A 235,213-nucleotide genomic window follows, 5' to 3' on the forward strand; every position below is an offset into this window, starting at 1 on the left:
AGATAGCAAGATGTATGGTCCAACGTGCAGTAAGTGTTTAAAATGTACAAATCAAAAGTTTTTATGGCTATTCTTTTTATTCTGTTAACCATCTTATTGTATATATTTTTTAGACAGTGTATTCACACTTATGCCATTTCCACCTCACCACTGCGAAGACTGTCAGGCGAGTTTGACTATCTTTCTGGCAGTTATAAGTTTGAGTTTCCCTTAGCCAAATCACAGAGTTTCCCCTCGGAGAGTGATCCAAAAGAACCCTTAACCAGGATTATTCTGATATACCCCCCAAAGGGTTATAAATTTGGGTACCTACGCATCAGTGCATTCCAAAATTTATTCTTGTTGCTTTAATTTCAACTATTTATACTTCAAAAACACTAACTGATAAATTATGTGAATATACTTCAGTCATACGGTAAGACGAGTGAAGATATTCACTATATAAATATAGTAGCGGTTGGGGTGGCGCTTCGTGCCACCCCAACACCTAGTTGGTGGGGACGCTTCGCAACCCCCCAAGCCCCCCGCACGCGTAAGTCGTTACGTGCCTTATTAGTTACGTGCCATTGCAGTTGTGTCCCTGTGTAAAACCTATGAATATTAATAGATTTATATACGTGTTTTGAACTACGTAAAACTTGCGAATATAAAACATTCTCGGCTTTCCCATTGTCTGTGCATATACAAAGCCTTATGGACTAATAACGTCGTCATATACAAACGCTCTTTTTACAAACAAACAAACATCCATACACACAACTCGTTTTTATATAGATATGATAGATTGATAGATACAATACAAATTAACTGCGTAAAACTTGCGAATATACAACATTCTTTGCTGTCCAATTGTCGCTGCACATAAATAGATTGTCAGGTTTACCGACCCTCGAACATGCAACGTACAATTTTCCATGAGAAAAACAATCAGTATTAAGATCAATACCAAATTTTTCTAATGATTGACCTTGAGCTTTATTGATGGTGATTGCAAATTCTAATCGAATTAGGAGTTGCAATCTTTTAAATTGAAAAGGTAGATCCCTTGGAATCATCGGAATGCGAGGAATAAGAACAGCCTCACCCTCAAAAGGCCCTGTAAAGATTGTGTTTTCTATTACGTTTTCCATTGTTTTTTTTTTTTACGGCAAGTCGCGTTTCATTGCAAAGCTTTGGTTGGTTGATATTTCTTAACAGTATTATTGATACGCCTATTTTTAGTTGTAGCACGTGTAGCTGAAACCCTGAAAGATCCAGGGAATTTAAAAATTCAGATGGATAATTAACCGCTTCATTTGGTTCCAAAACTGTGTCAACTGACTTGTAAAGGACTGCCTGGTCTCGAATCTTGGTCAAAACAATATTGTTGATTTCGTGGACGTCTATATTTTTGGATGCAAGAATCGCTCTTTCACTTAGCCATTTATTATTTTTATAATTGCTTAGAATATTCGGAAATACTTTTTCAATCAATTCATTTTTGGACGTAACTAAATTACAAAATTCAGCAGGTAGTTGTATACGTCCTGAAATTGAGTCTACGGGGAGCTTTCCGTTTCCAATTGCCAGCAATTGATCTGAAAATGTTTGACCAGAGTCATCGTTTTGCAATTGGACACGCATATTTGTAGTTAATTTTATTGTTTTTATGTGTGCCCATAAATTAGAATTTTTCAGGCAAGCGTTCATTTCGTCTGCAGAGGTTGATCTAGGTATTATAGGTAATGTTTGCCTGAAATCTCCCGCAAGCAATATTAATGTGCTGCCAAAGGGTTTCGAATTCCCTCGCAAATCTTTCAAGCATTCATCCAGAGCCTCGAGCGATTTTTTGTGTGCCATTCTGCACTCATCCCAAATAATAAGTTTGCATTGCTGCAATACTTTACCCATCCCAGATGATTTGGAAATATTGCACGTGGGAGTTTCTGTAGAATGCAAATTCAGAGGCAATTTCAAAGCAGAATGAGCAGTTCTTCCACCAGGCAGCAATGTTGCGGCTATTCCGGACGACGCAATTGCCAACGCTATATCATTTTTTGATCGAATTGATGCCAGAATCAGTTTTATCACAAACGTTTTACCAGTACCTCCTGGCGCATCCAAAAGGAAAATCTCTCCAACGTTGTTATCGACACAATGCATTATCGTATCATAATTGTCTTTTTGTTCCGACGTTAACTTGGAAATGTTATTTTGCACATACCACAATAGATCAGTCGTACTGTAACTTTGTTCATGATCCAATTCTACACATGTCGAAACAACACCGATACGGTTAGGTGAAGGCATTCCCAAATCCTGAAGAGGTTTGTTTTCCATAAATACGCACAAATCTTCTATAATAACTAAAGTGTAGTTATAAATTTCTGAAGTAAAATCAAAAGTCATATCTGACGTCTCTAACTGCTTTCGATGGAGTATATCTTTGGACATTTTCAATTTAAATTTCTCCCATAACTCCGTAGGAGCTGAAGGAGAGCAAGTTGTTAGTATGATTCCAAACAATGCATGAATATGACTAGGAGTTTACGTTTCGCACGCGTCATTGATGCAGTTATCCCAGTGTTGGTCATTCTCTAATAAATTCAGAGCTTGGCATGCACTACGGTAAGTGTCATGTATAGTGCCGTTTACAGTTCTCAAATAATCAAAGGATGTCGGACCGGGTACATTCACCAAAAGCAGGCGTAGAAAGAAGCATTCATGTTGATTGGGGTGAACGGTTCAGAGTCTTCCTATCGTGGTATATTTGAAGATGGTAGGTTGGCTGTCGACTGACTTATCCTGTTTTCGATGTTCAAATACTTTATTTTTAGTATTCCACGTGTAATACGAAGGCACTTCAGTATACAGCAGTTTTTTTGCAAAAGAATCATCTTTGCAAAGCGAAAAAAAAGCAGTTAACTTTGTATCCGTTGGATTCAGGGCTCTTTGTTGCACGTTTGTTTCCGAGAAATAAACACGTTGACCATTCTGTAAATGTACCGCTAAGTGAAAAACAGTTGGACTACGTTCATGTATTGGAAATGAAAGAATTCACCAAACAGCTTCATTACCGCTGATGTATCTTCCAGTCTGATATTGTACGATTTCGTCGATATCTTTGATTTCGGGCTGCAAGCCAAAAACTGCCGTGTCACTGCCTTTTTTGACGTATTTACATATGTGTTTGATTGCCTTTACGGAGTTACAGTATTCAACGTTTATGTGTGCATTAAATGTTTTTGATAACAATGGCGAATATGGAACAACCCACTGGTTATCTACTTCGATGGTGGTGCCGTTACGCTTGTTTATTATTGCTGTTTTACTGCAATCTTCAGGAGATCTTCTTCTATATTGTGGGTAACCATCATTGCTAGTAATTGTGTTGGATACTAAAAGTCGAGGATATTGCTTTGTGCACCTTCCTTTGGCCAGGCATGGTGAATTTTCGTTCAGTGCACCGCAAGGTCCATCTATCATATTTTTACAATAATATCATATTTCCCCTTATCGACATTTTCATCAGATATTTTAGCAAAAATCCCATCATCAATTTCGTTCGAAGTAATTTTATAATGTAGCCAGATTAGTATATGTGCGGGTGGCAAACCTTGATTTTGCCATTCCACTGAGTACATCCAGCATCGCACTGACCCAAACACTTCAAGTTTTTTCCATGTAGTTTATCAGTGATTTAAACTTTTGCCGGAAGACACGGGTCGTAATGTCATGTCTATGAACCACCGATTATCCTTGAAGTAAAAGCTGCTGTATCTCGTCCCAAGATTGATTACATGTAAATGTAATAAATAAATCTGGACGACCATAGAGACGAACATACGCAATAGTATCTTGAGGATATTCATGCATATGACTGGGACTGTAAGCATATGACGAAGTTAAAATGGTTAATCTTCCAACGTTTGTGGTATTACCGTCATTTACAACTACATCTCGCAAATGAATGTATTGTTCAGAGCGGAGCTTGGTCTGATTCAGGCGGATATATAGCAAACGTTCTGATTCAATTTTAGCATACATATCAACGACATATTGGTGAAACAATTGACGGCATTTTAAAATCTAATTGACTTTATCCTGCCAAATAATTAGTCTATAGGAATAATAGTGCATTGCACTGTATTTCTTATTCATTTCTTTGTTAGTGGTTGGATTCATAAATTTAATATTAAAGTGATAGCCGTCAGCTCCATCCCAAAAAATGATAGGATTTTGTAGGGCATCGTAGCATCGATGTATTTAAGCAATTCTTAACAACTGAGCGTTTCGCTTCTGAAGAATAATAAATCGAGGTAAAAACTGATCACCGACCATAACGATTGCCACTTCTTCGATAGTTGGAGCATTGTATCTACGCACATGTTTTCCAGGAGGCGTTTTGTCAGCGGAAATAACAATTTTATGCGTATCAGTAGGCATCAAATCAATGGCTGTTTTGAACAGACGCACTAAATTATTATTTTCATGGAAAAGATGTTGCAATTGGGAAACGATTGTCCTTTCAAGGCTGGGAGAAATTTCGCAACGTGCGTTCAATTCAGAATTTCTATCACTGATGAAGTACAATTGTAAAAATTTATGATTCTCGCCTGAGAATGGTAGAAGGGACCCTACTCTATGATACATAGTAAATAAATGATAAATGATAAATAGTTCCTCGGCACGTCTTCTTTTTCACTTTCTCTTTTAGTAGCAAGTCTGGTTTCATGTTGCTCTGGTAGTTCCTTGGCATGCCTTTTTTTTCACTTTCTCTTTTAGCAGCAAGTCTGGTTTTGTGTTGCTCTGATAGTTCCTCGGCACGCCTTCTTTTTTCACTTTCTCTTTTAGCAGTAAGTCTGGTTTCGCGTTGCTCTAGTAGTTCCTCGGCATGCTTTCTGTTCTTTCTTTCTCTATCAGCCTCAAGCCTGTTTTCTTGCTGTTCTTGTGATTCCTCAGCACGCTTTCTTTTCTTACTTTCTCTGTCTGCAGCAACTTTTTTGGCATAGACTCTTTGAGCATCTTCCTCGGCTGATGCCATTGTAAGTTCATCAGTCATTTTACCCTTAAACATTAATAGATTTTTCCGTGAACGAATGTCTTAAATACCTTTAATGACGTAACCGTCATAGCAAACATGACGACAACTAACTTCATGACGTCAGTCGACAGACCCACACACACACACACAGACAGCTTATTTTTATATAGATATATATAAATATAGATATATATATATATATATATATATATATATATATATATATATATATATATATATATATATATATATATATATATATATAGATATATAAAAATAAGTTGTCTGTCTGTGTGTCTGTCTGTCAGGTGACGTCATGTTTCTGTGTCGACTGACGTCAGGAAGTTAGTTGTCGTCATTTTTGCTATGACGGTGACGTCATTAAAGATATTTAATCATGAAGTTAGCTGTTGTCATTTTTGCTATGACGGTGACGTCATTAAAGATATTTAAGACATATATGTTCACGTAGAAATCTATTAATGTTTAAGTTTAAAATGATTGATGAACTTACAATGGCAAAAGCCGATGAAGATGCTCAAAGAGTCTATGCCAAAAAACTTGCTGCTGATAGAGAAAGTCAGAAAAGAAAGCGTGCCGAGGAATCAAAAGAACAGCAAGGAAACAGGCTTGTGGCTGATAGAGAAAGAAAGAACAGAAAGCGTGCCGAGGAATCAAAAGAACAGCAAGGAAACAGGTTTGAGGCTGATAGAGAAAGAAAGAACAGAAAGCGTGCCGAGGAACTACCAGAGCAACGCGAAAGCAGACTTGCTGCTAAAAGAGAAATTGAAAAAAGAAGGCGTGCCGAGGAACCACAAGAACAGCAAGAAATCAGGCTTGCTGCTGATAGAGAAAGTAAGAAAAGAAAGCGTGCCGGGGAATCAGAGCAACCTGAAAGTTATCGCCTGGCATTCAGGCACAGCCCAGTTGATGATTATAGCTTGAGTAGATGTGTTCAAATCGGGACAATGTCAAAAATTTGTCCCTATTGCAAGGCCTTGAAATTCAATGGTGAAACAATTGGAATGTGTTGCGCCTCAGGAGAAGTTAAACTTCCTCTATTGGCTGCACCACCAGAGCCATTGAAGACTTTCCTTACTGGAACTACGTCAGAATCTAAGCGTTTTTTGTCAAAAATCAGAAAATACAACTCATGTTTCCAAATGACGTCGTTTGGAGCCCAAATCGAAAATCCAGATCAATTTATGTCTACTATCAAAGTAAAAGGGCAAATTTATCATAGAGCAGGGTTCCTTCTACCATTCTCAGGCGAGAATCATAAATTTTTACAATTGTACTTCATCAGTGATAGAAATTCTAAATTGAATGATCGTTGCGAAATTTCTCCCAACGGTGAAAGGACAATCGTTTCCCAATTGCAACATATTTTCCACGAAAATAATAATTTAGTGCGTCTGTTCAAAACAGCCATCGATTTGATGCCTACTGATACGCATAAAATTGTTATTTCCGCTGAAAAAACGCCTCCTGGCCAACATGTGCGTAGATACAATGCTCCAACTATCGACGAAGTGGCAATCGTTATGGTCGGTGATCAGTTTTTACCTCGAGATATTATTCTTCATAAGCAAAACGCTCAGTTGTTAAGAATTGCTGAAACTCATCGATGCTACGATGGCCTACAATATCCTATCATTTTTTGGGATGGAGCCGACGGCTATCACTTTAATATTAAATTGATGAATCCAGCCACTAACAAAGAAATGAATAAGAAATGCAGCGCAATGCATTATTATTCCTATAGACTAATGATTCAGCAGGATGAAGAAAATTATATTTTAAAATGTCGTAAATTTTTTCACCAATTTGTCGTTGATACGTATGCTAAAATTGAATAAGAACGTTTGCTATATATCCGCCTGAATCAGACCAAGCTCCGCTCTGAACAATACATTCATTTGCGAGATGCAATTATAAATGACGGTAATACCACAAACGTTGAAATATTAACAATTTTACCTTCGTCATATGCTGGCAGTCCCCGTCATATGCATGAATATGCTCAAGATGCTATTGCGTATGTTCGTCTCTATGGTCGTCCAGATTTATTTATTACATTTACATGTAATCAATCTTGGGACGAGATACTGCAGCTTTTACTTCAAGGACAATCGGCGGTTCATAGGCATGACATTACGGCCCGTGTCCTCCGGCAAAAGTTGAAATCACTGATAAACTACATAGTAAAACTTGAAGTGTTTGGGTCAGTGCGATGCTGGATGTACTCAGTGGAATGGCAAAAACGAGGTTTGCCACACGCACATATACTAATCTGGCTACATAAAAAAATTACTTCGAACGAAATTGATGATGTGATTTCCACTGAAATACCTGATAAAAATGTCGATAAGTGGTTACATGATATTATTGTAAAAAATATGATGGGGGAGAGGGGGGCGAAACCGTACGTTTTTGAGTTTTTGACCCCTATAAGATGTTCTTCTAAAGATACAAACTTTGTTTTTACATGGACAAAAAGCTTAAATATTCATCTTTCTTAGATTTTTTTTTCAATGACTTCCATCAAGTCGTTTCTCAGTGAGACCCAAAAACATATGACGTCTTAAAGTGTCCGAAGTCGCCCCTACCGTGGGGCGACTTCGGACACCTGAGGGGCATTTTCGGACATCTATTAGTTAACGATTCAAACAGTGCATTCAGATAATATAAAAGTAGCAGAATTAACTGGAATATCAAAAGAACTCTAAGGGTATTTCACATTATTATTTTATGGCATAGCGAGACTAGTCACACCCAAATACAAGGCCTACATCAAGGGGCTGAATGCGATGAGAGCAATGGAGAGGAAAGGTCAGAAGATGAATGCCATTATCTTTGCACAAGGAAACTACTTCAATTGAAATATGTCTTTCATGATTGTCGAACAAGAGCAAAGCAGGATTCTCTTTGCTTGGTTTAACTTCATTCTGGAAGTGCTACAATGAACAAACGAAATTTTTCGAGGTCATCCATCCACTGCGATGGGCTAAGCCAATGCATCCTGGTGGTCCATCTTGATACATTCTCTCAGGAGCCTTGACTCTTGGAAAAACAAACACTGATGGAATAGTCTGACCAGTTGCAGACACAAAGCACAGCATTGTGGTATTTTCCCCTCTTTCTGCCGACACGGTCTGTACCACCTGTTTTGCCCCCTTTTTAGCAATCACCTTTGGAGCCTGAAAAACTGTGGGTACTCCTGTTTCGTCGCAATTCCAAATCCTACCAGGACGAAATTGTAACTTGCTATACAGTCCCTGAAGATTACGAAAGAAGGCACCAATTACAGTGGCATTGAAGCCGGCAGCACAAGCCTGGCTTGTATTTTACGTTTTTCTAATGAACAAAGTGGCATTACGCTTAATAAATACTTTAAACCAGTCAAATCCTGCTCCATCATTCAGCTCCCAACTTGGTGGGAATTTGAGCTTCAGAGTTGTTGCCCATTGTTAGGCTATCTTTCTCGTTGCATTTTAATTTAGTCCGTGTTTAAATATTGAGCAGTTTTTGAGGTATATAGCAAGATCTCTCTCTTGTTTGGGAGTAAAAACAAACTTGGAACTCTCCCGAACACTATCATTATCATTGTTTGCACTTGGGCTAGCTTTCTCAAGATCTTGCATTCTACTCTTGTAGCGTTTCACGGCATCCACAAGGGTAGACTTCTTCAAAGAAAATTCTTCCGCGGCTGATCGGAAAGATGAATTCTCATTTAGGACTTGTTGAGAAAACATACTTCAAAAATAGTTTTTTGCCTGGGTGTCTGGATTGATGAATAATAGATTTTAATATATAGTTTGTTGTGGGATTCTCGCGCTGGGGTGACCTCCTCTGTTAACTCGTATGTTGTATGTTTTTTTTATGACGAGATGTTGTGTTTTTTCTATGCATTTATACTGTCCCAGCCTTACGAGCTCTGCTCTCTGTTGGGGCATAATATTGTTTTTGTTGTTTGAAAGTTGAATTTAATAAGTTCCTATTCCTAGTCTATAATAAAATTGAAATATTTGGTAATTTCCTAGCCCTAGCTACTTCCAATTCCAGACTTGGAGATACTTCCATCACCAAGGGATGAAACCGGACACCTCGAAATGTGTCCGGAGTCGCCCCCAAAAAACTATCCGGAGTCACCCCTTATTGACACCATTTTGAAAATTTACCTTTTTTTGGAAACCGCCAGACATTTCTTGATGAAAATTACGAGAAAAATACCGGAAACATACCTCTTATGATCCTTCTAACTTACGAACCTGTAGCTAAAATAGCTTGGAAAATATTTGACGAGGACTTTAGGTGTCAAAATTTTCAGAGAGTATATAAAAACTTCTTTACCTCTTATCTCAGTTGTCTTTGGCATAAAATATTCAAAACTTCCGCCTAATGTGCGCTACATGAATGCCATCTAGCAGCGATTTTCTGAATGTATTAGTTAAAAGACTTTGGACGAGAGGTCCAACGGACGGTTTCGCCCCCGTGTGGTTTCGCCCCCCTCTCCCCTACATGGACCTTGCGGTGCACTGAACGAAAATTCACCATGCATGGCCAAAGGAAGGTGCACAAAGCAATATCCTCGACTTTTAGTATCAAACACAATTACTGGCAATGATGGTTACCCACAATATATAAGAAGATCTACTGAAGATGGCGGTAAAACGGCAATAATAAAGAAGCGTAACGGTACCACCATCGAAGTAGATAACCAGTGGGTAGTTCCATATTCCCCATTATTATCAAAAACATTTAATGCACACATAAACGTTGAATACTGTAACTCCGTAAAGGCAATCAAATACATATGTAAATACGTCAACAAAGGCAGTGACATGGCAGTTTTTGGCTTGCAGCCCGAAATCAAAGATTTCGACGAAATCGTACAATATCAGACTGGAAGATACATAAGCAGTAATGAAGCTGTTTGGCGAATTCTTTCATTTCCGATACATGAACGTAGTCCAGCTGTTGTTCACTTAGCGGTACAATTACAGAATGGTCAACGTGTTTATTTCACGGAAACCAACGTGCAACAAAGAGCCCTAAATCCACCGGATACAACATTAACAGCTTTTTTTTTCGCTTTCCAAAAATGATTCTTTTGCACAAAAACTGCTGTATACTGAAGTGCCTTCGTATTACACGTGGAATACTAAAAATAAAGTATTTGAACGTCGAAAACAGGGTAAGTCAGTCGACGGCCAACCTACCATCTTCAAAGATACCACGATAGGAAGACTCTACACCGTTCACCCCAATCAACATGAATGCTTCTTTCTACGCCTGCTTTTGGTAAATGTACCCGGTCCGACATCCTTTGAGTATTTGAGAACTGTAAACGGTACTATACATGACACTTACGGTAGTGCATGCCAAGCTCTGAATTTATTGGAGAATGACCAACACTGGGATAACTGCATCAATGACGAGTGCGAAAAGTCAACCCTAAGTCAAATTCGTGCATTGTTTGGTATCATTTTAACAACTTGCTCTCCATCAGCTCCTACAGAGTTATGGGAAAAATATAAGTCAAAAATGTCCGAAGATATACTCCATCGAAAACAGTTAGAGACGTCAGATATGACTTTTTATTTTACATCAGAAATTTATAACTAGACTTTAGTTATTATAGAAGATTTGTGAGTACGTATGGCAAACAAACCTCTTCAGGATTTGGGAATGCCTTCACCTAACCGTATCGCTGCTGTTTCGACATGTGTAGAATTGGATCGTGAACAAAGTTACAGTACGAGTGATCTATTGTCGTATGTACAAAATAACATCTCCAAGTTAACGTCGGAACAAAACGAAATTTATGATACGATAATGCATTGTGTCGATATCAACGTTGGAGAAATTTTCTTTTTGGATGCGCCAGGAGGTACTGGTAAAACGTTTGTGATAAAACTGATTCTGGCATCAATTCGATCAAAAAATGATATAGCGTTGGCGATTGCGTCGTCCGGAATAGCCGCAACATTGCTGCCTGGTGGAAGAACTGCTCGTTCCGCTTTGAAATTGCCTCTGAATTTGCATTCTACAGAAACTCCCACGTGCAATATTTCCAAATCATCTGGGATGGGTAAAGTATTGCAGCAATGCAAACTTATTATTTGGGATGAGTGCACAATGGCACACAAAAAATCGCTCGAGGCTCTGGATTAATGCTTGAAAGATTTGAGAGTTAAGTCGAAACCCTTTGGCAGCACATTAATATTGTTTGCGGGAGATTTCAGGCAAACATTACCTGTAATACCTAGATCAACTCCTGCAGACGAAATGAATGCTTGCCTGAAAAATTCTAATTTATGGGCACACGTAAAAATTTTAAAATTAACTACAAATATGCGTGTCCGATTGCAAAACGATGACTCTGGTCAAACATTTTCAGATCAATTGCTGGCAATTGGAAACGGAAAGCTCCCAGTAGACTCAATTTCAGGACGTATACAACTACCTGCTGATTTCTGTAATTTAGTGACGTCCAAAAATGAATTGATTGAAAAAGTAATTCCGAATATTCTAAAAAATTATAAAAATAATAAATGGCTAAGTGAAAGAGCGATTCTCGAACTCAAAAATATAGACGTCCACGAAATCAACAATATTGTTTTTACCAAGATTCGAGACCAGGCAGTCCTTTACAAGTCAGTCGACACAGTTTTGGAACCAAATGAAGCGGTTAATTATCCACCTGAATTTTTAAATTCCATAGATCTTTCAGGGTTTCCACCACACGTGCTACAACTAAAAATAGGAGTACCAATAATACTTTTAAGAAATATCAACCCCTCAAAGGTTTGCAATGGCAAGCGACTTGCCGTAAAAAAACAATGGAAAACCTAATAGAGGCTACAATCTTGACAGGGCCTTTTGAGGGTGAGGCTGTTCTTATTCCTCGCATTCCCATGATTCCAACGGATCTGCCTTTTCAATTTAAAAGATTGCAATTCCCAATTCGATTAGCATTTGCAATCACCATTAACAAAGCTCAACGTCAATCATTAGAAAAATGTGGTATAGATCTTAATACTGATTGTTTTTCCCATGGACAATAGTACGTTGCATGTTCGGTGGTCGGTAAACCTGACAATCTATTTATATGCAGCGACAATTTGACAGCGAAGAATTTGTATATTCGCAAGTTTTACGCAGTTAATTTGTATTGTATCTATCTATCTATCTATCTATATAAAAACGAGTTGTGTGTATGCATGTTTGTTTGTTTGTAAAAAGAACGTTTGCATATGACGTCATTATTAGTAAATACGGCTTTGTATATGCACAGACAATGGGAAAGCAAAGAATGTTGTATATTCGCAATTTTTACGTAGTTTGAAACACATATACAAATCTATCTATATTCCCAGGTGGGACACAGGGACACAACTACAATGGCGCGTAACTAATATGGCGCGTAACGACTTACGCGCGTGGGGGGGGGGCCTGGGGGGCACGAAGCGCCCCACCAACTAGGTGTTGGGATGGCGCGAAGCGCAACCCCAACAGTTAGTATATATATATATATATATATATATATATATATATATATATATATATATATATATATATATATATATATATATACTAGCTGTTGGGGTGGCGCTTCGCGCCACCCCAACACCTAGTTGGTTGGGGCGCTTCGCGCCCCCCCCAAGCCCCCCCGCGCGCGTAAGTCGTTACGCGCCATAATAGTTACGCGCCATTGTAGTTGTGTCCCTATGTCCCACCTGTGAATATAGATAGATAGATATATATATATATATATATATATATATATATATATATATATATATATATATATATATATATATGGTTTTAACTACGTAAAACTTGCGAATATACAACATTCTTTGCTGTCCCATTGTCTTTGCATATAAATAGATTGTCAGGTTTACCGACTCTTGAACATGCAACATATAATGGTCCATGGGAAAACAATCTGTATTCAGATCTATACCTCATGATTCTAATGATTGCCCTTGAGCTTTGTTGATGGTGATTGCTAATCGACCATTCCCTGTCCCGGTGTCCCGGTCGTCATTTATATCCCCCTGTTTCCCCCGGTGTCCCCGTTGTAGTTGTGTCCCTGTGTCCCGGTCGTCATTTATATTCCCTGTGTCCCGGTCGTCATTTGTATCCCGGTGTCCCGGTCTGTATATACATTCGTTTTTTAGTTTTGTTTTCTCCTTTATTTTTTTCCATTTTTTTCTTTTTTAGCTTATTTAGATTTTTAGATTTTTTAGTTTTTTTATTAGTTTTTAGTTTTTTTTTCTTTTTAGTTTTTTTGTCCCGGTCGTCATTTATATCCCCCTGTTTCCCCCGGTGTCCCCGTTGTAGTTGTGTCCCTGTGTCCCGGTCGTCATTTATATTCCCTGTGTCCCGGTCGTCATTTGTATCCCGGTGTACCGGTCTGTATATACATTCGTTTTTTAGTTTTGTTTTTCTCCTTTTTTTTTTCCTTTTTTTTTCTTTTTTAGTTTATTTAGATTTTATTAGTTTTTTTATTAGTTTTTAGTTTTTTTTCTTTTTAGTTTTTTTGTAGTTTTTACCTTCTTTTTAGTTTTGTTAGTTTTTTTTTTTACTTATGTCCTGGTCGTCATTTATACTCCCTGTGTCCCGGTGCTTTGTTGATTGCTAATCGAACATTCCTTTTGTCCTGGTCGCTTTCTCTTTGAGTGTCGTCATTTATTTTTTTATTTTTTAGTTCTTTTAGTTTTTACCTTTTTTAGTTTTTTTTAGTTTTTTAGATGAAAATTTTTTTTAGTTTTTTCCTTTTTTTTTTTTAGTTTTTTATTGGTTTTTACCTTTATTTTAGCTTATTTTTCAGTTTTTTCCTTTTTTTTTAGTTTTTTTTTTATTTTTTATTTTTTTAGTTTTTTACCTTTTTTTAGTTTTTTTAGTTTTTTTAGTTTTTTTAGTTTTTTAGCTTTTTTACTTTTTTTATTAGTTTTTAGTTTTTTTGTAGTTTTTGCCTTTTTTTTAGTTTTTTCAGTTTTTTTTTAGTTTTTTATTGGTTTTTACCTTTATTTTAGCTTATTTTTCAGTTTTTTCCTTTTTTTTAGTTTTTAGTTTTTTTAGTTTTTTACCTTTTTTAGTTTTTTTAGTTTTTTTAGTTTTTTAGCTTTTTTATTTCTTTTATTAGTTTTTAGTTTTTTTTGTAGTTTTTGCCTTTTTTTTAGTTTTTTAGCTTTTTTATTAGTTTTTAGTTTTTTTTGTAGTTTTTGCCTTTTTTTAGTTTTTTTAGTTTTTTAGCTTTTTTATTTTTTTTATTAGTTTTTAGTTTTTTTTTGTAGTTTTTGCCTTTTTTTAGTTTTTTCAGTTTTGACGTCACCTGATCCAGTTTTTTCAGGTGACGTCACCTGATCCACGATCCACAGATCCACAGACAACTTATTTTTATATATATAGATAGTTTTTTTTTTTTTACTTATGTCCTGGTCGTCATTTATACTCCCTGTGTCCCGGTGCTTTGTTGATTGCTAATCGAACATTCCTTTTGTCCTGGTCGCTTTCTCTTTGAGTGTCGTCATTTATTTTTTTCTTTTTTAGTTCTTTTAGTTTTTACCTTTTTTAGTTTTTTTTAGTTTTTTAGATGAAAATTTTTTTTAGTTTTTTCCTTTTTTTCTTTTTAGTTTTTTATTGGTTTTTACCTTTATTTTAGCTTATTTTTCAGTTTTTTCCTTTTTTTTAGTTTTTTTTTTTTTTTTTTTAGTTTTTTACCTTTTTTTAGTTTTTTTAGTTTTTTTAGTTTTTTAGCTTTTTTACTTTTTTTATTAGTTTTTAGTTTTTTTTTGTAGTTTTTGCCTTTTTTTAGTTTTTTCAGTTTTTTTTTAGTTTTTTATTGGTTTTTACCTTTATTTTAGCTTATTTTTCGATTTTTTCCTTTTTTTTAGTTTTTTTTTAGTTTTTAGTTTTTTTAGTTTTTTACCTTTTTTTAGTTTTTTTAGTTTTTTTAGTTTTTAAGCTTTTTTATTTTTTTATTAGTTTTTAGTTTTTTTTGTAGTTTTTGCCTTTTTTTAGTTTTTTTAGTTTTTTAGCTTTTTTATTAGTTTTTAGTTTTTTTTGTAGTTTTTGCCTTTTTTTAGTTTTTTTAGTTTTTTAGCTTTTTTATTTTTTTTATTAGTTTTTAGTTTTTTTTGTAGTTTTTGCCTTTTTTTAGTTTTTTCAGTTTTGACGTCACCTGATCCAGTTTTTTCAGGTGACGTCACCTGACACATCCACAGACAGACAACTTATTTTTATATATATAGATATATATATATATATATATATATATATATATATATATATATATATATATATATATATATATATATATATATATATATATATATATATATATATATATATATATATATATTGAAAAAAACTTGTTTTTTTATTTAATTTCTGAACATTTTTGAATCAATACATGTTTTTATTTTGGCTCTCCGCAGAGGAATTTGCATTTTTTTTTTTTTTTTTTTTTTTTTTTTTTTTTTTTTTGCTAAATGGCTTTCTAATAATTTTGATTGAATGATTTTGAAAAAAAAGAGCGGAGAGGAAGCCTAGTTGCCCTCCAATTTTTTGGTTATTTAAAAAGGCAACTATAACTTTTAATTTTGTAGAAATTTTTTTATTAGTAAAAGATATACGTAACTTATAAATTAGCTTACGTAAAGAATCTTTTATTCTCATGTTTTTATTAAACATATGAGAGGGTTTGCCCCCTCGTCAATACCTCTCTCTTTACACCAAATCTTAAATTTTGTCCCAATTCATTAAGAATGACCCCTCAATCACAAAAGCCGTAGAATAAATATTTGACATTACTAAAAATACTTTAGCGTAAACAGCGAGCTATTAGGAGGAGGTGAGCCCCTCATATAGGTAATAAATTCTGTTCGTTTTAAGTTTTAATGCTGCTCCTTACTTTCAGCTGAAAAAAAACCTTTTCATATTAATTTTTTCATTGTTTTTTTTTTAAATAATGCTAGTAAATCCTGCGCTCCCTTCATGGAAATTTTTTTCCCCCATGACAAATTTCTCGATGGAAAGTTCCCCCAGCATATCCCCCTCTTCTCAACCCCTCCCCCAAACCAAAAAATTCTCCTTAAAACCCCTGTACACTTCCCAATAACCATTACTATATGTAAGCACTGGTCAAAGTTTGTAACTTGTAGTCCCTCCCACGGAGACTGTGGAGGAGTAAGTCGTCTCAAAAGACATAGTAAGGTGTTTAGACTACTTTGAATAAAATGGCTATCTCAGAATTGTGATCCGTTGACTTTGGGAAAATAATTAGCGTGGGAGGGGGCCTAGGTGCCCTCCAATTTTTTTGGTCACTTAAAAAGGGCAATAGAACTTTTTATTTTCGTTAGAATGAGCCCTCTTGCAACATTCTAGGAAAACTGGGTCGATACAATCACCCCTGGGAAAAAAAACAAATAAACACGCATCCGTGATCTGCCTTCTGGCAAAAAATACAAATTACCACATTTTTGTAGATAGGAGCTTGACATTTCTACTAAAGGGTTCTCTGATACGCTGAATCTGATGGTGTAATTTTTGTTAATATTTTATGACTTTTAGGGGGTGTTTCCCCCTATTTTCTAAAATAACGCAAATTTTCTCAGGCTCGTAACTTTTGATGCGTAATACTAAACTTGATGAAACTTATATGTTTAAAATCAGAATTAAAATGCAATTCTTTTGATGTAGCTATTTGCATCAAAATTTCATTTTTTAGAGTTTTGGTTTCTATTGAGCCGGGTCGCTCCTTACTACAGTTCGTTAGCACGAACTGTTTGATAAAAACGTGGGATGTTTGTTCTCTACTTTGAATATTAGTTATGTAAGGCCAAGTATAGAGCTTTTTCAATTCAGGCTTTTTGAATATCTTACATCTTCTTTCCCTCTCTTCTTTGGAAGAAGCCGTCAGGGAATGTATGTTTTGATGGTATGGTTCTTGCTTCATTTTTTTTTTTGAGAGGGCTACTGTATGGCCGACTGGGCCTTACTGGTTTTCTTTGTCCGACTTATATCTCCAAACGTCAGTTAATTTTAGTATTCAATATTCTATTTATTGAACCAAGTCTTGCTTTCTAGGAAAGAAACCACATTTTTTTTTGTTTACATATTTTGTCAATGAATTGCTCTCTCTATCTCTTTGAAAAAAATTGAAATTTGTTCCTTCCTAATATTTCTTATGTAGTCTTTTATTTTAGGCTGATGTAGAAAATCGAGCCGTTTCTGCGGATAGAGCTCAGCAATGGTGTCAGGAAAAAAACAATATCCCTTTCTTTGAAACTAGTGCGAAGAGAGCTATTAACGTTGAACAAGCTTTTCAGGTAGTAATTATCGTTAACACTTTTGTCATATCCAAGCATCTGCATGTGCTAATTATACTAGTTGCTAATTATGCTACACAAGTTATATTAATTATACTAGTTATTTGTAAGTTTAAAAAAAGATTGACGTTATTTTAACCCAACATATTTTCAGTGTCGTCAATATCTTTGAGAATAGGACACTTTAAATTCTGAAAATTTGCTTGTGTGGTTAACATGATCCTTTCAGCTCTTATGGTATAGGCACTTATTTTCGCCAATGATCTGATTTAAACATATATATATATATATATATATATATATATATATATATATATATATATATATATATATATATATATATATATATATATGTATATATATATATGCTATACAAGTTATATTAATTACCCTAGTTGTTTCTAAGTTTAAAAAAAGATTGACGTTATTTTAACCCAACATATTTTCAGTGTAGTCAATATCTATGAGAATAGGACACTTTAAATTCTAAAAATTTGCTTGTGTGGTTAACATGATCCTTTCAGCCCTTATGGTATAGGCACTTATTTTCGCCAATGATCTGATTTTATATATATATATATATATATATATATATATATATATATATATATATATATATATATATATATATATATATATATATATATATATATATATGTATGTTTAAATCAGATCATTGGCGAAAATAAGTGCCTATACCATATGGGCTGAAAGGATCATGTTAACCACACAAGCAAATTTTTAGAATTTAAAGTGTCTTATTCTCATAGATGTTGACGACACTTGAAATATGTTGATCACGGATGCGTGTTTATTTGTTTTTTTTTGTTTTTTTCCCAAGGGTAATCGTATCGATCCAGTTGTCCTAGAATGTTGCGAGAGGGCTCATTCTAACGGAAATGAAAAGTTCTATTGCCCTTTTTAAGTGACCAAAAAAATTGGAGGGCACCTAGGCCCCCTCCGACGCTAATTATTTTCCCAAAGTCAACGGATCAAAATTCTGAGGTAGCCATATTATTCAACGTAGTCAAAAAACCTTATAACTATGTCTTTTGAGACGACTTACTCCTCCACAGTCCCCGTGGGAGGGACTACAAGTTACAAACTTTGACCAGTGCTTACATATAGTAATGGTTATTGGGAAGTGTACAGGCGTTTTCAGGAGAATTTTTTGGTTTGGGGGAGGGGTTGAGAAGAGGGGGATATGCTGGGGGAACTTTCCATCGAGGAATTTGTCATGGGGGAAGAAAATTTCCATGAAGGGAGCGCAGGATTTACTAGCATTATTAAAAAAAAAAAACAATGAAAAAATAAATATGAAAAAGTTTTTTTCAGCTGGAAGTAAGGAGCAGCATTAAAACTTAAAACGAACAGAAATTATTACCCATATGAGGGGCTCACCTCCTCCTAATATCTCGCTCTTTACGCTAAAGTATTTTTAGTAATGTCAACTATTTATTCTACGGCTTTTGTGATTCAGGGGTCATTCTTAATGAATTGGGACAAAATTTAAGATTTGGTGTAAAGAGAGAGGTACTGACGAGGGGGCAAACCCTCTCATATGTATAATAAAAACATGAGAATAAGAAATTTTTTACGTAAGCTAATTTATAAGTCACGTATATCTTTTACTAATAAAAAGATTTGTAAAAACTTAAAAGTTCTAGTTGCCTTTTTAACTAACAAAAAAATTGGAGGGCAACTAGGCTTCCTCCCCGCTCCTTTTTTCTCAAAATCATTCGATCAAAATTATGAGAAAGCCATTTAGCCAAAAAAAAAAAAAAAAAAATACAAATTCCTCTGCGGAGAGCCAAAATCAAAACATGTATTGTAACAAAAACGTTCAGAAATTAAATAAAAAAAACAAGTTTTTTTCAGCTGAAAGTAAGGAGTGACATTAAAACTTAAAACGAACAGAAATTACTTCGTATATGAAATGGGCTACCTCCTCATCAATGCCCCGCTCTGTAAGCTAAAGTTTTTTACTGTTTTAAAAAGAAGAGTTGAGAGAAAGAGTCAAACTTTAGCGTAAAGAGCTAAATTTTCATATACGATGTAATTTCTGTTCGTTTTAAGTTTTAATTTCGCTCCTTACTTTCAGTTGAAAAAACTTTGTTTTTATTTAATATTTGGAAGATAAGACATAATTGTTTATTTTACCTGAACTCTGGGTCCACATAATCCTTAAAATCTTGATTTTTTGATTTTTTTCCCCTACAATTAAGCATAAAATTGTTTCCATAAGACGTTACCGTAAGATTTTCCTATGGAATATGCTATTTTTCTGAGTTGTAGCCCCTCATCCCTTCATTCACCCCACATCGCTCATCTCAACATTCCGTTTCCCCTCACAAAAAAAATCCTGAGTAGGTTCTGTTCCATAAACATCACATATTTCAAAGAAATCTTTATGATTCATCACTTAATGATAATTTCCAAAACAATGGAAAAACGGTTTCTTAGGTAGTAAAGGCTTTCAAACACAACCTTTTTCCAAAGTTAGAAAAGAAGTTTAGTGGATTGTATATCAGTATTTTTTAACATTCACACTAGCCTGACGAGAATGATTAAAAATGGCAAAGATATGATGGCTAAATTTTTTCTACTAATAATCGATTACTTTCTACTTTCTACTTTTTAATTTATATTTTTATTTATCCTTTTTTTAATTTATCATTTCATTCTGTTATATCAGTCACTGAGATTTTTAATACTCCTAAAGCACTAAATATTTCTAGGATAAGAGGAAAAAAACTTTTATCGACTGCTTTGACTATCTTAGTTTATGTTTCAACATTTTTGAACACGAAAATATTAACTCATTTTGTTGTGTAATTTTTATTATTCAGTATTTGTACTTTTAAAGTCAAACACACGATTCTAAAAGGCCAGAATTCTCTTATATGTTTACATTGAGCTCTGATAACTTCTTATGGAATTAGCCGTTAGCGTTTTGTTTAAATTACCCGATGCCTCTTAAAATGATATCAAATTGAGGTGAAAAGCTCACCATTCCAATTGTCGTTTTCGAAAAATATTTGTTGAGGTTTTTAGTTCCCCACCTTGAACAGTAAAAATATCCTATTTTTGCAAGTGTGGACCTGATACGTCTTATTTTTTTCACAAGGTAGAGACCAGGACCCAAAGAGCTCTTTGAATTGGTATTTCTAAATCCTGATCGGGGAAAATTTATGTAATGTGTAATTTTTTGAAAGAATATTTTCTCCTTGCAAAAAGTGGAAAAATGAGCATGTTCAAACCAAAGTTTAAAACTACCTTACCTTGTTCCCAAGAGCCAGAAAAGGGAAATTGTCAAGAAATCTGGAAGAAATTTGAATGAGAAACCCCTGTCTCCACGAGTCTGGAGATTTGAAACTGCTGGCAGATGTAACATCAAATACTAAAACGCAACAATCAGCTGCTCTGTAAAACGCAACACCAAGGGACCGAAATCTCTTTTTTCCAGCCGTGTCCCATATCTGAAAAAAGAAAGAAAATCGACATCAAAAACATAGCTTAACAGAAATTATTAAAAGAAGGTTTATAAGCAAAGGAAAGGTAGATATATCGCTTAACTGAAGAATTGAATTAAAAAAAATTTAATTTTACCTGCTAGTGTTTAATATTATTTTTTTTTTCTTCAAAATGATGGCTAACATAAAATCTACCAGATGTTTCTCAAGAACCTACATCCTTACCACGTGACTACCATTATCAAAGAGACTGAGGCGAGGAGGATGTAGAGAGTTGCATATTCAAAACTGGTCATCTTTTTTTCTTTTGCCCCTTCTTCCGCTCCTCGCAGTATTTCATTCTTCATCTTAGAGTAAATTTGATGGCATATTGATTTTCATTTCAACCTGTTTTTGTACTTTTAGCCTTCCGAACAAATAATGATTTTTATCATTTATTTTTAGCAATTTCAATTTTTTTGCAGTATAGTAACTACAATTACGATACTAATTGCTTGGGATACTCTACATAGCCTGATACAAGATATTTTACCTAATAGGCTAGCATCTTTTCATCAACCGTCACTTCCATTCAAGGCCAAATCGAGGGACAGGGGGTTTATCGGGTTAACTCTTTCCCCAAAATTTTTGTCCAACTCGTAAAAAAGCAACAAAAATGTGTATATGCAAGTTTGTAATGATTTTTGTAAGGTTTCTTTTCATACTCCCCTCCCCCATAAGAAATCTTGAATATGATTTTGCTTCAAATGGTGATTTTTTAGCAGCAAGAACGCTTCAATTCTTCAAGCAGTCCCTTTCCTATACAGAATAAATTCTGCTCATTTTGGGGTTTAATGTTAATCTTTACTTTCGTATTAGTAACGTACACCAAAAATATTCCTGGAAATCGTACGGGAGTAGATATCAATTTCAAACTTTTGATGCATTTTCAAAGTTTCTTTTATACCCCCCCCTTCCTCTCAAACAAAAATTCAGGTTACGGCCCTGAAAATTATATATCAGTTTCTATCTCAAACCTCTCCTCGTCTCTCTCTTATAACTAATTATGTGTTTAACTGATGGCTCAATGAGAGCTGGGATTTTTTGGTATTAAAATGTTCTCTTTGAGGTATCTCCCTCCCTCCCTAACTGCAAAACATTCAGAGAACCCATTGTAAAAGTTTTAGTATCTTTTTTAGCTTTAAAATTTGTCCGTTGCTTATAGATAGAATTTATTACTGGAAACCATACGGATATTTTTCGAGGGGGAGTCTCCAGCAGGGAAAGGGGGATTGTCTGGGGGAATTTTCAGTTGGGAGAAATTTTTTTGGTAGTAATTTCCTTTCAGTGGTGATCCATTTTCCTGGGTGTATTTCCCGGGGAATGGGGTATTCTCCACGGGTGGTAAATGCCTAAGACTACCTGCACTAAGATCCACAACTGGGATATTATAAATAAAATGATATGGGTGTTTGATATGGGCTGATCATTCTTAGGACTGTGGATATCAACGTTTTCAGCAGCCAGGGTATTTAACAAGGCAACTCACCTGAAGGGTTACCAGCTTATCATCCACCATTACCTCTTTTGGAACAATACCTGTACCAATTGTTGCCTTATATTCATTTGAGAATTTTCTGAGGACGTACTGGTTCATAAGAGATATTTTACCAACTCTGGAGTCACCCAATATAATCACCATGAGTAAAATTTTCTTGCGAGATTTGTAATGTAATACCCCACTCCTGCCATCAAGCAGATGTGGCTCACAATGTGACTGAAAAATAAAATGAGGAAGAAAAAAATTTTTAATGATTTTAAAGGAAAATTGAAATAAAATTATCGAGGAAGTATTATTTTTTAGAGAAGCATTGATGCTGTGAGCACTACTGGAAAAATACAAAAGCTGGTTAGAATCCTGAAAGCATCTTTTAAATCCCATAGCTCTGATGAAGCTGTCTGCAAAACATATAATTTCAGTTCCTCGATAACACGGGTCATGACTTCTCAATGGAACGGAAGTTTTACCATGACAGATATATATTGTGCCCGGAGAGAGCCACTGCACAACTTCTACCAACAAAACATTTTTGACGCTAAAATCAGAGAACTCAATTATTCAAGTGATAAAAAGTCCATTGTGGAAGCTGTCATTGAGGTCCTTCAGCCATTCTAAAATAGGCGGCAGTGATTACTACTGGGCATAAATATATTTCCGCAAGCAAAGTTGTGCTGATGATTAAATGACTTGAGTTGTTTTGTCAGATTCTGGATACCAGTACTATGGCTGAGTTAATGAATGGGCAAAAAGAGTACCAGCTGTTCAGCTAAGGAGACATTTTTCAGCCAGTCCCATGTTTTGTATAATACTCGTCATAGGAACTTACTTGTTGGACCCTGTAATTTACGTAAAAACGAGCAATATAGACAGAGATTCAGATCGTCAGTCCATCTCCTCATGTTTCCAGTAGTTTATTTCCAAGCTGTGAAGTACGGAAGAACTCACTAAATCCAACAGAAATTTGAATATTTCCCAATTTAGCTTTATCATCTGCCTGTTGCTTACGGATAGTATTTTTTTATTCGGAAACATATGGATATTTTTCGAGGTGGAGTCTCATGCAGGGGGAGGGGGATTGTCTGGGGGAATTTTCCGTTGGGAGAAATTTCTTAGTAATCATTTCCTTTGAGTAGGGATACATTTTCCAGGGAGTAGTTTCCGGGGAAGGGGGTATTCTCCATGGGGGGTAAATGCATAGAATTACCTGCACTAAGATCAACAACTGGTATATTATAAATAAAATGATACATGGTGCTTTACTTGAAGGGTATCCAGTTTATTATCTACTGTAACTTTTGCTGATCATTTTTAGGACTGTCGATATCAACTTTTAAGCAGCTAGGGTATTTAACAAGGCAACTTACCTGAAGAGTCACCAGCTTATCATCCACCATGACCTCTTTTGAAACAATATCTGTACCAATTGTGGCCTTGTATTCTTTTGAGAATTTTCTGAGGACGAACTGGTTCATAAGACATGTTTTACCAACTCCAGAGTCACCCAATATAATCACCTTGAGAAAAATTTTCTTCCGAGATTTGTCTTTCAATACCCCACTCCTGTCGTGAAGCACATGTGGCTGAGAATGTGACTGAAAAATAAAATGAAGAAGATAAAAATGATCTAATGACTTTAAAGGAAAATTGAAATGACAGGACTGGTTAGAGTCCTGAGAGCATTTTCTAAATCCCACAACTTTGATAAAGCTATGCGCAAGACATAATATTTCAGTCCCTCTTTCACAAGGGTTATGAATGCTCAACGGAACAGCTGTTTTACTATGACATGAACTATTTTTTATCAAAATTGCTATCTCGGATTTTTATCAAATACATTTGGGAGAAAAGGGCTTGAGGGAGCTAATTGTCCTCCGATCACTTTTGACTCTTGAAAAGGGCACTATACCTTCTGATTTTTAATCGAATGACTCCCATCCAAGGTTTATAGGACCCTCCCTTCCGTATGAAGTGCCTCTAGAAAAAAAATATAATCGTAGGCAGCGCAATAGTGGTCTTTAAGTAAATAACGATATTAGCACAATGTGTTGCTATTATATTTTTTAGACCAGGACACTTTTTATAGAAGGAATTGCCGTCAGAAACTTCTAATAGGCTCATTCGATTGGAAATTGAGAAGGATAGTACACTTTTTAATAGTTTGGGGAAGTGTTCCCCAAACACTTCCCATCAAAATTTGGAGATATCCATTTTGTTCAAGGTAGTTGAAAGGTCGAGGTTTTATTGTCCTCCCTTACAGTCCTGAGGGAAAAGGTTTTATGTTATACCTTGGGGCATATAAGATTTTTGTAGAAAACGTTGTCGTACAAACTTTAGAGAGGGCTCATTGGGCTGGTAGTCAGAAGCTTTAGCGTCGTTTTTATGAGTTAAATTGATTTGAGGGTATCTACCTCGGTCGAATGTGTTTGTGCCACAGACACACATATATACATCTCATATTTTCCTATTCTTACAACTCAGCCATAGTGTTGGTTGTTTTGTCAGTTGTTTTGTCATCAAACAGTTCGTGGTAATGAACTATAGTAGGGAGTGACCCGGCTCAATAGTAACCGAAACTCTAAAAAATGGAATTTTGATGCCAATAGTTACATCAAAAGAATTGCTTTTTAATGCTGATTTTAAATATATAAAGTTCATCAAGATCAGTTATATCCATCAAAAGCTATGAGCCTGAGAAAGTTTGCCTCATTTTAGAAAATAAAGGATAAACCCCTTAAAAGTTATACAATCTAAACGAAATTCACATCATCAGATTCAGCGTATCAAAAAACCCTACTGAAGAAGTTTCAAGCTCCTATCTACATAAATGTGGAATTTCACAATTTTTGCCAGAAGACAGATCACGGATGCGTGTTTATTTGTTTGTCTTTTTTTTTTTTTTCCCAGGGGTCATCGTATCGACCCAGTGGTCGTAGAATCTTGCAAGAGGACCCAATCTAACGGAAATTAAAAGTTCTAGTGCCCTTTTTAAGTGACAAAAAAAATGGAGGGCACCTAGGCCCCCTCCCATGCTCATTTTTTCCCAAAAGTCACCAAATCAAAATTCTGAGATAGCCATTTTATTCACCTTAGTCGAAAAACCTTATAACCATGTCTTTGGGGGCGACTTACTCCCCCACAGTCCCAGTGGGAGGGGCTACAGGTTACAAACTTTGACCAGTGCTTACATATAGTAATGGCTATTTTGAAGTGTACAGACATTTTCAGGGGGATTTTTAGGTTGGGGGGGGAGGTTGAAAAGAGGGAGATATGTTAGGGGAACTTTTCTTGGAGTGGCCCCGTTCGTATCTTTAACTGGGACAAGTCCAGATTGACTACTCCCTCTCAATTTATTACATGATAATAAATGAACATAACTTAATTAAAAAAACTTTTTCCGCAGAACAATTTTATCAAACAGTTCGTGGTAACGAACCGTTTTTAGGACATTAATTATTCACCGTAGTCGAAAAACCTTATAACTATGTCTTTGGGGGCGAGTTACTCCCCCACAGTCCCAGTGGGAGGGGCTACAAGTTACAAACTTTGACCAGTGCTTACATATAGTAATGGTTATTTGGAAGTGTACAGACGTTTTCAGGGGGATTTTTAGGACATTAATTAGGATATTAATGCACATTAATTAAAATGTGGCCCCGTTCGTATCTTTAACTGGGACAAGTCCATTGGTGATTTCTCTTTTCGTTATATATATATATATATATATATATATATATATATATATATATATATATATATATATATATATATATATATATATATATATACATGTATATATATACATGTGCTGTTGCATTGGTGATTTCTCTTTTCGTTATATATATATATATATATATATATATATATATATATATATATATATATATATATATATATATATATATATATATATATATATATATATATATATATATATATATATATATATATATATATATATATATATATATAATCCTGATTTTTAATATATTTTAAATATATTATATATTATTTAAATATATTAAATATATTTATTATATGTAAATATATTAAATATATTTTAAATATATAAGTTTCATCAAATTTAGTCCTTGTCATCAAATGCTACGAGCCTGAAAAAATTTGCCTTATTTTGGAAAATAGGGGAAAACCCCCCTAAAAGTCATAGAATCTTAACAAAAATTTGGCCAGAAGACAGATCACGGGTGCGTGTTTTTTTTCTTTTCCCCAGGGGTCATCGTATCGACCAAGTGGTCCTAGAATGTCGCAAGAGGGCTCATTCTAACGGAAATGAAAAGTTCTAGTGCCCTTTTTAAGTGACAAAAAATTGGAGGGCACGTAGGCCCCCTCCCACGCTATTTTTTTCCCAAAGTCAACGGATCAAAATTTTTAGATAGCTATTTTGCTCTGCATAGTCGAAAACCATAATAACTATGTCTTTGGGGATGTATTACTCCCCCACAGTCCCTGGGGAAGGGGCTGCAGGTTACAAACTTTGACCAGTGTTTAAATACAGTAATGGTTAATGGTTAATGGGAAGTGTAGAGACGATTTCAAAGGGATTTTTTGGTTTGGGGGTGGGTTGAAGGGAGGGGAATATGTGGGAGTATCTTTCCTAGGAGGAATATGTAATGGGGGAAGAGAAATTCAATGAAAAGGGCGAAGGATTTTCTAGCATTACTATAAAAAAAAACAATGAAAAAATAAACATGAAAAAGTTTTTTTCAATTGAAAGTAAGATGTAGCATTAAAACTTAAAACGAACAGAGATTCTTACCTATATGAGGAGCTCTAAAAATACTTTAGCATAAAGACCGAGGTATCTAGGAGGAGATAAATATCTCGCTCTTTATGCTAAAGTATTTTTACTAATTTCAACTATTTATTCTACGGCGTTTCTGATTCAGGAGTCATTATTAAAGAATTGGGACAAAACTTAAGCCTTAGTGTAAAGAGCGAGGCATTCACGAGGGGACAAACCCCCTCATATACATAATAAAAATATAAGAATATAAAAGTTTGTTACGTAAGTTAATTCTTAAGTTACGTACTTTTTTTACTAATAAGAACGTAAACTAATAATAAAATATTGGAGGGCAACTAGACCTTCTTCTCCACCCCTTATTTCTCAAAATTGTCTGATCAAAACTAAGGGAAATCCATTTGACCAAAAAAAGAGTCAATATGGAAATTTCATTTTAATAATTTATGTGCGGAGAGCCAAAATCAAACGTGCATTAATTCAAAAACGTTCAGAAATTAAATGAAAAACAATTGTTTTTTTAACTGAAAGTAAGGAGCGATATGAAAACAGAAACTAATCCGTAGATGAAATGGGTTGTCCCCTCCGCAATCCCTCGCTGTTTACGCTAAAGTTTGACTCTTTGCAACAATTCTACTTTTTAAAACAATTAAAAGCTTTGGAGTAAAGAACGAGGCGTTGAGGAGGGGACAACCCATTTCATATACGGATTAATTTCTGTTCGTTTTAAGTTTTAATGTCACTCTTTACTTTCAGTTAAAAAAACTAGTTTTTTTATTTAATAGTACATAGTACTATTTGTACTATTTGTACTATTTGTCATAGTACAGTTGTCTTGTCAGTACTATGGCTGAGTTAGTCAATGGGCAGAAAGAGTTACCAGCTGTTCAGCTAAAGAGATATGTTTCAGCCAGTCCCAAGTTTGGTATGCTTCTCGTCATAAGAACTGGCTTGTTGGACCCTGTAGTTTACAAAAAAAATGAGCAATATAGACAGAGATACAGATCGTCAGTCCATCTCCTCATGTCTCCAGTAGTTTATTTCCAAGCTGTGAAGTACAGAAGAACTCACTCAAATCCAACTGAAATTTGTATATTTCCCGATTGACATTGCCCTGCCAAGGCAGAGACTAACTAAAATGCATCAAATAATCAAGATAAAGAAGTCATCTTGTTAGCTTTTATTAATGTTAAATGATGCTATGATCTTAAATGTTAACAATTTGGTTGATCTGTTTTTAAAGTTCTTTTTAGTCCCCCCCCCCCCCCCCAAAAAATAAATTCACACCAAAGAAATTCTGGATACATTCTTGGGTGGCAGCACAGTGTTAAGGACTTTCAAACGCAACCCCCACCCCTTCAAAAATATCATTATTTGCGATTTTCGGTATAACTCCTAAAATTGTCATGTCAATTGCCAGTCTTTCGAATTCCCCTCCCCCAATGAAAATTTGCCTTATGCATGCTTTCAACTGAGTAGAGACTTACCAGATTCTAGGAAGTGGACGATAAGCAAGCCTTCACAAGACCCTTTCATTTAAAGAACTACTTCTATCACTACTTTATTATATATATATATATATATATATATATATATATATATATATATATATATATATATATATATATATATTTATATATATATATATATATATATATAGATGCAGAGTCCAGTTGAATTTTTAGTGAGTTCTTCCGTACTTTACAGCTCGGAAATGAACTAAAGGAGACATGAGCAGACGGACTGACCATCTGAATATCTGTCTAGGTTTCCATAACCAAAATGTATCACCAAATCCAGATAAATAAGTCATCTTGTTAGCTTACTATTTTGACATAATTGTGCTTTAGATTAACCCTTCAAGTCGAAATACTAACAATATTAGAACTACCCACATAGCAGCAAATATTTTGAGGGTATACAAGTTCTCTGTTCTTCTTAATTGAGAGACAAAGATCAAAAACAAATTCTGATTTTCTGAACTTTGGGCAGACTACTTCTACATTTACCCGAAGTTAAGTTCAGTTAAATGCATGCATCACACAGTGTCTGCAACTTCAGTGTCCAGTAAGAGTGCATTTAGTATTGTTGGATACCTAGCACAAAAGTAGTGGTCACAAATATTTATGTGGTATCTTTATATATTTGGTTTCTATTAATTTATATTAATAAATGTTCACTTTACTTTCATTAACCTAAAAAAAAGAAATATCTGTTAAAACAGCCCTTTTCAAGTAAAACAAGCAAAAGTAAAACAAGTCATTTCTGGTCTCAGTGAAAACAGAAACGGTATTTGCATTTTTTGTTCTCTCTCTCTTTTTTTCTTTTTTTTTCATCGCTGTCTTTTACCATTTTTGTTTTAGTCTAAAACAGAAATTGTGCTGACCCCTACCTTGGCAATATTAATGAAAATAATTTTTCATTTTGGAAACATTTAATAGATCTTGCAAGGTTCCATACAGCAGCTCCATTTCACAGAATTCAGAAAGAGAAGGGGGAATCTTAAAAATCTCGGGGTGGGCAACTTTGTTGATTTCATCAATGAAAGTGCCAAACATCATAATTTTCCAAAGAGCATAGCTCATGAAATGAACATTTGGGAGGGGTGTTCAACTGCCTCCTCCCCCCATTGATGCCACTGGGTCTTAGCCTGAGTCCATAGTAAGCTGAACTTTTATAAGCTGAGTTTTAAGCAGATTTTATAAGCTGAGTTTTTTAAGCTGAGTTTTATAGTCTGTATCTTAAAATGACCACCAGAGATTTTTCTGCTAAATGTTCATTTTGTATTTTTTTCTTGTAATAACATATAAAAGAGCTTTGAGAGGTCTCAAGAAGAAATATCCCGCACAAGCTCTGAAGCATTGTTATATTTTTGCCATTTTTTGTTTATGATATTAGTCAAGGTTTTGAAGATATTTTCATTTTTTGCTGAGAAAATTGAAAAAGACTCCGAAGATTTTGAAAAATGTATTTGCCAATCCCCCTATATTTTCTTAAATTGTCGCCCCACTATCAAATTTTAAGAGAAAAAGTAGGTATTAATTTTATTTTTTAGGTCAAAATTGTGCTATAATGTTTATTCTGTTGTGCATGGTGGATACTTAGCCCACACTCCACCAAGAACAATTTGGCCTACATAACTGCACAGCGTTTGAAAAATCGACTGTATTAACATTAACAAAAATACAAGGCATAGAGTACATGGATTTATTGAGAAACGGACTTTGGGCTTGAGCCTAGCAATGTGGTCACAATAACAAATTTATATAGGCTACCATAGATTGCAAAATTGGATTCTTTTTTCTTCTTTTGCAATTATGATTCTCACAAATAGGGCAAACACAAATGAACTCAAACTTAAATTTAAAATTCGTAATATTATGGGGAAACTATTAGGATTCAATTATTTTTTGTATTTTAGCTTTTTCCCCAGCCCTATTTGCAAGGCTTATAAGATTTTGCGATGACAAGTCAATAAGAAAAAATGTCTTGATTGGAAAAAAGCTTGACCTAATGCAGTGGCGTCAGCTGAGAGGCGGGGGCATTGGCCTCCCTCATTTTCGCCCCTCTTGATTTTCAAGAATACTTCTTTTTTGGTATTTCCTTTGATTTTTTTATAATTACTTTCAAAAAATTAAAAAAAAAACAACAAAATCCCTCAATCCCCTTATTTCTGCAAATTGACACCACTGGCTTACAGGCTGTTTGTCTTGGATTTTGCTCCTTGTTCCCAGGATTCAACCAATTTTCACAGTTAAACACAAGTTTTGTTTTAAGTTAGAAGCCGTTACTAGAATCTTTCCAAGCTTACAGGCAAGGAAGGAGTGAGGGTCTGAGGTAGAAAATGCTTCCAGTGCCATGCTCTGAGCTGTAAAATGTTTTATAAAAACCTATTTCACCTATCCCAACCTCCATAAATTTGTGACAAGTCGGTGTATTAAATGGAGGATTAGAGTTGGGTGTTTGAAAAAATGTAAAAAGATCCTATTTCTGGGTTTAAATCTAATTTCAAACTTAACTTCTTTATTGGTGCTAGTAAAAATCTTTTAAACTAACTTGTCCCTGAATTTAGTACTCCTCAAATACTACTATTTAGGACCTAAAATATAGCAGACCCTAGACTTGAGTATATTTCTTAAACAGATAACTACCCAAAAAAGAAGTATTTCAAACAACAGTAAAGAACCGTGATAAAACTCAAGACAATTAGAGATAAGTCCTATGACGATTCAAACTGAAATTAAAATAAATAGTCACATCAAACAGAAAGATAACAGATATGATAAATAAACAAATGCAAAAACAAATAGAAATTAAAATGAATACTCAAGTCAAACTTAAAACAAACAAAAACTACTAAAAACAGGAGTTTGGCTACTCCCCCTTTAAGGGTAAGCCTTTTAAAGTATGTTGCATTTAATTGAAAACTATATCTTTTTTGAACAGTGAACTTTAATTTTTCAAAAGCCTTAATAAAAAAAAATTATTTTGAAAACAAGACACCAGGAAAAAACTAATGAATATAAACTTAAAAATACTATATAACATTGTTAATTCAATTATAAGTCTCGCCAAAATAAGATTTAACACTGTATAATGTTTCCTTCAATATTATAACTAAAGAAAGATTTCAAAAATATGTTTTGTTCTCATTAAAGTAAAAATGACACAATAGACTTTTGAAGGATTGTGATTAAAGGGTGGGGGCAGTGCTCAAATATTTCTTCGCAGTAATTTCTGTTTGTTTTAAGTTTAATTTAAGTATTAATTTTCATTCAATTTATGTTTGATGAGATTATTTATTTTAATTTCTATTTTCTTTGGGTTTCATTCGTTCTTTAGCAGTAACTTCTGATCTTTTAACTTTGAATTACCATACTTTTCTGAAACTTTAATTGGCTCTTTGGTTTTCTCTGTAAAACTTCTTTTTGCAAAGCCTTTATTTAATTAATTTCTGTTTGTTTTGATTGCCAAAGCTCTACTATTAGTTAATACTTAGAATATTTCTCCAGTTCTTCAGCTTTTTGGCTTGAGAATTAAAATTTAGGGTTCTAATTTAAATTATTAAGTTAAGTAAAGGGTACTATGAATGTATATATTACCTTTTCAACTGATCTTCCCCCTTAAAAATTCTCTGAAAGTTCATACTTAATACTCAAATCCATTTTTGAGATACACTCATTTGACAATCTGCACGCGCATAAGTTTCTTTATTTATTTTAAATTCCTCCTCCATATTCTGTCAAATTTTCACCTTCCTACGTGTGGCCTAAGTTGTCCTTGTATCATAGTAGTAGTGGTCGTAGTAGGAACCGTAGCAACAGTAATAGTGTTTTATTTTTGGTGATAACAATAGCTCTAGCAGCAGTACTAATCGCACTTGTAGCAGGCACATTTTGCCTTTCGGTCAACTGAACATCCCACCCATGATGCCCCTGAAGTTTCCTCTTGATACGATGGGCCATTCACAAATATTACTTATAAACCTGTAACAGCAATCTGCAGGCACATAATGTGTTTTGATTTACTTCTACCTTCCCCTCAATGTTTGCTGAGATGTTTTTTCAACATCCTCAACCCTAGTAGTACTAGCTAAAGAAGTAGTAGTTTTAGTGTTAGTATGAAAAACTTTGTTTGCATGTTTATTTTGGGAAATGACACACGGGGGGGGGGGAGTGGCATATCACTTCGACTCTTAAAAACAACACTCTAACTTTAAGGTTTAAATCAAATGAGACCTAATTTGAATTTTAAACGACTAACCATTCCCAAAAATCTTATATGGCCCGAGGCTGGGAGGGGGAGGTGGGGCAGTTTAAGAACCTAAGGCCCTTTTCGAATCGCTCCTGGGAGTTTTCATTCAGATTGCGTCTAGTGAAAAAAATGTAATTGGGGTGGGGGGCTGGTTGCTCTCAAATCACTTTTAACTCTTAAGAGGGTACTAGCCCTTTCAAACTCCAATCAAATGCAGAGGCACCATTTGGGCCAAATCTTGGGGTGGGCATGGACTCCATCTGGGCCCCCTCCCGATTCACTTTGTGTCGCATAAGAAAAATTCGGGTTTAGGCAGCACACTGAACGAATATTCTAAGTAAAATGCATTTTCAGAACCCGTGTGTTGCTTGGAAATGTACTGTAACCAAATGTGGAACGGAAAAACATAACAAGAAAAAAAATATATAACAACATTCAAGGTAACAAGGGGAACCGCCGAGCTTTCATCTTTGCAAAATCGTCAACAAGCTGGTTGTAGTCCAAATTTTTTACCTAATCGTTCTCTGCAAATATCAAAAGGAGGTGACTGAGACGATCATCTCCTGTTGTAGACTGCAAGTAGTTTTTCACTATTTCTAGGCTAGAAAACAAACGCTCATTGCTCGCTGTAGTCTCAGGAAGTGTGGCAGCAATACGAAGTACTTTAATTACTTCTGAGTAGGCCACTGGTAATGCCTGGAGATGGTCGACAATGTCGAGGAAGCTTTCCGGCTTTTTCTCCTCATTGGGCAAGAAACGTTTGGCAATACCAGCTTGCGATTCGAAAAGAATGCTGTCGATATCCAGCTCGCCGTAAAGAGAAGAGAAAAGCTTGAGCAGCTTTGTGTCCATAAACTTGGTTGAGCTTGGATCCAAGGCTTCGAGCGTACTCAGCACTGGCAAGTTATCTGTGAACCTTCTGTCAAATTCAGCTAGTAGACGGTCAAAAGTTTTGAAGTATTCTTGCTTCATTTCATCCGCCAAAGTAGTAGTCCGATTTCCAGATCCGATGAATTTCTTTCCTAGCGTCAAAGTTGTCACAAATTGTTTCCGATGCTTTGTGATCTTTTGAGTTCTTCAAGGTCGTCCTTTCTGACCAACAGAGGAGGGTCTAGTCACGGGTCCATTCACTGCAGGTACTTCAATTTTGAGTTCTGTTGCAAACTCTTTAGCCTTCTTGAAAAGCGATACAAATGAAGCATCTGAATGCAGGTTGGTGAGTTTGCTTCTTGTGGCCTGAGTCAGGGTGCGCAATCAAGAAATAACCAAGTCGACGGTGACGGCATGGAGTTGCTGAGACAGCGATTTCGTCGCTCGCGTAATTGCTTCTATATAGTGCAGTTGGAAGATAACAAGGAACGATTCCATCAAGAAACGATAGGCCAGGAACTGACCTTTTAGTCTATCAATATAGAGGAATTTCTGCAAATATTCAGAATTTATAATATTAATATAATCATCTAGGAAACGGGCATTTGACAGAACTTGATAATTAGATTATGTATCTAACTTGCTTTCTTTGTTTCTTCTGGTATTTTCCCTCATTTATTTTAAGTTGATACTGTTGTACCTTTGCATAAAAAAGGTGATCCTTCTCTAATTTCAATTACAGATCTATTTCTCTTCTTCCCGTCATCTCAAAGGTTGTTGCAAAAGTAGTGTATCGTCGACTGTCTTCATTTGTATTTAGTACTAAATCGACTGCTGGAAATTCTCTCGTCACTAACCATCAGTATGGTTTTCGTCCCTCATTCTCTACCTTGTATGCACTTCTATAGCTCAAGGTCTTCTTGATAAAGTCAAGGATTGGTCAAATGGTATGGCTCTTAACAGCCGAAAGAGTGCCATTGTCAACTTCAGGACAATTCACAACTTCAACTTCAGGTTCAAGTCACCTTAAGGGGTCTGTAATGGGTGTACCCCTAAATTCATTTTGTGATAAATTTGTGAAGCTATATTGAAGCTGAAACATCACGATTATTTATGGTCCAATCACCGCTTACGTTGAAAGGAGCTAAAGGAACACACGAGTTCCAGTTTCGTACTTGCTTTTCAAACCCTTTAGAGAGCAAATGACGATGTCTCCTAACAGGCCAAACAAATTCAATTGGAATTTGTTGATATACAACAATGCAATTCAACCAAGCAGGCATTGGCCCCCAAGTAAATCATGTTTTTTGGCTAGTTTGCCTGTGGGATAATGGAGGACTTAATAGTGAATCCATACAGAGTTGAGAGGTATGAATGATTTGTAAATAACATTCGCATAGTTTACGTCATCTTTTTAGGTTTTTCATACGTATTACATCAACGTTTGTTCGCATCGCAGATTGCAATAGTGTCGTTCTTCTGACCGATTTATTTTCTATATCTGTTTTTTATGCACGTTCATGTTTTACTCATTTTCACTCTCTCTGTCTTCTGACAACACAGTTCTTTGATCTTCATTGTCATTTTTTACACTTTCTGATACTCGCTTTAGTGTGTCTGCTAACCCTAACTTTGTTCTTCATTTTCATTTTTGACACGTTTTGTTTACCACTATTGCCTGTAATTCTTGCTGCTGATTATCTTCCAGCTTCATATTTCTTTGTTTTCATTGTTGTTTATCTTATAACCACACATTATTCTATTTTTCATTTTCATTTCGATCCAATCTGAACCTCAAGGTCACATGTCTTGTAACCGCATATTTTTTGTTTTTCACTTTCATTTTTGAGTCCTCGTGATTCTCACTGCCACTTTTCACTCAATATCACTCAATACCACCCATATTTCCATGTTATTCCGTTTCGTTTCTAAACTATTCTAATTGTCAGTTTCAATAATATCCTAAGTACATATTTCTTTTATCGTTATTTTCAATTACCATTGCTTCACATCAATGTACAATGTTAAATCAGTGTTCATTATCATGTACATCTACATTTCTTAGGCTGTTTTCTTGATGTTGTTTCATTTCATGGTCCCGTTTGTTCAGTTAGAGCGTACGTTCCTGTCCTCTTTTATTCTTTTTTGTATTCATTTTCTGCTTACGTTAATTTACTTTTGTGTCCCCTAGATATTATGAAACTACTCAAAATACCTTAGTAATTCGCATTACTGATTAGGGGCACATGAATTCACATATTTCTACTTTTTTTCTGAAAATTCTTCTTAAACAGTTTTAAAGTCTATTTTCCTTTCATCTTTACTTTCAATCAACACAATTGATAAGCTATTCTCTGATTTATTGTCCACAATTGTCCTAATTTATTGTTGATATCGGATAGTTTTCCTTATTGGTTTTAGCCTGGAAAATAATCTCTCTCCAGAAGAAAGCTTATTGGAATTTTTAAGAAAATTTCCAAATTTGGAAAATTAATTGTTCACTATTGTGGTAACATAGGACCCTTTTCAAACACAGGGCCCAATTGGGCCAAATCGTTTCAACTGTCCTTTTTCTAGCCCTTACGTTATGACTTAAAACTAGTCGATAATTGAGCTATAGCTTTGTTTTGGTTTAAATATCTGAGAGGGTATATGTAATGGGACATCCCTAATTGCTATTGAATTATATAGCCTAACAATGTCATTAAGAAAAAAGGGAAAAAGGAGTTTTTTCGTATCTATGACTTAATGCGAAATTGTAAGATATATAAAACCGAACAACTAAAGCAAAAGGCATGGGAAAATGTCTGAGGTAATCATGAAAAAAATGAAGCCCAACAAAATCTGTGATTAGGAAATAAAATCTGTGATTAGGCATTGAACAAACAACAGCAAGAGTCACATCAAATTGCGAACGAAAATGTTGCACAACAAAATCTGCGGTATGAAGACAAATTAAAATGGAATTAAGAAGCGTGTTATTTAGTGATTATTAAGGACCAACAGGAATGATGAAATGAATTCACTTAAAAATTCCTTATTTCAATTGAAATTGCTGTAAATGATACTTAACATCTAAAGCAGAATGCATCGAACACGTGATAGTGGGAATCACATTGGATTTCAAACAAATAGTTTTTGCAGCTAAATCTGTGGTTATAACGTGGAAAAAAATTGGTTTCGCTGGCGTCATGCAAAATTAAATAAGATGATGAATGAATCCAAACAGCTATGAGAAAATGGCATGGAAAAATATCTGACGTAATAATAAACGAAAATGAACTACGAAATATGTGGTTAGAAGATAAGTAATGCCCCTATTGAATTTTAAACAAAATTTGTGGTTTTAAGAAAAGCAATAACGAGAATCATAATGGGTGGCAAGAGAAAATGACTCCAAGGAAGAAGGAACTGAAATTACGCCAGAGTTTCTTAAATCAAATCAAATTTCTGATTTAACACCACATTGCTTAAAACTAAAGAATAAGACAATAATTAAGCTAGTGTGTAAGTCTTTCTTAGTTTGTAAGTGCTTCAAGTCTTTCTAAGAGATCAACACCCATAGCCCCATGGACTACAGCTGGAATACTAAAGTCAATAAAGAGACAACAGAACCTTTGGAAAGAGTATAGGAACAGACCAAGTGATGCTAAATTAGAGACTTTTAAACTATACCGGAAAATGCTTAAAACTCTGATTCGAAAAGCTAAAATTACATATTTTTCCCGAAGGTTTGCGGATTGTGGCAAAAATATTAAGAAAACTTGGGATGTAATTAAGGAAGTTACGCAACCATCGGCAAGACCTAGAAAGCTCCCTAAATCACTTAGTGTTCAGAATCAGCTTTTCTTGGATGAAGACCAAGTACGACATCAGATGACTAAATTTTTTGCTGAGGTTGGGAAAACAACGGCGTTAGGTGTGGTTCCTTCTTTAAGTTCTAGAACTTGGAAGCAGTTCCTCGGTCCTTCCTGTGTAAAGTCAATGGTTCTTGAGTCAGTTACGGAGCAGGAACTGATAACAATAATTTCGTCATTGAAAAATTCTTCATCTGGATTCGACCAAATTCCGGCCAAATTAATCAAACAGATTCTTCCCTCAATTATTACACCACTGTGCAACTTAGTTAACCAGTCATTCAAGCTCGGAATATTCCCTCAGCGTCTCAAGTTGGCACGAGTGATAGCACTATTTAAAGGAGGTGACCAGGAGGACCCGGAGAACTATAGGCCTATATTTCTTCTGTCCATCTTTTCTAAAATATTTGAAAAGGCTATGCTAAAGCGTTTACTGAGTTTCCTAGACGCGAAGAAGTTTTTTCATCGGCACCAATTTGGTTTTCGGGAGAAGTGCTCAACAGAACACGCATGTAATATGCTTCTTCATTTTGTACGACAGTCTTTAGACTTCGGCCTTATACCTGCGGCAATATTCCTTGATGTGAAGAAAGCTTTTGACAGCCTCACACACGAGATACTTATTGGTAAGTTGTCGCATCAAGGCGTTCGTGGAGATGCTCTGTCCTGGTTTTCTTCATTCCTAACTGGCCGATCCATTGCAGTTGAAGCTTCTGATGAGCATATTCCAGTCGAATATGGAGTGCCACAAGGCTCAGTTCTTGGGCCATCCCTTTTCCTCATATATGTCAACGACTTCTATCGACTATTTAGCAACCCACGATCTGATTTCTGTTGTCATTTGTGCCAGAAAGGAGTTGCTGTGGTTGAAGCCTTGGATACGCCTGGTGAACATGAAGAACTCTTTGCATTCGCCGACGACACCACCCTGGGGGCTGCAGCACCTGATGAATCATCTCTTATCCTCAAGCTACAATTGATGGCAGAAAATATATATCGTTGGTTTGATGCAAATTTGTTAGCTTTGAATGTAAAAAAATCGTTTCTTCTTATATTCTCCCGCATAGGCAAAAGCTGCCCTACAGTGACAGAGCTTAAAACATCTAAGGGATCCATATCCCGCCCAGCTGACCGGTTTATTCGATTCCTTGGGATACTTCTGGATGAAAATCTATCTTTCAAACGGCATACTGAGTCAATGAGATTAAAGGTTTCTCGAGGCCTTGGAATTATTCGAAAGCTGAAGCGAGTCTTTCCTTTCTCTATCCTTCGTCTATTATATTTCTCTCTTATTTACCCTTATTTATGCTACTGCTCGTCAGTGTGGATATCAACATTTCCATCTGTACTTACACCTTTACATAATCTCCAACTGAAAGCAGCAAAAGTTCTTCAGTCTACCACCCATATTTCTGTTGAACTTCTGAAGATTAAAGATATTCATACATTACACCTCTCTTTCATTGCGTTTCAGTATTTCCGTGGAGACCTTCCATCAAGTTTTTCCGGGCTTTTTGAAATTGTTCGAAATGTCAGTCCTTATGAAACTAGAAACAAGGATGATGTGCTAGTACCATCCACCCCTGCAGTGCGCTCGGACTTTGGTCTGATAGTTGCTGTCGGACGTGCCTGGAATTCCATTCCTGTTGGGATTCAACGGTCCTGTACCATAGGATCCTTCAAGAAACGGTTGAAAAATTTTTTAATAAAAAAAAAAAAAAAAAAAAAAAAAAATAAATAAATAAATAAAAAAAATAAATTAAATTATAATATTGATCAGTTATTTATATTGTTTAGTTATCAAGATTTAATTTATTTATTTAATTATTTAGATTGAATTTATTTATTTAGATTTGGGTGGTGTGAGTGTTGGATCCTCGATGTATATATATATTTTTTTTTTTTTTTTTTTTGTAAGTAGGTGGTGCGGAGACCGGTTGTACTCGGGTGAGGATTGGTGAGTAGACTCTAAATATATTTTAAGTGTGAATGTAATTAATAGTTATTTATGTTTTGTTTTGTTGTTTTTTTTCCCAAATAACGGGCCATTGAGCCCTTTGGGATATTTTTTGTTTATAAATGGATGGATATTGGTAATAAAAGGAACTTGAACTTGAACTTGAACTTGAGAATATGATATATACAATCATACCAAGTGCCAGGTCCCAAGAAAAACACGGTCTCCGAATACATATACAAGGAACTCCCGAGAATCCAAAAGAATGGCGCACCAAGAAGCTAATGAAGTGACAAAAAGTGAACGCTCATCAAACTTTTCTTTAGCGCAAAATGAATGGGATCAACGGGACTATAATCCCTTTCATGTAAAGGCTAATTTCTGCTTACCTTTAGTTTGAATGGTACTTTTTATTTTCGTCTGCAAAAGCTTGTAGTCAAATTTAGTTCACACAGAATTCCTGGATTCTAATAGCAATGCTCGGGCCATAGAATTGCATGTATTTGCTCTACAGACAACAATCGTCAAATTGGGCGTATTTTGTTTGTATTTAGAAGAATATTGAATGTTAAATTCCATCTCATTTAGTCATTGTTACAAAAATAGGGAATCTTATGGGATAATGCTTTTCATTTATGGTTAAGGCTTAATGGTGGACCACTCAGAAGTTTGATTTATGAGAATTTGAGCAAAAATGAGCTAACTTATAAGAAAAACAAACTGGTTTTTAAAATGGGAAAAATTGACTTTTATTCAACGAAAGCTGGATATACGCATTAAGATGGGTTATAAAATCAGTTTTCTGAATGTATATTCTGTAGAAAGATGCAGTTTCCGGCACAAAATAATACCAGATCAATTTTGCAGGTAGCAGAACTATATTTGTGGAAGTACATAGGCTACAGTAATATCTTTGATATCAAACAATTAGTCTTATTTCAAAATCCGGAATTATTACTTCAGAATGACTCGAACTTCAATCCTCCGTCTCAACTGGAGCGTTCTGTAGCCGTTGTACTGCAGCAAGTGTTAGTAGATGAGTATATTTATGTGTGGTGATATTAAATATCTGGACGTTACCAACGCAGTCAAAGGGGTAAATGTCCTAAGTTATGTAATTTGAATATTGAAAATTACACTTTATTTTCAAAAAGGCATGAAATAATCACCATTGGATGTGAATTATCTTGAGCGTTTATTCATCTATTTTTTTGAAAATTATAAACATTATTGAATATAAATATGGTTAAGAAAAGCGGAAAACGATCAAGACAAAGTGATTGAGAGGATTCAAGAGTCGAAAAATAATATTTCAGAGTTAGATAAAGTCCTTGAAATAGTCGAAGCAACTAAAAAGGATATTTTAGAAATAAAAATGGAAATCGTTGACATTAAATCTGGTTTAGAGTCCCTAAAATCTCGCGTTGAACATTTAGAATTAGCAAGAACTTCCGATGGAAATTAATTATCTAGCATTAAGCAGGAAATATCGGCATTATGAAATCAGATTAAACGGGAGCCTGGTTTGGGTAAATTACCATCTACAGTCCTTGTGTTAGGAAACATAAATAAAAGAATGAATGTTATTATATGAAACATTAAAATTAAATCTAAATCAAGGGGTAAACACCATGTCGATACCTTAGCTTCCCACCTAGGAATTAATATCCGATTTGGACTACTTGAGTTTACAGATCGATTTATCAAAGTCCAGTTTCAGGATGAAAAGGAAAAATTCTGTATGCTTCAGTAAAATAAGAAATTTCGTGAAAACCCGCTCGAAAGAGTAGCCAGATGTGAATCCCCTTATATCTATATAAAAGATTATGTAACAAAAGAAGTTCGTGACATTCACAATTCTCTTAGAATTAAAAAAAATAATTTAGAGTAAAGGGAATTTGCCTGGGATCCCCCAGTGATACTAATTGTATTATACTTAATTAATAATGAAGAAAAAGTAAGGTTTAAGTGGTATACAGTCCTGTAAGTGAGATACATGTATGAAAAATATATTGAAAAATTCGCTTAGTATTTGTTAGTGGATTTATAGTTAATCACGAGTATTTGCGATTTTTTTGCTGGATTTATGACTGTAGTTGACTGCGCTTTCCTTCATATGATGATACGAAAAATGGCTGAAATAAATAAAAAGGCCAAAAGCGATTATGTCTTTCTTTTTCTTTTTTGTTGTCGTTGTTCTTATTTCTATTTTATTTTTCTTTGTTCTTATTTTCGAAATATTTACATTGGCTCACTGAGATTGGATATGGCATTATTATTGAATTTGGATTATGGATGATTTGAGTATTTTACAAATGGGGGTAGGTTGGAAGAATCGGAAAAATATCCTCTTGATATAAATTAAAAATTTTATAAATTTTGTGACAAGATCACGATTTGTCAGTTCCTTATATTGCAACTAAAAATAAATATTTATGTATTCATGATCTTCTACCTTGGAATAATCATATAAAACGAATGTCATTTTGGAATTGTAGAGGACTAAATAGCAGCCTAAATTTTTGCATGATTTCTTTTTCTTATAAATATCTTCAACAGATGTGTTAGAAATTTGTGAAACATTTCTTGATGAAAATAATACATTTTAACTTGATAAAAATTATCGAATTTTTGGTAACCGATTAGGAGGGTAGGAGTAGATATTTTTACACGAGATAACTTTCTATTTACTTTACGTATCGAATTTATGATTTGGAATGTTGAGATGCTATTTGAGAGATGTGTTGTAGAAGTGAATGATGAAAGAAATACGTTTTTGGTAATTGTAGTACATCAGCCACCATCGTCTAGTCTTAAAGAGTTTTTAAGACCATATGAGTCATTGTTAGATGGGGATTCAAATTTTCAAACATTTCATTTTTGCATGGTTTGTTACCTACTTGCTTACTGTCGTCAAGAATTTGTAATAGCCATGCAACTCTTACTGAAAACATTTTCACATCGGAAAATTTCTTTTTTACTCATATTATTTTTTAAATGATACGTCTGATCATTGTGTTGTTGTTTCTGACTTCTTTGGATCAGTATTGGAGCATGAGAACAGACCAGCTAAAAGTTATAAGAGGGAAATTCACCAAAAAGAAAAATGAATGAGATGAAAAGAAAAATAAGATGTATAGATTCGAGTGATCTGTTTAATATCGAAGACCCTAATTAGTCAATTTTTTGATGTTATTGTAAGTTTAACCAAATATTTGACCGGGTTTGTCCATTGGTATTAAGAAAAAGCCAGGACTTACCTCGTAAGCCATGGATTACTCAAAACTTGTGAAACAGTATAAAAGAAAAAAAAACAGATTATATAAGGTGAAGATACAGTATCCTATTGTAATTAATATTTGAAACTTTAAAAATATAAAAATCGTTTAACTTTTGTTCTCAGAGACGCAGAAGCAAAATATTACCAAAACAAATTTTGTGAATGCGATTCAGCGCGGAAACATGGAAAATAATAAATGAAAGAATAAATAATGTAAAAGCAAGAAATATTCCATCCCACATTACAACTAATGAAGGAGTTAAAATAACGGATGAAAGAGTAATGGCAGAAGCATTTGCTAACCATTTTAGGAAAATTAGATGTGATCTGGTGGATCAAATTTCTGCTGAGACATATAATCATAGAAAATATATTCCAAATAAAGTAGATAAGACTATATTTATGTACCCTATCCATTTTTTGGAATTTCAAAGAGCTGTAACTAGCTTGAAAAACGGGTTGTCGATAGGATTTAACGACATGTTGACTTCTCTGTTTAAAGAATTAGCTGAAGTACATCGTCAGCCGCTTTTATTTTTTTTAATTCTCACATGAAAAATGTTTTTTTTCATTTTATCTTGAAATAAGTAAGGTTTTACCTTTGTCTATAAAAGGCGGTAAAGATAATCCAGATAATTATAAGCCTATTATTATTTTATCACCTTTTTCTAAAGTTTTTGAAAAATTATTATAGAGTAGATTTACTTCATTTCTGGTAAAGAATATTTGTTTTTCGCAATCAGTTTCGTTTCTTGCGTGGTAAATCAACACAGCAAGCAGTAGCTACTTTAAATAATTTCTTATCAGATGCTATGGATGATAGATATTTGGCGGCAACTATATTTTTTGATATTAAAAAAGCATTTGATACAATACAACATGGAATTCTTTTTGATAAGTTGGAACACATAGGAATTCGTGGAGTAGCTCATAATTTACTGAGATTTTGTTTATTAGAAAGAAGTTTTACAGTACAGGCTGGTGAGGAACCATCTTATTTTTTTTTTACAAACCATAGGTGTTTCACAAGGGTCTGTATTGGGGTTGTTACTTATTTGATATACATAAATGACCTTCCAAACTCTATTCCTTTGGATAACGAATTACCAATATTGTTTTCAGATGACACATAGCAATTAGTTTGAGGGTCGGCAACGAGGAGGGCCTAAGAGTGGCCCTCGAAACTGTTGCTTTTAAAATAAATTCTTGGTTTAAGGCTAATCGACTAATACTTAACCCAAAGAAGTCAAAATTTGTCGTTTTTGGGAAAAGTCTGAGAGCAGTGAAGCACGTATCATTTAAAACTATTAGTATTGAAACTTCCTCCATGAAAAGAGTGGATGTACATCATATTCATCAGTACATTATGAAAAGATGTACTCCGTGTGAGTTATTGAGGTGTATTTACTTCTTTGTTTTCTCTATTGTTAAAGGAGACAAAATGAGTTGCTTCCCTGTCTCCTTTGTTTAAGACTTATGTATATCTTTTCTTGCTTAATAAAGTCAAGTGAAGTGAAACTTGTAAAATATGTACTTGGCTTGTGTTAATTTGAATGTCTAATAAACTCTAGCCAATAAACTCTTGGAATAATTTTGGCGGTAAATTTCGTAAGAGGTAAAAATAATTTCCCCAAATTAATTAAAATTTAGTTTCTAATACGATTAAAGCAAAAACGTAAATGCTGGGAGAACCAGAAAATGAATTTTTTTGTATCTATGAGGTCATCTGAAGTTATACAAGATAATGAATGAACCTGAACCACTAAAAAAAGTCATGGAAAAATGTCTGACAGAATGATGAAAGATGATGAAGTGCAACGAGTAATGCTATTAGAAGACATGTGACAACAAGCATCACAAAGAATAATAAATGAAATTGATAGACAACAAAATCTGCGGTTGAAAGATAAAAGACAGTAAGGATAACATCTAATCGTAAACTTTTTTGCAGAAATGACGTCACTTCCACATCTATTTAAAGAGCAACTCACTCCATTTTTTTCCCGAGGGATAGTCTTGATGTTTGCGCCATGTATGAGGCTTGCCAAATTACTCTCGATGAGGAATGACTCTGAACAATTAAAGCAAAGGCACGGGACTCGCGATAGTGAAAATCACATTAAATTGCAGTAAAAAAATTTTGCACAGCAAAATCTATTTCAGTATGATGTCATGCATAGTTATATAATGTTTAGCTAAAGCATATGCCATGGGATAAATTTCTGAGGTAATGATGATTGAAAATGAACAAGATAATGGTTAGAACACAAGTAACAGTGAGAGTCGCAACGAAGTGGTAACAAAATAATGCGGTTAGAAGAGAAGCAGCAGCAAGAATTATTATGAATCCATGCAGAGTACAAATCCTATAAAATGTATGAATCCATGAATCATAAATAAAAAGGATGAATTGAATTCATGCCAGAATTTCTTAATTCAATTGAAATTGATGATTTGTTTACTCAAGACTTATAACTGAAAAATAACCGAAGATAATTAAAAAGAAGATAATTATCTTAATGCGTAATTTGAAAATTTAATATATCCGCAGTTACCGGTTACACCTACCGCATACTGAGTACCATATCATATGCAAAGGCATAGATATTATGTTTATTATAATGTCTTTTTCAAGATTTTGATTTGACAAGTTTGGAAAAAAGGACGTTTGTGGGGGGCTAGTTGCCCTCCAATCCTTTTGGTCACTTATGTTAAGCTTATCTGTTGCAAAAGAATTTAAAAACCAAAAATCTTGTCTAAAACACAATGTCTAGACACCTTTACATAATATTAATGATAATTTGTTTCTAAGGAATAAAAACTGTCGGTTTTTTAGTCTTATGATATTAATGTTGGATTTGTGTACCTTTTTGCATAAGCATTTTCATGCTATTTGAATCAACTTGAAATATAATGCACGATCAAAAACTACAAAGAATTTTCTAATTCCTTATTAAATTTGTGAAATTTTTATTACATTCTTATTTATTGATTAATTTTGCAACATAATCCTGAAAGTCAATGTAAAGCACAAGGCTGTGGTTCCCTACTTTGGGTTCCCTTTTTTATCAGTTAGTTAAAGTTACATTTAGAACTTTGGTAAATTAATCACTAAAAATTGGGATTTCAAAGCACAACCTGAAGCTAACTCTTCTTCCTATTCTTCTTCATTATCTTCCTTATTCTCTCTTGCTCCAGCGTTTGCACATAATGCCCTTTTACATTTCCCGCAAGCAAAGCTACAGGGCAAACCGTTTTGACGGCAGGAGCATTGGAGAGATCCCCACCCGCTGGCGTAGTATATGCACTTGCAACTTTCATTGTAAATAATGGATCTTAAACATCTTTCAGGTCCTCCTCAATTTTTTCTTTGAGTATGAGGAGCAGAGCCTTCTATCCATCTTCGGTGATCTCCTGGTGGTTGGATCCTGTTAAAATGAAGATCTTGCAAAGGATATTAAATATCCCATCTTTAAGTTTCCCTATGCCATGGATTCTAGATGCTACATGACAAGCGAGTATTTTTTCAGATGCTTTGGTTCCTTGATTTTTCTTGATGCTTTTTTGTGTCTTATACTCGTCGTTTCTTCCCATGTGTAATACTTTGGTAACATCGGTGCCTCGTCTATAAAGAAAACATCAACTTGATCTAATTGGGTAATTTTGTTTCAACCAGGTTTTACGCTGGAGATTGAATCTTATGGAAGTAGGGCCTTAGGGTCAAATGTCTTGTGCGTTGATTGTCCAAAATATAATTAATCTGATGCGATTCTACTAAATAGAATACATTTTGCTTTGCGGTTTTGACCATAAAAAATGTGGTACAAGTTTTATACAGAGAAGTACCAGTGCCGCCTGTCCATCAATGAAAAACTTATCTTCAAATATATTTAGGATCACATGTAGCTCCCAAAATATTGTTCACGATTTCAATCTGTTTTCCTTGCCAATATATACGTCCTCCAGCAGCAGCATACTCATGAGAATTTAGAATACCCATGTTTTGGCCATCTTTGTAAGTCTTAATGTTTTCCATACCATTTGTTCCCCCCAACCACTAAATAATTGGCCTCCTGTTACTGTTGTTTTTAACTCGGATGCAATAATATGATAACCACGTTTGATGTCAGTATCCTATGATGCACTATTTCGTCGTGTTTTCAAAATAAAATCAGTCAACTGATTTTACAATCTTTCTCAAAGACATTTTCTATCTGCATGCCGTAGAAAAACAAGAATATGAAAGAAAACTAGTCGCAATACGCAAAGCATTTTGGGCATTGGTGTTTGTTCTCAGCCATCTATCCACTATTTAATGTTGACTGCGAGGCAATAAACTCAGCCAACTTGTTAGTATGTCACATAAAGAATATTATTCGTAGTAGTGAGATCTGTGAAATATGACAGACACGGAAGTACTCACAAATAGAAGCATTCTAGATGAGCCACATCATTTACGTGGTTTTTTTTCAAGCAAATGACAGATTGTAATTGGCCTTGTATATGCCCTTTTATATGCCAATAATAGTGAATTTATGGGTTTGTTTGCATTTGCTTCAATGTCTGGTTATGTCAAAAATAGACTTCTAATGAGCCTCGTTGTCAAATATCTACCAAATCTTCCTGTGTTTATTAGCAATCTTGCATTGGGTGTTGCCCGGATAAATGAATATTCAAGCATTGAAAGGCATGACTATTTCTTTGGATTTCCTGCCCAAATAGTCACCAGTAAACTTCAGTTGGTGTAATTCAGCCTCCATCTACATATGTTGCTTCTTCAATATAAACCAAACACTGTTGAATTACGAAATCATTTATTGAAGTGCGATTATCTTTGTAGATGTATTTGTATAAATATGTTGCCTGACTCTTCCTGCAAACATATTCAGTATTGATAAGGCATTAGATTTTCGGTTTAGTAAACAAGCATTGTATGTGCAACTTGAAGATTATATCGTGCCACTCAGCAATAATCCTCATCTTTTCTACATAATGAAAGGCTATGTTAAAATTCTTCTTGATTGTTTCAGTCCAATTTGAAGTATAACAACGACGATACTTAGGTTACCCTCATCCACTAGAGATGTAACTTAACTCTACTGCATTTCAAACCTGAAATGACACCCAATTTTTAAGTTTTATTATATGTACAATAGGCACTTAGATTTAACTCTGGAAGGTGATAGGTAAGGGTCTCCACACAATGGTAAATATTTTATAAACTGACAATATTATTTAACCCCATATGTGTATACCATCGAGTTGCAAAATCGTAGACTGTTACATTTTCATTTGTTGTTCATCGTGATTCATGATAATCAAATCCATAGTCTAATGGGAATTAATTATCTAATTTCAGCTGAAATTCCAAAACGTGTGACCCTGTATTTAAAAATTTAATGTTAAATTAGATTATTCATAATCCATGCAGAGTGGAGTATAATCCAGACGCCAGATGCTTGATTAATAAAGATGGAAAATTACAGTACGCTCCGGTTTTCCAATGTAATCCAAAGAAATTGTATTTCTAGCCAATGATGAACAAGCAAAGCATCGCTGCCATTTTGACCCCAGATTCAACCAAAATAATCAAGAAAAGTTTTCACATTACCTTGCAGTGTTCCAAAGGACAAATATAATTACCGAATCACGCAATAAGATCGTCATGCCACACACCACACATAATACTTATTTACTTAAAAACTTTTCAATGCAACATCAGTGTTGAAATTATCGGCAAAATAGGTCCGGTAAAATATTTCTATAAATACATCTAGAAAGGACATGATTATACTTCGATAATTGTTGTAGAAAATCAACAGAGTAAAATTTACAATGATGCTATATGAACACCTATGTCGAAGGCTGCTACATTACAGCAACGGAACCCCGCTGGTGATTATTTGGCAACGATATCCAATTTTGCTTTCTTCAGGGAAAATTTCTTCTTTATTCTCGAGATCCCTTGGCCCAAATTCTTTAGCACCTAAGTCTCAAACCAATTGAATGAAAATTCACTGGCAGTTTTGAGACCCATTTTCAAGGGGCACTTCCCCAAACTTATCTATTTTTAAATTAAAACATCCTCGCACAAGGGTTTTCTAGGTGTAAATTTCAAACCTATGAAGAGACAAAATTTGATCGGCCTATCTTTGGGGCAACCTTACAACCTCCTGCTCTCCAATAAAATGACGAAAGATCCCCTCAGTTCATGAAAAATTCACTAACGGTTTCAAGCTCATCAGGAAAAAAAAAATTTGGTTTGTTTTCGGGATCAATTTTCGGTGTGCAGACGTCCGAACCTGAGAAAAGAGAAACAACATACTTTACATGCGAGACCCTTGTAAAAAGTATTTTTTTACGATTTTAATTCTTGGGTATACCAAACTTTGCTTCTCTAATTTTTTTGTGAGTTTGTTCCCATTGTCCCAATGACCAAAAAACTAGAGAAAATGAAACGTTCTCTGGTATTTTTTTCTTAGAACCTACTTTCAGGTTAAAAAAAATACTTATTTAATTTCTATTTTGTTTGAAATTTGGTTTCCTTTGCTCAAGGACGTACAGATAAATAGTTCCAAGCCGATAGAGAAAAACATAAGCCCTTTTCTAAGATCCCTTTTTGGTGGGTCAGTTTCCCCTATCTGAGTATTTTTGAATAATATGGAACCCCAAATAATTGCAGGTGTAATTTTCAAATCCTTCTGTAAAAAAATTTGTATACCCTTTATCGGGCCTCATTTTGGGAATATCCATATTTTCTTCACTTTTATTTGTGTGTTAGGTTAAATCCTCTTAGCTTAAGAACTTGCATATGGATTTCAAGTAAATAAAAAAATGTAGTTTTTTCAAGTAAAAAAAGCGTAGAACCCTACTCTAGAGGTTTCAAGCTCCTTTCTGCAAAAATGAGGAATTTATTAAAAAAATTTTTACTAGAAGAAAGATCACGGATGCCTGATTCTTTTTTTCACAAAATGGGTCACCATGATCGTGGCAATGCTCCAGTGGTCTTCCCGGACATCAGGAGAGGGATAAATTGAAATAAAAATTGAAAGTTCTAGTGACCTTTTTAAATGGCCATAAGGATTGGAGGGCAACTAAGGCCCGTCCCACACCTCTTTTTCTCAAAATTGTCTCATCAAAATTTTGAGATAGCCATTTTGTAGAGCATAGTTCAAAGACGGAATAGCTGTGCCTTTTGAGATAATGTGTCCCCCCACAGCATCTACGGAAAGGTCCGTACGAATAGTATTTTTTATGAGTAATTATGTATACATTTTGCCGTTGGGGGGATCAAATTTTCTGCTGCAAGCACTTTCCATGTGGAAGGAATTTTCCATGGAGTGAATTTTCCAGGGGAAACTTTACACAGGGGAATTTAACAGGATTCCTATACAAAATTCTTCTTATATCCTGCTTCTTCTTTGCCGACTCAGTTTTACGCGTTCTTTGAGATAATACAGGTTTCATGAAATTATGTTTTAATTTTAAATCTCCTTTTTGGTGCTTTTATAGTATATGTACAAGGAAATAGAGTATAAGGAGGCAGATAGTCACCAGAAATCCAAAAAGATCAACATAGCCTCAAGCTTTATTACATATCCAGGGCCTCATTACATGCAAAAATAGTAGCCTGTCTCTGTAGTTTGCTAGCTCAAAAGATTGAAGTAAAAAAAAAATCACAAACTGGATGTTACAATCTCAAAGCTTTTTATTCAAAGTCGATACCTGAAAATATGAGGCTTTCCTCCAGCTGAGTCTGTAGGGCGTCTTTACCCTTACGTCAGATGCTTATCCAAAGATCGCGTAAAAAGTCAGTTTAGTCTTCTTCCAAATCGTTTCTCACTTTTAAAAGTGAATTACTGTCGAAAGCGGTGCAGGATATATTTGAAACTTTGCAGGTTAACCGCCGAATTAAAACCCAATTATTTTTCTAGGAATTACGCTACTCGATGTCAAAGCACGAAAAGCGGAACTAATTTAGGCAGTACATGTCGCATGTCATTCGTCGATTATAACTATTGAACACCTATCCACCATTATCACGAGTGCTACTCCTGGACCAGTTTCCGAGGCAAAGAAACTGAAGAGAATAAAATGTTCAGCCCTTACCAATTATATTCTTGGACCAGAAAGTCTCCGAGAGATTGTAGCTGATATTGGTGACAGGGGATATTCCCTTATTCTGGACGAATCGACTGATGTTGCCACAATGAAATTTATGTGTATTTGTATGAGATACTATAGACCTAAGATAAAGAATGTTTATTGTGTTTCTTTGGGCATGGTCGAAGTACCTTCGACAACTTCTGTAATTTTCTATCGAGAACTGAACGACTTCTTAGCTTCATGTGGAATTCCCCTAAAAAATCTGATAGGTATCGGGACAGATGGAGCAAACAACATTTGTGGTGGGAACCATTCGCTGTTCACATTATTACGAGATGACGGATTGCCTCAACTAAAAATCTTCAATTGTGTGTGTAACTGCCTACATTTGTGTGCTTCCGAGGCTGTTGGAGAGTTTTCAAGCAATTTCGAATTCATGCTCTCAGAGGCTTACAATTGGTTTAAAGTTAGTCTGCTACGAAGAGAGGCAAATTAGCAAATGTTCATGCTCATAAATGATGGGAATACCCTGTTGAAAAAAATTCCTCCTTCCAACACCCGTTGGCTGTCTCGATATAGAGCTGTCGTTCACATACTCAAGCAGTATTCTGAGCTGTCAGCAAACTTCCAATTATCGAAGGAACGTTGCTACACTGCCCAAATGCTCCGTGATATTTACCTCGATGAACGAAATAAGGTATATATTGTTTTCTTGAAGCCATTATTGGCTGAACTCCAGAGAGCTACCCTCCTTTTCCAACACACTGGCGCACATCACTTTCGTTTATTTGAAGAGCTAAAAGATTTTGTATTAAGTCTTCTGCGGAGAATATGGCACACGTCTGCAGTGTCATTAACAGTAAATATGGACTTTGAAATTTATTATCTTCCTACAGCCTGAGTTGACTACGGATACGACTTCCTTTGGGAGCTTGAAAGATCTAACCTGACCAGCCATCAAAAGGAAGGAGTAAAGTTGTGTTGCCTCAAATATCTTAAGGCAGCTGCTAAAGCAGTTTTAAAGCGCTTGCCCAGATCTTGATTCTCTGCTGAAACTGAAAGTGCTTTCTCTCACCATTTGATTGTTGCAGTTGTGTCCTCGATTTAGTGATTTGCCTTCGGATGTTATTCCAGTGCTGAATATTAGCGAGTTATAGAGTTATTGGAGAAAACTCTTGGTAGTTGACTGGTTATCAGCTTGTGGCGGAGAAATTCCGAGTGATTCTTGCAAATTCCTGGTCAAGGTCCTGCACCCTCTTGATGCAGTTGGTGTCCTTCCATTTCGTGACTTAACAAGGTGGGCTTTGACCCTCCTCAGCCTGCCAATAAGCAATTCTGTAGTTGAGGGGTCATTTTCTATGATGGATATTGTGAAGAAAAAACTTCGGAATCGAATATTGTTGCCTATGCTGAACTCAATAGTAGTCTTTCGGTTATGGTTGTCAGTGTACGGTATTTGCTGTTTGCAGTTTGAGCCTACTAAAAAAATATTACAGTTCATAAGTGAAATCTATAGGCTTGGGGGTTGCGTTGCAACCACAGATGTGAATTTTAACAATGCTCTTGATGACATACTGGTATTACTATAGAATCGCAGAACTGGCTCTTTATTCGTTTTCTTTCCTTCTGATACTGTTCTTATTCTGGTGTTCTCTTCTAACTTCTCGATGTGTAGATATAAACTTAAAAAAAATGATTTCCAACAAGAAAATGTGTCGAAATTTCAACCGCTTAAAAAAATAAAGTTTCTGGTTGAATTTTCAACGAAGGTTTAAAATCGAACAAATAAGTGTGACCTTCAACTTTTTTTTAACTTTCCAACAACAAATGTTTAAAGTCCAGCAAAAGAGTTTAATATTCCATGTTCTGTTGACTTTCTAATACCCTATTTTTGAAAGTCCAACCAACTAGTTTTGAAATTATAGTGAAAAAATTTTATATTTTACACTATGCTGACGTTTTCCTGATTATTCTAGCAAAAAATGTTCAAAATAAGATACTAAATTATTTTTTATTAAGAATTTTTTCTAATTGCACTTCAAGGTACGAATAGGAAAGAAAAACAAATGTCGGAGTTCTTCTGATTCTGTGAAATTCATATAAAAATGAGCTCCTTCAGTGGAGCCAAAACTAGGAATCTTCGATGGGAGCTTGATTGGTAAAAGAAATAGAATTGATAAGCTGCAATTTAAAAACCAAAGTGCTGGATAACAAAATAATTAGCTTTTGATATGCATATTTTTCTAAGGTGATGACGCTGAATTTCTAGCTTGCAGTTAGCTTTTTCAAATCAAAAGTTCCTCGTGTTCGTTCAATATGTTGGTATTTCAGTTGTTGTAGCACTTTTTTCGTCAAAAGCTGTACATTATATCTCATTTCTCAGAAATTATTTTTAATTTTTCTTGCTTGAGGTATTAAGAAAATTTACCAAAAGCATTGAGAGCTATTCAATCATTTCGTTGACTCTCTTGAAGTTTTTTTTCCTTTTGTGTTGCAGAATTTCAGGCTTCAATTGTTTTCTTTTTTGCATTTTACCACTCTATCCAAAGAAGTAATTAAGCCTGTGTATTTCTAGTTGTTATATTTTGGTCATGATTCTGTTTTGCTCACTAAAATTATTTTGCTTATTAAAGATATCTCATTGTGTTTTCTATTACTCGTGAAATTTTTTTTGTTGTTGTATTATGATGTCAATGCAAAAAGAAGTGGCTGAGAACCGTGTCCATTAAAACTAAGAGAAAAGAAAAAAAAAAGAAGGTTTTCAGTGAAAAGTCTTAACGTCTTAAATAACCATAAAAGTCCAAAATACTTAACTGTCACGTAGCTTAAGGTAATTTTTAGATTATAATCTTGCTTCAAAATGGGTTTCTAGAGAGATAAACATAAAGAAAATATAATATTTTGTGACAAATTAAAAAAAATCATCACTTATTAGGGCAGTAGGGCATGGGGAAGTGATATTATTTGTATAGGGCTATAGCTTTCGGAAGGGTTTGGAGAGGTGGCAATTCTGTTGAAAGGTGTAAATTCGGAGGGAAAACTAAAACTGTAAGGAATTATCTCCCTTGTATCCCCGGCCATGGAGCCTTTCGAGGGGGAATAAGTGTATTTTGATTCAATTTTGAATTGTATTTTGTATTGTCTTGTATTTAATAATAAACTTCTCTCTCTCGAGGGCTCGGCTGGGAAATGGCCCCTTTGTCTTTTTTTATTTAGCTTTCATCTAAAATAGCAGCAGTCACAATTAAATTGTCCAAGTCCCAAGTCTGAACGCATTTTCTTTGATTTCAAAAGTCTCGAGTTTGAAAGTTCCATTAACGAATTTTTCCAAAGTAAACAGTTTTACTTTCGCACCATAAGTTTTTCAATGCAAAAGCTGAGCGTCAGAAAAAGAAGCCTGAGTTCAAACTTTTAAGCTGAAATACAGCTCAAGGTAATTCTTTTATATTTCAAACTTAAAAGCAACAAGAAATATCAATTATTCCCGTCTGCCGGGGAGGTTTATCCATTTTCCCTTCAAATGTTGAGGGAAGATGAATAAAATTACTGAAGATTTTTTTAGGCTTGTTTGGGCATGTTTTGAAAACCCTAGGGCGTTTTTGTGCGTTGACAATCTAGCAACACTGTGCAACAGCATCATTGGGGTTAGCATCATTGTAAATCTTACTCCGTTGATTTTCCACAATTTTTAACATTAGGGTTTTCTAATAGGCTGGATATGATTTTATGAATTTAATTGAGATCACTTTGAACCTTTAAATGACGGGTGCTCCCCTATTTCAAAAACTTTGAACATTTTCAAAATTTGAAAATTTGGCATATTTTCTCAGGCTAGCAATTTTTAATGAATTATTGTTAATAAACTATGTATATTTCGAATCAGCATAAAAATTTCATTCTTTTGATGAGTCTATTGCCATGTAAACTTTGTTTTTTAGGAGCGAAGTTAAAACTTAAAACGAACAGAAATTACTGCATATATGAAAGGGGTTGTTCCTTCCTCAACGCTCCACTCTTTACGCTAAAGTTTTTGACTGTTTTAAAAAGTAGAGTTGAGAGAAAGATTCAGACTTTACCGTAAAGAGCGGGGCATTGAGGAGGGACCAGCTCCTTTCATATACGGAGTAATTTCTGTTCGTTCCAAGTTTTAATGTCGCTCCTTACTTTCAGTTTAAAAAAGCTTGTTTTTTTTATTTAATCTTAGTAAGAAGTGACCCGGCTCAATGGTAAACGAAACCCTTAAAATACGATCTTGATACTAATAGATTCATTGAAAGAAATGGATATTTATGATGATTTTAAATATATATGTTTCATCAAATTTAGTCTTACCTATCAGAATTAACGAGCCTGAGAAAATTTCACTTATTTTAGAAAAAAGGGAAAACATTCCCTAAAAGTCATAGCATCATAATAAAATCATACCATTGAATTTAGCGTATCAGAGTTTCAAGCTCTGAAAATGTGGAATTTCATGTTTTACCAGAAGACAGATCACGGATGTGTGTTTATTATTTTTTCTTTTTTCCGGGGGTTATCGTACTGACCCAGTGGTCGTAGAATGTCAAGAGAGGGCCCATTCTAACGAAAATTGAAATTTCTAATGCCCTTTCTAAGTGACAAAAAATAGGCCCCCTCTGATGCTCAGTTTTTCCCAAAGGCCCCTTCCCTAGCCATTTTTTCCCTAAATATGTTGTTCGGCATAATCAAAAACCTAAAAACTATGTCTTTGGGGATGGCTTACTCCCTCAGAGTCCCCGGGGGAGAGGCGGAAAGTTTCAAACTTTAACCAGTGTTTACATATAGTAATGGTTATTAGAAAGTGTACAGACGTTTTCAGGGGGCTTTTTTCTTGGTCGAGGAGGGGGTCGAGGGGAGGGGGTTATGTAGAAGGATCTTTCCATGGAGGAATATGTCATGGGAGAAGAAATTTTCCTTGAAGGGGGAGCAGTATTTTCTAGTATTATTAAAATAAAATAAAAAAACAATGAAAAAATAAATATGAAAAAGTTTTTTTTTCAACTGAAAGTAAGGGGCAGCACTAAAACATAAAATAAACAGAAATTACTACGCAAATGAGGGTTCATCTCCTCCTAAATATCTGCTCTTTACGCTAAAGTATTTTTAGGAATTTAAACTTTTTATTCTATGGCCTTTTCATTCAGGGATCTTTGTTAAGGAATTGGAAAAAAATTTAAGCTTTAGTGTAAAGAGCAAGGTATTAAAGAGGGGAAAAACCTCCGAATATATGTAATATAAATATACAAATATAAAAGTTCGTTAGGTAAGTTAATTCGTAATTTACGTATGTTTTTCACTAATAAAAATATTCGTAAGAAATTAAAAGTTCTTGTTGCCTTTTTAAGTAACCAAAACATTGGAGGGCAACTAGACCTCCTCCCCCGCCCCTTTTTTTATCAAAATCGTCCGATTAAAACTAAGAGAAAGCCATTTATCAAAAACAGTAATATTCAAATTTCGTTTTAAGTATTCATGGGCGGAGAGCCAAAATAAAAACATGCATTAATTCAAAAATGCTCAGAAAATAAATAAGAAAAACAAGTTTTTTTAACTGAAAGTAAGGAGCTACATTAAAACTTAAAACGAAGAGAAATTAATGTGTAAGTGAAAGGGGCTGTTCCCTCCTTAATGCATCGCTCTTTACGCTAAAGTTTTTAACTGTTTTAAATAGTAGAGTTGAGAGAAAGGGTCAAACTTTAGCGTAAAGAGTGGGGCGTTGATGACGGAACAGCCCCTTTCTTATACGAGGTAATGTCTGTCTATTTCAAGTTTTAATTTAGCTCCTTACTTTCAGTTAAAAAAAACTTTTTTTATTTTTATCGCTAACAAAATCGTCAGACGTTACACTATTAGTTGAGCTAATATCTTTTAATCAAAATCTTACCTATGAAAATATAAAACAAGTGTCTTGCAAGTTAGTGTGTCATGCCAGAAACAGAACCCTAAGGATCTTCTCATATTCTTTTATTAGTATCGTCACCAAACCTTATCAGCAAATAGTTTCAGAATGACAACACCTCAAATTTTAACGATAAAGAGAGCATTTATTTTTCACTGATATCTTTTCCACAGTTTGTTGCTGTCATTTGCATTTGAGCTGATTGATTTGAATATTCAGGATCAAAACTTTCTAATTGGTGTTGTTAATGGGTAAGATACCAGATTCCAAAGAATTGTTAAGATAATTAGTTCAGGTCTTGTCTTTTTTTTTTTTTTTTTTAATATTTATTTATTTTTTTTTATTGTTTTTTTTTTCAGACAAAGTTGTTCGTGCTTTTTTACTTTTTCAATCAGTCCCAATCTCCATTGGTACTATGTTTGTGTCTAATCCCAATCTCCAAGTCCCAATCTCCATTGGTACTATGTCAGTACTAAGTCTGCCGAATGATCAGTATTCAATGAGAAACGTGCGGGCGCCATTGCAGAGTGACTGTGCATTTTGTTGGCACATTATAGGCTTGTCCGCATATTATAGAACTCCACTCCCCCTTAAAAATCTGCTAGTTACGCCAATAGTAAAATAGGTAATACTCCTGTAATAAACTATGTCTTCGAGTACGCTCAGTTTAAGGATATAGATATATATATATATATGCACAAATATATATATATATATATATATATATATATATATATATTATATATATATATGTATATATATATATATATATATTATATATATATTATATATGATACCCCAGTCTACCTATAAATATCTGCCCGCCCACGGAGGCCTTACTTGTTTGCTTTAGTTTCTTGTTCAATCTGTTTTGTGTAGTGTTTGTTTTGTTTCTTTCATTGATACTCCGCTTTGATTCTCTTGTAGCGGGTCAAAAATAAATTATTACATATATATATATATATATATTATATATATATATATATATCCAAATAATTCCAATACATATATATATATATATATATCCAAATAATTCCAAATAAGTTTTACCGTACAACTGTTTAACCAAATAAATAGGGTAAAGTTAGTAGTAATCAAAATATGGGAGAGTCAAATATAGCATAGAACATGGCAAATTGTGCTGGTATTCAGCATGTTCAGTAAATGTTAAAACTTTGGTTGATTTGACAGTTTTTTTTCTGAAGGATGTCTGAGACTTTTTTCTTTTAGAAAGCCGCTTGGTTGAGGGCGTTTTTTTTCTTTTTGCTTACTTAGCCTGCTTCTTCGATTGAGAGCACTTATTTTTCTGAAAATTGGGGAAGTGCAAGCTTAAAAATAAGTAGTTGAAGATAAAAGATGATATGGGTCATTTTTATGGTGGTTGATGCACATCTGATCCACAAAAAAAGGTTATTTCTTCTTTAGAGTTTTTTCCGAAATACCTCTCTTGTACTAATGGCTTTATTACTCTTAAACAAAATGCTAAAAGTGATGATTTTAGGTCATTTACATTAATAGAACTAGACTCTTGTCAGTTGTGACTGACTGGTGCCCCAGCTAGAACTACCCAGATTTCCTGTTCAGAGCTAATAAGTGCGATGTTTTTGAAAGAAGCTGTCTATAAAGCTGAAATACTTCGGTGCATAAGTGTCGTGTATCAGATTTTCCTTGCCGCATTTGCGATGGCACCAGTGGTTTGTTCAAAGTGATGTTTCCTTGCAATGTTTCAGAAGATTCACGTTGATCTCTTCCAATTTCAAATATCTAGTTAATGAGGGGCTGTACACATATTTCAAGAATTAATCACTGAAACCCATCAAGGACTCTTATTTTTACGTATTAGAATACGATGAAACGATGAATATTTCCATGCGTAAAGAGCTTAACATATGCATAAGGTACTTCTCTCGTCAGCAAGCCAAGGTTGTTAGCAGATACTTGGAAACCTCTTTTAGTGTAGAAGCAACAAGTTAAAAGTTGAAAGACTGTTTACTTAAGGCGGTGAATAAGGCTGGTCTTCAGCTGCAACAGATGAGCTCGTTAACAGAAAAAATTCAAGTTGATTGATTAACTGAAAAACCAAGATGCAGGAAAGGTTCTCTTGGTCATTGGCACAAGCAACCTAAAGGTCGTGAATAACGAATATGACAAAGGCCTGCAGGTTCTCGGTGATCATATTCCAGGCAGAGTCGTTCAAGAGTATTACTTTTTCTTCGAATTGCCCTTAAGATGCAGAGATTTTGAGTCACTTCAAAAAGATGAGTCAGTACCCCTGCACAAGCTTGTGAAGCAAGTTCCAACATATGGCTAACCCTCACATAAGCGGCAGAAAGAGTGAATTCCGTGCGAACCTATTTTCTTGATTTTGACCCAAGGGAAGATAATCCTTAGCAAGTAGCGCTCAGTATAAAAAGATAGTCTCTTCGGTCAAGTCGGAGCTGGTAGTTGCTAAGCTGCACTTTGTTCTCTTTAGTGCTACCCCATATCAAGATATTTGTTCCTATTTTGACAAGGACTAGTATCTAGTTCAAACTTTAGATTTGAAGCTGCGGGACCTTGTTACCTGTGTCCTCTCCTATGTGTTGAACTCACAATAGTACCAAGCCACCTGAGGTTAACCCAGCTAAGCAAACTCTTCCTTTACCTTAATCTATTCAAATCCTACCTTTTACAGCCTCCAAAGTCCCATGAAGTTCCCATTTCCTTTTAATCTTTGTTTACAACATCGTCCTACCTTGACAGTACGATGTGCTTTCTGTTTAGCCATAGACGGTTGGCCGAAAATAGTAATCTTGGGTTATGTGTCATCCTTAATCCGCAAAAAGCTCCCAAACAATCCTAATCTTTCGTTCATTATAACCCTAGAAAGCGGGAATGAACAAAACTTTTTGCATACCCTTCTGTTTTAAATACGGTCAGCCATTGGGCTACCGAAAAAATCCTTAGGCAATTTCTCTAGGAAACATCTATCAAATATTCTTCTGTTTTTTGGATCGCCCAGGCTTCAGAACCATATTTGATCACTGTCACCCCTGTAGCTTTCAATATTGTAGTCTTGGTTCACAGACTAATTTTGCCAGCTTTTTTCAACGGTAAAAAACACCCTGAGCCTTGGCTGTTCTACTTTTAAATTTCCTCGCTGTTCCAACAGTTTTCACGTATCCTAACCCTAGCAACTTAGTATTCTCATATTAATTTTCAGACCTATACTAACACCCTGAATTCTTAAAACCTCTAATATTTCATTGAATTTGCTCACTCTTTTATCCAGGATTCTCAAATCATCAGCATCATTGTAAGTCTAGGGAAGTATTTCTTCCTTGTTTTATTCCCTATTTTCCCTTTAACTTAACTGTTTTCCATAGGTTGCCAAAAATTATGTATTGTTTCCATTCTTATGAGGTTAAATATAAAGTAGGATATCGTCAATTTCAGGTAAGTAAGCTTATGTGTCTTTGGGGCTACATGGTTAGCCTTCCTGATTAGGCATCCCTTAGGCACCAGGTGCGTTCCCAGGTGATGGATAGGGGAAAGTCTTTTAGATATAAAGAGTACTTCAAAATTTAAAATAAAGAGGTGTGAACATGGGGGAATCCAGCCCTTGGGGGTTCATAAAATTAAACCGAAGCACCCATGCACAGAGGATATAAATTAGTGCACAGGAGGATGGAGACCCCTGAAATGGTAATGCACAGGGCCCACTGGTGTTTAGACATGTCCCAGCAGACGCCAAGCCTCCTCTCATCAATGAAGAAATTGTATTGGCCATGCAGGACACCAAATGGAAGGAATCCATATAGGAGAACAACTGTAAAGGGTGGATGAGGTCGTACACGAGTCAACGGCAGCTGCTCGAGAAAGAAAGGAATAGCTTGCCGCCGTCTTGAAATCTATCTGAGTATCTTCTCTTCTCAGATATTGCTCTCAAATTATATGATGATTAATACAAGAAAATATACAACACCTAATGTTGCCGTGTCGGGGGTTTTACCCGAAGACCTACAATACCATCTACCGCATCCGGGGTAACCGACAAACCAGATACCGCGTTCAGGATAGCTGATAATGTGACGACCGACTCCGCTGGGAAGATTGCTGATGACCTGATGACTAGCTACGCCGCAACTGCAATTTCCTACGTAACAAATCCTGAATCGGATCTTCCACCCCTTTTTACCCCTAAGACAACATTGGCAATAGGAACTCGAACTGAAAATACCTGGCTAAGGAGGAAAAGAAGGATCTACTTGTACGAAAAATCAACAGGTTTATGTGGGTAATCATTGGTCTGCAAGAAACCCATCTTCCAGTAACTGGTGTTGAATGATTGGAGACACAAAACTAGTTTTGTCTGGTCGTAGCAATGGATTTTATCGCCAAAGAGTATGATTTATTTTTTGAAGCAAGAAAAGAAACCACTTATCTCCTCAACTCCAGTCTCCGAACTTATCATTGCTATCTGGCTGAAAGGTTTGACGACGAACCTGAGCATCATCCTTGTTTATTTTCTAGATTCTTCCCGTGGTGATAAAGACTCAGAATAATTTTACAGCCAACTCCAAAGCCTCACAGACTCCATTCCAAAATTCTCATAACAACAGACTCCAAAATTCTTATCATTGGAGACTTTAATGCAGTAGAGGGTGGAAATTCCGACGATAATAAAGACTACACGGGAAACTTTGGTCATGGTATCAGAAAAAGAAGTGGTAAGTACCTTCTGGAATACTCGAATACTTCTGGAATAGTGGCACTTGTCCCAAAACGCGCAAAAACTAGCGTGCTAGACACAGTCGTTCTTGCAGGAGGAAATTTTGACAGCGATTGCATGCTTCTGCCTTTGTCTGAAGTCGGCAACAAAACTCCAGAAAAAAGCTCCGATATTCCGTACTGAGCTTCTGAAAGACGGGTCAAATCGCAACCTTTACCGGATGAATCTTGATTTGACTCTGAAAACCCTATTAGCAAATTCTTCATTGAATCCGAGGAAATGAATTTAGACACCCTAGTCGACAAGAGTACCAAGATCTTCATACAGACAGTCGAGACAGTCCTTGGAAGAACTAATGGCTCTGAAAACTTATGGATCACTGAAAAGATCATTCAACTGTTTAAAGAGGTAAGATCCAGAAAACATAGACATTTTTAAGCATATTAAGCGACAAACAGAAAAAATGATCAAATACGTTATAACCGCGTACATTCATTATAAATGTGACCAATGCAAGCTTGAATTCTGAAAAGGTAATACCCCTGCAGTGTTCAAATGAATTCGAGAGCTATTTAGGCGAAAAACTACACTTATAAATTTAACCCTGGATAAGAACAGGACTCCCATTAATGACGCAACAAGAATAAGAGAGAGGTGGTTATAACATTTTCATGAAAAGCTACAGCTTCCAATTAACCCTGACCCTGCCATACTTAGGAATTTAACCATCCCCCTATTGGAACCAAGCCCACCACCACTCATAAGCGAGGTCGAAGTTAAATAGAAGTCACCCAAATCAAATAAATCACCTGGACCAAATAGATTGCAAGCAGAATTCCTGAAAGTCGACTCAGCAGTCGTAACAGACCACTACCTCAGAATTGCCACAGTTGCTGGGCACAAGAAATATTTCCCGAAAACGTTTTGTTCCCCTACCATAATTCTTCTCCATAAGAATGGGTCCAAATCCAAATGTCACAATTGCCAATCAATCAGCCTGAAAAGCCAACCTGTCAAAGTTATGACCAAGATACTACTAGACAGAATAAAAGCATAAACCGGTCACATAATCCCTTAGGATCAGGCAGGTTTTCGAGTAAACCGCTCAACGATTGACCAGATTTTCTTCATCCGTCAAGTGACGGAAAAATACCTTGAATACTCTTAATTGACTTCAAATAAGCTTTAATCTTAATATGGAGAGAAGGACTTTTGCATATATTACTGCATTTCGTCATCCCGTCAAATATCGTATTACTCATTAATAGCATGTGTGAGTGGTTCAGAAACCAAGTACAAACATTTGAGGAAACGGCAGAAGAATTCCAAACTTCTGTTGGTATTTTGCACGAATGTATCCTCTTTCCTCACATGATTAATTGCTTCTACCACCGAAAAATGCCGCATGTTGAACCAACCAATGGGGCAATAACAGAAGGGGTCGTAATCGAAAGGCACCCTCTTGGTCACCGTTCAAAGTACTGGAAGGAGAGCTTCTTCAACTGCTACCTCACTGGTCTTCTCAGAATGGCACAAAACATAGAGCAGTATAGGTGACAAATACAATCGCTCTTGAGTAGAGAGGTCCTGAGACGACCAATAAGGCCAGATGGGACTTTAGTCAAGTAAGTGAAGATGTAAGTAATCTAACATTAATCCAGTTTTATATTGTCTTTTTTCCGTAAAAGATTCTGTAAAAAAATACAATATGAGAAAAAAGCATATGGAAACTTATTTTGAAAGCACTAGGAATATCTTTGCGACTTAAGAGGGTCCAGAACTTGTTATTTTACTGTACCAACGTCATCTAAGAGTTTCATGTATCCATGTTTGTCTATTGGACTAATTTGAGAAGATCATTACAGACTAATGACCTGTTAATAATCATACAAATGCTACAAGAATACTACCAGTATGTTCAATGTGCCATGACCCTTTTTCATTTTTTACCACATATTTAAATAAGACACTTTTGAGTAGTTGCACGAGGCTTTCCAATAGATTCCCTTAGAGGCTTTTCTGTAATTTATGGAAGTTCCTCATCCTGTAATTCTCCTGTTTATACAGTTTGTCAATATCAAATAATCTGGATTTTCAAACCCTATAGTCAAAGCCAAAATCTATTTAGTGGCTTTTTGCGAAAAACTACTTAATATTCCTACTTAATATGAGATATTGAAATGAAAAAAAACGTGAATTAAAGAATTTGAGCTTGAATGAGCGTGACTATGAGTACGTCCGAGATAACGTGGATTTACCAACCTAAAACTTAATCTTTGCTTTTCAGCTTTGCTCAGTAAAACTTGTAAATCTTATTTTCTTCGATTTTAAATGTAGTATTTAGGGACAGGGAGAGAGCAAGATGGTCCTTACTTTTGCCCGATGTGTGGAAGTATGAATGAGAGTGTGGGTCACGTGATATATGAATTTGAAGAACTGAGGGATTCGGGAGATGAAAAATATGGAAAATGTTTGATGAGGGATGGCTGGTGAAATTAATGAGACATGATTGTTTTGCAAGTATTACAAATTTAAGACAATTTCTCAGGCTCGCAATGGATCAGAGAAGTAGATTTTTATGATTTATGTTTATCTTCTTTTTACGATTTATGTTTCTCTTTGTGTTATGTGATGGTTATGTTATATTTATTTAATAACATTTATCTAAAAATAAATTTCATTTTTATTATGTTATTACCATTTTCCTAGGGCTTTTAGTACAGAAAATCATTGCAAAATTTTTTGCAAAGGTTATGCTAAGTTTGGTCACAATGGTTAAATGATCTTCCTGCCTCCCGGAAAAGTTGATTGGAGCAGAAAACGCTGCTTTTAATCCTTTTTCTTTTTTAGGAATAAAGAAGTCCAGCTGACTGCTTTTTTCCTGTTTCCTTATGCACACATCCGATTATTCTTTAGTTTGTCAGGGATTTCTACTGCAGACGCTGTTTCAGTTTCAAAAATTCCTTCCATATAGTTTTGAACAAATCAAACGTCTTTTTCGTGACCATTATGCAGAATCATGGACCATTTACCATTGTGTTTTACTAGCCACCTTCACTTAGAGGGTATTTACTTGGAAATACTTTTGCTTCAATCACTTTTAATTCTACGTTAACACTCAAGGACAATAAATCAAATGAAATTCCCAATTTTATTGCTATTAACGACCTGAAGTTTAACACACATATTACAGATATCGTTAAACAAAACAATGCCCTTTCCTTTTCTTTAAAATTTGAATAAATCAAATTCTGTAGGATGTATTCTTTTGATTTCTACGCGTCCTTTATTATTGGAATACACCTGTATAATGGAGGGTTTTCGAACAGACTTAATTAATGCGTTCTGAATGGCTTCCTTTGGTTACGCACAAAGAGCTTAAAACTCCTATTTTATTAAAATCTATAGGCACTATAAGCCGCCACAGCTAGTATCCCTGCTGATTTATTGACTGTCACAACCTTATTAAACACGACATTCCTTGCTTATCCACCCAAAAATGATAAGGAAGAAAGAAATCACCTATCTTTGTCCTTACTTTTAGGAAGTGGTGATGCCTCATCTCCTTTGAAATAGAACGAAATAGAATCAAAAAATAATTTCACTTTCTCTTTTCGCCGTCACATACTCACATACAGTGCTTTATTATCCTATGTAAGCTAAACCTTCAACATGTGTTTATTTTTTTTATACATATTATGAAGTAAAAATTATTTCCTTATCACTTCTCCTTCTCAATAGACCAAACTCTTGACTAATACCATTTAATGTAAAATAGTGCCAATTCAATAAAAAGAAAAAACAGAAATACCTAGTCATAGAAGAAATAAAAGAAGAAATAAAAAGATATAGAAAAAGAAAATTAAATTTCAATTGATTTCAAAGCGATTTCTTATGGTTTTTGGCTTTTGATTCTGTTTCGTCTAGTGCTATTTCTTTTCATATGGATTTTATTTACAGTTATAATTTCACTCCAACCAGAAATATGCAAGAGGACATGAACCGTTTATATAGAAACTATGGATATGGATGGTATTCAAAATACATAGAAGAAGTGAGTCATCAATCTATCATTTTCTCTATCCCCACTTAAGTAGTTAGCTTTCGTAATTATTTTCGAGAATGATTTTTAAAGATTCATTTAAAACTAAATTTATTTTGATTATTTTGATTATAAGTCATAAAATTATTTATTTAAAGAGTAATAGGATAATAGTCCTTTGTCAGCTAGAAAATTTCCATTTTCTTACTTGATTGAAAGTAAAATTAACAGAAAGTAAAAATTGAAATCATTATTACGATGAGATGTTAATGTTTTTCTTATGTTTTTACACTGTCCCAGCCTTACGAGCTCTGTTCTCTATTGGGGCATAAGATTGTTTGTGTATTTTTGAGTTGAATAAAGAAAAAGTTGAGTTGAGTTAAAAAAACGCTTAACCAGAGGGCTTGAGCCCTTTCAGGCAATCTAAGAAAATAAGAAAGTCATATTTAGTCCATGCACCACTGTTGGTTCTCCTTTTTTTCTCCAGTGATAGTGAACGCTAAAAAATTGTAGTGAGCTGTTTAAGAGCTTAGATCATAAATAACGTTTACATCTTCTCGGTTTTTGTAATGTTGTCTTGTTAAGGTTATCGTATAAGAGACGTTATCGTGAAGGTGAAAAGGTGAAGTTGGGCAACAAAAAGATTGATCAGGTGAATAGCTTCACTTGCTTTGGTAATACTAATAGTAAAGACGGTGAGAGTAGTGAAGATGTTAAAGGTAGAATAGCGAATGCTCAGGGTGTTTCTTCATGGTCAAAAAATGTTTTGAAGAATAAGAAGATAATTCTTCAAACCAAGATTGGAATTTCGGAAGCTACAACAATGACAGTGGCCAAATGTGGTTCTGAGGTATGGGTGCTCCGAAAAGTGTATGAAGGTTTACTAGATGTCTTTCGATAAATTACCTTTGGATTTTTCTTGGTACCTGGCTTACTCACCGTATCTCAAACAGTAGGGTATACGAAAAGGGTGGCTCAATCCAAATTTCAAGGCCTATAACGAGAGAAAGGTGAATATGGCCATGGTACGTTCTGTAGATGAAGGATGACAGATTGCGTAGTAAATAAACGTGTTATTTACTGCCTGGTAAATAAAAAGCTTCCCAGTTCAGAGCCGATTCAGCAATGATAAAGTGACTTATGTCAGTCTTAGTGGAAAAATTAATTATAACAAGAGCTAGGAGCTCATTTGTCACTTGTGACAAGAGATCGGATCCCTTCTGATAATGTCAATCATGTATCTAGAACTTGGTGGTTATTCTCGTAGTCCCCAAAGTACTAGAAATCCCCCCAACTCCCCCAAAGAGATTGGATCTCCTCTGGTTATTTCAATAGCGCATCTAGAACTTGTGCTTATTCTTTTCATCAAGTTTCATCCTGATCTCTCCACTCTAAGCGTTTTTCAAGATTTCTAGTTTCAAAGATTTTCGTTTCCTCCCTCCAACCCCAATGTATCTGGTTCTGATCCAAATTAAAATTGATTATCTGAGACTTAAATCTTTCTATATATCAAATTTTATTAAGATCCTATCACCCATTCGTAAGATAAACATACCTCATTTTTCACTATATCCCCTCCCTCTATCCCTCCCTACAGATGGTTGAATCGGAGAAATTACTATTATCAAGTCAATTGGTGCAAGTCGCTGACACGCCTTACAATTCTCATCGTCCTTGCACGTCCAGGTGCACCAAACTCGCTAAAGCACTGAAAATCCCCCCAACTCCCCAAAGGGAGCAGATCCGGTCCGGCAATGTTTAAGTTCCTTTTATTATCAATAACCATCCATTTAAAAGCCAAAATATCCCAAAGGACTCAATGGTCGGTTATTAGGGAAAAACAACAAAAAAACAAAATATAAATAACTATTAAATACATTCACATGTAAAATATATTTAGATTCTACGAAGACCAACGAAGGAACCCGAAGAGATATGTAATGCTGTTTCCAAACATTTTGCTAATATTGGCGTAGATTTATCTTCCCGTATAGTATCTTCTGATGATGATCCTCCCTTGGAGTTTTTTATGAAGACTCCAATTGATATTTCTATGTATATGAGACCCTTCTCTCGTGATGAAGTAGAGAAAATTATCTTTGGGATGAAAAATACATCGGCAGGTAGTGATTCACTCAATCTTCTGGTGTTGAAAATAGCGTTTCCTTATGTTGCTGATATTCTTACTTCTCTCATTAATTTGTGCTTAAAACGGGGAACGTTTCCTGATTGCTTGAAAATTGCTAAGATTACCCCTGTTTTTAAAGGCGGTAATAAGAATGATCTAGGAAATTATCGGCCTATCTCAGTCTTACCCGTTATTTCTCGACTGCTTGAAAAGTGTATTAATACTAGAGTTTATGATCATTTGGAACTGCATAATCTGTTAAATCCAATTCAATTTGGCTTCAGAAAATGTAGAACCACAGAGATGGCATTATCATATATAACTTCGATAATCAATGGAGCTCTTGATAATAAGCTTAGAGTAGCGGGTCTGTTTCTTGATTTGGTTAAGGCATTTGACACTGTTGACCACCAATTACTACTTCGAAAATGTGAATTTTATGGACTAAGAGGGGCTACTTTAGCTTTGATTTCTGATTATCTCCAAAATAGAGAGCATTATGTTCACATTAATGGATTTTCTTCAAGTAAGAGTCTTGTTAAATATGGTATCCCCCAGGGTTCTGTGTTAGGGCCTACTCTTTTTTTGATTTTTATAAATGATCTGCCAAATGCTGTTGCAACTACTTCTAGAATAGGGGATATAGTGAATCCCGCACCTTCGGGAACCAGGATAACTACACCCTTATTTGCTGATGATGCGACATTGATGTGTGTTGCCTCAACTGAACAACAACTTACCTCAACAATTAATGCAGCAATGACTATGACATGTCTTTGGTTGAAGATAAACCGCCTTGACCTAAATATAAATAAGTCAAATTTTGTTATTTTTTCACGGTCCCCAAATTATTATCCTTGGATTATGGAAATAGCTACACCGAAGGGAATTGTTAAGCGGTCAATGTCCGTTAAGTACCTTGGGATTATTATTGACGAAATTTTATCATTTAAGTGCCATGTAAAAGCTATAAGTAGAATATTATCGCGGAATTTAGGGATTATCCGTAAACTAAAACATTTATTTCCTTCAAATGTTATACGGTTATTATATTTTTCTCTGATTCATCCGTATATTTTGTATTGCTCGTCTGTATGGCTTGGGACATTCCCCTCAATACTTCGCCCAATCCGCGTACTGCAGAATAATGCCATTAGATCACTGTGTGGAATAGGGAACCGGGATTCAGTCAGGTCAATGTATAGTATGATAAATATAATGCCTGCAGCCGGATTGCGTGATTTTTTTACACTGGTTTTTATGTATAAGTACCATTATGGGTGCGTTCCAGAATGTTTTACAGGAAGTTTTCGGGATAGGTCTAATATTCATGATCATAGAACTCGAACAAGTGGAGATATTGAGGTTCCTCGCCTAGTTTCTAGTAGGACTGCTTTTTCAATTATTTATAGAGGGGCTAAGCTATGGAATAAGCTTGTTCCAAGTATTAAAGAATTGCCCATTAATCAATTTAAGGCCGTGCTGCGTGTGGGGTTTCTTGGTAGGTATACCTTTGAAATAGATTGAGATTGATTGATTTAGTATTGAAAATAATTGTTCATTGTTTTTTTCTTTTGTTTTCTTTTTTGCTTCGGGATCATGATATTATGTTGTTTGATTGTGTATGAATTATTTATATAATTTTTTTTTCTCGGTACACGGTTTCACCTTTCTGCTCATTTTAGATTAACTCATTGTTTTTCTGTTTTTGTTCTTTTTTTCTTCTATTTTTTGTTCTTTTTGTTAGTAACACACCCTCGCAAGCAACGCTTTTGGTGTGCTACCGATTGATTTTGTCTGTGTTATTTCCTTTGGTTAATAAATTAATACTACTACTACTACTCTACTCACCAATCCCTACCCGAGTAAAACCGGTCTCCACGCCACTTACTTAAACAAAATAATAAAAGAAAATGTATATCGAGGATCCAACAGTCACACTACCCAAACCTAAATAATTAAGTACAATCTAAATAATTAATTAAATAAATTAAATCTAAATAATTAAACAATATAAATAATTGATCAATGTCATAACTTAACTTATTTTTTTTTAATTGAAAACTTCTTCCACTGTTTCTTGAAGGAGCCTATGATACAGGACTGTCGAATCCCAATAGGAATGGAATTCCAGGCATGTCCGACAGCAACTATCAGACTAAAGTCCGAGCGTACTGCACGGATGGATGGCCCTAGCACATCATCCTGGTTCCTAGTTTCATAGAGACTGACATTTCTAACAATCTCAAGAAGCCCGGTAAAACTTGATGGAAGGTCTCCACAGAAATATTGAAATCAATGAAAGAGAGGTTTAATGTAAGAATATCTTTAGTGGTAGACTGCAGAACTTTGGCTGATTTCAATTAAAGACTATGTAAAGGTGTAAATAAGGATAAATAAGAGAGAAGTTTAATAGACAAAGCATAGAGAAAGGAAAGACTCGCTTCAGCTTCTGAATAATTCCAAGGCCTAGAGAAACCTTTAATTTCATTGACTCAATATGCCACTTGAAAGATAGGTTTTCCTCCAAAAGTACCCCAAGGAATCGAACAAACCGGTCAGCTGGTCGAGATATGGATCCCTTAGATGGTTGATGGTATTCAAATCTAATAAATTTGCATCAAACCAGTGATATATGTTTTCTGTCATCAATGGCAGCCTGAGTATAAGGGATGATTCATCAGGTGCTGCAGCCCCCTGGGTGCTGTCGTCGGCGAATGTAAAGAGTTCTTCATGTTGTCCAGGCGTAGAAATGACAACAGAAATTAGATCGTGGGCTGCTAAATAGTGGATAGAGTTTGTTGACATATATGAGGAAAAGGGACGGCCCAAGAAATGAGCCTTGTGGCACGCCATATCTAAGAAATGAGCCATGTGGCATTCAACTACAATGAATCGGCCAGTTAGGAATGACGAAAACCAGGACAGAGCTTCTCCATGCACACTTTGATGTGACAGCTTACTAATAAGGATCTCGTGTGTAAGGATATCAAAGGCTTTCTTCACATCAAGGAATATTGCTGCAGGGATAAGGCCGAAGTCTAAGGACTGTCGTACAAAGTGAAGAAGCATACTAAATATGTGTTTTTTTTTTTTTATTAATCTTCAGTCAATGTATTACAAAATATTGATTTCACAAAAGTTAATAACTTTATCGTCTTCTCCGACAAAGTTTCGATAATTTTGCCAAAGCATCTGCTAGGAATCCTAAGAATTCAGCCAGAACGGGTAAGGAAATTGGTACTGGGTTTGTAAGTATCTTCTTCTCCGGAACTATGTTTACCATTGGAAAAAATTATTTTCCTCTAAGAGCCCTTGGTAACGTAACGGCAAATTTCCTTATAAGAATAGTGAAAAAAGCGAAGATTCTCATTTTAATTCCTGTAAACACGTCTCACATTGCACCGTCAGCCAGTAAATGTTAATTACTATTTAACTAATAATTACTGAATCTCTTATCTACCAAATAATTAATGCTCTTTGCTAAAATTCTCTTAACATCCTAATTTTTCAACTTAAAGAAATTCTTTTAATCCTTTCTATTATATTTAAAAATTCTGTTCTACCTTTTTTCAAAAATTTAAATATTTAAATTATAAATTAATAAACCTATTAAATTTTAAATGATATCTAAATTAATAAGAAAATTTACCGGAATCAAAATTAGCATACAACTAAAAAAAAACTGCCACTAGTTGCCTACAGCAGCAAGGGGCTGCTCCCTTCTCATCTTAAAATGCACTGCAAATACATAAAGACATTGAACGCTTTAAACAAATCATCACAATTTACAATATTTTTCTACATACATAATACAAATATATATAAGCTTAAAAATAAAATACATTCACTCTCAAATCATAGGGCCTTGCATTATTGGGCAACTGAAACCAACTACTAAAAAAAATCGTGCTTGTTCTGTTGAGCACTTCTCCCGAAGACCAAACTGGTGCCGATCAAAACACTTCTTTGCGTACAGGAAACTCATAAAGAAGCATAACGTAGAAGCATTAACATAAGTAAATCAAATACCTTATTATAATTTTCGAAACTCACCCTCTCAGGTATTGTAAACTCCCATGACGTAGTGAATAAATCATCTTTGAGCTTTTCGATGTTTGCTGTTGTATATCTGAATTTTGGTTTATTATCAGGGGCTATTTGGTGTGCATGCCGAGGGAGTGGAAGTTAAGCTCCTACTGGGAAATGATCCAACGTATCTGATAGTAGCACTTCATTTTTTAAAGAATGTATTGATGAGAAAACATTTTGAATTGAAGTTGCAGATTGGTTCGAAATTTGTGTAGGGATATTTATACAGGGAGTTAACCCGGGTGAGATTACTAGTGCTGATATATCGGAAGCCTGACTCGATGACATATCCATCACGTCGACGTTAATATCACCCATTAAAATTATTTCTGCCTTTTCTGACAATACTTCCCCAAGAACATTCTCTAATATTTCCATAAATTGTTTTGTTGATCCGCTTGGAGATCTATATATTTCACCATTTATTATCTTTTCTCTGAGCTAGTAGCCAATTCTATGAACAGAGATTCAAATACCCGTTCTGCGTTTGTAGACAGATCATCCCTTCTTACAACTGCCAGTTTACGGATAATATAATATCCTAGCCCTCCTCTTTTTTGCTATATTTCTTTTTAGAAATAGTGATTTATATCCAGGTATATCCATAAGTAGCTGGTTCTTTTCATTTAAAAAAGTTTCACGTAAACCAATAATTCCATGGCGAGATTTCCTATATATAAGATGTATATCATCCAGGGAAGAAATCAGCCCTTGAACATTCAAACGTACTACCCAGAGGACATCCTCCCGCTGAGCTCTAACATTCCATAGCCCAAACTCCTCCACAAAATTACTATCAATAATATTTTAAAAATTTTCATCAAATTTCATATTCGGTGTTCTTCCTATCGGGTTATTCCAAATTACTTAAAAATTTATTCAACGAATTTCATATGCATCTTATTTCCTTCTGGCGAGATTAGCGTTCGTCCTCGATGAAAAGTATTAGCTCCAACTGGGTTAAGTTCAGTGATACATGCCATGACCCCATCGCATTGGTTTTATCCGCAGTTATTAGTGATGGTTTTCATGACGGTTTACAGTTTTTACAGTTTTCCCGTCCAACTCCCCCCAATTGCACCGGATCGAGTCGGGATTCAAAATGAAGGTTCTAAGACTAAATGTCTGTTCCTTCTAAATGTCAAATTTCATTAAGATTCAATAGCCGGCTCGTAAGTTAAAAATGCCTCATTTTTCCTAATTTGTCCAATTAACCTTCCTTCCAGTCCCCCTTCCTCCAGATGGTCGATTCGGGAGAGCGACTATTTATAAGTTGATCTGGTCTGTTCCCTACTACACCTGCCAACTTCCAGCGATCGCTATATTGATCACGAATCTAGTTTTAGATCTCCTTCCTGTAAAAATTGGGATGATCTTGGATTCGAACCTGAGACCTCTTGCACTCTAATAGAATATCATACCCCTAGACCAGCAATCCACACTTAAAAAGAACAATCATTTGTTTTATCGGCAAATGAAGTACTTCTGAACTATCTCGTTTGCTCCTCCCCCCCAGGTGGTTGAATCGGAGAAGTGACTATTTCTGATTTAATCAAGTCTGACAACTTTCGGTAAGTGCTCAAATTAGTGAAACTGGGACCGACAAACAGACAGACAGACCGACGGACAGAAATTGTGATCGCTATATGTCACTGGGTATACACCAAGTGCCATACCAACACGTCTTCTTGAACTTTGAAAGAAGTTGAAAATGACTTAGAAAATTCGTTTGTTCTGTGTATTATCGCATACTATTGTTTTTGTATAATGACTTCCCTCGCCTCCCAGATTTGCTGCGTATGCCCATCCATGCCGAATCACCCTCTTTGCTCCCTATTATTTTTCTGAGATCTTCACTGAGTGAAACTAATTGTCCAAAAAATGTATCATTCGCTTAATCAGTCCATTTTATTCCCTTTTATGACATTTATTGTTGTTTCTATTTAAAGATTCAAGTTCAAAAATCTATCGTTAAAATAACTTTTAAACTATATTTTCGTTTTAGGAACGAGAATAATTTTTAAACGAGTAAAGATTAAAATTTGATGTTGAGTAGCGAAAAAGCAATCTAGTGGATAGCTTCTCTTACCTAGTTTGTATCAAACAGTTCATGGTAACGAACTGTAGTAAGGAGCAACCCGGCTCAATAGTAACCGAAACTCTAAAAACCGGAATTTCGATGCTAATAGATACAAAAGAAAAATCAGATGTTAATGCTGATTTTAGATATATAAGTTTCATCAAATGTAGTTTTACCCATCAAACGTTACGAGCCTGAGAAAATTTACTTTATTTTTAAAAATATGAGGAAACACCCCCTAAAAGTCATATAATATTAACGAAAATCACACCATTGCATTTAGCATAACGGGAAACCCAACTATAGAAGTTTCAAGCTCCTATCTACAAATATGTGGAATTTCTTATTTTTTGCCAGAAGACTGATCAGGGAAGCGTGTTTAATTGCTTTTTTCTCCCCAAGGGTGACTGTATGGACTCGGTGGTCCTAGAATGTCGCAAGAGGCATCATTCTAACAGAAATTAAAAGTTCTAGTGCCCTATTAAGTGACCAAAATATTGGAAGGCACCTAAAACCTCTCCCACGCTCTTTTTCTTTCTAAGGTCATTGAGTAAAAATTTCGATAGCCATTTTTTCAACATGGTTGAAGACCCTAATAACTATGTCTTTGGGGATGACTTAGTTCCTCACAATCCCCGTGGGAGGGGCTGCAAGTTACGAACTCTGACCAGTGTTTAAATATAGTGATGGTTATTGGGAAGTTTACAGACGTTTTCAAGGGAATTTCTTTGCTAGGAGGGGGTGAGGGGAAAAGTTACATGGGAAGATCTTTCCATGGAGAAATTCATCATGGGGGAAGAGAATTTCCATGAGGGGGATGCAAGATTCTCTAGGATTATTTAAAACGAACAAGAGCTAAGAGTATATTTGGCACTTGTGACGAGAGATCGGATCTGGTCCGGTTATGTCAATCATTCATCTAGAACTTGTGCTTACTCTTGAACTTGCCGGAGCACTAGAAATCCCTTAAACTCCCTCAAAGAAATAGGATCTGGTATTGTTATGTCTATCACGTAAATAGAACTTGTTCTTATTTCCCCCATCAAGTTTCATCCAAATCTCTACACTATAAGCGTTTTTCAAGATTTCAAGTTTTCAGGATTTCCGTTTCCCCCTCCATCCCCCATTGTTCCCGGATCCGGTCCGAATTAAAAATGGAGCATCTTAGACATGATATCATTCTATATATCATGATTCATTAGGATCTGATCATCCATTCGTGAGATAAACATACTTGAATTTTCACAATTCAGATCTAGTTTCGGATCTTCTTCATGTAGAAATTGGAATGGCCAGTATTCAAACCATAAATCTCTCGAACTTTAAGTGAGAATCATACTGCTAGACCAGAAAGCCAAACTAACAACAATCATTTGTTAGCTGAACCGGGACTGACAGACAGACATAAATTGTGATCTCTACATGTCATGCGGTAAATACCAAGTGCCATAATAACAATAAAAAATACATATGAAACTTTTTTTTTCAACTGAAAGTAAGGAGCAGAATTAAAACAATCATTTGTTTTATCGGTGAATAAAATTCTTGTCAACTATATTGTTCACTCGACCCCCCCCCCCTCAGATAGTCAAATTGGGGAAGCGACTATTTCTAATTTAGTCTGCTCTGATGCCTGATATGTCAGACACTTATCATCGTCCTAAATCATCTGGAAGTGTTCGAACTAACAAAACCAGGACTGACAGAGAGACAGAAATTGCGATCGCTATATATCATTTGGTAAATACCAAGTGCCATAAAAACAATGAAAAACTAAATATGAAAAAGTTTGCTTAACTAAATGTAAAGAGCAGCATTAAAACTTAAAACGAACAAAAATTATTACGCATATGAGGGGCTCATCTACTCTTATTTACATTGCTCTTTACGCTAAAGTATTTTTAATACTGTAAATTTTTTTTCTATGGACTTTGTGATTCAGGGGTCATTCTTAAGGAATTATGACAAAATTTAAGCTTTATTGTAAAGAGCGAGGTATTAACGAGGAGCAAACCCCTCATATACGTAATAATAATATAAAATATAGAAGTTCGTTACTTAAGTCAATTTGTAAATTACTTATGTTTTTTTTTACTAATAAGAACGTTTAAAAAACAGTTATAGAAAATTAAGTTTAAAATATTTAGAAAATTATAAAAATTATTGAAAATTACGTTTAAAAATATTTAAACCTTAATAATTTACTATTCAAAAATAATTAACATTCACATTTCGTTTTAATCATTCATGTGCGGAGAGCCAAAATCAAAACGTGTCTGAATACAAAAACATTCAAAAATAAAAAATAAATATATTTTTAGCTGTAAGGAGCCGCATTAAAAATTAAAACGAACAGAAATTACTCCGTATGTGACAGGGGATCTTCCCTCCTCAACGCTCCGCTTTTTAAGCTAAAGTTTTTATTGTCTTAAAAAATATACTTATGAAAAAGAGTCAAACTTTACCGTACAGAGAGGGGTGTTGAGGAAGGCACAGTCCCTCTAATTTACTGAATAATTTCTGTTCGTTCTAAGTTTTAATAAGGCTCCTTTACTTTCAGATGTTAAAAAAATTATTTTTTATTTAATTATTAGTAAGGACGGTTGGTGCAGTGAGGATGTTAAATTAGAATAACCAAGGCCAAGGGTGCTTTTTCACAGTTGAAAGAGGTTTGGAGGAATAAGCAAATAAGTCTTCAAACTAGAGTCTACTAGGTATTTCCCAAAGAAGCTGCCTAAGGATTCTTTTGGAAACCCGACTGTATTTCATACAGTATCTTGTACGAAAAGTGTGCTACTTGTTTTTTAGGGCTTTATTGAGAGTAAGTTGAGCCTGGCACGTTCTACGGATAAAGGAAGACAGATCACCAAAAACTACATTTGTTTTGGCTGACTGGGGAAGGCCAAACGAAAAGCAGGTCGCCCCCAGTTGGGGTTAAAGGATGTCATAAGGAAAGATTTAAGGGAAGTGTAAAGTACATGGGAATTTGTAAAGAGGGGGGCCTTCAAGGGGCCTTCAATAGATTGGGATGGAGGAAGACCGTATGCCGCTGTGTTCACCCCAGGTGGCTTGGTGCTGCAGTGAGTCGCTGTTAACAGTAGTAATACTTAGTTTCGTATCAGAGATAGAGATATTCAGATTTAATGAAACTCACATCTTTAGAAAGCATTTTTTTTTTTTTTTCAACAAAGCAGAATTTTCTTTTCAAATATCAGTAAAGGGCATTCCCTAAAAACATTCTAGTGATTTTAAACATTAAAATCATCTCAAAAAAAGTCTTACGGAATAATTTAACAGCTTTGGAAGTTTTCTGTGGTGCTAACTGCTTTGATTGAAATCCTTGCGGACACGGGATGTACATGAATTATGTTGTATCTGTATTAACTAGACATCATACTGCTTAGCGATCAGTAAGAGATTATGGGCTTCCTTTGCCTTGAACTACCCTGTCGTTAGCTTTTCCAACTGTTGGCACAACTAAGGCCCCCATCAATTTTTAACAAAATGGCTTCGGAAGATCCCCTTGATGCTGGAATTTATTTTAAGGGCTCCTGTGTCTTTGAAACCTTCAGCCAACGTCAAGACTCTCAAAATGCCATCTTTGGTGCTAAACGTCCGTTGTATAAAAATATATTGTGAGTAAAGCCGGGCATGTCACAAATATTCTCAAAGATAAAATTAATAATATACTCCTGGATATTCTTATGCATGTAACGACGTTTTATACATCCCATCTGAAATATTCAGTGAGATAAGAGGTAAAGCTTACATTTAGAATCTTGTTTTAATGAAAAATGACGTTGAAAACGCATAAAAGCATTAGTTTGTGTTCATTTTTTTTACATTTTTATGACTTAGAAAACATTTCACCGGTGGGGGATTAGAACCACTAACTCCCCGTCTCTTCTTATTACGGCCAATGTTGTTGATAATCATTTTTAGACAAATCAGAAATGAAAATTTACAGGTAATCTAAGGGCTTCAGAAATTAGCACCGTATTTATAAATTCGCCGTACTATTGGCAAAAATAACAGGATTTCTAGGATTTATATTATGGTAGCTATTATATTATACCTATCAATATAGACTAATATTAAAGGATATTCCATGCGTCAAATATTAGTATTAGTATCTATAGATAGCTCAAAATTAAGTTTGTTTCAAGTGTCAACGTCAGTGCTGTTCAATCCATTAGGAAAACCTTGTTTTGAAAATTAATATCACTAAGGTTGTTTGATATTAGTAATAATTTAATGGAATAAAACCTTATTAGCTATAAACTTAATGCTAACTGAACTTTATGCTAATTGAACTATATGCTCAACGTCTTATCGTGTGTACTAGGGTATGGACTGTGTTTTTAGGTTCTTTTAATTATGTAATGAATCAAACTGGCTTTTAAAACTACTGTTTAGTGTTCGCTACCCTATATTTTTTGGGATGGGAGGAGGAATATTGTTTTCTATTTCTATACTTTTCGTATATCTTTTGTTTTAGGCATTGGGTTTTTTGGGCATACTTTCGGATATATGTTTGTCTATATTTCTTTTATTTTGAAGCATCAATAATCTACATTTCTAAGGATTTTCTGGTTGAACATACCATTGATATTCAACACCAAAATATTGCCAAGCAAAAAATATGATTTGAACAGGGGCTTCAAGTAATACCGACAAATTGTGTCTGCTAGCGGTTAAAATTGTGAATTTACTTTCTATCAAATTCCATGCATATTTTGTATTATTGACATATTGTACCATTCTTTTTAAAAAGTATTGAATGCTGGTTAAAATCTTGCAAATATTTCGTGTTGATTATTTGAAGCGCGTTGTATAAGGCTAACGCTAATCTCGTGAGCTCGTGAAATCCACGTCTTTGGCCATTTTTATTTCATCAGAGCGTAACAGGTCCAAATGGCAAACTTTCTGAATTATTCATATCCAGTCGCTAACATGATTGTTGGTTAGTTGGTTTGCTGGTTTTTGATTAATTTTGTGTACTGGGGGTAGAATATTGGTTCCTTAGTCTATTTTTTGCCGATTTCTTGAATAAGCGCAGTGACAGAAATGGACATACAAACAAGAAGGAGGGTTCATCCGGCTACACCTTCGTTAGTTTCGTTGGTTATGTTAATTTGTCAAAACTTTGCTTTCTTAATGAACTTCACTTTTTTAGGGAACGTCTCTTTCTTGAAATAAAATCCTTCATACTTTCACCATCTTCTTATTTTATTCTATTTTTAGCAGAAACAACTTCGTCCAACCTTCGAAAATCAGATGCCTCACTTAAGTTATCTCTTCAGCCATGATAAAGCAGCCGAATCATATAAACAGCAAAGTTCTAAATTTGAGCCTTCAGAGCAGCAAGCTAAAGAGACGCTCTTGCAAAGAGTTCTGATTGAACTAGCAGTAACAAAAGATGAACTAATGAAGCTACAAATTCAAAGGTATAGCCATGTATTTACAATTAGTATCTATGAGTAACTATGGATCGAAATTTGTGACTTTCTACGGGGATTTATGGTTTTAAACGGATTATCGCCTAAAAGCGGTTTTCCGACAATAACAATTGCTGTCGAAAATGAGTTACAAACGCTATCTTGTATAAAAAAAAAAGTTTGAATATTTTAATTGAAATTGATGCAAGCCGTATCTGACTGTCGCCATTTTGCAGTTCTCCTTTGCCGAATCGCATATTCTTTAAATCGGTAATTACTCAATAAAATGCCATTAGAGACATAATTTTACTTGAAGTAAATAACTATAATTTACTCTGGTTACCGGAGATTCAGCCAAACTCCCGTTCTGCTTCATGTCACTACTTGCCCAGTAATTGACATCCTTATGATAAAGGGACAGGGGACCAAAATAAAAAAATAGCCCATCAAATAGGCTATATCAATCAGAAGTTCTATATCAATAAACATATCACAATAATTGACCTATTGTGCTGATTCTAAATATAAAAGGCTCATGAAGTTTAGTTTTACTCATCAAAATCTAAGAGCCTGAGAAAAGGTGCCTGATTTTCGAAAAAGGGGGAAACAAACCCTGCAATTTAAGAAGTCGTAATGAGAATCAAGCGTATCCGAGAACTCCATTGTAGAAGTTTTAAGCTCCCATGTCCAAATATATGAAGTTTTGCATTTTTTATCGGCACGATCACGTTTGAATGTATGGTGTGTTTTTTAATTTTTCCCCTTGGGCGATCACATCGAGCCAAATATCCAAGAATACCGGGCAATGGCTCATCTGAACAGGAATAAAATTTCTAGTTCTCTTTTTAAGCAACCAAAAAGATTGGAGGGCAGCTCCTCTGAGCAAAATGAAAATTTGTTATATAGCCATTTTGTTAGCAATATTTTATATTTAGCCGTAGCCAAAAGATGTAATAGCTATGTTTTTGAGGAAGACTTTACACCCCACAGTCCTCAGGGGAATGGATAAAAGCAATGAATTTTACACATTTTGTTACACTGTTTACATTTTACGACCAATTGTTTACATAGTGGTTATTGAAAAGAATATGGATACTTTTCGGGAAGGGGGGTTACATGGGATTATCTTTCCAATGGAGAAATTTTTGTGTAAAGGGTTTTTTATAGTGGGGGAGCTGGATTTAACGACAATATTTTTGAAAACGATCATAAAGTAATTGAAAAACAAGTTTTTTTTAAACTGAAGGTAAGGAGCAACATTTATATTAAACGACCAGAAATTATTACGAACATGATGGAGGTGACCCCCCCTTTCAATTTCTCACTATTTAAGCTAAAGTTTGACCCCCTGTCCAAATATTTAAGAATAACTCATGAAACAGAAGGGTCGTTTAATTAGAGTAATAAGAAGATTTTCTATAAACTTCAGAAAAACTTTCAGTTAAGAAAAGTTTTTTTTTCTTTATTTAATTAGAGAAAAGGTTGGTCTATCTTTCAATAAAATTCAGAAAATAAAATTCTGAGTAATTAAATCCAATGAACAAAGAACAACAAAGACAGGAAACAACTCAATGAAGAACAAACAAACGAGACTGTGACCAGTAGAGAGAAAAGATAAAAACTAAAACGACGCTAATATTTCTCCTGTATGAAAACGAGGCAGCTTCATCACAGAAGAAGCAAAGATAAATACTAAAATGAACTAAAAAAAAAAAATTAAACCACCACCAATACTAATAAAATACAAATCTTGCAACTGATCCTCATAGGTAACAGAAGCTAATAGAGTTGGTTCAATGAGAACATCAAAGCAACTAGATAAAAAAGTATAAACATTTAAATGAAGTTAGTTATTTTGTTGTGAAACAGTCCTTTCGTTTTTGTTGCGAAACAATCCTTTTGTTAGCTATCATTGAAGCAATTCTTCTTGGCCTGGTAAGGTAATCTCGTCCCAAGGTGATTTTAAAAAATCTTAATTCTCTTGTTAACTATCGGTTCATTTTTCAAAAAAATATTATAGACTGGGCCAATATTTAAATTTCATGTATCCCTATTTATTGAACGGTTAGCAAACATATGTTTTTTTATTTCAATATTCTCTCTCGCTAACTGAAAAAACTTCTATTATTAGAAATAGCCATGGCCTCATAAAATTGTTCAAAATTGTTGGGTTGAAAGAAGATATGTTCTGCCAAAGCCGAAACAAAGGTTTCAGGAGGCTTGCTCAATTGTAGAGTTTTTTTTCTATTGATTTGCGATGCTCAATAAATCTTTAAAAAAAGTGCTACCAATATTAATTCTACCAATATAAAACTTCCCATAAAAAAACCTGTATACAGAAAGCCTTAATACAGAGCCATTATATACAGAAAGCCTACGCACAATGACAGATGTGTGAATATTCATTCGTGCCACCTTTTTTCAGTGCCGATATAAAACTTCACATAAGAAAGCCTGTATACAGAAAGTCTTAATACAGAGCTATTATATGCATAAGGCCTACGCACAGGCTTTCTTATATAAGACTTCATATAAGAAAGCCTGTATACAGAAAGCTTTACATAAAGCATACGCACAATGATAGACGTGTGAATTTTGATTCGTGCCACCTTTCTTCAGTGAAACGACGGGTTGTGATTTCACTAGTGGATAGAGCTTTCAGATTTTGTTTCCAGGAATTTCTGGATTCTGAGTTATTGTACTTAGAGGATATTTTAATTGTAATAGTTACCCAGTTAAATTTGTAAATAAAATAATAGAAAACATACTTATTAAAAATAACGGTAAAGGAATTGGAGTTTCACAGTCTTCAGAATTAAAGGTGTCAAAAAGTTTCATTTCTTTGCCATATGTACTGGGTTTGGGAGGGAACCTTAAGCGAATGGAACAGAAATATAACAAAAGTCCAAGTTTCCAATCAGTGAGATCATTCATTAGTTTCTGTAATTCTAGGAAGGATCAAACTCTGGGAAATTTAGTAAGTGGGGTGTATAGGATTCCTTGCTCTTGTGGGAAGTTTTATATTGGTAAAACTCACCAGTAATTCGTTGAAATATTTATTGAGCATCGTAATTCAATTGACAAAAACTTTAAAATTAACCAAGCCTTCTGAATCCTTTGTTTCGGCTTTGGTAAACCATATCTTCTTTCACCCTAACAATTGTGTACAATTTGATGACGCCGCGGCTATTTCTAATGATAGAAGTTTTCTCAGTGGGCAAGAGAGACTATTTAAAAAAAACATATATTTGCTAATCTTTCAATAAATAGGGATACAGAAAATTTAAATATTGACCCAGTTTTATAAAATTATTTTGAAAAATGAACTACTAGTTAGCAAGGAAATTAAGATTTTACAAAATCACCCGGAGACGAGATTATCTACCAGACCAAGAAGAATTGATTCAATGATAGCTATCAAAAGGATTATTTTGCAACCAAAAATTAACTTCATTTTCGTGTTTATACTTTTTTATCCAGTTGCTTTGGTGTTCTCATTGAACCAAATTTATTGGCTTCTATGACCAATGAGGATCAGTTGCGATAATTGTATTTTAAGAATATTGACGGAGGTTTCATTTTATTTGTTTTTTTGTTTATTTTAGTTTTTATCCTTGTTCCTTGTATACTGAATACGCCTCGTTTTTATACCCTCTTTACATAGTTTAGCACCCTGAACTTGTAAAACCTCTGATAGTTCATCCATTTTGATCACACAGCATAATCTAAGTTCAGGAGAGTTTTTCCTCCCTATTTGATTCCGTTGTCTTTCATTGCCTTTCTTGTGCTCCTTAGTATTAAGTCCATCGAAATGATCCATATAAAGGGGGATAGAACACAACCCTGCTTAACTCCTGATTTAATACAAAACCAGCGGCTAACCTCATTTCCTGCCTTAACCGCAGCAGTGTTACGCTCCTACGTAGTACTAATCACTTTAATGTCTTTGTCTGGTATCCCATTTAAGGATAAGATAGTTCTTAAAGCTCTTCTATCAACATAATGGAACGCTTGTTCATAATCTATAAAGCTTAGGACCAATGGTGTGATTGACAACTAAGGCACTTCTCAATTGTTAACCTAAGGGTGAAAACTGGGTCGACACATCCTCTACTTTTTTTAAAACCGCACTGTTCTTCTCTTAGAACTCTGTCTACAGTATCTCTTAGTCTAAAAAGTATCATATTACTTTTTCATTTTCCTCTATATCTTTTCCTGCAACTTTATTTCGGTTTAAACATTCTTAAAATGTTCCACCCATTCTCTTTCCAACTCTTTCCTTTTGCCCCGTTCCTATCTTTAACTGAGGCAAGTTCTTATCGGCTATTCCCTCTCAATTTACTAGCATGTCAGTAGAATATTTTACTATTATTCCGTCTAGCTGCATCTTCCAGATCCTAAGTAATTTTATCCATGGCCTCCACTTCACACCTCCTTACTTCTTATTATACTGCTTTCTCCACTTTCTTTATAGTCCATATGTTTTCATATGATCTATTAAACATAAAAGTTTTTCACTAATATTCCCAGCTGCAGTATTAACTTTCTTCCCTAAGACACCATCAGCAACTTCACAAACTGTTTTTCTAAAATTATTCCAACTATCTTTCACGTTGTCAATTTTAAGCTCTCAAGTTTAGATTTCAAATGTACCCTGAAAAGTTTTTCTTACATTCTTATCCTGGAGTCTACTAACATCATAACTTCCCAAGATGTAGCTACTCTTCCAAAATTTCAACTTTGAATTAATCTTAGACACTACCAGATTGCGGTCTTTACTTTTAACATCAATAACAGCACTCTTATATGCTCTAGTATCTTGCATTGGTCCTTCAGTTTACTATAACCTAATCAATAAGGTTTGCTGTCTTAACATCAGATGAATACCATGTCACCTTATGGGCCATTTTATGAGCAAGCACCGTAGTGGCTATAACTAGATTGTCAGACCTACAAAATTACAAAAGTTCGTAGCCATTTCTCTTTTCTTTTCCTACACCAATTTTACCTAGACTTGGCTACCATCTAATCCTATTTCTACTGACTTGGACGTTAAAATTTCCTTGTAAAAACACCATAATTCTACCGGGGACTCTTTCTATTGGGGACGCTGTCTACAGGATCCTGTAAGTGTAAGTAAAATTCATCTGAGTCACCAGTTTCTCCGCCCGTCGGTTCAACGGGGGCATATACTATTGTAACTGATACCCTGAACATTTTAGTCATAAAGTGAGCAATTAGTGTTCTATTGTTAATATCTTCCTAGCCTAAACAAGATTTACTTACTTGTACTTGTACTTGTGGCGGGAATCCAGTGTTTCCATCTCGCCCGGCATCGATGATCTTAAAGACCTTCTTGAACCTTGTTGTTCGATCTTGTGCTAGCTGCTCTGCAAAAGCAAGCCACCGTGTTGACCATCTGTGACCGAATTTTCTGAAACTCCCGATTGGTTCAAGGTCTGACTTGGCCAGGTTCCACCAGTTCTTCCTCTGTCCTCCTTGGCGTTTCTTGCAGTACTTAATAGGCTCAACTAGGAGTATTTGGCGAGGCAGGTAATCGGGTGTTTTCCGTAATACATGGCCCAATCATTTCAAACGGTGTTCTTTAATAGTGAGCACAACATCTCTCTGAATATTGCACATTCGACGTATATTTGCGTTAGAGATACGGTCAAGTAGCTGTACTCTGAAAATTCTTCGCTGACAAGTATGCTCAAACATCTTAAGTGTATTCTCTTGCTGTAGTTTTACCGACCATGTTTCGCACCCGTAAAGGAGAACTTTCGTTCGGACACTGATTTCGCGGCGATTCCATAAGGGTTTCCGGAGGGAGGCAAAGACTATCTGCGCTTTCTGTATTCTCTGCTCGATATCAGCGTCGGAAGATCCGTCAGTACAATGCTGGGAGCCTATGTATGTGAAACGGTTGACTTTTTCCAGCTGAACTTGGTTGACAGTTAGTGGAAATGGTCCTGTGTCGTGGTTAATAACCATGAATTTCGTTTTCTATGTGCTGACTTTCAAGCCGATCAGGTCTGCACAGGCCACAACGCTGTCAAGCATATTTTGGGCTTCCACAGGGTCTGAAAGGAGGCCAACATCATCCACATAATTGAGGTTAGGCAGTGAGAGATTCTGTCCAATCTGCGCTCTTGGATAAGACGATAGAGCATTTTCAAGCACCCAATCGAAGCAATAGTTGAACAGAGTCGGAGAGAGGACTCACCCTTGTTTTATTCCGAACTCGACCAGAAATTCTTCGGTTTCTTCGCCATGGACTCTAACTCTGCTCACTGACGCTTCATAGTATGCCTTCATCAGCTCAACAAACTTCAACGGCATTCCGTCATTCTCTAGGAGCTTCCAAAGCTTCTGGCGAGTGACAGAGTCGAAAACGGCAATGAAGTCCAGGAAAATCAAGATAAAGGGTATTTTGTACCTTTCAAACTGCTGGATAGCAGCTTCTTTATTCATTATGAGCCCTGCTCCCTGTCTATGTACCCCATCCTTCCTGCCTGAGGAAACACATTCTATATCACCTAATTTCATGCCTTCTAGCCCTGAGGTATGAGTTTCTGGAACACCTAATAAATCCAGTTCGAATCTCCTGAATTCTTCAGTGAAAACTTCGATAGGATAGTCAATTTTATTTTATCGTCGTTATATTCCAAGTTCTTATTTTCATGTTCTTTTAATCATTGAAACTATTTTGGCCTCTGGAAAAGCAATGATTTAGGTTACTATTTTTGGAAGGGGATCAACATATCATCTCAAGTCTACAAAAACAGGCGCTTAAGCCGGCTTGGAACCGGAAGGCAAGAAGTCCCTGGGATCTCAAGTATGAATGGAGGCTTTATGCCATCCTTGGCCCACCTTGGTCACAACAGGGCTTTCAGTACTTGGGGATGTTCTTCTATCAAAAAGAAGTGAAATCCTGCACAGACATTCCCAAGTCTATTACCTCCGACTCATTACATATTCATGCCTACAAATAGTATGCTACTACGGGGAGGCAGCCTATAGTAGATAAATTAGCTAGGAATAACTAGGAAGAGGATTTTCAGCCCAAAAATACCCGTCAAAGCCGACCAGGCCCATAAGAACTATCCATTAATTACAATCCAGTACGAATGTTGTGTCGTTTATTAGGCTATAATTTCCTCAAGGGGCACTACCCCCAATTGGTAATAGAGTTGATTGCAAGGTCTTCAATCTTGTAAGTACCCTGAAAGGGTTGAGGCAACCCTCTGCAGAGGCTGTTATCAATAGATCTGGATCTTAAGCACTACCGCAGTTGTCCTCCTATAGAGGATCCTCCCAAGATTGTGTTCTGTGTCAACAAGCAGTCTAACTCATTACTGGGAGAGTATTTGTAAATCATGGGGCGTGTGAACATGCCTGTGGGCCCTGTTGAGTGTATATTTGAAGGGCTTTTCTTCCTCCTCTACCAGTATTTATTGCCTCCGGCGAGGGGGCCCCAGTTTATATAAAGGACCCCCAGGTACTAGGTTCCCCTTGGTCTGTTCCATCTATGATAATCTGTATGAACTGTTGAAAAAATCCATCATACTGTCAAATGGCTATAAAAATGAATATTATGGGGTACCCTGAATTGTCTTTCCAAAACTATATAAAATGGTCCAACTTGCATCCTCTTTGAAAGTAAACAGCTAACTTTTGGAAAGTATGTCACCAATTGGTGAATGAAATGGGAAAAGTTCATAAACATTTGCAGATTCATGGTTCGTTTGTATAGAACTTGATATAAATACAAATTAAATTGTAATTTCCACCAGGAACACAAAGTTTCAATAGATTTCTCAAAAATACCTGGAAATTGGCTATTGGGTCCGGGAAGATCGATATAACCAAAACAGTACTAATTAAGATACAGAAAAGGGAGGGAGGCCATGATATTTAATTTATTTAATCACTCACTGAATAATGATTGCCTCAGATTAATACTAATTAGTAACTTAATTAACTTTGCTACTAATACTAGCAGCTACCGGCATTGCTACTGTCTTCACTGACCTTGGGAGAAGTTTTTCCCTGGAATATAATTGCCTCTTGGGGGTAGGGTTCACGCAGAATCGTAGCGATCTGTACGTGATGACAATATTTGGTCTAGTTCATAGAGTAATTCTGCTATAGTTTGATCTTTAAGAGTACAAAGAAGAACCTTTATAAATAAGTGACATAGAAACAGAATTGTTTTGTTGGATCTTTTCCATTAATTAAGTTTGAAAAAAAAATTAATTTTTTCTTAAGAAAAGTAAAGAGCAAAAATATATCTTTAGCAACATAAAAAGATTACAGACATAATAATGAACAATCAACTAAAAGTTAAAAGATACAACTGAATAAAAATAAAACCAAAATAAACTTATAGTTCACAAAAAATGAAATTAATATTCAACTCAAATTTAAAACAAACAGAAACTACTAGATAAATTAATAAGGAAGTCGTCTTTGTTGTATCCCAATTATAAGTTAAAAATTAAAGTTAAAAGAAAGAGATATTAGACTTATAGGCGATTTAGAGAGGAATGGGTAAGTGGGGCTGTGGTGTCCTGGATCTGGTATGATATAATTATAACTTTAGTTTTAGTTGCAATAGTCTGCCTCCCAAACGACTTCGTTACTTGAGAGATGCTGTCTGCAAGTCTTTGGAGTTCTGAGCTAGCTTTTTGGTATCTTCAGCGTAGACTAGTTTGTCAAGTAGGGTATCACCTGTTTTTGTTCCCTGTCCAGTGGTGTCAGGAAGATAATAACATGCATTAATAAGTTGAACAGAGGCTGGGATAGGATGCATCCCTGGAGGACTCCGGAGGTTTTACATGATTCATCAGACAGCCCAACAGTATTTAGAATTTGGCTTTTGAAATTGATGTACATGTCTTGAATGATTTTAATGATTTCGTCTGGAACAGTATAGTGTTTTAGATTATGCCAAAGACCTTTCCTCCATATGGGGTCAAAAACCTGTCAAAAATCAATGAACAGTTGATAGAGCTGTTTTGCAAATTCAGTGTAGCGTTTCGTCAGTTTTCACAACAGGAAAAACACTGCCGCATCGGACAAAACATTTTTTAAACTACGTCGCTAAGGGATTGCGTCTAGCAGAACAAATATATTCGCCCTTTGATATTTTATTAAATAAGTTTTTTAAGCGACAGTAAGGAGCAACATTAAAACGTAAGACAAACTGAAATTACTCCGTATATAAAAGGGGCTTTTCCTCCTCAACGCCCCGCTCTTTACGCTAAAGTTTGACTCTTTCTTTTAACTCTATTTTTAAAACGGTAAGAAACTTTAGCGCAAGGAGCGGGGCGTTGAGGAGGAAAAGCCCCTTTCATATACGGAGCAATTTCTGTTCGTTTTAAGTTTTAAGTTCATTTTAAGTTTGTTGCTCCTTACTTTCATTTAAAAAAACTTGTTTTTTTATTTAATTTCTGGACGTTTTTGAATTAATGCATGTTTTGATCTTAGCTTTCCACACAAAAATAATTAAAACGAATTTTGCATACTAATTAATTGCAATTAGTCAGAAGATTTGAGAAAAAAGGAGCGAGGAGGAGGCCTAGTTACCCTCAAAGTTTTTGATTACTTAAAAAAGCAACTAGAACTTTTAATTTTTTACAAACATTTTCATTGGTAAAAAAATACTTAACTTACGAATTAACTTACGTAACGACCTTCTATATTCGTATGTTTTTATTACGTATATGAGGGGGTTCAACCCTCGTCGATGCCATCGCTCTTTACACTAAAGCCTCGATTTTGTCCCAGTTCCTTAAGAATGACCTCTGAATCACAAAGGCCGTAGAATAAATAGTTGAAATTACTAAAAACACGTTAGCGTAAAGAGTCAGGTATAACGAGGAGGTAAGCTCCTCATATGCGTAATAATTTTTGTTCGTTAAGTTTTAATGCTGGTCCTTACTTTCAGTAGAAAAAACTTTTCATATTCATTTTTCCATTGCTTTTTCAAATAATGCTAGAAAATCCTGCATCCCCTTCATTGAAATTATCTTCCCCCATGAGAAGTTTATCCATGGAAATATCCTCCAACGTAACCCTCCCCCCTTAACTCTCCCCCTAAACCAAAAAAATATCCCTGAAAACGCCTGCACACTTCCCAGTAACTATTACTATATGTAAACAAAGGTCAAAGTTTGTAACTTGTAGCCCCTTCCACTGGGACTGTGGGGGAGTAAGTCGTCCCTAAAGACATATTTATTAGGTTTGTCGACTATGGTGAATAAAATAGCTATCTCAGAATTTTGATCCGGTGACTTTTGGGAAAAATGAGCGTGGGAGGGTGCCTAGGTGCCCTCCAATTTTTTTCAATGGCACTAGAACTTTTAATTTACGTTAGAATGAGCCCTCTCACGACATTCTACGACTAGTCAGTCGATACGATCATACCTGGGAAAAAAACAAACAAAAAAAACAAATAAACACCCATCCGTGATCTGTCTTCTGGCAAAAAAAGCGAAATTCCACATTTTTGTAGATGGGAGTTTGAAACTTCTACAATAAGCTTCTCTAATACGTTGAATCTGATAGTGTGAATTTCGTTAAGATTGTATGACTTTTAGAGGGTGTTTAATCCTATTTTCTAAAATGAGGAAAATATTCTCAGGCTCGTAACTTTTGACGAGTATAACTGATCTTGATGAAACTTATATATTTAAAATCAGCATTAAAATGCAATTCTTTTGATGTAACTATTGGTATTAAAATTCCATTTTTTAGAGTTTTGGTTACTATTGAGCCGGGTCGCTCCTTACTACAGTTCGTTCCCACGAACTGTTTGAAAAGACAGTATTTTTTGTTGTCAGACTATTGATCTAGCACATATGCAATATCTTAGGATGGGACCAGGATCAGATTGAAACTTTTATGGCTCGTAAGGGGTTCAAGTGGAACCTGATGTATGACTAGGGGGATGAAGAGTGAAAGAAGGGGAGAATAACGGGGGCGTAGTTCCAGTATCATATTAGGGGGTGGCAAGAAGGGTCCTCATCAGGAGATTCAAAGGGCATGGGCTATATAATATTTTTACCTTAAATTATTGGGAACAACTGCCCCCCAAAACGACGCCACTGGGGGCTGAAGATGTTTTTCATCTAATCTACCTTGATTTTTTCCCACTTGTAACCAATAAAAACTTATAATGTTATAAGTCTCACAACGGCTTCAAGAATAAATCAATCATAATCTTGAAGTAGCGAGATAAATTAAAAGACAAAATGCGATTTCAGGTTGTCAAAACGGCAGATCTTCAAAATCTCAAGTGACTGGGAGGATAGAGTTGAAAGTCTCATGATTTTTCTTTGGTAGGGGGGAGCAAGTGAGCTTTGAATTTGGTCTTTTGTAAGATAGAGTTAGTTAGAGGGAGGGGGTAAAGGATTTTGCCTCCAAGCCTTATGAAACTCTTAGCACCATCAATTCTGAGGAATTAGAACCTATTCCAATTGATTTTCATGTAAAATGAAAAACATTGCATACCTGGGATATCAAAATAACTTTTTTGATAGCCAAATTGATGTTGAATTTTAAGTTAGGGCTGTTTTAAATTAGGATAATTTCTGGTCGTTTTAAGTTTGAACTATTATTTTTACTTTTATTTTATTTATATTTATTGAATTTTTTCTTCGTGTTTCAGATTAATATGGCTCTTAAGAGCTTTTTTTTAAAACTTTTTTTGTTCAAAAATTCTTGGAGCTCTGTGTTCATCATAGATTTATAAAAAATTCATTCCCGGTTCTTGAAAAATTCATTATCATGATAGAAAGGCTTAAAATCCAGTGAACAAAATTTTAAAAATGAAGTCAAACAAACACAGGTCATTTGTCATCCGAAGGCAAACTTCCAGTATTACCTTAGTAACAACCGGTTTTTATTCTGTTTTCGACCCCCCCCCCCTGACCCTTCTATTTCGAAGACTGACCTTAGAAACTTGGGAGGGAATCATTCGATAGAATTGTTTACCTTTTTTAATGGTCCAGACTGAGTTTTCAGCAGCGAGACCTTCTCGTAACCTTGTTTGCTACTGAACCTCCCCCCTATAAGCTACGAAGACATCTGATAAAAATTTTGAAATGACCAATTTTCCCAGAATAGTCAGAAATTTCAATGTATATACCTTTCAAGGATGACTTAAGTCTAGAGGTTGTGGGATAACTGTCATAATTTATGCCAATTTCCAATTTTTAATAAAAATATGTTATAGCAGACGAAAGAAGGGGGGAGTTGGCATTTAATCTTAGGTATCCAATTGGCTCAAAAGTTTCAGGGATGGTTTTTTGGACTAAGAGGGTCGCACAATTTGTTAAGAAGGGTTGAGTGTTAGGAGCTCCGGAAATGGCACACATTTTTTTTTCCTGATAGTATGAATCCTGCCGACGCCAGTTTTTTGGCCAAGAAGGACTTAGCTCACAAAGACAATTGTTTGAGGGCCTGCTCCTCATAAGAATAGGGCCCGAAAAGGTTCACATTTTTGTGATCGACTCAAAAGCTCAATGCTGTAGGCCTTAGTGTAAGAGACCAAAATCAATAAAGAAAAAAAATATTTTTATCCTGAAAACATAGCCCAAAAAAGGGCCTAGAATTTTCTTTTCTGAAAGGCTTAAAAATTAAAACTATAAGTCCCTTGGTCTAGAATCTCTAATCTAAAATGTAATTGTCGTTTTAGGGTGGGTTACCCCTGAAACGGAGTTACAAAAAATGCCATATTTTTTTTCCAATTGGCATAAAACTTATCAGCTCGAGTCCTTGAGCCATATTGAGCCATAGGGCCTCAATGCTGAGAGGAAAACATTAGGCTTTTTCGAAAAAATGGCTTAAATAGAGTGTAAAATGTATTTTGTATCAAAATGTATCAAAACTTTCAAGAACCGTTGCCTGGTCTTAAGGGTCGAGCATTTTGTTATGAAAAAGAAAGATTTTAGGACACACAAAAACACATCAAGAATTCCGTTTTCCATGGTCAATTTGAATCTTTCAGTTTGGATTCCGTTGGTCAAAAGTACGGTTCATACAAAACTTTGAGTCCAAACTGTGCCAAATCTTTATGTTTTGGCTCAACAATAATATTCTTAAATCCTTGGTTCAAGAGGGTTCCAAAGAAAACAAAAACAATCCTTGAAAAAGGAAAAAAGGAAAAAAATCTTTGGCTCCTCCAGAAAAAGCCAAAAAGTTTTGGTGAACGGCCTGAATCTTACACCAGTCTATTTTTGGCCGATTCTTTGAATAAAAGAAGTGATAGGAATTGGCATGCAAACAAGAAAGAGGGTTCTTCAACTCAGTTCTGGGACATAGGGAACCCTAATAGGGTTCATTGGGACATAGGGTCCCTAAAGTGACCCAGAAATTCCTTTTGTTTTTGAGTGGCTAAAACTACCCCCAAACAGGGGTCAATTCAATCATTTCTTCTAAAAAAATTTATAAGTTTCATTCCATAGGTCAATGATGCCCTAGTGTACACGAATATAATTTGCTGGGTGAGGCTCCTCTTCTGAAAATGAGACCAAAAAAAGGACAAAAATCTGTGGTTTTTTCCAACTGCCTTGGATAAAGTGGAAATTGATAAGGGGAACAAACTTTGTAGAGGAGCTTTAGTAGTATCTATTTGTATATGGATGCGAATCGAGTACACAGGCGGTGGTGCCAAGGCATATGACGCCGTCATTAGGAGAAAAATGGAGGAAGCAAATTCGGCTGTGTTGATTCGCGACGAGTTTTATATAAGAAAACAAAAACATGGCTTATTTTTATAAATGACCCTTAACATGCATTATTTAAACAAACATTTACAGCAATATTGTAACACGCTTGAAATTTTAACATTGTAACATTCTACAGAAATATTAGTTCAATAGAATGTAAATTAAAACAGTCGTATTTTCAATGGTATTTTCATAGGTTTGAAAGTCAAGGTGATTTCAAACCTATGTGAAACTAAAAACTATGCAGATTTTCACAAAAATCGATAAAATCTGTCCCTTCCACTTCAAATTTTATAATTAAATGCCATTAAAAACTTGCAGTAAAAAACTATGACTAATCAAATATTTTTACTGGATATTCAAATTTTGCAGAAAATATAAGTTAGAGTCCAACATGTTACCCGTAAGCGCATAACGTAGTCTTTTTTTTTTTAACTATTGTTAAAGGAATAACCAATAATAAAATTACATCTGCTAAAAAAACAGACAGAAATGAGTTTACAATATTTTCCGAAAAAGGCAAATTTAATGAAGACTAAAGAGCTACGTTAAACCCTAATCCCAGCAGAAATAAATTCTTAAAATAATGGAAATTTAAAACAACCATCACTAAACCAAGTAAAAATTCACTTCAAACAGCATTTAATGATAATAATTGTTGAAAATTAAACAATTTAATATTTTATTTCACTGTAATTATTATTTTCGTTTTTAAACGTTTTAATCATGAAAAAAAACATTTGTAATATAATTCCTTTTCAGTGGTTACATATGGTTAATACTCGGATGTTTTTTTCGTCTAATTCAGATATTTTTTTTGTCTTCTACTTAAATCCTCAGTTTACTTACGACTGTAAAATAATGATGAAACAAGAACTTTTATAGCCCTCCATCTTTCAGTTCCAAACACACGGAAGAAATTTCAAAGCTGAAGAAAAAATATTGTGACTTACAGCAAGGTTTAGAAGAAAAAGACACGATTTCAGTGAAGTTTTCTCCGGAAAGGTCTCCGGAGAAAAATGAGGGTGCTGCAGAACAAGTGGCGGCAGTAGAAAATTCTTTGAAAGAAGATTTAAAACCAGTGCAGGATCATTTATCTGTAACGACTAAAGACAAAGATTCTTTTCTGTTAAGTAAGTAGGCTTGTTTCCTATCCACTTGAAATATTTTAGTGCAATGTGTTATAGACTATGTTAATTTAAACAAAAATCATAACAAACGATATTGGCTAATAAGAAAAATTTATAACTGTGAAAGCCAAAAGAATTCCAATAAGCTATCCTAAATAATGCCAAATGCCATAAATAAAAATAATGCTAAATTCCAAATGCCGTAAAAATAACGCCAAGAGGTGGATCGTATTGTGTAGAAAATTGTTGGACCCTTATGTCAACGAGAGAAAGGCCTAAATTATTACATACAAATATATCCTTTGAATTTAAATTATTGAATAGTAACTAGACGAGGCATCATTAACTGTACTCTTAAAAATAGTCAGAGCCAACACAGATTTATATTTTATTTATTTTTTTACTTGCTTAATCCTCGTGTCGGCTTGGCGTTGAGAGTGTCGTCGACCTTCACCACGTGGGACGGTCTGCATCAAGGGCTTGGTCCATGAAATTCCCGAGACTATCACTCAACCGGAAATTGGGCTTTCCTCTTGGACGCATCAAGCAACTACTGATTGGTTCAAAGTCGTAAAGTAATCAAGCAGGAGTGCAAGAATCATTACTTCCAGAAAGTTCAAGTGGGAATGAAGAGAGTAAAACACGAAACGAGGAAAATTGTTCTAGTAAATACAAATCTAAAGTAAGAGTGGTTTCAGGCCTCATATAATGGGAGGCTGGGAAACTTATATTATAGAAGTGTAAAAATATATAAAAAACGTCTAATACCAGAAAAATAATTGTAAGTTAACGTCTGCCCCGAAATACTAGTTGTGGGGGAGGCTGAAGTTGGTTCCCCAAGTTTAACTTTGGAGACGAGACACGTGCCTTACTAAATTAAAAGAAAATTTGAAGGAGTAATAGAAAACTTGAGCAGTATTCGCGGGTAGAGGGACCTGTAGGATATTAAATTTTGAAAATATCAAGTTGGAACTTCAAGTGAACATTTTGAAGCCTAGAGGATTTAAAATTTTGACTAGGGAACATGGGGGGGGGGAAAGTGAATCAAATGACACCGTTTTCGTTTGGGTCATCTATATACAGAGTCAGCAATGTTGGCAATGGATTGGGAGAAGGTTGGGACCGGCTTGGGAGAAGGAATCAAAACTTTCAGGTGCAATTGAACAAAACAGAACGCAAGGAAAATAACAATTTAGTTTTGGGGAAGAGGGGGTAAAACTGTTATTTTCTACAATCATGTTAAAAAGAACATTTTCGGGCGATGAGACTCTATGGAACTTAAAAATTTTTTTAAGGTGAAGTATTGCGCTAAATCAAAAACATGACGTGGATTCAGACTATCAAAATACCGTAGCTGTATAATTTTAGGAAGAAAGATAGGCCCTTGGAATTTAAGAATGATACTTCTTGCACTTGTTTAGCGTTGAGAGCACCATGGCCCCTTCTATAGCCCACATTTGTCCCTCCCCACAGCAATTTCCAAGACATCTGAAAAAATTTAGAGATATAAATATGGTCAAAATAGTCAAAGCCTTAGCAAATATCAAGGAGACTTTATGTTTTGACTTGTGGGCTAGGGCAGAGGTAAATCGGGGGCATTATGTGTATCCACAAAGTCAAAATACTATGTTTGTTAGGTCTTGAGAATAGCAAGGTGTTTTGAGTTAAAATTTACAGGTACTCTTTTTAATAAAGGTCTTATTTTAAATCTTTTTGTTAGAGGTCATATATTAGCTCTTTTTAGTAGAGGTTATATTTTAACTCTCTTTAATAGATTGTCTCAAAATACTTGTGTCGAAAAAAAAAAAACACAACAAAAAATACAAGCAGTCACAACAAAATGGAACGTAAAAAGTTTTTAAATAAATGAGGTATTGATCAATATTTGTCTTCATTGAACGTTGTCACAGGATGGAGGTTAGGATTGTCCTAGAAAAGCCACTCAGTGACAGTGAGAAATTTATGGTAAAGCTTTTATTAAAGTTTGCTGCACAAATTTATTTTTATTCTAAAATCTTGACTGGATATTTTATTTTTTTAAATCTTAATAGCTAGGTACAAACTTCATTATTCAGTAGAAAAATTAAAATTAAAAAAAAAAATTTCTATCATTAACCAGTTAAAATACTATGTCAGCTATAAAAACGATTATAAAATTAAATGTTAAGGCACAACTTTTCGGAAAAAGCCTTGTGGAAGAAAAGTAAAGAGCTATTATGTTGAAATGAAAACGGACAGAAGCAAACTGTTCCTACTACTTCTACTAAAAACTTACCGCAGCACCAAGCCACCTGAGTCCAATACTGTTACATGCAATCTTCCTCCATTCCAATCTATTCAACACTTCCCTCCTTACATCATTCTTATGAGTTCTGATTTCTCGTAAATCCTTCCTTACAATCTCTTTCTTCCCAAATCAGGTAGGACCTTCTTTTCGGTTGATTTTCGATGGTTAGCTGAAAAATTGGCAACCTATCATCCTTCAATCACAGAATTAATCTTAGTAATATTAAACTTTCTGTTATTATAGCCCTAGAAAGGTGAATAGAACCACATTTCTCCTACAACCTGCTGTTTGAGATCAAATCCGTCCGAAAGGCACTCAAAAGAACCCACAGACAATGCCTCTGAAATACATCTGACACATCCTCTTCTGTCTTTTAGAGTAGCCTTATTTCAGAACCCTTTTTATCCAGTGTCATCATCGTAGATTTCTTTTATAATATTGGATCGCAGACTTATTTTCCTACTTTCCAAACTTTTTTTTTCAAATGTGAAAAAACATCCTGAACCTTGGGTATTCTTTTTTTTAACATATTCACAGCATCCACTATCTTTGCTAAAAATACTGCAAAAGTAAGTAAAGCCATCCACCTGATCTTCTCGATACCCACCATCACCTCTGTACGTTCGCTTATTTTTAGTGTAAAATACTTAGTGCTCTTATCATAGATTTTCAGACAGATTCTAGCGCCCTGAACCTTTAAACTTCTTAAATAATCATTTACTTGTTAAACATGCTCATTCAGTTGCAATGTGGCCCTCAAACCCTCTAAAAGTTCATTTATTTTGCTAACACGTTCATATATGACACTCAAATCGCTAGCATAACCTAAGTCTAGGAGAGTTTGATAGCACTAATCACTTTAATACATTTATCCGTTATACCTTACAAGGTCAAGACCTTCGGTATAGATCTCCTATTGGATGAACCAAATGTTTACTCTTAATCCTCAGAGCGGAAGATTAAAGGAGTATGATAACTCAAACACTTTCCAGTTATTAATTCAGCAGAGAAAATTTAGTCTACGCATTCTCTTCCTTCTTAAAAACACGCCGTTCTTCTCATAACAATTTGTCTACAGCATCTTTAATTCTAAAACTATTATCACAAATAATTTTTCAAACAGTTCGTGGTAACGAACTGTAGTAAGGAGCAACCCGGCTCAATAGTAAACGAAACTCTAAAAAACGGAATTTTGATGCTAAGAGATGCATCAAAAGAATTGAATTTCCATGCTGATTTTAAATATATAAGTTTTATCAAATTTAGTCTTTGTCATCAAAAGTTACAAGCCTGAGACAATTTTGCCTTATTTTGGCAAATAGGGGGAAGCGCCCCCTAAAAGTCATAGAATTTTAACGAAAATCACACCATCACATTTAGCGTATCAGAAAACCCTATAGCGGAAATTTCACGCTCCTATCTACAAAAATGAAAAAATTTCGTATTTTTTGCCCGAAGACAGATCACGGGTGCATGTTTATTTGTTGTTGTTTTTTTCCCAGGGGTCAACGTATCAGCCAAGTGGTCCTATAATGTCGCAAGAGGGCTCAATATAATGGAAATGAAAAGTTCTAGTGCCCTTTTTAAGTGACCAAAAAAATTGGAGGTCACCTAGGCCTCCTCCAACGCTCATTTGTTTCCCAAAGTCAACGGATCAAAATTTTGAGATAGCCATTTTGTTCTGCATAGTCAAAAACCATAATAACTATGTCTTTGGGGATGACTTACTCCCTCAGGGTAGGGGCTGCAAGTTACAAACTTTGTCCAGTGTTTATATACAGTAATGGTTATTGGGAAGTGTACAGACATTTTCAGGGGATTTTTTTGGTTTGGGTGGCGGGGTTGAGGGGAGGGGGCTTTGTGGGAGGATCTTTCCTGGGAGGAATATGTCATGGGGGAAGCGAAATTCAATGAAAAGTATGCAGGATTTTCTAGCATTACTATAAAAACAATGAAAAATCAAACATGAAAAAGTTTTTCAATTGAAAGTAAGGGGTAGCATTAAAACTTAAAACGAACAGAGATTATTACGCATATGAGGGGTTCTAAAAATACTTTAGCATTAAGAGCGAGGTATTTAGGAGGAGATAAATACCCTGCTCTTAGTGTAAAGAGCGAATTACAGTAAAGATTAGTGTAAAGAGCGAGGTATTAACGAGGGGAAAAACCCCCTCATATACATAATAAAAATATAAGAATATGAAAGTTTGTTACGTAAGTTAATTCTCAAGGTACGCATATTTTTTACCAAGAAAAACGTTCGTTAAAAATTAAAAGTTCTAGTCGCCTTTTTAAGTAACAGAAAAATTGAAGCGCAACTAGGCCTCCTTCCCCCCCCCCTTATTTCTCAAAATTGCCTGATCAAAACTAAGAGAAAGCCAATTAGCCAAAAAAGAATAAATATGCAAATATCATTTTAATAATTTATGCACAGAGAGCCAAAATTGAACATGCATTAATTCAAAATCGTTAAGGAATTAAATAAAATTTTTTTTTTAACTGAAAGTAAGGAGCGACATTAAAACTTAAAATGAACAGAAATTACTTCGTATATGGAATGGGTTGTCCCCTCCGCATTCCCTTGCTCTTTGAGCTAAAGTTTGACTCTTTGCCACAATTCTACTTTTTAAAACAATTAAAAACTTTTGTGTAAAGGGCGAGGCGTTGAGGAGGAGACAACCCATTTCATATACGGAGTAATTTCTGTTCGTTTTAAGTTTTAATGTCACTCCTTACTTTCAATTAAAAAAACAATTTTCTTTTTTATTTGATTTCCTACAGAAACTAAGCTAATGCCTCTATAGTTACTGCACTCGCTCTATCAGCCCTATTATAGAAGGGCATAATTAAAGTATTTGAAAATCGATGGGTACTTGCCCTTTTTCAGAAATCATTTTCATAATCTTCAGTAAAATTTTGCTCCTATGTCTCAATCAAACAGTTCGTGGTAACGAACTGTAGTAAGGAGCGACCCGGCTCAATAGTAACAAAAACTCTAAAAATGAAATATAAATATATAAAAATGAAAATTTTTAAGTGAAAAAATGAAATATAAAAATGAAAATAAAAATGAATAAAAATAAATACGAGCCTTAGAAAATTTGCCTTATTTCAGAAAATAAGAGGAAAAAAACCCTAAAAGACATAGAATCTTAACGGAAATCACACCATAAGATTCATCGTATCAGAGAACCTTTTAGTTGAAGTTTCAAGCTCCTATCTACAAAAATGTGAAATTTTTTATTTTTTGCGAGAAGGCAGATCACGGATCCGTGTTTATTTGTTTGTTTGTTTTGTTTTTTTTTCCCGGGGGTATCGACCCAGTGGTCCTAAAATCTTGCGAGAGGGCTCATTCTAACGGAAATAAAAAAGTTCTAGTCCTTTTTTAAGTGACTAAAAATTGGAGAACCCCTAGGCCCCCTCCCGCGCTAATTATTTTCCCAAAGTCACCAAAGCAAAATTCTGATATAGCCATTTTATTCAACGTAGTCAAAAAACCTTATAACTATGTCTTTGGGGACGACTTACTCCCCCACAGTCCCCGTGGGAGTGGCCACGAGTTACAAACTTTGACCAATGCTTAAATATAGTAATGGTTATTTGGAAGTGTACAGACGTTTTCAGAGGGATTTTTAGGTTGTGGAGGGATTGATAAGAGGGGGATATGTTTGGGGAACTTTTCTTAGAGGAATTTGACATGGGGGAAGATAATTTTCATGAAGGGAGCGCTGGATTTTCTAGCATTACTTAAGAAAACAATCAAAAAATAAATGTGAAAAGCTTTTTCAACTGAAAGCAAGGAGAAGCATTAAAACTTAAAACGAACAGAAATTATTACGCAAATGATGGGCTAACCTCCTCCTAATATCTTGCTCTTTACGTTAAAGTATTTTTAGCAATTTCAACTATTTATTCTGCGGCTTTTGTGATTCAGTGGTCATTCTTAAGAAATTAGGACAAAATTTAAGCTTTAGGATAAAGAGCAAGGTACTGACGAGGGGATGAACCCCTTCATATACGTAATAAAAACCTGAGAATACAGAAGTTTGTTACGTAGGCTAATTCGTAAGTTACGTATAACTTATACTAATAAAAACAGTCGTAAACAATTAAAAGTTCTAGTTATCTTTTTAAGTAACCAAAAAATCGGAGGGCAACTAGGCCTTTTCCCCCGCTCCTTTTTTTCAAAATCATTCGATCAAAACTATGAGAAAGCCATTTAGCCAAAAAAATAAATATGCAAATTTTGTGTTGATTATTCATCTGTGGATAGCCAAAATCAAAACATGCATTGATTCAAAAACGTTCAGACATTAAATAAAAATAACAATCTTTTTTAACAGAAAGTAAGGAGCGAAATTAAAACTTGAAACGAACAGAAATTACTTAGTATATGAAAAGAGCTGCTTCCTCATCAACGCCCCACTTTTTACGCTAAAGGTTTTTACTGTTTTAAAAAGTAGAGCTAAGAGAAAGAGTCAAACTTTAGTGTAAAGAGTGGGCCGTTGATGAGGAAGCAGCCTCTATCATATACAAAGTAATTTCTATTCGTTTTAAGTTTTAATGTCACTCCTTACTTTCCGTTAAACGGACTTGTTTTTTTTTTTTATTTAATTAATTTCACAGCTTCTGTGTCTTCTTAATCATCATCCTTAAAAACCTCATTTCCCACATTATCAGTGGGTAGGGCTTTTAATCTATTTTTTTTATTATTCTTTTAAGTACTGTCTTAAATATTTCTTTACGAAATTAATTTTTTTGTTTATCGCCATGTTGTCACAAAGTTTATCACTCTTTTTTGTATCATTTTCAGTAATTTCATCAGTGTTGGCGCAATTTCAAAACGTTCTACCCATCTCTCTTATGCTCTTTTCTCATCTCTGATTATGGCACCGTTTCTATTTTTAACTGAGATAGGTTTAGATTGACTGTTTCCCCTTGATTTTTTTTCAATTTACTGATGCATAACACTGTTGCAACAAATTTTGTGTTAGGAAAAAAAGGCAATGCGTTATTAGTTAAAAAAACTTTTGAAAATAAACGGTTAGAAATTTATTTGTATGGGTAGTTAAACGCAAAAAAAACTCTTAGTTGGTATCACTCAAAAAGGAAAAGAATAGCTGTTTATGTAATATATGTACTCACCTGTTGGGTAGATTGGTGGTTAACACACAATCCAGTTCTTGTTCTTTTTTTTATTAACAGTGTTGTTACTCCATAATACCTATTACACCCATCTCTCTTGGTAAGTATATATTCAGCAAAAATTGATGTTCAGGAGGATCTAACATAATTGTACTATTTTACTCAACTTTTAATTGATGCGATGCAAATCATCTCTAGAAACCGTAGTGAGGGAAACATCTAGCCGCGAAGAAAGTGACGTAGATATCAGTCCAACGGAAGATCAGATTGTACAAAGAGATGAAGAAGTCAATTATACTGATCGAGTGGAACTGCTATCTGCTGGTTTTGCTACTTCTACTATAGGTGAATGGGAAAAACACACAAAGGTTTGTTTTATAAGTTTTTGAATTTTATAAATAATTAATTCTGTTTTCAAGCAGGAGAAATAATGTGAACTTTGCCACCCTCTTTTAAATGCTTTGTTTAATTGAAAATATTTTGAAAATAATCTATACTATTAGGTCAAAACATATGACAACATCAACTCGAAGAAAAATCACTTTTTTTGTACTCATTTTGGGGTACTACACCCACACAATGGTGATGTTTATTCATAAGATTGTCTTCCATGTCAGCAACAAGCATCAGGAAGAGAACCAGTTAGAGAATACTTCCTTGAGGCACTCCAGATAGCAGTGAATGTCCCTGAAAAACTCTGAAAGACTTAATGAAACTCTGAATTCTTAATGATAGCTGGTGAAGGAGATTCAAAGGGCCTTTAAAGGGTTAACCCCGCAACCAGAAAATTCTTAAGATATGAATTAGGAAGGAATTTGGAAAGTGATAAAAAGTGAATGTATCAGTTTAGGTCACTTTTGCTGACCTTTTCCTCTTTACACCTTATGTTATTGGGCCGCTTTGTGTGTTTATGGACTAGTCATTGAATCTCTATAGAATAAGCCTCAGCCTATGTTATATACCCTTGGAAGTAAGGTAACACGTTCACAAACACCATCCTAACCTCTGTTTCTTTTGAAATAATCCACTTCCAACATTGATTTGTATGTTATTAGAGAGAAAGCTCTTGCTTTGGCCTGCTAGAGAGCCATTTGCCAGTCATCTATTATTTCTTTCTCCCCCTCTCTAATCATCTTTTTTTACAAAAGGGAAGGTCATAGAAACTTGAGAGTGGAGTCTTTTGATTGAAAATAAAAATTACCAGCGTTGTTTTGAGGGTCGAAAGTGATAGCAGGAGAAGGCAGAGTTCCTCGTATTTGTTCTTTTGGGCCACTTATCTACCTCTACTTCCTAATACCTGCACACAAAATCTTTACATAGCCCTTTTTCTCAAAATGAACTAGAGCTAGATAAATATTTCTTCGAGGATGGCATGACCTCTTACAACCCTTAGGGTAAAGGCCTTAAAGGGTTCAAATTACCAGGTTATCAAATTGTTAACGGGTAGGGTTTGTCGTGGAAGAAGAGGACTATGCTTTGTCTTTTGTACCTGATGGACTCAAGGTATCAAAATACTTCTGAGGGACAATAATGAAATAGATTTTATGCGTTCTGTTAAAAAAAAGGTGAAATTTTTCAAACCCAGCTGGATTTTATGTTTTGGTTGAAATAACATTAAAAAGATAGTTGCTCATAACTACGGCTGATCGAACTTTTTACGACATTTTCAAGTTTTTTCCAAAAGATTAATTACAGTCAAAACTTTTAGCTCTTTGGGGAGAAAGCGATAAAACTTTACAAATAACATAATAAATAACTAAAATAAAATATGTAATAATTAACAAACTAAAGGAATTAGTTTAAAAATAATTTCCCAAAAAATTTGTTTAAAGAAAAGTAAAGAGTCATATTGAAACGTAAAATGAGGAGAAGTTCAGTCATATAATAATTCAAACTTAAATTTAACCAAAACTAAATTAGATAGTTAAGTCAAGCTTACAGACAATATAGTCAGCGCAATAGCCCTTCCTAAGTGAAGAGTTATGTGGGACCAATTTATAATTGTTATTATTATTTTTATTTTTAAGGAGCTGTCTTAGAAACTTCAAAAAGTACTCAGTCGATTTGAAATTGAATGGACTAGTGACCTTTTTAATAGTCGAAAGTGATTGGAAGGGAACCAACCCCTCTCAAACGCCCACCATTTCCCCAAACACATCCAATAAAAATATTGAGATAGCCATTTTGTTCAACTTAGTTGAAGGGTCCGAAAATTATGCGTTTGACGATGACAACCCCCTAAAGCCGGGCAAGGGTTTAATATAAGCCCTGGGGGCATATAAGGTATAGAAACAATTTGTATAGAAAGAATGATCGTATAGACTTTGAAGGGGGGCGTATTGGATTGCTAATCAGATTTTTTAGTGCCCTTTTTGAGATTCAGAATGATGGGAGGGTTGCCCCCCCCCCCTCCACATACCTCGTATTTTCATAAAATGTGTCTGATAGAAATTTTGGGATGGCCATTTTTTGTCTTAAAAGCTTGAAAAAACGCTCACTCGATTGGAAAGTGAAAGGGATAGTGCCCTTTTTTAATAGTCGGAAGTAATTGGAGCGCAACGAACCCCCTTCCAAACCCATCATTTTTCCAAACACAACCAATCAAAATTTTGTGATAGTCATTTTGTTCAACGTAAATAAAGATCCGGAAATCATGTCTTTGAGGATGACAATGATCACCCCAGAGCCCCCAGGGCAATGGTTGTAAGCTATGTCATAGGGGCATACACGGTATATACAGAAAGGGTAATCGTATTAACTTTGGAAGGTGCTCATTGCATTAGTTCTCAGAATTTGCCTTTTATAAGATTCAGGGTGATCGGAGGTTGGACACCCCTTCCACACAATCATCGTGTAATTTCTCGAAATGCTTCATATTGAAATTTTTAGATGGCCATTTGTCGTCGTAGAAACTCTGAAAAGAGCTCGTTCGACTAGAAATTGAAAAAGAAAATTGATTGGAAGGCAACTAACCGCCCTTCTACGACAACCATTTTCCCAAACACATACAATCAAAATTCTGAAAAAGGCATTTTGTTCAATGTAAATGAAAGGTTCGGAAATTATGTATTTGAGGAGGAAATCCCCCCCCATTCAGCCCTAAGGCATGGATTTTTAGTTATGCCCTGAGGCCATATAAGGAATATATGAAAAGAAAGATCGCATAATATTCGAAGGGGGTTCATTAGATTGGGAATCTGAAATTCTAGTACCATTTTTAAGGTTCGGAGCAATGGGAGTTTGGAATCCCCCCTTACCTTCTATTTTCCTGAAATGCATCTGATCAAAATTTTGAGTGGCCTTTTTTTTCAACGTAGAAACTTCGAAAAGAGCTTATTCTATTGGAAATTGAAAGGACTAGTGCTCGTTTAATATTCAAAGTGATTGCAAGGCAACTAAACCCTCCTCCTATGTCCACCATTTCTTCAAATTCATCCAATCAAAATTTTGATATACCTATTTTTTCAATGGAATTGAATGGCCCGAAAACTATGTCTTTGAGGATGATAGCCCTCAGGGCAAGGGTTATAATATAATATAATAATATTTATTTCTAACCCACTTACATCAAAAAGATAAATAGTGGAGTAAAAACTTGAAGAAAAACGGAAAACAAATAACAAATAAAAAAACAAATAACAAAAAAACGAGAGTCAACAATAGACATTAATCATACAAACGGATCAGACCGTGGTGAGGCGACAAACCCCGATACGCCGTTTCTGAGAGCTTTTTGTGTAGATCAGTCAGCTTCTCAGTAATGTTCGGAAGATGGAACTTTTTGATTATCTTTCGATTCTTATACCACAGAGGAAGATAGAGAAGAAATTTACAGAAACGGAAATAAGAGGATCGAATATCGCTAATATCTTTTTTTCTTAAATATAGGGTAAAGCCCAGAAAGGTAAAGAACAGAATGATCGGAAAAAGTAGAATAAAGCTTACCAAGGGCAATACGATTGTATTTCCCTCGATTGGCTACAATTTTAGAGTAACCAATCTGGATTTTCACTCTAGCATCCCAGACAGCACGCTCCCGAAGAGTTTTAAGATTTTTTGTAAGTGTAATACCCAACCACCGGATCGAATCTACATGAGGGATAGAAAAATTTTGAAAAATTAGAGGCCTAGGAGAAGAGGGAACATTGAAAGAAAGATACTCACATTTATCAACATTAAGCGAAAGACCGATTTTAGTAAAAGAAGAAGAAACTTTATGAACCATCTGCGATAGACTGAGTTTAGACCGGCTAATTAGAAGAATGTCATCAGCATAAGCAAGGTAAGAAATATCACTCAAACCAACAAAACACATAGAAGAAATATTCTCAAGAATACCAGAGATACAAAATTTGAAAATACTAGGAGATAACACTCCACCCTGCCGTACGCCCCGACGAACAAGAACATTAGAAGATAAAAGGGCACCATTAGTTTTAATTCGAAGATAAGAATTACTATACCAAAACTTTAGAAGAAAAATAACTGAAAGGTTAATATCGTGACTATAAAGAGAGTAAATAGCCTGACTATGTACAACACTATCGAAAGCCTTAGAAAGATCAAGAGCACAAATATGAAGACCATACCCTTTAGCCGAAGCATCTTTAAGAAGGAAAGCAAGAGCACGGTGAGCGTGCTGGCACCCGATGCCAGACCGAAAACCAAACTGATTCTCCCCGAAATTAGCATTCATACTTATGAAAGGAAGTAGGATGTGTTCAAGGATTTTACTAAAATTACAAGCAACCGTGATAGGCCTGTAAGAAGAACAATCCAAAGGAGTCTTACCTCGTTTAAGTACAGAAGTGACAGTTCCACACAAAAAGCTGTCGGAACGAGGGAACAACAAAGGCACATTTGGAAAAACAACTGTAAATGGAAAAACAAAGACGGGCAATTTATTTTTAAATGACAAGCACTGATACCGTCAATATCAAGAGAACTTGATTTCAATTTCTTAACAGATGCAATTACAGCGTCAACTGAAACGGGAATAACTTGTGCCTGAGTCAGGGAAGGCGGGAGAACCGAATCAAGCAGTTTTGAATAAAGCGAGTGCACTGCATAATTCACTTTGGAAAATATAACTGAATAGTGGTCAGACCATGCAGAAGGCGTAATGGGGCAATTAGGATTTGCCGAGTTATTTAAATTAGCTGAATTAATCACTTTGTCCCATTCTTTCTTATTGGTAGGATATTCTAACCCTTTGTAACGGATCGATCGCAGACATTTCTTAAACTCACGCTTAGTTTTTTGTTTTATTTCAAACACATTCCCAGCTAATGGTCGACCGTTAGCAACCCATATACGCAGCCACAATTTGGCTTTATTTTTCACACTTTTCAGCTCAGGGTCACACGACCAGATTGGTTTCCTTGTACTTTTCCTCACTCGCTCCTGAGGGACAGCAACCTCCTCAGCGCGTTTTAAACACCACACGATTTGGTTGTAATAATGATTCAGATCGTAATTACTTTTAGTAGGACAAACACTCAGCTGGAGTAGATGAAAAGGTACACGTAAAGAACCAAGGAGAATGGCCAGGGTTGAAATATATAATGGCATATTAACATTTTTCAAATTACTCCACACAAACCATTTAGAGGCAGGAGCACAAGTCTGGTCAGTACTATCTTTTCTAATCGAAAAGCATAGCGATAAAGGAAGGTGATCAATATCTTGCTCATCTTCGGGGACATGCACTGTTGAAGATGTAATGAACGGGGAACAAATCAGGTGATCAATATCCGATAAGCTGCCGGAATTATGCACATACGAGAAGGGTAGATCCTTCGCAATTATTCTGTAATCAGGGAGACAATCAAGTAGGTTCACAGTACGAGCAGAATCACGTTTTACATCAGTGTTCATATCTCCAATAATAATAAATTCGTACCCATTTTTGCTTATACTTTGAAGGAGAGTTTTCAAACTAGAGCATGCTTTGGAGAATTTATTAAGCGATGTCATATTCTTCCCATCGTGAGGCAGGTAAGTGTTTATCAATACGGTTTTACCAAGTCTTATAGCCAATAAATGTTCATCAGAGAAATAGCATGACGGGGACAGAAAGCCGAGCTTTTGTTTTATAATACATGCTAAACCCCCTGAAGGCCTTCCAAAAGTAGATTTAGCATTTGTTGTGAAAACAAAGTGGGCGGAACTGCGGCGCAGGAAATTAACACTCGTTGCTGTCAAAAGATGTTCCTGAAAGTATACAATGTCAAAGTTACTGTACAGTTCATCAATGGTCAGGTCCTTGTTTTTCGTCCCATTAATATTGAAGTACACGAGTGATACTTATTCAGACACTAGTTTGTTTTCGGTAACTTGCGACTGAAAATTGCTTTCAATTTAGGGCAAGTGAGGCTAAACGAAACATGATCACCTCCACAGTTTGCGCAATTAGGTGACAAATTGCAAGGCGAGTCTCTATCTGAAACATGAGGACCGGCACATAGCGCACATTTTGGTGTAACACTGGGACAAGACGACTGGAGATGGTCAGGGGATCGGCAATTGTTACAGCATCGGGGAATCGCTTTGAACTCATAAACACTTAGGATTTCGTATCCAACTTTGAGACCATATCTAAATGCTTCGACTCTTGATGTTGCATCAGAGAATTCAAGTTTTACTGCAAGCGATTTCCCTAGCCTAGAGGCACCAGAAACACCAGGGCACGATATCAGGTGGGACAGTTCAAAATCAGGCGGAGTCCGATCCCTTCAGGAGTCCGTAAAACTTCTTGGTTAGAACTTTCGCAGAAGAGCCAGTAAACGCACCAGTCACCGATAAGCGGAAATCTTCAGCAACTGACTTATCTATATTGATAAACAGTTTGTCACGAACAGGGCGAATGCTAGTGATTGATTCGTGTCCATCAATCTGATCTATCAGATCTTTTCGTTTTATTGGGTCCGAAAGGGTAGATGGAAGGTTCGACACAACAATAGTAGCATGCGAGTCGGGAATTGCAGGTTTCGGCAATTGCGGGTAATTCAGTTCATAAGCGTCCAGCTTGGTGGCAACAACCTTGAGTAGTTGTTCCACGCGATTCACCTTTGTTGACAGCCTAGAATACACAACTGCGGGCAAAACCGGGACCTCGGTTGGAGACTTGATCACATAAATCGGAGTTGATACCTCCTCAGAGTCCAGTTTCTTAATAAAATCAAGAATATCTTTCATATTGTTCGCAGAAGCTTTCGCACCGATGCGCCGGGGGCAATTATCATTTGGCGCAACCTTCGCCCAAAATTCGCTTTTCGCATCAGCAATAACACCGCATTCAAAAAAGTCTATTGCGTGTTGAATAATAGCAGCTTCTTCAATACCTTCTTCCCAGTTGTTTTGCAAAAAGTTCATTACCGGGCGATGCACATACTCTCTGTTATCCATTATCCTTTACTGGGAAAAACCAGTCAAACTGGTCAAAGAGCACAACTGATTCATACTTATGCGTCACTATAATCCCTATTGCGAAATTTTGATTTTCTTCACAAAAAACGTACTGGATTAATAATGTCCATGCAATATCCAATTTAGATGTTGACACTTTGAACTCTGAATTGATACTGAAATATCAATTCATTCCCTATAGGTCATTCCCTAGGAGCATATAAGGTATGTTTAGAAACGGTGATCGTATCAGCTTCGGAGAAGACTCATTGGATTTATAATCAGAATTTCTGGTGCCCTTTTCAAGATTCAGAAGGATTGGAGGGTAAATATCCCACTCCCCACACCTCGTTTTTTCCTGAAATTCATCAGATAAGAATTCTAAAACTACCATTTGTAGAATTTTCACAAAGAGCTCATTTCATTGAAATTTGGTAGGGTCAGTACCCTTTTTAATAATTGAAAGTGATTAGAGTGCAGCTAACCCCCCTCTCACGCCTGGAATTTCTCCAAACATGTCAAATCAAAATTTTTAAATAGCCATTTATCAATGTAATTTAAATGTCTGGAAATTACGTCTTTAACGATGGCAACCCCCACAGTCCTCAGGACAAGGGCTTTAAGTTATTCTCTGGGGAGACATAAGGTACATATAGAAAGGGTGATTGTACAAGCTACAGAAGGGGCTCATTCAACTGTTAATCAGAAGTTCTAGTTTTATTTTTCAGATTCGGAATGATCTAAGGGTGGATACCCCCCATACACACCACTTATTTTCGCAAAATGTATCTGATAGAAACTTTTAGATGGCCATTTGTTTTCTTAGAAACTTTAAAAACAGCTTATTCGATTGAAAATTGAAAGGGCTAGTGCTCTTTCTAATAGTCAAAAGCTATTGGAGGGTAACTAAACCCCTTCCCTCTTCCACAATTTATCCAAACATATCAAATCAAAATATTGAGATAGGCACTTTGTTCAAAGAAATTAAAAGTCCTGGATATTATATCTTTGAGGATGGCAGCCCCCTCACAGCCCTCAGGGCAAGGGTTATAAGTTATACCCTGGGGGCATGTAAGGTACATATTGAAAGGTGATCGTATAAATTTTGATGGGGGCTGATTCGATTGGTAAAAAGAATTTCTAGCGCCCTTTTTAAGATTCAGAGTGATTAGAGTGTGGATACCCCTACCCCTCACACTTCGTATTTTCCTGAAATATATCTGATTAGGAATTTTAAGATTTCTAGTTATGGTCGTAGGAACTACAAAAAAACTCGTCAGTTAGAAATTGAAAGTGCCAGTGCCCTTTTTAATGGTCCAAAGTGATTTGGGGGCAGCTAACCCCTCTCCCACTATCACCAATTCCCCAAACACATCCAATCAAAATGTTGTGGTAGCCATTTTGTTCAACATATTTGACAGGTCCAGAAATTATGTCTTTGAAGATTGCACCCGCCACACGCCACAGGGCAAGGGTTGCAATTTAAGCCCGCGGGCCATATGTTTTAGGTAAGATCGATTGGTTCAACGTAGCTGAAAGGTCCGGAAATTATATAAAGAATATACAGAAAGGGAATAGAAAAGGTATATATAGAAAGGGTGACCGTGTACGCTTCGAATTGGATTGGTAATTAAAAGTTTTATTACTCTTTTTAAGATTTAGAGTGATCGATGGGTGGATATGCCCCACGCCTCGGGTTATCCCGAAATTTATCGGCTAAACATTTTGAGATGGCCATTTATTGTCATTGAAACTTGAAAAACAGCTCATTTGATTAGAAATTGAAAGGGAACTTTTTTGTAATGGAACGTAATTGAAGGACAACTAGCCCCCTCCCGCGCCAAAACCTCTCCCTTCATTTTCCCAAACCCATCCAATGAAAATTTTTAGATTGCCCTTTTGTCGATGTAATTGTAAGGTCGAGAAATTATATCTTTGAGAATGACTCTCCCCCCCCCTCACATCCCCCAAGGCAAGGGTTGTAAGTTATGCCCTGGAGGGCATATAAGGGATATATAGAAAGGGTGACCATATACACTTCGGATGGGGCTCATTGTATTGGTGCTGAAAAGTTTTATTAGCCTTTTTAAGATTTAGAGTGACTGGAGGCTGGATACCCCCCCCTTCCCACATTTACATAGTATATTCTCCCGAAATGCATTTGATAGAAATGTTTAGCTGAGTATTTGCTGTCGCAAAAACTTAAGAAAATGCTCATTGGATTAGAAATTGAAAGGACTAGTTCCCTCTTTATTAGTCAAAAGTGATTGTAGGGCAGAAAGTCCCCCCTCCCCTCCGCGCCGAACTCTTCTCAGAAAACATAAAATCAAAATTTTAAGGTAGCCATTTTGTTCAGCGTATTTAAAATTCTGGAAATTATGTCTTTGACAATCCCCATACCTTCTCAAGACCAGAATTTAATTTACACTTTACTGAAAATAAAATAATTTAGTATATTTTTACTTTGTTACTTGTTTGAAACGTTTTTACTAGATATTTTAAAGGGAGGGCCCTTCCCCTTGCAGTAAAATTACACGCAATTGTTTGGTCCCCTTTTACAAAGTAACAAGAGATTGGATGGCAAGCAATCCTTCTCTTAAGCCCATTAATTTTCAAAACGCATCCAGTCAAAAGTTTGAGACAGCCATTTTATTTTGCATAATGGATCGGTTCAGCATTGGCTTTAGGGGCATTAGGCATGTCACCCCCCTCCCAATTACGAAATTGGCTCATTATGCTTTAAAACTAAGTGTTGCCTTAAAATGAATCCAAAGGTATTGTGTGTATGGTGGCCAATAAGACACCTCAGCAATATATCGAGAATGACTAAGGGTTTTAAGTTGAAACTTAAGAGGATACTACTTTTACTATTTCTGCTCTTACAATTTAAATTAATAAAAAGAGTTTAAGTGAATCTGGGTTGTCAAAGAGTATACATAGAATCTTTTGTGAAGTACATTAATTTTATTTTCAGTTCAACCTCAGAAGCTGTAGTATTAAATTAAGAATTATATTGGATTTGTCAGGATTAAAAATTGTTGAAAAAATTTCTCCAGCATACAAATGGCAACCCATGCTTTGAATTTTTATAGAAAAAAAAACTGATAAAATGTACAATATTTTTTCTTTGAAAAATACTTTATCAACAAAAAAAGAACAGAAATTAATTAAAAAAAAAACTTTTTCCATAAGAATAGTTTTTCAAAGAAAAGTAAGGAGCTCCATTAAGCCAAGAATGAGGAAAAAATAAGCCAAATAATCTTCCAAGCATATAACTACCACAAATATTTATCAATAAATAAATAATACTAAAAAAAAACTGAGATTACAACAAATAGCCCAGTCGAGCTCAAAACGAGCAAAAATTACTATGAGTAGGGCTGATAACCCACATGCCTTCTGAAGACCAGAACACAATTTGCGCTTTACTGGAAACCGCATACGGTATATATATACATATATATATATATATATATATATATATATATATATATATATATATATATATATATATATATATATATATATATATATATATATATATATATATATATATATATATATATATATATATGTGTGTGTGTGTGTATTTTGTATATTATGTGATTATCTTTCAGGGATTTGGATCGAAAATGATGGCGAAACTGGGCTATGTCATGGGTTCAGGCCTAGGAAAAAATGGCGAAGGACGAACTGAACCCGTTGAATGCATTTTGCTACCACGCGGTAAATCCTTAGGTACGTTAAAAACATCTTTAGTTGAGTCAGGAGTGATACCACAAATATAAAATTATGTATTTTTGGAAACCCTTTGAAACTTAATGGCAGATAATCTATTTTGCGAGGAGTCCGTAACCTTATCATTTTCTTCTTATTTTTCTCAAAACTTCTTTGGATCAATGAAGAATTAGTAATTTATCTGAGTTCTCTATATGAAATATATGAGATATACATTTGTTAGAAAAAGAAACTAAACACTATTTGCCGTTCGTCTGCCAAGAAAAGCAATAAGCTTGGAAGGGCGAGTGAGGTTATCACCCTCAGCTAGTTAAAACCATGTTCATATCAAGCTACTCAATACAAAAGAAACTCGACTGATGAAGGAAGAAAGAAAAAACAGAAAGAGGAAAAGACGAGAAGAAGACAAAAAAAAATTCAGAAAAAATAATTAACAGCAAAATAAATTAGGGAAAGGCCTTGAATAGAATGGCAACCTGAAACGGGCCTCACATCAAAATCATTTAAAAAATACTATAGTAAAGAATGTTGGCCATAATTGAAAGTGTAAAACAAATAATATTGGTTAAGAGTGAAATCAGTAAACACCCACTGATACACTGTAATGCGATATACACTGATACACTAAAGCACCAAATACATCAAACACCGTATACACTGTATACAATATATACTGTAATTTCATGTTTCTTGGAACGGGCATCACATTAAAATCATATAAAAATACTATAGTAAAGAATATTGGCCGTAACTGGGAATGTAAAACAAATAATATTGGTTAAGATTGAAATCAGTAAACACGCACTGATACACTGTAATGAAATATATTCTTTTTTCTCTTTTTTGAGAATAGATTGAATTTGCTATTAATGATTGTGGGTTTTTATTTAGATTAACTAATAAAAACTCTTCCACAAAAGAAGCTTTTCAAAGAAAAGTAAAGAGCTACCTTGAACCAAAGATGTGTAGAGACAAAGTTAATTTATTATTCGAGGTTGTTTCTGTGGAAGAAACTACTGTAATTAGATGTAGGACTAGAGTCTTTGTGCCTTTCAGAAACCAGAACAAAATTTTTACTTTATTGAAAAACAATATTTATTTCCAGTTTCATTTCTCGTAGCATCAAAAAAAAGATAGAAAGAAAGAACCATCATATTTATTCGTTCCTAAAGTTGTCGAAAGTTTGGATTTATTAAGGTTAAAAAAGAGAAAACGTTCAAATTGAATCTGCTTTCACTAAAGTGCAAACTATATTTTGATGTTTAAAAGACACCAGGACATTAGCCTTACGCCACTTTGTGGCAGTCTCTGCTTGTTTTGAGTTTGACGTGGTCATTTATTCTACTGTTCCTATTTGATTTTACTTTCTTTTTGTTGGTGATTTATAGTAGTTTTACGCTTGAAAATTCATTTAACGTCATTTTTGGTCATCTTCGGTTTAATGTAACTTTTCATTTTTGTTTGAAAAACTGCTTTCGTTAAAAGTTTTTCAAACTAATCTATATTCATTTTTAATTGATTTAGTCTTTTTAACTGGCCAAGAAAAGATTGTTTTAAGTATTTTTTGTTTTTGGTTTTTCTATATAAGAACCCCGACTTTTGGTTATTATTTATATATTTGACAATATTTTGCATCAATATGCAATAATAGTTGTATTATAATGCTTTAGATTGATGAGTACTGGGGAAATTATTCAAACGGTTGGGTTAAAAGTCTGCATGCTCTTTGGGATTCAATAGGGCTGACGGAATAGTAACCCCTATCATGCTACATCCATGAGTATTGACAGATATTAATTTATTTTCCCCCTCCATTTGACCTGAAAGTTTTAACTTTATTCCCGTTAACTTTTCCTGAGATATTGCAGATAAACTTTTTTGATGACCTGGGGTGCAAATAGTGTATTTTAATTTATTTTAATTTCCTATTCAAAATGTCCTGTCAATTTTAACTTAACACCTTTAGCCACTCCTGGGGTGTTGCAGATGTCACTTGGAAAAAACTGGATGCACATAGTTCCTTTTAATTCATTTTGATACCCCCAAAAACATACCCTGAAGCTTCAATGTAATACCCTGGTTTGTCCTGAGATGTCTCACTGACACCCGTTTGAAAATCTGGATACTCATAGTTTACTCCAATTTATTTTTACATCCCCCTCAACTTTCTATGGAAGTTTCAACTTAATAAACTATTCTATTCTTGAGACATTGCATCTGTGTCATTTTCCAAACCTAGATCTGCCTAAACTCTTTTGATTACATTCATTAGTAGTATGAGTATGATTTTTGTATGAGTAGTATGTTTAGTATGAGTATACATGATTAAATGAGTATATGAGTATACTCATATACTCATATGTGAATAGATACATGAGTAAATGATTAGTATGAGTATACATTAGTAGTATGAGTTGTATGAGTAGTATGAGTAGTAGCTGCTGTAGTTGCAGTCGTAGTACTTACAGTAGTACTTGTAAAAGTAGTAGTAGTAAGTAGTAGTTGTAGTATTAGTCGCAGTGATAGTAGTAGTAGCATTAGTAGGAGCAGTAGAAACAATCGTAATTGGTAGTTGGATATACTCGTAGTCGCCATTCCAAGCAGTGATGGTAGCAGATGCAAGTATTGGTGTTTGCAAACAGTTAGAGTCACTGCGTCAAGTATTCACAGTCATCGTAATCACAGTTGCAAGCTGTTACAGTCGTGATCACAAGCAGGTTGAGCCGCTGTCTTAGTTAGTTGCAGTTGCAAGTTTTTGCAGCCCTAAGTAAACATAAATGCAGGCATTTAAAGTTGTAATTCATCATAATAGTAGCGGTAGTAGCAGCAGTAGTAGTAGCAATAGTAGCAATAGTAGCATATATAATAGGTGTAGAAGAATGGTACTAGTAGTCATGGCTGTAGCAGGCCCGAAAGTTTATCCTTAATACTCTCAGCCATTTCTTAGGTATTAATGACGTGTCATTTGGACAACTTGAATGTATTTAGTGTGTTTTAATTTTGTTCAACACCCCAGTATCTTCTGAAGATTTTATCTGAATGACCTTAGCTAATCCAAATGTAGCCCTGAAAGCTTCAACTTGGTATCTTTATACGTTACAACGATATTGTAAAAACGCCCATAAAGCAAACTTTGAATGACATATTGTCTCTTCACATAGTTCAACATTTATAGTAACATACTCAGAATTTATCACTTTAATACTCCTAGCTGTTACTGTCATTTTGAAAATATGCCTTTTTGACAGTCAAATAGGACCTTTTGATTTCGTATTGTACCGTTTCAACCTTCCATGAAAAATAAAACTTAATACTTTCTTCTGTTCCTAAGACATAGTGTCCAGGCTATTCTGACAACCTGCATGCACTTAATCCCTTTTGATTTAGTTCTTTAGTAGTAGTAGCAGGAGTAGTAGTAGTAGCTATGAAAGTTTAAACGTAATACTTCCAGCCGTCCTTGAAATATATTTGAAACACCCTGCTAACAAGCAGCATACAAATAGCGCCTATTAATTTAGTTTCATAGCAGCATAAACTTTCCCAGAAAGTGTCTAATTTATACCCTATTTCAGTCCTAAGATGTCCCTCCTATGCTAATTTGACAACCTGGATGTACTTCAACTATTTTGATTTAGTTCAATAATAACAGTAATAGCACTAGAAGTAGTTGCAAAAGAAACTCTTTTAGCTTAATATCTTAAGGCGTTGGGGGATATTGCTGATATGCTTTTTTGAAAACCAGCATTTACATATTGTATTTGGATTTAACTCCACATTCCTTTCCATATACCTTGAAAGCTCGAACAAAATAATCTAATCTGTTCTTTATATATTACGGTAAAACCCTTTTGACAACCATCTTGCCACTCCTGGGGTGTTGCAGATGTCACTTGGAAAAAACTGGATGCACATAGTTCCTTTTAATTCATTTTGATACCCCCAAAAACATACCCTGAAGCTTCAATGTAATACCCTGGTTTGTCCTGAGATGTCTCACTGACACCCGTTTGAAAATCTGGATACTCATAGTTTACTCCAATTTATTTTTACATCCCCCTCAACTTTCTATGGAAGTTTCAACTTAATAAACTATTCTATTCTTGAGACATTGCATCTGTGTCATTTTCCAAACCTAGATCTGCCTAAACTCTTTTGATTACATTCATTAGTAGTATGAGTATGATTTTTGTATGAGTAGTATGTTTAGTATGAGTATACATGATTAAATGAGTATATGAGTATATACTCATATACTCATATGTGAATAGATACATGAGTATATGATTAGTATGAGTATACATTAGTAGTATGAGTTGTATGAGTAGTATGAGTAGTAGCTGCTGTAATTGCAGTCGTAGTACTTACAGTAGTACTTGTAAAAGTAGTAGTAGTAAGTAGTAGTTGTAGTATTAGTCGCAGTGATAGTAGTAGTAGCATTAGTAGGAGCAGTAGAAACAATCGTAATTGGTAGTTGGATATACTCGTAGTCGCCATTCCAAGCAGTGATGGTAGCAGATGCAAGTATTGGTGTTTGCAAACAGTTAGAGTCACTGCGTCAAGTATTCACAGTCATCGTAATCACAGTTGCAAGCTGTTACAGTCGTGATCACAAGCAGGTTGAGCCGCTGTCTTAGTTAGTTGCAGTTGCAAGTTTTTGCAGCCCTAAGTAAACATAAATGCAGGCATTTAAAGTTGTAATTCATCATAATAGTAGCGGTAGTAGCAGCAGTAGTAGTAGCAATAGTAGCAATAGTAGCATATATAATAGGTGTAGAAGAATGGTACTAGTAGTCATGGCTGTAGCAGGCCCGAAAGTTTATCCTTAATACTCTCAGCCATTTCTTAGGTATTAATGACGTGTCATTTGGACAACTTGAATGTATTTAGTGTGTTTTAATTTTGTTCAACACCCCAGTATCTTCTGAAGATTTTATCTGAATGACCTTAGCTAATCCAAATGTAGCCCTGAAAGCTTCAACTTGGTATCTTTATACGTTACAACGATATTGTAAAAACGCCCATAAAGCAAACTTTGAATGACATATTGTCTCTTCACATAGTTCAACATTTATAGTAACATACTCAGAATTTATCACTTTAATACTCCTAGCTGTTACTGTCATTTTGAAAATATGCCTTTTTGACAGTCAAATAGGACCTTTTGATTTCGTATTGTACTGTTTCAACCTTCCATGAAAAATAAAACTTAATACTTTCTTCTGTTCCTAAGACATAGTGTCCAGGCTATTCTGACAACCTGCATGCACTTAATCCCTTTTGATTTAGTTCTTTAGTAGTAGTAGCAGGAGTAGTAGTAGTAGCTATGAAAGTTTAAACGTAATACTTCCAGCCGTCCTTGAAATATATTTGAAACACCCTGCTAACAAGCAGCATACAAATAGCGCCTATTAATTTAGTTTCATAGCAGCATAAACTTTCCCAGAAAGTGTCTAATTTATACCCTATTTCAGTCCTAAGATGTCCCTCCTATGCTAATTTGACAACCTGGATGTACTTCAACTATTTTGATTTAGTTCAATAATAACAGTAATAGCACTAGAAGTAGTTGCAAAAGAAACTCTTTTAGCTTAATATCTTAAGGCGTTGGGGGATATTGCTGATATGCTTTTTTGAAAACCAGCATTTACATATTGTATTTGGATTTAACTCCACATTCCTTTCCATATACCTTGAAAGCTCGAACAAAATAATCTAATCTGTTCTTTATATATTACGGTAAAACCCTTTTGACAACCATCTTGCGCATAGTGTGTTGATAATTTTACGATCATACCCTTGATATTAGCTATAATAGTAGTAGTAAAATTGGGAATAGTAATAGGGATCGGTCTGATAGTATTAGTAGTCGTGGCATTGAGAGTATTAATATAGTGCCATTTCGGTTAGTTTGACATCCCCTCAACGTGGCCTGATAGTTTCAACGTAGTACTTTAAGCCGTGTATATTTTTTGCCGACACGGCTTTTTCAATAACTTACATGCACTTAGTATGTTTTGATTTATCCCAACATTTCCCTCAGCAGTCGATGAAATGTTTACCTCAGTACAATTAATCTTATTGATAGTAGTACGAGTGGCAGTAGTACTACAATGGTCAATTTTGTCTTCTAGTTTCCTTTGAAGAGCAAATTCATATTGTTTTTTTTTTTTTTAATATTACAAGTTGTACACATGAAAATAGCTTAAAAACTAACTAAAATCGTAATTTTTTGCTGTTTCAAAGTCATTTAATTATTCAAAAAGGTGAATTTCTAATATAAAAAGTTTGCGTTGGCACATGGGGACAAAAATTGTGGACAACCTTTTTTCCAATCTGGCAGCCGGAAAGCTATAAGAAGCCACAATTGGGCGTAGAAGAAGTTTCGGGAAACTATAAAATAATTTCTTCTTTGTTTTACTGGCTGTTATTGTCCTTGTTTCTCTATTCTTTGTGATTTTTTGTTTTGCCGTGATAGCCAGTGAGGTCTCAAAAATTAGTTATATGAACTGCTTAGAATATTAAGCTGAAGCAGGAAGAATACGGATGTTGAACATACCATAAAGAAATATTTGCATGCAATTGATACTGTTTCTACTGTTACTACCATTACTGCTGCTACGACTGCTATTACTATTACTGTTGCAACTTCTACAAGTATTAATGCTAGGGCTAAGGGTATTAAAATGCATAGCATGATTTCAAACAATGTTGAGGAGTTGTTGAACTAAATAAAAACACACTATGTGTAAACAGATTGTCAAAAGGACGTATCAGCAATGTTCCAGAAACTGATCAGGGTATTAAGTCCAAAAATTTCAAGGCATGTTGAGGGCATTTTTGAATAAAACTGATGCTAAGTGGATGCTAAGTGTATAACTACTGCTAGTACAGTTACTACTACTGAAGCTAGCTGTACTAAGATATAGCCTCCAAGGTAGGCTATGTTTTGGAAAATGTTCAGACAAATCAACACAAAATATGTGCATGAAGGTAGTGAATAGAAGATATCAGCAATATATCAGGAACAGCTTAGAGCACGAAGATCAAATTTTATGGGTTAGAGTATCGACTGGAAACATTCAGGGTATGTTGAGGGGGATATTGAACTAACCGAAAGGCACCATGTGCGTGCTACCGCTATTGCCACTACTGCAACTGCTATGACTACTACTGAAGCTAAGGGCATTAAGGGAAAACTCTCAGGAAGTGTTTAGAAGGATGTTAAAATAATTAAAAGCACACTAAGTAGATGCACGTTGCCAAAAGGACGGATCAGAAATTTTTTAGGAACCAGTTAGAGTATTAAGTTAAAGTTTTATGGCATGTTGAACAAACCAAAATGTCCTAATGTCGATACTTCTGCTATTGCTACTACAAATACTTCTCCAAAACTACTACTGCAACCACTAGTATTACTGAGGTAAAACGTATTAAAGTGAAACTTTTGGGGATTTTGAGGAGGATATTGAACTAACCAAAAGGTAATATACGCATACAACTTCTTCAACAACTACTGCTACTACTACCGCTACTGAATCAAAGGGTAATAAGGTAAAACTTTCAGGTAATATTAAGGGGGTGTTAAACTAAATAAAAAAACACTATGACCATGCAGGTTGTCAAAAGAACACAACAGCCTAATACTAGGAAAAGCGCAGATCATTAAGTTGATACTTTTAGTACATGTTTAGGGGGCAGTTGAGCTACTCAAAAGGTAAATCTGTATGCTAAGTACAACTAATTTTGATGCTAAACTATTACCAAGACTAAAGATATTAAGGAGAGATCTTCAGGAATGTCGAGAATGACGTTGAATTAGATCGAAAACATGCCACGTGCGGTCCGGCTATATCAGCAAAGGGCAAATAAGGAATTTCAGTTTCGACTGTTAAGTTCAAAATTTCAGAGCATGTTGAGAGGGCCGTTGAACTAATAAAAAATAATAATGTTCCAAACGAACGAAAAGCACTAGATCTCGAAATTATTATGCGTCTCGTCCATCTTTGCAATAGTTCTTCCTTATTTTTTCAATACAATAACCAATTTTTCAGCCAAATTATGGGCCTACCAATGGATACGAGCCTTTCGCCGTTTTTGGCCCTTTTATGTTCAATTTATTGAAATCTCTGCTTTGAAAACATTTTCTCTGAAACACCAACTTTTGGGCCCATTTGTGGCTAATGTTATGGTTTTGTGGAATCATTGAGACTTGACTTAACTTTGACTTAACGCTCTTGCTCAGCAGGGTCAACAACCTAGAGGGAACGAGAAGGCACCGCCATCAGTCTTCTTCAGGTAGCCCCGTCCAGGGCTAAGGATGGGGCCTAATTTGGGTTGATTTTGCGATAGAGCAGGCGTTGGTTTATTACATCAGCCCATCTAGTGCTTGGCCTTCCTTGAGGGCGTTTCCATCAATTTTCTAAGGGATTGAAGTCCGAGATGATCCTTGTGGGGGTACTTAGCCAGAGATGGAGTAGGTGGCCATGCCACCATGGAGAGCAAGCTTCTGCTTAGGTAGATAGGCTTGCCAGCTTGAAGGTCTTCAGGATCTGGGTATTGTGGATCTTGTCATACCATTTGAAGCCTTTGACTCGACATAGGTGTCTAGCCTGAACATCATTGACCCTTCTTAGCTGTGTCCAGGTTATCAACCATGTCTAAGACGAGTACAGCATGATGCTTCAGACTGCGGCGTTGTAATTTCAGGCTTTACTATGGCGGCTAATATGCGGTTTGTGGAAGACTGCTCCCGGGAGTCGTCCGAAAAGAGAGCTTGCCTTGGTTGATCTAGCTGAGATTTCCGCTTCAAGTGTGCCACTTGAGGATATAATTGACCCGCGATATGCGAACTAGCTTACTACATCGACAGCTTGGCCGTTAATAACAACAATTGAGAGTGGCACGGATGCAGTCTTTTCTATGGGCATGATCTTCGTTTTCTTCCAGTTGATTTGCAGCCCAACTCTAGAGACTTAGGAGGATAGCGGCTCGAGTGCAGACTTAAGTTGGTCGAGATTGTCACTAAAGACAGTTACATCGTCCGTGGAGGCAACATCGGACAGAGTCCTCTCGGCAAAACTGATGCCGAAAGGGTGGGCACAGTAAGCTTTGTTCAGGATGTGGTCGATGACACAGTTAAGCAGCTCAGGCGCAGCAGTGCATCCTTGCCGTACTTAATTTCGTATTGGTAAGGAAGAAGAAAGCTTCCCGTTAACCAGGACGGCGGTTTCTGTGTTGCTGTAAAGCTCTTTGAACAGGCTGACTATCTTTGCGGGTAGGCCCGCAACTTTCAGGATTAGCCAAAGGGACGGTCTGTCAATAGTGTCAAAGGCTGAGCAAAAGTCAATGAAAGCTATGTAGTCTTTTTTGTTGAATTCCATTGTCTTCTCAACCATCTGTCTAACCATGTGAATCTTCTCAGTTGTCGATCTTCCTGGCATGAATCCGGCTTGTTGGGGGTCGCGCAAAGTATGTAGGAAACTTATTGCACGTTTCAACAGTAGCATTACAAACAGATTTCCGGGATCGGACAGTAAAGTGATACCGCGGTAGTTGCTACAGTCCGTCTTGCTGTCCTTGCGCTTAGACACTGGCACAAGGATTCCTTTTTTTCTAGTCTGATGGTATAAATTCAGTTTGCCATATTATGCTGAAAGTTATCTGCAACCACAGTATCATTGCAGGGCCGCCTGTTGTGAGTAGCTTGGAAGCAATGCCACAAGTGCCGGCTTTTTCATTGTTCTTAAGTTTCTATACGGCCAATCTGATCTCCTCAGGAGAAAATTCGTCACTGTCGGGGGCAGTGGTAACCTCTTGGAACAGCAGCAACAAGCCCTGGGTCAATGGAATCGGGTGGATCTAAGTTGAGCAGTGTATCGAAGTGTTTCTTCCATAGACAAAGACATTGGGATTGATCGTATATGGTTTCTCCATTCACTGTTTTCAGGCTTTTGGACGCCAGGGTGTGTTGACCAGTCAGCTCAAGCAAGATCTTGAATGTTGCACCTATGTCTTGCTTTTGGGCAGCTTGCTCGAGCTCGGTGGCTTCGCCTTCAATGAAGTCTTTCTTGTCTTTGTAGAGCATAGAATTGCGCTGTTTATTGAGCTGTCTGTGGATTGTCTTATCTCCTTGTAGTTTCGCTAGCCGTCTCTGCTTAATCACTCCGAACGTCTGGTTACTGATTCACTCTTTCTTTTTTTGCTGCTTAAAGCCCACAACTTCTGTAGCTGCAGTGAGAACATTGACCCTGGAAGTGTTCCACACTGACTCGCTTTCTAAACACTGCTGCAGGGCCCCAAAAAGGTTAGAGACCTAAACCATATACTGCTCACGAAACGAGGGATCTTGCTTCAGTTGAGAGGTGTCAATCTTCTTGGATGAATAGCAGTTACTCTTGTTGACCCTCAGTCGGAGTTTGATCCTTGCAAAAACAAGACAATGGTCTGTATTTCCGAGCTCTGCACCTCTGTATGAGTGGCAGTTCTGGACAGCTGAAAGCCAGTTTCATCGAACAATGATGTAGTCTAGCATCTTTTTTGTCTTGCCATCATTGCTCTACCATGTGTGCTTCGTAATATCTCTTGTAATAGGTGATGCAGCAAATGAGCAGCCGTTCACCATTATCATTCAGAGTGTCAATCGTCACAGGTCCACCACCCACATAATACAGGACGGAACACTTTAGATAGAATGGAAATGCCAATACATGGGAAAAAAGAATAAGTTGATTCCGTGTCCTTGGACGAATTCACAATGTAAATTTTTGGCTCATACTGAGTGCTTCTATTTGTGAGTACTTTTGCATCAAACGGAGAGTGCAACAAGTTTTTGAGATCTTAAAACAGTTGATAATATTGTTCATTCCACATTCAAAAAACCAAGCCTGGCTCATAGCCTTGAATTTGATAATAAAAAGTGGTTTGACGCCCTAGAAGAATCAGCACAGTTCAGAATGCTTTCTGTAATGCGAATACTCTTCATACAGATTCTTGTTTTTGGTAATCCTGCAGATCCAAAGGCTCTTTAAGATAGATTCAAAAATCAGTTGGTAGGGGATTTCATTCGGCATGCAAGACAAAGTAATTTATCTGAAGATCTATAAGTAAAGCGTGCATATCCCATTATTGCATTCAAGTTAAATACAATGACAATAGAAGGTTGTTTTATTTTTTGGTGGAACAATATGGCATAGACAACATTCAGACTAATGAAAATGATCAAAACTTACGGAGGTAGTGTGTATTGGCTTCTGCAGTAAAAACAGCTTGAAATTGTTGACAGTATTTTACATGCTGCCAATAATCCTAATTATGTTGGGAAAAGATGTTTATTTTTTTTTATAGATGGACCAGTAAAACAGTACTGGTAAAACATTATAAACTTATAAAAAATGAATGAATGAACTCTTTATTAATCACTAAATTACAAAAACTATAAATACTCAGAACCGCCCAACGAAGGCTCAAACAGCCTGATGTTGGAAGGCTGCAATCCTCTGATTCTCAACCAAATTAATTAAAAAAACAAAAATTAAAGAAGGATAAAAACACTCTCACTCAATTACCCCCTAATACCATAATATACATAAACAAAGGCTAATAATAATAGTAATAATAATAATAATAATAATAATAATAATAATAATAATAATAATAATGCAACAACCTTGCACCAAATTATGTATGGAAAAAATTAAAAAGTACAATGCATGGCTTATTCAAGAATAGCAGCAACTTTATTGCCATTTGGAATAACAACAGACAAGTTGGCTTGAAAGTTCCGCTTTCCTCAGCTGTCATCTAACTGCTTCTTGACTCATCTTAACATTTTGTATTTTAACTGTTCGTTCATAGAAGCAGAAGATATACACAACCTGCCTTTTTTAGACGTCTTAATTTTCAATAAATCTCTTACTCTTGTATTTTCTATTCATAGAAAGCCTAAACATAACAATATGTATTTTCATACTTCTTCCAACCACTTTCCTTGTGTAAAAAGAGGAGTAGTTATATAATTGGTAGATCGTTTAATAAAAATATGCACAGAAGCTCATATAGTCCCAGAAAGGAATTTAGTAGTACTAGTATTAACTTATTATCCAAAAGAAATAACAGAGACAAAATCAAGCGGTAGCACACCAAAAGCGGCACTTGTGAGGGTGTGCTACTAACAAAAAATAGAAGAGAAGAAAAATAATAAAAACAAAGAACAAAAAAACAAAAAAAACAATGAGTTAATCTATAACAAGCAGAAAGGTGAAACCATTTACCGAGAAAAAAAAACTTAGATAAATAATTCATACACAATAAAACAACATAATATCATGATCCCGAAAAAAACAAAAAAATAATTACTGCCAATATTAAATCCATCAATCTCAATCTATTTCAAAGGTATACTTACCAAGTAACCCGACATGCAGCTCAGTTTTTAATTGATTAATGGGCAATTCTTTGGTACTTGGAACAAGCTTTTTCCACAGTTTATCCCCTCTATAAATAGCTGAAAAAGTAGTCCTACTTGAAACTAGGCGAGAAATATCTTAAGGACATTTTATTTTGTGATAGATACTTCATAAAACTATTGAAGTTCCTCATAGTAAAAAGACAATAGAAGCCAGAAAAAAATGCATCAACTTCATAACCCCCAACAGATATCATCCCCTTAGTGGGTGATAAGAAATTTGTCACTGTTTTACCCTATCTTCCCAAACTGAGTGACAAACTGAAAAGAATCCAAAAAAGGTAAATGGCACTTTTAAAAATTTAAATACAATATAAAGTTGTTTCAACAGCGGCAAAGGTAAAACCAGTCCCATTGTGGGTAGTGGTGTTTATAAAATCCTTTGTTCTTGTGGCTGTTTTATGTTGGCAGAACCCAAGAGTAACTGTGAAGAGGATATCAAAACACAGGTCTTCAATCGACAAGACAATGGGACTGTGCAATAAGCCAGAGACTTTTGGCTCCACATTTGCTCAACACGTCTCTGAGAAGCCATATCGTTTCATTTTGTTTGATAATACATTCATTATTGCCCATTAAAGGTCTCATTAAAGTATACAAGGAGGCAGTTGAAATAAAAAAGCACATTCACCCGAAGGTTGCCCTCAATATAACACACTGGAGAAACTTTTCAAAGCCCCTAAGACTTATTAAAACAAATCATTTTAACATTCCTCTACACAATTATATTTTGCAACTTAATATTATATCCGATAATACCCCACCTTGTAGCAATTAGCCTTTAAAAATGTTTTACATAAATGAAACTGTGAAATACCGTTCAATATTATATTTTTTTATCCAGTTTCCCTTTCATCGTTGTTTCGAAAGTGTCTTTATTTCAGTTTCAGTGTTTGTTTTGAGGTTTGTTTTATATTGCCCTTTAGACTTTTATCGTTTTTTTTTTTTTTTTTATCGAGGACCGTCAATTGAAACTCAACCGAAATATTTGCATAGTTTTTTCTTCTGTTTTTCACCGGTTGTTATTGTCCTCGTTTTTATCTCATTTGCGATAAAAAAAATAGTTTTTTTTAGCTGAAAGCAAGGAGTGACATTCAATAGAAATTATTGCGTATATGAAAGGGACTGTCCCCTCCTCAATAGCCCACTCTTTATGCTAAAGTTATTTGTTGTTTTAAAAATTAGAATTGAAAGAAAGTGTCAAACCTTAGCGTAAAGAACAGGGCATTGAGGAGGGGACAGCCCTTTTCATATACGGAACAATTTCTGCTCGTTTTAAGCTTTAATGTTGGTCCTTATTTGTAGCTAAGAAAAACTTGTTTTTTTAAATTTAATTTCTGAACGTTTTTGAATTAATGAAGATTTCATTTTGGCTGTCCCTATGTGAATAATTAAAAATAAATTTACATATTAATTTCACTTTTTTTGGCTAAATGGCTTTCTCAAAGTTTTGATCGGACGATTTTGAGCAAAGAAGGGGTTTGGTAAGGGTGTCTAGCTGCTTTCCAATTTTTTTGGCTCACCCCCTCGTCGATACCTCACTCTTTCCATTAAAGTTCAAATTTTTTCTACTTCTTTAAGAATGGTTCCTGAACCACAAAGATCGTTTAATTAGAATAAATAGCTTTTTGAATTTACTAAAAATAAGAGCGAGGTATTGAGGAGGGGACAAACTCCTCATATTAGTTATGATTTCTTTTTGTTTTAAGTTCTAATGTTACTCTTTATTGTCAGTAGAAAAAACCATTTTGAATTAATGGAGGTGTTGGTTTTACATCACTGCACATGAATAATTAAAACAAAATTTGCATATTAACTTTACTCTTTATGGCAAAATGGTTTTAAAAAGTTTTGATCGGACGATATTGAGGAAAAAAGTGGCGGTAAAGGGTGCCTAGTTGCCTTATAATTTTTCTAGTTCGTATCCTCGTCAATACCTTGCTACTTACTCTAAAGTTTGAAGTTTTGTTCCAATTCCTTAAGAACGACCCCTGAACCAGAAAGGCCGTCTAATTAGAATAAATAGCTCTTTTGAAATTAATAAAATTACAATTTAATAAAATTCAGCGTAAACAGCGGGGATTGAGGACGGGGCAAACCCCCTCATATACGTAATGATTTCTGTTTGTTTTAAGTTATAATATTGCTCCTTATCTTATGCTGAAAGAACTTGTTTTTTTTAATTAAATTTCTGAATGTATTTGAATTAATGAAGATTTGATTTTGGCTCACCCTACATGAATAATTAAACCGAAATTCACATATTAATTTTACTTTTTTGGCTAAATTGCTTTCTCAAAGTTTTGATCGAACTATTTTGTGAAAAATGGGGCGGGGAAGGGAACCTAGTTGCCCTCCAATTTTTCGTTTACTTAAGAAGGTCACTGACTTTTAATTTTATTTACGAAAGTTTTTATTAGTAATAAATATACATAACTTAAAAATTAACTTGTGTAGCGAAATTCTGTATTCTTATATTTTTATTACGTATTTTAAGGGGTTTTCCCCCTTGTCAATACCTTAGTCTTTACGCTAAAGTTTGAATTTTGCTCCAATTCCTTTAGAAGCACCCCTGAACCACAAATCCTTTTAGTTAGAAAAAATAGCTCTTTTGAGATTACCAAAAATACTCTAGCATAAAGAGTGAGACATTGTGGAGGGGACGAACCCCCTCATATATGTAGTAATTTCTATTCATTTTAAGTTTTAATGTTGCTCATTACTTTCGGATGAAAAAAATTCATTTTATTTCTGATTGTTGTTTTAAATAATGCCAGAAATTCCAGCACCCCTTTAAGTGGAAATTCTCTTCCCCCATGATAAATTCCTCGATGGAAAGATCCTCTCACTTAACTCCGACCCCCCCTCCACCACCACAAGAAAAAACATCCCCTGAAAACGTCATGATACCTCTTCAGTAACCAATTCTATGTGTAAATTAAATAAAAAAAACAAGCTTTTTTAACTGCAAGTAAAGAGTGACATGAAAACTTAAAACGAACATAAATTATTCTGTATATGAAAGGGGTTGTCCCCTCCTCAACATCCCGCTCTTTACTCTAAGGTTTGACTCTTTCTTACAACTCTACTTTTTAAAACAATAAAAAAGTTTAGCGTAAGGAGCAAGGTGTTTAGGAGGGGCCAACCCCTTTCATATACGGAATAATTTCTGTTCGTTTCAAGTTCTAATGTCGTTCCTTACTTTCAGTTAAAAAACTTTTTTTTTATTTAATTTCTGAACGTTTTTAAATTAATGCATGTTTTGATTTTGGCTCACCGCACATTTATACTTATTTTGTCAATACTTTATTGACAATAAGTATTGTCATACAAAGTGTTGTCTTATTAGACAATAATTTGTCTAAATGGCTTTCTCATATTTTGTTCCGACGATTTTGATAAAAAAGGGGTGGGGGAGGAGGCCTAGTTGCCCTCCAATTTTTGGTAACTTATAAAAGCTACTAGACCTTTTTTTTTACACACGTTTTTGTTAGTAATAAGTAAACGTAAATTACAAATTAACTTACGTAACGAACTTCTATATTTGTATATTTTATTACATATATTAGGGGGTTTGTCCCCTCGTCAATACTTCGCTCTTTACACTAAAGCTTAATTTTTTCCTGGTTCTTTAAGAATTACCCCAGAATCACAAAGGCCGTAGAATAAATAGTCAAAATTACTAAGAGTTCTTTCGCGGAAAGAATGAAGTCTTTGAACCCCTCGCACGGACAGAGGAGATGAACTCCTCATATGCGTAATAATTTCAGTTCATTTTAAGTTTTAATGCTGTTGCTTACTTTCGGTTGAAAAACTTTTTATTTATTATTTTTTCAGTGATTTTTTAAATAATGCTAGAAAATCTTGCACCGCATTCATAGAATTTCTTTTCTCCCATGACAAATTCCTTCAAGTAAAGATCCTTCAACGTAGGTCCCTTCCCTCAACCCCCCTCCCTCACAAAAAAAACGTGAAAATGTCTGTAAGCTTCCCAATAACCATTACTGTATGTAAACTTTGGTCAAAGTTTGTAACTTGCAGTCCCTTCCTCGGGAACTATGAGGGAGTAAGTTGTCCCCAATGACATCTTATTATGTTTCTTGACTATGCTGAAAAATGGCTATCTCAAAATTTTGATCTGTTAATTTTGGGAAAAAATGAGAGTTGGAGGGGGCTTAGGTGTCCTTTAATTTTTTTGGTCACTTAAAAAGGGTACTAGAACTTTTCATTTCCATTACAATGAGCCCTATTGCGACATCTTAGGACCATTGGGTTGATACGACCACCCCTGGGGAAAAAACAAAAGAAAAACAAATAAACACGCACCCTTGATCAGTCTTCTGGCAAAAAATACGTTCCACATTTTTCTAGATAGGAGCTTGAAATTTCTACAGCGGGGTTTTCTGATACGCTGAATGCGATGGTGTGATTTTCATTAAGATTCCATGCTCTTTTCCCTCAACATCCCCCTCCTTCACTAAAAAAACTGAAAACGTCTGTAAGCTTCCCAATAACCATTACTGTATGTAAACACTGGTCAAAGCTTGTAACTTGCAGTTTGCAAAGTTTGTAACCTTTTAGGGGATGTTTCCTCTTATTTTCCAAAATAAGGCAGATTTTCTCAGGATTGTATCTTTTGATAGGTAAGACTACATTTAATGAAACTTATATATTTGAAATCAACATGAAAATTTGATTCGTTTGATGTATTTATTAGTACAAAAATTCCGTTTTTTACACTTCCGTTTACTATTGAGCCGGGTCGCTCCTTACTATAGTTCGTTACCACGAATTCTTTGACAATGGGCAAAGTTTATAACTTGCAGCTCTTCCCCGGGGACTTTGGGTGATTAAGTCGTCCTCAAAGAAATATTTATTTGCTTTTCGACTATGCTTAACCAAATGACTATCTCAAAATTTTGATCCAGTTACTTTGGGAAAAAATAAGCGTGGGAGGGGACCTAGTTGCCCTCCAATGTTTTCAGTCACTTTAAAACGGCACTAGAGCTTTTAATTTACGTCAGAATGAGCCCCATTTGCGACTTCCGAGGACTACTTGGTTGATATGATCATCCCTGAAAAAAAAAAAAAAAAAAACTAGCATCCGTGATCTTCTGGCGAAAAATGCAAAATGTCACACTCTTGCAGATACGAGGTTGAAACCTCTACAGTTGGTTCTTCTGACACGCTGAATGTGACGGAGTATTTTTCATTAAGATTCTATGATTTTTATGGGGTGTTCTCCATTTTTGGCGAAAACAGGGTTAACTTTCTCAGGCTCCTAACATTTGATTGGTAAGAATAAACTTGATGAGATTTATATATTTAAAATCAGCATAAGAAATTCAATTCTTTTGATGTATATATTGGTATCAAAATAATAATTTTTAGAGTTTCTGTTACTATTGTTCGCTCCTTACTATAGTTTGTTACCACGAACTTTTTAATTTTTTGGTTTAAGTAGTATCTATTTCTGATGTGTTCTTTTTGGCAACCTGTAGGCACGTAGTGTGTTTCGGGTTTGTTTGACATCCCACTCAATAATCCTGGAAATTTGTTCCTTAATACTCTTAGCCTTAGCTGCAGTAGTAGTAGTATCAGTAGCAGCAGTAGCAGTAGTGGTAGCAGTACTATCAGCAGTAGTAGGATGTAAGTTTGGTCTTTTGTCAATTAAATAATCCCTTCATCATATCCTGGAATATTACTGTTTCGCCCTTTTGAGAACCTGTATGGACATAGCCTCTTTTGATTTAGTTGACCTTCCCCAGACATTCCCTGGAATTTGTATCTTAATTCCCTTACCCCTGCTCTTTTCCTGATAATAATTAACATGTTTAAGCTATTGGTGAATTGTATAATTTACAGTCTCTGGCCCATGGTCTGTGGGGTGTTGTCATCTCCACATGTATAGTTATTGGGCCTTTCAACTATGTTGAACCAAAAGACTATCTCGAAATTTTGATCATATGTCTTTTAGAAGAGGCATGAGAGGAGAAGCCTTTTGATTACTCAATAGGAATAGTGATTGCTTTTCACCCTTCAAAGGGCATTAGCAATTTCAATTTCCGTAATAATTTTCTTCCAAAGTTTCTACAACAACTTCTTTCATCCGATTTGCAAAAAAATTATAGAGCGTACTTCGATCTTTACTTTGGCAGCGCTATTGTACTGCTGATAACAAGACGGAGTCAGATTTTGAGTCATAACATTTTATCTGGAGTATCTTGTATTGTTTAGGTCATTCTGAAATGGCACTTAGACAATCGCAATTTATGGCCTTAATAATTGTATATTTGTGGCACAACGTGTCTTATTATCAAACAGTTCATGGTAACGAACTGTAGCAATGAGCGACCCAGCTCAATAGTAAACGAAACTCTAAAAAACGAAATTTTGATGCTAAAAGATACATCAAAAGAATTAAATTTTCATGCTGATTCTAAATATATAAATTTCATCAAATTTAGTCTTTGTCATCAAAAGTTGCGAACCTGAGATAATTTGCCTTATTTTAGAAAATAGGGGCAAAAACCCCCTAAAAGTCATCACACCATCGCATTCGGCGTATCAGAGAACCCTACAGCAAAAATTTCAAATTCCTATCTACAAAAATGTGAAATTTCGTATTTTTTGCCAGAAGAAAAATCACGGGTGCGTGTTTATTTGTTTTTTGTTTTTTGTTTTTTTTCTTTTCCCAAGGGGTAATCGTATTGACCAAGTGGTCCCAGAATGTCGCAAGAGGATTCATTCTAACGAAATGAAAAGTTTTAGTGCCCTTTTTAAGTGACCAAAAAAATTGGCGGGCACCTAGGCCCCCTCCCACGATCTTTTTTTCCCAAAGTCAACGGATCAAAATTTTGAGATAGCCATTTCGTTCTGCCTAGTCAAAAACCATAATAACTATGTCTTTGGGAATGACTTACTCTACCACAATCCCTGGTGAAGGGGCTGCAAGTTAAAAACTTTGACCAGGGTTTACATATAGTAATGGTTATTGGGAAGTGTGCGCACGTTTTCAGGGGGATTCTTTATTGTTTGGGGGTGGGGATGAGGGGAGGTGGCTATGTGGGAGGATTTTTCCTTGGAGGAATGTGTCATGGGGGAAGAAAAATTCAATGAAAGGGGCGCAGGATTTTCTAGCATTACTATAAAAAAACAATGTTTTTTCAATTGAAAGTAAGGAGTAGTATTGAAACTTAAAATGAACAGAGATTATTACGCATATAAGGGGTTCTAAAAATACTTTAGCATAAAGACCGAGGTATTTAAGAGGAGATAAATACCTCGCTCTTGATGCTAAAGTATTTTTAGTAATTTCAACTATTTATTCTACGGCAATCTTACGATTGGGACAAATCTTACGATTTAGTGTAAAGAGCGAGGTATTAACGAGGGTACAAACGTCCTCGTATACATAATAAAATTATAAGAATAAAAAAGTTTGTTACATAAGTTAATTCTTAAGTTACTAATATTTTTTACTTATAAAAACTTTCGTTAAAAATTAAAAGTTCTAGTTGCCTTTTTAAGTAACTGAAAAATTGGAGGGCAAATAGGCCTCCTTCCCCACCCCTTATTTCTCAGAATCGTCTAATCAAAACTAAGAGAAAGCCATTTAGCCAAAAAAAAGAATTAATATACCAATTTCATTCTAACAATTTATGTGCGGAGAACCAAAATCAAACATGCATTAATTCAAAAACGTTCAGAAATTAAATAAAAAAAGCTAGTTTTTTTTTAACTGAAAGTAAGGAGCGACATTAAATTTAAAACGAACAGAAATTATTCCGTATATGAAATGGGTTGTCCCCTCCGCAATCCCTCGCTCTTTACGCTAAAGTTTGACTCTTTGCCACAATTTTACTTTTTAAAGCAATTAAAAGCTTTAGCGTAAAGAGCGAGGGATTGCGGAGGGGACAACCCATTTCACACACGGAATAATTTCTATTCGTTTTAAGTTTTAATGTCGCTCCTTACTTTCAGTTAAAAAAACTAGTTTTTCTTTGTTTAATTCATTTAGAGTTCATGGTCTTAGGTCCTTTTATTTCTGGATTTAAATCTATAATTAGTTGGAAAAGGATTATAATATCTTTACAGCAATTACACTGAAAACAACAAATTCAGTTTAAAAGTATAGAAATCTCATTGGGAGCTATGTAAAGGATTCTTTTGAATTTAAATTAATCTGATGCTGGTTGTTTGACAGCATGGTGAGTAAAAACTGGTTTGATTTTGGGGTTTGGCTTATTGTCCATAGATGTTGGATATACCATTATGACGGAATATGTACATTCGTCGGTGTTGAATTTCGTGCAATATAATGTTGAAGAAGGGGTAAGTGATGAAGCTATTGTTAACCATGCTGTTGGCCTTATCGACGAGAAGTCTATAATGGCAGCTAAAAATAGAACTTTTGTCTCGTGTTTATGAGGATGAAAGTGTACAAGGACGCAAAGGTGATCAAGCTCATTACCGTTACATAAAGGACATGATAGAAATCTTTCAGAAATGTGATACCGAAAACTTGTCTTTGCTGACATACGTGATAACTTTGCCTACCTGTTGTTCCTGCTGCTGCTTATTTTATCTTAGCCTCAAAGCTTGTAAGCATTAATTCGGAACTTAAGCAAATTCGGTAGAAAATTTCGTCTTATGATCGTAATTTCCCCCTCCTAGAATCCCTGGTCCTCAGTGATTGGATCATGATCAGACGACTGTTGTTATTTCAATAGTCCCATCACAATTAAACATTCCTGCAAAGCGTCCCGAAATAATAAACTGTATTCCATTTCATGAATTCATTCATAGCAGTAAGCCCTATGGCGATAAGCTTGTGATATGAATTGATAAAATTGCTGCAAAGGACTTTTGCAATGCTGTTCCATCCTTTGTGAGAGATAGTGACGTCAAATCTAGTCATATCTCAAATCATTAAAGGTATACCAACCAATTTTGACAGGGGGATGGTAATTGATTGCTGTAATAAGACTCATGCGAAACGAAACGGTAATTCTTTGGCTGTTAGAGTATTTTTTGAAAACGTTGTTTAGCTCACTAATGTACTTCAACTTGGTATAAAGAGTGGGTATGAGATACAACGAATTTACGAATTCCAATGCCCATCCAAGTGCTGTTACAATTGCCAATCACCTATTCACTTAAAATCAAATTGTGGTATAGAAAAATGCTGCTCCCGTTGTGCAGGGCAACATGAATCCTCGCCTGATTCTTCATACCAGACTACACCAAAATGTGGAAAATGTCAACGCAATCACGTGTCATTTTCATTGAAATACTGAACTGCTCGTGAACTTTTGTCGAAACGATCATCTTACACAAGAAAATAAGTGCTAGGACTAACATCGCTATACGCTCGTTCAATATGAACAGTACGAAGCATAAAGACGTTTCTTTAGATCACAAATTAGAAAATGTTGATCTTTTATTCCTCCATCGACATGTCATACCTTTAGTGAGCTTAATTTCCCTACGCAGAAGTAACAAAAGTTTTGTTTTTTCTAAAAGTGCCCGCGAAACCTCTGGCATACCATCAGGTGGACTAACATGTATAATGAAAAATATGCTGTTTTAACCACCCCCTTTATATTATCAGCCCGCGAAACCTCTGGCAGACCATCAGGTGGACTAGCATGTATAATGAAAAATATGGTGGACTAACATCAGGTGGACTAACATGTATAATGAAAAATATGCTGTTTTAACCACCCCCTTTATATTATCAGCCCGCGAAACCTCTGGCAGACCATCAGGTGGACTAGCATGTATAATGAAAAATATGCTGTTTTAACCACCCCCTTTATATTATGACGAGAGTGATTGTCATATTGCCATTTGTCTTGCCAATCTTGTCCTCATTTATGTTTATATCCCCTGTGACCAGAAATCAATCCAAAGTTTTTCGAAATTCACAAAATCGTGTGAATTAATAGTCTTCTGAATGATATTGAGAATAATGGACTGGACTTGTTATTAATTGGTGAATGAACTGTGATATTAGCTCTTCGTTAGTGCTGACCGAGCTTCTTTTAGATTCACTACCAAGTAATTACAAAATTTTGAACAAAGATGCCTCCCATTAGCAAATAATAGTGGCTTACTTTCGGATACTGACCATTGTATCATTTTTTCTGGTCTCATCTGTGGCAAATCCATGTTGATCAGGATGAACATGATCACACAACAGCGTCTTTTAAGTTTAGTTATTTTCTTTTTTTAATTAAACCCAACTGAACCTTCACCTTTGAACCTTGTAACCATCTCCCCCTGTCCCTTACTTTTACCCTTAATGCTACTGCAGAAAATAACTTTCGTCCTAATTCTAGAAAATGGATTTCTAAAAGAGAATGGAACACAGCTGACTCTTCATTTTTCTACGTTTGTTTGCCTTCTATCAACGATTAAAGTCCCTTTCAATTCGTTTTGTACAAGCGTTCCTCCCGTTTGTAATGACCATGTCAAAATAAGTGTGGAAATATTCATTTAGAATTTATACGAATTTAGGGATAATTATTATATATGAACAAAGAATAGTTGACACAAAAGGAGTAAAATTGCACTTTTTCGTTAACTAAGGACTGGGACCTTAGTCCCAAAGGTAACAAAGGTACCTGGAAAGGTAAGAATGAATTATTCTTTGTCATCCATTTCACCAGCATCTGATAAAGTAAATGAAAGAAATCAAGTATAAGACAGCTAGCAGGATGACACATTCTTATAAAATGTCCAACAGAATTTTAATGCAATTTGCTGATATTTTTAAGGCAGAGTTGAAGGATTAGGACTAAGGACTAAGACATTTAAAGAATAACGGAAAAGAGAAAAAGTGAATATGTTAATCGCTCCACAAAATCATTCAGCCAAAGGGCTGGAGGAGAATACCTTAAAGCCACAGGATAAACCTGTTCTTTTTTTATTGGATAGTAAATGCTATAGCTTGCATTGGTGTGTAAATTTGATTGCAATTTATGCTCCTTGATTTATTTTGAAGATGAAAAATTAAAATATCCTATAATTCCAGAAAATTAAAGGAACAAGATAAAAGAAAAAATATTATTTTTTTTGACTTTTTATCCAAATATTGTTCTGATTCTGAAGAACTTTTTATGCGCCGTATCGCTATTGCACAGACCAGGGCTTCTTAAACTTTTGTAATTCCCGACCCCATTTATGATTGCGAGTTTCTTAGCGACCCCAACAAATATAAAGGAAAAATAAATTAATATTTTTTTATGATAAATTTATTAGGTAACAAATACATATTCATATGAAAATATATAAATTTAGAATTCGTTTTGAAACATATAAAAATCTAAAATTGAAATAATAGAATTTTTTTTATTATAGTTTCAAAAACAAAATGGGATTCTGACCGTCTTAATCAAAATTCTATATGATTTTGGTTCCATACAATGAACTACGGCAAAAAACAAAGTGTATGGGTAGCTTGTAGTCTTAGAAATAAGCATTGTTATTCTGTTCAATTTTGATTCTTTACAATTAACTTCGGTAAAAAACTAAGTGTATTGATAGCTTATAGTCGTAGAGATATGCATCGTTATTCTGTTCAACTTTGATTCTATACAATTAACTATTTCAAAGAAGAAAGAGTATGGTTAACATATAGTCGTAGAAATAAGCATTGTGATTCTGTATAGTTTTGATTCTATACAATTAACTATTGCAAGAAACAAAGTGTAAGGGTATCTTATAGTCGTAGAAATGTGAGTCTACACACTTTTGATTCTGAACAATTTACAATTGTAAAGAAGAAAGAGTTTGGGTAACTTATCAAACAGTTCGTGGTGACGAACTGTAGTAAGGAGCGACCAAGCTCAATATTAACCAAAACTCTAAAAACGGAATTTTGATACCAATAGTTACATCAACAGAATGGGATTTTCATGTTGACTTTAAATATATAAGTTTCATCAAGATTTGTCTTACCCATCAAAAGTTACGAGCCTGAGAAAATTTGCCTCATTTTAGAAAATTGGAGGAAACACCCCCTAAAATCTTACGATCTTAACGAAAATCACACCGTCAGGTTCAGCATATCACAGAACCTTACTGTAGAAGTTTCAAGCCCCTATCTACAAAAACGTGGAATTTCGCTTTTTTTGCCAGAAGACAAATCACGGATGCGTGTTTATTTGTTTTTTGGTTGTTTTTTCCCCAGGGGTGATTGTATCGACTCAGTGGTCCAAGAATGTCGCAAAATGGCTCATTCTAATGGAAATTAAAAGTTCTAGTGCCCTTTTTAAGTGACCAAAACATTGAATAGCACCTAGGCCCCCTCCCACGCTCATATTTTTCCCAAGGTCACCGGATCAAAATTCTGAGATAGCCATTTTATTCACCATAGTCGAAAAACCCAATAACTATGTCTTTGGGGACGACTTAATATGCAAATTTTGTTTTAATTATGTATGTGCGGAGAACCAAGATCAAACCATGCATTAATTCAAAAACGTCCAGAAATTAAACAAAAAACAGGTGTTTTTAAATGAAAGTAAGGAGCGACATTAAAACTTAAAACGGACAAAAATTACTCCGTATTTGAAAGGGGCTTTTTCTCCTCAACGCTCCGCTCTTTACGCTAAAGTTTTTTACTGTCTTAAAATGTAGAGTTAAGAAAAAGAGTCAAACTTTACGCTAAAGTTTTTTACTGTCTTAAAATGTAGAGTTAAGAAAAAGAGTCAAACTTTAGCGTAAAGAGCGGGGCGTTGAGGAGGAAAAGCCCCTTTCAAATACGGAGTAATTTCTGTTCGTTTTAATTTTTAATGTCGCAACTTACTTTCATTTAAAAAAAACTTGTTTTTTTTGTTTAATTCTCTCGAATATATCCAAGTAGTTACGTGGTAAATATTAAATCAAAGTTTATGTTAAAAATTCCACGAGATGGATGTGCCTATTTTTTATTGGATAAAAAATCAAATCTTGGTGTTATGTTTGAAACTGCTGGACGTAAGACCTCTTCAACATTTTTTATCGCTGAACGATATTGGGATTTAATGTGTGTTAAAGTTGAGAAAGTAACTTGACATAAACATGTGGTGCTGAATGGCAGAAGTACATTTAACGCCATATCAGCGATTGTGGAAAATTCAGTTCTAGTTCAGATCCAAAATTCAGTCAAGGGCTTTTTTTGGAATTGTAGTTTTAAGTTTGAGTCACACGAAAGCTCAACAAATTCCTCTTGAGCTTAAAGTGGCAGATCCAAAACGGCTTTTGAATCCAAACTATTTTTTTGTAAATCAATATTTAATATAAAATTTGTCCGGAACTGTATCTCTAGCGCTTTTAAGTGATCTACAATAGTTTTTGCAATAAAATTTTTACGTTGAATTTTCTTAATTACAAAATTGTCGACACCGGAAAACATTTCGAACGAATTTTTTTCGACCCTACATTTCCAAATACTGATTTTTTTAATAAAACTTTCAATTTTGTCGTTTGAAGTAAATATATCGCTATTTTTTCCTTGAAGAGACAAGTTAAGATCGTTTAACTTCGCAAAAATATCTGACAAATAACACAGCTTGGATAGCCATAAATCATTTTGAAAAAAAGCAGCAAATTCACATTTTCGTTCAGTTAAAGATATTTCGATCTCGCCCTTCAATAACAATAATCTTTTTAAACTTTGACCTCTTGACAACCATCTTATTTCTGCATGTAATAACTAAGTAGTGTAGTTGGAATTCGTATAAGAGATTTGAAAATAAGCGACTGTTAAGGGCATGGTTCTTAATCAAATTTATGACCTTAACAGCATCCTGAAGCATATCGCTCAATTCTGGTGCTATTTATCAATTAAGAAGCGTCCATAGGATCTTTATATGCCAGGACTGTAAGGTCCCGCCGGTCGCGAAAAGATTAAACTGACTAATTCCAAATAACATGCACTTCGTTCACAATCATACAATGGCTAAATGAAAATAACACCAAAGGTTTATATAGTTTCTTCAAAATAACACTTGGAAATTTGGTTGGTAATATTTATCAGGATTATTTCGGTTTTAAGAGATTGAAAAAAATAAATCGACATTTTTTTATAAATTTCTATAACATCTTCAGATTCATAGTAAATTTATACAAGATATTATAATGATCGGAATAGAAATGCCGGTATAAACAGGCTTTCCGAACCAGAAGATTTTATGAAACATTTATCTACGATGATTGCTATTTTTCTTTATAACAATAATTTTACAAGTAAAAAAAACATTTTTTGTTAAATTATATTTTTATCACTCGCGACCCCATAATTTTGCTACGCGACCCCAAATGGGGTCGCGACCCATAGTTTAAGAAGCCCTGGCATAGACACAAAATTTGTATGTAGCCTTTGGCTCTGTCCAAAGTAGGCGGACCTATAACCCTAAATATATCTAATTACAAATGTCGGAAGTGGATATGAGCGAGATTGCCTATTCCGAAGAAGAAAGTATTTTAAATTACTTAATTACCTAAAAGATGCAATTAAAGATCAAAGAATTTCTGGTGGGAAAAGAACTACCTCACAAATGTGCGACAGAATAGGTTCTATTTATTCCAGTGTACTGGAAGAAAATTCCACATTGCTCAGAAAAGAAAATGACAGACTTACAGAGATCCTGAATTTAGAACAAGAAATAATTGCTCTAAAATCCACGTTGTTTCCTTTTTCCTTCTTTTCTGCTCCCGGTCATTCTACTCCCACCTATGCCAGCAAAGTGAAAGGCCCAGGAAAACATACTGTGATCCTCAAGCCAATCGAATTCACCCAAAGTCAAAGTACTGTTAATAAGAAGATCGCCAGAACGAGTTAAACAAAATAGTCCAAGATTTGGGCAGAAAGACAATTGATCATGTAAAAAAGTTATCGGTCAAAAATGCTACTTCTGGAATAAATGGAAAAATAATTTTGGAACTGCCATCTTAAGAAGATGCACAAAATGCAGTCACAGTTTTTAGTGAAAAATTAGATTTGACAAATTATACCCCTAAACACTCTACCAAAAAAAATGCTAGAATGATTGTTAAAAGCATCCCTAGGACAAATGAAAAAGAACGCCTAAGAGAGTCCCTTTTGAATCATAATTTAGAGGTGTCAGAACTAGCAGTTAAAGGAGAAGCATTCAAAATAGTGACAAATAAAATATAATAGTCACAAAATAATAGTGACAAAATATTCTCAAAGGAGAAAATAAAACCCATGCTGTTGTTGAAGTCTCCCCAAAGATGCGTAAATGTATTAAAGACCACCGTGGTCTGAAATTAGGGTTCATGTTACACGAATGTGAAGATTATACCTACTTATTGAAATGCAAAAAATGTTTGTACGGACACAAAAGCAGTGATTGCAAAGGAGTTATCCTTTGTTCGTATTGCTCTGGAGAACATGAATATATGTCATGCACATTTTCTCGACCCTCCTGCCGACCATGTCAGTCAGAAGGACTTACGGGAACCGGACATACCTTGTATGATATAAATAAATGCACTGCCGCAAGAAAAATAAAGGATTTAATGCAAAACCGTATTGAATATTCTTATGAATAATTTTGATTCAAAGAGAGATTTAAAGTTCCTTACTTTTACAAGAACCCTTTGTGAGTAAAATCCGGAGATGTTTCGTGCATACCATCAAATTACAATAGCTTTTCTAAATTTGATCCTGATAAGAGGTTCTATAGTGCAGCAATATTAGTTAAGAGTGGAATTAAAGCTGATATTCATCATGAAGATTCTAAAAATGAGTTGGTTATTGTTTCTCTGTACCTCAAGAGTAGAACAATTACAGTGTCTTCTTTATATTGCCCTCCTTCAGTGAGTTCCTTAGCTTACCAGTTGAATATCCTAGACAATGTGAAAAATATATTTCGCTTAGTTATAGGTGGTGATTTTAATGCTAAAAGCCCACTATGGTCCCAAAGAATAGTTACAGACATTCGTGGTAAAGGATTAGAGTAGTTTTTAGCTAGTAAAAACCTAGTAGTGTTAAATGACGCCAATAAAAGTACATATGACCTAAGTGGCACACTAGCCCTGACGTTGCCGCAGTTAGTGCTTCTTTATTATCATTTCTTGAATATTGGGACGTCCTTTCTGATCATGTATCAATGTCTGATCACTTATATGTTTTGTTTAAACTAAAGTTTGAAATAGGTTGTGAAACTTGCTATAACCATAATGATTGTAAATTTGACTACAGGAAGTCAAATTGGGATAAATTTAGTTCAGTTCTCTTGAACAGAAAAGATAGTGTATATACTAAGGCGATTTTTACTAAAAATGAAATTGATTTAGATTTAGATAATTTTGTGGATATAATAACACAAGCAATGTTAGAATCAATACCAACACAAAAACATGGTCCTAATTCCAAAAATATGTAAGATGGTGGAATTCAGATTTATCTGCAAAAAGGAAAGCCTATAGACATGCCTTACGAATTCATAAAAAATATTGAGAACACGGGAAAGTGACCAAAACATGAAGTATATAAGAAATAGTTATAAAAACCAATTTTAAAAGCAAAACAGGATGACTGGAGGAAATTTTGTGAGAATAGAGGAACATTGGACCCTTGGAATACTATTCATTAAATAATAAAATCAAATAAACCTCCGATTAGGCCTATACATATGACTAAAGATGATGGCTCATTAACAACGTCAATTAAAGAGGCAGGTGAAGCACTTTTCCAAAATTGGTTTGGAAAAGATAATGTAAGTAGTGATAACCAATATCACACAAAATTAAGAAGCGTAGTTATAGAAGTCTTGACAATGGAGGACAATGATGAAGTTACCATAAAGAAAGAAGAATTAAGCGGAGCGATTAATAGCATGCGTCCTTTAAAAGCCCCCGGTCCAGATTGTATTGTTAGCCTAATTTTAAAAAGAATATAAATGTTATAATACCATCATGATTTTTTTTCAACCAATCATCAGATGGATTTTCTAAATAATCTTAGTTTGAAAATCCTCCCAACAGGCGGGACAGGGGCTTTATACTCGACTCTTCAATATTTTAATATTCAAGGGAATGTTCTCAAAAAAGAGGAAAAACGTCAGCAATTCATCATTCCTGCTCAACGTAGCAGTGAGAAGCATACTTTTATTATGTTTCCAGCTGTAAAACTCATTTACTGTGGTTATTACTAAGGCATATTATTCATTCTTTTTAAATCTTTATTGTATTGAAAATGATTACATGGCACATTTTATTAGTTTGTTTTTGCTAATTTTGCTTTGAAGAGGATGTAATTTGTTGAATATTGTTTATTCACTTTTCCGTTGGGTTTTCCAGATCACTGTATGGAGATCAAACAAAAGGCACTGAGAAAAGCAAAGAAAAGGCGACTGAGGCAACAAAACATAATTGCGGAGGGACAAGAAAATAAATGTGTTGAAGTACAGGCTGCTGATGAAAACCATTCTCAGGTCTCTCTTGACGTTTCAAACACAAGAACAAGCTCTGGAATTCAAGGTTGGCTGTTTTATGCAATGCAATTAGGCTATTCAACAGGCTATGCAATTATGCTCTACAACTTCGTAACACAATAATTGAATTCATTTCAATTTTTACACATTATTTCTTAGTTGCATGGCCTTAGTTGCTTTTTTAATGGAAACCATAAAATTATTTTTTCTTTTTTTTTACTGGCTGGTATTGTCCTCGTTTCTCTCTTCCTTGTGATTTTTGTTTTGCCATGATTAGCCAGTGAGGTCTCAAAAATTAGTTATATGAACTACTTTGAATATTAAACAGAAAAAGAAAGTATAAGGATGTTGAACTAACCATAAAGAAATATTTGCATGCAATTGAAACTGAATCTACTGCCACTGCCATTACTGCTGCTACTGCTGCTATTACTATTATTGTTGCAATTACTGCTACTGTTAATACTGAGGCTAAGGGTATTAGGATGCATAGCATGATTTCAGGAAATATTGAGGAGATGTTGAACTAAATAAAAACACACTATGTGCAAGCAGATTGTCAAAAGGAAATATCAGCATTTTCAAGAACCTGATCAGGGTATCGAGATCAAAAATTTTAAGGTATGTAGAGGGCATTTTTGAATAAAATGATGCTAAGTGCATACCGTTACTAATGCTACAACTATCGCTTGTACTGTTACTACTGCTGAAGCTAACCTTAGTAAGATATAGCTTCCAAGGTATGTTCTGGAAAATGTTGAACCAAATCAAAACAAAATATGTGCATGAAGGTAGTGAATAGAGGGTATCAACAATAAATCTGGAACAGCTTAGAGCATGAAGTTCAAATTTTTAAGGTTAGAGTATTTATTTGAAATATTCAGTGTATGTTGAGGGGGGATAATGAACTAACCGAAAGACACTATATGCCTACTTCCACTATAATAATAATTTATTTTTGAACCGCTACAAAAATCAAAGCGGAATATCAATAAAAGAAACAAAACAAACACTACACAAAACAGAAAAAACAAGAAACTAAAGCAAACGAGTAAGGCCTACGTGGGCGGGCAGATACTAATAAGTAGAGTGGGGTATTTTGCCAGCAAGCTCTGTGAGCTTCAACCCAATATCCGGGAAACTATAAATAGATATGAGGCTCCTATTCCTATAGAACGGAGGCAGATACAATAGAAAACGGAAAAAATGGAAATAATAAGAACGAATTGAACTGATATCTTTTTTATGAAAAACAGGGTAAATACCAGAAAGAAACAAAACCGAATGATCTGTAAAAACCAAGTATAATTTAGCAAGAGACTTTCTATTGTATCTACCTCGGTTAGCAAAAATTTTAGAGTAACTTAATTGGATTTTCTTCTTGCAATCAGCAGCAGTGAGAGTCCATAAGGATTTTAGAGTTTTACTAACGTTAATTCCCAGCCACCGAAATGTAGAAACCGACGGGATAGAAAAAGATCCACAAATTAGAGGAGTAGTGATATTGCTATTAAATGAAAGATATTCACACTTTGAAAGATTAAGAGAAAGTCCGATCGCATAAAGTTTAGATGCTACTGTTGAAACAGACAAAGAGAGCCCTTTTTTAGTCCTACTGATCAAAAGAATATCATCCGCATAGGCAAGATAAGAAATATTTACATAATTAAGGATGCAAGTAGGTGGGATATAGGAAAGGACAGATGATATACAAAGTTTGAAAATAGAGGGGGAGAGGACAGCACCTTGCCGGACCCCACGTCGTATTGGAATTTTACTATCTGAAACCCTCATATCCATTTTAATCTGCAAAAGGAATTTGAATACCAATATCTAAGAAGAAAAATTACCGATATGTTGATACCGTGACTAAAAAGGGAAAAGATAGCTTGGGAATGCGTAACAGTGTCAAAGGCTTTGGAGAGATCCAAAGCACATAAATGTAACTCGAATCCCTTTTTAGTAGCCTCAGTAAGAACAATAGCCAAAACTCGATGAGCCTGCTGGCAGCCTACCCCAGCTGAAAACCCAATCTGATTTTCACCAAAATATGCCAAAGAATTAACTGATGGGAGGAGAAGATACTCAAAAATTTTGCTTATATTGCAGGAAACCGTTATTGGCCTGTAAGATGCACACTCAGTCGGGATCTTTCCTCTTTTCAGGATCGAAGTAACTGTTCCACACAAAAACCTTTCAGGCACAACTGAGGTGCATAAGCACATTTGAAACAGAAGTTCTAAATGTTGGACTAGAGCTGGACAATCAACATTTAGGTGTTTGACACTTATACCATCACAATCAATGGAGCTAGACTTAAGCTTTTTTTTAGCTTGTGCCACCGAAACTAAATTAACTGGGAGGATCTGGTTCTGGCAGAATGATATGGGAAGCGCTGAAATAAGAAACCTCTTAAAAGTAGCATGAACAAAATGATTTATAGTATTGAAAATCTGGTCGTAATATTTGCACCAGGCAGCAGGACTAATTGGGCTACTTGTTGACGAAGAGTCATCGATTTTATTGGAATTTACCACATTTTTCCAATCGAGATTACTTGACGGGAATTTACAAATTTTAGATTTTGCAGACCGTAAATACTTTTTATACTCTAATTTAGTTTTCTGTTTAAGCTAAAATACTACACCGCTACGTGGTCGTTCGCAAGAAACCCAAATACGTAGCCAAAATTTGGCTTTATTTTTCACTGATTTTAGACCCGGATCCCAAGACCATTCAGGCTTCCGCGTACTAAATTTAACACATTCTTCGGGAACAGCCACCCTCTCAGCTTCCTTCATGCATGATATAATATCAAAGTAATATTTATTCAGAAAATTCTTATCATTTACAAATTTAGATCCAACCTGAAGTAGCTGAAAAAGAACTTTTATCCTAGACAAAAAAGCTGTAAGGGTAGAAATATAAAGAGCCTAATTAGCCTTATTCCAATTTCGTCTGGTAAACCATGTACGATTCCCACGTCTAGTGGAACTATCTTGCGACAGAGAAATACAAAGCATGAAGGAAATTGGTAGGTGTCTATATCGCTTTCTATTTCATGTACAGAAACAGTCGAAACAGATAAGTTAGGAGAGCAAAGAACATGATCAATATTAGTAAGGCTCCCAGAATGATGGATGTAAGAAAACAGACGATTCTTATCCACTAGCTTAAACTCAGATAAAGACTCGAAAACCATATCAGACCAAATATTTGAATTCAGTAAATCAGCATTATAATCCCCGGCAACAACAAATTGATAACCGAGAGATGATGCGGATTCTGTCACTTTTTTCAAAACACTACAGGTCTTGACAAACTTGTTCAGTGATTGAACCGACTTACAATCACAAGGAAAATACACATTTATAAGTATTAAATCGGCAATTTGCACAGCCAAGAGGTTTTCATCACTATGGAACTGCACAGGCGTCGTGGATGAAAAGGAGCTACGTCTCAGTATACAGGCGAGGCCTCCGGAAGGTCTACCAAACGTAGATCTTGCAGCACTCACAAAAGTAATATGGTTTGCACTCCGTTTCAACAAGTTGGTATTATTTGAAGATAAAAGATGCTTTTGAAGACGAACGAGGTCATAGTTGCTCGAAAGTTCGTTAATGATGTGCTCTTTTTGACGTGTTTCATTTATATTGTACGATATAACCGAGAATTTTTGTGACATCATTTTTTCATAGCGGTCGCAATACGAGACTTGATCACTGGACATAATAAACTATAAGATGTATGAAAATCGCCACAGTTTGCACATTTAGGTCTATTTTTACAGGGCGCATCTTTCGAAAAATGTGATTTTCGGCGCAGCGCGCACATTTTTCCACCTGACTGGTAAATTCGTTGATAAAGTGATCAGGAGACCTGCACTTAAAGCAACATCGCGGTACACTTACGAAATCATAAATTCTGAAAATTTCGTAACCTATTTTTACTCCATTCTTCATAGCGTCACGTTTTGCAAACGAATCTGAAAAGTCTAGCTTGACAGTTTGGGACAAACCAATTCGGTTTGCGTCAACGACTCCTGAGTACGTTTTGAATTCGGAAGCATTAAATGACAGCGGGATTCCTTTTATTATTCCAAGGTAACGTTTCTGCAGAATCTTTTTGCCAATACTTGAGACTACAGACTTCACAGACTCACAGAAATCAGAAGCTACCGATTTTTCAATGTTCACGAACAGTTTATCTCCCACCGGCCGAATACTAGCAACCGATCATGACCACTGAATTGATCGATAAAGTCTTTGCGGCTTGTCGGATCTCTAATAAATGGTGGCAATTTAGAGACAACAATAGTAGAGTGGTTATCGGAAGGTTTCGAGGCTCCAGGCTGTTGTAATGGCGGGAAATGGTTGGAAAACACATAAACTGATTAGAAATAGTCTTTAGCTGGATGCGCAGCTCGTTTACTCCCGAAAAGAGAGCAGATTAAGCTGTAGCTGGTATCAATGGGACTGCACTAGGGTTTAATATACGAAATACGGGATGTCAAAATCATCTGTATTGCCCTTCTTGATAAGATCCAGTATATCTCCTAAATGACTTAGTGGCGCTTTCAATCCAGTTCGCTTCAGAAATAAAGCATCTGGATACAGCTTGGACCCAAGCCACTTCTTCGCATTCACAATATCATTGACGTTAAAAAATTCTCTACCAAACTTCTTAATCATCTCATCATCAATTCCTTTTTCAACATTTTGCTGAACAAAATTTAACACCGGAGAAAATGCAAATTGTCCTCATCACCTCCGTGCATGTTAACTAATTATAGCGCGCTCACAGTGAAATGCGTGAAATGCACAGTGAAATAACTTGAATGCGGCTCACAGTGATTGCAATCTTGAATGCAAATTAAATCATGAGCGATGGAAATTAAATAATAAGCGAGGGAAGCGTAGTTTCTTGCTACCTGATCCCCGCAATTTAAGGGAGAATCCAGTCCCGGCAGGTACAACGGCTATTGCGACTACTGTAACTGCTATAACTACTACTGAAGATAAGAGTATTAAGGGGAAACTCTCAGGGAGTTTAAACTAAACTTCTAAGTGTTAAGAAGGATGATAAATTAAATAAAAGCACAATAAGCAGATGCAAGTTGCCAAAAGGGCGTATTAGCAATTTTTCAGGAACGAGTTAGTTTATTATGTTAAAGTTTTATGGCATGTTGAGAAAACCAAAATACTCTATGTCGACACTTCTGCTATTATTACAACAAATACTTCTGCAAAAAAACTACTACTACGACCAGTAGTATTAGTGAAGTAAAGGGTATTAAAGTGAAACCTTTGGGGGATCTTTAGGAGGATGTTGAACTAACCAAAAGGTAATATATGCATACACCTTCTTCACCGACTACTACTGCTAATACTACCGCTACTGAACCAAAGGGTAAAAAGGTAAAACTTTTAGGGAATATTAGGGTGGTTCTAAACTAAATCAAAAAGCACTATGTCAATGCAGGTCGTCAAAAAGACACAACAGCCTTATGCCTGAAAAAGCGCAGAGTATTAAGTTGAAACTTTTTGTACATGTTTAGGGGGTAGTTGAACTACCCAAAAGGTAAATATGCATACTTAATACTACTTATTTTGATGCTAAACTATTACCAAGACTGAAGATATTAAGAAGAAATTTTCAGGAAATGTTGAGAAGGACATTGAATTAGATCGAAACATGCCACTTGTGGACCGGCTGCATCAGCGCAAACTAGCAAATACCAGGGCAAGGGCAAGGGCAAATCAGCAAGGGAATATCTCAGCAAAAGGTTTGACTGTAAAGTTCAAAATTTCAGAGAATGTTGAGGGGGTTGTTGAACTAATAAAAAAATAGAAACATGCCAAACGGAGGAAAAACACTAGACAACGAAACTATTATGCGTCTCGTCCTTCTTTACAATAGTTCTTCCTTATTTTTCTAATACAATAACCAATTTTTCTGGCAAATTATGGGCCTACCAATGGGTACGAGTCTTTCACCGTTTTTGGCCACTTTTTATGGAATTTATTGAAATCTCTGCTTGAAAATTTTTTTTCTGAAACACCAGTTCTTGGGCCCATTTGTGGTTGATGTTATTTTTGTGTGGGATCAATGAGAGGTGTCATTAAACTTCTTCTTGAATCATCTTAACAATTTGTATTTTAAATGTCTGTTCATAAAACCAGAAGATGTACGTAAACTGCCTTTTTTAGACGTCTTAATTTTCAATAAATCTCTTAGTCTTGTATTTTCTATTTATAGAAAGCCTGAACATAACGATAGGTATTTTCATATTTCTTTCAACCGCTTTCATTGTGTAAAAAGAAGAGTAGTTATATCATTGGTTGATCGTGTTATAAGAATATGCACAGAAGCTCATATAATTCCAGAGCTGAATTATCTTAAGGACATTTTATTTTGCGATGGATACTTTATAAAATTATTGGAGTTTGTCGATAAAAGATGCCAGAAAAAATGCATCAACTCCATGACCCCTAACAGATATCATCCCCTTAGTTGGTGATAAGAAACTTTTCACTATTCTACCCCATATTCCCAGACTGAGTGACAAACTGAAAAGAATCCTAAAAAACGTAACCCTAATGTCAATTTTAAAAACTCAAATACAATATAGAGTTTTTTGAAAAGCGGTAAAGGTAAAACTAGTCCCATTGTGGGTAGTGGTGTTTATAAAATTCCATTTTCTTGTGGCTGTTTTCATGTTGGTAAAACCCAAGAGAAATTGAAGAAAGGATATCAAAACGCAGGTCCTCTATCGACAAGGCAATGGGACTATGTGAATGCCCAGAGACTTTTGGTTCCACCTTTGCTCAACATGTCTATCATATTATTTCATTTTGTTTGATAATACCTTCATTATTGCCCATTAAAGGTCTCATGCAAGTATACAGGGAGGCAGTTGAAATTAAAAAGTACATTCACCTGAAGATTCCCCTCAATAGACGCACTGGACAAACTTTTCTAAGCCCCATTTATTATAAACTTATTAATACTGATCATTTTAACATCCATCCACAAAATTTTATTTTGCAACCTAATAGAATATCCAATAATACCCTACCTAGTAAGCGATTAGCCTTTAAGAATGCTTGACATAAATGAAATTGTGAAATGCCATTCAATATTATATTTTTTTTTATCCAGTTACCCTTTCATCGCTGTTTCGAAAATGTCTTTATTTTAGTGTCAGTGTTTGTTTTGAGGTTTGGTTTTTATATTGAGCTTTAGACTTTTATCTTTTTTTTTTCACCGAGGACTGCCAATTGAATCTCAACCAAAATATTTACATAATTTCTTCTTTTGTTTTTCACTGGTTATTATTGTCCTCATCTTTCTCTTCTTTGTGATCAAATAAAAAAAACTAGTTTTTTTTAGGCTGAAAGCAAGGAGAAACATTAAAACTTAAAACGAATAGAAATTATTCCGTATATGAAAAGGTTTGTCCCCTCCTAAAAAAAAAGTTATTTAAATTTAATTTCTGAACATTTTGAATTAATGAAGATTTGATTTTGACTCACCCTACATGAATAATTAAAACGAAAGTTGCACATTAATTTTACTTTTTTTTTTGGCTAAATGGCTTTCCCAAGATTTTGATCGGACGATTTTGAGGAAAGAAGGGGCGGGTGAGGGTGCCTAGTTGCTCTTAATTTTTTTCGATCCATCCCCTCATCAATACCGTACTCTTTACACTAAAGTTGAATTTTTTTCCACTTCTTTAAGAATGACACCTGAACCACAGAGGCCGTTTAATTAGAATAAATAGCTCTTTTGAAATTAATAAAAATACTTCAGCGTAAACAACGTGGAATCGAGGAGGGGACAGACCTCCTTATATTCGTAATGATATCTGTTTGTTTTAAGATCTATTGTTGCTCCTTATTTTATGTTGAAAAAACTTGTTTTTTTAATTTAATCTCTGAATGTTTTTCAATTAATGAAGATTTGATTTTGGCTCACCCTACATGAATTATTAAAATTAAATTTGCAGATAAATTTTACTCTTTTTGGTTATATGGCTTTCTATGGTTTTAATTGGACTGTTTTGAGAAAAACAGGGTGGGAGAAGGGGGCTATTTGCCCTCCATTTTTTTTTTTAATTTAAAAAGGCCACTAGCTTTTGATTTTATTTACGGAAGTGTTTATTAGTAATAAATATATATAACTTATAAATTAACTTGTGTAGCAAACTTCTATATTCGTATATTTTTATTATGTATATGAGGGGGTCCGCCCCCTCGTCAATACCTCTCTTCTTACGCTAAGGTTCGAATTTTGCTCCAATTCTTTAAAAAGTACCCCTGAACCACAAAGGCCGTTTAATTAGAATAAATAGCTCTTTTAAGGTTAGTAAAATACTCTAGCGTAAAGAGCGAGGTATTGAGGAGGGAATGAACCCCCTCATATATGTAATAATTTCTGTTTGTTTTAGGTTTTAACGTTGCTTCCTACTTTCGGTTGAAGAAAACTGTTTTTTTTTATTTATTTAATTTCTGATTGTTGTTTTAAATAATGTCAAAAAATTCAGCACCCCCCTTCACGGAAATTCTCTTCTCCTATGATAAGTTCCTCGATGGAAAGATCTTTTCACGTAACCCCTGACCACTCCCCAAAAGAAAAAATAACCCCTGAAAACGTCATTATACTTCGTGAATAACCAGTTCTATGTGGAAACAATGGGCAAAGTTCATAACTCGCAGCCCTTCCCTAAGGACCCTGGGTGATTAAGTCGTCCTCAAAGAAATATTTATTTACTTTTAGACTATGCTCAACCAAATGGCTATCTCAAATAGTTGATCTGGTGACTTTTGGAAAAAATGAGCGTGGGAGGAGGCCTAGTTTCCCTCCAGTGTTTTTGGTCACTTTAAAAGGACACTAGAACTTTTAATTTATGTCAAAATGAGCCCCCTTGCGACATTCTAGGACCACTTGGTCGTAACGATCATCCGTGAAAAAAAAAACAAAAAAACAACAAAGAAACACGCATCCGTGATCTTTCTTCCATCGAGAAATGCAAAATTCTACATTTTTGCAGATAGGAGCTTGAAACCTCTGCTAAAAGGTTTTCTGATAAGCTGAATGTGATGGTGTAATTTTCCTTAAGATTCTATTTTTAGGGGGGCGTTCTCCCCTTTTGTCAAAAATAAGGTCAATTTTCTCCGGCTCGTAACTTTTGATGGGTAAGAATAAACTTGATGAAATTTGCAAATTAAATCAGCATAAAAATGTAATTCTTTTGATGTATATATTGGTACCAAAATTCTATTTTTTAGAGTTTCAGTTAATATTGTTCGCTCCTTACTACAGTTCGTTACCACGAACTGTTTAATTTTTTTTTTTTTTAAGCAGTATCTAAGACATTTCTGATGTGCTCTTTTTGGCAACCTGTGTGCAAGTAGTGTGTTTTGGTTTTTTAAACTTCCCACTCAGTATTCCCGGAAATTTTTACCTCAATACCCTTAGTCTTAGCTGCAGTAGTAGTAGTATTAGTTGTAGTAGCAGTAGTATCAATAGCGCTAGCAGTACTATCAGTAGTAGTATGCAAATTTTGTCTTTTTATGGCACTTGGTATTAACCAAGTGACATATAGCAATTGTCAATTCTGTCGGTCGGTCTGTCTGTCTGTCGGTCTGTCGGTCCCGGTTTTGCTACTTTAGGCACTTCTAGGTAAGCTAGGACGATGAAATTTGGCAAGCGTATCAGGGACCGGACTAGATTAAATTAGAAATAGTCGTTTTCCCGATTTGACCATCTGGGGGGAATGGGGGGCCGGTTAATTTACAAAAAATAGAAAAAATGAAGTATTTTTAACTTATGAGCGGGTGATTGGATCTTAATGAAATTTGTTGTTTGGAATGGTATTGTGTCACAGAGCTCTTATTATATAGTCCCGACCAGATTGATGACATTGGGGGGAGTTGGAGGGGGAAACCTAAAGTCCAGGTTTTGCTACTTCAGGCACTTCCAGGTAAGCTAGAACGATGAAATTTGGCAAGCGTATCAGGGACCGGACCAGATTAAATTGGAAATAGTCTTTTTTTCGATTTGACTATCTGGTTGGGAGTGGGGGGCCGGTTAATTCGGAAAATATAGAAAAAATGAAGTATTTTTAACTTATGAGCGGGTGATTGGATCTTAATGAAAATTGAAGTTTGGAATAATATTGTGTCCCAGAGCTCATATTTTAAATCCCGACCGGATCTGATGACATCGGGGGGAGTTGGAGGGGGGAAAACCTAAAATCTTGGAAAACACTTAGAGTGGAGGGATTGGGATGAAACTTGATGGGAAAAATAAGCGCAAGTCCCAGATATACGATTGACGTAATCGGAACTGATTCGTTCTCTTTGCGGTAGTGGGGGGGGGGGGGGGGTAATTCTTAAAATTAGAAAAAATGAGGTATTTTCAACTTACGAACGGGTGATCGGATCTCAATGAAATTTGATGTTTAGAAGGATATCGTGTCTTAGAGCTCATATTTTAAATCCCGACCGGATCTGGTGACGGGGGCGAGGAGTTGGGAGGGGGAAACCTAAAACTTGGAAAACACTTAGAGTGAAGGGATCGGGATGAAACATGGTGGTAAAAATAAACACAAGTCCTAGATAGATGATTGACATAAACGGATCGGATCCGCTCTCTTTGGGGTAGTTGGGGGGGGGGGTATTTCTGAAATATAAAAAAAGGTATTTTTAACTTACAAACGGATGATCGGATCTCAATGAAATTTAATATTTAGAAGGATATCGTGGCTCAGAGCTCTTATTTTAAGCCCAACCGGATCTGGTGACATTGGGGGGGGGAGTTGGGAGGGGGAAACCTAAAACTTGGAAAACACTTAGAGTGGAGGGATCGGGATGAAACTTGGTGGAAAAAAAAACACGAGTCCTAGATACATGATTGACATAACCAGATCGGATCCGCTCTCTTTGGGCTAGTTAGGGGGGGGGGTTAATTTTGAAAAATTAGAAAAAATGAGGTATTTTTAACTTACGAACGGGTGATTGGATCTCCATGAAATTTGATATTTAGAAAGATATCGTGTCTCAAAGCTCTTATTTTAAATCCTGACCGGATCTGGTGACATTGGGGGAAGTTTTGGATGGGGAAACCTAAAATGATGGAAAACGCTTAGATTGGAGGGATTGGGATGAAACTTGGTTGGAAAATTAAGCAGAAGTCTTGCATACGTGATTTACATAATTGGAACGGATCCGCTCGATTGGGGGGGGGAGGTAATTCTGAAAAATAAGAAAAAATGACATATTTTTAACGTACGAAGGAGTGATTGGATCTTCATGCAACTTTATATTTAGAAGGACCTCGTAACTCAGATATCTTATTTTAAATCTCAACCGGATCAAGCATAATTGGGGAGGGGCACTTGGGGGGACCGGAAATCTTATAAAATACCTAAAGCGATGAGATCAGGATGATACTGGATAGGAAGAATAGAAACCTGTCTAAGATACGTGACTGACATAACTGGACCAGATCTGCTGTCTTTGTTGGAATTGGGGGTGGGTAATTTTGAAAATTGAGGTATTTGTAACTTACGAAAGGGTGACCAGATCTTAGTGAAATTTGATATTTAGAAGGATCTTGTGCTTTAAAGTTCTAATTTTAAATTCCGACCAGATCCTCTGACATTCGGGGGAGTTGGACGGGGAAACCGGAATTCTTGGAAAACATAAAAATTGGGGTATTTTTATATTACGAATAGATGATCAGATCGTAATGAAATTTGATTTTTAGAAGGAATTCATGTCCCAGAGCTCTTATTCAAAATCCCGACCAGATCTTTTGACATTGGGGGGAGTTGGAGGGGGAAGTCTTGGAAAAACACTTGGAGTGGAGGAATCGGGATGAAACTTGGTGGATAGAATAAACAAATGTCCTTGATACGTGATTGACAGAATCATACTGGATTCACTCTCTTTGGGGGAGTTGGGGGGAGGGGTTCAGTGATTTGGCGAGTTCGGTGCTTCTGGACGTGCTAGGGCGATAAAAATTTGTAGGCGTGTCAGGGAGCTGCACAATTTGACTTGATTAAGTCGTTTTCCCAGATTTTACCATCTGGGGGGGGGGGCAAAAAGGAGAGGAAAAATTAGAAAAAATCAGGTATTTATAACTTACGAGTGGGTGATCGGATCTTAATGAATTTTGATTGTTAGAAGGACTTTGTGACTCAGAGCTCTTATTTGAAATCTTGACCGGCATTAAGCCTCTTATTTTCCTCTTTAAATTAATCTATTGATTCATAGAATTTTGTTAGAGCTCATACCATATGATCTCTTGGCTCTTAGCTCTTCTCGCCTTGTCACAAGTGCCATATGAGCTCTTAGCTCTTGTTTTAATTAAATATCCCTTCATCATACCTCTGAGATATTACTGTTATGCGCTTTTGAGAACCTGTATGGACATAGTATCTTTTGATTTAGCTCTCCTTCCTCAGACATTCCCTGAAACTTTCATCTTAATTCCCTTAACCGCACTCCTTTACCGATAATAATTAACATGTTTAAGCAATGGCTGAATTGTATAATTTACAGTCCCTGGCCCATGGTCTGTGGGGTGTTGTCACCTCTGTATGCATAGTTATTGGGCCTTCCAACTATGTAAAACCAAACGGCTATCGCGAAATTCTGATCGTATGTCTTCAGGGTAAAAGAGGCGTGAAAGGCGAAGTCATTTGCCCTCCAATCGCTTTTCACTCTTCAAAGGGCACCATTAATTTATATTTCCGATCGATTTCCGATTCAACCCCAATATTTTCTTAGCACCCTCATTCGCATTCCATTCATTTTTTTGTTTACTCTTTTTTTAAGTATACTTTTTCAATTTGATTAATTATTCGTATGTGATTTATCAAATTAACAACTAAAACCAAAGCTTTCTTATGAATAAAACGAAAAAAAAAATATTTCTATTCATCCGGTTAAGAATATATCTGCGAAATTTGCATAAAAATCTTTGACTGCTCCAAAGATATTTCTAAACACATGGAACTTTTCCCTATTTCACGAAAACCTGTTGAAAATAAAAGTGGTATCTCTTAAGACGTTTTATAAGCGTAGTAGCACAGTTATATAGCTATTTGTCTGTCCACAATGACCTATTGAATTGTAGCCTTGTGGCTAAAAGTTCAAAATGGATAAAAATAAAAAATCTGGACACAAGCATAGAATGGATAAGAGACGAAGACTCATGGCTAAATGTGCAAGGGGATAAAGGATATTCCCGGATATTCCCCCCCCCCCAGATTTTTCCCTAGATCCACCTCTATTTTAGGTAATTCTGAAATGGCACTTAGACAATCGCAATTTGGGGCCTTATAATTGTAGATTTGTGGCACAACGTGTCTCATTATTCATTCAGAGTTCAAAGTCTTAAGAACTTTTATTTCTGGATTTAAACCTGTCATTAGTTAGCAAAGGATTATAATCTCGTTACAGGAATTAGAATGAAAACAATAAATTCAGTTTTAAAGCATAGAAATCCCCTTGGGAGTTTTGTATGGGATTCTTTTAAATTTAAATTAATATGATGTTGGCTGTTCGACAGCATGGTGAGTAAAAAACCGTTTGATTTTGGGATTGGGCTTATTGTCCATAGATGTTGGATATACCATTATGACGGAATGTGTATATTCGTCGGTGTTGAATTTAGTGCAATCTAATGTTAAAGAAGGAGTAAGTGATCAAATTTTTGCTAACCATGCTGTTGGCTTTTTCGACGAAAAGTCTATTATGACGGCTAAAATAGAACTTTGTTCTCATGTTTATGAGGATGAATGCGCACAAAGACGCCAAGGTGATCAAGCTAATTACCGTAACATTAAGCAAATAATAGAGATCTTCCAGAAATGCGATACCAAAAATTTGTCTTTACCGACATACGTGATAATTTTGCCCACTTGGTTTTTCCTGCTAATTTTGGTTCCTGTTATTCCTGCTGTTGCTTATTCTATCTTAGCCTCAAAGCTTGTAAGCATTGAATCGGAACTTAGCAAATTCGTGAGAAGATTTCGTCTTAAAACTGTATTTACCTCCTCTTAGCATCTCCGGCCCTCAGTAATTGAATCATGATCAGACGAATATTTTTATTTCAATGTAAACCATCCTGCGAAGCATCTCAAAATAATAGAGTGTATGCCAGGTCATGAATGCATTCATAGCATTAAGCCCTCTGGCAATATTCTGGTGGTACGAATTGATGAGATTACTGCAAAGGACTTTTGCAATACCATTCTATCCGTTATGAGAGATAGTGACGTCACATCTCGTCATATCTTGAGTCTAAGGGTATATCAACCTATTTCAATGGGGGGGGGGCGTGCTAATTAAATGCGTTAGTACTACTTATACAAAACGAATAGGCAATTCTTTGGCTGTTAGAGTGTTTTTTGAAAACTTTGCTGTGCTCGCTAATGCACTTCGACTTGATGTAAAGAGTTGATATGAGATGTATCGAGTTTACGAATCCCAACGTCCATCCAAATGCTCTGATTGCCAATCACCTATTCACTTAAAATCAAATTATGGTAAAGAAAAACACTGCTCCCGTTTTGCAGGGCAACATGAATCCTTGCCTGATTCTTCGTGCCAGGCCACACCAAGATGTCTGAACTATCAAGGCAATCGCATGTCCTTTTTATTGAAATGCCAAATCCTTGGTGAACTTTTGTCGAAACGGTCATCATATACAAGAAAATGAGTGCTAGTACTAACATCACTATATGCTCGTTCAATATTAACGGTAGTAAGCATAAAGAATAAATAAATTTCTTTACATCAAAAATTAGAAAATTTTGATGTTTTATTCCTCCATGGACATCTCCTACTTTTAGTAAGCTTAAAGTCCCTACGCAGAAGTAACGAACATTTAGTTTTTTCTAAAAGTGCCCGCAAAACCTCTGGCAGACCATCAGGTGGCCTAGCATGTTTAACAAAAAGACGTTGTTTTCACCTCCCCCTTTATGTCATCCCGAGAGTGATTGTCATATTGCTATTTGTCTTGCCAACCTTGTCCTCATTGATGTTTATTTCCCCTGTGACCAGAAATCCCTCCGAAGTTTTACAAAATTCACAAAATCTTGCGCATTAATAGTCTTCTGAATGAGATTGAGAATAATGGACGGGACTGGTTATTAATTGGTGAATGGACTGTAATATTAGCTCTTCATTAGTGTTGACTCAGCTTCTCTTAGACTCATTACCAAGTAGTTACAAAATTTTGAAGAAAGATGCCTCCCATTGCTATGTAATAGTGGCTCACTTTTGGACATTGACCATTGTATCGTTTTTTCTGGTCCCATCTGTGGCGAACTCTATGTTGATCAGGGTCAACGTGATTATGACCATCTCCCCCTGTCCCTTATTGTTACCCTTAATACTACTGCAGAGAATAACCTTCGTCCTAATTCTAGAAAATGGAATTATAAAAGAGAATGCAACACAACTGACTGGCCTCTTTATTTTTCTACACTTTCTAGCCTTCTATCAGCGATTAAAGTCCCTTTTAATTTGTTGTGTACAAGCGTTGGATCTCCTCAAGCCAGAATTCAACTTCATACAAATCATAGCCACATTGTGTCGTGGTTTAAGAGGATTGAAGAAGCACCTGTTCCCTTATGTCACTTTCGAGCCCAGACAATAAGTTTAATTTGGAAGAAGGACCCAGAGCTCAAAGCTATAGGATATAGGGGCTAAATTGTGGCTAAAAAAATTAATAGCCTGCGGCTGCCCGGTAAGGGGTAATGTTCTCGATATTAAACAAAGAACAAAGCTGGATTTTGAACGTTATCGTAGAAGAGAGAGGCCGAACTTCCTATGACTCCTAGCCAGTGAAAATGTCACTGGCATTAAATGACATTAAACGATTTAAATTAACCTAATGACATAAATTAATTTAATGACATTAAATGATTAATGTCGCGAAGGTCGATACATCCTCTATTGCAAACCAAATCCTGAATGTATCATGGACCAGTCATTATAGTAAGATTATCGATACAGTAATATATGCGATTCATTCTCGTTTTGCCATCCTCTGTTCTAATCTGTTGTGGAAGAAAATCTCTCAAGGTCATGTACCTCCCATTTGTATTGACCGTTTCAAAATAAGTGTGGAGATTCTAAATTGAAATCTTATGATGTCGACGACATCAGTGCTTTTCACCTCAATACCTATTCGGACGAATTAGTTTATCACTTCCAGTTGTGTTTATGCTCGTCTTTAGTCCCTGATTCTGTTTCATTTGGTAACATCACGTCAATTTTTAAACATGGGAAGGGTCCAATAAGTTGCGCTTCGTATGGGCCTATTATGGTTGCTTGCACTTTAGGTTTTGCTCCCTGATTTCTTGTCTAAAGCAGATCTTATGTATAATTAGTTTGACTTCAAGCCATATATAGGATGCCAAAATGTTCATTGGGCTCTACCTTTGCTATCACTTGAAGCACATAAAATGTTTTTGTGGTTCATTTTTGTGCACTCTATGTTTCCAAAGCATTTGATTCAATATGCTATGGCCAACTTTGGCATTCTTTAATTCAACTTGTGTTAATGTCTCTATTACATCAACTCTTCGTTTTTGGTATGCTAATTCAAATGTTCGACTCAAGTCGAAATACACTGGTAATATCTTTATCCATTCTGGTCTTAGGCAAGGAAGAGTCCTATTCCCGTATCTTTTTGATGTTTGTCTTTATTCTGTTTTGCCACTTATCAATTCATTATGTTTTATAGGCCTGACAAATCTTTCGTATTGCACATGCAGATGATCCTAGGATCAAAATCCTGTTTTCTTGTAAAAAATGGTTTCCAAAAAAATAGTATTCATGATCATAAACATTAGTGCACATAGTTACAATTGTGTTGTTTTTATCAACTCTAGAGATAGTAAGGACCTTATCATTTTTCAAATCAGAAAGTATTTTAGTGTCTTTTTTGTGATATATTTTTGAATTTTGCTCATATTAAAAATATTTAGTTTCCCTACGATCTTGGCTCTAAATTCTTGAAGAGCCTCGACTTTATCAATAGAAACCATAACTCCTGACTCCACCTTGAAAATTATTTTTGACTAAGCAATCGATGTTCGAAAAACTTAATTTAGAACCCTTCGACAAACTGCCTCCTGTTGGCTACTAAGAGGTTTAGATGAAAAATTGTTAATGGCAGGACTGAGACAAAAACGAGGATAAAAAACATCCGAATCCTGGAACTTCTCAAACAAAAGTATTTTAAATTTGTCAGCCTAACGAAACTTTGACGATTGGAAGTGATGGTGAAAAGATCCAACAGCCATTTCCTTAATTTTCGGAAAATTTCAGATGGAAGGCTATTCCTTAAAGTGTTTTCGACAAAATTTAATTCTTTGGACAACTTAAAACGTTTTTGTTTTTGCTCAGAAGTCAAGTGACTCAAAGCCATGAGGCTTAATTTGTTGTTTTTTTATTTTGATTCATTTTCAATGTCAAAATGGTTTTTATTGTAAAAGATATCAGAACCACTGATCCCTTCTTGCAATTTTTTTATGGAAATTGTGTTGATTTAACAAATTTCTGTGTTATCTTTACCAAAGAAAAATAATATTTGATAGAAGCGGCTAATTGTTGCCCGTTCAACTGACAAATGAAAGTTCTTAAGCAAAACTTGCCAGCCATTAAAAACAACAACAAAGAGAGATAAAACTCCATGAAAAGACATAAAACGAACCTTTGACTAGTAGAGTGAAAAGATGAAAGACTAAAACAACGCGGATATTTCGCCTGTATGTAAACTAGGGGTCCTCAGCACAAAAGAAACAAAGATAAAAAAAAAAAAAACCAATAATTATATAAAACCATCAAAATTATTAATAAAATACAATTGTCGCAACCGATCCACATAGGGAACAGAGGCTATTAGAGTTACTTCGATGAGAAGACCAAAGGAACTAAGAAACAATGTGTAAAAATTGAAATGAATTCAATTATTGTGTTACGAAATTGTATAGCATAATTGCATAGCATATTGAATAGCCTAATTGCATTGCATAAAACAGCCAACCTTGAATTCCAGAGCTTGTTCTTGTGTTTGAAACGTCAAGAGAAACCTGAAAATGGTTTTCATCTACAGCCTGCATTTCAACACATTTATTTTCTTGTCCTTCCGCAATTATGTTTTGTTGCCTCAGTCGCTTTTTCTTTGCTTTTTTCTTTGGTTTTCTCAGTGCCTTTTCTTTGATCTCCATACAGTGATCTGCAAAACCCAACAGGAAAGTGAATAAACAAGATACAACAAATTGTGCCCTCTTCAAAACAAAATTAGCAAAAACAAACTAATAAAAGGCTCCATGTAATCATTTTCAATACAATAAAGATTAAAAAAATAATGAATAAAATGGCTGAATAATAACCACAGAAAATGAGTTTTACAACTGTCAACAAAATAAAGGAATGCAAGTCAAAATTACGTTGAGCAGGGTTGAAGAATTACTGACTTTTTCCTCTTTTTTTGGGAACATTCCATTTAACATTAAAATATTTAAGATTACAGTATAAAGCCCTGTCCCACCTGTTGAGGGGAATTTCAAACTAAGATTATTTAGAAAAACCAATAATCCTTGAAAAAAGAAATTATTACCTATGAAGTGATGTTCTGGGACATTCAGACCGAAAAGTATCATGAAATAGTCTTAAGAGGAAAGAGTTAGATATCATACTAACACTGAATGGAGGGTATTTTTAAGAGGCGGCTGAATATATTGAGGCAACCTTAACTGCTTAGCAAGTTTAAATTCAATTTAGAGCCAGGATGAAGTCACTATTGTGACGGCAGGCAGAACTTGTGAAGAAGCTACTTATTCTTTCCTGCTTTATGCTCGTGAAACATGGTCCTTGAAATTAGTGATGGTCGTAGTTTACAGATGCTATTTCCAATACATTTACAATTTTTAATATACTTGATCAAAAAAATCAAATGAAGAGATGAGAAAGTGATAGAGATGGTAGGAAGAATCTTTCAGTTATAAAAACAAACGAGTCAATCTTCATAATAATACGTTGTGTCAACCTGTGGAACAAAACAGATATGCTGAAATGTGAAGAGAAAAAACAGAAAAAAATGATTGTTAGAAAAAAAGGAGAAGTGCGAAGGTAATATGGGCAGTAAGAAAAACTTTTCTAATGAAAATAGTGCTTCTCCTCAAGCTCTTTGGCTGTATGATTTCGTGGAGCGATCAGCATATTCACTTTTTCTCTTTTCTATTATTCTTTAAATGTCTTAGTCCTAAATCCTTCAACTCTGCCTTAAAAATATCAGCAAATTGCATTAAAATTATGTTGGACATTTCATAAGAATGTGTCACCCTGCTAGCTGTATTAGGTCCCGGCCCTTAGTCCCAGCCCTTAGTTAACGAAAGAGAGCAATTTTAATCCTTTTGTGTCAACTGTTGCCTGACAATTAAAAGTGATTTTTTTCTTATATAATGATTATCCCTAAATTCGAAATACACCAGGGAAATTGGTCAAAACCGATTGTTTCAGGTCTGTTAACGATATTTCCCTGAGAATGCTCCGACAATTCCCCAGAGCACCAGAGTTTTGGTTTTTAATGGTTGATGTGGGGGCAAGCCAAAGAGGTTAGCCCGTAAGAAGAAGTAGATGTTAGTCAAGTTCTTAGCAACAGTGCTTAGTATGATGTTCATTGAGGAAATTACACCCTTGCACCGTATGCAAGTTCATGCCCAAAATTGGCATATGAGTTGAGCCTTAACAATAATAATTTATTTATCACCCGCATGTTTTAACAATTTAATTAGAGTAAAAACCAAAAAGGAAAGAAAAACAAAAGAAAACAGACAATTCAATCTCATCACCGGTAGGCAAGGACCCAAGCGTTGACAGGCATCAGCACCTAAGCATAGTTCTTATAAATATAAATAATATCAGTGTCACAAAACTTTCTAATAATCTTCTGGTTTCTATAAGAACGCGGCAGATACAATAAATATTTGCAACAACAAAAATACAGAACTCTGATATTTCTTAAATCTTGATTATTGAAAATAGGATGCAAACCGGACAGAAACAATATAGACTGAACACAATATGTGGAATAAAGTCTGGATAAAAACTCTTGTGAAAATCTGCCTAGGTTTGGGACAACTTCCACGTACTCAATTTTAGGTTTACTTTTAATATCATTAAGCCCACAAAATTGAAAAGCCTATAAAGATAAACAAATTATAATACCAAGCCACCAAATAAAAGAAACCAGCTTAACTGAAAAAGAACCACAAGCAAGATCACTAGTTTGATGTTTAGCATTAAAACTAAATCTTCACATTTTTCAGTATTAAGCTTATGGCCAATTTCCTCAAAAGACTTAGATACATTCTGGGTCATCTTAATTAGGCTAAATTTAGTGCCGCTAATCAAAAGTAAATCATCTGCATGTGCAATACGAAAGATTTGTCAGGCCTATAAAACATAATGAATTGATAAGTGGCAAAACAGAATAAAGACAAACATCAAAAAGATACGGGAATAGGACTCTTCCTTGCCTAAGACCAGAATGGATAAAGATATTACCAGTGTATTTCGACTTGAGTCGAACATTTGAATTAGCATACCAAAAACGAAGAGTTGATGTAATAGAGACATTAACACAAGTTGAATTAAAGAATGCCAAAGTTGGCCATAGCATATTGAATCAAATGCTTTGGAAACATAGAGTGCACAAAAATGAACCACAAAAACATTTTATGTGCTTCAAGTGATAGCAAAGGTAGAGCCCAATGAACATTTTGGCATCCTATATATGGCTTGAAGTCAAACTAATTATACATAAGATCTGCTTTAGACAAGAAATCAGGGAGCAAAACCTAAAGTGCAAGCAACCATAATAGGCCCATACGAAGCGCAACTTATTGGACCCTTCCCTTGTTTAAAAATTGACGTGATGTTACCAAATGAAACAGAATCAGGGACTAAAGACGAGCATAAACACAACTGGAAGTGATAAACTAATTCGTCCGAATAGGTATTGAGGTGAAAAGCACTGATGTCGTCGACATCATAAGATTTCAATTTAGTATCTCCACACTTATTTTGAAACGGTCAATACAAATGGGAGGTACATGACCTTGAGAGATTTTCTTCCACAACAGATTAGAACAGAGGATGGCAAAACGAGAATGAATCGCATATCTTACTGTATCGAAAATCTTACTATAATGACTGGTCCATGATACATTCAGGATTTGGTTTGCAATAGAGGATGTATCGACCTTCGCGACATTAATCATTTAATGTCATTCAATTAATTTATGTCATTAGGTTAATTTAAATCGTTTAATGTCATTTAATGCCAGTGGCATTTTCACTGGCTAGGAGTCATAGGAAGTTCGGCCTCTCTCTTCTACGATAACGTTCAAAATCCAGCTTTGTTCTTTGTTTAATATCGAGAACATTACCCCTTACCGGGCAGCCGCAGGCTATTAATTTTTTTAGCCACAATTTAGCCCCTATATCCTATAGCTTTGAGCTCTGGGTCCTTCTTCCAAATTAAACTTATTGTCTGGGCTCGAAAGTGACATAAGGGAACAGGTGCTTCTTCAATCCTCTTAAACCACGACACAATGTGGCTATGATTTGTATGAAGTTGAATTCTGGCTTGAGGAGATCCAACGCTTGTACACAACAAATTAAAAGGGACTTTAATCGCTGATAGAAGGCTAGAAAGTGTAGAAAAATAAAGAGGCCAGTCAGTTGTGTTGCATTCTCTTTTATAATTCCATTTTCTAGAATTAGGACGAAGGTTATTCTCTGCAGTAGTATTAAGGGTAACAATAAGGGACAGGGGGAGATGGTCATAATCACGTTGACCCTGATCAACATAGAGTTCGCCACAGATGGGACCAGAAAAAACGATACAATGGTCAATGTCCAAAAGTGAGCCACTATTACATAGCAATGGGAGGCATCTTTCTTCAAAATTTTGTAACTACTTGGTAATGAGTCTAAGAGAAGCTGAGTCAACACTAATGAAGAGCTAATATTACAGTCCATTCACCAATTAATAACCAGTCCCGTCCATTATTCTCAATCTCATTCAGAAGACTATTAATGCGCAAGATTTTGTGAATTTTGTAAAACTTCGGAGGGATTTCTGGTCACAGGGGAAATAAACATCAATGAGGACAAGGTTGGCAAGACAAATAGCAATATGACAATCACTCTCGGAATGACATAAAGGGGGAGGTGAAAACAACGTCTTTTTGTTAAACATGCTAGGCCACCTGATGGTCTGCCAGAGGTTTTGCGGGCACTTTTAGAAAAAACTAAATGTTCGTTACTTCTGCGTAGGGACTTTAAGCTTACTAAAAGTAGGAGATGTCCATGGAGGAATAAAACATCAAAATTTTCTAATTTTTGATGTAAAGAAATTTATTTATTCTTTATGCTTACTACCGTTAATATTGAACGAGCATATAGTGATGTTAGTACTAGCACTCATTTTCTTGTATATGATGACCGTTTCGACAAAAGTTCACCAAGAATTTGGCATTTCAATAAAAAGGACATGCGATTGCCTTGATAGTTCAGACATCTTGGTGTGGCCTGGCACGAAGAATCAGGCAAGGATTCATGTTGCCCTGCAAAACGGGAGCAGTGTTTTTCTTTACCACAATTTGATTTTAAGTGAATAGGTGATTGGCAATCAGAGCATTTGGATGGACGTTGGGATTCGTAAACTCGATACATCTCATATCAACTCTTTACATCAAGTCGAAGTGCATTAGCGAGCACAGCAAAGTTTTCAAAAAACACTCTAACAGCCAAAGAATTGCCTATTCGTTTTGCATAAGTAGTACTAACGCATTTAATTAGCACGCCCCCCCCCCCCCCATTGAAATAGGTTGATATACCCTTAGACTCAAGATATGACGAGATGTGACGTCACTATCTCTCATAACGGATAGAATGGTATTGCAAAAGTCCTTTGCAGTAATCTCATCAATTCGTACCACCAGAATATTGCCAGAGGGCTTAATGCTATGAATGCATTCATGACCTGGCATACAGTCTATTATTTTGAGATGCTTCGCAGGATGGTTTACATTGAAATAAAAATATTCGTCTGATCATGATTCAATTACTGAGGGCCGGAGATGCTAAGAGTGGGTAAATACAGTTTTAAGACGAAATCTTCTCACGAATTTGCTAAGTTCCGATTCAATGCTTACAAGCTTTGAGGCTAAGATAGAATAAGCAACAGCAGGAATAACAGGAACCAAAATTAGCAGGAAAAACCAAGTGGGCAAAATTATCACGTATGTCGGTAAGACAAATTTTTGGTATCGCATTTCTGGAAGATCTCTATTATTTGCTTAATGTTACGGTAATTAGCTTGATCACCTTGGCGTCTTTGTGCGCATTCATCGTCATAAACATGAGAACAAAGTTCTATTTTAGACGTCATAATAGACTTTTCGTCGAAAAAGCCAACAGCATGGTTAGCAAAAATTTGATCACTTACTCCTTCTTTAACATTAGATTGCACTAAATTCAACACCGACGAATATACACATTCCGTCATAATGGTATATCCAACATCTATGGACAATAAGCCCAATCCCAAAATCAAACGGTTTTTTACTCACCATGCTGTCGAACAGCCAACATCATATTAATTTAAATTTAAAAGAATCCCATACAAAACTCCCAAGGGGATTTCTATGCTTTAAAACTGAATTTATTGTTTTCATTCTTATTCCTGTAACGAGATTATAATCCTTTGCCAACTAATGACAGGTTTAAATCCAGAAATAAAGGCTCTTAAGACTTTGAACTCTGAATGAATAATGAGACACGTTGTGCCACAAATCTACAATTATAAGGCCCCAAATTGCGATTGTCTAAGTGCCATTTCAGAATTACCTAAAATAGAGTTGGATCTAGGGAAAAATCTGGGGGGGGGGCTGAACCAAGGGTGCCAATGTTACTTGAGGTGGGCACCAAATTAAAAAGTTTATTTTTAAAATGATAAAAAAAGAAAAAAGGACAGAATAAGTGCGCCAGAAGTGTCTTAGGAGGAGGGTCACCCCCTTCGACCTCATGTATCTGATCCTGGCCTAAAATACTTTTAATTCTTTCATTGATCTAATTTCAACCAAATTAGCTATATCGTTAAAATAAATAGATAGATAAACGTATTCACAAGAAACCCATATTGGCCCACTTGCTATTTAATTTGTTAAAAAACTAAAATTAAGGATTTTTTGAGGGCGGAGGGGTTTATTATTAGTCAAGTTTTACCATTCAATTTCTGGGTATTATCGACTATTTTACCTCAATATCCGGGAATATCCTTTATCCCCTTGCACATTTAGCCATGAGTCTTCGTCTCTTATCCATTCTATGCTTGTGTCCAGATTTTTTATTTTTATCCATTTTGAACTTTTAGCCACAAGGCTACAATTCAATAGGTCATTGTGGACAGACAAATAGCTATATAACTGTGCTACTACGCTTATAAAACGTCTTAAAAGATACCACTTTTATTTTCAACAGGTTTTCGTGAAATTGGGAAAAGTTCCATGTTTTTAGAAATATCTTTGGAGCAGTCAAAGATTTTTATGCAAATTTCGCAGATATATTCTTAACCGGATGAATAGAAATATTTTTTTTTTCGTTTTATTCATAAGAAAGCTTTGCTTTTAGTTGTTAATTTGATAAATCACATACGAATAATTAATCAAATTGAAAAAGTATACTTAAAAAAAGAGTAAACAAAAAAATGAATGGAATGCGAATGAGGGTGCTAAGAAAATATTGGGGTTGAATCGGAAATCGATCGGAAATATAAATTAATGGTTTGAAGAGTGAAAAGCGATTGGAGGGCAAATGACTTCGCCTTTCACGCCTCTTTTACCCTAAAGACATACGATCAGAATTTCGCGATAGCCGTTTGGTTTTACATAGTTGGAAGGCCCAATAACTATGCATACAGAGGTGACAACACCCCACAGACCATGGGCCAGGGACTGTAAATTATACAATTCAGTCATTGCTTAAACATGTTAATTATTATCGGTAAAGGAGTGCGGTTAAGGGAATTAAGATGAAAGTTTCAAGGAATGTCTGAGGAAGGAGAGCTAAATCAAAAGATACTATGTCCATACAGGTTCTCAAAAGCGCATAACAGTAATATCTCAGAGGCATGATGAAGGGATATTTAATTAAAACAAGAGCTAAGAGCTCATATGGCACTGTGACAGGGCGAGAAGAGCTAAGAGCCAAGAGATCATATGGTATGAGCTCTAACAAAATTCTATGAATCAATAGATTAATTTAAAGAGGAAAATAAGAGGCTTAATGCCGGTCAAGATTTAAAATAAGAGCTCTGAGTCACAAAGTCCTTCTAACAATCAAAATTCATTAAGATCCGATCACCCACTCGTAAGTTATAAATACCTGATTTTTTCTAATTTTTCCTCTCCTTTTTGCCCCCCCCCCCCAGATGGTAAAATCTTGGAAAACGACTTTATCAAGTCAAATTGTGCAGCTCCCTGACACGCCTACAAATTTTTATCGCCCTAGCACGTCCAGAAGCACCGAACTCGCCAAATCACTGAACCCCTCCCCCCAACTCCCCCAAAGAGAGTGAATCCAGTATGATTCTGTCAATCACGTATCAAGGACATTTGTTTATTCTATCCACCAAGTTTCATCCCGATTCCTCCACTCCAAGTGTTTTTCCAAGACTTCCCCCTCCAACTCCTCCCAATGTCAAAAGATCTGGTCGGGATTTTGAATAAGAGCTCTGGGACATGAATTCCTTCTAAAAATCAAATTTCATTACGATCCGATCATCTATTCGTAATATAAAAATACCCCAATTTTTATGTTTTCCAAGAATTCCGGTTTCCCCCTCCAACTCCCCCGAATGTCAGAGGATCTGGTCGGAATTTAAAATTAGAACTTTAAAGCACAAGATCCTTCTAAATATCAAATTTCACTAAGATCTGGTCACCCTTTCGTAAGTTACAAATACCTCAATTTTCAAAATTACCCACCCCCAATTCCAACAAAGACAGCAGATCTGGTCCAGTTATGTCAGTCACGTATCTTAGACAGGTATCTATTCTTCCTATCCAGTATCATCCTGATCTCATCGCTTTAAGTATTTTCTAAGATTTCCGGTCCCCCCAAGTGCCCCCCCCCCAATTACGCTTGATCCGGTTGAGATTTAAAATAAGATATCTGAGTTACGAGGTCCTTCTAAATATAAAGTTGCATGAAGATCCAATCACTCCTTCGTACGTTAAAAATATGTCATTTTTTCTTTTTTTTCAGAATTACCCCCCCCCCCCCAATCGAGCGGATCCGTTCCAATTATGTAAATCACGTATGCAAGACTTCTGCTTAATTTTCCAACCAAGTTTCATCCCAATCCCTCCAATCTAAGCGTTTTCCATCATTTTAGGTTTCCCCATCCAAAACTTCCCCCAATGTCACCAGATCCGGTCAGGATTTAAAATAAGAGCTTTGAGACACGATATCTTTCTAAACATCAAATTTCATGGAGATCCAATCACCCGTTCGTAAGTTAAAAATACCTCATTTTTTCTAATTTTTCAAAATTAACCCCCCCCCCCAACTAACCCAAAGAGAGCGGATCCGATCTGGTTATGTCAATCATGTATCTAAGACTCGTGTTTTTTTTTCCACCAAGTTTCATCCCGATCCCTCCACTCTAAGTGTTTTCCAAGTTTTAGGTTTCCCCCTCCCTAAAGAAGCTTTATTGCTATTTAGTAAATTGTCTGCCTGTCAGACTTAATTTAAAGTGGGGAGAAGCCACTCTCACATTTCTGTAAATACTGCAGGGTGAGTTTCGTTCCTGCAGCCTATCAGGTCTGTTGCAGGTCATCAGGAAGCATTATCTGCTCCAATGTAAGATCCGCTATTCTTAGCCATTTATTTACAATGATGAGACATAAGGATGTAATCAATTTGGCAATTCGCTAAACATCGTAGGAGGCTCCTTCGATTGGAAATTAAAATTTTTTGTGCCCTTTTGGAGAATCAAAAGTTATCAGAGGGCAACCAGCTCATCTCCTATACCCTCCCCCCCCAAATACGTCTGAGATTCTTTTGAGATAGTCCTGTTGTTCAAAAGGGTCCATAGACCAAATAACTCTGCCTCCGGGATGGACATACCCCCCTACTGAACCCAGGGTAGTGGAAATATGTTTTAAAATTTGCCAATTGTTAACATGTAAGGTTTTCATGGCACTTGGTATCTACCAAGTGACATATAGCGATCGCAAATTCTGTCGGTCTCTCTTCCCAGTTTTGCTAGTTTAGTCACTTCTAGGTAAGCTAGGACGATGAAATTTGGCAGGCGTATCAGGAGCCAAACCAAATTAAATAAAAAAAATTGTGGTTTTCCCGCATCAACCATTTGGGAGTGGGAGGGGGGACGGTTAAATCGGAAAAATGAAAAAAATGAGGTATTTTTAACTTACGAACGGGTGATTGGATCTTGATGAAATTTGATACTTAGAAGGATATCGTTTCTCAGAGCTCTTATTTTAAGTCCCAGCAAACCCAGTGACATTGGGAGGAGTTGGGGGGCCTAAAAGCTTGGAAAACACTTAGAGTGGATGGATCAGAATGAAACTTGGTGGTAAAAATAACCAGAAGTCCTAGATACATGATTAACATAACTGGAACGGATCTACTCGCTTTGGAGGAGCTGGGGGCGGGGGAGGGTTAATTTTGAAAAATTAGGAAAAATGAAGTATGTTCAACTTAAGAAGGAGTGATCTTAATGAAATTAAATATTTAGAAGGACTTTGTTACTCGAATCTCTTATTTTAAATCCTGACTGGATCTAGTGTCATTGGAGGGGGAGTTGCGGGGGGAACTGGAAATCTTGGAAAACACATAAAGCAGAGAGAAGAGGATGAAACCTGATGGAAAGAATAATCACAATTCCAAGATATGTTACTGACATAACCGGACCGGATACGCTCTTTGGTAGAGTTGGGGGAGGAGGGAATAGTTCGGAAAAATTTGAAAAATGAGGTATTTGTAACTTACGAACGGTTGATCAGATCTTAATAAAATTTCATATCTAGAAGGAACTTCTGCCTTAGAGATCTAATTATAGATCCTGACCAGATCTGGTGACATTTTGGGGGTGGAAGTTGGAGGGGGATATCGGAATTCTCAGAAAACGTGAATATAGAGGTATCTTTATTTTACGAATGGGTAATCGGATCTTAATGAAACTTCTTATATAGAAGGATCCTATGTCTCAGATTCTCTTATTCTAATCTGAATAGTATCTGGGGACATTGGGGGCTAGGGGGGGAACAGAAATCTTGGAAAACGCTTAGAGTGGAGAGATTGGGATGAAAATTGATGGTAAGAATAAGGACAAGTTATTGACACATGATTGAAATAATTAGAACGGATGATTTCTCTTTGGGGGAACTTGGGGGTGTTAATTTGGAAAAATTAGAAAAATTGAGGTATTTTTAACTTAAGAAAGGGTGACCGGATCTTAAGGAAATTTCATATTTAGAAGGAAGTCATGTCTTAGAGCTCTTTTGTCAAATCCCGACCAGATCTGTTGACATTGGGCGGATTTGGATGGGGAAACCAGAAATCTTGGAAAACACTTTGAGTGTAGAAATCGGGATGAAACTTGGTGGGTAGAATAAGTAAATGTTGTAGATACGTGATTGACGTAACCGTACTGATTTGCTCTTTTTGGGGGAGCTAGGGAGTGGGGTTCAGTGCTTTGGCGAGTTTGGTACTTCTTGACATGGTAGGACGATGAAAATTGGTAGGCGTGTCAGGGAGCTGCACAAATTGACTTGATAGTCGTTTTCCCCGATTTGACCATCTGGGGGGCTGAAGGGAAAGGAAGAATTAGAAAAATGAGGTATTTATAACTTAAAAGTGGGTGACTGAATCTTAATGAGTTTTGATATTATTTGAAGGACCTCGTGACTCAGAGATATTATTTTCAATCCCGATCGTCATAAGTCTCTGATTTTCCTTTAAAATCAATCTATTAATTCTGAGAATTTTGCTAGAGCTTATACCATGTAAGCTCTTGACTCATGGCTCTTCCAGCCTTGTCACAAGTGCCTTATGAGCTCTTAGCTCTTGTTTATTTGTAAAAGGGATGTTTTTGATCGTTGGTCTCCAAAAAGACTTTTAAATACGTATTGGCAGTGAAAAGGGCGTGTTATTAATATCTAAGGAAAAGATTAGGGAATTAAGTTGAAACCTACAGGGGATGTAGAAAAGTGACTGGAGGACAACCAGTCCCCTGGCCCTTTTTAAATACCCCCTATCCTCAACTTCGGTCGATGTAGTCATAAGAGATTTCGTCCAAATGGTCAAAAGGCCTAACAGCTATACCCCCGCACAGTCCCGGGGCTAGGACTGTAAATTATGCCATTTGTCCATTGCTATTTCTATTGCTATATAAGGGTTATTTTCGTCTATATACGGAAAAGCTAAGGGTATTAAGATGAAACCTCGGGGAATGTCTAGGCATCTGTTAAACTAAATCAGAAGATTTTATGTGCATCTATTTATCAAAAGGCGTATCTGCAACATTTTAAGAAAAGATAAGGGTGTTAAATAGATAGCGATGAAGACCGCATTGCTTCTCCATCATAAACAAAAAATGACAAGTAGAACTATAAGGTTTTCTGCAATACATTGGAATTTCAAACTTTAAATGAATAATTTGACCCTATATCTAAGGGCTGTTCTCACTATCGCACAAATGAAAATATAAAAGAGAAATTTACATTAAAATATGAAAAATCAAACAGCCATAGCATCCTTGCTTCAACGAAGTTCAACCAGAAACTTTAGAGTCCTGGTTGATCTTCGATGAAGTAAGCATGCTAAGGCTGTTTTAATTCTTCTTTTTTTACTTCTAGTGGTCGTATTTTAATGTAAGTTTCTCTTCTTTATTTTCATTTGTGCAATAGTGAGAACGGCCCTTGGATATAGGGTCGAAATATTCATTGAAAATTTGGAATTCCACTGTTGTACGGAAAAAATTTCCTGATCTCCTTGATATTCTTGTTTATTTTTATTTTTTATAAAGAAGATATTAAGTTGAAACTTTCAGGGTATGTTTAGGGGTATATTAAAAAAAAAATTATGGAAAAACAGCTCTTTCCCATACCTTTTTTAGCATCCCTCCCCCAAAAGAGATCTGAAAAATATTTTGAAACTAAATTTTTGTTAAATATAGCATGAAGGTAAAGTAACATGGCACCGAAGATGATAAAATCCCCCCACAGAGCCTGGGCTAAGGGATGTAAGTTATGTAAGTTGCCCATTGTTTTTGTATGAGGTTGTTTATTCAGAAAAGGAGGCATGTTTAAACCTGAGTATACAAAAAGGCTAAGAGTGTTAAGGTAAAATTTTCGGAAAATGTTTAGGAGGGTGTCAAACAAAATCAAAATGTACTATATGCAAGATGGTTTTAAAAAATAATGAAACTTAAGTTTAAGTTGAACCAGAAAGTTTAAATTGAAACTTTAAAGGCAGGTTGAGACGGATGTTGAAGTTAGGCCAAAGAAGGAAAAGTTGAAATAAGCAAAAAAATTATTCAATAAGATTAAATTAGAAAGGTTATACCTGAAAACAAAAGTTCAATTATCATAAAAGCAAGAAGAAACAAAATACAACCACTTATAGTAGTTAGTGTGAGTAGTAACAATTTGAAGAGCTCTATGTAAATACTTTAGGTGTTAAGAATAACAAATAGTTTTCACCTGCAACATTTAAGATCACATACATTGAATAATTGAATCCAAAAATTAACTACGTTGAAATAATAAACAACAGGAGTGTCATAATAAAAACAATAAGTGAATCTACAAAATTATATTTTTTGGGGGGAAGGGGCTCATGGTACTCTTATTTTAATAAAAAATCATTTCTTAACATCGATTATACTTACACCTAATATTTATTTCTTAGTTCATTCTTATGATGTTTGTTTCTTGACTATAGATAATCAGATGATGAAAGCTCCGAGTCGATCCTTAGAATCAGAGAGATACAAGCTTGGAGCGGCTACTGATGAAAGTTGTCGCAAAATTTCTAGGCTTGAAGAGTCCGTGCTGAATCAAAAAGCCTTCGATCTTCCTTTGAATATGAGCATTGCAGCTAAGAGTAGGATCGTTGCAACTGAACTTGCCTTGTCAAAATCTAATACCAGGGCTATCAAATTGAACCAGACAAATATCAAGGTAGTATATGTAGGCTGCTCTATATAATTTAAGTAATATCTTGGTTTCTTATGTAATAGTAATATAATTCTTAAACTGCAGCTGACAATTTTTCTTCTCCGGTGACCCGAAAATTTATTTTGACAAAAAAATTTCCAAGCCCTTGCTTAGGTGGCTCTTCCATATTTCAAGCAAAAAATATTCCGGATAGTATATATTCTGGTTTCTCTTCAGAAAACTCGACTGTTTGTAAACATCAAGCAGTTTTTGACCATAAACCAAAAGTAAGGAGGGACTTGGCAAAATAGTAATTATTCCAAATATGTAAAATTAATTCAGTTTAATGCCACCCATGAAAAGCTACAAGATTGAGAAAATCTACAAATTTTTTTTAAAAATGAAGAAACACCCTTAAGAGTCAACCAATCCTGATGAAAATTACACCATTAGATTCAGAGCATGAGAAAATCCTGTTGTAGAGGTTTCAAGCTCCTATCTACAGAAAGATGAAATTTTGTATTTTCTATCAGACAAAAGAAAGATCACGGATGCATTCTTATTTGTGTTTTTGTTTTGTTTTTTCTCCCCAGGCGTGATCATATCGAACCAATTGTCCTAGAAAATTGAAATAATACTCATTCAAAAGAAAAACAAAAGTTCTAGTGCCCTTTTTAAGTGACAAAAGCGATTGTACAACGAGAAAGTGATGTGTTCTGCCATTTTCTGGCACCAAACTACGATTTTGCCCCAAAGAGAACCAAGTTGCAATCGCTTGAAAATTCTGAGGTAGACAGTCGATTGACAACTATCAAGAACTCTGATGTTGAGTTTTTCAGTTGCAGAGAAAGTATTGCTGCACGATAGTGTATCCATTGCAGAGAAGTCGCAAAGCCCATACAAGATAATGGTTAGTACGGACTTTTTTTAGTTTAGTTGATGCTGTTGATTTTTCATAAAACTTTGTCTGATGATTTATAATTGTGCTGCAGTTATTATGACGGAGGGGCAGTGGCTCATTGTGTGATGAGGAAAGGTCAGATGCCCATAAGACTGCATTTCAATATCCAAATTTTGTAACTCTCTATGAATATTCATATTAATGTAGAAAGGGGTATGGTGGAGGGGGTGGGAACTTTTTTCTCATCTCTAGTTTGTGGAGGGTAAGCCTGAATAAGGGATCCCTGAATAGGGATCTGGCTAAGTGGTTCAGTGCTGGTGTGGTAATTCTTTGTCCAAGGGGCACGGGTTCAATTCCCGTTGTGACCAGTTATTTACTTTGGGACGGGGGTCAGTGGCGTGACTCTGTAAGCTCAGGCAGAGTCGACCAAGCTCTAAACGGGTACCTGGAGAAATCTAAGGAAGGTAAGCAGGAAGGGTGGGTGAAAGCACAGGATAGTTGGCACCTAGCCTTCCATTGCCTCTCCTGGCTGAAGGGCCATGAAACGGAGATCAGCCCCGTTGGTTCGGACCTTAAGGTCTTAGTGCCGTCTTACTTACTTTACTTTTTTCACATTGTTTATAAGCTATATTTCAGTAATCTGAGTTGCTTCATGTTTCATAAAATAATAAATTTTACATAAAAACACATATCTCGTAAGAATAATACATCATAAAATAATAATTCATATTTCATAAAACAATACATACAGAGATGTGTAAGCGTGCATCAGCTATTATGAAGAAGGGCGGTGTGTCATTTTGTTGGCGGAGTGAGGAAGGACGCATAAAAAGTCAATTCTACCATCCAAATACCACAACTCTCATTGATTCTCCCGAAAAGGGCAGGATGGATTTTGAGGAAAGGGGAGTGGGAGTGAATTGATATGTATTTCTTTTTTTTTTCACAAAACTTTTCTTCGAAGCCTTTTTAAATGTTGCTTGGGATGAGGGTAATGGTGCCATTATGATTTTTTCTTAGCATAAGATATTAAATTCACATGCCTAACGGCACACAGGTAAAAAAGTGAAGTGGAACCTCATGGACCTCGGCACTAAATTTTTTCAAGGGATAGGGGCATAATTACTAAGAGCTTTGTTTTTAGCAATTTTAAATATTAATAATTCTCTTTTTCTTTATTGTATACAAGTTTTTTTTGTATTTAAAATATTTACATAATGTATTTAAGAATCCAAAAACCCTACTGTTGAGGTCGTGATGACTTCAGCCACGTAGATGAAGCCACGTAGAAGATCAAAAGCAGTGCAGAGTTTTCATGATATGAACAATAATGCCCTGTTTTGTTCGTCCAAAATTTTTATTAAAAATATTATTAAGGAGTGATTCAACAATTCTGTTCATTGAAAATATTGTCTGAGATCATTTCCTGAATTTTATCTACAATCCAAAAGTTTGATTCTAAAGAAAAATATATTTTCAAAATTTAGGATTAGAGTGGAGAGAGAAAATGTAAGGGACACCTCTATCTATTAATATGGGGTGTAAAAATCCAGAGAAAAAAATTAAGGCTGATTTTAAAGCCTTGTTTCTTGACCTCGGAAGAGAAAAAAAAACAGTTTGAGGACACATACAGTACGACGCTGCTATGGCCCAAGTGAAAGAAGGACCCGTTTCACACAATGATGAATACTTGGATTAATTTTATCCTTTTTTTTAGAGGCAATCGTCATAAGCCTATAACTGCCTGGTCATATAACGACGTAAGATAACCAATACTCGGAAATCTTTTCTCTTCTATCTGGAAATATCAAACATTTCGTGGTAACAAACCGTAGTATGGAGCGAACTTTGATGCCAATAGCTACATCAGAAGAATTGCATTTTTTTTTTTTAGCTGATTTTAAATATATAAGTTTCATCAAGTTTAATTTTACTCATCAAAAGTTATTAGCCTGAGAAAATTTATCTTATTTTAGAAACTAGGGGAAAACACCCCCTGAAGGTCATTCAATCTTAACCATCAATTCAGCGTATCAGAGAACCCTACTGTAGAAGTTTCAAGCTCTATCTACAAAAATTGGGAATTTTATTTTTTGCCAGAAGATAGATCACGGATGTGTGTTTATTTATTTGTTTTTTGTTGTTTTTTTTCCTTGGGTGATCGTATCGACCCAGTGGTCCTAGAATGTTGCTAGAGGGCTCATTCCAACGGAAACTAAAAGTTATAGTGCCCTTTTAAATTGACCAAAAAATTGGAGGGCACCTAGGCCCCCTCTCACGCTAAATGTTTCCCCAAAGTCAACGGAACGAATTCTGAGATAGCCATTTTGTTTAGCCTAGTCGAAAAACCTAATAATTATGTTTTTCGGGACGACTCAATCTCCCATAGTCCCCAGGAGAGGGGATGCAAGTTACAAACTTTGACAGTTATTTACATATGGTAAAGGTTATTGGGAAGTGAACGGACGTTTTCAGGTGACTTTTTCATGTTGAGGGGGGAGGAAGTGGGTTGAGAGAGGGAGTTACGTGGGAATATCTTTCTATGGAAGAATTTATCATGAGGGAAGAGGATTTCCAAGAAGAGGCCGCAGGATTTTCTAGCACTATTAAAAAAGAGAAAATAGATAAAAAAAATTTCAGCTGGAAGTAAGGAGCAGCATTAAACACTAAAATAAACCGAAATCATTACGTATATATGGAGAATACCTGACTCTTGAATCTCATGCTTTGAATACCCTGGTATTGTGGAATCTTCTCCACAATACCTAAAAATTTTTTAGCAATTACAACTATTTATTCTACGGCCCTTGTGATTCAAAGGTTATTCTTAAAGAATGACCCTTGATCAATGACCGTTTTGGACAAAATTCAAGATTTAGTGTAAAGAGCGATGTATAGACAAGGGGACGAACTCCCTGTATACTTAATTAAAATATACAAATATAGAAGTTCGTTACTTAAGTTAATTCATAAGTAACGTATATTTATTACTAATAAAAACGTTCGTAAAAAGTAAAAAGTTCCAGTTACCTTTTTAAGTAACAAAACCTGGAGGTCAATTAAGCCTCCTCCCCCACCCCTTCAGCAAAAAACAAACTAATATACAAATTTTGTTTCAATTATTCATGTGCGATGAGACAAAATCAAAACATGCATTAATTCAAAACTTTCAGAAATTAAATAAAAAACAACAGTTTTTGCAACTGAAAGTAAGGAGCAAAATTAAAACTCAAAATGAACATAGGTTATTCGGTATATGAAAGGGGTTTTCTCCTTCTTAACGCCTCTCTCTTTACGCTAAAGTTTTAGACTGTTTAAAAATTAGAGTTGTGAGAAAGAGTAAACTTTAGCGTAAAGAGCGAGGCGTACTCGTCTATATATATATATATATATATATATATATATATATATATATATATATATATATATATATATATATATATATATATATATATATATATATACAGAATAACAATTGATTCTATGACAATATTCTACAGTGTTTCTTGGGTAGAGGTGGTTCGTTTGGACCAAAATTAGAGAAAATGCCTGCTTATAACAGAAGGACAAGAACAAAGAGATAAATTTCTCATTAATTTGTTTTTTGCAGGATCTGGAAATTGCTATTGTACGCCAACTGAAAAGGCTTATCTGCGAAACTCCTAAAGTAACAACAGTTACAAATTTTATTCGATGGCTCTTTCTCAATAATTTTAAAAAAATTGATACCGAAAAAAAACTTGATGTTCTGGTCCGCGTCCTGTATGCCAAGGTATGTGTTTTTCAAGCTGTGGAATTTGAACAAAAACTGAGATTCTAGAAATGTTCATGGTTTAGGTTATCAAAACTGAAACTTTAAGGCTGTTAGAAAGAAGAAGAAATTGGAATTCATTAATATTCTCGAATTGGAAAGAATTTTGTTTCCAAAAATTAACGTAATAAATCAGAAAGTTTGAAAAAACAGTGATTCATGAAACACAATGGATTTAGTTTAAAAACTCTGGATATTCCAGCTTGTTAAAACAAAGAAAATATTAAATTGTAATTGAAAATTGTAATAAGTGCTTGAAAATTTTGAAAAAAAGTGTCAAAGGCTTAATAATAAAATTTGAAATTCAAAGAGTTTGAAGAATTTTTTTTTTATTTTGTCTAAAGAGTCACTAGTGCTTCCTCACAAAATAAATATTCATTCACATCCCAAGTGTCATTATCTTTTTCATTTTCTTTTTTATTTTTTCCTGTAACCCTATCATGGTTTACTTAATTCTCAAAATATTTTTCCCATTCCTCTTACTCTTTTCCTCTCGCTAATTGTGACCCTGTTCCAATGTGTAACTTGGACAAACCCAGATTCATCCTTTTCTCTAGATTTACCTATGTGCCTTTACGATATTTTACTATCATGCCGTCTGGCTGCATCTTCTAGATCTACTATAATTTTATCCATGGCCTCCACTTTACACCATAATACAAATTCTAATGTCTTATCTTTATCTAAATTCAGCTTATTTTCATATTATATCCCACTCAAATAATGCTTTTACAGGTCCCTCCTCCTTTCTGTTATTCACTAACATTCCTATCTGTGTTTCAACCTTTCTTCCATAAAATACCATCAGCGACTTCACAAACTATTTTCCCAAAATTATTGCATCCATCTTCCAAATTGTCAAATTTTAAACTTCCCCGTTTTGTATTCAACTGTTCCTGGAAATTTCCTTTCGATGTCTCACCCTTCAGTCTTCCATCGTCACAACATCCCGGTAGTTAGTTACCCTAACAAATTTTAAGCTTTAACTTAACCTTAAAAGCTACAAGCTGGTGATCTATTCTTTTAATATCAATAACAGCACTCCTTTAACCCTCCTACCTTGTATCGATCCTGCCAGTCGTCGGCTTACAACAACATAATCAATATGGCTAGCTGTCTTATCAATATTTTAACACTATGTTGACATATGTACCAGTTCATGAGCAAACACTTTATTTGTTATAACTAGATTGCTATACGTGCAAAATTGCAGTTGTCTATAACCATTACAGTTATCTTTTTCCGCACGAACCTCGGCTTGGGTACCATTTACTTCTATGTCTATCGGTCTGGGCATTAAAATCTCCTAATGAAAATACTATATTTTTTAATTGGTACCCTATCTATTTGTTTCTGTAGCTGTAAGTGAGATTGAGTCATTACTATTCCCATTAGTCAGTTCTATAGGGTATATATATTATTATGACTATTCTCTTGCGCTTTGAGTCATAAAATGAGTAACTAGCATTTTATTATTAATACCTTCCCATCCTTAACAACACTTGTCAGTTTTCTTGTTCATCATGACTCCTACTGTCTCCCTATGTACCTCATCCCCTGCCTGAGTTGACAAATTCTATATCCACCTAATTTTATGTTTGTTACTCTTGGAATAAAAGTTTTCGAAGCTCCTAATAAGTCCTGTTCAAAGGCTGTAATTTCCTTTGGATTTTAGAAAACATATTTGTTTGATATCGCTTTTTATGTTTGTATAGACGTATGTATATATTATTTTATATTCAGGCTGTTGAAGAGCAAATATACACTCCCAAATATGCTGAAGTGTGTAAATTAATGTTCGAGATCGAAATACCCTCGGTTAGTGGAACAGGGATAGTCAGGTTCCAAAAAGTTCTTCTCGACAGGTGTCAGCAGGCTTTTGAAAAACAGAAAAAGTTCGAAGAAGAGATTATTTCTAGTCAGAAAGCCCAACTGGAAGCCAATACAGAAGAAAAGAAGAAAGAAATACAAATGGAACTGGACAAGAGGAAAGGAAAATCAAAAGATATTATGTTAGGGAATATCAGGTAATTTTTTTTCAGTTTTTTGACTGCGTGAATGTTTTAATATTTCCTTTTTTTTACTCCAGTTCTATCAAAATGACAATTTGGCCAGAAATGTCAGTTCCAGTTCGTTTTTGTTAATTTGTAAAGTAGATTGATACTAATAAGAATTTTATATCCTGTCCTTAATCCTATAACATTCAATTCTGCAAAGGTCCCAATAAGAAACGACGCATCATAAGAATTAAGATATGCGAACCAATATAATTCTTTGTTGTACTTTCAATATTCGTTAAGCCCATGATGTAAGATTCAGCTCCTACAAAGTAACATACATGCTTATGCGAAAGCTTTTGTTTTTAAATGTCAAAATTAATCTTTTATTGGGGGGAGCTGGGTAAGGGAGGACCATATTAGAAAAAAAACAAAAACTAACCTTCCAGATTGTTCGTTTTGTTGCATTTATATATTATTTCCTTTTGAGCGCTGAGGATCGTTGGATGAAGTATTTTGCTAAAGTATCTGTTCTGTTTTTTTCCTCAGTTTGAATTCCCCCTCATTTGGTTTCTTATTTGTTTGTATAATCTTTCCTTTCTTTGTATTATTCGTTTAATATCATGTATTGCCTCGAAATGAATTTAAGCCTGATTATGAAGTAACATTTGGAAGGTTTTATTTTTGTTTCCTTAGTTCTTTTTAGGATGTTTTCATCCTTAATCCTTGTCCTTTTTATAATCAGGATTTTCCTTTTCTTGTCTTAATTACCTTAGTCTTCTTCTCTTAATCAGCTAGTCTAAAAAATAGACCTCGGTAGACCTTTTCTTCCAAGTGTGATAGTTATTTAGCTCCTTTCTTGAGAAACGATCTAATTGTAGCATTTCTTTCAGTTTTTTTGGTGAGTTATTCAAATTGAAGATTGTGACAGTTGAAATCGTTAATTTTTGTCTATCTGAATTGCTGAAGTCTCCCACTGAGGAACAGATCGAATATCTTTGCAAATTCATATCCATAATTGGTAAAACTTATGAAGAAGAATATGATGCCAGTGTAAGTTCACCTTTTTGTAACATTTATTAAATTTTTACTGTTAATTTGTAACGTTAACTACGTTACTCTTAATTTGTAACTGTTAACTTTGTACTGGTTTAATTTCTACTGTTAACTTTCAAGCGTACACATGAACTGGCAAAGTAGCTCCCTGGAATGAATATGAGAAAAGATAAAATGGTTTTATTTTGAGGGTTACTTTCACCAGTAAACATCGCCAAACTTGCATTACTAGGACTAAAAAAAATTTATTTATCAATGATTTTGGTCAACATAATTAACTGTATAATAAAAATATTAATTTTGTCTTTTAGTCATTCCCTCATAAAGAAATAATTAATTTTATAAAACATATTTATTTAACCCATTCAATTCTCTAAACAAATAACAATTTTTAAGGAATTAATTGTACCTCCCTGACAAACCATTGAATATAACACATTTATCTTAATCAGTTATTCATTCATTTCTCATAGTTCATTATTGTGTCACTCAGTAATTTAAGAATGGGACTTTACTTTATGAATTTATTACCTTTAAAAATTTTGAGTTAGTCTAATACCACCAGTACTTCAACTACTAACAACTCACCTCAGCACCAAGCTACCTGAGGACAACACAGCTTAACACAGTCCTCCTTCATCCCAATCTATTTAAAGCCTCCCTCTTTAAAACCTTCCAGGAAGCTCCAATTTCCTTTAAATCTTTCTTTATGACATCCTCCCACCTCGGACAAAGAAGACCTGCTTTCTGTTTAGCCCTGGAGGGTTGGCCGAAAAGGATGATCTTCCTAAGAATATGTTTGCCCTTCATCCACAGAACCTGCCCTAGCCATTTCAACCTTACTTTCGTTATAGCCCTAGAAAGAGGGATTGAACCACATTTTTCGTACAGCCTACTGTTGGAAATGCGGTCAGTCAGCCGGGTACCCAGAGTAATCCGTAGGCAATTTCCCTGGTAAACATCAATTAAATCTTCATACGCTTCTTGGAGTGTCCATACTTCAGAGCCATATTTGACCACTGCCATCACTGCACCTTCCAATATTATAACCCTGGTGTGCAGACTAATCATCCTATTCTTTCAATTTTTTTTTAACTGTGAAAAACACTCTGAGTCCTGGTTATTCCACTTTCAATAGCCTTATTGCCTCCATCGTCTTTACTAATCATACTAACAAGGTAAGTGAAGCTGCTCACCTGATCAATGTTTTCGGTATCCGACGTCACCTTTTCATCCTCACTTATTCCTAGTCTTAGTGGCTTAATCTTCTTAACATTAATTTTCAAACCTATTCTAGCACCCTGGACTAGCGAAACTCTAAGAGTTCATTCGTTTTGCTCACACTTTCATCTAAGATGCTTAAATCATCAGCATAATCTACTTCCAGGAGAGTTTTTCCTCCCCATTTGAATCCTTGGTCTTCCACTACCTTTACTGTGCTCTTTAAGACAAAGTCCATCAAAATGATCCATGTAAAGGGGGATAGAACACAACCCTGCTTAACTTCTGATATAATACAAAACCAGCTGTTAACCTCATTTTTAACCTTAACCGCAGAATTGTTATTCTTGTACATAGCACTAATCACTCTAATGCATTTGTCTAGTATCAAACAGTTCGTGGTAACGAACTGTAGTAAGGAGCGATCCGGCTCAATAGTAAACAAAACTCTAAAAAATTGAATTTTGATATAAATGGCTACATCAAAAGAATTGCATTTTAATGCTGATTTTAAATATATAAGTTTCATCAAGTTTAGCCTTACCCATCAAAAGTTACGAGCCTGAGAAAATTTGCCTTATTTAGGAAAATAGGGGAAAAAACCCCCTAAAAGTTGTAGGATCTTAACGAAAACGACACCATCAGATTCAGCGTATCAGAGAACCCTACTGTAGAAAATTCAAGCTCCTATCTACAAAAATGTAGAATTTTGCATTTTTTGCCAGAAGACAAATCACGGGTGCGTGTTTATTTGTTTTGTTTTTTTTTTTTTTTTTCCCAGGGGTCATCGTATCGACCAAGTGGTCCTAGAATGTCACAAGAGGGCTCATGCTAACGGAAATGAAAAGTTCTAGTGCCCTTTTTAAGTGACCAAAAAAATTGGAGGGCATCTAGGCCCCCTCCCACGCTCATTTTTTTCCCAAAGTCAACGGATCAAAATTTTGAGATAGCCATTTTGTTCAGCATAGTCAAAAATCATAATAACTATGCATTGGGGGATGACTTACTCTCCCGCAGTCCCTGGGGGAGGGGCTGCAAGTTACAAACTTCAACCAGTGTTTACATATAATAATGGTTATCGGGAAGTGTAAAGACGTTTTCAGGGGGATTTTTTGGTTTGGGGGGTGGGGTTGATGGGAGAGGGCTTTGTGGGAGGATCTTTCCTTTGAGGAATATGTCATGGGGTAAGAAAAATTCAATGAAAAGGGCGCAGGATTTTCTAGCATTACTATAAAAAAACAATGAAATAATAAACATGAAAACTTTTTTCAAATGAAAGTAAGGAATAGCATTGGAATTTGAAACGAACAGAGATTATTACGCATATGAGGGGTTCTAAAAATACTTTCAAACAGTTCGTGGTAACGAACTGTAGTAAGGAGCGACCCGGCTCAATAGTAACCGAAACTCTAAAAAACGGAATTTTGATACCAATAGCTACATCATAAGAATCGCATTTTAATGCTGGTTTTAAATATATAAGTTTCATCAAGTTTAGTCTTACCCATCAAAAGTTACGAGCCTGAGAAAATTGGCATTATTTTGGAAAATAGGGGGAAACACCCCCTAAAAGTCATATAATCTTCACGAAAATCACATCATCAGATTCAGCGTATCAGAAAATCCTACTGTAGAAGTTTCGAGCTCCTATCTACAAAAATAGGGAATTTTGCATTTTTTGCCAGAAGGCAGATCACGGATGCGTGTTTTTTTTTTTTTTTTCAGGGGTGATCGTATAGACCCAGTTGTCCTAGAATGTTGCAAGAGGGCTCATTCTAACGGAAATGAAAAGTTCTAGTGCCCTTTTTAAGTGACCAAAAAAATTGGAGGGCACCTAGGCCCCCTTCCACGCTAATTATTTTCCCAAAGTCAACGGATCAAAATTCTGAGATGGCCATTTTATTCAGCGTAGTCGATAAACCTTATAACTATGTCGTTGGGAACGACTTACTCCCCCACAGTCCCCGTGGGAGGGGCAACAGGTTACAAACTTTGACCTGTGCTTACATATAGTAATGGTTATTGGAAAGTATACAGGCGTTTTCAGGAGGATTTTTTGGGTTGGGGGGAGGGGTTGAGAAGAGGGGGATATGCTGGGGGAACTTTCCATCGAGAATTTGTCATGGGAGAAGAAAATTTCTATGAAGGGAGAGCAGGATTTACTAGCATTATTTAAAAAAAAAAACAATTAAAAAATAAATGTGAAAAAGCTTTTTAAGCTGGAAGTAAGGAACAGCAATAAAACTTAAAACAAACAGAAATTATTACCCATATGAGGGGCTCATCTCCTTCTAATACCTCGCTCTTTACGCTAAAGTATTTTTAGTAATTTCAACTATTTATTCTACGGTTTTTGTGATTCAGGGGTCATTCTTAATAAATTGGGATAAAATTTAAGCTTTAGAGTAAAGAGCGAGGTACTGACGAAGGGGCGAATCCCCTCATATATGTAATAAAAACATGAGAATACAAAAGTTCTTTACGTAAGCTAATTTATAAGTTACGTAAATCTTTTACCAATAAAAAGATTCGTAAAAAATTAAAAGCTCTAGTTGCCTTTTTAATTAACCAAAAAATCGGAGGGTAACTAGGCTTCGTCCCCCGCTCTTTTTTTCTCAAAATCATTCGATCAAAATTATGAGAAAGCCATTTAGCCAAAAAAAAAATAATATGCAAATTTCGTTTTGATTATTCCTCTGCGGAGAGCCAAAATCAAAACATGCATTGATTCAAAAACGTTCAGAAATTAAATAAAAAAAAACAAGTTTTTTTAACTGAAAGTAAGGAGCGACATTAAAACTTAAAACGCACAGAAATTACTTCGTTTATGAAAGAGCCTGCTTCCTCATCAACGCCCCCCTCTTTACGCTAAAGTTTTTTACTGTTTTAAAAAGAAGAATTGAGAGAAAGAGTCAAACTTCAGCGTAAAGAACGGGGCGTTGATGAGGAAGCAGCCTCTTTCATATACGAAGTAATTTCTGTGCGTTTTAAGTTTTAATGTCGCTCCTTACTTTCAGTTAAAAAAACTTGTTTTTTTTTATTTAATATCATGCAAGGATGGAACCTTTGCTGAAGCTCTTTAATCAACAGAATCAAACGCCTCCTCTTAATGTTTAAACTGAGGACCGGTGGTGGCTGAAAACTAAGAAACTTCTCAATCATTAAACTAAGAGTGAAAGTTTGGTCAACACATCCTGTACCTTTTCTAAAACTGCCCTGTTTTTCTCTTGAAGCTTTGTCTACTGCATCTCTTAGTCTAAGAAGTGTTATATTACGAAGAAATTTGCTACCAACAGAGACCAGACCAATGCGTCGATAATGAAGACACAGTGTTTAAGTACGGTTTTCCCAAAATCATTAGGTATACTTCCCCTTTTTCAAAAATCGTATTCATAATCATCAGTAGCTTATTTCCAACCTCAGAACCACCATATTTAAGATACTCATTTACTACACTACCAGCCCCTAGAGCCTCATTATTTTTTAATCCTTTGAGAAATGTCGCTATTCCTTCCTCCCAAAACAAAGCGAATGAGTTTTTTCTTATATTTTATATATGTGTATTCATTTGTAAAAAAAAGGGTAACAAATGAGCTCTTAATATTTTATATATATATATCTTCTTTTATCCCCTTGACATTTTAGAAAAACAGGCTGGTTTGAGGAAAATACATATAGTTAAAAGAGGTTCAACACCAAAATATCGCTTTTGACCATCAGTCAATGCCAATGGAAAGAAAAGTATACGAGTCAGTCTTATCCTAGCTTCAAATTTGTGGGGAATATGAATTATTTCTATTCTTATAATTGATGATTTTGAGCAAAATAAGAATTCATAATTCTAGTGAAGTGTTTTTATTGAAATATTGTTTGCGGCTATTGGATGGTTTGAGAGAGGCTTTGTTCTGCCTCTTGTATATGTACATATGCGCTAACCAAGTAAAAATAATAATAATAAAATGTACTTTATATTTAGTACCAAAGAGCAGTTGCTGATGCTGGAAATTCGGAGAAGCAAATCCATATACAGCTAACAAAGCTCGATGTATATCTTGACGAAATAAAGAAATTGAGCTGGAGAGAAGATTTCTCGTCTCGTATTCGGCTTATGTTAATGCAGGTCCTTGACTTGAAGAAAAATCAGTGGGTTCCTCTCCGGGAAGGAGATGTCTTTACAGAAGTAGGGTAAGCTATGAAATCAGATTGGTTATAATTCAGGGGACCCTGAGTTAGGGGAACCTTATAACTTTACAGCTAACTAATTTGACATTTAAATTTAATTATACAGCTAACTAAGCTCGATGTGTATCTTGACAAAATTAAGAAATTGAGCCGGAGAGAAGATTTTTCGTCTCGTATTCGGTTTATATTAATGCAGGTTCTTGACTTAAGGAAAAATTGAAGGGTTCATTAACGGGAAGGAGATGTCTTTACAGAAGTAGGGTAAGCTATGAAATCAGATTGGTTATAATTCAGGGGAACCTGAATTAGGGGAACCTTATAACTCAGGGGAATTATACAGCTAAGTAATTATACAGGTTAATTTAAATTATGCTCGATGTATATCTTGACGAAATGACGAAGTTGAGCTGAAGAGAAGATTTGTCGTCTCGTATTCGGTTTATACTAATGCAGGCTCTTGACTTAAAGAAAAGTCAGCGGGCTCCTCACCGGGAAGGAGATGTCTTTAAAGAAGTGGAGTAAGCTGTTAAATCAGATTGGTTATGATTTAATAGGGAATCCCCTGGGGAAAGCAAAGTCTCTGTTGTTCCACTAACATCAAATAAACAAGAACATTATATTTATGGCATTAAATTACCCCGTACGCCCTCTATTCTATTGTTTATATATTTAGGTACAACTTTAGATTATCTTTTTTAATTTAAGGGAAGGCAGGAGCCTCAAAGAAGAATCAATTGTAAAACATTATGTGGAAGAGCTCCAGAACGGCTCTATAACAGAATAAGTAACAGTTCTATCCATATTATAGTTCCTGTTTATTGTTGACATAAGGAAACATTATTAGGAAGAAAGAGAAGGTTCAAAAAAGAAATTAGAAGAATCTTCTAAGAAATGTTGAAAAATGATTTAAAAAATAAACGATCAACTGTTAATAGCAATCCATAATACTGACAGAGACTTGCATTCATAATTAATAAGCCTTATAAACTATGCAAAACAATCATCCTGGACAGTATTGAAGAACATGCAAGTAATTGACAAAATAGCAAAGGTGAATATTGTTAGAACTCTTCTTTTGAAAGATTATTCAACTTAAAACCCATGCCCCAACTGAATACCCCATTTGATTGATCCCACATTTTGTTGAAATCAAACACTAGTTATAGAATATATATTGTGATTTTAGACTTTCATATGTCTTTATTTGCCATATTTTTCCCAAAGTCACCGGATCAAAATCCTGAGATGGCTATTTTGTTCATTATAGTCGAATTATTTAATAACTATGTCTTTGAGGACGAATTAAACCCCCATAGTCCCCGGGGAAGGCCTGCAAGTTATGGACTTTTCCCATTATTTACATGAAATATTGTTTATTTGTAAGTTCACAGACGTTTTCCAGGGGATTTTGGTCTGGTGGGAGGTCTGGGGGATTTTGTTAACTGGAAGGATCTTTCCGTGATGGAATTTGTCACGGGGGAAGAGAATTTCCATAAAGAGGGTGCACGATTTCCCAGTATTATTTAAAAATCAATCAGAAATTGAATGTTAAATACAGTTTTTTCAACTGGAGGCAAGAAGTAACATTAAAACTTAAAACGAACAGAAACTATTACGTATTTGAGGGGGTTTGTCCTCTCGTTAATAACTTACTCTTTACGCTTAAGTAATTTTAGTAATTCTAAATGAGCAAATTATTCTAAATAAATGAAATTTGTGATTCAGGGTTCATTCTTAAAGAACTCAAACGTTAGCATAAAGAGTGAGGTAGGGACGAGGGGGCGAACCACCCCGTATTACCTATATGAGGATTTACGCTCCCTTGGAAATGCCTCGTTCTTTACTCTAAAGTTTGAATTTTGTTGAAAAATGGCCGATAACAATTTGTTTTTGTTGTTTTCTGGCCTAAAATAGCATTTTATTTTATCTTAAGCAGCTTCATAACTATGATTTTATGTGATAATTAAATAAAAAAACAAGTTTTTTTAACTACAAGTAAGGAGCGACAGTAAAACTTAAAACGAACAGAAATTACTCCGTATATGAAATGGTTTGTCCCCTCCGCAATCCCTTGCTCTTTAGGCTAAAGCTTTTAATTGTTTTAAAAAGCAGAATTGTGGCAAAGAGTCAAGTTTTTAATTGTTTTAAAAAGTAGAATTGTGACAAAGAATCAAACTTTAGCGTAAAGAGCAAGGGATTGTGGAGGGGACAAACCATTTTATATACGGAGTAATTTCTGTTCGTTTTAAGTTTTATTGTCGCTCCTTACTTGTAGTTAAAAAAAACTTGTTTTTTTATTTAATTTCTGAACGTTTTTGAAGCAATGCATGTTTTTATTTTCCAGCTCTACTTTAAAAAAAAAAAACTTTAGTGTAAAGAGTGAGGAGTTGTGCAGGGGACAACCTCTTTCATTTACGGATTAATTTTGTTCGCTTTAAGTTTTAATGTCGCTCCTTACTTTCCGTTTAAGATTTTTTTTTTTATTGAATTTCTGAACGTTTTTGAATTAATGCATGTTTTATTTTGTCTCTCCACAATAATTAATTCATGAACAATTAATTATCCACCTCTTAGTTCGTTTATTTTCCCGTTAGTTTTCACCTGTTTTCGCTTTAAAGTTGTGTTATCTCTTAGCAGTTCTTCCATTAGTTGAGTTATGGTTGTGGTATATATGTTTTATCGCTCGTATAGTTGTGTTATTTTCAAATATACTCCATTATAGAGAGGCTCCGAACACCCAGCATTGTATATTAAGCTCTGAATTTGACGTTTTTTTCTAACGTGACCAGATTCGTCCTGCACCCTTTTCATTGAATTGTTCTTCCCCCATGACATATTTCTCAAAGGAAATATCCTCCCGCATAGCCCCTTTCCCTCAACCCTACCCCTAAAACCAAAAAAATCCCCCTGAAAACGTCTGTACACTTCCCAATAACCATTATTATATATTAACACTGGTCGAAGTTTTTAACTTGCAGCCCCTCCCCCAGGGACTGTGGGGGAGTAAGTCATCCCCGAAGACATAGTTATTATGGTTTTCGACTCTTCTGAACAAAATGGCCATCTCAAAATTTTGATTCGTTGACTTTGGGAAAAATATGAGCGTGGGAGGGGGCCTAGATGCCCTCCAATTTTTTTGGTCACTTAAAAAGGGCACTAGAACTTTTCATTTCCGTTAGAATGAGCCCTCTTGCGACGTTCTAGGACCACTTGGTCGATACGATGACCCCTGGGAAAAAAAAACAAAAAAAAAACAAATAAACACGCACACGTGATTTGTCTTCGGCAAAAAATACAAAGTTTCACAGTAGACAGGAGCTTGAAAATTCTACAGTAGGGTTCTCTGATACGCTGAATCTGATGGTGTCATTTTCGTTAAGATCCTACAACTTTTAGGGGGTGTTTCCCCTATTTTCCTAAATAAGGCAAATTTTCTCAGGCTCGTAACTTTTGATGGGTAATACTAAACTTGATGAAACTTATATATTGAAAATCAGCATTAAAATTCAATTCTTTTGATGTAGCTATTGATATCAAAATTCTATTTTCTTAGAGTTTTGGTTACTATTGAGCCGAATCGCTCCTTACTACAGTTCGTTACCACGAACTGTTTGATAAATGAAAGATATTGTATATCTTCGGCTTAAAATAATTTTATGTAAAAAAATAATTTTTTTATCAACTGATAGTAAGGTATAACATTGAAACTTAAAGCAAACATACATTATTACGTATATCTTTTGAAGGAGCTTTTTTTCATTCATTTCAGTCATTTGAGAATTTCTCAACTTGTGACTTTCATTTTTATGAAAATATTTTTGACGTCTTTGGCGGTTCTGTTGCTAGGCCATGCAAAATTAGTTCCACACATTTCTCTAATTTAAGGTACGTGAGGGAATCCTTCCATCCATAGAGAAATTTATCGTGGGGAAGGGAATTTTCTATGGAGGGGGAGCTGTATTTCCCGACATTATTTAAAAAACGACCAGAAATTAAATAAAAAACAATTTTTTACAACTGAAAGTAGAGAGGAAAGCCCCTTTCGTATACGAAATTATTTCTGTTCGTTAATGTCACTCCCAACTTTCTGTTAAAAACAGTTAAACTATAGTAAGAGGTTGTCACCTCTGAGATTTAGTTTCCTCCATAAAGGAGAATTCTGTGGTTTTATGTTGAATATAAGGAGAACTGTGCTTCCATGCGTTTGATGTCTGTTCAGTTATGCCTATTTCGGACCTCCCCCCAACTCCTTTTGGAAATAACCTCGAGTTTGGGCCGTTATTTTTATAATTGTGGTATGTATCAAGACTTAGATTCTGTGCAATATCACTTTTGCTCCTTTTAGCTAGTATAAACTCCCGAGCTAGAGGTGGGACAATTTCCTTAACACCAATCACTGTAATGTGAATTCTGTTTGACTGCTGCTCAAACAGTTCCTTTAATAAAGACATTTTAGCTTGCAAAGGCTTAGGCTGGCATTGAACTAAACCAGTTGAATTCCCTAAATTAGAACAAAAAGCTTTTAGTTTCTGATATACTTTATTATGCTTTTCAATAGATTCTAGAATAAGTTTCTATTAATCAAAATTATGACCGAGGTTAATGTTTTTATCTCATCATGTTAGATCCTATGTAGCCTCTACTCTCCTAAATAAACAATCCTATGTAAAGCCTCCACTCTCTTTTTTCCGATCGCAAATCCTTTGTAGAGCCTCCACTTTCTAGTTTTTAACTCATCTTTTTGGGCTATGGGCGATTTTATAACACGTTACATTGGATTAGAGGAGAAATACACTTAGTCATTTTTGAAGCCATAACTCGGACTTTTCTAGTTCTGCCAAATGATTTTTAAGATTTTGTAATAACTCCGTTTGATCGGAAAAAATAACAAGATATTGAAAAAAATATTTTATTGAAGACAAATTAAAGCATGGGCTATCCCTCAAAAGCTAGAAGGGCTGGTGCCAAGAATGAAAAGGGTGCTTAGTGGGGCTGAAAATACAAAAGGAAACCTACGCTAAATCTAGAAAGCTAAAAAGAACAAAGTTGAGATTTCTTTGGCCTTGCTTGTTTCTTTAAACAATGATAAATAAAAGAGTTTAGGGCTCCCCTAGGGCTAAGGGAGAGATATAGAAATATAGTTTATTCCCCCTAATAGAATAATCAAGTCTTAATATTCAGAAAAACTGGTTAAAATTTAATAAAGCTGAAAAACATTCTTAAAAATAGGCTGTTGAGCGTCCAATTTCGAAAACAAGCCAAAACGCTCTAAACTTCAAAATTACCCTGAAAACGAGTGACAAAAGGAACTTCAGTAGGTGTGGAACCCGAAGGTCAAGAAGGGTTATAGAGTCCCCCTTAGAAAAGACCCATTCTTAAAATGCAAATTTTAAAATTCAATAAAATATAAACCACAAAGTCTTGAAAAGTGAGTAAGTGGGGTTCAAGTGGGAACATATTTTTTGTAAAAGAAAACACAGTAGATATTGTTGAAACCAGAGATTTTTGTATGCAGAGGGTAACCCCCCTGAAAAGGGGCCCATGGGCTAGAGACAATCCAAAAGTGACTGAGTCTATAATAAGTCTGATCGATCGGAATAAAATGGTAAGATATGTAAAGAAAAATTTTATATTAAAGAAAGTAAAAGCGTGGTGTTTACCTGAAACCCTAGAATAGTTAGCAACCTTAAACGAAAAGGGTGCTTATTGGGGCTGAAAATGTGAGAGGAAAGCTTTACCATATTGGGAAAGATAAGGACCCCACTGAAATGCGACAAGAAAGGCAAACAACAGCTAAGAGCTCATATGGCACTTGTGACGAGGCAAGAAGAGCTAAGAGCCAAAAAATCATATGGTATGAGCTCAGACAAAATTCTATGAATCAATAGATTGATTTAAAAAAGAAAAAAAGAGGCTTAATGCCGGTCAGGATTTAAAATAAGAGCTCTGAGTAACGATGTCCTTCTAAAATCAAAATTCATTAAGATCCGATCACCCACTCGTAAGTTATAAATACCTAATTTTTTCTAATTTTTCCTCTCCCTTTAGCCCCCCAGATGGTCCAATCTACGAAAATGACTTTAAAAAGTCAAATTGTGCAGCTCCCTGACGCGCCTACCAATTTTCATCGTCCTAGCACGTCCAGAAGCACTAAACTCGCCAAATCACTGAACCACTCCCCCCAAATCCCCCAAAGAGAGAAAATCCATTACGGTTCTGTCAATCATGTATCAAGGACATTTGCTTATTCTATCCACCAAGCTTCATCCCGATTCCTCCACTCCAAGTGTCTTCTAAGGTTTCTCCCTCCAACTCCCCCCAATGCCAAAAGATCTGGTCGGGATTTGAAATAAGAGCTCTAAGACATGAATTATTTCTACATATCAAATTTCATTAAGATCCGATCACCTATCCGTAAGATAAAAATACCCCAATTTTCAAGTTTTTCAAGAATTCCTGTTTCCCCCTACAACTCCCACCAATGTCACAGATTCTGGTCGGAATTTAAAATTAGAGCTTTAAAGCACAAGATCCTTCTAAATATCAAGTTTCATTAAGCTCTGGTCACCCTTTCTTAAGTTACAAATACCTCAATTTTCAAAATTACCCCCCCCCCCCCAACTCCACAAAATAGAGAAAATCCGGTCTGGTTATGTCAGTCACGTATCTTAGAAAAGTTTTTATTCTTCCCATCCAGTTTCATCCTGATCTCACCGCTTTAAGTATTTTCTAAGATTTCCAGTCCCCCCAACTGTCCCCCCCCCTCAATTACGCTGGATCCGGTTGAGATTTGAAATAACAGATCGGAGTTACGAGGTCCTTCTAAATATGAAGTTTTATGAAGATCCGATCACTGCTTCGTAAGTTAAAAATACGTCATTTTTTTGAATTTTTCAGAATTAACCCCCCCCCCCCTAATAGGGCGGATCCATTCCAATTATGTAAATCAAGTATCTAAGACTTCTGCTCATTTTTCCCACCAAGTTTCATTCCGATCCCTCAAATCTAAGCATTTTCAATGATTTTAGTTTCCCCCACCCCAAATCCCCCAATGTCACCAGATAAAAATACCCCAATTTTCATGTTTTCCAAGAATTCCAGTCCCCCCCCTCCCAACTCCCCCCAATGTCACAGGATCTGGTCGAAATTTTAAATTAGAGCTTTAAAGGACAAGATCCTTGTAAATATCAAATTTCATTAAGATCTGGTCACCCTGTCGTAAGTTACAAATACCTAAATTTTCAAAATTACCCCCCTCCCCTCAACTCCAACAAAGAGAGTAGATCCGGTCTGGTTATGTCAGTCACGCATCTTAGACAGGTTTTTATTCTTCCCATCCAGTTTCATCCTGATCTCACCGCTTTAAGTATTTCCTAAGATTTCCGGTCCCCCCAACTGCCCCCCCCCCCAATTAGCTGGATCCGGCTGAAATTTAAAATAAAAGATGTGAGTTACGAGACACTTCCAAATATGAAGTTTCATGGAAATCCGATCACTCCTTCGTAAGTTAAAAATACGTCATTTTTTCTAATTTCTCAGAATTAACCCCCCCCCCCCCAATAGAGAAGATCCGCTCCAATTATGAAAATCACATATCAAAGACTTCTGCTTATTTTTTCCACCGAGTTTCATCCCGATCCCTCCAATCTAAGCGTTTTCCATGATTTTAGGTTCCCCCATCCCAAACTCCCCCAAATGTCACCAGATCCGGTCGGGATTTAAAATAAGAGCTTTGAGACACGATATCCATCTAAATATCAAATTTCATCGAGATCCGATCACCCGTTCGTAAGTTAAAAATACCTCATTTTTTTTCTAAATATTCAGAATTACCCCCCCCCCCTCCGCCAACTGCCCCAAAGAGAGCAGATCCGTTACGGTTATGTCAATCATGTATCTAGGACTTGTGCTTATTTTTCTCACCAAGTTTCATCCCGATCCCTCCACTCTATGTGTTTTCCAAGTTTTAGGTTTCCCTTTCCCAAATCATACCCCCCTCCCCCCCCCCAGTTTAACTAGATCCGGCCGGGATTTAAAGTAAGAGCTTCGAGACACGATATCCATCTAAATATCAGATTTCATCGAGATCCGATCACCCGTTCGTAAGTTAAAAATACCTCATTTTTTCTAATTTTTCAGAATTACCCCCCCCCCCCCACAACTACCCCGAAGAGAGCGGACCCGTTCCGGTTATGTCAATCATGTATCTAGGACTTGTGCTTATTTTTCTCACCAAGTTTCATCCCGATCCCTCCACTCTATGTGTTTTCCAAGTTTTAGTTTTCCCCCTCCCAAATCATACCCCCTCCCCCCCAGTTTCACCAGATCCGGTCGGGATTTAAAGTAAGAGCTCCGAGACACGATATCCTTCTAAATATTAAATTTCATTGAGATCAAATCACCCGTTCGTAAGTTAAAAATACCTCATTTTTTTAATTTTTCAGAATTACCCCCTCCCACAACTACTCCGAAGAGAGCGGATCTATTCCGGTTATGTCAATCATGTATCTAGGACTTGTAATTATTTTTCTCACCAAGTTTCATCCCGATCCCTCCACTCTAAGTCTTTTCCCAGATTTTAGGTTTCCCCTCCCATATCCCCCTCATGTCTTCAGATCCGGTTTGGATTTAAAATTACAGCTCTGAGACACAATATCCTTCCAAATATCAAATTTCATTAAGATCTGATTGACCGTTCGTAAGTTAAAAATACTTCAATTTTTCTATTCAATCCGAATTAACGGGCCCCCCACTCCCCCCAGATGGTCAAATCGGCAAAATGACTATTTCTTATTTAATCTGGTTCGGTCCCTGATACGCCTGCTAAATTTCATCGTCCCAGCTTACCTGGAAGTGTCTAAAGTAGCAAAACCGGGACCGACAGACCGACAGACCGACAGAATTTACGATTGCTATATGTCCCTTGGTTAATACCAAGTGCCATAAAAAATGGATTGCTGTGTTGTTGGAGTGATTCAGATTCATTCAAGTTTATGGGAAATCTGGATAAAATATAGTAAAAAGACCAAAGTTTTAGGTTCTTGGGTTTTGCTTGATTTTTTTAAACCATGATAAAAAAAAGTATAGAGCTTCCCTGGGGCTAAGAGAGGGATGTAGTCACTGCAAAAAAATCTTAATATTCAGAAAACAAATCTGTAAAATTTAATAAAATTAAAAAAGAAAAATCTTCAAAAAAAGTCTTAAACTTCAACAATCTCCTGAAAAAGAGAGAGGGAAATGTTCTCGTTAGTTGGGGATCCCGAGGGTCACGAGGGAAATATAGAGTTCTCCCTTAAAAAAAAAACAACGATTTTAAAAAAACACCGGATTTTAACCAAGGTTTTGCCCTTCATCAAATTATGCGCAAAAGTGGTCCACAAAGTCCTCACTTCTACACAGTGCTAAAGTCTCGAAACGTGCCAGGACCTGGCCCACGAACAGTATGTTAACATCCGGTATTACTGTGAAGTACTATATCAGCTTAGGCAGGTACAGGGGTCGATGATCCCAAAACGATGTTTGAGAAGAATGAATTAGCACCACGATAATTCATCGAGTTGCACTTACGCACTCATTGTTTACAAGTTTGTAGTGAAAATAAGCGTTGCTATGCTTCGATAGACGCTGTACAGCCCGGATTTAACCCCACGGGGTCTATTTCTATTTCCGACAATCGAGAAATTGCTCAAAGGACATCATTATTGGATACTAGAAGGGGTAAAAGACGCTTTGACAACTTTCCTATGAGAAGTCCCCAATGACACCATTCAGGAAGCCCAAGAGGTGCTGGTAAAATGCCATAGAGAATTCATCGATTCGGAACGACAGTATTTTGAAAAGGATTAATTATTTGTGTGTCTTTGTTAAATCAATGATCTTATGCTACCACATTACCGGACTGTTATTTAACAGACCTTTTATGTAAAAGAGACGACGAGAAGAGAGGGAAAAAATAGAAGCTATTGAATCTTAAAATTGTTGTAGTTCTTGTAGTTCTCCGTAACGTATTGTTCTTTGTCCTGCGGTAAAAAAAGTGGATTGATATTCTGCTTGGAAATCCAGGGCCCCGGGATCGATCTCTGCTGATGCAAGGCTGCTACTTGTCCCTGTAACACGGACAAACTAACTGAAATATGGTTTCGACGTCCTATGGGCCAGTAATGGCTCCGGGGATCTTTGCTTTCTTTTTACACTGTTCTTATTCTTGCTGGATTAGTTTGGTGAAGGATGAAGCGTTATATATTTGTATTGCTGTCACAGGATTTACCCTGTGACTACTTGTAATACGACTTTAGATATAACCTATTCAGAAAATAAATTGATTAATTTCATTAAAGCATAATTTCTTAAAAAGTAATAAAGATTATCCATGGACAACTTATATTATTTCGATCCAATCATCTTTTGGAGAAATCTCACAAAGAATACATCAGGGGAAAGGTTTCGTACATAATTTTTCAGAGGAAAACGTATGTATAGTCGATCGAAATTCGTCAGGCTTTTGGTTTGTATTGGTTGAAGTTGGGACAAAAAGAAGATTTATAGGGGCATTTCAGATTATCAATAATATATATCAGAAATTGCTTCAGCCAAAAATCTGTTTTGCTCTAATATTTAGGCATATACAAAGAGTAATCTTTGGGACTACCTCTTGAAGACTTTGGGTTTTTGACAATCTGTTCGGGAATTTTCAAAATATTTTTGATATTTTGAGCCATTTTAACAAATTCACTAACTTAATACTCAACATCTATTATACATCCTATTGAATCATTAAAATCATGTTTTATTTATAATTATTAAAATTCATTTTTCAGCATCCTTTTAAGTCCATTTACATCACTACTAATTAATGTACCCGTCTAATGAATTCCGCAACTTAGCCCCTCTAAAAGACTGAGAAAACTCTAACCTAGGCGTCACCAAATTATTAATAGGAATGGTTGCCATCTCCTTTCAAATTCTTTCTGTTAAGGGGTGTTCCAGTGAGGAACATCTTTCAGCTCCCTTCCCACCTGGTCTCTTCCCACCCTCCCTACATTATCATATTCCAAATTTCAATGAAATGCCATTGGGAAAGCCAGGATAAGCGATATTACAGGTCTGACACAATAAATAAAATATTGAAAAGCGATCTCCTATAGAAAGATACACCAAAAATTTCCTAAGATACCGTGACTTGATGTCTTAGGATATTAGAGTTTCGGAATGTTACTTGAGGTTAGTTTTACAAGCATTAATTATTTGTCATATTTCAGTTCAGCAAATGCAAAGAAATGGAAAGTTGAGCTGGCAACATTGAAAAGTAATAACGCCAGGCTAACGGCAGCGCTTCAGGAATCAACTGCAAATGTCGAAGAGTGGAAGAGGCAGTTGGAAGCATTTAAGGAAGAAAATGTTGCGTTGAAATCAAAGCTTCTAGATACAGAAACTAACAAAGGTATTGTTGGTTTGTTTCTGCCTTTTCTTGTTTATTAGCTTTAATAAGGGTTTTCTTTGTTAGCTTGAAATTAATATCCAGAAATTGATATTAATTTCGATGGGTGAACCCGGAAGACAAAAGTGCATTTATTTTCTTAGATTTACACCTTTTCAAAGAAGTATCTTGAAATGGTGCTCTGAAAATAAGAATGATAATAGATCTTTCTAGACAAATTATAATTTTCCTTGAATTTGCTTTGGTTTACCTTTTTTTGCGTTTATCTTCTGATCGTTAGTATATTCAAAGTACATCTGGAAAGTTGCTTGATCCCACTCGTATGCGTATCGGTAAAAGCGGCTAAGGTAGTTTGAAGGTTCTTAGAATGGACATTCCCTGTGTCAGTGTGTCTCTAAAATGGTTTTATTGAATAGCCCTCAAGAATGTAACAGAGAGTATGACCTCCCATCTTGTGTTTCTATAAAACTTATTGAAAAATTTTTTTAATACTGTATTAAATTTTCCTGGTAGGTAATCAAAGTTGAAACTCACTTGATGAGATGGAGCAAGGATTTTCAAAAATGTTTACGTCCTTAGCAGGTTAGTAACGCTATGTTTTGGGAGGTGCAGCAAGATTTATAAGCTTATGATCCTCTTCCTTAACTGAGCAGAATATTGGCGGTTTTTGTTTGTGTGAAAAATAAATAGAAACCGATTCTGGGTTATGAACGCTGACTAAACCGAATTCTGGGTAATTGACGCTTTAATGACGCTATCAGTCATTTCATATTTTAAAAATTAAAAACGATAGTCAAAAGTTGGGCCTTTTCTATCAAACAGTTCGTGGTAACGAACTTTAGTAAAGAGCCACCCGGCTCAATAGTAACCGAAACACTAAAAGATGGAATTTTGATACCAATAATTACATCAAAAGATTACATCATTGCATTTTAATGCTGATTTAAAATATAAAGGTTTTATCAAGATTATTCCTACCCATCAAAAGTTACGAGCCTGAGAAAATTTACTTCATTTCAATCTTAACGAATATAAAACCATCAGATTCAGTGTTTCAAAGTATCTTATTGTAGAAGTTTCACGCTCCTATCTATAAAAATGTGTAATTTCGCATTTTTGTTAGAAGACAGATCACGGATGAGTGTTTTTTGTTCTGTTTTTTTTTAGTTGTTTTTTTTCCCAGGGGTGATCTTATAAACTCACTGCTTCTAAAATGTCGCGAGAGGCTTAATTCTAACGGAAATCAAAGTTCTAGTGCCCTTTTTAAGTGACCAAACAACTGGAGGGCGCCTAGGCCCCCTCCCACGCTCATTTTCCCAAAGTCACCAGTTGAAATTCTGAGATGGCCATTTTATTTACCATAGTAAAAAACCTAGCAACTATATCTTATGGGACGACTTACTCCCCCGCAGTCCCTGTGTTAGGGGCTGCAAGTTGCAAACTTTGACCTGTGTTTACATGTAGTAATGTTACTGGGAAGTTTACAGAGTTTTCAGGGGGATTTTTTGGTTTAGGGGGGTAGAGTTGAGAGGTGGGATGTTACGTGGGAGGATATGTCCATGGAGGAGCTTCTCATGGGGGAAGAGACTTTCAATGAAGGGGGCGCCAGATTTTTTAGAATTATTTAAAAAACAATGCAAAAATAAATATGAAAAGTTTTTTTTTACTGAAAGTGAGGAGCAGCATTAAAACTTCAAACGAGCAGAAATTATTGTGCATATGAGGGGTTTACCTCCTCGTAATGCCTCGCTCTTTACGCTAAAGTGTTTTTAGTAATTTCAACTATTTATTCTACGGCCTTTGTGGTTCAGAGGTCATTCATAAAGAATTGGGACAAAATTTAAGGTTTAGTGTAAAGAGCAAGGTATTGGCAAAGGTTGAACCCCCTCATATACGCAATAAAAACATACGAATATAGAAGTTTGTCACGTAAGTTACGTATATTTCTTACTAATGAAAACGTTCATAAGAAATTAAAAGTTCTAGTTGCCTTTTTAAGTAATCAAAAAATTGGAGGGCAACCAGGCAACTCCTCCCTCGCTCCTTTTTTCTCATAATCTTCCGATTAAAACTATGAGAAAGCCATTTAGCCAAAAAAAATTATTATGCAAATTTCATTTTTATTATTTATATGCGGAGAGCCAAGATCAAAACATGCATTAATTCAAAAACGTCCAGAAATTAAATAAATAAAACAATTTTTTAAATAAAAGTAAGGAGCAACATTAAAAATTAAAACGAACAGATATTACTCCGTATGTTAAAGGGGCTTTTCCCCATCAACGCCATCATTCTGTTTGAATGAAGTATTGATTAAGGAACAAGATTTACTGTCTCTTTGGCGCCTATAATAAGAAAAAAATTAAAGAGTACAGAAAGAATTCAATCATGTTATACACTGTCGGCGACAATTTGCTCAATTACGGAAGGACATTTTCAATTTTTTTCCCAGTGTAATGGAAGACAAAAAAAAACTGAAATTTTAAGAATAATTTTTATTCACGTTATTTTTTTTTGTAAAAAAATTTATTCCGTTAAAACATTTTATAGCTAAATGTCAAATATCATAATATTAATAATAATGTATTTCTGTCCTTTTTTACAAAACGAATAAGAAAGAGGAGTATATGAAAAGAAAGAAAAAAGTAAACGAGAAAATTAAAGAAAAAACACTTTCATCGAAGTATCATTCAGTTGGTCAGGGTATAGGCACAAAATTGGAGACACGGGCTCTGCGGCATTTTTCTAGGCTGTTTGCCTGCTGACAAATGTTAAATGTCTTAAGACCTTTTGCTCGTTATTGATTGCAAAGTATTTGTTTACAATCAGTAAACTCTGTACCTGTATTTAGGTCTGTAACTCTGTAAACCAGTAACTGTAAATCAGCCTTTAAATCAGTAGCTCTGTTTAAGCTCTTGATCAGTTAAGTTTACAGATAATCATCAGCCCTTTCAGATAGCCACTTAAAAAAGTCATTAGCTGTCAAATTTAATAAACAAGGAGGACAAGCAAGATATAAGAGCTGTTCTGACATTAATTTTAGGTCGGGGTTTTTATTGAGATAGTATGATTTAAAAATAAAAATAATTGCATCATGGCTGATATCATATTTAGGTAACATATCTGAACTTGAAATTTGAAGAGTAAACCTGGTATACATGACATCAATTTTCAACCAAGCTAAACAAAAAGGTGGAACTTTATGCGGCATCTTTAAGACGAAGAAAAAATACACACAAAAAAAAGAAAAAAAATGCGTATAGTATAATTTATTTTCAATAAAGAGCTAATGACGCAATAGGCCTTAGAACTTTTACGGTTAGAGGAAGGGGGCGTGGGCATAATCTAAACTCCTGTGGTAATTGCTATCACTTTGAAGAAGAAGGAGCAGGAGTAGTTTTTGAATCACCAAATCATTTAAAAATACCTAAAAATCGTCCTTTGCAAGTTTTGAAAAAAAAAATTCCATGGCAATAGTTTTTATATGGGCTTGCTTCTATGAGATGGAATAGAGCCATTTTATCACAGTAGCTTGGTGACTCGTCCAGAGTGTGGCATCGATCTTGTTCGTAGTATTTAGCTGCATGTGGAGTGGCCTTTAATTTAGAGATACTGAAAAAAAATTCATGTATCACATACTTGTATTCACTTGATTACACATTCAGTTTACTTCCTAGTTTGCTGTTTCTGGTCTTATCTTTTGATTAATTAAATAAAAAAACAAGTTTTTCTTAACTGCAAGTAAGGAGCGACATTGAAACTTAAAGCGAACAGAAATTATTCCGTATATGAAAGGGGTTGTCCCCTCCGCAATGCTTCTTTCTTTACGCTTAAGTTTGACTCTGTCGCAACTCTAATTTTTAAAAACAATAAGAAAACTTTAGCATAAAGAGCTAGGCGTTGCGGAGGGGACAACTCGTTTCACATACGGAGTAATTTCTGTTCGTTTTAAGTGTTAAAGTCGCTACTTGCTTGCAGTTAAAAAAACTTATTTTTTTTTATTTAATTTCTGGAATTTTTTGAATTAATACATGTTTTGATTTTGGCTCATCGCACATGAATAATTAAAACGAAATTTGCATATTAATTTTATTTTTGGCTAAATGGCTTTCTCATAAATGTGATCGAATGATTTTGATAAGAAAAAGGGATGGGGGAGGAAGCCTAGTTGCCCTCCAATTTTTGGGTACTTAAAAAAGTAACTAGATTTTTAGTTTTTTGTACGAACGTTTTAGTTAATAAGTAGCTAGGTCCCAGCGGCTTTGTCACCGGGCCCCAGCATGGCACACGGCAGGCTTCTATATATGGATTCTCATTGTCCCTTGTGTTCTAACTGCAAACAGTGCTGGGTCCTGGTGGCTTCACCACCGGGCCCCAGCATGGAACGCCTTAGGCTTCTATATATGGATTCGCATTGTCCCTTGTGATTGCCCCAGCAAGGCACGCGGCAGGCTTCTATATATGGACTCTCATTGTCCCTTATGTTCTGGGTCCCGGAAACGCTTTGTCATTTTTGGATCGAATTGATGACGTAAATTGGACATTCTTAATCTGGTCTTTTTTTCTCTTTTAGTTATTTTTTTTCTTTTAGTTTTTTTCGCTTTTTTCTTTTTCTTTTCTTTTTGCCTCTCTTTTATTTTATTTCTTTATTTTTAAAGTTATTTCTCTATTTTAGTTTCTTAGTTTTTCTTTTATTTTTTTTTATTTTTCTTTTCAGTTTTTTATTTTCTTTTCCATTTTTATTTTTTCTTTTTTTCAGTTTTTTAATTCTTTTAAGTTTTTTTATTTTTTAGTTCTTTTCTCTATTTTAGTTTTTTAGTTTTTCTTTTATTTTTTTTCTTTTTAGTTTCTTAGTTTTTTTTTCTTTTTTTCTTTTTTTCAGTTTTTTTTTATAGAAGATAGTTTTTAATTCTTTTAAGTTTTTTTTAGTTTTTTTTATATATTGAAGTCATACTTAGTGATAGATAGACAGTGCAACGATAAAGATAGTGTAACGGGCAGACGGACACCACATTTTTATATCAAACAGTTCGTGGTAACGAACTGTAGTAAGGAGCGACCTGGCCCAATAGTAACCAAAACTCTAAAAAAATGCAATTTTGACACCAATAGCTACATCAAAAGAATTGCATTTTATTGCTGATTTGAAATATATTAGTTTCATCAAGTTTAGTCTTACCCATCAACAGGTACGAGCCTGAGCAAATTTGCCTTATTTTAGAAAATTGGGGGATACACCCCCTAAAATTCATAGAATCTTAACGAAAATCACACCATCAGATTCAGCGTATCAGAGAACTCTATTGAAGAAGTTTCAAGCTCCTACTTACAAAAATGTGGTATTTCGTATTTTTGCCAGAAGGCAGATCACGGATGCGTGTTTTTTGTTTTTGTTTGTTTTGTTTTTTTGCTTTTTTTCCCCAGGGGTGATCGTATCCACCCAGTGGTCCTAGAATGTTAAACGAGGGATCATTCTAATGGAAATGAAAAGTTCTAGTGTCTTTTTAAGTGACCAAAAAATTGGAGGGCACCTAGGCCCCCTCCCACGCTCATTATTTTCCAATATTCAACGGATCAAAATTCTAAGATAGCCATTTTATTCAATGTAGTCGAAAAAACTTATAACTATGTCTTTGGGGACCACTTACTCTCCCACGGTCCCCTTGGGAGGGGCTACTGAGTAATGGTTATTGGAAAGTGTACAGACGTTTTCAGGGGGATTTTTTGGTTAGGGCGGGGTTGAGAAGGGGGAGATATGTTGGAGGAATTTTCCATCGAGGAATTTTTCATGAAGGAAGAAAATTTCTATGAAGGGAGCGCAGGATTTTCTAGCATTATTTAAAAAAAAATGAAAAAATAAATATGAAAAAGTTATTTCAACTGGAAGTAAGGAGGGGCATTAAAACTTAAAACGAACAGAAATTATTACACATATGAGGGACTCACCTCCTCCTATTACTTTGCTCTTTACGCTAAAGTATTTTTAGTAATCTCAACTATTTATTCTACGCCTTTAGTGGTTCAGGGGTCATTCTTAATGAATTGGTACAAAATCTAAGCTTTAGTGCAAAGAGCGACGTACTGACGAGGGGGTGAACCCCCTCATAATTGTAATAAGAACTTGAGAATACAAAAGTTCGTTACGTAAGCTAATTTATAAGTATCGTATATCTTTTACTAATAAAAACATTCGTAAAAAATTCTAAAAAAGTTCTAGTAGCCTTTTAAAGTAACCAAAAATTAGGAGGGCAACTAGGCTTCCACCCCCACTTTTTTTCTCAAAATCATTCGATCAAAACTATGAGAAAACCATTTAGCCAAAAAATAAATATGCAAATTTCGTTTTAATTATTCATCTGTGGAGAGCCAAAATCAAAACATGCATTAATTCAAAAACGTTCAGAAATTAAATAAAAAAAAGTTCTTTTAACTGAAGGTAAGGAGCGATATTAAAACTTAAAACGAACAAAAATTACTTCGTACATGAAAGGGGCTGCTTCCTTATCAACGTCCCGCTCTTTACGCTAAAGTTTTTTACTGTTTTAAAAAGTATAGTTGAGAGAAAGAGTCAAACTTTAGCGTTTGACTCAGAATAAATAGTTGAAATTACTAAGAACACTTTAGTGTAATGAGCAAGATAGCTTCGAAGACCACACTACCTTTCCATAACGAAAGTAAAACAGTTCAAAATAGGGAGGAAACCTTTTAATTGACAGTGAATATATATAAAAATTATTTAACTGGATATTTCGAACACATATACAGTGTTCATCAACAGCAGTAAAACTAAAAGACTTGAATAGAAATAAACAAAATTTATACCTAATAAACTAATTACATATAGTTTATTGCTCTTATTTTTTTCAATGCAACAGCGGAAGCAAATCTCTTTGACTTTTTCGGTTTCGGTTCCTTAGATTTATCTGAAATATCAGGTGTATAGAGGTCAAAGCTCTTAGGTGAAGTGAGATTTCCTTTATTTGACCTCAGTAATTTATCATAAATTGAATTCAATCCAAATTCACCTGTATTTTTATTTATAGTATTGTTCTTGGATAAATTTTATTTTAATTCCGATTGTTTCTATTCATTAGATTTATCTGACATACTACGTGGATAGAGGTCATAGCTCTGAGGTGAGGTGATATTTACTTTATTTGACCTCAGTAAATTATCATAAATTGAGTTCAATCCAAATTCGCCTGTATCTCTGCTTATGGAAATATTCTTGAATAATTTTTTTTTAATTTCGATTGTTTTCCGGAAAATTTGCCTTAAACTATGGTCCCTAGAAATCAAAGAAACATTTTCAAACAAAATAAAATGATTTGGAAAATTATAGATATGTTCCAAGAGGGCCGACGTAAAATCTTCAGGTTTGGTATTTTGCTTTAAAGACGATGAAATAGAATGAGGATGTTGTAGCCATCTCATTTTTAAATTCTGGTTAGTACGTCCCACATAAGAGCTTCCACAAGTACATGGGATTTTATAAACCCCACTTTGTTGCTCTACGGAAGTCCGATCCTTTCCAGAATTAAAAAAAAATAGCCAAAGTATTACTACCTCTTAAAGATACCATTAAGCCATTATTTTATAAAATTCTTTTAAGTTTTTCATTCAAACCTGGAACATATTGTAGAGAACAAAAAATATCTTTCTTTTCTGTTGTTTCGCAGAATATCGTCAGAAAATTCTAGAAATTTTTTCCTTCTTTTCGAAAAAGTCTGGTCAATTAACCAACTCGGATAATGGTTACCTATTAAAATCTCTTTTAACAACAATAATTCCTTCTCAATGAATTTTGAAGAGCAAATTCTAAGAATGCGGTCAGTTAAGGATATGATTAAATAAATTTTACTTGGCGAGCATGACCGGAGAAAAACGACAAAAATCTGTTATTGTTAGTAGGTTTTCTGTAAATCTTAAAATCCAGACTATTTTCATTTTTTAAGAGAAGGACATCCAGAAAAGGAAGTTTATTATCCTCTTCTAATTCTATTGTAAATTTTAAATCACCTCCCCAAAAATTAAGATGTTCTAAAAATCTTTTTAATTCCTCCACCCTATAATTCCACACTGAAATTATTTCATCCATATATCTCCCCCAAAATTTATGTTTTAAAAAGTATGAATCTAACGCTGCTGTTTCAATATTATCTACAAAACAATTTGATAATAAAGGACTTAAAGGGGCCCCTATGGGCCAACCATTTACTTGTTCGAAAAAACACCCTCTGAATTGAAAAAAAATAAGAAAACATGTTGCACAACCTAACTAAATTCATAATTACACCGACTTCCAAAACTGTTTCACCACTAATTAAGTCCAAATTTCTTAGTATCTTCCTTTCAAGAAGAATTTCTCTGGCTTTTACATCAATAGTCGTATACATTGACACTGTGTCGAAACTTGAAATTATAGAATTTGAAGAACTCTCCACTTCTTTTCTGTTTTTTTACAAGTTCTGACGAATTCTTAATGTAAGAAATTCGTGTAGACATGAGTGGTTTACATAATGACACTAGGCACTTACTCAAAGCAGTTGTTGGTGACTTTGTACTCGCAACAATTGGTCGTAATGGCAGATTTGGCTTATGTATCTTCGGAAGTCTATATAATTCAGGCCACAAAGAACTTCTTGGTAATAATTTGTAGAAAAGTTGAGGTGTAATCTTCCCTTCTTCCTTCAAACTTTTTGACTCGTTCTTAAACTTCTTTGTGTATGAGTCAGTTGGGTCAGAAGAAAGTTTTTTTTTAGGTTTTTTCATCTTTCAGTAAAGTGTTTAATTTTGAATCGTAGTCCTTGTCTGCCTTTGCAATAATAACATATTCATTGCTTCTTAAAAGACATAAAGATTCTTAATAATTTAATGTTAAAAAACAAATAAACACTCATCCGTAATCTGGCTTCTGGCAAAAAATACAAAATTCCACATTTTTGGAGATAGGAGCTTGAAAATTTAACAGTAGGGTTTTCGAATACGCAGAATTTGGTGGTATGATTTTTGTTAAGATTCTATGACTTTTTGGGCAGGTTTCCACCGATTTTCTAAAATAAGGCAAATTTTCTCCGGCTCGTACTTTGGATAAGTAAAACTAAACTTGATGAAACTTATATATTTAAAATCAGCTTTAAAATGTGATTCTTTTTCAATCAATCAATCAATTTATTGATACTAAAAGAAAAGACTTTTACAAAAGTAAAGTGGTTACTAGGCCCAAGAAGCTTTACTTGTAATGGACCACAGAGAACAAGAATAAAACACAATTATAAAATATATACAAAAAAACAACAAAAAAACACTGGAACAAGACAAGGACATTGAATAGATAGGATATTTAACAGATAGAAGATTTAGAAGGAAATTTAACATATAGCTGAAAATGATTTATAAAGAAGAGAAGAGACATACAAATTAGGAAAGGATTAATAGAGAGAAAGAAAATTATACACACCAAGAAATTTCACCATAGTAGCTTGTGGTATAATATCGTTCCCAAAAGTCAGGGTGATTGGCTCTTGTACGTCTCGCATACGGTAAGGGGTCCTGAAGTTTACAATGGCACTCTTTCGGCTGTTGAGAGCCATACCATTTGACCAGCACCAATCCTTTACTTTATCAAGAAGACCTTGAGCTATGGAAGTGGCAGACGGCAGCTCCACTGCAGCAATGAAAAAGTTACTGTCATAAACAAAAAGAACAGGGTGAACATGGGGAAGAAGACCATCAACAAGATCATTAAAGTAAATTAGAAACAAAAGTGGTCCAAAAACAGAGCCTTGTGGGACACCTTTTAATACAGGCAAAGTAAAGGAAGAAGTACGGTTAACCAAAATATACTGAGATATCTCTGAGAGGTAGGACCTATACCATTCTAAAGGGACTCCATGCACTCCAAATAAAGTTAGTTTAGACAGAAGAATATTGTGGTCAACCATATCAAATGCCTTTGAAAAGTCGAGAAATAGACCCAAAACACACAAGCCCTTGTCCAGATTAACACGTATAAACTAAGTTGCATCAGAAAGTGCATGCAAGGTAGAGAATGAGGGACGAAAACCATACTGATGGCTAGTGATGAGAATATTTCCAGCAGTCAAATTAGTACTAAATACACATGAAGAGTGTCGACGATACACAACTTTTTCAACAACATTTGAGATGACGGGAAGAAGAGAAATAGCTCTGTAATTTGAAATTAGAGAAGAATCACCTTTCTTATGCAAAGGTACAACAGTAGCAACTTTAAATAAATGAGAGAAAATACCAAAAGAAAGAGAGAGGCTAGTTATGGGATGAGAAACAAACTAACTCATTTTCTTAAGGACATTATTACTCAAACCAAAACTATCAACTGAACAACTGCTTGGAAGTTGAAAATAATATTAGAAATCTCAGTAGTACTACATGGGGAAAGGAAAAAAGACTTCTCTGTCACAGGAAAACAACTTACTCTAATCGGGGGTGGAATGAGAACTGAGGGAAGTGTGAATTGAAGGCACTTGCTAAGGATTTTTCGTCCACAACAGATCCATCACCTTTCCTATTAAGAGATGGGAAAGATTGTTTGAGTTTCTTACGGGAGAGAGCTTCATTAATTACAATCCAAACCTTGCGCAAGTTCCCTTTACACTCATTAATTCGACGCGAAAAATACAGCTTTTTTGCTAAGCGAGCTGAAAAAGTGAGCACATTTTTGTAATGTTTATATTTCAGAAGATCTTCCCGTGTCTTACTTTTACATGCAGCCTTGAACAAAGACGCCTTCATATGGGTTGCATTGATCAGACCTTTAGAGATCCATGGGCATTTAGGCGTAAAATTCCTTGGCCTCTTTCTAAGAGAAAAAAGCTTATCCAACAGAGTTCTCATACGACACAAAGATAATCTAGTTGCAAAATCAGCATCATTAGCTTCAAGAACACTAAACCAATCATTACTCTGAAGACTATGTATTAAATTAGAAATTTCTTTATCTGTAAAAGTTCTAAAAGAAGACTCGCCTTTTTCATCCACAGTAATCTCTGATTTAGTACATATAGGGATAGATAAATATGGAAGTGATCAGAAAAATTAGTGAAAACAAGACCACAAGAGAACTTCAAATTAGGAGAATGAGAAGTTAACATATTATCTATTAAAGTGGCAGAATTTCTTGAAGGGTCAACACGAGAAGGAAAAAAAATTAAAGGAAGTAGCCCAGAAGAAGAAAATACATCAAAAAGATGGTGAAATTCGTCATTTGATCCAAAATTTAACATATTACAATTAAAGTCTCCCAAAACACAAATCCGTTTTTTAGAGAAAGTCCCCACACCAGAAAGCTGATCAAGTAAAATCGTTACATTGATGTAACTATTGGTATCAAAATTCCGTTTTTTAGAGTTTTGGTTACTATTGAGTCGGGTCGCTTCTTACTACAGCTCGTAACCAAGAACTGTTTAATTACTTGCAAAATTCGAATTTGCTTTTTTTATTTTCTTATTTATAGATTCATAATGAGAATTTTGAAGCTATATAGTTTCGAAGGTGGTAAAAAAATGTTAATTATTATATATTTACTGACAATTGTGATGGTATGGGCACTTCGTATAGATGGAGTTGTTGTAAAAACGTCAAAAGGGGATCATTTGATTAAAAATTTCTGGTTTTGTTGCCCTTTTTTAGTAGTCAAAAGTGATTTTAATAGTATTTCTAATAGTCAAAGAACTGCCGCCCCCAAACCTGTCATTTTCCCAATCTTGGAAAACTATCATCTTTAAATTCATTTTGTAAGGTAACAATGACGGTGATTCACACACTTATTTGATAGGCTTGTTTTTATTCAAAGCACTAACACAAAATACTGCCTGTAGAACGAAAAGATACAAATAAAAACAAAAGCTATGAAAACTATTGTCCTTTAGTCTTATTCCACCATCCCCACCCGTTGAATTATCAACTAATACTTGTCTCAAATGATATATAACATGTAACTGTGTTGTTTCAGGAGATGACATAAACAGCGATGAACTTAGTAAGGAGATAAGAACATTGCGATTAAAATGTGATTCTTTGGAAACAGAACTGAAGACCAAGGATGAAAAAGTTAAGGATTTAAGCACAGAATTAGAAATTTTGGAAAATTTTCAGGTAATTTAGTCCTAATTTATTCTGCATTTTCTTAGGCAAGTATATTACATTTTCATGGAAAATTCTAACCTTGAGTATCATAACGAACAATTATAGTTTGGATCAATATAAAATATTGTTGTATTTTACTATTGCTATTGTGATTACTGCTAAGGCTAAGGATATTAAGAGCAAAGCTCAGGAAATGCTGAGGGGGAAGTTGAACTAAATCGAAGCATATTAATTACATCTAGTTCTCAAAAGGGCACATCACCAAAATCTTAGGAACGGCTTAGCGCATTAAGTTGAAATTTCCAGGGCATGATGAGGGGATGCACAACTGACCAAATGCAACATGTACAAATTACTACTGCTGCTAATGTCAATACTACTGCTAATACCTTTACAAATACTACCACTCTCGCCACAACTATTATTACTCCTGCTGCTACCAAAGCTAAGGGTATGAAGGTGAAATTTTCCGAACATGTTGAGCAGAAAGTTGAACGAAATCAGAAAAAGTTTTTGTGGATGCAGGTTGTCAAATGGGCGCATCTGATGAATGGCTAATGGTATTAAGTTGGAACTTTCAAGGAATGATTCGTTAACGAAAAGGCAATACATGCACACTGGTATCACTACGACTACTGCTTCTATTGTTTCTATTACTAAGGCTAAGGGTTTAAAGGCGAAACTCTCAGGAAATTCTTAGGACGAAGTTAACTAATTTAAAACTGACTATGTCAGTCAAAAGGCGCATCAGCAGTATCTTAGGAACGGCTTCGAATAGTAAGTTGGAACTTCCAGGGCACGATGAGAGTGATGTTAAACTCATCAAAAGGCATTATGTGCTTACTAATACTACTACTATTGATGCTACTACTGCCAATACTATTATTACCATTACTACTATTGAAAAGCATGTATCAGCAATGTTCCAGGAACTGTTTCGGGTATTAAGTTGAAACTTACACCGTATACCAAGTGGAATGTTAAGAAAAATGCAATATGTATGTTGCTGCTAATGCCACTAGTGAAGCAAGGTATTAAGGTGAAGCTTCCAAAGAATGTTTCTAGGGGAGGTTAAACTAAATAAAGCATACTAGAACCACGTTAATACTGCTGCTACTGCTACTACTATTACTGCTAGGACTACTGCTATTGAGGCTGGTTTTATGAAGGTGAAACTTCCAGGGAATGCTTAGTTGGATGCTGAACTAAATCAAAACACTCTCTCTATATGCAGCTTTTAAAAGGGCGTATCAGGAGTATTCTAGTAATGGCCTGGAAAATTAAGTTGAAACATTCTGGGCATATTGAGAAGTAACTAATAAAAGTGCACGATATGCATGCTACTAGTAGTGTTACTGCTACGGCTGTTGTTGAGCTAATGTTGAACTTTCAGATTCTGTTGAAGGGGAATTCGGGCTAAATCAAAACCCACTGTGTGCTTATAGGGTATCAAAAGGGCATATCAGCAATATCTTAGAAACAGATTAAAGTACTAAGTTTAAACTATCAGGACAGAGGGAGGGGGTATTGAACTAAACTAAAAAGATAATGTGAAAAGTATTGCTGCTACTATTACTAGTACTACTACTACTATCACTTATACCACTCCAAAAGCTCCTACTATTCCTTCTACTGCTATGACTAAGACTATTTTTAATGCCAAGAATATTAATGAATTCTTCAGAAAAAGGCAAGGGTGGTTTTGAACTGAATCAAGACGCACCATGCACCTGGAGGGCTCTGCAAGGGATATATTAGCAATATTCCAGCAATGCCTTGTGCGGGTTGTCAACAGTGCTATTACCGTTGCTACTGCTTGTACAACTACTGATACTATTACTACTCTTATTGAACAAAATCAAAATAGTTTGTGCTTCCAGGTTGTAAATGTATGCTTGATTATCAAATTATCCAGGCAAAATATTTCAAGACTGGGATAGTGTATAAGGTAAAAACTTTCAGGGAAAGCTTATGGCGCTTCAAAACTAAATTACAAGCCACTGTGGGCATGCTGGCTGTCAATAAGACGTCCTAGGATATTTCAGAAACGGCTGGGGTAAGTTGAAACTCTCAGGGCTTCTACAATTACTGTTTCTGCTCTTACTATTCAACTAAATAAAGAAGCTGTGGGTGTATCCAGGTTGTCTAAACAGCTTCGATGCAATGTCTTAGAAAAAGAACGGGCTATCAAGTTTTATATTTAAGGGAAATTTGAGAAGGTGTAAAACTAAATCAAAATATACTGATTGTATCTTGATTTTCAAAAGGGCTTATGTTATCAAAAATTGTTGAAAATTTTGTACAATATACAAATAGTAAGCCAAAATCCGGTTTTTAAAGAGAAATGCCAATAAGATTTAAAACATTGTGTTATTAACCAATGGTAAAGACTATGTCAATTAAAAACGAAGAGAGATTTATTACAAAAAATACTTTCCACAAAAGAAATTTTTCAAAGAATATGTCAAAATTAAATCAAAGATATGCCTAAATAAAGTCAAATTGTTTTTTAAGTGGAAAACTGCTGTACTCAATAAATAAATAAAATCTAAGAGGAACAGAATTTAGGATAATTAACCAAACCAAACTTAAGACGAATAAAAACAGGAGAGATAACTTTTCTTGACAATAAGAAAAAGAAAGAAAAACAAATCCCACTGGAGCAGGTTTTGCCATCAAAAACTTGGAACTTGCATCAGTTGTTGCCAAACAAAAACTTTCTGCCCTTCTAAGACAAAGAGCTATTTGATGACATCGGAATAAAACATAATTGGATGACCGAAAAAATTTCAACTGAGGTGAAAATGAATGATATTGAAACCCGAATGTTTGTTTTAAAGCCATTTTACTTTATAATTGTTAGGCTATCCTGACCTACAAGTTCATTGCATACTTCCCGTCCACCGTTGATTATAGATCTGATTAGTATTGCTTTTGAAAGTCTTAAATGAAATTTCTCAGGATTGACCATCATTAATCTTTAATTAGGTTTTTTCAAAAATAAAATTATAATCATTTTCGATCAAGCGTGGTGTTTTAGATGGAAATTTTTTTTTTCAGTCCTTCGATAAGTTTCATTGTTTGAAAGCCAATATCATTTTTGGCTAATTAATTGTTTTATTGGTAAGTAAATGCTTTATTTAAAGGCTATTGTCAAGATCTGATAAAAAGTCCAAAATCAAAAGGAGGAATCCGGGTTGCAGCGGTAGCTTGCAACATAGTAAGAAACGATCACGTTCAATACTAAGAAATACAATAGCCCATAATTCCTAATAATAGTATCAAATCACAACAAGAAGTACACTACTAGAACCGCCTTGTCCAGAACCCCTATATAAGAAAATTACCATCTCTTGGCTTGAACAACCAGGAAGATATATTACCTTGAAAATCAAGAAAAGATGCTGCAACCTAGATATTCTGCATATAAGGAAACTTTTTATTTTCTTTTTTTCCTCAGATAGTGAGCACTGGAACATCGTAAAGAGCTTTTAATAGCTCATTATAAAGGAAATTGCCACATCTAGTTCCTTTTGTAATTAATTTTTTTTCAAAATAATCAATTTCTTATGATAAACCTCATTTTTTTATAACACTAGCAGATTGTGTTATTATAAAATGTACAACAATGTAATAGCAAAAGTTATTAACATCATCTTGCATATGAAGATCATAATAGTATTTTCAGCATAATCAAAAGCATGTAGATATGGTTATGTAAAGTGTATTAATTCCATTAGAGGTTTATATTATACAAAGGGTCGAACAGCATAATCGTAGCAGGATATTCCAAAGGAGAAACATGTTTTCATTTATCTTATTTCCGTTCACTAAGTATTATCTATTTATATCGTATTATGTTTATTAATTCCTTTTTTCTTAGAATAATTTAGAAAAAAACTTTTTGCACAATTGTCTAGCTTGCCTTCCTTGCCTGTATCCTCCTGTAATAGAGCCATGTATTGAAATCTTGAGCTTTCGGCTATCCAAATTAGATTTTACATGCAGTCGATATTGTAAAAATTCTTTTTTTTTTCATTGTCCATAGAAAACAAATTGGGGAACTAAATCCTACCTGTAGCTGTGTTAATGCGAAGAGGGTCTATTTTCAACCCTATTTGGATTATAAAATAGTCAACTTCGAGTTAGTCTATAGAACATAGCCGTATTAAAAACAGCAATTAGAAGATATCTATCTTTCGTGTTTCTTTGGGACAAGTGAGTCATATATTTATGAGCATAAGCAAAAAAAATTAAATGACTTCAGAGTTAATTTATTCAACAATAAACTTACAGAAAAAAAAACAACAACTTAAAATTGTCATCCCGGTGTAGGTCCATGGCCAGAAAGGAACAAAGGAGAAAATGAAATAGATGAATATACTAACAAAAAACTATGGGGAAACCCGAAAAGCAAAATTCAATCTCCCACCTCAAAAATTCCCAAAAGCTAGGCAGAGGAGTCACGCATGGTTGTAAAGCAAATCATCAATAAAAATGAAATAACTCGTGCTAAAAAAAAAACTCCAAACCCAAACCGGAGACATGGACTCCAGGGACCCCCTGAAGAACAACTCAAATATTAACTAGAAATTCTTTGGCATTCTTTTGAAAACATCGAACGAGTTGCAGCCTTATGCGAACCCTGGGAGTGTGTTTAAGATAAAATTTTCTAACTCAAGCTAATTAAAAGAAGAAAAACGGATGTAATATTTTAAACACCAGTGAACAAAGAATAATAACAAACTTTTTATAATTAGAAAATCTGAATATTTCGGCTTCACGTCCCGAGTGCCACAAGGGCCACTACTTGCCTACGCTAGGATATGGTATTATGGTTCAAGCGGTCACATGGACTCTTCACCTATATTATAACCAGTGTGTGTGCAACAAGTGTACTATTTGCGGGGGGAGTAAGCGCCGCACTATTTTTCCTATGGTGGCACGAACTGTGTCACCACTAATTAATATATCCTCAGATGGGGAAGGGTCCTCTTTTCGATAAGATAATGAAGATAAATGTTAATAGTTTTTTTCTAACCACTTCATGGCTTGGGGAATATAATCTAAGTAGGTTTTGGAAAATAGCTCACTTTTATTACCAATGTCGATTCCAAAATCATGATCTCAAGTATAAACAGGAACAAACTCAAAAATATTTATAAAGGCGAGAGGTAAGGTCACCGCCTTCGCCATCACGTAATTTGGTTGGCCAATAAAATGTATTGAGATTCAAAATAAAACTTGTTTTATGCATAAATTATACTTCAGTGACAAGACTTAGCAAGACAAAAATCGAACTTCAGCCGGATAAAAATCGAACCTCAATACAAACAAATTCCTTCCTTTTTGCAAAATTACAGTGAAAAAAGGCTAACCTATAGGCTAACTTGCAAATAAAATTATATTGTTGGTTAATCTATGCATAAGAGAAAGGATATTTATCTGATAAAAAAGGAGACACGGGCCCCAATTATATATTTCTCAATTTTCTGAATGGGTTTACTCAAATCCATTTTTCTATATTTTCTTTTGTTTAAATTTTTGAAAAGTAATGGCAGGGTGTTCTAAGAAATTATTTACAATACATTCTTCAAATTATATTAGAAGATCTCGTGAGATTGAAGTCAGACTGAAATGATGGAGCGTGAGAAATCTGTTACGTATTGGAGGTGATGAGATGATATTAAGATTATAAAAATAAAGTATATTTTATTACACATAGAAGCAAGAAGATAGCCAAGCAAATGTGGAAAAGTGAAAGATATAAATGGGCAGATAATATAGGAATTTCAAATCAAGTAAGAATTTAAATGAACAACGGTTAGTTTCCTGGATAATAGTATGTGCTATATCACCAAGTTTTAAAAGTGGCTTTTGTGAAGCGGGAAAACTGAACATCCAAATAACAGAACAACAAGAAAAATAAGACTGAAATAGGCTGTAAAAACGGATTCTAAGAACCAACCCTCGAAATATACTTTTTGTGATTGTAGGGATTCCGAGATTACTAAAGACTTTCATCTTGATCAGGTCAATATTACTTGTCCAAGAAAGATTTCAATCAAGTAAGATTCATAGGAATCGAGCATAAGATTTTTTAAGCTCGGCTTAAAAGAAACTCTTAATAAATGTATTTCATTTAAGTCAGGACAGGCCTTTGATAATCTTGAGAAAATGAAAAAGAGTCACTTTCCAAAAGTTTAACAGAGCTAATTCAAAAAGGGCTCTTTCAAAAAGGGCTTTTATCTCTGAACCAAATCAGACTATTTTACCGGCAGTGCCAAGAGTACTGTCATCGTGGAAGCAATAAGTGCTTCCGGATAAGACGCCTTCTCTTCACACTTAGTCTTAGATGCTGGTTCGGAAAAACGAAAACAAATTATAGATTCTGAACATTTAACCCTATTAACAAGGCAAGTAGTATAAATTAAAAAGGGTATTTGCCCAGGAGCAAACTCTTGCGGAATGCCTCTTTCTCTCTAAAAGACACTTCTTTGAATAGTTGTCAATGCTTCTTGACCCTGCTCTATTATGTTCGTGGTTTTTACACATACCCCTCCCCTCTTTCTCCAAAATTGGTCACTTAGTAAGTGCTCGCACTTCAGGAACGGATTTTCGAGAAATGAATGCTAATGCCTATAATTATTAATGTTTTTCTTTATAGTGTTTATATGAAGAGTCACAAAAACATGAGAAAGCCACGCATCTCGTGCTATCCCGAATTGACGAAGCGCTTAAAAGCACTCGTTCCGTATCCATTTTAATTGAAAACCTACGTGTCGTTTTTCTCGACAACATTAAAGAAATCGAAGATGCCGCAAGAAACGCAAGACGCAATGCCGCAGACGCAATAAAAATTTTAGATGGCCATATATCTATTGAACCATAAATTCTAGGCCAGTGCATTTAAATTGTTTGTTGTTAATTTGTTGTTTTTGTGTGTCTCGCTAATTTTTTTAGTTGTTTCATCCGATTTTAAAGAAATTGATGGGCCTATCGTCTACAGTTATTTTGACTTATTTGTATAGATAGCTGGGTTTTTTAGTTACTTTAATGATGCCAAGAAGATTTGACGTTTTCTTATCCTTTACATGATTTTCAATGTGTCTGATTTATATATGCTGATTAGTTTATGATTTTACCTATTGTGAATGTTGATTTAGATTTCTGGTACAAGGATTAATAGGGCTGATTAAAATTTTGATAAAGATTACAAACACTTCAAAAAATATATTATTGCATGGCAAAGTTGTTAACATTTGTTTCTAAGCCATATTGCAGTCCGGAACTCCAGAAAAAAATATATGAATAAAGAATTTTTTTTAACGAAATATAACATAAACCAAAGAAACTTCATATCAAATCCTATAAGGAGTCGGAACTCACAATAAATTATCTAAAGCCAGCAAAGTTTGTATTCAAAATATTTCAAATAACTTCGTGAGAGTTCCAATTGAGTTTCTAATGGAATGAAATTTGAAAATCTATTTTGCAACTTCTATTTATATAAAAAGAACAAAGTAGATTGTCGATTTAACTGTAATTTTTAACAATCAAAGATTCATGATCTTTTCCGTTGCTTAACACAAAAACGGTAAAAGCCTTTCAATAATTATAGCTTGGTGTGAGAATACTACTATCATCTAAAGATCTTGTAAAACCCTTTTACTTTGCTAGATTTTATGAAGTTGACAAATTAACGAATCAGTATCGAGTCATGGTAGCGTAACGGCATGAATTTGATATTGTGTAAAGATATCAGAAGGTCGCTTTCATATGTCAAAAACTTATAAAATTGGAAAAAGTAATGACTCAACATCACATTTAACAGCTTAGTTGGGCTATATAGCTATTAAATAAGGATCTTGGAAGATTGCTTTTGTATGCAGAAAGTTTATGAAACTAAACTTGGGAATTATGTACTATTATATGGTTGGGCAACCAGAGATGTATGAGCCATGACGATCGCCATTCTTAGAAGAAACACATTTAAAAATACTATTTGAAAATGTTTTCCCCAGCCTGAAAGCAGAAACGTGAGGTTCTGCCTTTTAAGCTACAGATTATTTTTTTTGGAAGAAAGTAATTTTTTGTGGTTTATTACAATTAAGTGACTTTAACTTTGCTAAAATATTTAAATTGTAAGTTTGCAGTCTTCAGAGAATATTACTCGAATTTTTAATTAAACTCTATGCTTCCCATCCCATGCTACTATTTCCACCTCTCATTCTTTGCTTTTGACTGAGATTGTAAGCAAGTCGGCTAAGATTGCCTTTGTAACTGTAATCGAATCCCACTTGATGTATTTTTTTTCTAAGTTTCTTTGTTCATTTGCCACCAAAACTTACATAAGTTTATTTCTTCTTTCTCTGTTCACGGGGTTTTCCAATTATTTTTTGGCTGGTATTGTTGGTGCAGTTTTACTGAACTATATCACAGAATTGGATTCATCTTCTTTTTTCAGTCTTCCTTACAAAGTGACCTTTCTATTTATATAAATATGTGTAGTGGACTGGAGAAAGTAACATGTTGAAATGTGATTGCATAAAATGCTTTTAAAATCAGATTCTTTATCTTATGACTATAATTTCTTCTACACAGTGTGGAATGTGCTGATGACTGCTTCTTTGTTGTTGTTTTTTCTATTTTATAGAAGCGATTCAATGCAAACAAGCTGATCTCTCGGCTTTAATTTTTTATTATTTTGTATTTTTTAATTTCCCATTTCATAGTATACATCTCATTTTATTATATGAAGCCGTAGTAAGTGTAGTGAATTTTATAGGTGAGGGGACTTGTAACCATCACTCGTATAATTTAGTTTTTTGCTTATGGGACAAATAACAAACAACAAAGAGAGATAAAACTCAGTGTACAGAATTAAATATGCCAAAAAGTTTCATTTCTTTGCCTTTGTACTTATTTTTGATAGCGATGCTTAAACGAATTTTGCGTAAACATTACATTGATGCTTGTTTCCAATCAGTGAGACCATTAGGTATTTTCCTTAATTCTGGGAAGGATTTAACCTGGGGAGATTTAGTTAGTTTGGTTTATAAAATTCCTTGTTCTTGTGGGAAGTTTTATATTGGTAGAACTTACCAACAATTTATTGAAAGATTTATTTAGCATTGCAAGTCAATAGAAAAAGCCCTACAATTAAAAAAGCCCCCTAAAACATATGTTTCGGCTCTGGCTTAACATATATTCTTTCATCCTGAGCATTTTACACAATTTGATGAGGCTATAGCTATTTCTAATGATATAGCCATTTTTCAATGGGTGAGGAAGGCTATAGAAATTAAAAAACATATGTTTGCTGATCTTTCAATAAATAGAATTTAAATATTCACCCAATTTATGATTGTCTATTGAAAGATGAACCAACAGTCAATAAGGGAATTAAAGTTAGACAACCAAAAAAGGGGTGCTTCAATATTAGCTAACAAGAGGATTATTTCGTAACAGAATAGTTAAATTAGTTTCAATTTTCATTATTTTACCTCGGTTGCTTTGAAGTTTTCATTGAAGTAACTCTAATAGCTTCTTTTCCCTATGTGGATCAGTGTGGTTCTATTTGTTTTTAGTTTAGTGTTTTTTTCTTTTTATCGTTTGCTGAGGATGCCTAGTTTTTATACAGGCAAAATATCCACGTTATTTTAGTATTGCATCTCTTTTCTCTCTATTGGCAGCAGTCTCGTTTGAGTTTTTTTTTTCTCCACAGTCCTTTTCATTCCTTTTTGAGTTATCAGAGTAAGATTTAAACTTTACAAAGAGTACAGTTTAAGTACAGATATTCAAAAAAAAGAAATGAATTTGTGACAGGAGGTTTTGGTCTTTTCCCAGCTTTGTCAAAGTTGAAAGAAATATTTAACTTTTTCATTCCTCTAAGTCTCTCTAAGCTAGAAATGGCAACCAAATTACACTTTTGGGGTGCCATATTTCACTTTATGCTGGTGTTATCAATCAAAACTTAAAATTAGTGATTGAGTATAAAACACACTACCTTTGAAATGAGCCCCTGAACATTGAGTAATAAAGGGGAAATAAAAGGGGAAATTTCTTTGTTGGTACAATAGCATTAAAGCAGTGTAATGAGAAATCCCCAAATCCCCATCCAGGCTCCAAATACCCAGATCTATTATATCACATAACATATATTGGCTGTATTGAAATTTGCATCCCCTGGCATTTTTACTCTATTTCTGCATAAACTGATGTTTTGCGTTACAATTGGCAGCAAACACCGCTTTTATATGACAATGTATCTTTTATCTACTTGAAAGCACAATAGTATGCTAATGCTCTACCAGTAAATATCGATCCTTGCAAAAAGAAACCGAAAATTTAAAAGGCCAATTTTAATTATATTATCACAATTAAAATTATAATCTGTTTTTATGCTGATGTAATAATTAAAGAATTAAAGAGGCATATTCTTCCCTCCATAACTACAGAATAAACAGAAAACTCTGTTTTAGAGGTTTAAAGAGTCTTAGTCCTTTTTTATATGTCGAAATTTCTTTGAGCCCAACCAGCAAGATGGGAGGATATTTCTTTTTACTCCTGTGACAAATTTAGTCTCATTCAATGAATACACCCTCTCTAATTTTGTATTAATGGAGCCATCTTTTGGAGGCAATGTTAGCAAGGCAGTATGGGTCAAGAAAATACATTTTGGAGTATAATACAGTTACGTTTCTATACTTGCTCCTACACTGGCAAGTGAAATAAATATAAATATTGCTGATCGCGTTACAGGACTATACAAATCCTATAAAAGTAATGTGTCTACGAGGAATTACATAAAAAAAAATAATAAGTAAAGATCACAATAGGCCTACGATTTATTAAAAAGTGTTCCCACTTTGTAATAAATAAACAGTTTCTTTCGAAAACAGTGAAATAAATTTCACTGTTTGAGTCACCAGGGTCAAAAACCTTGTACACGAAACACAGTTCCGTGGCGTGAACAACAAGAACAATCATTTTTTTGTATGGGTGGCTCTGACGTGTCCCCCTTTTTCCGTTTTCTTTTATGTGACTGCTAGCGAGGCACAAGGAAATCATGGAGAGCTAATGAAGCAGTCATTTTAAAAGAAATTACCACATCTACGTGCTTTTTGTCATTAAAAAAACACATTATATAAAATAAAAAAAAGTTTTGACAAAAAAGTCCTTGCAACCCAAAATGTCGTTGTAATAAGACTATATGATGACGATAGTTGCAATTGGAGTTCTTTCTTTAATGAATCAGCCAAAAAGGAACCCTTTTCGAAAGATTAAGCATATATCGTATTGAGTAGATTACCATCTTTTTTTTTAATGTAATTCCTCACAAAAGCATTACTTTTCTAGGAGTTTTATCCTCCTGTAAGATGATTCGAAATATTTACATTTATTTACTTGTTTCTTTATGGAGTTACAATAAAGCAGTCCTTCATTCAATTGCAACACTGTCGTTTTACCTTGAAATGTTAAATTCATCGAAATGCGTACAAACAAAAAATCAAAATCTCGCACAGGAAACGCAGGTGAAAATAGATTTAAGTCGTGTTTTTTTGCTTTTCATTTACAAATTTCAAGATCTCTCAATATCATTTATGAATGAAATAGAATATAATTTGGAAACTAATCAGAATTATCAGTAAAATAAGATATATGTTAATCAGCAACGGAAGAAGGACCTATTAAAATGCCCAATTAAGGGTTTCTTGAGATACATTTTTTAAATAATTAAAAAAAATAATGAATGAACTCTCTCTTTATTAACTACTAAATTACGAAAACTATAAATACATAAAACCACCTGGGGGAAGGTTCAAACAGCCTGATGTTGGACGGCGTAATCTTCTGATACTCAACCTAATTCAATAAAAAAAAATTAAAGAAGGACAAAAACATTCTCAATCAAATAACCCCTTAACACCTGAATATACATAAATAAAGGCTAACAATAATAAGAATAATAATAAAAAAATTATCTCCCCACTCCCAATAAATGTTTTTTTTTAATTTTACTTTAAACGACCCAATATGTTCTGCCTCCCTAATGCCAGCTGGGATATCATTCCAAATAGCTGGAACTAAATACCTAATTCCGAAAGCTGCACGTGGGGTGTCTCGGTACTCAACAATCAAATTATCTGCCTCTCTAGTCTCATACCCATGGAGTGAACGATTTACTCGAAAGAAACTGGTAAAAACTAGAGGACATACATCATTGCAACATCGATACGCAAAAACAGCAGCTTGATAATCTTGAATCTGACCAATGTTAAGCACTTTTAATTTCTTAAAACATGACGCGGTATCATTCACATTTTCTACATAATTACCAAGAAGACGTACTGTTTTATTTTGTAGGATCTGCACTCTTTTAAAATTTGCATAGAAATTACTAGACCAAAGGACACAACCATAAGAAATATAAGGCGCAACAATGGTTTGATATAATAATAAAAGAACTGATAATGGTAAAACATGCTTTAATCGACTCAAAATTCCCATACCTCTAGCAACTTTAGCTGCAACAAGATCACTATGGTTCATCCAAAATAGATTACTATCAAGCAGGAACCCCAAATAACGCACTTCATGCACCTGTGACAAAGACCTACCGTTAAAAATATATTTTAATCAACACATGGAGGCTTACCAACTCTCCTATAAATCATAAAATTAGTTTTATTAACGTTCACTGACAAAAGGCTCAAACTTGTAAATACAAAAATGCCTTTAATACCCTATTTACGTTCAACAACAAATCATCGACCAATTGACTAGACACAGTTAAAGCTGTATCATCCACAAAAGTCGTAATACAACACTCAGGTAAGTAGAAACGCATTGAATCAACATACACAAGGTACAGAAGTGGTCCCAAAACAGACCCCTGAGGTAGAGCACACCTCACTTGAAAAGGAGAAGAAAACACATCATTTAAAAGAACCTGAATAGATCTACTGCTTAAGAAACTATTAAAACACTTTAAATAGTTACCACGAACTCCAAGGGATTGTAGACGTTTGAGTAGTATAATAAAATCCACTGTGTTGAATGCTTTTCTAAAATCGATAAAAACCGTCAAAGGGATTTCACCCCTTTCAAAGCATTTATTTACAATATCACAGAGGGAATGCACGGCGTCCTACGTAGAGCGGCCTTTCCTAAGTCTAAATTGGTTTTCACTTAACATCCCCGTTTTCGTATGATGATCATAAAGCTTTTTATGCACAATTTTTTCAAATATTTTCGAAAACAAGGGTAGGATCGATATGGGTCTATAATTTTCAATTTCTTGCTTAGACCACATTTGTGAAGGGGGATTATTTTTGCCCTTTTAAGCGCATGAGGGAATATACCGGTTTGGAGGGAAAGATTGATTATATGGACTAGACATGGCATCAAATAACACATCACTGACTTAAAAGTTTTCAGATTAAAGCCATCTATCCCTGCTGAATTTGATTTGATTGTTTTCACAACCTTTAGAATTTCATCTCCAGTATAAGGCTGAAATTCAATTTCATTTCCGATTCCTTTATCATCCACAAATTCATATTTCATTAAATCATTATTAAAGTTCACCAACCCTTGCGCCTGTACATTTTTCCCAACACTTGAAAAAAACTCAGCAAATTTAGTCGTGATACTTATTTCATCATTAACAAGCTCACCTTGAATCAGTAGCGAATTAGGAGGAGCTTTGTTATTTTTTCCCAATAGGTCATTAATAGCTTTCCAAATTCTTTTAGTATTATCCTTATTTAAACTCAAATGGTTGGTAAAGTGTTCTTTTTGAGCCTTTCTTCTCATCGAGTTTTCTTTGTTGCGTATTATTTTGAATTCTTCCAGTTTCATTGCACATTCACTATTTAAATATTCCACATACGCTTCATTTCTCAAATCTGACACTTTAAGAAATTCAATAGTTATCCAGGGCTTCCAGGGTTCACACTTACGCGGTTTCAAGAATTTCACTGGGTTTAATTTAAGTTTATTGCGGCAATACTGCAAGCTTCAATACGAAAATCAAAAGCAAATTTAATGAGGTTTTTAGAGCCTCAAGTCAAAAATACAGAATTGAAAAGAAAAGGCATATAAAGTAAAATATAGGCCAGCTTTTCTCTCCCAGTGCTTTTGTCAAAACCTTTATTCAAAGAATAATCACAAATAGGTATATCAAGAAGCTGATAAAATTAATTAACAAAACACTAAACCAATTGGTACTAAGAAGTCGGAAAAAAAATGCATAGCAAGCCAGCAAGCCAGCTTTGAATTCATTTTGAGAAAATTTTTATTTAAATTCAAACCTTTGTGCCCTGGATACCTTATTTTTCGATAATGAAAATTCAGGAATTTCCCAAATTTAATTTAATTCTTATAAAACAAAATTTATTTTCGATATGAAGTAACATTTATAAGCTGTGTTCAACATTGTAGCATTTAATCAAATTTTTTCTTTTTTTTAGATTTTCAATAGCTTTTCAGAAATTAGTGATAAGATTTTATATAATTCCAGTTATATTTCATCGTAATTTGCTCTATTAACTTTCCTTGAAGTTTTTTTTAGAGGTTCACAAATTTTACAGCATTACCTTTTTCTCTCTTTAAATAGAGAATGTAAAAGGAACTGGGACTGTCCCAGTGCCTTTGTCAAACCTTTAGTTAGTTTGGTTTATAAAATTCCTTGTTCTTGTGGGAAGTTTTATATTGGTAGAACTTACCAACAATTTATTGAAAGATTTATTTAGCATTGCAAGTCAATAGAAAAAGCCCTACAATTAAAAAAGCCCCCTAAAACATATGTTTCGGCTCTGGCTTAACATATATTCTTTCATCCTGAGCATTTTACACAATTTGATGAGGCTATAGCTATTTCTAATGATATAGCCATTTTTCAATGGGTGAGGAAGGCTATAGAAATTAAAAAACATATGTTTGCTGATCTTTCAATAAATAGAATTTAAATATTCACCCAATTTATGATTGTCTATTGAAAGATGAACCAACAGTCAATAAGGGAATTAAAGTTAGACAACCAAAAAAGGGGTGCTTCAATATTAGCTAACAAGAGGATTATTTCGTAACAGAATAGTTAAATTAGTTTCAATTTTCATTATTTTACCTCGGTTGCTTTGAAGTTTTCATTGAAGTAACTCTAATAGCTTCTTTTCCCTATGTGGATCAGTGTGGTTCTATTTGTTTTTAGTTTAGTGTTTTTTTCTTTTTATCGTGTGCTGAGGATGCCTAGTTTTTATACAGGCAAAATATCCACGTTATTTTAGTATTGCATCTCTTTTCTCTCTATTGGCAGCAGTCTCGTTTGAGTTTTTTTTTTCTCCACAGTCCTTTTCATTCCTTTTTGAGTTATCAGAGTAAGATTTAAACTTTACAAAGAGTACAGTTTAAGTACAGATATTCAAAAAAAAGAAATGAATTTGTGACAGGAGGTTTTGGTCTTTTCCCAGCTTTGTCAAAGTTGAAAGAAATATTTAACTTTTTCATTCCTCTAAGTCTCTCTAAGCTAGAAATGGCAACCAAATTACACTTTTGGGGTGCCATATTTCACTTTATGCTGGTGTTATCAATCAAAACTTAAAATTAGTGATTGAGTATAAAACACACTACCTTTGAAATGAGCCCCTGAACATTGAGTAATAAAGGGGAAATAAAAGGGGAAATTTCTTTGTTGGTACAATAGCATTAAAGCAGTGTAATGAGAAATCCCCAAATCCCCATCCAGGCTCCAAATACCCAGATCTATTATATCACATAACATATATTGCCTGTATTGAAATTTGCATCCCCTGGCATTTTTACTCTATTTCTGCAAAAACTGATGTTTTGCGTTACAATTGGCAGCAAACACCGCTTTTATATGACAATGTATCTTTTATCTACTTGAAAGCACAATAGTATGCTAATGCTCTACCAGTAAATATCGATCCTTGCAAAAAGAAACCGAAAATTTAAAAGGCCAATTTTAATTATATTATCACAATTAAAATTATAATCTGTTTTTATGCTGATGTAATAATTAAAGAATATAAAGTAATGATAGAATCTGCTTTTTATGCTGACATAATAAACAATATATCTCTTTGTTGTTTGATATTTAACTTTATTCCGGTTTTTAGAAATTTGGACTGATTACTGCAGTTTTTACCTTGTCCTGTGCTGACACAGTGGGTGTAATCGCAGCTTAGTAATCCGGTTGCAATAGTTCGAAGCTAGCTGTTGTAAAACTGCAATTTAAGAAGCGTCGTATTATTCATGACTCATGTTATTATCTCTTTTTGTTGCATAGCATGAATCTACTTATTGGGGTTGAATGAATCTGCCTGTTGGGTTCTACTCCATTGTACTTTCCTGGCCATCGTCAAATAATATTTTAATTGCTATTTCTATTTGCATTCCCCAGCATTTATTTTGATACTAAGAATTGTTAATGCTTACCTTTAAGCTGTGAAAATAATTGGTTGAAGTCATTTGGTAACGCCAGTCTGTATCCGTTTTGTTTCTAGTTAAAGACATTATGTTGACAATCAATTTTATCTTGGGACAATTTAACTAAAATAAAAGAAGTGTATAATTTGGTTAAAATAGCGTCATTTTGCGTCTTCAATGTCCTAGCGTATTTGAATGGTACCTAGGGAAAGCTTAAAAAAAAGTTTTATAGCTTAATTTTGCCAATTTGATTAATTTCTCGGAAATCGAATGGGGGGTGGAAATAGGAATCGTGTTTGAATGGAAATCGTTTTTGTATTATAATAAATCATTGCATCATTCGGAAGGAATTGTATGATTTGCAAAACGAAGCATTCTCAGAATGGTTTTGCGACTATCTTGTATAGTTGAGATGTTCAGTCTGAGATGGAGAAATGTCACGTCTCTTTTTTTTCATTATTATTATTATTTTTTTGCGAAGTTTATGGTTTTTAGCCCTCAGAAAAAGCTCTGTTGTTTATGAGGTTATCCTAATTTCAAATTTTACTACAAATCTGAAGTTACAATCAGAATTTTCATATCCAAAATATGGTTAATGTCAACATTCACTGGTAAATTTCTAAAATTCCTTTTTCTCTGCTTGGATTCAATTAGCTTAATGAATCAGCTTTCTCAGTCTTATGCAAGCTTTAATAGTAATAGTTTCATTAGTTTTGGTTTTTTAGGTTATATTTAGTTTCAAATTTCAAAAATCGGTTAAAAACCCTAATCTAACCTGTCACAATAGAACCTTGTATAAAAGTGAAAAAGGTGAATGGCAGCGCAGACTAAGTCCAAGGAGAAAAAAGGTATTTCGGACATTCATCGGTGGACGTCGGCATTTACCAATTTCTAACGTTGACGATAACATATAAATTTCAATTTGGTTAGGAAAAGATAGTAAAATTGTTTTACACCGGGAAATGTATTATTTGTATTGAGATTAGTTGACTATGTCGTTTGAAAAAATAACAGTCCAATAATACTCTTTAAAAAAATTTAAGGTGCTAAATTTTGTACCTTTCAGAAATTTGAAGTTCAAGTGCAAGTTTGCTACAAGACTCAATATGGCCTCGAGTTCAGATTCGGTTGCAGTAGTGACTAAGGATCTTTTCTCTATTTCTACAAAAAAAAAACAAAAAAATTTAAGGAAATCTTGGAATAAAATTATTGACTAAAACAGCCTCAAATCGATTATCGGTGCAATAGTGTTGAACAGCCTCATTTTTGCCCAAATTTTGCAAAAAAAAAGCAAAGACCGAAAAGACTAGATATAGTAGACCTTTGGTAACATATATTCAGCTACTTTAAGCATGAAAAGTAGGTGTATATATAAAAAAACAGGCAAAACAAGCTACCAAATTAAAGAGTTTGTAGAAAAAAGTCTTTGTAATAAAGTTTATAGGTGTGTCTCCAAGAGCAAGTACAAAACATTACGGACATTTGATTGTTGGTAAATATCACGGTAATTTCTATAAGGTGTTACGGTAAATTCTATAAGTGGAAGATTGTTAGTGTTTTTTATGTAAGATTGAAAAGTTTGAAATTTAAAAGTCAAACCTAAAAATTGGTCCATTCAAAGAATAAGTATGGGTGACATTTCTGTTGTGCTTTGGATTAACGACGCTTGTTGACTACTAAAATCTTCATACCCACCCTGTATTTTATTGGTCCATGCGAGTTTGAAATCTGGGTACCGTGTTACAAAGCTGAGATCAAGCCCAATTCGCCACCACAAGGCAAATATTTCTACTTCATAGTTTGGTATTGTAATTCCACTTGTCTCAAAATCTAGATGCTAAATTGGATCTTTTTCACCTCAGAAAGTTCTGTTCTTAAATGTTACTTCAAATGATTTATTTCTTTGGGTTCTTGTTTACATTTTTGTTTCTTGAAGTATTTTTATTTAGAGCTAAGAGATAATTTTGTGCAATATTGGGGGCGAAAGAGGCCTGCTGGATATCCCTGCCCCCTTCACGGAAGTAAACTCGAAATTAGAAGCTTAATTTATCTTCAAATTTAGTAGTAAGTTTTTCTTTCAAGAAATAGTTTAGTTTCCACTTTGGTTTTCGTTCTTTTGCCACATGATAGTGTTAAACATTGATTTTGCAAAAATATTAGAGTAGGATTTTGGAGGGAGGGGGTTGTTTTTTCAAAGATGTACCGTAAAAAAAGGGCTTATTTTCATTGTATGTTTTGTGCTTCTATTAATTGTTCTCTATTTCTTTGTATAGATTTATCTGTTTTTGTCCTTTGAATAGCTATGCATTTTTTTTTCCGACTTCTTAGTACCAATTGGTTTAGTGTTTTGTTAATTAATTTTATCAGCTTCTTGATATACCTATTTGTGATTATTCTTTGAATAAAGGTTTTGACAAAGGCACTGGGACAGTCCCAGTGCCTTTTACATTCTCTATGTAAAGAGAGAAAAAGGTAATGCTGTAAAATTTGTGAACCTCTAAAAAAAACTTCAAGGAAAGTTAATAGAGCAAATTACGATGAAATATAACTGGAATTACATAAAATCTTATCACTAATTTCTGAAAAGCTATTGAAAATCTAAAAAAAAGAAAAAATTTGTTTAAATGCTACAATGTTGAACACAGCTTATAAATGTTACTTCATATCGAAAATAAATTTTGTTTTATAAGAATTAAATTAAATTTGGGAAATTCCTGAATTTTCATTATCGAAAAATAAGGTATCCAGGGCACAAAGGTTTGAATTTAAATAAAAATTTTCTCAAAATGAATTCAAAGCTGGCTTGCTGGCTTGCTATGCATTTTTTTTCCGACTTCTTAGTACCAATTGGTTTAGTGTTTTGTTAATTAATTTTATCAGCTTCTTGATATACCTATTTGTGATTATTCTTTGAATAAAGGTTTTGACAAAAGCACTGGGAGAGAAAAGCTGGCCTATATTTTACTTTATATGCCTTTTCTTTTCAATTCTGTATTTTTGACTTGAGGCTCTAAAAACCTCATTAAATTTGCTTTTGATTTTCGTATTGAAGCTTGCAGTATTGCCGCAATAAACTTAAATTAAACCCAGTGAAATTCTTGAAACCGCGTAAGTGTGAACCCTGGAAGCCCTGGATAACTATTAAATTTCTTAAAGTGTCAGATTTGAGAAATGAAGCGTATGTGGAATATTTAAATAGTGAATGTGCAATGAAACTGGAAGAATTCAAAATAATACGCAACAAAGAAAACTCGATGAGAAGAAAGGCTCAAAAAGAACACTTTACCAACCATTTGAGTTTAAATAAGGATAATACTAAAAGAATTTGGAAAGCTATTAATGACCTATTGGGAAAAAATAACAAAGCTCCTCCTAATTCGCTACTGATTCAAGGTGAGCTTGTTAATGATGAAATAAGTATCACGACTAAATTTGCTGAGTTTTTTTCAAGTGTTGGGAAAAATGTACAGGCGCAAGGGTTGGTGAACTTTAATAATGATTTAATGAAATATGAATTTGTGGATGATAAAGGAATCGGAAATGAAATTGAATTTCAGCCTTATACTGGAGATGAAATTCTAAAGGTTGTGAAAACAATCAAATCAAATTCAGCAGGGATAGATGGCTTTAATCTGAAAACTTTTAAGTCAGTGATGTGTTATTTGATGCCATGTCTAGTCCATATAATCAATCTTTCCCTCCAAACCGGTATATTCCCTCATGCGCTTAAAAGGGCAAAAATAATCCCCCTTCACAAATGTGGTCTAAGCAAGAAATTGAAAATTATAGACCCATATCGATCCTACCCTTGTTTTCGAAAATATTTGAAAAAATTGTGCATAAAAAGCTTTATGATCATCATACGAAAACGGGGATGTTAAGTGAAAACCAATTTAGACTTAGGAAAGGCCGTTCTACGTAGGACGCCGTGCATTCCCTCTGTGATATTGTAAATAAATGCTTTGAAAGGGGTGAAATCCCTTTGACGGTTTTTATCGATTTTAGAAAAGCATTCAACACAGTGGATTTTATTATACTACTCAAACGTCTACAATCCCTTGGAGTTCGTGGTAACTATTTAAAGTGTTTTAATAGTTTCTTAAGCAGTAGATCTATTCAGGTTCTTTTAAATGATGTGTTTTCTTCTCCTTTTCAAGTGAGGTGTGCTCTACCTCAGGGGTCTGTTTTGGGACCACTTCTGTACCTTGTGTATGTTGATTCAATGCGTTTCTACTTACCTGAGTGTTGTATTACGACTTTTGTGGATGATACAGCTTTAACTGTGTCTAGTCAATTGGTCGATGATTTGTTGTTGAACGTAAATAGGGTATTAAAGGCATTTTTGTATTTACAAGTTTGAGCCTTTTGTCAGTGAACGTTAATAAAACTAATTTTATGATTTATAGGAGAGTTGGTAAGCCTCCATGTGTTGATTAAAATATATTTTTAACGGTAGGTCTTTGTCACAGGTGCATGAAGTGCGTTATTTGGGGTTCCTGCTTGATAGTAATCTATTTTGGATGAACCATAGTGATCTTGTTGCAGCTAAAGTTGCTAGAGGTATGGGAATTTTGAGTCGATTAAAGCATGTTTTACCATTATCAGTTCTTTTATTATTATATCACACCATTGTTGCGCCTTATATTTCTTATGGTTGTGTCCTTTGGTCTAGTAATTTCTATGCAAATTTTAAAAGAGTGCAGATCCTACAAAATAAAACAGTACGTCTTCTTGGTAATTATGTAGAAAATGTGAATGATACCGCGTCATGTTTTAAGAAATTAAAAGTGCTTAACATTGGTCAGATTCAAGATTATCAAGCTGCTGTTTTTGCGTATCGATGTTGCAATGATGTATGTCCTCTAGTTTTTACCAGTTTCTTTCGAGTAAATCGTTCACTCCATGGGTATGAGACTAGAGAGGCAGATAATTTGATTGTTGAGTACCGAGACACTTCACGTGCAGCTTTCGGAATTAGGTATTTAGTTCCAGCTATTTGGAATGATATCCCAGCTGGCATTAGGGAGGCAGAACATATTGGGTCGTTTAAAGTAAAATTAAAAAAACATTTATTGGGAGTGGGGAGATAATTTTTTTATTATTATTCTTATTATTGTTAGCCTTTATTTATGTATATTCAGGTGTTAAGGGGTTATTTGATTGAGAATGTTTTTGTCCTTCTTTAATTTTTTTTTTTTTATTGAATTAGGTTGAGTATCAGAAGATTACGCCGTCCAACATCAGGCTGTTTGAACCTTCCCCCAGGTGGTTTTATGTATTTATAGTTTTCGTAATTTAGTAGTTAATAAAGAGAGAGTTCATTCATTATTTTTTTTAATTATTTAAAAAATGTATCTCAAGAAACCCTTAATTGGGCATTTTAATAGGTCCTTCTTCCGTTGCTGATTAACATATATCTTATTTTACTGATAATTCTGATTAGTTTCCAAATTATATTCTATTTCATTCATAAATGATATTGAGAGATCTTGAAATTTGTAAATGAAAAGCAAAAAAACACGACTTAAATCTATTTTCACCTGCGTTTCCTGTGCGAGATTTTGATTTTTTGTTTGTACGCATTTCGATGAATTTAACATTTCAAGGTAAAACGACAGTGTTGCAATTGAATGAAGGACTGCTTTATTGTAACTCCATAAAGAAACAAGTAAATAAATGTAAATATTGCGAATCACCTTACAGGAGGATAAAACTCCTAGAAAAGTAATGCTTTTGTGAGGAATTACATTAAAAAAAAAGATGGTAATCTACTCAATACGATATATGCTTAATCTTTCGAAAAGGGTTCCTTTTTGGCTGATTCATTAAAGAAAGAACTCCAATTGCAACTATCGTCATCATATAGTCTTATTACAACGACATTTTGGGTTGCAAGGACTTTTTTGTCAAAACTTTTTTTTATTTTATATAATGTGTTTTTTTAATGACAAAAAGCACGTAGATGTGGTAATTTCTTTTAAAATGACTGCTTCATTAGCTCTCCATGATTTCCTTGTGCCTCGCTAGCAGTCACATAAAAGAAAACGGAAAAAGGGGGACACGTCAGAGCCACCCATACAAAAAAATGATTGTTCTTGTTGTTCACGCCACGGAACTGTGTTTCGTGTACAAGGTTTTTGACCCTGGTGACTCAAACAGTGAAATTTATTTCACTGTTTTCGAAAGAAACTGTTTATTTATTACAAAGTGGGAACACTTTTTAATAAATCGTAGGCCTATTGTGATCTTTACTTATTATTTTTTTTTATGTAATTCCTCGTAAACACATTACTTTTATAGGATTTGTATAGTCCTGTAACGCGATCAGCAATATTTATATTTATTTCACTTGCCAAGGTAGGAGCAAGTATAGAAACGTAACTGTATTATACTTCAAAATGTGTTTTCTTAACCCATACTGCCTTGCTAACATTGCCTCCAAAAGATGGCTCCATTAATACAAAATTAGATAGGGTGTATTCATTGAATGAGACTAAATTTGTCACAGGAGTAAAAAGAAATATCCTCCCATCTTGCTGGTTGGGCTCAAAGAAATTTCGACATATAAAAAAGGACTAAGACTCTTTAAACCTCTAAAACAGAGTTTTCTGTTTATTCTGTAGTTATGGAGGGAAGGATATGCCTCAGAGGGTGGATTTTGCTGCCACAACATCCCAGGTCTCATTGAGCTTTCATATACACACAGAATTAGTTCTGAAAGATGAGAGGCGAGAAATTGATATATATTTCCTGGGGCTGCAGCTATGACTAGAGATAGATTGTACAAACTTACAAGATTAATGGGATTAGTGGGGGTACGGTATATAGAAAAATATATCTGTAGTAGTTCCAAGTTATGATAAAGATTTTCTAACATGTTATGCGGAATTAAATTTTGTTTCGACCAAAAACATTTTATTTCAAATGAAAATTTATTTATATTTTTAGGGCAATAGTCCCCAAATACACAAAAAGGAATTTAGACTAAAGGGATAGCACCATTAGAATAGGCACAAAAAATTGCCAAAAATGGGGCCGACTGGCTTGAACATTTTGTTCTGAGCAAATCCTAAGGACGAAATACCCCCAGTATTTTGTTTTGCTTTTTACTTCATCTTATGTTTTTTTTACTTTAACCTTTTTTTCGTTATTGACTATTTGAAACCATGAACACCATTAAAAACAACCACCCAAGGAAGGTAGCAAAGAACTTAATTAGAGACTGCTGAAATCTTTTGACCGTAACCCTTCTAATTAACCTTTGATAAAAATTAAGAAAACGAAAAAATTAAAATCAAAAATTAAAAAAGGGATAAAAAAAACTTTCTAAAAATCTAAATGAGTATAATTCATAGCCCCAAGATATCCTTAAAACTTATTTCGAATAAGCTAATATGTTCAGTAATGCACAGTGTGGCACTGTGGCACTATGTCTGGAGCTAAATAACTACAACACAGAGAAGTTTTAGTTTGTCTAGACGAAGGGTACAAAAAAGCCAAATCATTTTTCATTTGAAGGCTTTGAAACTGAGACCTGTAAATATTTCACTAAAAGAGTCATTTCTAAGGAAATAAATTTTAGATTTGGGGGGGTTTCCAAAAATTGGTCATAAATAGGCAGAAGGAATTTTCGTCTTAAACATGCTAAGAATTGAAATTTGTTGATGAACCATGGGGATTCCAATGACAAAAACTAACTTGAAAAAAAATTGGCCTCAGAATTGTACTTTTTCCAAGTATTTGGAACTGGAGGTAGTATATTTGATCAGTCCAAATCAAATGGAAGCCACCAAGTCATGAAATGGAAGTCATGATAGCAGTGGGTGCTTTTAGTTGGAAGGTGCTTTTAAAGTGTATTTTTATACTTTTTTTTCGAAAAAGCCCATTTTCAAAAGGACAAGAAGTTGTTTTATTCGGCCGACTTTGCTTGAAATAGCTATGATGAAGACAATGCTCCAAGAAATCTGTGACATTGTTTGCACCAAACCTGATTTTTCCTTGTTAGATGC

General features: G+C 35.0%; 2 protein-coding genes across 2 annotated transcripts; one reads left to right on the forward strand and one right to left on the reverse strand.

The window, feature by feature from the left end:
• Window positions 1–17,431: 17,431 nt before the first annotated feature.
• On the reverse strand, window positions 17,432–33,745 carry LOC136024674 (ras-related protein Rab-7a-like). Its single transcript, XM_065700095.1, has 4 exons — window positions 33,566–33,745; window positions 23,745–23,972; window positions 20,649–20,846; window positions 17,432–17,440 (listed from the first exon to the last, which is right to left on the reverse strand). The coding sequence occupies exons 1-4, from the start codon at window positions 33,743–33,745 to the stop codon at window positions 17,432–17,434; spliced, it is 615 nt and encodes a 204-aa protein (XP_065556167.1).
• A 31,791-nt stretch (window positions 33,746–65,536) lies between these two features.
• LOC136024987 (uncharacterized) lies at window positions 65,537–220,104 on the forward strand. Its single transcript, XM_065700598.1, has 14 exons — window positions 65,537–65,648; window positions 79,181–79,383; window positions 94,011–94,243; window positions 101,871–102,040; window positions 112,697–112,817; window positions 142,597–142,776; window positions 173,801–174,039; window positions 178,527–178,688; window positions 180,471–180,754; window positions 181,618–181,777; window positions 186,978–187,186; window positions 198,442–198,623; window positions 210,616–210,758; window positions 217,417–220,104. Exons 1-14 carry the CDS (start codon window positions 65,538–65,540, stop codon window positions 217,639–217,641), a joined length of 2,622 nt encoding a protein of 873 aa, XP_065556670.1. The 5' UTR covers window position 65,537; the 3' UTR covers window positions 217,642–220,104.
• The last annotated feature ends 15,109 nt before the right edge of the window (window positions 220,105–235,213 follow it).

This window comes from Artemia franciscana, chromosome 3 (genome assembly GCF_032884065.1).
Source record: "Artemia franciscana chromosome 3, ASM3288406v1, whole genome shotgun sequence".
Taxonomy (NCBI): Eukaryota; Metazoa; Arthropoda; class Branchiopoda; order Anostraca; family Artemiidae; genus Artemia; species Artemia franciscana.

Bases quoted from the DNA above. Each gene is read 5' to 3' on its own strand.
- LOC136024987 (XM_065700598.1), top strand. From the start codon at position 65,538: ATGGATTTTATTTACAGTTATAATTTCACTCCAACCAGAAATATGCAA. The intron at 187,187-198,441 runs GTAAGCTATGAA...GTCATATTTCAG, and splicing joins GATGTCTTTACAGAAGTAGG to TTCAGCAAATGCAAAGAAAT. The intron at 210,759-217,416 runs GTAATTTAGTCC...TTTTCTTTATAG, and splicing joins AAATTTTGGAAAATTTTCAG to TGTTTATATGAAGAGTCACA.
- LOC136024674 (XM_065700095.1), bottom strand. From the start codon at position 33,745: ATGGACACAAAGCTGCTCAAGCTTTTCTCTTCTCTTTACGGCGAGCTG. The intron at 23,973-33,565 runs GTAATTAAAGTA...TTTATTTTTCAG, and splicing joins TACCAGTGGCCTACTCAGAA to TCACATTCTCAGCCACATGT. The intron at 20,847-23,744 runs GTAAGTTGCCTT...TTCTTTTTTCAG, and splicing joins ATAAGCTGGTGACTCTTCAG to ATATGGGACACGGCTGGAAA.